The sequence below is a fragment of the Cryptomeria japonica genome, chromosome 9 (assembly GCF_030272615.1).
Source record: "Cryptomeria japonica chromosome 9, Sugi_1.0, whole genome shotgun sequence".
NCBI lineage: Eukaryota > Viridiplantae > Streptophyta > Pinopsida > Cupressales > Cupressaceae > Cryptomeria > Cryptomeria japonica.
This window is the reverse complement of record NC_081413.1, coordinates 671171786-671460143: the sequence shown is the minus strand read 5'-3', so window position 1 is coordinate 671460143 and position 288358 is coordinate 671171786. Positions and strand designations below refer to the sequence as shown.

The window sequence follows — 288358 nt, the reverse complement described above, 5'->3', positions numbered from 1 at the left end:
TTGTCATCCTTGCATTGCTAATTCATCTTCTAGGGTTTCGTGATTTAATCATTTAACCTTGTTTGTCATTTCTCCCTTTAGGATTAATAAATTATTTATTTATCCTAAGTCTTCTCATCGCAATTAAATGTTCATTTAATTGGCTAATTATTCCTCTTTTTGTGAATTAATTATTAAATGACAAATTATTAATTAATTTCCTAATCTTTCATCAATTTCTAAATTCCCTCTTTGTGAATTAATTAATAAATGAAAAATTATTAATTAATTCACTAAATTTCTAATTTCCTCATTTTCTAATTCCTAATTTCTTATTTTCCATTTTTCTAATTTTCCTAATTTCTAATTCAATTTCCTCCTATTTCTCTCCTAATTTCATGGGAATGACATTTCAATTTGTCATAATTTGTCATAATTGACAATCAATCAATTTTGACATAGAAAGTTGGCATAATTTTGTCATAATTATCAATCAATCAATTTTGCATAGAAAGTGCATAATTTGTCATAATTTGTCATAATTGACATTTTTGATTTACAATTTCCATTTGAATTGAATCATGCTAATTTGATCATTTCTCCAATTTGTCTATAAATTGGATGAATTTATTCAATCCCAATTTAATAATCACTTTTTTCTAATCACTTTTTCGAATCACTTTGTTGAATCAATCACGCTTTGAGTACTCTTGTGCCAATGTCAATCTTGCTTTCACATTAGGTTTATGCACTTGAAGGTGAGATCCACAAACAAAGGCTATTTGGAGAAGAAAGAAGGACAATGGAGCCGCATGAAGGAGACATTCAGATCTGCATCTGGTTTGCTTAGCTTTTAATCTTGAATGTTTTGCTTTTCATGTCTCTATTGAGTGTGTTAGGATTGATCATTTCAATCTGCTTTCGTGATTGAGCTATGACTAATATTGACTTGCTTTGATGATTTCTGATTTTCTAGCTACAGCTATCATCAAGTTTTCTCTTTGGGCACTCTTTATGTGAAGCATTCCTATCAATATGTCCTAATCATTCCTTGTGAAGGGGCTTAGTTTTTGTGGGATTTCTCTTCACTAGTGAAAGGCTCATGATTGTATTTGTCATTGTGAAGGTTTGAGACTATTTCTTCTTCCATTATCAAAATCTTCTCATGTAACCATTTTATCTTTTCTTGCTAATTATTTATTGAATACAATAGTACTCTTATTCATTGTTTGGGACTGTGAAAGACAATGATCAAATTATATGAACCTTATTATCTCCCTTGATGACTGCTCTAGCTCTGAAGGCCAAACAAATTCTTAGGTTTGATTTCTCTTTTGTTAGGTCTGAGAACACAATTCTAGTGATTGGGAATGAAGTTGGACTAGCAAATATGGACTGAGAACAAGTTAATGTTGTGTCTAGGGTGTTGGAGATGATACTTCAAATCTAAACTAGCAATATCACCCCCTTAATGGTGCCACGAAATCACCCAATAATGGTGTCAAAAATGAATTTAGACAAAATTGCCCCTCTACTAGGAATGGTTTCAAATGAAAATGCTCACAAATCTAACAATGGAGCCCCCAAAATGATATTGTCAACCCCCCAAATATTTATCTTCCCAAACTAGACATATCCCTTCCATGTCCATGTAGATAGATCCAAAATAGAGATATGGGCAATTCTAGCACAACCTAGAGGAAACAAATACCACCCCATGGCCATTGCACATAAGAAACTCTCACAAATGGATAACAATTATACAACAAAAAAAGAGGCCTTAGTATTTGTGTATACACTACCAAAATTTAGACACTATTTACTCTCTACATTTACATATTATACTCAACATGAACCATTGAATTATTGCTTAAACAAAATAGTAACACAAAGAAGAATATGCAAATGACTGCTACTCTTTCAAGAATTTGATTTGAACCTTATGATAAAAGCAAGGAAAAACAATCAAGACCCTATCTATCTTTCTAGAATTGAAACTGAAGAACCAGATGACTACGAAGATCTCAATGGCACAAATCTGTTTAGAGTAACTATGGTATCATTAGAGGATGTAGCAACTTTACTATCCACGAGAAAATTTCCACCAAGTATGTCACCGTAGGACAAGCAAACACTTCTACAAAAGTCTCTAGCCTACGCATTTATTGAAGGAGAGTTACATAGAATAGGGAAATATGATATTATCATAAGGGTATCCTATGAGCATGAAAGAGAAGATATACTTAGGTAATCCCACGAAGGAATATTGGTGGTCATAATTCAAGAGAAGTTAGCTCAAAGAAAGTAAAATTGGCAAGACATTGGTGCCCGCAACTTATGATACCCATGCAAGATATGGATGGAAACTAAGGGCACAAATAAAAACTCTACATACTCAAATGCAGTAGCTCTAAGATCAAAGAGAAGTAATAAAGGACCAAATCAATTAAGAGAGGTAGTGAGTTTGAGGCTTGCATAGCATCCTTTGTGATACACAAAGCATGGAACAAAAAATACAAATGAAATCCACTATACAAAAATCCAAACGCCTTCTACCTCAAGTCCAACAAGAAAAAGCCCAATGAAACAATAGCACTATTCGACTCAAAGATATCTAAAACAATATTTTGTCTACAAATTAAGTCTTTTTGCATGTCTTGTGGATAAGACACAATTTTGAAAGGGGTTGATGTTGGCAAAGTTATACCAAAAGACAAAATACAGATGTTGAGGAAGCAAAATCCATCATAAGGTGCCACAAATGGAATGCAAATCCCAAGGCTGACTAAGTCCATTAGTATTAGGTGTATATTATAAGGAAAAAACCTAAATAATATGTATATAAATGAAAAGATGTAAGAGGTGAGAAATAAGAGAGATAGAATAGGAGATTTGATAGAAATAAGAGTGATCCTTTGAATGAATAAGTTTGACTTGATCTCATATCCAACATTTAGAAGGTTAAGGATACACATCTTTTTTATTTCTTTGATATAAATGAGATGCAAATTTAACTCAGGCAAGATGATTTTGGAGGTTGAACATTCAAGAAAGAGAGATGAAATTAAAATCACTAAGAGAGGCTTTGAGCAAATTAGAATAAGGCAGTGAAAGTTTGTATTTTGGAGGATTGTCATTGACCCCTCAAAAGTGAAACCTAAGCATTTCAACCATTGTCATTGACCCCTCAAAAGTCCTTGAATCAGTGAACCAAGGTCTTGTATTTATATTTTGAATGAACGTGGCATGGGCCAACAAAGTATTTGCAAGCTGACTTTAGAACACACAATAAGTGCAAATCCTATTGATAGGTTGCAAACTCTAAAAATCAGCATCATTTTGTTTTTAAAATAATTTGAAAGTTGTCAGAATTTCGATGATGAAGAATAACATGTCCGACTGGCGTGCTATATGTCCAACGGCATTGGCTCGTCGGATGGGTGGCAGAAGACCGTTGAAATTTTGATGATAAAGACTGACATGTCTGATGGGCGTACTATATGCTCGATGGTATTGGCTCATCGAATGGGTGCCAGAATACCATCAGAATTTCGATGGGAAAGAGTAACACGTCTGACGGGCGTGCTATATGCCCGACAACATTGGCTCATCGGAATGGCGGTCACATTCATCATCAGAGGTGTTCTGGTGTCTATTAGGATTTCGATGACCTCGAGTAATGTCGGAATGTTCGACGACAATTTTTTGACGATGCTTTTGGTCGGTTGTTCGACAAAATGCAGTTGAAAATCCGACAAATTACCATCGGAATTCAACCCCAAATGTACTAGTGTGTATTCTTTGATCACTTTGTGATGAAAATTTTTACAAGGCATGGGGTAGTGTTGCCAAGGATGACTAAAGAAATTATTAAGATATTGAGAATAAGGAGTTGCAGGGTAGATGGATTGGTATACCCTGAGGGTGCATTCACCCACAATTTTGGGGATTTATTCTTCTATGGAAATTGTACAATTATCAGAATTTGTGGATGTGAGTAGGGGCCCCATGTTCTGTCAATTTTTGTCTCCCCAAGGTTGGCTTTCCTAGAATTAATTTGGCAAATAATGTGGATGGAAAAGGAGAAAATCAAAATGGATAGAAAGGGAAAGCTCCTCCCCAGGGTAATTGTATTCAGTGAATTCACTGTGGGTTGTGTTGCATTAGAAAAGGTGCAGAATGTTTTGGTAAAATATCATAGATTAAGAGTTGCCCGGGTTAGAAATTATGACTCTGAGGGGTGTATAAATGATATCAGAGTAAAAAAATTAAAAGAGAAAGGGTATTTTCATTATTTTGTATAAAGGAAGACTTAATCAGAAATGCCCTTCCTCGTGAAGCTGAGAAGAGAAGGAAGAAGTGGGACCTCATGAACAAATTTTAAAGAGAGAGGAAACAAGAGGACCCCAATTTTCTAGGTTCCTTTCGGCATTTTTGAGATGATTTTGCTAGAATGTCTTTCATGCTAAGAAAGGCAGATGACATAATTAAGGATGAATTACAATGAAGAGAAGTCAAGGATAAAGGAGTAGAACATAAACAAAATCCAATTGATCCATCTCCCAAGGCTCGGACAGTTGTCGAAGCATCTACAGAGTCCTTTAAAGGAGGTGCGCAAAAGGATAAGAAGGTGGCTTCTGAGCAGGTCAGGAAGATTGAAAAGGGAAAAGCCAAGATATCTAATTTTGTAGATATTCAAGAAGATTTTGATAATTTTGTGTTGCCACCTTCTCCTTCAAGAGATACATTCTAGGATGATGCAAATGCTGAAGTCTTTAACGATTTGGACAGGGCTATCATCCCAAGCATAATCCCTATAGAGGAAGTGAATGATGAAAGGATTGTTTCTTCAAAGAAATTTATGGCAGGTGATAATTTTGTTAACACCCCTGAGTTCAGATCATTTTGGCTAAGAGAGAAATTGAAGAGTATGTCTGATGAAGAAACCAACAATTTTGACAAGGATAACTTTAATTGCACCCCTCAAGAGGGCAGAGAGAGTGATAAATAGCGGAATGCTCTTGGTCTCGGGGTGGAATTTTGAAAGAATATTTTTGATGGATCAGATCATGCAACAAAAGGATCCCAATTTTGCAAGAGAGTTTGGAGAACACGGCTCCAGAGTCAGCAAAAGCTCAAAGGATTTTGTTGTATGGTCAAAGGCTCCTAGCACTCAAGGTCCCATAGTTTTGTAGTGGGTACAACAAAAAAAAGGGGATGATATTGTAAGGACCCTTGAGGATACTACTACTTCAGAGGCTGTGGCAATTTCCAAGCACACAGTCCAGTTTGCTCAGATTGCAGTAGAGGATCTGGAGCAAAAACATGTACAGTTAAAGGATATGCATGTTGCTTTGAATGCAAAGTATAATGAACTATTTATTGAGGATGTTGCATTAAAGGAACAAATAAAGAAGTTATCAGTTGATTCTTCTAGAGGGATTAGACCCAAGGAGCTTGAAAAAATGAGTAAAGAAATGTGAAGGGTCAAAGATGAGGCTAAAAACAATTATTTTGAAATCAGGAAAGATTCAATTTTAAGGATTTTAAATAAAATTATTGATAAATTAAATGAATTTCATACTTCATGTTCTTTGACATCTAAGCTCTTGAGTCAGCTTAATGAATTTATTTCATTCTTTCAACCAATTAGAGCTATGTGGCTGTCAAGGAATCAAAGCCTAGAGGAGGTCATGTTGGCAGTAAAGAATGTGGCCCAAGTACCTCAGATTGTAGGGGAAACCTGGAAGAGTTATAATTTATTGATTAAAGAGTTTCCCAACATAGAGGAGGAAAGAAAATCACTAATGGGAATGATTGATTCTTTCCAAGGACTCCAAAAGTAGCATATTCCTATAATTTTGACAGATGAGGGTCAGATCAAAAGCCTAGAAGAATGGAAGCAGGGCTTTCAAGAAGCAATAAATGCAGTTTTGGCATCTTTGGAGGGAGACCCAAATCAAAGTGATACTTTTTTTAATATTGTTGATAAAATCATGGAGGTTGAACAAATGTATCATAAATTTTCCTAAGGAGCTGTAGTTGTGCCCGCCCACAAAACAAAGGAAGCTATGAACAAGTTACATAGCTTGAGGGGTTTTTCTTGGCCAATTGATGAAATTGAAGCATTGCATAAAAATAATGCTCATTGGAAGAAGAGCAGCCTGAAGAGGAGGACTAGTTGCTGCCTTCCATTTTTGCTACCCCTGAAAGTTTTGTGTAGGATATCTATTTTGGGAGAATGATTTGAGCGCTCAGCTAGTAGGGACCAATCTCCAATGTATCTGCCATCGTATACCATATTGCACTTTTAATCCTAACAAGAGCAGATATGAAGTACAAATATGGGGACTTCTTGTGCAAGACCACAGACCAAGCTCCTAGGATGACGCCTTTCAGCCGCCATCATTCAATGCAGGTTGCACACAGAAATCAAGGACCTATGCTTTAGGTCAATTTTGTAATTTTGAATTTTGACATGTGTCTTCTTCGGCCTAAGGCTTGTTTTGTTCGCTTGTGTTATAAAAGGGAATTCAGGGCCAAGAAGCAAGGATGATTCTAAAAAACATTTTGATATGTATGCATTAGAGAAAACTTTAATATAACAACAGATAGTCTTTTGTAGTTTTGGTGATCCATTGTAACATTTTCATGAATGTATCAGTTTTATCTTGAAAATCAATAAAAGGAAACATTCATCTTCTTTCTCATACCTTTTGTAATGTGTTGTATGAATTGTTGTGTTAATGACATGCAATTTGTCTTCTCTAATGGGGAATGTGTATTCTTTGATGGGTTTCATTTCAAGCTAAATTAATTAAATTATGTCTTAAAAACTACAATAGATTTTGAGAGAGCGCGGGGAGGTTATGAATGCATTCTTAATCTAAGCACTTTAATCAAGTATTAAGTGTTTAGCATTGAACTTTAATGTGTTGGCATTTTTTATGTTTATGTTGTGATTGTCATTGCTGGACACACACTTGCATTAAGATCCCCTTTATATGTATGAGCTAGAGCTCAACTGGTATCTGTTCCAACCGGTATCTATTCCAACCGGTATGTTGTATTCTAGTCTTTAGACTATTGGTGATTTTGTAGAATGTGTTTCCCAGTCTGAAGCGGCATGTCGACCCCAAGCGGTTCATAGATCTCAAGTGGTACAAGGGAGCAAAGTGGCACAACACATTCTTACCAGTCTTCATTTTTGTCAAACTGGCAACCGGTATTTTGTATGAACTGGTAATACTCTGTGATGAGTTACCAACCAGCATTTTGTGGTGAGTTACCAATCCACCAATTGTTTGACGGTGCCGACACACTGGCGGTGCTTCTTGTGTCGTGTTACTGAGTATGTCTAGATTCATTGAACCTAGTAAATTGTAATGTAATCCTATTGGACTGACATGAAATCAGATTCCTTTAAAAGGACATCATGTCTAGGGTTTTAGGTTGTTGCTGAAAGGGTTTATGTTGTGCTAGGGTTTAAGGTGGTAGATGAGTTGTTGTAAGAGCGATCTTATCTGAGAAGATCAAGTTGTAACTGAGAGAGAGAAAGAGAAGACTGAAGTAATGCTGGAATGCATTAACTATAAGCAATACTGGATCTAACCAAGTAGTTTGTGCTATTAGATAGATCAAACACTTGTTGATTACTCACATCTTTGACAAGTCTGTAGCCCTTAACCAGGTACGCCCAAAAGCCTTTTGTAAAATCCTCTAACAAGGTGGTTCACCTCTGTGAATCTAAAATCCTCTAGCAAGGTAGTCTTTAATCGGACTTATCTCCTAACAGAGATTGAGATTCCTAACAAGATCTGTTCTGGTGAAGAACATTGTAAGACCTTAATTGGTCTGGTTTCTATTCTATAGATAGTGACTTGTGAGTTCCATCTCACCGTGGTTTTTCCCATTTGGGTTTCCACGTCAAATATCTTGTGTTATGGTTGCATTGCTTTTGTGGGTGAATGGTTTATTTTCATTTTGGTTTGCATGTGTGATAACCGGTTTGTCTATTAAACTATTTTACTGGTTTATCTTCAGACTATTTAAGTGTTTAAGTACAGAGATTTTTGGCATATTAATTCACCCCCCCCCCTCTTAGTATTCATCATAATGCTGATAATGTTATTTTGTTTGTCACTAGAACTGTGATTTGACTTTGTTTTCCCTTAGAATAGGCATTGAACATACTTTCATGAGGTTTGAGAGTCATCTTTACATCCTTAATTCACCTTTTATATTCAGTTTTTAGTTTTTTATATTACAAGTAGAAGTAGATTAGAGTCGGCTTTCAATACAAGCAAGAGTAATAAAAACTAAGGTTCAAGCCATAATTTGTAGTATGTTATGCTTTCCCTTGGTATATTTTCATTGAAAGCATATGTTGAATAATGCATTGTCAATTAGCATAGAGTCAATATATGGACCGCAGTGCTATAGGTAAACCCGCCTAGGTCTTGCAGAGCCTCAAGAGTATAAGATTGCAACTTCCATGTTGAATCTTGTTCATTGTCCAAGTCCAATCCTGAGTCTATTCATGATTTATTGTCTCTCTCTCTAGGATTTAGGATTTGTTGATTTGGGAACCAACACAGTGTAACCTATATATGTATTAAAATTTTGAGGAAAAGTGATTGAGGCACTATAGGTGGCCAAAAAAAGTAGTATAACCTATATATGTATTAAAATTTTGAGCTTTGGGTGCTTTTGGGAATCACTAATGGAGTAGAAGAACTAGGAAAGTATATGTACTAAACTATGAAATTCACTGTTTAATAGGAGGGTGAAATGTATGTAAACTGTTTTAGTGTGTATGCCACAAAACACATGCAAAGGGTAACACATGAGTAGTCTTGGTATTATCTGCAACACTTCTTAATGATCCTTTAATGCAACACACATTCCCTAAGGTATTATCTACAATAGCTCATGCAAATATCATAGACTTGTTAAAATATCAAGATTGGAAAACATCATCTCCTTGAATTATATTAGAGCATAGATACAAAATAGTATCAAGTGTTTCATACATCATAATAAGAATCATTGTGTTGTTTCATAACAAACCATTAAAAGGATTCATCCATTAAATTTTCCATAAATATCTCAGCAGGGAACACAACATGATGCAAATATTTGTAATGTAAAAGTAAAAATGACTTGACATGTAAAGATACATGTAAATATAATCACAAAGTACAAGTCCTCCCACATAATTACAAACAAGTCCTCCCACATAATCGCAACATTTAGATTTCACCAAAAAATATCAAGAAATCAATATCAAATAGATAATATACTAATCACATACATCATACATTTAAATCATGTCATTGATCTTCTTCTTCATCCAACTTTGTCTGTATCTTCCGATCCAGAATCAACATTGTAAGGATTATTGGTCATATTATCATCATCATCATAATTGATATCATCATCATCTTCTTCATGAACATTAACTCCTACATCAGCGTGATCTTGTTCCTCTTCTTCGACATCTTCATCAAACACATCATCAACTAACTATTGATCTTGATCATCATGTACATCATCTTCTAGTTATTTTGTATCTTCTTCTTCCATGACATTATACTTTACCGACCTTCCTCTAGGATCATGTCTAACAACAAATGACCAATCCAGTTTATGTGGAACCTCTGAGTAAAATATTTGATCACATTGGCTTGGAAGAACATAGGGCTCATTTCCATCTCGCTCAAACGACCTTGTATTGACCATTGTAAATCCATTATCATGTTCAATAATAGTTCTGTCAAGATCATTTTCATTGAATCGTAGCCTGTACCATTGGACAACAAAAATAACTTATTTGAAGGACCCAAAGTCACACTCAAGTATATCATCCAAAATCCCATAGTATCGATTTTCTTAGACTTGAGGATGTGTGTCGCTTCTAGATGAAACATTAGTCACTTGAAATACTGCGGTTGTCTCAGAATCACAAGTTTTCTTCATGTCATCCAACTTTTTGATGCAAAATTTATGACCATTGCACCACATAGCCTTGTGGTGTTTCACCTGCAATATGTCAAACATGTAAAAATTATTGCATCGCCACTTGATAAATATATTTATTCTTGGTTGAATGTATGAAAAAAATAACACACACACACACATATACATCATTACAATTGAAAAACAATTAAATAATACGGGTGATTAATATATTTATATGTACCTGTTTATCTCTTAAACCATATGCCAAATCAATATCCATTTGTTGTAACATTGGAATCTCCATTACGATGAGCTTCTTTAACCAATGAAGCCACACCTTCCCATGTTAATGCGCAACCAGATTGTTGACATCGTTCAATCCATACCGTCATCCAATCAAGATTGTTTGCAACATATAAATGTAGCGCATCCCACTCTCGAGCAACTATAGAAAAAATAAGTAGAAATTTACAACTGATGTATATTGAAGATTAAGAATTAATTAACTACAATATATATAAAAAAACAAATGTAAAATGTATTCAAATTAATGTCTATGAACATCCAATAATTACCTCTCACTTTCCTCAATCTAGCTTTTCCCATCAGGTACTCCCTTTTGAATTTGTTAATGGAGTTGGGATTCCAAATGCGATCTACATGGATCTTTGCTGCAAACTTAGGAAGATATTCAGTAATGTACACTATAGTCTGGTATACCATATATCCCTCCACCATAGGACCCTCAGGATGTGCTCTTTGTTGAACCAAAGCCTTAAAAAAATTCAAGTGCCTCTCAACCATCCACATTGACCTTGTGTGTACAGGGCCACACAATTAAATCTCCTCGACTTGGTGTATGAGGTAGTGTTCTTGTGCATTGAAAAATGTCAAAGGTAGACACTTTTTCATTTCACACATTAGATGAGGAATTTTTGTCTTCTAGTATTTTATATCTTCTTTATGGATTTCTTTAGATGACAACAATCTACAAGTGATTCAAGACACAAATACATTAACGAGAATTAACAAAATAATATACAATATATAACATAACAAGTAAAACAAATGGCAAATATAATATCTATACAAAAAATTGAACAAATAACACTACTTACCTCATGTATTTTCCAAGATCATATATAACTTGCTTGACATTATTGTCGAAGTGGTTTGGGAGAGATAGAGCTAGAACGTACTGAAACGATTATAAAATGATCCTTTCATTGTTTTTCTGAAACTAGTACTAAACATAATACAATGAAAAGTACATGCAGTATACAAATATATAGATATACAAGAACATGAATTACCTTAATGAATGTATGCCAATCATGCATTTCCATCCCTAGCCCAAATTTACTTTTCTTTGTTATGAGATTGTTTATGTTCGCAGTAAATCCTATGAGAAAATGAATTTTTCGTATGACCTCTTTTATAGCATTGCTTTGTTGCTCCGTTAATAACCAAGGAAGGGCACTTATATTAATTTGGTCTCCATAACTATTTAATTGAATGACATTTTTCATTGCATGATTGGATTCATGAATGTCACTACAAATTTTGACAATTTTTTTTTGTCATGTCTTCCTTCCAATATTTTCCATAACGTCTCTATTACATTCTTTCCAAGATGCATAGTAGGGAAATCTACTAAATTGTAGCTGCTCATAGTATCAAACAAATGCACAATTTGTAGCTTCTCATAGTAGGGCAACCTACTAAATTGTTTGGGATAACTTTTTAGTCCCTTTGGAAGGTGGTAATTAATGCCTTGACGACCTTCATGAAGCATATAAGTTTAAAAAGTTAACAACGACAATCATCATCAATTACAACATGAGTAAACAAAACACAATATAAAAATATAAATTCCAAACATATCATATATGATAGATAAACAATTAGATTGAATGACATTACCTTGACGATTAATTCTATTATATTCCTATAGCATCGAAATTAGGATTCATCACAAGATAAGTAGATCAAATCAAAACATTAAACATGATAGCTCAATCATAAGAAAACTCATTGAAATGAACCTAATTCTAAAGCACATTCAATGGAGGTATGAAAACAAAGCATTCAAGAGTAAAATTATGCAAACCAGACATAGAGTTGAATACTTCTTCCATGCGGCTCCATTGTTATTCTTTCCTCTTCAATAGGTTTGTGGATCTCACCTACAAGTGCATACACAATTGAAAGCAAAAAGCTCAAGAGTACTAGAAACGAAAGTTCGGTAGTTTGATTGAAATTCGGGATTTCAAGATTAAGGGAAGTGATTGAAGAAAATCATCCAATTTATAGAGGAATTGGATAAATGAGCAAATTAGCATGAAAGAGATTTGAATAGAAATTCAAATCAATAATAGCAAAATTATGACATATCCATGACAAATTGCTATGCAAGGCTTATGACAATTCATGACAAATTTCTATGTCAAGAATTTATGACATTTTATGACATTTAATGACAAATCCTATGACACATTTCTATGTCAAGAATTTTATGACAATTTATGACATTTTATGACAAATTTCTATGTCATTGCCATAAATTTAGGAAAAAAATAGGAGAAAATTGAATTTAAGAATTAAGAAATTAGGAAATTAGAGAATAATGAAAATAGGAAATTAGAAATTAGTGAATTAATCAATAATTTTTCATTTATTAATTAATTCACTCACAAAGAGGAATAATTAGCCAATTAAATGAATATTTAATTGTAATGAGAAAACTTAGGATTAATAAATAATTTAGTAATCCTAAAGGAAGAAATGACACATTAGGTTAAATGATTAAATCATAAAACCCTAGAAGGCGAATTAGAAATGCGAGGATGACAATTAGGTCTTGATTGAAGATAATTAATGTCATGATTTCGAATTGATAAATGAATAATGTGACAAAATGATTTGATTAAGAAATGCGCCAATTGACAAGGAACAATGACAAATTGATCCAAATTGACATGATTGAGACAGACAACGATTGATGACAAATCGGTTGAAAAATGACAAAATTGACAAAATAGATTGCAAGATGACAAGATTAGACATGACCATGATCGATGACAAATCGATCGCAAGATGACAAGATTGAAGGATTGATGATAAATCGACAAGATTGATAAACCGATCGCCAAATGATAAGATTGAAAATAGGACAAAACCCTAATTAGGATTGACGATGTCCAAAATGATAAGATTGATGATAAAATTGATAAGATTGACAGAAGGACGAAACCCTAATTAGGATTGACGATGTCCAAAATAATGACAAATTAGGATGCACATTGATGTAACAAGATAAAATCGATCAAAATCATGACGGGATAATGTTGTCGACAAGACCAAATTCGAGGACGAGATGATTGAAGAATGTAGAAGAATGACTCGATGCTCGCAAATGATAAAAATCAAGTGCGTGACATAGGAGAAATGTTAATGCGACGCAAAAACCTAAAATGAGGCAATGCGCAATTGTTAAAGTATGACTTCGCAAGCGTTGACCATTTTTGGGTGTCTACATTTTGCCCCTCTTTGAGACAATGCAATTCTGAGCGTTGTTTCAAAGAACAATAACTAAGTGCCCCAGACAACGATAATGACATATGCATGCCCCCTCGAGGAATTGGCCGGAAACATGCGAAAAAGAGGCCAATTGATCGATAAAAATGACAGGATCGAACGGACTGACAATCGGAGATCAGATGCATGACAGACAATCAATTTAATGTGCACAAGACCGCGACCAACATAAGATGGAGAAGACGCACGTCCATCTATGCAATGACAAAGAGCTATAAATGAGACCAAGAGGGTGAAAATGACTCATTTGTACTAGCTAAAGAAGAGGATTTGTTGCTCTGGACAAAGACACTTGCAGACAGATGGCGGACCTTCCAATAGCGGATCACCTTGGGGAACGTGTACATACATTCAGATGACCGGAGGACGCAGGAGCAGCGGTATGTATCTCGAAAACCCATGTTTTGGATTTCATGAATTTTGAGGGCTTACGGGACATTGCGGGGCCCACAGAGGATACCAAAATGGACTCCTGCGCTTGTGTGGTCTAATCCTGCGCTTGTGTAGGATGTTCTGCACTTGTGTAGGAAGACATAGGCGCAAGTCATCAAACACAAGCGCAGTTTCCCTTACACAAGCGCAAGTGTTCATAAAAACCCTAGTTTTGAAGTGAAATTGCATGCAAATGACCTGACAAGGGTGGGGAAGGGTAGGATAGGGCAATGTAGATGAAAAACACCCCGATGTGGACATGAAAATGAGGAAATGCAACCCATAGGAGCAAACCCTAAAACTGACAAAATGATGCCCCGATTGTGATGCAGAGTCGACAATATCCATTGAGCACGCGGGAGAATCGACCTGACTGTTTCATGCTATGACATAGACTCAGGAGCACAGAGAGAGACACATTAGCTGGACTGGGATTGTATTACATCACATATATGCCCGAGATTAGGGCAAACACAGGATTGCTTACCGCATTGGCAGAGCGATGGCACTCAGAGACCTCCTCATTCCATTTGGCGACTGGCGAGGCGACAGTGACTCTAGAGGATGTATGGCGCATCCTCCGCATTCCGATACATGGGGAGATGGTAGAGTATGACCCAGTGACAGGGAGAGATGCATTGTGCAGATTGTTTGAGTGTGACGCAGATGATCTAGACATTGTCGAGAGGGAGATTCGCTGGGAGACTATGGTGGCCGAGTATGAGCAGCGATGTGTGGTGATAGCAGTGGTGATAGCATGTCTTCTAGCAGGTGATAGACGAGGACATGGATTCCCTATTGGCTGGGGAAGAGTATTAGAGCAGATGGTGACAGAAGGGACAGTGTACGCGTGGGGACCATGTGTACTTGCTATGTTGTATTTCCAGCTACATCAGATAGCATATCAGGGAGTGCAGACATTGAGCTGTGGAGTGACATTGCTTCAGGTATGGGCATTTGAGCATATTGCCATATGTCGGCCGATTACAGATAGGCAGGTTGTACCACACCGACCATATGTGTACAGCTATGGTGGAGCACTGAGACAGGGTCCTTTTGGATATATATTATACTGGCGACATGAGTTAGACAGACTGAGAGAGTTCATATGGAGGCCATATCGAGATTGCCCCGGATGGTCAGATGATCATGAGGAGTTACCATACTGCCGATAGGAGAGGTACCTGATTGGGTGACCAGTAAATCGCCAGAGAGTGATTGAGTTATACCTTCCAGAGAGAGTCCGGCGACAGTTTGGAGAGACACAGGATGTTCCTTGGAGGACTGCATGCTTTGCCCGATCTCACCGAGAGACGAGTCAGTGGGGTAGTATGATTCAGCCACACACAGCATATGCCGACTTTGCACAGTTACAGCAGAGACAGTGGGAGTGGTGGTCAGATGTGGTAGATGCTGGGACTACAGAGGAGTATGAGACATGGTTCGCACAGCGACGGCCAGTGCCTTTGACCGATCCTGACATTCCAGTACCGAGGAGACAGGAGAACTTCCCACTCACAGGAGAGGAGGGAGATGATGAGGATGACGAGGATGACGAGGATGATGAGGATGAGGGTGATGGAGATGAGGACGGAGCTGATGGAGGTGATGAGGAGGATGAGGGAGATGATGGTGGGGAGGATGATGAGGAGCCAGACGCAGCGGATCAGGAGACTTTGCAGGATATTCCCATAGAACCAGAGACAGCTAGGACAGAGGAGATGGACATGTACAGGGCTACCATAGCGAGCCAGCAGGATTATATTGCGACATTGGAGAGACAGAATGCCATTTTGAGGACAGAACGAGATACAGCACTAGCTCAGGCACAGCGAGAGGGACAGAGAGTCTCTGAGTTCATTGGGTCGATCAGGGATGCCAGTGCATGGGAGATGGCACAGATGCTGGTAGAAACCGGAGAGGAGAGACTGTACTGGAGGACACTATATGAGGGTGCAGTTCCACCAGAGCGGAGAGCACCTTCATATTGGGCACGATCGAGGATAGAGAGCAGGTCACGCTCTCGGAGATCATTGAGCAGCATAGGAGGGAGTGGACCGATGAGACCACCGCAGCCAGGACTAGGACCAGGTACATCATCTGCAAGACATGGCAGGGATGAGGAGGACAGAGGGAGCACCCAGTGACAGAGGCACGTGCTCCGTATGACAGACAGTGGACATGATATAGTTTGCCATTATGTAGTCAGCCTGCGGGCCATACTTAGGACAGACAGTCCGATTTTGTACTCTGACATTATTATGATATGTGATATGATATGCATCGATATGATGGATGCAATATGTTATGACTGAGGTTTATTTGCATGTATGGATGACTTATGCACTAGTGTATGAACATGTATGAATGTATTTTTATTGATTTTTTGATGGATTTATGAAATGAAATGGATAAAATGCTTGATGTAATATGTGATGGAATGCAAATGTACTAACCAATGAATGCAGGATGCAGCATATGTGCTTGGATATCAGAGCACTAGACCGAACTGACTATCCGGACTGACGGAAGAAGTGTTAGTAAGAAGAAATGAGATAGAAGACAGTTAGAGATGATGAAAACTTGCTTTCAGTAATGCACTTTGTAGGTGAGAACCTTTATTTTTATTTAGCAAAATGGATGCGTAGCATCATGGCATTGAAGGCCAGAGCTGAAATGCAACCCGATTTGTGAAGGACAGACACAACATAGACAAACGAAAATCACAATCAAAGAAAGAGATCATGAACCATCCCGGTCACTCTAAATCACTCAGTGACATCATCGAGCAACATAGGGACATGATCGAAGCCAAAGATAAATCAATAAAAAGATAAGACTCACAAATTCAAGCAAATCAAACAAACATCTTGATCTTCATTGTCAAAAGTTGAATGTGCTGATAGGACAATCATGTTGTCTGGTTTCAGGAAATGTGATACCTCGTCTAAGACAGGACACAGTCTGGTTTCGAGTATACCACACCCTGTATAAGACCCATGATAATGTGACAAGGACAAATGAATTGGATACTGATATTCGATTGATAAGACAATTTTGATCAGTTTGAATATTTGAGTTGATTGAAAAGGTTCATCTGGTTAAAGCATGATTTCATTAAAGCACGATGTTTGATTGCGAGTCGTTGGAGGAATGCTCAGTGATCTGTCAATGCATAAAGGGAATACTTTATTGCAAAAATGCATGTTTTTGGTTTTTGGAGTTTTACAATTTTTTTGTGTTCATTCTTTTTTCAGGACTTTATATGATTTTTTTTTTTGGATTATTTCAGGACTTTATATGATTTTTAGAGATTTTTTCAGGACATTTTTCGATTTTTTTGACTTTTTTCAGGACATTTTTCAATTTTTATGACTTTTTTTAGGACTTGTTTCAATTTTTATGACTTTTTTCAGGACTTGTTTCGATTTTTATGACTTTTTTCAGGACTTGTTCAATTTTTATGGATTTTTTCAGGACTTGTTCGATTCAAAAGCTCCAGTGACCGATCATGACAAGGGGAAGGCACCTAATGCGCATTTGAAAGACACATGGACTAGGACCAACACATATGTACAAGAAACTAGAGTAGACAAGACAGCGATGTTGACCAATAACAGACTTGGAATAAAACATTAGGTCGAGATCAAGATAGGCATGATAAAGTGGTCAAGAGAAAGCATATCTAGAAGTCATGATAGATGACAGAGCAATAATCTCATTACTCATGGCGCCTGATTGCCAGGTTTTCACCATGGTACTTGCCCAAAGCGCCTGTTTGCCAGGTTTTCACTAGAGGGCGAATCATTTTTTTGTTTTTTTGCTTTTTTCATTTTTTTTGTATTTTTTGCTTTTTTCATTTTTTTTGTATGTTTTGCTTTTTTCATTTTTTTTTTGTATTTTTTTTTTTCATTTTTTTTTTCAGGATCATATTTGAAGAAAAATCTGACAGCAAACTATGCCCAGTACTTGCAAAGATGCATGCTATTAATAGGATCAGACAAAGGTTCACCTTTGGGAGTCGCAAGCTGATATGCCCCCGAGCCATAGGCTGCAGTTATTATGAAAGGCCCAACCCAATTGGGTTCAAACTTGCCCTTGATGATGTCAGTAGACTGTGCATTCTTGGGATTTGCCTTTAAAACCAGGTCTCCCACTTTGAAGTGTCGCCCTTTGACCTTCTTATTATAAGAGCGACGGAGACGGTTTTGGTATGCTTGCAAATGTGTCAGAGCTGTCTGACGTTTTTCATCTAACATCTCAAGCTGATGCAGCCGAGAGACTCTGTGTGTCTCATCATCAATCAGGTGTTGCAAGGAAACTCTCAAAGAAGGAATCTCAACTTCCAAAGGTAAGATGGCTTCCGCACCATACACCAAGGAATAAGGTGTTGCGCCAGTAGGTGTGCGGATAGAAGTGCGATAGGCCCACAGCGCTGGATTTAACTGTACGTGCCAATCTCGACCAGCGTCATTGACAACTTTCTTCAGGATCTTGATAATGGTTTTATTTGATGCTTCAGCTTGACCGTTACCCTATGGATAGTATGGGCTAGAAAAACGGTGTTGAATATGAAATTTTTCACAAAGTTCTTTAACATCTTTATTCTTGAAGGGTCGACCATTATCTGTGACTATGGCAAGGGGAACCCCATATCTGCATATGATATAATTTAGCAAGAATTTTGAAATTTGGATACCAGTGATATAGGTCATGGGGATGGCTTCAATCCATTTTGTAAGATATTCTGTAGCTGTAATAATGAACTTGTGTCCATTTGCAGATGTTGGCTGAATCTTGCCGATAAGATCCAATCCCCACTGAGAAAAGGGCCATGGAGATATAACAGAATGAAGCTCTTGAGCTGGGGCATGAATATAATCTCCATGAATCTGGCACTTGTAGCAATTTTTAACAAAATCATGAACATCCTTCTCCAAAGTGGGCCAATAATACCCAGCATGAATCAACTTTTTGGCTAAGCTAAGACCATTGAAATGGCCCCCACATATACCATCGTGAACCTCGTGTAAAGCCGGTTGTGCTTCGTCAGAATCCAAACACCTGAGGAGGGTATGGTCAAAAGAACGGCGGTAAAGGGTGTCAGCGATGATGACATATTTGGCTGTTTGTCGAATAAAGGCTCGGCGTTGGTTAGCGGAAAGGTTAGGTGGTAAGGTCTGGGATTTCAAATACTGATATATATCATTGTACCAAGGGGAATTGGGACCAACAAGAACGCACATCACATCAGCAGTCGGAATGTCAAAAGAGGGGACTAGCAATTGTTCGACTAGGAATTCACACTTGTCCATATTATGAGGCATATTTATCATGGAAGCAATCGTAGCCATTGCATCTGCCGACTTGTTTTGTATTCTTGGCACTTGACTGAAATGGATAGCTGTGAATTTGGTCTTGCAGAAGTCTACCATGTGCTTATAAGGAATAAGCTTTTCATCCTTTGTCTCATAGTCATCATTGACTTGTCGGATGACTAATTGAGAATCTCCATAGACTTGCAAATGCTTGATATTCCAGTGGACTGCCACTCGGAGTCCTGTAACCAATGCTTCGTACTCTGCAATGTTATTGGTACATTGGAAAGTTATTCTGTACGACTTTGGAATAGCATCACCTTGAGGAGTGACAAACAAAATGCCTGCGCCAGATCCGAACTTGGTGTGGGACCCATCAAAGTATAACTTCCATTCATTGGATGGTGTGAGAGAAAAGACTGATTCATCTGGGAAATCAGTCAACATGGGATGATCGTCTAAAATAGGAGCATCTGCTAGTTGATCTGCTATGACTTGTCCTTTTATCGCCTTTCACTCCATATACTCAATGTCAAATTCACTGAGAATCATGACCCATTTTGCTAGGCGACCTGTTAAAGCTGCTCGGCTGAGCAAATATTTTAAAGGATCAATTTTGGCAATCAGCAATGTTTGATGGCTTAGCATATAATGTCGGAGCTTTTGTGTTGCAAATACCACTGCTAAGCATGCCCTTTCAATAGTTGAATAATTTAGCTTATAGCCTACCAGTGTCCGGCTGATATAGTAAATAGCTCTTTCTTTGCCATTCTCATCTTGTTGAGCCAAGAGAACTCCTAATGCTGTTTCAGTTGCAGAGATATACAATAAGAATGGCTTGCCTTCAATAGGAGGCATTAGGATGGGTGGCGACAACAAATAGTCTTTAAGAGCTTGAAAGGCTGATTGGCATTGCTTAGTCCATTTAAAAGCGACACCTTTGTGCAATAGATGTTGGAATGGATGACATTTGTCGGCCAACTGAGCTATGAAGCGACGAATTGACTGGAGCTTTCCTTGCAGACTTCTTAATTGCCGGAGGTTGGAAGGTGGAGGCATATCCATGATTGCTTTGACCTTGGCGGGGTCGACCTCAATGCCTTGGTGGGAAACAATATAACCAAGCAATTTTCCAGCTGTAACACCAAAAACACACTTTTTTGGATTGAGCCTGAGTTTGTAGGTCTCCATTCTGTCAAAGATTGGGCCCAAGATGGCTAAATGACTATCTCTGGTGACAGATTTGCACAACAAGTCATCAACATAATCCTCCATCAAAGTGTGCATGAAATCATGAAAAATTGTTGTCATTGCTCTTTGATATGTGGCACCGGCATTTTTGAGACCGAAGGGCATCACATTCCAACAATAGGTGCCCCAAGCACAGGTGAATGCAGTCTTATGCTGATCTTCAGGTGCAATACGGATTTGATTGTAGCTGGAGAAACCATCCATTAGTGAAAGCATCTCATATCCAGCCGTCATGTCCACTATGATGTCTATGTTTGGCAATGGAAAATCATCCTTAGGGCATGCTTTATTCAGGTCCCTAGAATCTGTGCAGATGTGGATGCCCCCAGTTACTTTGCTAACTGGTACTAGATTTGAAATCCAGTCTGCATAATCAATAGGTCTGATGAAGCCCACATCGAGCAATTTTTTTAATTCCACTTTAACCAAAAGTGCCACTTGAGGATGCATTTTTCTAAGTTTTTGTTTGACAGGTTTAGCACCTGGTTCAGTGGCAAATGATGAAGGACTAACTCTGGATCGAGGCCAGGCATATCTGCATAAGACCACGCAAAGCTGATCTTCTTCTCCAGAAAGAAATTAATAAAATCAATCTTCTCTTGTTTTGACAAGGAGGCAGCAAAGTGAATGACCCTAGGGTTATCAGGTGTACCCAAATTGATTTCCTCGGTCATCTCTACCAACAATGTGGATTTGTCCTGAATTGATAGGGGTACGTCCACTCTTCCACCTTTGGGCGCCTCAGAAAGGTTTTCACCCGCAGGTACGTCTTTTATTTTTACTTTTGTATGATCAAAGAGCGCCTTACGGTTTCACTCAAAGATCTATTCTTTTGATTTTTTTCTTTTTCTTTTTCTTTTTCATGACTGGAAGAGGGAGTTGACTCCCCAAAATATGTTGTTGAATCCAGGTCAATAGCAAAGCCTGCCTTATGGTCGCCTTGTGGTATACCTTCCCGTAGTCCCAAGAACTCTGCAATTGCTTCATCATTCTGAAAACAGTCCAACGTGAGCGGTTCTTGTTGGTCATATTGGATAAGTTGGGGATATATGAGGGGCATGTTATCATCGATTGTAAGGATAGAGAGGGCTGATATGGTAAAAATGTGAATGTCGGTGGTGTCACTATCCGAACTGTTTGTGTCGGATTCGGAGCTGGGATCCCAAAATGACTCGATCCAAGCATGAGGACAGGTTTTAGGAAGAGGAGTTATTTCATGTTTATCCTCCATAGGCAAGTTAGTAGGGTCAATGAAGATATTGTCAAGGGTATAGGAGCTGGAAGAAAAAGAACTCCACTCCCATTCATTAGAATCAGTCTCGGGTTGGGTAGCCTCAGGTGTTATTTCATCGTCAGAATCACGCCCTTTTCGACACGTGGACCTTTTGGTAGATGTGGATCCATTTCGTAACGGTACAAAGCCTAACCCTAAAGTTGGGGGTTGCCTCTCAGGTATAATGGGTTCTAGCCTTCCATTGTTTTTCAAGCCTAAGCCACTGCAGCCATCATATCCTTTCTTCTGCAACATAGTAAATCCTTTGCCATATAATTCCACTGGCAACTTGACAGGTGGAGTTTCAGTTGGATCCTCATAGAGCCAATCTATGACATCATCATCTATAGTTTCTTTGTCAAGTTCCCCCCATCTTGCAAATGTAGTAGGAGGCTAATATTGAATAACGACCTTGGGTTCCTTTTGCAATAAATGCGGTTTTCCATATGATTTTGGAGACATTGGCAAATTTCCAATGAGGAATGTTTGGTCCATTGAATATTCTCCACACCCTTGGTCTTGTATCTTCAGTTTTCCTTTGACAGCATCCAATAATGCATTGGGATCCAATAACTATCTGATTTGGCCTCTCTATTGACTGGTATTTGCCGCTGAGGAGTATCTTTTAGGGTAGCACAGAACTGGAATGGATTAGGGTCTCTTGGAATGGTTATCTCAGTTCCGTTGTAAGGATATTTTAGACATTGATGATAAGTGGACGGAACTGCTTTCATGGCATGGATCCACGGGCGGCCAAGGATCATATTATAAGGGAGATCAAGGTCTAGGACTTGTAGGAAAGTGTTTTCCATCACTGGACCAACTCTGATGGGCAATACAATTATCCTTTTGGATGGGCGTTCAGCATCATCATAGGCTTTGATTGTTATCCTTTTGGAAGCATCTATGTCATTTTCTGAATATCCGAGGCCAATGACCACTCTTAAGGTGCAGATATTAAGACCTACTCCGCCATCTATCAGGACTCGCCGGATTTTGCAATTGTGGACAAAGACTTCTAGGTGCAAAGGGTCATTATGGGGAAGCTTGTCAGGTGAGATATCACCATCGGAAAATGCGACACTTTGGGAAATGGCTAAATGTCCAATCCGCACTTGAAATTGGTCAACATCAATATCTGTCGGGACAGTTGACTCAGTCAAAGCTTTATCTAGGACTACACAATGCATGGGAGACATTTTCAACAACTCTAGAATGGATATTTGTGCAGGTGTTTTTCCTAGATGATCCAAAAGATTATACCGACTTGCAGGAGTTGGTTTGGGAGGAGCGGCAAGAGCTCCTTTCATGACTATTTTAGACTGACGAGTGGTGACCGCACAAGAAGGATCTTGTCCTTTTATCCGCAAGGTGGACACATACTCATTTGATGCATGAAAACAATTAATGACATTGTGATAACCGGTATTTGCATAATTAGCCATTTGAGCAGAATTGGAAGAAGACGCTTTACCCTTGTCATGATCAAGCAAAGGAGTTTTGAAAATAGTATGATCAGTATTAGAGGTCAGATGGGTTGGATCTATCTCAATTACTCCTTGTTCCAATAAATCTTGAATCATATGTTTTAATTGAAAACATGAAGCAGTTTTATGTCCTTTAGACCGATGGTATTCACAGTACGCATTATCATTCCACCAATGCGGTTTTACCGGTGGTTCTGCCTTAATATCTGGTAGTTTGATAAACTTCGCTTGTATTAATTGCTTCATGACTGATTCGATAGGCTCTCCCAATGGTGTAAACTGTCGAGGAGGCCCATCCCGTGATCGGAAGGGTCTGCGTTGTTGATTTTGTTGTTGGCCTTGCTGTTGATTATATTGTTGAGCATGCTGTTGTGGAACCTGTTGTTGACTATATTGTGGCTGTTGAGCATGTTGTTGATACTGCGACTGTTGAGCAACATTGTTCCTAGGTGCTTGATTTTGTTCCATAGTCGACATGTTAGGAACACTCAACTTCTTGATTGTGAATGGGGGTTGATTTGCATTCACCACTCTCGCATCAACAACACCATCATTAGTGACGTTCTTGTTCTTATACCAAAATCTGTTTCTATCCCCTGAATAATTTGTGTTGTCATTGTCCTTATTGAGCTTGATAATTCCTTTAGCTACAAGAGCTGCTTCAATATTCATTCCTTTCTTAATGAGTTTTTCTATAGTACTAGGACTTTTCAATTTTAGCTCATACATCATTTCTGGGACTAGATTCTGGATAAACAGATTCACTTGCTGTTCTTCAGGTATATCGAGAGAAGAACGACTATACAAACTTCGCCATCGTTGCAAAAAGGTCACTAATGGTTCACCTTGCTTTTGTTTGGTATTGCATAAATCCGACATAGTCACATCACTGTCGATGTTGAACGCGAAATGAGATATAAACTTCTGCGCCAGTTCTGACCAAGTCTTTATATTTCCTAGTAGATGAGAATACCAATCCATAGCTTGTCTAGTGAGACTTCGTGCAAATAATCGCATTAAATATGTGTCCTCATAGTTTATTTCTGTGCATTCCGTGTAAAATGCTCGAATATGATCTCTTGGATTGCCATTCCCTCTATATTTCTCAAAGTGGGGTGCCTCAAAATGCTTAGGGAATGGAGGCATGTATACACTCTTGTCAAAGGGATTAGGACATAAATCTTGATCTGTATACAACTTCTTTGTTCCTTTAGTTTCTAATGCGTCAACTTTTCGTCGCAACATCTCAAGTTGTTGTGCAATTGTATCAGATTGTAGAGGTTCATCAATAATCCCAGTTGGTATTCTTTGTTGATATATCGCATTTCCGATTGGCTGTTGATACTCCGCAATGGCCGTTTTTGGTGTTTCCTGCATATAAAGTTCTTGGTACTTCTCTTGTTGTTGGGGTTGTGCTATGCCTTGATATTGACTTTGTTGTTGTGCTTCTTGGAGCCTAGGTTGATATTGCAATTGAGTAGGCTGTTGATATTGCATAGGCGCCACTTGCAGTTGTGAAGTAGGATAACTTGTTTGTCTTGGCACATATTGTGGCACATATTGTTGGTGTTGATGAATTGGGATTTGTTGACTTTGTGCCAATTGTTGTCGTGGTGTATATCCAATCATTTGTAAAAAAGCTTGTTTAGATGATTTTCGTTGCTTCTCCTTAGGATGGGGTATAGCACTTACATTAACTTGCTGTGTTGTTTGTCCAATCCCTTGTGATGGTTGCAAGTTTGTGTTAACTTGTAATGGTGCCGACGGTGCTGCAATTTCTTGTCGAATGCAACATTGTTGTTGTTGCACTTCATTTGTTTGCACATTTGATCGTACCTTTTGCGTATTACCCAATTGTTGCAACAATTGCTGATGGTGCACACCACTATCTATAGCTCTTTGTGTAGCCATTATCGAAGGATCTGTCGCAATAGTGTTTGACAAAGATACATAAGAACTTTGTTGCATCATGGAATTGCTTTGGACATTATTGACATTAGGCATTCCAGTTGTGAAACTTTCTTGTATCTTGGATGTTGATCCAATTTTATGCATATGAGGAACCACTTCTTGTTGAGGAACCGCTGTCAATATTTGCATAGTCTTCATTTGATCTTGTATTGCAGGCGTTGTATTGAATAATGGATTATTTATCATCTCAAACAATGACTTTTGCGGAATAGTCACTGTCAATGCCTTTGACGCACGTTTACTCATCAATGTAGGTTGAAGCTCTTGTTGCACATTTTCTTTATTGAGATGCGAAGAGAAACTTAATGGCTCACTGCCTTGTTGTGTTTGCACATTAATTGGTTCATTTAAGGGAACCATATCACTCATCATGTGAAGATACTTTTGAGGATACGTTTTAAAGACTTTGCTCAGGAATTTATCCATCCTTTTTATTACCTTTGGATCTTGAAGGAACATGTCAACCTCATCAGAAGCATCAGAATCAGATGAAGAATCTGGTTGGACATTTGGATTCGTTTCTTGTCGAATACCTTGGTCTGAACCGAATCCTTGTGAAAGAGTTTTGTCTTCATACAGTGTTTGAGTTCGAATATCATGTTGCAAATTTGGTTGATCCCAATTAAAAGGTGCACTTCCTCTTGGAGTTGGTGGAACACTCCCATGTCCTGGTTTCATGGGTACAAATACTGGTTCATATAATGGAGGTGGTCCAAGTTGAACCATTCCATATGGTGGTAGAGATGTGTTTGATGAACCTTCAACTTTCACTGTTTGACTAGTTTGACACTGTGAATTTACTATGTTATCCATGGATTGATACATTGATTCACTCATCTTCTTAGATCTTGATCTTGTCTCAACTGGCATGTCACTTATGCAAATGCAATTTTTTTTTTTTTTTGGAAATTTTCAAGGATAATGTATGATATGCAACTAAATGCAAACTAAATATATGAAAATGCAATCTATGTTTTTGGTTGTTTTGAAGATTTTGACAAACTTTTGAAATGCAAATCTAAGAGATGGACCTTTAGGAAATTGAAATGATGTCTAGACCTCAAAGGACAAAAGGACTTAATTGACAAAGGACAAGATGACAATGTCTCCCCTATATGCTTGGATACTAAGCTAGGTTTTATGAAATGATATTGATGACAAAAGGACAAAGGACTTTGATAAGGTCTAGACTTCCTAACAATGACTTAGGGTTTATCAAAGATTTGAATTGCTCAAGTATGACAAGACCTAGGTTTGATACTATATGCAAAAGGATAATTAATATGCAAATGATCTTAATATGATATGATAAAGACTTAGGCTTAATGAAGAGACTTGGGATATGCAAATGCCAATGTATGACAATGTCCACCTAAGATGAAACCTAGGGTTTAATTATGAAATGACATTACTCTTATGCAAGAGGATATATGCAAATGGATGACTCTAATTGGTATGCAAAAGAAGTATGACTTAGGTGAAACCTCACTTTGATATTTGATAATGACTTTTGAAAATGCAACCTAGGATGAACCTAAATGTAAGTGACATAAGAGTTGAGACAAGTTTTTGAACAACATTGGATAACCATGCTTGAAGGTGTGTTTCAAACCTTGTTGAATGTTTGTTGGATGAATGTCTCTTGTGTTTGATCTTATGTTATATCAATGTGTTGGCTCTTGAAATGGTATTCAACTTTTGACAATCAAAGAATACAAGATATTGCAACTTAGACTCAAGGCAATCATGCTCATTTCCACATTCCTTAGGGTAGGCAAAGACATTAGGTACTTGAGAGGTAGACTCATTATGGGATTCAAGGAGAATACATAGATGCTTGACCCCACGGGCTCCCCTCCACGACACTCACTTCTCAGGGCAGCCAAGCATTAGTTCCCATGGAATCTCCCCATGGCGAACTTAGTATCTCTTCCAAGTATCCGAATTTGTCCTTCTCAAGCAACTAGAAGGGTTTTTGGCTTCTAAAAACAAGGTATGTAGTAAGGATTTCTGTTAAGCATTACTCCTTGATGTCATGCAAGCATGATTGAGACATTAAGCCCATCAAGATACCAAACAAATGTACTCGCGCAAGCGCGATTTAGACCAAGAGGCCCTACTTAGATGTTGATATGAGAAAGAGTTTCAAGGGGCATCACTTCCCAAGTAACTGCAATTCCCACGTAACACTTCCTTCAAAGCTTTCGCTCATCAGGTATTTGTTTATATTGAGTTAGAATGCCAAGGAATTCTAGCCATACTCACTTTGGGTCGTTCCCTTCTCACGATTATCACTCACTTGCTAAAAGCAAAGTGGTCGGGAAGGCAGGCCCTCTAATGGAGACAAACAATCAGCAACACAAGCATGGTATTGAAGATCTGGATTTCTGATCACCCTATAAAGGATGAGAGCATACTCTCCTACTCCAATGTCATACTTAACAAACAAAGCAAACAAGGGTTCATTTCCACCTACTTATAAATCACTAAATGCCTAATTAAAAATCTCAAACACACGATTTGGTTGTTTCTCCAAGGCAACCTGCAAAACACATGTCAGAAGTTTGATTTGTTGTCTTTGGCCATCGAATCTGCATAACACACGTTAATAGTTTGATTTTTAGTCTTTGTCATGCGTATGCCAAGATCCTGCACAAATAATCAGTACCAAAATCCAAAGCATAGAAAACAGAAAGCAAAAAAACATCAAAAATTTCAAGTAAACTGCATTTTTTTAACCTCTGATCTGGACTTTACACAGGCGCAGAAGATAGGACACAAGCGCAGGATGTCAAACACAAGCGCAGAAGTCTTCAACACAAGCGCAAGATGCTTCAACACGGGCGCAGAATGCTTCACACAGGCGCAGGATGTGTCTAGAATGCACTGCACGGCTCTGTTTTTGAGTTTTTGACCTGCAAATCAGCTTAGAAGCACTCCAAAACACAGTAAGATGGTTAGAAGGTTAGTATTCACGTCGGGTTCACCAGTTAATGTAGCATCGAAATTAGGATTCATCACAAGATAAGTAGATCAAATCAAAACATTAAACATGATAGCTCAATCATAAGAAAACTCATTGAAATGAACCTAATTCTAAAGCACATTCAATGGAGGTATGAAAACAAAGCATTCAAGAGTAAAATTATGCAAACCAGACGTAGAGTTGAATACTTCTTCCATGCGGCTCCATTGTTATTCTTTCCTCTTCAATAGGTTTGTGGATCTCACCTACAAGTGCATACACAATTGAAAGCAAAAAGCTCAAGAGTACTAGAAACGAAAGTTCGGTAGTTTGATTGAAATTCGGGATTTCAAGATTAAGGGAAGTGATTGAAGAAAATCATCCAATTTATAGAGGAATTGGATAAATGAGCAAATTAGCATGAAAGAGATTTGAATAGAAATTCAAATCAATAATAGCAAAATTATGACATATCCATGACAAATTGCTATGCAAGGCTTATGACAATTCATGACAAATTTCTATGTCAAGAATTTATGACATTTTATGACATTTAATGACAAATCCTATGACACATTTCTATGTCAAGAATTTTATGACAATTTATGACATTTTATGACAAATTTCTATGTCATTGCCATAAATTTAGGAAAAAAATAGGAGAAAATTGAATTTAAGAATTAAGAAATTAGGAAATTAGAGAATAATGAAAATAGGAAATTAGAAATTAGTGAATTAATCAATAATTTTTCATTTATTAATTAATTCACTCACAAAGAGGAATAATTAGCCAATTAAATGAATATTTAATTGTAATGAGAAAACTTAGGATTAATAAATAATTTAGTAATCCTAAAGGAAGAAATGACACATTAGGTTAAATGATTAAATCATAAAACCCTAGAAGGCGAATTAGAAATGCGAGGATGACAATTAGGTCTTGATTGAAGATAATTAATGTCATGATTTCGAATTGATAAATGAATAATGTGACAAAATGATTTGATTAAGAAATGCGCCAATTGACAAGGAACAATGACAAATTGATCCAAATTGACATGATTGAGACAGACAACGATTGATGACAAATCGGTTGAAAAATGACAAAATTGACAAAATAGATTGCAAGATGACAAGATTAGACATGACCACGATCGATGACAAATCGATCGCAAGATGACAAGATTGAAGGATTGATGATAAATCGACAAGATTGATAAACCGATCGCCAAATGATAAGATTGAAAATAGGACAAAACCCTAATTAGGATTGACGATGTCCAAAATGATAAGATTGATGATAAAATTGATAAGATTGACAGAAGGAAGAAACCCTAATTAGGATTGACGATGTCCAAAATAATGACAAATTAGGATGCACATTGATGTAACAAGATAAAATCGATCAAAATCATGACGGGATAATGTTGTCGACAAGACCAAATTCGAGGACGAGATGATTGAAGAATGTAGAAGAATGACTCGATGCTCGCAAATGATAAAAATCAAGTGCGTGACATAGGAGAAATGTTAATGTGACGCAAAAACCTAAAATGAGGCAATGCGCAATTGTTAAAGTATGACTTCGCAAGCGTTGACCATTTTTGGGTGTCTACAATTCCAACTTCCATAAGCGAGGTGTCATTCTTTGTGGTTTTGATGTAGTCTCTTCTTTCCCATTGAAAAGATATTTTTCAATAGTTCGATACTTATGGTTTTTGTGGAGAAAGTGCCTATACTTATCAAACACCTGCTTTCCTAATCTTGTTGAATGACGAGATTTCATCTTTGGACCACAAACTAGACATGCAAATTTTTCCTTTGTTTGAAGACCTGCAAGATAATGTATAATTGGATTAAATATGTTAATTTTTATAACTATATATATTGAATGGATTATTTTTAAAAATCCATGATTTATACTTTAAAAAATTAAACATTATTGAAGTGCGCAAGTTAAACATTATAACATACCACAAAAATGTGTTGGCCCTGAGGCATCATGAATTGTCCATACAAGCATTGCATGGAATTGAAATTGTCTTTGTCGTATTGGTCCAGAGACGTCATACATAGTGACACCATTCCATAACTCCAACAAATTTTCAATAAGAGGCTTGATATATACATTCATATCTTGAACTTGGTACTTATCTAGTTGAATGAACAAAAACATTACATAATTATTATAACCATTTTACTACAATATATATAATTTAATGTACATGACTATTAAATGAAAAAAATACCTGGATCAATCATTGCCAACATTATGTGCTCCCTCTTTATTGACATCCATGGAGGAATGTTATTGTTGATAACAAAAACAGGCCACAACGAGTAAATAGATCTCATCTCTCCAAATGGATTGACACCGTCCGCTGCCAATGAAAGCCTGAGATTACTAGGTTCTTCTTTAAAGTGCGATCAGTTTTCCTCTATGTCCGTAAATGCAAAACCATCCAAAGGCATTCGAAGAATATCATCTCAACTTCTATTGCATGCATGGTAATCCATAAATTGCGCCAAGATTTCACACCTAAATAATCGTTGCAAATGTGGAATAATGGGAATATAACGAAGAACCTTGCGAGGCACATTTTTTGTTAGTTGATTTGTTTGATATCTACTGATATGACATTCAGGGCATTCTGTTGCAAATTCATGTTGTTTATGATATATAATATGATCATTGGGACATGCATCTATTGCTTGATACTCCATTCCAATATCTTTCATAATGGCAAATAATTCTCGATATGAGCAAGGTAGAATATTTGATGGTGGTAACAAAAAATCACCTATCAATCTAGAACAAAAAAAATAATTTGTTAATATAAAAAATATTAATGGTACATATCTCACCTTTTATTTACTAGTGATGAAATAACAATAAAAATAGATGAAAAAAGATGACATATATGACATGCCTTAACATACGTGAGATTGTTATGTTGGATAAACCATTCATAACCTTCAAGTTCACCAACAACAATACAATAGAGAGAAGAGTTGTTTGGGAGCCTTCATAAAGGGGCTCGTATGCCTTCTCAAGTATAGGTAAATCATGAACAACATCAAAGTAATCTTGATCATCATGATCAGTTGCGCTAGTACTAAATGTGTCATGGATCAATGTATTTGTACCATCATCTTCTATTGTTTTTTTTGGCGCATGATCATCTTCTTCCATAAGATCATTATCTTCAGCTTCCATATTCACACCTCTATGTTCCTCCACTTGGAAAACCACATTCTTCGGGTCGTGGTAGTCCATATCATGTGCCCTAGGGCACCCCACCTATATAAAAATGATGAACATAAATAAACTGTGATCATGATCTCAATAACAAGTGATTATATATATATATATATATATAGTTAAAATGATATAAACATTTATAAATGCAATAAATATCAACACATATAATGAATAACTTACCAATGGACGATAATCATGCCCACCTTTAATATGACCATGTTGCCTACAATGTTTCTCAGCTGTTGTGATTAAAATTCTTCTAGTCTTTAAGCCCTTACAATTTTTGTTGGGACAATAACATTTACCATCACCTTTTATTTTCAAGCTAGACCACAATCTAGCAATTGTCTCCTTATTTTGCTCTTCACTCATATTATTTGACATGATTTTTCTTCACAGGCAAAAAAATCAGGCTATGGAAAATACGGTCTATAACCTTCACAAACCAAGCAAAACGATGTCACAAGTACAAGAAACATTATCTGCGCAATTTTTCTTTTACTTTTTCACTTTTTTGTTTTTCGTCAGATTTTCGATGAACGTCGAGCAAGATTTCGACGACAGTTGGTTTCAACGGAATTCTGACGAACGTAAGGAAAGATTAAAAAAAAATGACACAAATTGCATCCTAAGATCCGACGAACGTCGAGCAAGATTCCGACGATAGTTGGTTTCGTCACAATTCCGATGAATGCCAGGCAATATTTATAAATAAATAAAAAAATTGACACAAATTGCCTCCTAAAATCCGACAAAACGAAAGAAATCCCATAGTTCATTGGAAAATACACCCAAATGAGTTAGTGAAATATGCTTAAATCAACCTGAAACAAAATTAATTACTAAGTAACAACTCCTTACCCAACCTAAGGTGAATCCCAAAAACCATAGGCAAGTTACTCTTGTCTATTGTATGAAAAAAATATAATGTATCATGGATCAATGCAATATATTGTGGGAATATTAAGCATATAGATAAAAAAAAAATTACAAGCCTTTTTCACCAACCATTGTGGAAATCATAGAAAATAAAAATTTACTTTTTCTTGATGGTGAGAAAGAAATAATAAAAAATATTTTATCTTCTAGAGATCTCTCATAGCTTAGTTCAAGTTTCCCTAATCTTCTTTTGGAACATTTTAGGAGCTTTTTTAAAGCACTTCTGGAACTATTTATCAGAGCTCTCTCTTAATCATTCTTCAAAAGAATATAAAAGCCTATTTGTAAGGACAACTCCAAAATCCTTCAAGAGATGACCTTTGGATCCATTGTGAAGTGCTCTTCCAAGGCTATTATAGACCCCAACTCTAGAGCACAGTGAAAAATTTCTTCATAATTGTTTCCAAAGTCAATTCTCAGAGCCAACTTCTAGAACCCTTCTAGAGTTTATTTTTTGAGTTTAACTTTGGTTTGCCAAGAAACCTTGTTTCTTATTCTTTTCCAATGCCTCATTCAAAACTAATTATAGAGCATGCACCATTCCTTGAAATATTAAAATTTGTAGCTCCAAAATCCCTTCTAGAGCCAATATCCTTAAATGAACTTGAATTGTTTAAAAAATTGAAATGATTGAAATTGATGTCTTCTTGATACAAGCTATATAATAAATTATAAATCTCAACCAACATGCTATTTAATGATTGAGATTCTAGTGCCCTTCATCTTATGGATGTTCACATATAGGGAATGATGTCTTGCCAAGTACATAATTCGTATCACCTCAATTTTTTGTAATGGAAGATCAACTTGGAAAGGATTAGAATTCCATTATGTGATGTCTCTATTTTTCTTTTCAAAATTATATGAACATTTTTCACTATGAGCATTTGGAAGGCTTGGGAAGTCGCAAGGCCTTGACTTATGTGGGAAAACAATCATTTAAACGTCTTCCTCTCTGTTAACTAGCAATCTCTATGGCACTTTCTTACCATCACTTTACAAGATAAAATGTTGGCCAAGACCCCTTGGACCTAACAACTCATATTTTTTAAAGGAGGCATAAGATTTATTTAGGATTTATATTCCAAATCCACTTCTACTTGGCTTTCTTGGCTTCATTTAAAGATCAAATAAAACTCAAACACTCCATGTTGGAAATATATTACATCAATAGTATATAATTAGTAAATAAATATATTAGAAATAAAATCACCTTAGTGGCATGTTAGTATTTAAATATTATTGTAAATAAAATAGTTAGATTATTAGTTTTTGGGAAGTTATTCCCATAGGTTAGTTGGTTTTATGTGAGAAAAGTAATGGGTTTATAAGCCAATGAAATGAATGCAAAGATATAATGTATGTAAATATAGATTAAACCTTTGCATTTTTTGTGCAGTCACGGTGTAATATTCTATATTTGCTCTCAATTTCAATAATGCAAATAGAGTCATATGATACTATTATTGAAGTTGTGCCTTTTCAAAATCGTATTTTTTTTGTGAGATTGAATGGTGGAAGTAATTTAAAGGAAGGATTTTAACTCTTACTTTGATGTCCCTTTTCATGGATTTCTCCAAGAAAATAATATAATTGGTTTTCCCTGCATCAATATGTGTGTGTGAAAAGTAAACCTGTATCTGTAAGCACAACACTTCAATCAAGTCATTACATGCATGGTTAATCAGATATAATCAATGAATAATAAACCATAACAAATAGATCCGTTGCCTTCTAAAAGATGCGGGCATAAGATTGCTCTCAGATTATAAGCAATACCAGTGACTAGACAACATCAAGACGAAGGATTTTATCTATATGAACATGATGAATGCTAGATGGATGCAATATTAATCTAACAATATTTTTGCAATATTAAACTAAATGATTTAATCAATATGAAATAATTAATATGCAATATCTCAATGAAATCCTAGAGAAAAAACAATATAATAACAATATATTCTCCAACCTCCTTTTGAATGAGAGATGAACCTGAATTTATAGAAAATTCAGAAAGAAACCAACGGCTAAGATCAACTGATGATGAGCGGTCAAGATTTTCCAAGAGGAAGCACAATCCAGGTGAATTGATATGATTGGATGCTTTTATCAATTTTAAAGGAAGTTGAACTAAATTTAAGATTAAAATCAGGAAAAAACTGATTTATTCTCTATTTCATTCAATTTTAATATTTAATTGTTTTAATTGCTTTCTTTGAGATTATCTATCAATTTTTAATTTGTTTTTTTCAAGATTATCTCCAATTGATTTCTTTTCTCAAATTTTTAATTCTTTTTTGTCAATTAATTCCTTTTTCCGATTTATTTCCATTTTTGAAGATTTGTGCTCGATTGGTTTATTTAATTAAATTCATCTTTTTGATGATTTAATGGCAAATTGATTTATTTAATTAAATATGCTAGGATATTTAATAAAATAAATAAGATAATTGTTTAAAATGATTTACTTGGAATTATTTAATTAATTAAATAAATATTTAATTAATATTGGTTGATTAATTTTGCCATGTGACATTTGATGATTAAAGAATTAATTGTGTGCTCAAGATTGATTTAATTGCCTTTGGTTAGGACCTTGGTGATGTTGTCGAGATTAGGGGCTCATGGTTTAGATGACCATTTTTAGGGTATTACATTTGCCCCTCTTTGAATTAATGTGCGAGCAGCATGTTGGTTCAAAGAAAATTTGATGTCTAGGAGATGTCAGTTCTAAACTTGATTGATCACGAACTACATAAACAAGCGAGGTGTTTAGTTTGATTCGAAGCAACAAAGCTGAATAAAGTCTGATTAACATGATACCGTTCCGAACTTGATTGAACTTGGGAACGATAGAAAACAAAAGATACTGAACTTGAACTTGATTGATCAAGAAGTGGATCTACAACTTGATTGAACTTAGATACAGTGAGTGATGATAAAAATTGATCTTGAACTTGATTGACCAAGATACGATGAAGATAAACTGTTCAGCTTGATCAAGAAACGAATAAAACGTAACACCTGTTTAGATTTAGAATTATCAAAGATACTCTTTAAACCCTTGATTGAGTTTAAATGAAAAATTAGCTTGATGAAAAGCGATGGAACTGATTAACGTAAAGAGATTGATTCAGATAAAAGACAAATATCAGCTTGATATGAAGCGATGAAACTGATATGCCCCTAGAGATTGATTTGATTTAGATGATCGAGAGATCTCAACTTGATATAAAGTGTTGAAGTTGAGATGCCCCTAGCGATGAGGTTTTATTTGATTGATTTTCTTTAGTTGAAAAAGATTTTTTCTTGTCTTTCGTTGAAGATTTAAAAAATTTCTCGACATTTGAAGATGCGAGGTCATAAGGTCACAAGTATGCCCCCTCGGGAGAAAAATCGAAAGATAGCAAGGGTACATGATGATAGGCCATTTTTAGCGATGAAAATGATTTGAGCATAAATTGATTCAGAGGAATTTTTGAAAATTTTGCATTGATTGATAAGATTAAGCGCCAAGTTGATTTGTAGAAATTAAATTGAGATTCAACATTGATTCATGAGAAATTGAGCGCAATTAGAAGAGAGAATGAGCTTTTGATGAAAAGGGCGCTAAGTGGTCCAAATTTTAAAATTGACTAGCAAAATGATCTCGATTTTCGATTTCGATCCCGAAAATGGACTCAAGACAGCCGATTTACAAGCTCGTGATTTGATTTCATCGTACTTGTGTTGATGGATTATGAGATGTTGTTCTATATGCTTTACTCTATATGTATGCATTTCTTTTCAGTATAGATGAATGAATGCAAATGGAATATGGGTTTTTATTTTTCTTTCTTTTCATATGCAAATAAATGAATGTGAATGAGTAAGGAGAATGAGTAATGCAATTTTTTTTTCGTTTTTCTATGCAATAAGATGAATGCAAATGAATGATAGTGAATGTATGAATCTATATAATATGCTTATGTATGCAGCTAAACATCTCAAAACACAAGTACTCGATCAGAGAAATGATGAAAAGAGACCACCTAGCGAAGAAATGATGATGCTCCAACTCTCATTCAGCAGACAAAGAGGAAGCATTGTTACTATATCGAAATCATTCGAAATGCATGAGATGCAGAATGAAATGCAAGAATGATATGCAAAATGAGATGCAACCCTAAACCTAGTCACTGGACTTTGAAAAGCTTAATTTTCATCATTGAGTGTTTTACAATTATAGTAGGCAGAGTAGAGTTCCTTGCTTTTCATATGCAATATTAATGATCTTGTCCGCAATGACCCTTTTTTTCTCGTTCATATCCTTGGACAGATTATGCATGGACGTGGATTGCACAATGAAGAAATTCCCTCTAAACAAACAAAGAAATGATGGGAACCTCCCTGTAGCATTCAAATAAGCGGAGTCGAGGTATGTGAGGTGATTCCACCTGGATGTGAAGACTCTTATCACAGACACCCAGCTAATTTCGATGTTTCCAGATCATTGGGATCATTCCTACAAGCAAAAAACAAGAAAATATTATGCCCCAAATCCTTTCTCCTCTTAGTCAAGATAGACTTCCTCGAGTTACTCAAAGGGATAATAATCGAAAACCAATATAAAAGACAACACACAGAAAATTTTCATGCATAGCTCAAACTGTTTAGTGATTGTTTTCAGTTTTGTTGTTTTGTTTGTTAACTCAATGATAAAACTCTTCAGTAGTCAGGAGACAGGTAATTGACTCGAAGTGGATGACCAGGTTTCACTAACGTAAGATTGACTTGGTTGACACTACTTAGGACATATAATGTGCTCTTGTCAATTACCTAAGACTAGGACATTGATCAGTTTCAAGCCATGAGGGTTCCAACGAACTAGGATGTCACCAAAGTGACTGAAATATGTACAAGTGAAAGCAAAGATGCATGAAAGCGGGAATGCCAATGTTGCGTTGATAGATGGAGCGCTTGAGTACAAGAGGCACATGTTTACTAGGTTTTCACCTGCTTGGCAGAGATTTATTTTTTTCTTTTACCAAGGTGCCTGTTTACCAGGTTTTCACCAAAGCATTTTCTCTTTTTTTTTTTTCCTTTTTTGTTTTCTTCTGTTTTTGTTTTATTCTTTTGAATTTTTTCAAGACTTTTTCTGATTTTTAGGATTTTTTAATGTTTGCCCCTAGTGTCTAGCAAGGTAAAAGGGATTTTGAATACATGAATGGATAAGAGAATGATGGTGGATGCTTTTAAGGACTATCTCACAACATTAATCCAAGCACATGTTCCAGATATAGCAATATAAACCAAGGATTTTAGCAATGTAAAGAAATGATATAGTGTAACTAATCCATATGGTCCAAAGAAGTGGCCATGTCAAGAGGTTTGTGGAAAGAATGTTTTTGCATTTTGTCCATAGTGTTGATCAAGATCAAGGAATAGATCTGGATAGGAGGCAGATAGGATAATCAAGATCAAAGGTGGTAATGAAGGATATAAGCAAGCAATGGATAGGAGCTAAAGGGTTTGGATCAAGTGCAATATATGGGACATACAAAACCTGTAAAGATCCTTAACCTTGTCAAGCTCAAAGGTGGAAAACGGATATGAATGTAGATAGAACGAATGAGGGATAATGGAGGATGAAGGATAATGGAGGAAGATGGATAATAGATGGATGTACATGGATGGAACTTGCCCCCAGTGTAAAGTGCAAAAGGATAATGGATTGTGCATGACGCCTGTTTACCAGGTTTTCATCATGGTACTTGCCCAAGGCTCCACAAGAAGTGGTTTTCACACAAGGACGAATTTATTTCTCTTTACTTTTTTTCTGAATTTTTTTTTCTTTTTAGGAAGATAATAGAGGCATGATAGGGGATGGAAGAAGGACCCCAACGTCTCACTGCTTTGGATGGTACCCTTATAATATGATTTGTAATAGACCATGGCTATGAAGGTATGCTCAAAGATGTTGGCAGGATAATGAAATGAAACTAAGCCAAGGATTTATGCAAAGGATTGGATAAGAGGGATGGAAGGGTGAAAAAGAGGTGTTGGATAATGGATGGGATATTGGAAGAATTGCGTATGGATAGATGGAAATGTTGGAAAGATCAACATTGGCACACATCTTGAGGGATGGTGGACATATGGAAGAGAAGTGAATCTCAGATTTTGAGATTTGGATGGAGGAAAGGTTACAGATTTTAGGGCATAAGAACCCAAAATGGATGAAGGAGGTGATGGAGGAGTAGACTGGGAAGGTTTGGATGGAGGAACAACATTTTGGGTGCCAATTTTGATTTTTCTTTAGACTGTTGTGCTTCAAGAAGCCGTTTAGGGATCCACATGGTTTTTGATTTTTCATGTTTTTGTAGTTCCTTAGAGCGCATTTCTTGTACAAGTGCCTTAGGAACCCATATAAATTTTGAATTTTCTTCTTTCTTTGTGGGCCTTTGTGGCATTTTGTATATTTCTTTTTCTTTTTGGATCATATTTTTCTTTGTTTTGACATGTCGATTAGATGGGACATGTTGATCCTTGAATAGATGTGGATTGCTTGACTTATGACTTTTATGCTTGGCATCCAAATTGCTTGGAGGGAGATGCATGGATAGATAGGAATGATATGGAGGTCTTTTAGATGGATGGAAGTTACTCGAAGATGTGTGCCTTTGTTGATCCTGCATAAGGGATGGAGGGATATAGGGACCTAGAATGGATGGAAGCGATGAAGGGGAAGGCGTGTATTTGGATTTAACTGGATAAATGCAGGATTTATGAGAGATACCAACATCTTGAGAGTGAGAAATGTAGCCAATATAATCAAGATTTTCTTTTATAGCAGGGGGTTCTAATATACCCTTTTCATGAACGTCTAACCCTTTTCTTTGATAATGCATGCTTTGAAAGATCTTTTTAACAAAGGGTTTCTTCTTACTTTTGATGCTAGAGCTAAGTTCATTTTGAGGTGGAGGTGGCTTGCAAGGTATGATGGAATCATGAAGTGAGCATGGAAGATTATGACAAGGAGGTGAAGGGATACTTTGATCTTGACATGGAAGAGGACCATTGGATAGGGTGCTTGACTCTTCATCTTGAATAGGATCGTTTGAAAAGGTGGAAGAGGCATCATGATCTTGCTTAGGAAGTGGATCAGGAATGGGATTTGAAAGGATTCTTTTCTCTTGAGATGGAAAGGGATCATCCTGGAAGAAATGTAAAGGTATAAGGGGATCATCATGGGATTCTAGGAGAATAGGATCTTTTTCAATCATTAGATGGGATTGAGGAGTTTGGGTGTCTTGATCTTGATTTATGGTAGGACTTTTTTTTTTATTTTCCAGATTATACTCTTGACATGGAGTCACTTCTAAAGAAGGGGTAGGATTTTTCATAGGCGTAGGGGATTCTTGGAAGGTCTCCATATTTTGACATGATGGGGAAGCATTTTGGAAATGGCCTTCTGGAGTGGGTACGTTTGGAATTGAATTATACGATGGCATAGGATCTGGGATTTTTAAATCTTTAGAGGAACTTGTATCAATATTGGCATTAACTTGGATTTCCATAGGAGATATCCCTTGAAGGTCAACATGAGAAGTTTCATTGTTTGAAGGAGATGGTATGGATTTTTGCTGAGAAGTTTTAGGCAATGAAGGCATCATGGAAGGGATGGAGGCCACATGTGGAGCCTTGCTAGACAAAGGTTCATGATTTTGATTATGCTTAGAAGTAGTTCCTTCTTTTCCTTTAGGTGAGTCATTAGGATCTTCAATTTCAATGACACCATCGTCAAGGAGATCTTGAATCTTATGTTTTAATTCCATACACATTGAAGTCTTATGTTTGTTATGCCTATGATATACACAATAACTACTCAAAACTGCACATCCCCATGTGGTCTTTTTAGGCAATATGATAAGATTGTTCTTAATAAGCTCTTCCAAAGCTGACTCAATAGATTGCCCCAAAGGTGTAAATTGTCTATTTAGGGAATAGATGTCTTTTTGTCTTGGTGAAGGTGTCTCATGAGCTTGTTTGAGATTTGGCTTTTGATTGTCAATTATTTGTTGGTATTTGCTTGTCAAAACACATAATTGTTTTAGCACTTCTTGAAGTTTCTCACACTTGATATCATACATTTGTTTTTCAAATAGAGTCATTGATTTATTTTGTTGGATTTCCATGTCATATATTTTTTCCTTTATATCTTGAAGCATTTGAGCATAGGCAGCCATGGGAATCGAAGCTAAGGTATCCATGAGATTCTTACTTTTGTCAAAAAAATTAGAAGAGCTTTTGGTTTGAACAGGCATTTTTAACCGACAGGACTGAGAGCGAGATGTGTTGCAGAAGTCAAGATCAAATTGTAGCTAGTAGTTCGTTTAACGTAGTGATTGAAAGAAGTAACTAAGATCTGGTCTGGTTTCAGGAATGATCTTCCATGTGCAAGACGTTATCTAAGTTAACTTAGGTTTGATAAGATGTTTGTTTGAACTAGCTTAAAGATGATCAACAAAATCGTGCATTGCAACGACAGAGGTACACTATCAAGGTTGTTTATGCTTCGAATTACGATAACCAATTTTATGCTCGTTGTAGACTGATCTGGGAAACTTTGACTGTTTTGACTGACAAGATCAGGAATTCATATGACAGAGGATTGGACAGAGACAAGATTCTGACAGATAGAGTTTCAATGACTGACGACTACTAGTTTTTTATAAGGATTGATGTTTCAATGACTGACAAAGACCAGTTTGGACACAGACAGAGTTTATCACTGATTTTGTTTGTTGTTTTCTCCAGTTTTGGTCTTCCAGTTTTAGTTTTAGGGATGAAAACATAGAAAACACACAATATATATAATAATTCAATCACAACACGCTAACCCTATGGAAGTTGGCTTAGAGAAGAAAACCTTTGTTTGTTGACTTAGGTACACACCCAATAGCTAATTAGAATACGGTCATTGAGTCTCACGCAATGGATTCTCAATGCCGTATTAGCCGACTCCAGACGCTAATGGGGGCACAATATGGCAAGTGTCTTGGGAGAGTTACTATCTCTCTTGCACAAAGATTATCAACCTTTCAGAGGTGAATCGAGTAGCTTCTATCTTATAGTTCTTAGTTAGGAATTCCGTTTGAAATTACCCCTTGAAGTCACGTAAGCATGATTGAGGCCTATAGCCCAACAAGGTACTGAAACAAGATGTAGTCACGTAAACACGATTGAGACCGTGAGGCCCTACAAAATGCTCGATATGAGAGATCTCAAAGAGAAAACTAAAATAATCCCATCCTCTGAGACTTTAATCACCAGAGGCCTATTTATTATAGTGAGTTGGAATGCTCAGGTCCAGCTATACTCACTTGGGTCATTCTCACAGGGTGATTACTTTTTCCCACTGTGACAAGCCCGCTAAAGGTACACAAATCTCAAAACTTAGAAAAAAGCTTCGAGGGTCTAGATTTCTGATTGTCTATAAAAGACAAGAGCATACTCTCCTACCTCTTAGATTTTTCTGAAAACATGAAAGACAGATTTGTTCTTTAACCAGATAGAAATTTAAGTGCCTAAGAAAATACTAAATGAATACACAATGTTTAGTCGATTCTCCTTAGGCAACCTGCAAAACCAATACGTCAGCAGTCATTTTCTTCTTGATTCTTTGGCAAGCGTATGTTTGATTGATAGATTCTTTGACAAGCGTCCGGAAAACATTAAAATCCCAAAATTAGTTTCCAAAATAACATAAAAAATAATTATCAAAATAAAATTCTAGCATGCAAACTATAACTTAAACTAATCTAACAAGAATTGCCATTTTTTATGACTATCCTAGTTATGACAGTTTTGATAGTACTTCACTCTGTCATTTATAACTTTTTGACCAGAGATAATTTGGAAAATCTCTTCAGTGGAAATGTGGAAAAATTGGGTTTAAAAAACATATTAAAATTTGGGTTAGATTCAATAGTTCAATAAAAAGTTATACTCTCCAAACTGAGACCATTTTTGACTGTCACAGAAGAATGAGTAAGATTTTTATTTGCAAATTTAACACATGCTTATTAGTTATAAAAACCAAACATTAAATTCGTTCAAGAAACATTAGAAATCTTGTAGTTGTGGGTTCAAGCCCCACGGTGGGCACCAGAAATGTGTGTGTGAAAAGTAAACTTGTATCTGTAAGCACAACACTTCAATCAAGTCATTACATGCATGGTTAATCAGATATAATCAATGAATAATAAACCATAACAAATCGACCCATTGCCTTCTAAAAGATGTGAGTATAAGATTGCTCTCAGATTATAAGCAATACCAGTGACTAGACAACATCAAGACGAAGGATTTTATCTATATGAACATGATGAATGCTAGATGGATGCAATATTAATCTAACAATATTTTTGCAATATTAAACTAAATGATTTAATTAATATGAAATAATTAATATTTTTGCAATATTAAACTAAATGATTAGGGGCTCATGGTTTAGATGACCATTTTTAGGGTATTACACAATCAATGTCTTCGAAGTTGTAAATGAGATGGACTATCCAAATTCCCTCCTATATGTGGGCATAAGTTGTTTGAAACTATTTGGAAAGTGATCATGAATTTCAAGCTTTGAATTGCCTTGTTTGTGATCACTTGAAATGATCGGTTATTTGTTTGGATATCTTGTGCACAAATCACCTAGTCTTGGATTCGTAGTCATTTCAAACCCTCTAGACCAAAGCCTTTTTACTTGGCATAATATTTTGCTAGCGGATGTGTTATGTTTTCTTGCTGAATTTGCTCAACTTTGGCATGATTTCATACATGAGTTGTCATTTTTCATTTGTAAAGATAGGAATTAAATTATTTTTAATCAAAATTGTATTGAAATTAGCTTATGTTGTCCACAAGTTGCTTAGTTTAGGATTCATGATTTTTTTCAAAACCCTTAGACCAAAACCTTTTCCTTGGCATAATACTATGCTAGGGGATGACGCTTGTCTTCTTGCTAAATTTACTCAACTTTGGCTTGATTTCATACTTGAGATATTAGTTTGCATTCAAAGGAATTCAATTGATTTGAAATCAAAATTCTATTTGATATTATTTTCTTTACACATAAAAGTCTCTAGTCATTTTGAATGTTAATGCATATTTAGCTCCAAGCCAATAAAATGGCCCTAGATGTGGTTTATAGAATTTATTGGATCATTGGGGAAATTCATCAAGTATCATGGCACATATGCCTTTGAACTCAACATCTAACAACTTGCCACCCCAACAAGACCAAAGGCATGGTTGCTCCATCTCCTCTTAGTTTTGTTTCTAGACCCACTAAAGGTGGCCCTCCCCTATATTTATTGGCCAACACAAGTAGACATCCTCCCCACACTAGACAATATTTTCAATAAGGTGGTTAGGCTCCCCTAGGGGTAGGACAATTTTCTCTAGTTGAATTTAACTCTCTCAACTCAATGCCAAAATATTCAAAACGGTGCTAATCAAGATTCTAAAGTTATTGCTAGTCAAATGTAAGATAATGAATAAAATACATTACTAGTTGGGCACTAATAGATGATATGAAACACTCACTCAATGAAGATTGAGGTAAGCTTTATGATCAAGACCCCCCTCCATCTATGAGCTTCATAGCTCTTGAGATATTTTTTAATCATGTTTTGATGATATTATGACATTGTGATTGGTTGTTTCCTTTTTTGAGGAGTTTTTTTATGTGATTGTTTCCTTTTTGAGATTACATTGACTTTTATGTGTGTGGTTTTGGGATGCAATCTCATTGCATTCACCGTTGGGGAAAGAGACACCCTAAAATTTTGATTCTAACTAATGTAGTATTGAACAAAACAACTTAATCATGCATCCATGCCACAATTATTTTTAAAATTCCCATTTCTAGTTGAGGAAGAAATATTCTCTTTTCAATTATGATTTAAATCAGTGAAAAAAAACTTGTCCTTGAGGTGTTACCTAGGTTAATCAATTAATGCAATCAATAAACACAAAATAACCTAGGCAAATAAAGTTGGATAGATAAATTAGAAAAATCAAATATTAAATCAAGAAATAAAGTGCAAGAGACTAATATATGTAGATTTAAGAGCAACAATGAAAATGTCTTGACCTACTACAAATTCTACATGCCTAGGTATAGAATGATAGATAATCTAGAAATGCTTGTTATTTGAAATCCTATAAACTTGTATTTTTATCCTTACCTATATTTAATAGCTCTAAATTGATTTCACTCTATGGATTTTATCCTTACCACAATCCTAATATGATGTATTGAAGAATTTTGCATTGTATATTATTGCAATCTTTGCTTCTTCTTCTTTTTTTGATCGGTAAGAGGTCGAGGCCATAATCTTTGCTTCTTGTTAGTTACTAATGATTGACAATATTTTAAAATACCTTAGAGACATTATCAAACCACATGCACTAATTTATCCTTGTTTTTGCCCCTTGATTGAAATGAATTTATGATCATGATAAATATTGACAAACAATATGCAAGAATGCAAGTGATCTAGATGTTTTGATGCAAAATATTATTCCTTTTAATGCCCCAAGTCAAAGTCTTCCTATAAGTACTACTTGTAAATGGGAATGATCATCCAATGAATCCTAGATGTTTTTGTATGTGTGTTAATTCTCAATAAATATATTTATATACTAACAACTATGTGAACAAGGCAAGAGTTGGCCCTTTGAACTTCAAAAGATTGTTTTTAGGTTAGATCTATGTCATGTGAGATTTCTCCTATGAGAATGACTCAATACATGGGAGAAGATAATGCATGAAAATATGAGTTCTTGATAAGGAAAATGTAACCGAGTATATGTAGATAGGGTAGGGATAAGGTCAAACATATGGAAGTGTGTGTAAGGAATAAATGAGGGCATAAGAAATAGGGGAAGGTCAATATAAGAACAAAAGTTTCTCAAAAGTTGCTATATAATTGTATTAAGATACTATCTTTAAAATGTACCCAAAACTAAATGCAATTAGCATTAATAAGCTAATTTAAATAATTAAATATTATAGTATAAACTTGAAGAATATTGATCAAATAATACATTAATTCTCACAAAAAAACAAATTATTAATAAGGCTATATTATATACATATTTTCTGATGGGATAAAAAATATTTATGCTACCCTTTTACTCATTGATTTTAGGCCTACTTTTGGTATTGTTCTAGATGCATTGTCTTAGTGCTTAACTGGTCTTGTTTGGCACGAAAACTAACTCTACCCCTGGAACTCATAATAGCTTTATCCATGTCATATGCGTGATTAATTTGAATCCATTAAGATATTTGTCCTCTTGGACTATGCCACATGTGTGGTCTTGTTGCTTGGGCTAAGTTGTGATGTTTTTGTAGTGCTTAACTTGTCTTTTTTCACACACAAACTAACCCTTACCCTAAAATTATCACTCATTAATAGTTTTTCATACCAAAAACACAAATAATATAAATATATTACTTAGACTATGTTGCATGTGTGACCCTGTACTTTAGGCTAGGTTGTGCAACAACCCAATATTCTCATTCCAAATACTAAATTTCCTATCTCAAGGCCGCTTCTTTGAAATTTGACTATACTCCCTTGACCATGTAAAATACACCTTGAGGTAATCATCTAGGCATTTGTATTTGTTGGCAATCCTAGGTCACTAGTCAACATCCACTAAATTGTAATCTTAGAGCATAAAGCATTTGCACAAAATAACAATATTACATAAACAAAAAATCAATAATTACATTGTAAGCAATGCATCATTTGTTTAGGGTGTTCAATTTTGTATTGTCAACAAAGTGCTTGACTCTCATCAAATAATTCCAACAACCTTCTCTTCATTTTATAAAATCTCCATTGTGCTTTTAGGCACAAGCCCTTGTTTGGAAATAAGTAACAAAGATAAGAATAGGTTGCATTCATAGGGGTTGAACCTGGAAGAAAAGGATTAGATCTCATGGTAAAAAAGTGTCTCTAGCCCAATTGTGGATGTTGCCTAGTCCAATATCAATTGATTTTTTCCCATCTTGTCATCAATTGAAGCTAAATTGTAAAATTTTCATTAGTAAAAGAACTAGTACATTATTATTTCTTGTATTTAATTTATCAGTTGTAGTAGTATACATTTTGGCACCGTTGCCTTAAAATAAATTGGGTTAGCCTTGAGTGATTCATGCTCGTAGACCCCAATTAAGGTGACAAGAGGCCACAGGGTGGTCAAGACCAAGTGATTAGGTGATCTTTTGACCCTTGGCCAGGGGAAGCACATGGAGGAGTCAGAGCCAAGAAGTACCTAGAATGTCGGGACATTGGAGGTGGACGTGTAGAGGACACGTGCATGGCTGAGAGTGCAACGAAAGCACTAAAATGTAGCGGTCAAAATAGTCCACCCAGGTTCAACACATCTGGAAGTACTCAGAGTGTTAGGGATGATGACGGTAGCATGTAGAGGATGCTTGTGTGGCTCAAAGTGCACGGAAAACACAAGAACATAGCAATTGAAATAGTCCACCCAGGTCGGACACACAAGGTGAATACACATGGTACCTTCCGAGTGAAAACAATGATGAACACCTAGGAGAAGCAAACACTCCTGAAGTTCATAGGGGATGGATCAAAGGACCTCGTACGCCATGGAAAGACATGTGTAATGATTTGGGAGGCGAATGGACAAGATGACAATGACTACTAGTTGAAGGCATCTCTCGCCACCCTTTAGGGGATTGCCATTGATTGGTACACAGACCTCAACACTAAACACAAGGCGATATGGATTGATCTAAAGAAGGCATTCGAGGAGGAGTTCAAACGATTGAGGGATAACAACAAGATTGTAGCAGAACTCTATAATACCAAGTAGGGTAAAAATGAGAGTGTACACACTTACAATCATAGGCTCAAAGAACTATTGAACAAGATGGAGAACTAGCCAACCGAAGGGTTGAAGAAGAGGTGGTTCACTGAGCAATCGATCCCTTCATTGCGCAAGAAGATGAAATTAGTTCCTTCATCCTCGTATGCCAATTCTTACAATCAGGCGATGGACATCGAGAGTGAATAAAAAACCTCCTCTCAAGGGAAGAGGAAGACCGATGATGATAAGAGAACCAAAGGTAGCAATGACGAGGAATCCAAAACTGTGTAGGCCCTTCGACGGGATATGTTAAGAATGATGAAAGAATTGAAGGCCGACAAAGGAACCGATAAAGAAATCAATGAACCATGGTGTACAGAGTGTAAAATTGAGGGGCTCATGAAAGGTAATTTTCATAGAAATATGGTTTGTGAGATTTGCCAAGTGTTGGGTCATTCAATCAAGGAGTGCCCATATTATTTGAAGATTAGAATTATACAAACTCTTCACATAGAGAGAGTCTAGCCCATTGAAACCAGAAAATGTATCGATTGGTAGAAATAGAAATTAATGAGGGCAAAACAAAATACAGTACGAATCCAAAGGATGTTCTATCATATAGTGCTGACAATGTAGTGAATGGGGACACTTTGGGAGAGACTGTCAGAACAAGAAAGTACAATTATTATGCAAATGATGTGAACCCAGTGACCATGAAGAGACCAACTGTTCAAAGCAAAGGGTATTAATATGTTGGATGTAGAGTAATAAGACAAGACGATTCTGGAAATCACGAGAGCACAGAGGAGGAAGACGATGTACCCAGACGATTGTATGGAGAAGGAACTACTCAAAGAAGCCAAAGATGAAGCTAAACAAAAGCTAGCGATGGAATGATTAACCTCCAATGGAACTGCAGAAACATCATTGAGGGAGTTAGAGAAGAACATAGTTTAGCAAGTGCTACTGACAACCATACCCATCAAGGTGGCAGACCTTCTTCAAACAATGTCGCAACTAAGAATGGAAATTACCAACACAGGTAGTGATGAGACAGTCATCCAGAAACAATCTAAGCCCAAAGAGAAGGAACTGATGGGAAAACCACCACCCGAAGGGATTGAGGCCAGTGATCCAATGTTGTTGATGGTAAGCATCGGGAGGAAGCCGACTGTTGTCGAGATGGAAATAATGGGCCAAAAGTTGGGAAACACCTTCCTCGATGGGGGCTCGAGAGTTAATGTGCTACTAGAGGACAATTGGAAATGTCTGGGGAAGTCGACACTCTAGCCATCGACCTTCCACTTGGTAAGTGTCAACCAACATTGCATTGAGTCGTTAGGAACATTGATGGAACAAAGGGTAATGATTGGGACACAACAATTTTTCTTGGACTTCGTAGTCATCCCATTGCAAAAGAAGGCATACGAAACACTCCTTGGGAGAGGATGGTTGATTAAATCATAATTGGAAGCAAAATACTTCTCTCAATCAAGAATGACGAGATGAAGTACGTCATCAACTTGAGGAACCAAGCAGTAAGTGAAGAATTGGCAACCTTCGACTTAGAGTTTGAGGGTGGATATTTTGGGATGAAGGGAGGATGGGAAATGATGAAGGGATGTTCCAACTAGAAGATTTATCGGAGGATGAGACGAGTTCTCTGAATAGATTATTTCACTAGCAGATGGAGGATTACAAAGTTTTCCAGCTCGACTATAACATGCTACAAATTAGCAAAATTGAGGAAGTGCAAAGTTCGTACATAGGCCAAGTCCAAACATTATATATAGGAATAGGTTCGAGGAAATTGTATGGGGTTAGGCCATATGAGAAGGAGAAGAGAAATTGCAGGAACAATGAAAGAAACTGGGAAGCACGTCATCCATACACAATATGGGGGTTGTATGAGAAAGGGCCATACAAGTTGAAAGCACATCATTTTTATAACAAATCCATATGGAATTTGGAAGCACACCATCTACCTCATAAGGGTTTGTATGTTGTACGAAATACTAGCCGAACAAGGAGTGAAGATTTGGGGTCTAAATGGTTTCGTACCACAGATCCATACAAAGGTGAAATTCAGAAAATCCACATAGACAAACTGTATGTTGGCAAAGTTAGGGGATGGACGAAGGGAATAAGGCTCAACCCATACAAAAGGAGACACGAAGGTAAGAAAAGATCAAGACATCATTGTACATACAAGAGACATTCCATACATCAGTGACCAAGATGGTACCACATCAAACTATTAGGAGGAAATTGCCACCATATGAACATCAAACGGTTAGGAGGAAATTGCCACCGTATGGATATCAAATTGTCGGGTGGAAATTTCGTACAAAAAAATTTATTGCCAAGAATTTTTTGCACAAACACTAAGCTAGCAATAATTTATATATAGCCAACTCGTCAAGAAATTGCATAGGACAAGACTGAAGCTATTTGTTGGGTGAAGGAAAAAATTTGTACGGACAGAACTGAAGGAATTTGTTGGGTGAAGGAAAAAATTTGTATGGACAGGATCGAAGGGATTGGCTAGCCAAAGGGAAAAATTCATATAGACAAGATTGAAGGGAATTGCTGACCGAAGGAAAAAAATTCTACAGATGAGGATGAGTTGAGACCAGCCCATACCTTGAAGGGATCGAGCGACTTGCCAAACTTGCCAACTCATACAAAGGGATACAAAAGCTGAGTACCATCAACCTATACATGAACATAGTCATACGGAAACAAGCATAGGTGGATCGTACATCAAAGGGATCAAGTTGTACAGAACCATACATGAGAAGCATCAAACCTTGCAAAGAGTGCATCTAGATTTGGTCGTACGTAACGACAAGCCTAGGTCGTATGGAGCAACCATTGAATCGTACATGCACATAAGTGTGTAGACTGTACATGGTGAAGAGAAGACCATACGTGATATGTTTCAGATCATACATAATTTTTATTAGACCCTACTTGATGCATATGAGGTCATACATAATTTAATTCTTGAATTAGGCAAAATAAATAGTAAAGGGATAGGGTTTAGAGATCCTAGGGACAATGACAATAACAATTGGTGTTGTAGGTAGACAAATTTCAAATAAATTAGTTCCTACTCATCCTAACAATGCACAAAGACTTACAGTCAGCTCCAATGGTATGAACCTAAAATAAAATAAAATACCCTCACACTTCACCATTAAGATCATTGAACTTTGCTATCTTGATCAAAAGAAACCATGTAGAGAGGTTAGCGAAAATGGCAAAAATATCATTCTTCAATGCTTTATTCATTTGTTATAATTGTTATTACAATAATTTCCGTCAAACAATCCTACTCTATTCTACTTCTATTTCTAACTATTGCTACTTATAAATTGTTAGCCTCTACAATTCTAATCTTCTAACTCTAAAATTCTAACCCCCTTTACAATGAGAGAGCCATTGGCCTATTATAAGTTTTACATTCTGAATCAATGGCCAACATTCAATCCATCCAATGACTCTCATTTTCCTTTTTCAAGCTCTAACAACTTTGTGGTTAATGATCTCAACAACCATCAAGAACCTTTTCAGCTACTTACAATTGTTTTCAGTTAACCCAACTAGAAGACAAAAATGCATGGGGCTCGAGGCACAAAAAGGTAAATCTCGTAGCTCAGAAATAACTAACTTATGCAACATTTTTTAATTGCATTAAACTGGACCCACAAGTAGTCATCTTACAATAAAGCAATTGCTTTTAGAATAAATTTATTTTCTATTATATCTAGCTATTCTTTTTTTGTTTCTACATGTCCTGTAGCAATATGTGTATGCAACTGTTGTTGTTTTTCAAATATTTGGAATGGGATAAATCAACACCTTGCTCTGTAACTGTTTACTCAATCATATGCCTTGGCTCTTAACTTATTTCCATGTTGATGGTGGTAGGATCCTTGTTCATTCAATCCTTCTTACTTTGTCTTTAGCTCCACTCATTGACATCTTCAAGATGTTGGCATGAAATTCATCCTCTGGCTTTGTCCTAAGAATCCTTCATAGGGTAGTGTTGCAAAGCATCCAATTGTGTTCTTCATCCCCATATGACCTCCTTTGTTTCCTCCATCCTGCATGAACACACAAGTCAAAGATCAAACATTATTTCATTTAGCTAGTTGTTTTCATCATCACATTCCATCCTATACTGTCACTTATTTATTACTCATCTCCCGAAGGATTTGAACATTATATTATCATTGCACACACAAGGGTCCCTTGGCCTTGAGAAAGTGATGAAATTCATGATCTTGGGATGGATGAGAGAGACACTTTGGGAATGAAGGCTATCCTTGGAGTTTCAATCAACACTAGTCTTTAGTTGGTCTAGGAAAGGCCTTTGATGCCTTCAATTTCACCTCAACCTTAAGAAGCAAACCTCAAAATGAAAACTCAGTATTGGAAGGGCCACAAAGACTATGTTTTACTGCCATTGGAGTTTGGAAGGAAATGCACAAAACTCGACCTAAACTTCGGCCTTTTCTGTGGGGCTTGCAAGTGAAAAGATCAAAAAATATTGAACTTTGCTTAAGAAAAGGTCAACTTTGATGTTTTCAATGGAGTTTGCAAGTAGAAAGTTCTGAAATTTTGAACTTTTCTCAAGTTTTGATCAACTTCGGTGTTTTGTTTGATATTGGCAACTATTTTGGAATGCCAATGGTCTAGAAAAGTCCAATTTTTTTCTTATGAAAGGACATGAACTTTGGCAAAACTTAGGGAATGAGGTTTTCTGCAAGCAAACATTGAGGTTTAGTCTACAACTTCGCTTGTGTTTTGTTCTTCTTTCATTGCCTTGGCTTATATCCCTCCCAAACACTTAAAGCTAATGCTGCAATGTTTTTCCTTTGTTGATGAGGGTTCCTTGATGCCCTTGAACTGAAGCTTAGTGGCACACAATGACCGAAATTCATCTCCCTTCACTACAAACTCATGATCTCGATGGGTATCATAACCTTTGGCCTAAACCTCAGTGTTTTCCTTAGGCTTTTCAAGCTAAAACATCTACAAACACCAGAATTTTATCATGTTTGGTGAAATTTTGTATAAAGTTTCGGTTTGGAAAGCAAAAAGTTTGACAAATACCGAAATTGTTGATGCTTTGGTGAAATTCGGTCTTTTCTTTGAGATTTTCCAAGAGGCTTTCTAGCAAGAAGTTTTGATAATGCCTAACTTTTCTCATAAATTGATGAACTTCGGTGATTTTTTAGGGATTGAAAGAGGCTTTGAAAAAAAAGAAGAAGAAATCTACCTTTTCTTTGCAAATGCCAAAATTTGAAGAGGTTTATAATGAATTTAGTGTTTTCCTAGGCATTTGAAAGAGTCTTCTAGGGAGAAAACCCGAGACACACCTCTGAGGAAGGGGGGGTCAAAAAGATTTAGGTGCATTCCCATATTTTATTTGGATCAAGATAGGTTCTTGAATGATCAAGTTTTCTTTCTTACTTCATGGCCTAAATCCTTCATGTTTCAACTTCACCCTATGCTATGATTGGACTCGATTCTAATGCATATACCCTAGAGCTCTCTCTCTCTCTCTCATGGCTAGCAGGGCAAAAAGGAAGGGGGAACCTATTGGAGACGAAGAGTGTGTGCAGAGCACAACACTCTTAATTCTTGTTCTATGCATGGCCCAACCCTCATCACTAGCAGACGGTTATTCTTTTACTCAAAGGAGAAGATATTGTGTTAGCTGCAATGGCACATCATTGTCAAGAATTGAAATTCTTTGTCCATCAATGAAAAGAAACTATACAAAAAAGTTTCACTTTTCATTCTAGAAAAAAAGAGGAATTGGTTGAATATGCAAATTACCTCTCCTTAGTTCTTTCTGGATCTTTGCCATCTAATATGGCTTCTCAACTAAATCTAGAATTAAAATGCCAATCCATCATGGCATCGCGTAACCATACATGAAGTGGGAATTGTACATATTTTGATATTGGATGACAAAATAAGAGAAAAGCACATGAAGTAACAAAAAACAAACCAACCCCATCAACGACAAACAAGTAATTTTGAAAAGGAGGTGATCTAAAATGTAAATTATGTCTCAATTTTGTGATAAAATGCTCGAAATATTTCTTCTCATCTAAAGTTATACTGAAAGGGTATGGCTGGCTATTGGAGGAAAATGAAAGAGTGATTATTTTATTTATATGTTTTATACATATGAATGTTTAGTAGACAATAATGAATAGAAATATTTATCTATAATGAAATTAGTTGGAGGGATGTACAACTAAATTTCAAATATAACAATGAGGGAAGATAAATTTTTTGAATACCTAATAACATTTATCTTTTGATCTACATTAATTATAGCTTTTTAATTTATTTATTAAATTACATCCACATAATTATGGTAGCTGATTTTTATAGCATTAAATGTGAAATCAAGGTTTCTAAACTCGAAATAAACATCTCAGTGTTAGAACAAAATTAACTCAAAATCTTCATGATAAAAAGAGAAATTGTCCCATGTCTTGTCTTATAATTTCCTCTAATAGGCAGCCATCTACTATTTTTGTAATAGGTCGCTTTTTTTCCTTATACTACTCAAGAGTTTTAGCTCTAGGTAGTGTATATCTAGATCATATTAGAAAATGGATGATTCGCTTTCTTTTTCCCCTTATCATTAGCTGAGAAAGGTTCTGGTATGTTTTGAAAAGGATCGGGTTCTTTATTGAAAGGAGCATTATCATCTTCTTCGACAAAAAATTGTGCCCTTTTCTACTAGAGGATCCACTGAAAGAACGGGCACTATGGAATGATTCCTCCAAAGGATTATAATTTTTCCTAGTAGAAAAAGATCTAGACAATATACTAATGTGGTTTTTTGAGACACTATGTACAAGTCTAGTTGCTTCCATGATTTTAGGGGCTACATGTTGTATCCAGTCAAGTCTCCATCCTGCCAAAATTTCTATGGTATTTATATGGCCCTTCTATAACTGGACTTCATCATTCAATGTTCTAGGGGAAAGTTTTTTTAAATAGCAAGATTATGTATATTGGTCATGTTGTACAAGATCTGAAGCTAGACATAAGCATATTTAAACTTTCCAAACATATTTTACTTATAAAGGAGCTAAACACTCCCCAACAATTGATACTTTTTCAGCCAATGAGTCAAAAATGAGGAGAGAAGGAGCTCAAAAAGAGCATCTCAGGTGCCCAAAACACAACTTTTTTTGCTACACCATGCAATTTAGAATATATAAAGGATTAGATGGTAACTTATAAGACATTACAAGAAAGACGTAGAAAATCTTATGTTCAAAGGATCAAGCTATAAAGAGTACAATGGTGTTTTTTGGTGTGGGAACTAATCTGTGATCTTCCTTCAACACTCCACAATCCATCAACAAAGTTTCCCTCGCATTCACTACTTTGAGATGCATTTTGAAGGCCAATTTGAATTTTTATCTAAATTCAATAAAAAATTTGTGTTGGAGGCTTTCTTGGGTATTGTATGATTTTGAATTTGTTGTAAAACCATTGTTTATTGTCTCCATGCCCTTTTCATGGCTCCTACCTTGTTGAGGACACTTTGATAATGTTGACCAAGTATGGTAAGGCAACCTTTCTTGTTAAGTCAATTAATTATTGCAAAACTTTGTTAGAAAACTTGCATGGAATCACCTGAACTTGGCACAACTCATATAAAAAAATAATTGTGCCAAATCAACATGACTCATGCACTTAGTCTCTCTCATTACTTGTTGAGTCTCAACCAAGTCCTATAAAAAACTAAAGAAACACAGGGATTGATAGACACAATGTACCACTAAGAGGGGGGTGAATCAGTGGTTTTCAAATTCTTCCCTTTAACTATCCTATGTGAGTATACCGGTTAACAAATCTTACTGAATGCAAACTTACCGGTTAGATGGGAGACTAACACAAATGCACTCACACATAAAGGAGACATCATATAACACCAACATATACGAGGAAAACCCAAGATGGGAAAAACCTCGGTGAGAAATGTTGTTGGACTCTACAGCTCCAATATAGCCTCACAATGAATCTCGGATTACAATGTTTAGGGCACCCACCCAAGGAGCACCAACCCTTGATTTAGGGCACCAACCCAAGGAGCACCAACCCAAGGAGCTACAACCCATACACCGAGCTACAACTCAGTGAATACAAAAAAATGTTTTTAATACCAAAGTTATCTTCTTGTTACAAATGGATTTTGTAACTCTTCTGCAAATCTCTCTACTGGATCTTCTATCCAATTCACTGTCGGTTTTCTTCTCTGTCGATTCTACTCTCTGCTGGTTCTACTCTCTGCTAGTTCTGCTCTCTGTCGATTATGCTCTCTGTCAGTTTTCTCTTCTCTCAGCTACTATGTTGCTCTCCACCAGTACTATCTTTTGTTGGTTCTCTGATTGCCTTCTCTGCAATCTTATACAACTCTTCTCTGTCAGTTTGGTCACTATTGATTCACTCTTCTGTCAGACTCAATGTCTGACTCCCAGTGGCTTCACTGATACCGGTTAAACACTTCAACCCTATTCTTCCTCGCACCCAGTCTCTTCTTCTTCTTATTGATGAGCACTTGAATGATTTCTTCTCACATGCAGCAACACTCTCTCATTCAGCAACAACCTTCTCTGATTTTGGCTTGCATATTTATAACCTGGTTTTCCTAACAAAAGACAATTCAAATTTTGGGCGGTTAGGGTTTCCTCATCGACCTCAAGGCAAACCAAATCTAATCAGATCTCATCTAATCACCTAGATTGATGAACTGTAACTCATCAATCAATCCCACCATTGTGATATCTTCCCGATCACGCCTTCTATTTTTGGCAATCTGCTTTTAACCTGTCAACTGATTTCTTAGTCGATCACCAAGAATGGTTTTGTGGTTTCCTTCACCTGCCTCAATCTGCTCAATCTGTATGTGCTGGAACTCGGTTGTCCATCTGAACCCGACCCGCAAACCTTTGTTGTGCATCCTGTGAATCTCGCAGTCAACATAAATGTCGACCTGTCACCATCTGCCTTGTTACCTGACACTTCACTAACTCAACATGCCAACTCGTGCATGAATGCCACTTCACCTCCACGTGGCCTCTATGTCGGCATCCACCTTTGTTGGATCATCTGTGTCGATATGGATAGGATCACCGACCAACTCCGTTACCGAGTTCATCTACCGCTTTACTAACCCTGCTGGTTAAACCCTTAACCGGTTTGTCATCAATCTTGCACTCTGCTTTTCTTCTTGTGGAACACTCAACCGGTCAACACTCTTGCTCACCTACCTTATGCACATCTTCATCAGATGGGTGTCTTTTGCATCTGCACTTTTTCGCATTACCGGTGCACTCACATACCGGTAAACCCCTTTGATGGCACCATGTCATCAACCTTCAACTTATTTCCATTTGAGGCATCTGCATGCTGCTTGCACTCTTTATCTGCAGCTGCTTAGCCTTGCCTTCTTCATCATCAGATCAGACATCATCTCAACCAGTTTGTCAAAGTAACAAATCCATCACTTATCATCTGTCCCGAAAACTCATCATGCCTTCTCAGTCGGTCTAGTGCATAACCTTGATTTCATGCATTGGAGGCATCCTTTTGTTACAGTACATCTGATGTGAATCTTCAACCACCTGCCTTTAACTCTTATGTCTTATCTCATAGAACTAAGATGCACACTTTTCATAATAGGAGATAAGCTCCACTTATCGGTGGTAGTGGATCCTTGTCATTTGTAACCTGCAATGCACTCATGGGACTTCCCTGTTTGTGCAACATGTCTTCAAACATGCACATGTGATCCGGTTGGGCACACTCACTGTCAGTCATCTCTTCACATGGTGACTGCATCTCTATCTGATGGGATTCATGTTGTTCTACATCCACACAGTATATCAGTGACATGTACATCCTTATCCTCTAGTGTTGATGTGATTTAGGTAATATTTTGCCTCTTCATCACAATCAACATCCAAGCATCTTGCTCACCCTTCTTGTACATCGCTCATAAGCTTTCCGTTTGGCAACCACTCACTTGGTTGATTTATCTTCTCCATGTCAGCACATGCTCACCGATTAACAATCATACATTGTCAACACATCACTTACCAGTTGACATACTCTTCTTATCGGTGACAGACTATACTGGTAACTTGTTCATATCTTCAACACAAGTCAAATACTGACTTGTATACCAGTGACTCCAAAGGTCATTCTACTGAATGAAATTCTCTCCCTTACCTTACCGGTGCCCTGCAACACAAGGTGATATCAAAGATATCTCATCCTGTATGCATCCATGACAGTGTTGCACATACATCTCTTATACCGATAGCCCTCCTATACTGGTTGATATCGGTTGACATCAATGACAACTCAATGCCAACAAGGATGTGTCCCTAGGGATTTTTTCCCTTGTCCCTGCATAGGGACATCCTAGGGACAGGGGGTGACTTGGGGGAATTTTGCAACTATCCCCAAAAAAATCTTTTGCAACATCCCCAAAATGGCAAGATGATTTAGGAAAAAGGTGGGGATGACCAACCATCCCTAGGATGCAGAGGGGATCATGTTTGGAATATACTAAGGATGGCCAACCATCCCCAAATTTCTCTACTTGTCAGCTCTTCAAATCTTCTCCTAGGAGCCCCTATTGATGGCCAATGTAGTGTGGTCAACAGTTTCAATTGAGTGGGGAATCTTTCTAGATACGTTTTTCTTGTTCCAGATTTTATTGTCATTACTTCAATGGATGGGGGAATCTCTTTCGAGTTTAATTCATCACACAATTAAATGATTATGTTAGCTTTCAAAGGAAGGGATTGAGTTGGGAAGAAAGCTTTTTTTTTAATCATTTTTCCTTGTATCTATAAAACATGGTCACCACTTCAACATATTGACTTAGTTTATATTTTTTGGCCAAGAATCTTTATAGAAAGAGGTCTATGTGTGCTTTAGAGCTTGATAGCTCTATTTATAATCCATTTGGCATTGTTTGAGGTGATGCAAGGTTGCGAGTCAATAATCTACATCCAGTTTATAGGTTTATTCAAGAAGTTGAGGGTGATATATCAGATCCTATGACAAAAAGAATAAGCCAATTGATAGAGTTGGATGAAATTAGGAGGTTACCTTATAAGATCAACTTAGAAAGGCAACAACAAGTCAAACATATGTTTGACAAGAAATCATCTAACGGGAAGTTTCAAATTGATGATTGGGTCTTGCTTTGGAATGCAAGATCATAGGAGAAGGGAAAGCATGAGAAGTTTAACGCCCTTTGGATTGAACCTTATGTTGTCATCAACACCCATGGCAAGGATTCATACTTTCTTCAGAGCTTCAATGGAGAGATTTAGGAATTGCATGTGCATGGACAATTCATGAAACCCTACTTTACATAATGTAGGTTATGATCCATGCACGAATATATATTTGTTTATAGCGTGTGCCTATACATATTCCCTTGGTTTTGTTGTCCATGTTTTTGGTTTGGTCTACCTCGAAGTATTGTGAATCCTCATTGCATTCCTCATGAATGCACGTCCCCAACTAGAGCCATGGTGGAGCTTATACATTTTTTTGGATTTTTCCTACAATGTTAGAGGGTTTATGTCCTTTTTATACCCAAAACCCTAGGTTCTTTGTTACCAGTATGTGTTGAACATTCAAATGCTTCCATGGCCGTTCTAGTCAATCATATTTCCACTTAAGTGCTCTTTTGAGCCCTTTTAGTCATTTGATGAAAGACCTCTCCATACCTTTTAAGTCCTAGCACTCTAAGTTCTTGACATGCAAATAAAGTGACTTAAGTTGTTCCTGTCAGGCCCCAATATGTGGTCCCCACTCACCCGATATGGCATCACTCCATTTGTTTCATAATTTCACATGTCATTCCTAGTAGCCTTTTTTATTTCTATGAAACATGATCTGCTTTATCTTTGGTCAAATCTCCCAACGGTGAGTCCCTTCTAGGTTGAGTTGTCATTATTTTGTGTCTTCACAAGAGTACCATAGTCAATGTCCATCTCTTACGAATTTGTGAATTGTTACATGTGTCACTTGAGGCCCACTAAGTCTTATTTCACTCCCAATCATTGTTTTATAGGATCGATGGTGGGATCAATTTTGAAAATTATGAAACTATGTCATTGGTTGATCATTTGCCACTGTACACTTTGGAGTAATAGTGTCCTCCATTGGTTTTGTGGTTTTGCAGGTTAGATCTATCCTCACTTTTTGTGCCCGCCTTCGTCCTTGTCAGCATTATTTCATTGGTTTTGTCATTTTGAATGTTAGAGCTAACGTGCATTTCAAGACTTATGAAATTGCAAAGTGGGATCCTTTGCCACATTGGCAAGGATATGTTCCTAGACCCACATTTTCCTATTCAACACAAGCTCGTTGGTTGCAAGCTTTGTTTCTCAAAGTCCCCAAACCTTTTTGTAGTTACAAAATCGTGAAATGGTCCCACATCTTCCATCTCCTCATTGCTCAATATGTCGTGAAAAGACAAAATCATGAAATGGTTCAAAAAGCATACATAGGGGCCAATATATCATGGAAAGACAAAATCATCATTTCTCAATTAAGAACTAATTTCCATCAACTCCGTTGTGAAACTCGACGTTGGAAAAAAAAAAATGAAGCTTGGGAGGAAAGAGTGTGCATCTTTTGCACTTTAGATAAATTTGAAACTGAAAAACACTTCATTCTTGAATGTGGTGCTTTCAAGATCAGTAGGGACAGCTATGAAAACATCTTGGCAACAAGCTCTTGGTATAATATATTCAACAAGGGGTTTGCGAAGAAGTTAGGGGCACTTATCATCATGCTACACAAGAAAAGAGTTGAAATGCAGAAGTGTGTTTGTGAAGGGGTCTATCTCATAGGCTATATTTAGCCTCGTGGACATTAAAATAATTTGTTTCTTTATTTTTTTCTTTCTTTCTCATTCTTTAGGGACCACTTTGTCCACATGGTGAAGTTTTGCACTTCGCAAGAAGGAAAGATGTCAAAGATTCATTTCACAAAACTATACAATTATTCCACATGCCTTTGATATGATGATTTGTTACAAAAGGCAAAGTCATATTGTGGTTTAATAATAGCTTTTCAAAGGCAATATGAATGCATCTACATTGTCCGATTAGGCAAATCAAAAGCTAAAATTCAAACATAGAAATGGCTAGTCTCGACAACCTTTCTTGCACATATGGATTTAATGGTGCCTTAAATGACTATAATTTCAATTTTGGTGATACTTTCTCATTCATTTGCGACATATATTATCTATAGAGCTCCAGAAAGGTATTCAGTGCATTCGCTTGCTCAAACAAAAAATGCAGGAGGTTTTTTTGTGGTCTATTAGGGTTTCCAAATTGTGAATCACTAATAAGTCTATGCTAGTTGTCTTTGCCCTAATCTAAGTACAAAATTGTAAATTTTATATTTTATAAAAAAAATTAGAAGATTTTAGGGTTTCTAGAGCTTAAAATTCTTCTAATATCTGTTATTAAAAACTCAAAAATTCAAATTTCTCAAGAAACCCTAGTTATCTTTCGCATGTGAGAAAACCCTAGCTTGCTAAAATGGTCAAACCTTCAAGAGGAACTAAAAGAAAGATAGATAAGGACTCAATTGCCCAATTACTTGGCTCATCTCACAAGAGAAAAAGGTCTTGCGGGTCAGGTATATTGTTAGATAGCTTAGTCGACACCAATGTTGGTTGCAGAGACCCAAACATTCTCTTCTGGGGTTTTAATCTCTACATATACTAGTAAAATAAAGCCAAATAAAAAGCCCCCATCTCTAATATTTGAAATTTAGGGCTGAGAAAATTGGTAGTCCTAAACCTTTTTATCATTGTTGATTTGATCAAAGCCTTGGCTAGTGTTGATGATATAGCGTTAGTCGGTCTCCTTCAAGCCAACTAAGAAAATCCAAATGTGTGAATGGCCTATCGGCCTTACACATTTTGTGTTACGATTATCTATTTAATTATACCTTATACCTTATTCGATATGCATGATTAATAAGCTTGCTAATGATATTTCGTATTTGTATAAACCTATTGGTCATTTGTTAATATTTGTTAAGTGGTCGACTTATGTTGAAAGTCTCCACCCTTCATTGGGTTGTGATTCTTTGTAGGGTGTCGACCTTTGGGGAAGGGTCACCCTTGACAGATATAAAGGATATTATATTTCTCCTCCTTGGCATCGGAGATACAACAAGCAAACCGATATTCTATGGCAGACAATCAACGAACACATACAACAAGTTCGATATCATAGTCTATTGGTATCCACTCATTGCAGTCGACATTCATTTGTGGCAAAGCAATTTTCTTGTGGTAGTCTGTATTCATTTGTGGCAAATCATATTCATTATGTGACAGAGTGAAGTCATCTTTAGGCAGATTGAATAGCCACAGCAAATCGAGTTATTACATCAGTGCAATTCATATTTCATGTATTGTTGTGTATGGTGATTTATTGATATCATCCATTGATATCAGATTGTGATCAAAGTACAAATAAAATTTTAAAATTACCTACTTATTCAAATCTTATTGAAATTTAACATGGTATCAAAGCAGGCTTAAGAAAAGATCAGATCAGATTCATAGAAGCAGGGTTATCCTCCATTATTACCTTCGAGTTTGATTACATCTATCAACTTCAAGATGATGAATGAACTTAAAGTTGAAGACAGACTGGAAGGTGCATCAAACTTTGTCTCTTGGAAGTTTAGAGTTATGCTAGCCTTGGAGGAAAATGAATTAGATGAATTCGTAGAGAAAGCGGTATCGAAACCAACCGAAGAGGATGAGAAGCTTCAATGGAAGAGAAAGAACACCAAAGCAAAGAAAATGTTGGTTGACTTTGTGAAAGATCATATTGTGCCAATTATCTCCAAGTTGACGACAACATATGACATGTTCAAGACATTAGACGAGATGTATGAGATCAATAACATGAGTCGAGCTCTTGCATTGAAGCAACAACTTCACAAAATCAAGATGGCGAAAGGAGAATCCATCATCTCATACTTCATGAGAATTACCGAATTGAGAGATCAACTCTCTACCATTGGACACACTATAGATAACAAAGAATTAACCATGTTGGCAATTAATGGTCTCCCTTCATCATGGGAGTCATTTATACAAGGGATAATTGCAAGATCAAAACTCCCTAAGTTTGATCGATTGAAGACAGGTTACATTCAAGAAGAGTCAAGATTGGCTATGAGAGGCATTGGCCAAAGATTTATAAATGAAGATATTCATGTTCTTGCCTCTCACTCCTCAAAGAAGAAGGGTAAGAAAGGACATTTCAAAAGGAAGAAAGATAAGGAATCCAATGGTGCTCATACATTCAAAAGAAGGAAGAATCTTTCAAAAGTACAATGCTTTAGATGTGACAAATATGGTCACTATGCAAACGAATGTCCAACTAGGCCTATGCCTCAAGCTTCCATTGTGGATGTTGGTGAGACTCTTCCACAAAAGGATTCAAATGGATTCATATTCTATTCAGCCCTTTCAATTAATGTGCCTACTGACCACAATACTTGGTTAATTGACAGTGGTGCATCTCGCCACATTACTGGATTTAGAGGACATCTAAATGATTTGGTGGAGAGAAATTCAAATGAACAAGTGATCATTGGAAATGACACTAGGCACTCCATGAAAGGAGTTGGGACCTCCTCTCTTCACTTAAATTCTCGCATTTCCTTGCAATGGAATGATGTACTATTTGTTCCAGGAATCAAGCGAAATCTTGTCTCCATATCAGCCCTAGAAGATGAAGGATATTGAATTGTATTCGTAGATGGAAAAGTCCTTGCATGGCCAAATAAATCAAACATCAAGACTGCTCAAGTCATTGGAGTTCATCATGGATGCCTTTATAGACTTTGCAGTCATCCTCCTCAAGCCTTACTTCATGACTCATCAAGTACTTGTGAGATTTGGCATAGAAAATTGGATCACCTTCACTTTCATGCACTACCTACAATGGAGAAGATGGTTACAAAGCTTCCAAATATCAACCAGGAGTATGAAGGCACTTGCAAAGGTTGTGCATTCGGTAATAATTCTAAAGGCACATTTCATACTAGTGAAAGTAGATCCAAATGTATTTTAGAGTGCATTCATTCAGATTTATGTGGTCCTATGTCTGTTGTGTCCTTGAGTGGTTTCTTGTATTATATTATTTTTATTTATGACAACTCGAGAAATACTTGGATCTATTTCTTGAAGAGTAAAGAATCTGAAGAGGTACTTATGAGATTTAAGGAATTCAAAGCTCAAGTAGAAAACATATCTGAGAAGAGGATCAAAGTAATAAGATCTGATAATGGAGGAGAGTACACCTCCAGTAACTTCTGTAATTTTTGCATTGAAGCTAGGATTAAGAGGGAGTTTTGTGTTCCCTATAATCCTTAATAGAATGGTGTAACGGAAAGAAAAAATAGAACTATCGTGGAAGAAACCAAAGCAATGATCCATGATCAAAATCTTCAAACTTCTTTTTGGGTTGAGGCTTCTGGAACTGTTGTCTATGTTCAAAATAGATGCCCTCATTGTATTTTGGAGAATAAGACACCTAAAGAAGCATTCACAGGGGTGAAGCCACATGTAAGTCATTTGAGGATCTTTGGTTGTCCAGTGAATATACATATACCCAAAGATAAACGGACAAAGTTGGAACCTTCTGGCAAGAAGGGAATATTTGTAGGCTATAGTGAAACATCAAAAGCCTACAAAATCTATATTCCAGGGTAGAAATTGATTGAGTTAAGTAGGGATGTGACATTTGAAGAGGATGTTGCATTTAGAAAACCCAAGGGCATCCATGAGATGAACAGTGAAGATCAAGAGCCTCCTCAAAATATGGAAGATGGCCATACTCCTGAGATTCAGAGGGAGACTCATGAACCTGACGAAGATGATGATCCAAATCAGCCCTTGAAACCTATTGATGGGCCTACTGACATTGTGATTGGTAAGAAAAGACCTCTTTGGGTGAGGAAAATGATGCAAGAGGCTGAAAATTTTGCAGCCCCAAGAGGAATATTTAGAGAAAGTAAGAGACCTCATAAGTTCTCTAGATATGTTGTATTGATGAGTCAAATCATTGAATCAGAACCTACCAGTGTTGAGGAAGCTACTAGTCAACAGGTTTGGAAAGTTGCCATGCCAGAAGAGTATCAATCAATTCTAAAGAATGATGTTTGGGACATTGTACCTGGACCAAAAGGTAAGTTTGTTGTTTCTTCTAAATGGCTCTTTAAGATCAAACATGTTGCTAATGGTAGTATTGAGAAATACAAGGCTAGGTTTGTGGCTAGAGGATTCTTTCAGAAGGAGGGAATTGACTATGCAGAAACCTTTGCTCCAGTTACCCGATATACTTCAGTCAAGACCATCATTGCTATTGCAGCATCTAAAGGATGGAAGATCACCAAATGGATGTAAAGATAGACTTTTCTAAATGGTGTAATCAAGGAAGAAGTATCTATTGAACAACTTGAAGGATTTATGGTACATGGGAAGGATTCTCATGTTTGCAAGTTGAAGAAGGCATTGTATGGCCTTAAGCATGCTCCATGTGCTTGGTACGAAAGGATTGATCGTTACCTGATGGGCTTGGGCTTCTCCAAGAATGATGCAGATTCAAACTTGTACTTCAAGGTAATTAATGGGGAAGCATTAATCCTAATTCTTTATGTTGATAACTTACTTATCACTAGAGAAGATCATCTTATTATCAAATGCAAGGAGTTAGCTTCTGAATTTGAGATGAAGGATCTTGGTTTATTGCAATACTTCCTTGGGTTAGAAGTTTGGCAAAAATATGATGGTATCATTATAAGTCAAGGGAAGTACACCATTGACATTCTAAAGAGATCTGGTATGATGGAATGTAAATCCATGTCCACACCTATGGAGACCAACTTGCATAAGTTAAGAGAGGTTGCAGCTATTTTGGATCTCGTAGATTCTACACTATACAAGCAAATGATTGGGTCTTTGATGTACCTAGGCAATACTAGACCAGATATTTGCTATGTAGTAAGTGCACTTAGTCAATTCATGTGTGAACCAAAGCAAATACATCTAGTTGCAGCAAAACATATTCTGAGATACTTGCGCGGCACAGTTGGATATGGCTTGAGATATTCTTCTAATGTGGACTTGAAGCTGCATGGATATAATGATTCCAATTGGGCAGGGTGTGTCACTAATCGGAAGAGAACCTTTGGTTGTTGTTTTAGTTTGGGTTATGCCATGATTTCTTGGTGCAGTAGGAAACACTCTTCAGTGGCACTAAGCTCTACAGAGGCTAAGTATATTGCAGCATGTGTGGGAGGACGAGAAGCGGTGTGGATTCGAAAGCTTCTTGTAGGATTGTTTGGGCAATCCTTAGAGCCTACTATTATTCATTGTGATAATCAAAGTTGTGTAAATCTTTCTACCAATCTCGTGTTCCATGACAGAACAAAGCATGTGGAGATCAAGTATCACTATGTTAGAGACATGGTGGAAAGGAATGCTATTCAGTTGAGATACATTAGTACTAATGAGCAGGCGACAGACATTCTCACCAAGCCTCTCTCCAGGATAAAGTTTGTATACTTTTGAGATAAGCTTGGTATGGTGGATAATGAAGCCCTAGCCGAGATTGAGTCTCACATCATTGATATATATTTATATTTTATACTAATGCATTATTCTCTTTGAGAGAGAAGTTTAAAATGTAAGCTCTTGCTAATGCATTTCTCTTTTAGAGAGATTTAAGGTAAAAGCCCTTATTTCCACTCTCTAGGATGAGCCATGGTGGATCCACCCTCTGAGATGAGTCATGGTGGATTTCATGTGTGAGGCCATGACAACATCACGTCAGATAGTCCATGATGATTTTCTTGTACTTGTGTGTTCACCCTCTGGGATGGGCCATGGTGAATCTCATTTTGAGGCGACGATCTCACAATGATGAACACTTGTGCATTTCACCATCATTGTGAGGTGACAATCTCACAATAACGGTTGATATCACGGTGAGGTGATATCTTTCCTTTCCACATATGGGAGTAGCTATTGTGGTCAAATATTACAATGAGGTGATAAGCTTCCTTCATACACATTAGTGTAGTCATTGTGTTAGTCATCACTATGAGGTGATGTGACTTGTAGAGATCAAGAAGTATTCATCCCTAGCTAAGAGGGAGTGTTGATGATATAGCGGCAGTCGGTCTCCTTGAAGCCAACTAAGCAAATCCAAATGTGTGAATGGCCTATCGACCTTACACATTTTGTGTTACGATTATTTATTTAATTATGCCTTATACCTTATTCGATATGCATGATTAATAAGCTTGCTAATGATATTTCGTATGTGTATAAACCGATTGGTCATTTGTTAATATTTGTTAAGTAGTCGACTTATGTTGAAAGTCGCCACCCTTCATTGGGTCGTGATTCTTTGTAGGGTGTCGACCTTTGAGGAAGCGTCACCCTTGATGGATATAAAGGAGATTATATTTCTCCTCCTTGGCATCGGAGATACAACAAGTAGATCCGTATTCTACGACAAACTATCAACGAACACATACAACAAGTTCGATAGCTACAGCAGTTCGATATCACAGTCTATTAATATCCATTCATTGCAGTCGACATTCATTTGTGGCAGAGAAAATTTCTTGTGGCAATCTGTATTCATTTGTGGCAGAGTGAAGTCATCTTCAGGCATATTGATTATCCATAGCAGATCGAGTTATTACATCAGTGCAGTTCAAATTTCATGTATTGTTGTGTATGGTGATTTATTGATATCATCCATTGATATCAGATTGTGATCAAAGTACAAATAAAAATTTAAAATTATTGCTTATTCAAATCTGATTGAAATTTAATAGCTAGGGCATATAATCCAAACAAGAGAGCCATCTACAACCCAAAAGGAAGATGCATCATGAACATAGATAGGGCTATACTCTGTGATGTTTTTTACCTAAACCCTAATGCCTAGTTGCCCAATGATTTTGGGGAATTGAGAGGTGAATATGATAGAAAGAGGAGCTATAGGGTAGGTAAATTGTCAAACTTCAGACCTAAGTCCTTGAGCAAGGAAGAGAGAGATTCACAGATCAAATGCAAGAGCCATTTTATTATGATATATTTGCGGATTACTTCAACAAAACTTATTTTTCCTCGTGTCAAGTTTTGGGGATGAACTCTAAATATAGAATACCTAATCATCTAGTGGTCCTTGTTGCTAACTTGCAATCTTATGAATAAAACAAACCTTTTTATTATGCATCATATGTTGTAAAGGGAATTCATAAGTTCCTCACTACCATAAAAAAGGACCCCAAGACAATGCATTTTTTAGGGTATTCACTCGTGGGTCTTGTCGATCTTTTAACTACCTTAAAGATTTGGAAGCACCAAATCATGGTGAGTCCAAAGGAGAACAACAAGCCTTTTCCAATCCAAGAATGGACTTATATCTAGGACAAACACTATGACAAGGCAGACTAGACATTTTTTTAGGATTACTTTATCAAAGAAATTATGATTAATTTTGGAGAGTCAATGGACTGGATATTATCAGAAAGTGAAGAGAGATTTTTAAGGCCTAAGGATTGAGTCCTCGAGAAAAGAATAAATTATAATGGGGAGAGGGGGAGTTGTTCCTCTATAGAGACAACACAATCATAAGGGTGTACAGTGCACCAATAGAACCCCATGTGTTGCCAAAATTTATTCTAGGCAAAATTGCATTCCTAGATATAATTGCTTTGACTTAATGCAGTCTCTCTCAGGTGAAGATTTCTTTGTTTTCCTTCTATATAAGTGTATTGCAAGGAATCTCAAAGACCAATAAGATATTCAAATTTTTCATTTAGAATCAAAACTTCCTAGTTGTAGCTGGTCACATGGGTCCACGAGAATTGTTTTGGACAAGTGTCAAAGGTATATAGTTGAAGTCGATTAGTTATATTTATCTCTTTTAGGACACCAAATATCCTCTTAGATGTGAGATGAAAGAAACATAATGCATGAGAGTTGCATCACATCTACTGGGGCCCAAACACAATCGTCTCTTGCTATTTAGGTTGGATTCCTTTTGCTAGGTGTTCACATTTTTTACTTATTTGTTGGGTCCACATAATAACTAGCAATATTTCTTATTGTTGGGTGATTTAAATAGAATTGTGGATATTTAACTTATCTAGAAACACAAAGTGGCAGCTACCTTTTTCGTACATTCTGGCACCTCTATTATGGGTGATTCCTAATGGGGTTGAGGGGTTTTGTGCCTTAAATTTTTTACAGGTGCAATAATCTCTTACTTGTGTTTTACTCACATGCCTATTCTTGCTCGAACCTTTGATATGGTTGGCAACATCCATTGTAAGATTGATCTTGATCATGGGAATTATAGGCTAATGACAGTTTCAAATGTTGTGGGTCTTGCCTATTTTGGGTAAGTTGCCAATATGAAACAAAAAAAAAGTTAAAAAAATCTATATGCGTAAGGGGGATACAATTAGGTAATAGGGATTGTTTACTCACTTATGCTACTTTCCGAGTTTACAGAGTAAATAGAAATATAGATTTACAAGATGTGGGAATATAATTAACTTGCAACATATTAAAAAATATATAGCTTTATTGCCAATTCTCATATATGCAATAAGTATAATATCATCAAAGTGTTCCCCAACTATGAACAACAAGAACATACAAATAGTAGACCGATGTTGGTTAAGGCTGCCAATTGTCAGTAACTACTAATCGACAACTAACAACTTGGTCAAGGACTAACACCGCAAATGCAAAACATACCTATTCATTACTTAGCCAAATACAACATATTTATTTATTCTTTGCCTACGTAAGCACCCCCAAAAAAGAAAGTCGTCTTCCAAATAACACAAACAAAATTAGGAGTTGTACACAACAAAACTGAAGAAATTATTTACTGAGGGGGGAAGATAAGAAGACATCCTTGGATGTACTAAGGACATAGGCGTGGAGATCAGAGAGGGGTGCTAGCAAAGTCGCAAGTTAGTTACCAACTCTTGAGCTGCCTTCACCATGTGAGCAACCTCCATCAAATGGGTCTTCAACTTTTCCAACTCTTGCTCCTTTTCTAGTAATTTGCCTTTCCTCTCAACCATTTGTTGATCTCATTATCTTCTGTGTAGCCCTCTCTGCTAGTTGTTTGTCCCTTCCAACCAACTACAGTCTCCTTCTGAGCTACCACTCATGCATGCTCTTAAGCCAACTGCTCGTGAGATTTCCGGATATGATCAACCAACTCTACTTGAGAAGTCTCAACTTAGCGAAGGGCTTGGTCTCTCAACTATGTGGCCTTCTCAATGGAAGCCATTTGTCAGTGCAAATGACGGAAGATGCCATGTAGCTCATCTCCATACCATGAAGTGCTCTCAACACCAATCCATGTTTGTCTCCAACTATATGTCTTTGTGGGTGCCAAGCAACCAACATCTCAAGTCTCACCACTCCTAGCCATCCCCGAGAGATCAAGCATCTAAAAAATCATCCCTCACAACCAACTTGCATGAATGCCAAAATCTTCTTTGCTTACTTTGCTACCAAGGGATCATGGATGATGTCAAGGGGGCGAGCGATGCATCTAATTGCATCCATAACCTTAGCCATAGATTGAAGTTCTCCAATATAATGTTGAACTATGCCACTAGGATCATACGGTTTTGGTCAGCCAATCTCTAGAACAATCCTTGTTGCTTTAGCCTCACTAGATGACGACTACTTACTTATGGGTGTCGCTAGTAATTGTGGAGACTATGAATGTATCTATGGGACTATATCAAGTGTTGACTTCTTGACCACTTTTGTAGATGGTTGATTCGATTGTGAATGCTCTGAAGGGCCCATCTATGTGTCAACTGGTGCAACAACCTCTATCTCCTATGTTCCAACACCCTCGGTGAGTAGTCCTAGCAACTCTACTAGAATATATATATTTACAGAATATGGGAATATAATTAACTTGCAGCATATTAAAAAATATAGCTTTATTACCAATTCTTAGATATGCAATAAGTATAGTATCATCAGAGTAGTACCCAACTATGAACAAGTACATATAAATAGTAGAACGATTTTGGTTAAGACTACCAATTGCCAGTAACTAGCAACCGACAACTAACAACTCGGTTGGAGACTAACAACACAAATACAAAACATAACTATTCATTACTTAGCCGACTACAACATATTTATTTTTTCTTTGGCCGAAGACAGTGATCCCAAGATAAATAAACGAAAAATTATCTTTTGCTGGTCATCGTGGGAGTGTTGCAACTAGCTACAAAGTTTGGAGAATTCAGAAATTCTTGTATTGTCTTGTTGCTAGGCTGCATGCCTACAAGTATGTTGTAATGTGAATTCTGAGCTTTAATCTTCTGAGTATTATTTTTATTTCTTTTGTAAATTGTATTTTGTGTGAAGATGTTGAGATCAACTTCCTTCCACTAGGAACTCGACCCTTGTCTGCATAATTAACTTGCATGACATAAAAACATGCCAATATGGGACTTGAAAAAGGATCAATTCTCTTGTAAATGTAAATCCACACCAATGCACCAAATCAGGATGCCTAGTGAGGCACTTACAATTGCCTTTAATTATTGTTTTTGTAGTCTTCTATTATTCCATGTATACTTTCCAATGAATATCTTTGTTGTTGATGTAGATAAAAGTTATATTGTTAACTAGACCGTTGTGGACAGGTAAATAATTTTGTTTCATTAGTTGCAATAAAACCTATAATGGAACCCAAATGGTGACCTATGTGATGTAAACATACCTTTATATTGGCTGCTAATGAACACAATATGAGGTAAAGTCATCCGCTTCATTAGTCTCATATGTTGAAAGAAATAAGAGCATGTGTGTTAGATAAGCACAAGCAAAATCACTAGAAAACGTAATAATCTTTTGTGCCCCAAATGCTTGTATGCTGTGTTACACGGGGATGCATCCCCTGTTCCAGAACCTGGCATCCTCGTCCCCTGTTGTTTTTGGGATGGGGGGACACCAAGGGGATGTCCCCGCTTGACGAGAAATTCTAGGAATGCTAGGAAAGATACCCAACCATTTGGAGATATTTTGTTGCCCCCGAGATAGCAAGGGGACATCCCCTTGGCATCCCCTCGTCCCCAAAATGGCTAACCGTCCCTTATGGTTGGGAATGATACCAAGATTACAAAAACAAAAACAAAAAAATAGTTTTTCCTTTTCTTTGCTTCTATTGGTTTGTGGGAGGGCCACAAGGACTTCTAAACCACAAAGGAACCCTAAAATGACATGAAGAGTTAAAACCAAACAAAACACTAACCCAACGACCACGAATGGTTGGGCTACCATTGGATGATCCACTTCTACTAGAGGGTGATAGTGACTTAGATGAATCTAAGTTTTTGCATATTGATAGCACAAAATAGGCTTAGTTTCATAGATTGTTGTATTTAGATGTTTGAGACTTTTGGATACATATTTGAGACTTTTGGATATTGATATACCATGGTATTTGATGTTTGAGATTGTTGTTATAATTGCTTTATTGAAATTTATTATGTTTTTTATTAAAATAAGCAGCAAAACAAGGATGTTGGCCCTATATACAAACAACTCGTAGGCGACAAAAAAAAAAGGCAACAAAACAAGGGCATTGAACAAACCTAGGTCAAATAGGCCTTTAACAACAAGCCAAAAGGCCACTGTTAAAAGCTTGTCATATCAACAACCCAAAAACCTAACTCAAGAGTGGGGAGAAACACCCAAAAATTGACACAGGAGTTTTGGGGATTTGGGGGCGGGGGGGAGGGGCGCCTTACCTTTCCACCTACGACAAACAACAGTCCACACAATACTATTATTAGGAACATCATAAGAAGGATCAAGCGGGGAGATCCCCGCAAAGTTTGTGTCTGCAACAAGATTAGACTATTGCTGCATAACAAGAGTAACAAATGTAGGAGCCTTGGGGCCAGAGGAGGCCACATTAGTAGGAGAGCCAACAAAGGCCTCAACACAAGTAAGAGGCACAACCTCATCCCAGGAGGAGACATCATCCTCCTGTGAGGAGTCATCAAAAACATCAAAATCAGAAGCCTTGACAATCAAGTGATCAGCAGTAGCATCTTTCCACCAAGTAGCAGCACCTTTGTCGCATGAGAGAAAAGAATCCGAAGCTAAGTGACCCATTGAGAAGCGTCTCTAACAGCAAAAGGGGAGGCCCTCATAATCCAACGATTGAGTCCATGCCCTATCCCCAACCATAAAAACTACATCCCCAGGGGGAGGCATAGAGATCTCAATGTCAATTAAAATGTGGGCAAAGGTAGAATTGAAATTTATGTTGTTGTTGTACTACTTCCCTCGATATTAATTTACAAATGATATTGTTGTTATCGGTTATTGACATCTGTGTGTGTGTGTGTCGCTGTCCCCTACCGTCCCCATCCCCGAAACGCCGTGGAACATAGCTTGTATGTGAAAAACCTAATCTTAAATCTGCACTGTTGTGTGTGTGTGTATTGCTGTCCCCTACCGTCCCTCTGTCCCCATCCCCGAAACGGCATGGAACATAGCTTGTATGTGAAAAACCTAATCTTAAATCTGCACTGTCCTGCCATATGACAGTTTAACTAGAGATGTCTTTTTCAGTACAAGAAGCCTAAGGGCAAATTTTGGGTAGCAATTTAAGCACATCAAAAGATAAAAAAAATTAGTTTCTTTTAACATCATAACATGTGATCAGTCCTTATAGATGCATCTTGGTAGCCCATCATTTTAGTGTTAATTATCATTGTGGATATTCCGTGAAATGGAATACAAATAATCATAGAGTAGCTCTAATATCCTCGGTGTGAAGGGCAAGTACCAGCTCATCCTGAAGATTCAATTGTTTTCAAGTAACATCCTATTTCAGGACTTTCTCATGTTCATTCCACTTTCAGAGTGAGAAGAGCCTCGAGTTTGCTCATGGTACTAAGGAGAATTGCAGCAATGTGAGCATTAAGAAGGAACAAAATGCAACCTGTCTGCCATTGATATGGCAAAAATGATATCTGAAGGGGCATTTCACTAGTCCACACTTGTTCACATACATAACCATCCAAGCTGAGATGATTTTGTCATCTACTAGTGGCTTTTCTAAAAGCCTAAATTGACCGTAAGATAAATTCATCTAGCTTCTTTAGGTTTAATGCCTTTGACATTTTTACTTGAATGTATTTCAAATCACCTTTAACAAATATTCATTCCATATCAAGTGGAAGTCATACAAACAAATGCATACGGGAACTTCTACTGGAATCTTTGAAGTCACGAGTTGTTCAATAAGAAGCATTAATATTAACAGACATCAAGTTTCCACAATCCATGAGATATTGTCTTGAATGTTTCCGGATTAGATTGTGTATGAGTTTTTTGCATCAAGCTGAACCAAGACACACAATCTAATCCAGAAACAGTCAAGACAGCATTAATAGTATCAAGATATGGGGGCACAGTATTATTATTCAAAAGTCCTCTCATCATGTGATGAATAGAAGTGAAAAGAAACTGAACCAAGACAAAGAAGATTCAGATGACTTTGATTCACAAAAAATACAAGCCATCATAAGGTACTTAGAGTGACAAATAGAATGAAATGGAATTTTGAACAGCATCTTCAACTGTTTTGACTTCAAGTACATGTGTCTCTATAGGTCCTATTTCCTTCCCAGCTTTATTTAATTGTGGGTTGATATCCATTTACCATGCATGTATAAGTGATTAATAGAGTTTGCGATTTCTAAATTCTAAGTTTTCAAACCATACACCATATATAAAAGTCCTTAAACAGGTCTGTGCTTCCACTTTAAGAGTTTGATTACATGTTTTGAGGGCATTCGATGATGCTACCTGTGTTTTTAATAACTTCATCAGATATTAAAAAAATGTTATACTAGATTAGACCAGATTGGTTAGTATGAAGCTTGCAGTTGAACCCAACCACGTTATTTCCCTGTCATCAGGAATAGATACAATGGCCATAATTAAGTCCAAATGACTTGATTTTGTTTAACAAATAGTTTCAAATAACTTTTTGTAAACTACAATCCTTGCCATTTATACTCTCAGTTTCAACAACTTTTGAATATGATGATAAAAATTTGTAACTTTTCAGTACGTGAAACCTTAGGAGGTTATCCTTATATTACTCCGTACAAAAAAAGAATTCTGGTTTCATCTAGAAATTTACAGAGGCTGCTAGATTCTTGAGAAAAATTTCATGCATACATCCACCACTCAAGATTATTGTTGTCTTCAAGTATGATTCCAATGTGCCATCCCATAGCTTCAATCATCCAGCCTCGGCTTTTATTCAAGCACAGTCAGATTTATGAAGTCCGATGAAGTAAAAAATTGAATTTGTTGACGTTAGTGATGTCACGAAGATGACAAAAAAATGTCAAGTAAAATCATGCAACTGAATTTTTGAGCCAAAAAACCTCTGAATTTTAGCTCAGTGTGCATCAATCTTCTTACACAATTGACCTGTTCAATGAATTACTGCAAATTTTACTTTATAATGGAGTCAAGCCAATCAGAAGTATATTCATAAACTACAAATGTTACAGCTCCGGCAGGAGCTGCTTTGATCACAGATGGTACAATCCCTTTATAAAGCCCCGCTAAACCTTCAGCTTGCATTATTCTTCTTAAGGCATCCCACATACCCTTATATGTCTTTTCTTCAACTGATGCACCATATCTGGGATGCCTTCTGAGTCCTTCAACCTGTGAGTAAGAAAACTTAGCCAAAAGACTCTGGAAGCTACTGAAACAATTTTTCCAGCATCAATCATCTTCTCAGTAAGCACCTAGTGAAGACTAGAATACAAACAGTCCAAGACCTCTTCACCTACTTTTACTTAAATCTCACATCCTAACAAGATATGCTAGCTATTCTTACATTCCATGGATAACAAAAAACTTTTGCAAACAGAAAAAGAAAGAGCTAGGACACATCCTAGAAACCCTACCTGAAATCTCTTCTTCACTACATCCAACGGATGACACACAACTTTTGCAACTGTACCAGCAGCAAGCCCACAAAGAAAGAGCTGTAAACTTGATAGATTGTCCTCACTCTCGTTGCTATTATGCATTGTATGGGCCTGATTCCATTCCTATATTTCACAGGAAAGATCTGATTTTCAGCATCTGAAACAATACAAGTTACAAAGCAGTCCAAAATTTCCCTTGATAGTACAAATCATGCAGTATTAAAGATACCTTTATCCAACGCTTGAATGTATCATAAGAACCAAACTGGAGACCGGCATAAGGTACAATTTCTACCAATGTTGGCGATAATCCAGCATATAATCCCCGCATGCCTCTTGTTTGTACAATTTCCTTGAAAGCAGTTCGCAAGTTTGGATAGACCTGTACCAAGAAAAGCTTACCAACAGTCATAATTTCGTTTAATAAAAGGAATGACAAATAAAACTATAGCTACATAGTTCTTAAGGGACATGTAAGAATACAAAACAGCATTCCATGGGGACACGTCCCCAAGGGCCCAGGTGGTCCAGCTGACATCCCAGACACCCCAGGGACTTGCAGATTTGGAGGGGACATCCTCCCTTTCAGGACTAGACAGCATACTCCATTTGGTGTATAATATTTTTTTTAAAGTAATGTTTTAAGGAAAAAAAAGCTAAAACCCCTAAAAAGCTGGGAGGGGATTGTCATTGCAAATTCAGCACATTCTATTTACTTTTTAAAATTTCAGCTGCTTTTAGTTTGGTTAAGTTATTTTAATAGCCATCCCTCACCGTCCCCCTGCTGTCCCCAAAATTCAGTAAAATATTTGTGTTCTCCCAAACTGTGTCCCCACATCCTCACCTCCCGAAAACTTGAAGAAACACTGCAAAACAAGCAATTAGTTATTTGACTGTGCTTTTAATTCTTCAGATTGGAATGGTTCAGATATATGTGGGTGGAAATTACAAATTTACAAATTAAAATGTATTTATCAGATAATAAGAGGACAGAAACAGTATTCACATCATGACAAATGTTTTATTGGCCTTCCATTGATCTCTGATTCTTCATGACAGGTCATATTGCTTATTGCCTTTTTCGATTGGAAAAGAAAATATACTCATAGGAACAAGAATGCTAGGAAGAAAAATGCATGCCAAACCATACAGATAGAGTCAAGCAATATTGTTTATAGTTATTGGTCATGGATAAGGTGTGACCTAGAAATAGAGAATTTGGATTATGAAGCCACCTTTGTTTTCAGTGTAAGTATTGGGTTTGTTTCCTGAGCAGCACTCAATCCCTGGCAAGTTAGAACTCAATTGCATTACTTGCTTATGTTGCTTCCTTGATGGACAAGGATGAACTGAACAAAGGAATATACAGTTTTGTCTACCTCAATATCTCTCCCTTATGGACAGTTTACTACTCAGTCACAACCTTCAGGCTTCTGTTGGATGGCTTGTTTGGTTCATAGGCTTTTAAAAAATTTGTTTTCACTGTATCAATGGTGCGCTTGACCCATCTCATCCTTTGACTGCACAAATGCAGCCTTTATCATGGTGGTACTTGTCTATTCCCACAATGCATTTATTTGCTTTACCTCTTTGTTTGTGACTTTACTTCTCCTGATTTTACTCCGAGATGACTGGCCAGGGGAAGGTGGGCCATTTCAGCACCTCAACAAAGGCCTCTCCCAAAGAAAAGGCAAAGGAAAACATACCCCATGCCCAAAAAATACAGTTTTTTCTTTTACAACATGTGATCTGCAAGAAAATGTTTGAATTCCTCTAGTGGAAGAAATCGTAAAGACAAAAAACATGATGCATTTAGAGAGCATATAAGTCTATTTTTGTTATATATTTGTTTTAATTCAAATATAAATGTCATATGATCCTCTCAAAATTCAAAATTCCAAAGTTTCAAAATCAAACACTATATAAGATTATAAATAAAAAACGTGGAACTGTTAACATATGTCATAAACAGCCAAATACAGTCTCTGTCTTGTTGCACCCCTACATAACTTTTCAATGGTCACCCCTTTAGTGCACTCTTTATCATGTCCATTGATCAAACTAACTGAATAAAGCTGACTATCATATTGTGCCTTTGTTACTTGTCACATTTCAAGCAAAGTTTATCATTTCATGAAGGTTTGAATGGGGAAGCTCTTCCATAATCGGGGCTCTCTAGAGTTGTTAGAGGTCGACTTGATGTTCTCCATCTATTAATTCCAATGCTAAGAATTAATACCTTGATATTGATTGTTCTGGTGCTTCTTTATCAAGGGCTTCGATATTTCTATCTTGCCGTGAGCTGTTGCAGCAAATCGTGAAGAACTTATTATTGCATGCTGGAGTATTGTATTGGGCACAGGTTCGGGAGATTTTGGGGAGAATTATTTCTGTGTTGCCACCATTTGTAAGTCTGTAATTCCCTGGACACACTGTTTACAATATAAGGCTAGCAAATTTCAACAGTCTTTGGAAAGATTGACTAATAATTTTGACTGTGTATTCTGTCATTGATTCAAATTGTCTGGTATTGATTCTGATGTTATGTTGCATTACCTCTTATTCATATGAATGATATTTTAACAATGGAAAGCATAACAAATGGCAATTAAGAGATATTTATAAACTGAAACTTAGCAAACAGAAAACAATCATTTTTGGAAGGATAATTCAGTACCATACTTGGAAGGTTCATCACACTAACACTATATCAGTCCAGGAGGGGCTCATGATCCAAAGATGCCTTTTTTTGAGTCGAAAATCCTTCCAAGTTAATGAGAAACTAAAGGTTGCCGATCATATGGCATGAGCATTTAAGAAGCACACTCAGAGGACTTGTCATGACAGAAAGATATGAAAACACATTATGGCTGGCAGAGGCATGCCTAGGAAGGGCTATGACAGTTAAGCAGCAGAAGCTACATGAAGGCACCTAATGTGCATATGATGAGGTCCATTAAGTGACAATTAAGGTCAAAATAAATGTCTGGATCAGTTTAACAGCAGTTAAGTGTCAAATACAGCATGGAGGCACACCTGCAGATGAATGTCAAAGTTTTAGTGACCAGCTTAAAGGAAATGCAGACTTCGGCAAGTAGCAACAGTCCTTTGTGTGGCAACAATAACACAAACAAGTGCTTATGCATCCTTCAAGTACATGGATAGAGGAAATGAGATAGGTTATGACAGACTTAAAGTGTCATAAATTGTGTGAAGACACGCCTCAGCTGCTTAAATGATGATTTAGGTGACAAGGGCGGACAAAATGAATGCTTCAAGCTCTTTTAACTTTAAGTGACATGACTATTCAAAATGTGTGCTCAGGTGCGATGATGGACAAGTTAGTGACAGCAATGGCATTAGGAGATGCCTGGGTATAATTTAGGTGACGGGAATGGCAAAAATAGGCAGCTGGATCAGTAAAGTTGGGTACTTAAGTGGCAGGACCGAACAAAAGATGCACCTAGGAGGAGAGTTAAGTCTTTTGAGTGACACATACATAAAATAGGCCCTTAAGACATGCAAAAAATGTTTCAAGTGGAGATATGCATGGATGAGGTGCCTAGACAGTCCTTTGAGTCACAAATATGACTACAATAAGCACCTGGATTGTATTCAAGAGGCACAAATGACATAAAGGCACACCTAAGACAGAAGTTAAGTCTTTAGTGGCAGATGAAAGTGAAATTGGCGCCTGGGAGTAGAAATAATAAGAGTTAAGTGGCACGAGGACCCTTGACATGCACCTGAGTCACTGATTTGTGACAGAGATGCATAAAGGGCACACCAAAGGTCAGAAATGAATGTCATCAGTGGCAAGGAGTCATGCTTGACTGTAAAGACCATATTTTCAAGTGACAAGAATGACAGAAATAGGTGGGTGTTTTGGACAACTTCAACTGACAAAGTTTGAATAAAAGTCTGCCTGGACTTTGGATGATGGTGGTAAGTGGTGAACATCGCAAAAAAGGCACCTGGAACAACTTGACACCAATTTCAAATTGGTTAAGTGTCAAAGAAGCACCCCCAGCAGGTTTAACTAATTCTGCATGCTCTCTATTCATCCTGATGATGGATCACGGAGTGTGATCCGAAACTTTATGCAAAAAAACTCATACACAATCTAATCCGGAAGCACTCTAGATTAATATCTAATGGATTGTGGAAACTTGATGTCTGTTATCCTTCAAATGGTTAAGATAATCACAGAGTGCCAAAACTGAGTTTTAAGTGGTAGAAGTTGAATGGAAGCACACTTGACAGGGTATTCCTAGGTCAGAAAGGTTTCCATCCTCCTAATGGAGCAAAGATAATGTTACTCACCTATATCAGCACCTCTTCATGTGATAAATGAGGGCAGTTTATAAGCTTTCACCATGCTCTACTATCCAAGCATCTATCAGTAGTGTGAACTGTTAGAAACTGTGAAGAATAAAGGGAATGTCCAGTACAAATTATGTAATTTTCAGCTAAGTGTTCTCAGCTAAGGCCTGGCTGATGCAAAACTTGCATTCAAAGATAAATTTGCAGCTTCTCCAAAGGTTTGACACTAGGATTTGGCAAAGGCACACGTTTATATGAAGCCATTCAAAGTTTCAGATGGTAGATTGCTAAATTGTGTTTATGGCCTAAGGTTCATCATTTCTTCATTCTATGGTTTTAACTTCAGTTTTTAGCTTTTTCAAAACCCTAGGCAATAACTCTCTACTCTCAGATTGGTACAAACAAACTGTTTGGTGAAGTTGCAAACAGAGTGGGGGTTAGGGTTTCAGTGTTCTTTAGAAATCTGACATGTTTCAAAGCAAGGAGCTCAGCAGAATTACAGAGGCCATTGATACTTCAAACTGCTAGTTTTGACCACAGCTAGTTAAAGCAATTGCTATATCTAAGGTCTTATTTTTGGACAAAGGGTTAGGGCTTATGTTGTGCCGCCTTTAGAAAGGTTTTATTTATTATTTTTTTAGACTAGTTGTTTGCTTTAAAGTTTTTCTTTGCTATTTTTCAGGTGCTTTAAGGGTTTATGCTTTAAAACATGGATATTTGGGATAAAATGATGATTATTCTGAATCCCAAAAATAGGTATCTTGTAGCCTATAAATAAGTGCTTTGAGCACAAGAAATTCTTAATGATAGTTGATTTTATGTTTATGCTGTTGAAATATTGTTCAATCTATTATACTAATATTTCCAATTTTCCATTATAGTGTTTGTAATTTTAATGATTAAATGTTGTTTTTTCATCTAACCGGTAGCCTTGCATGCAACATATTTATTTAGTTCTTGAAAATACATAATGTCTTGTGTTGAAATTGTTATTCTTTCTACTCGTTACTTAGGTAGGGTAGCTCCTCAGCCATACTGAATATGGATTGTTCGGAGGGAAGGAAGGAAGGTCGATCCATTAGATCTCTTCCTTAGCCAATAGAAAAATGTTGTACTTGTGCATTTAGATTGGTTGATTCCCTTCAAAAACTTTAAAATCTCGCTTGTGGGGAAAGAGTTGTTTCCAGTCCTGGTACTCATACAAAAGGAAAAAAACATAAGCAGATAGTTATTTCATTTATGCAAAACCCCCAGAAGAGAATATTGTTTAATGTGGAAACAATCTATTTAGTCTATGGCTTAGTGTTTAGGGTTAGTTTAGATCTCAAGGAGCTTCCCAAATAATTTGAAGAGAGGTCTTACCTCACATACTATTCTGATTTAAGTTGTCTCAAAAGGGACAATAAAATGCGAACACATCTTCTTCATCTCCCTCCTAATACTAATAATATCCAAAAAAAATTCTCCAAAAATGTTTGAACAGAATTGAGTCTAACTATCAAAAAATGCATACATGACGTAGTTATGAAGTGATAGTCTTTGAACAAATGAATTGAGATGTGATGGCATTTTCATGCAGCACAGGACAGTTAACTTCTATACACTTCAAATGGTCCAGCATGAATAATGCTTGCTACTATGCCTTTGGAGTTTTGGGATTCTGACAGAATGATAATACACTAAGACAACTGGTCCCAATCTCCAACCCACGAAAGAAAGGAAATTGGAGTAGTATGCCAAAATTTGTGCTAACATAGACTCCTGCAACTCTCAGCCTCAGCATTCATATAATGTATAGACCTCTCCCAATGATGACAGCAAACATCAATGCCTAAATTGATGACAGAAAGAAGCATGACCTAGCACATTGAAAATTAATATATTTTGGATGCCTTTTATCTTGACAACTTATTATGGAATACAGAGCATTCTGGATACAATCAATGGACTGAAATAATTCTCCACTTGTAGAATCTATTTCAGACATGGCAAATTGGCAAGAAGTTACCTGTACAAGCAGGATCCTTCTATACGAAATTGGAAGAGTACAAGAATAAAAGGCTATGGTTTAGAAGAAACAAGAGATATAGTAGTCAATAGAAAAGAAAAATGTGCAAGGAAAATCATCCCCACTTCAAAAAATATAAAAATTCATTGCAGAAATCAATTTCAAATCTAGAATAGTGCAATCTTCTTATCATAAACAACTACAGGGCAATGAAGCTACTGAAAAAAAAAATCCAGAGAAAAATGAAAGGTAAACCAATAAGAGCATAAAATTGAGTCTGAAAAAGAATTTAAGCACATAAAGCCTCAATTTAAGAAACACTTGATGTAGCAGGAGCATGAAGGCCAAGTAGCAAAATTTAGCAAACCAAAGGTAAATAAGGAATCACAATAGAGGAGTACAGACAATTAATGGGAAAAGCACCAAACAAAATAACATGTACCTCAGGAGAAATTTCATAAGCTACAACAGATATCGGGGACAAGGGCCTGTTTGGGAAGTTTGGCTACAAAAGGTTCTACTTGGAAGCTACAGTGCTCTTTAAATTTTCTTGATGTAAAATCTCCACTAGAGTTGATCCACTTACTAATCTAACCATCAAATAGTCTACTAAATGAAGTGGACAAGATTGTTATTTAAAAACATAACATCATCTTGAAAGTTAAGTATACTTCCATAGAGTCATGTAAGAGATTTTTATACCTTTGGTTCACCCTGTGATGCTAGTATTGTGCGTAAAAGATCAAATGGATATGATCCAATGGTTGCTGCACATCCTGCTAGTGCCCCACTCACATAAGACAAATATGGACTTAATCGAAGATGATCTTCTGCAATAGCAAATGAAGACATTTATGTCAAACTAAAAGTTTTGTAAAACATATTCCCTAACTGTGTATGAAAAGCAGAAATTGCAATAATAAACATAAAATAGAAAGTGAACTTCACGAAGAGAAAGTAGAAGATAATTAAACACTAAAACAAATAGCAGTAACATAAGTTAATCAATTTTCAGACTGATAACTTGATCCTTAGTCATTTAGTGGAAAGAAACAAATGCATCCTATTCGAACATATAAACTTTGGAAAATACAACGTTACCTTAAAATTATAATTATCCTGTGCAAGGTTTTTGTAAGAACATCTAAAAGTGTCTATGCAAATAAAACATGCAATGAAAAAAGACAAAAATATTTATGTTGCATCTGGCATAGATCAATCCCAAACAAGGAATTGTTTGTCAGTATGGAAAAGAGTAAAATTTGTAGAGTTGAAAATTATGCTAAATTGAAAATTATTTTTCTCAAATTTAATCTGCAACAAAGGCACTAGGCTTATGGCTAACATATGGGTTACAACAAATAAAATTGGTCATTCCAGAAGGGGAAATTGCAGAAGACAGCAATCTCTGAAAATATCCCTAAACATCCATATCACAACATGTGATGTCCCGTTTTTAATTAATTTAAATTTGTAGAAAGAATACCTATTCCTATACTTCTTGTGTGTTAATGCAGTAGTAGCTTCTGCAAGATAAAACTCTCCTAACTCATTAATCTCCTCTATTCTGTTATTAGTTTACTCATTCATGCTTTATGTTTATCAGACTATAACATTGATCATAATTATGATATTGATATTGGATAATGATGGATTAGATTGACGACCTACTTAACTATGTTAAGCGTCAATCTAAATGCTATCGGGCTATTAACCTGATAGCATATTAATGTCGATTCATATATGAATCGGCATTAATATGCTATCAGGGTATTAACCCGATAGCATATAATGCTAACAGTTATTGTTATTGTTTACTTTATATTGATCCATTATCATATGCTTTGATACCGATTCATTATCGGGTATGCTTTAGATCTGTTACAATTAACAATGATACCGATTCATTATCGGGTATGTTTATAAGTATTGTTACCATTAAACAATGATACCGATTCATTATCGGGTATGTTTATAGCACCGATTAGTTATGGATCGGTTGATGGTTGTAAGAATCACGACCAAGTGACATCTTGGTCGGACATGTCTAAAAGACATGTCCGATCAAGGTGCCACTTGATCGTGGCCATCTTACTATTTATACATCATTCAAATTAAAGGAGATGACATTGAAATCGATACATGTTCATCCTCCTTACCTGCAATAAAAGAAAGATAACAATATTAGTGTCATAGTCATAATATCAAAACGTAAATACACCATCCTGCATATAACTTGTCCATTAAATTGGAAATTACAATACATTTACATGGTATCAAAGCCAAGTTGATCCAACTTGAGGCTATTTAATTTTGTGAAACAAATTTAAGAACAAGTTTATACTACATCACATTTCTTCAAATGGCCAGTGCTATCAGATTCGAAGACAGACTCAGAGGTGGCGATGATTTTTCAGCCTGGAAATTCAGAATTCAAATGATCTTAAAGGAGAACAAAGTGGATTCGTTTGTTCAAACTGAAAATGATCAACCCGAAAATGAACCTGACAAAACAGCATGGATTGAGGGAAATGAAAAGGCAATAAAAATAATAGTTGATGGGGTGAGAAACAACATAATGCCCATCATAAGAAAACATCAGACAGCCTATAAAATGTTCAAAGCTCTTGAAAGCACATTTGAGATATCAAATGCAAGTCAAACTCTAGCATTAAAATGAGAAATAAATCATATCACCATGAACAAAGGGGAGACAATCAACGCCTACTTTATGCGGATATCAGTTCTAAAAGATGAACTTGCAACTCTGGACTACGAGATCCAAAGCAAAGAGTTAACACTCATTGTTTTAGATGGGTTGCCTAGTGGATGGAGCACATTCGTCCAAGGCATCAGTGCAAGGTCCAAATATCCCAAGTTCGAAAGATTAAGGGATGATTGTCTCCAAGAAGAATCAAGATTGAACAAGATGGGAATGAAACACAAGAATATAGATGAAGACCTACAAGTTCTAAACACCAACTCCACCAAGCAAAACAAGAAAAGGCAGTTTAGAAAGAGAAAGGTCGTCAAGGCAAGAATACTTCAAAGAAGGACTTATCTCACATTCAATGTTACAGATGTGATCAGTTTGGACACTTTCTTGCAAAATGGCCGGAAAGAACCAAGAAACATGCTACATTTGTCAAAGCAAGAAAGACTAAAGGGGAAGATGACTCTGAGAAATACGTATTCTACTCAGCACTCACAAGTCAAGCTTCTAACAAAATCAACTCATAGGTGATTGACAGTGGTTTATCCAGGCACATCACTGGGTTCAGAAAAGTACTTGATTCCATGACAGAGGAGAGTGATGAGGACGTAACCATCGGAGATGACTCCACACATCCAGTCAGAGGAGTAGGAACCTGCACCATCAAATTGAAGATAGGCATAACCTTGCGGCTTGAAGGAGTACTATATGTCCTCGGCATCAAAAGAAATCTAGTCTCTATATCGGCACTAGAAGATAACGGATACAGAGTGACATTCATGGACAACAGAGTATTGGCTTGGCCAAGGAACTCCTCCATCAAGAAGGCAAAGGGCATTGGACAGAGACGGGGCTATTTGTATGAGTTGTGCACGGAACCCAATCTAGCCCTAATCCATGAAGCCACTAATGCAAATGAAGTTTGGCATAGAAGATTAGGCCATCTTAATTTTAGGGCTTTATCCTCAATGGGAAACCTTGTCACAGGTCTACCCAAGTTAAAGCAAGATCATTCAAGAGCATGCAAAGGATGTGCCCTAGGTAAAAATACCAAAGGTGCATTCCAAAATAGTACTAGGAAAACTAGTAAAATTCTAGTATTAGTTCATTCTGATGTATGCAGACCTATGTCCGTATCCTCTCTAGGGGGATTCTTGTATTATGTAATATTTGTTGATGACTACTCTAGGAAGACTTGGATCTACTTTCTGAAAAGTAAAGAATCAGAAGAGATCCTCTCTAGGTTTAAAGAATTTAAATCACTAACTGAAAACCACTCAGGAAACAAAGTTAAAACCCTGAGAACCGACAATGGGGGAGAATACACATCAGATTCATTTAAAGAATTTTGTAGAGATAATGGGATTAAGAGGGAGCTCACTATACCTTATAACCCCCAACAAAATGGGGTAGCGGAAAGGAAAAATAGGACTATAGTTGAAGCTGCCAAGGCCATGATCCTAGATCAAAACCTTAACACAAATCTCTGGGCTGAAGCATCCAGCACCGCTGTATATATACAGAACAGATGCCCTCACTCCCATCTTGAGGACAAAACTCCTGAGGAAGTATTCACTAAGACTAAGCCTGATATTAGCCACCTTAGGATATTTGGATGTCCTGTCTATATCCATATACCTAAAGAAAAGAGACTAAAACTAGAGCCTTTTGGAAAAAGAGGATTGCTTGTAGGATATAGTGAAACCTCCAAAGCCTACAGAATCTATGTACCTGGTCAAAGAAATATTGAACTAAGTAGGGATGTAATCTTTGAAGAGGACTTGGCTTTCAAAAGAGCTCAGAACTTCATAGAACCTGAAATCTATGTACCTACCTTTAACTTAGATGAAAATCCTGCCCCTGAGTTTCAAAGGGAGAATCTAAATGAAACTGAAAATGAAAATGAACACTCACCTAGAAATCTCAAGAAAAGACCACTATGGGCCACCAAAACAATAGAAGAAGCTCAGAGGTTTGCTGCTCCTTCTGGAACCTTCAGAGAAAGCAAAAGACCTAATATATTTACTAGCTATGTTGCTCTTATGAATGATCTATCTAAAAACGAACCTGACAATGTAACAGATGCCCTTAAACATCAAGTATGGAAGGATGCTATGTCTGAAGAGTATCAATCCATAATGAAAAATGATGTATGGGAAATTGTTCCTAGGCCAACTAAGAAATCTGTTGTTTCTTCTAAATGGCTTTTCAAGATCAAACATGCAGCAGATGGCAGCATTGAAAAATATAAGGCAAGATTTGTAGCCAGAGGATTTTCTCAAAAGGAAGGAATAGACTATGAAGAAACATTTGCTCCTGTAGCCAGATATACCTCAGTAAGGACTATACTAGCCATTGCAGTAGCAAATGGATGTAAAGACAGCTTTTCTTAATGGAGAGATATCTGAAGAAGTATACCTAGAGCAACCTGAAGGGTTTGAGATCCATCATGCAGAATCTCATGTGTGCAAACTCAAGAAAGCTCTATATGGGCTCAAACAGGCTCCCAGGGCCTGGTATGAAAGAATTGACACATATCTATCAAAACTAGGCTTCTCTAAAAATGATGCAGATCCTAATCTCTACTACAAACAGAATAAAGGTGATATGCTAATAATGATTTTATATGTTGATGACTTATTAATCACAGGAGAAGATCACCTTATAGATCAATGCAAGAAAGAGCTATCCAAAGAATTTGATATGAAGGACTTGGGATTCCTTCATTATTTCCTAGGGTTGGAAGTATGGCAGAATTCTGATAACATTGTTCTAAACCAAGGCAAGTATACATTAGACATCTTGAAGAGATTTGGAATGCTAAACTGCAGACCTGTGACCACTCCAATGGAAACCAATCTTCATAAACTTAAAGAAGCAGCAGCAGAATCACCTTCTACTGACCCCACTCTATATAGGCAAATGATTGGGTCTCTTATGTATCTGGTAAATACAAGACCAGATATCTGCTATGCAATAAATGCCTTGAGTCAATTTATGTGTGAGCCAAAGGAGATACACCTAGTAGTAGTAAAACACATTATGAGATATTTACAAGGCACTTTAAATCTTGGTCTCAAGTATGAGAAAATTGATCTTAATTTACACATATTCACAGATTCAGATTGAGCTGGAAGTGTGACTGACCGGAAAAGCACCTCTGGGTGTTGCTTCAATTTGGGATCAGCCATGATATCCTGGATCAGCAGAAAGCAGTCTTATGTAGCACAAAGTTCCACCGAGGCCGAATACATTGCAGCATCCATGGCTGCCCAAGAAGCGGTGTGGCTTAGAAAGTTGCTTGTGGGATTGTTTGGTAATCTGATGAAACCTACTATCATCCATTGCGACAATCAAAGTTGCATAAAACTTTTACTGAATCCAGTGTTCCATGATAGATCCAAACATATTGAGATCCCATACCATTATGTACGAGACATGGTAGACAAAAATATGATCAAATTAGAATATGTTAGTACGGGAGATCAAACTGCAGATATTCTGACCAAACCACTTTCCAGAGTGAAGGTTGATCACTTCAGAAAAGGTTTAGGTATGATAGAAAGGTAATCTACTTTGTAAATAAGATGTTGAAAATGTAAACTTCTTTTGTCATGTTGAGACATTCTGGGTTTTTACCCTCTATGTTCATATCTAAGAGGTGACGATCTCTCAGATTATGAACACTTGTATGCAGACATCATAAGGTGACGATCTTATGATTCTCAAACCAGTTATCATGTTGGATCTCCGGTATGTCATGGATGTGCCATGATGGTGTTGTGATAAAACATTTGAATAAAATGTTTGTGCACATATCACAATCTGGATAAGATGAGAATTTAACCATCCTCATATGTTTATCCTCAGTATTACGTGTTTAGGCAATACTGATATCACGTGTTTAGGTGATATCTTGTCATAATAAAATGATGAATCTTTTATATCACATGGTTGGGTGATACTCTATGTCACATACTTAGAGTAATGTTTTATATTTGTATCCTATGTCCTGATGGTACTTCATATCATATGTATAGATGATATATATTCTTGAAGACTAACATAATGGAAAAGAAATCTGATGCAGGTTACTTCATCTATCTTCCAAAAGCTAAGAGGGAGTGTTAATGCAGTAGTAGCTTCTGCAAGATAAACCTCTCCTGACTCATTAATCTCCTCTATTCTGTTATTAGTTTACTCATTCATGCTTTATGTTTATCAGACTATAACATTGATCATAATTATGATATTGATATTGGATAATGATGGATTAGATTGACGACCTACTTAACTATGTTAAGCGTCAATCTAAATGCTATCGGGCCATTAACCCAATAGCATATTAATGTCGACTCATATATGAATCAGCATTAATATGCTATCGGGGTATTAACCCGATAGCATATAATGCTAACAGTTATTGTTATTGTTTACTTTATATTGATCCATTATCATATTGACGTGTGTTTTGTACACAATCATACACAGAATAAAATACCGACAGGCATCTTATCCTCTCTTGAGAAAATAGTCTCTAACTGCTGAAGATTCGCGTAAAGGATCAGTTAGGTAGACTCCAAGGTTCTTTTAGTGGGATCTCCACGTGTGGACAAGCTTTTTAGTGGTATGATGTGATTTGCTGTTTCCTCCAAGGCGTCTTACGGATTCAAAGGCTCGAAGATTTTACTAATCTAAAAGGAACTTTCAAAAAATGGCAAAAGGACAGGGTTTAAGTAAGTCTAATCTAGCCTAACCCTATGAACGACTTAGCATGAATGAGATTTGGCAAGACTCAACCAACTTCAATTTTGCCATAAGATAACAACTCAATTGAAATTAGTGCGATCTTCTAAGGTAATAATGGTGTTCAATGCATCAAAGACCAAGGACACTACTATGAAAGTACATATCCTAGATACGAAAATGCTTGAAGGTTAAGGACTCAAAATGTTTTCCAGTCGACCACGCAAGGCGTTCCTACAATCAGCAAGAAGCTAGTGGTTTGGATAGCGAATCCTACCAAATATCAAATCTCACACTTAGTCTTTCAAATTAACAACTACTTTGATTGAGCGTGATTCAAGCACATCCAACAACCATGAAGATAACTTATGAAATTTGCAACAAAACACCATAACTTCAATATTTTATTGATTTCCAAGTCATCATATACAACAATTGCTTGAATTTCTCTCTTCAAGACTAAATCTTGCTACAAAATAAAATTGCTTCTAACTCTAATCTCTCTATTACATCAACTATTATCTCTCACACTTATTCACTATTTTCTATTACAAATGAAATGAAAAATGGGGGTATAAATAGCATCCCCAGTTATAATGAAAGGTCCAGATTGAAAATAAATCAATGGACAAGATCATGACACCTAAACCCTAATTAGGGTTTGTTACAAATGACCTCCTTTTTACTGAACAACATTAAATACATAGCCAAATATTAAATTTGGCACAAAAATCTAGGAGGTATCAACCAATGAGAAATAAGATGTCATGTCATCTGTAACAACCTTTCATCTAGAATCTTATTCCCTTTCCAATTCTCTTTCTTAGCATATGCAATGAATTTTGTCACGATTCCTTCGATTTCTGTGCTTGGAATCTCGGGAAGATTCTTGATACTCTCTTCTAAGTGGATAACCTGATCAAATGCATCTAGAAGAGCTGTGTCCCAAGTAGGTTCAAGTTCCTTTGTTTTATCAATCAGGAGCATGGTGGCATACATCTGATCATACTGCTCATCTGTAACATCTGCGTCCTTGCGAAAGATGATCTTGATTCTATCCTCAAATTCTTGTAAATCCACATCTGTCTCGACCTCGATCCTTCTGCCAAGAATGGTACGAAGTACCTCAAATACTCTGTCCTGGATCGGATTGATCACCTCCTCAACTTGACCACATCTAACACTGATGTCCTCGAAGAGAACACTCTTTATATGGAGCAAGGTTGACCACTGAAACAAACTGTGAGAATCACCTTCTAAGATCCTCTCTTGTGCTAAAATTCTTCTGGATGTGTGTCTTATAACTTTCAAGACAGGGATGACAACGTCCTTGGTATGGGCAAATGCAGCTACTGTTGCCATCAATCTGTGAATAATCTCAAGAACTTGGATAGCCTGATGGGTGATCTTCGACATCCTTGTAACAAACTCAATGGCCACCGTGTGAGATCTATCCATCCAACTACATGTACGCTGGACCAGGTTCCTGAATCTTTCTGCTTCATTGATTGATTGCAAGGGCAATGCCTGCAATGGTGATCTAACTGGATCCTGACGTCCCAAAGGTTCATTGATGTGACTGAAATATGTCCTCCATGCACCGACCTCTTTCTCAAGCTTTCTATTCTTTTCTACTTCTTCTCTAAACTTGTCCTTCAATGCCTCAAATGTGTCTGTGGCATCATCTAAAGTCTGCTCTGTTGTGGATGGTCCTAACTCAATAGTCTGTATATGATAGTCTTCTGCTAGGATCTCACCCTCATATTTGTCTGCTGCCGGTGTAGCTATCTGCAGTTTTCTAGATCCAGTCTCATCTCGAATCATCTTGGACATCTTTGTAGCCTTCTTCTTCTCTGTTGTCATATGTGAACGTCCCACGAGGCTCTCTAAATCAATTGCACTGTCCTCGTCCTCTATTACGATCACCTTAGTCAATCTTTCCTTCAACCAATCTGGGATATTCGATCTTGTCTCTTGAACTTGAATTTCTTTATGTACCATTTCTTCTTGTCTGGGAGGAGATGTTACTTCATTATCATCTTCTAAATCATAGTCTTGGAGAGATCCATCGGATGAAACATGCTGTGCCTGTCCTTCCTCCTGTCTATCATTCTGTACCATCGATTCCATGGACTCTTCCACTCGAACTGTTCTATCTTCTGGTCTGGAAGAAGTACCAGGTGCTTGATCTTTGTTGGCACCTTGCTTTTTCTTGGAAGACTCTTTCTTTTCTGATCTTTCCTTTCTCTTCGAACCTCTCGAATGGAGATTGCCCTCACTGGCACATCGAAGGTTACCTTCACCTGAATTCCTAGGATTAGGATTGCCTTCACTAACACTGGTTCCACCTTCGGCTGGTTTCTCTTCCAAAGTAAAAGACATGGCTATGCCTTGTTCTCTCAACTTCTGATGTTGAACGTCTACCCATCTGCGAGTACAAGACAAGACTGGTGCCATCAAATCATCTAAATCCACGGCCTCGGGCTCATTCCAATTCAAACTTATTGTTTTGCTTTCTCTATCATATGAAGATTGGATGTGCCTGCCGTTGTCCTGAGCTTGGTCGGCCACTCTGTAAATCTTACATTTCCTGATGAAATCCAAAGGCAATCTAGAATGCATCTTTTGTTTCACTTCGAGATCATCTAGGAGATTCATCATAAAATCTTCAATCTGGTGCTCATGTCTAAATCTTCTACCGACCGTCTTCTCTAAATGTCCAAGTGGATCAAAACTATTCCTCCAAGCAAAAGATGAAAAAGGATACAAGGCTAACTCCTTCTCTGCATCATCCATGGCTAAGACATTAGGACATACCTCAACTGAATTACCCAAAATAATAGGTACCTGAACTCCATTCTGATGTCTGTGTCTGAATGCCTTCACATATGCTGCCAACTGCCTTGTTACTTCAAGTAACACAATTCTGTCTGTCGGGTACCTCGGCAACATGTATGGAGGTAAAGGACATCCATACACTCTAATGTAAGTGAACTTGGGAAACTGAATGAACCAAGCACCGTACCTCTTGATGAATTCCTGGGCATCCTAAGATAATCTGTTGTGAATCCCTCCTTGCAACGTCCTTGTGATGTTCATCGTGAAAGTATCATTGATTAACTTGTAGTTCTTCCCTGGTGGATGATGCAAGTAGGTATAGGATTCACAAACTCTGACCTCGCCGGGTCCTCTACCAATCACTCCTCTGTGAGGTAGTCCTGCGTACTCAACGCTCCTGATTAAGGCATAGATGACGTATGAACTCATGTGGAAGGACTTAGTAGCCCTGAGTCTTCTCAACTGTACGTCTAAGCAATGGCTAATTATCCTAGCCCAATGTATTGTACCCTTTCCTTGAACAATCACCTGGATGAAGTAAAACATCCATTTCTCAAAATAGAAGGCATGAGGTGCTCCTGTAACTCTGTTGAGCATGGTAATCAAATCTCTGTACTCCTCCTGGAAATCAATCCTGTGTGGTGTGTTCGGTACTTTGCTCAGACGGGGACGACTCTTAAGTAGCCAGTTCTTGTTGATTATGCTTAGGCAAGCATCTGGATCATCATCGTACACTGATCTGGCTCCTTCAATGCTCTTGTATATCATGTCCCTGTGCTCTGGAAGATGGAAGGCTTCACTTATGGCTTCCTCTGAAAGGTACGCCAAAGTATTTCCTTCGTTGGACACAATTGTCCTGGACTGTGGATTGTAATGACGGGCACACTCGATCATCAACTCGTGGCACTAAATGGCTAGAGGAAAACCGGCCGCCTTGATGATGCCACTCTCTATTATTCTCCGGGCGACAGGTGATGGCTTGCCGATGTAAGGGACCTCTCGGAACTTCTTCGTGCTAAAGTTCCCCAAGTTGGTATCTCCAATGTTGCTCCACTTCGACAGGATCTTGGTCTCCACTTCTTCGGTCTTCTGATCTTCTTTCATGAGAGCCGAGCGACTGGTGGATGCTCCCGCCTTTGGGGTTGCCATACCTACACAACATTCCATTATAAGAAATAGATTTTGCAATAAATAACGTAAATAAGAGAGATAAATTTTAGGAAACCTCATGATAAGTCTCTAGAGTCATCATTTCCTAAAATACAACGATTGAACCAAGAGAAATTCTAGAATCAAAATTTCAAAATTTGAAATATGACGATGAATGAATAAAGCAATAACAATTAAATCGCCATACCTCGATAGAGAGCTAACTCTAGAATGCAAAAAACAAAATTTGCCTAGGCAAAATTTGAGGTATAAAGTAATCTTCAATATGATCTCCTCAAAATTGACTTCGCCACCTCTGAAGAGAACGTGATCTTCAATTATCGCCTTGGACGTGGTCTCAAATGGATCTTTCAAGTTCACACTTTGGCGTGGTCTTCAAATGGATCTTCAAATTCGCCTTGGTGTGGTCTTCAAATTCGCACAAATAAATCTCCAAGTTTCGCACCACCCTTGGTCTTCAACGTAATTCGCACTCTATACTTGATGATATACTTCGCATCACCTTTGGTTTGGATTCGCACCACCCTTTGATAACTAAGCGCGCCACCCTTGGATGAATGAAACTCGCACCACCTTTGAACACACTTCGCACTATATTCGCTTCTCCTTGATTCGCATGAAGAAAGGTAAAAATGATGTAGAAATGATAGTTTTTACCCCCCTTATATAGCGCGTTCATCCTTCACCCCTTAGGCCGACTTGATAAAAATAAAACCATTTTTTAAATGATTTGCAATGAAATGACAAGGCCGACTTGCTTAATTGAGCGCTCAAATCGATTTTTCATTAATTAATTAATTAATTATTAATGCCTTGCGTATTTTAATTTGCAAATTTCGATTCTAATAAAGGCAAAATAATTAATAAATGTTTAACGCCATATTAAATGCTAGATAAATAAGATTTTCAAATTTTAAAATCGATTTAGCATTTAAGGAAATTTTGAATTATTTAATTTGGCGCCAAAAATATGAAAATAAAGGGACGTACCTCATCGCTCTGGTCCCTTGGAGAGGGACAGGAGCGATCCATGATTTTGGTCTTGATTCTTGCGTTTTCAACGTTCAACTCCTTCATTTCCACGTTCCAAATCGATCATCTGGTGGTCCTTCGAATTTGAATTTCTTTCTTGTGCGAGCAAGTGCATCTTATGACCATTATCGCCCTGGTCCCTTGGAGAGGGACAGGAGCGATCCTAAGGTTTTTGCTTGAAATTCTCCATTTTGGTACGATCCTTTCCTTGTATCATCTTCCAAATGCCATTTAAAACCTTGTGCGTTCTTGTCTTAACGTGATTTTCAAAGAATATCATGTGTTTTGCCTAACATCGCCCTTGTCCCTTGGAGAGGGACAGGAGCGATCTCCATGTCTTCACGTTCATCTTGTATCTTTGACCTTCGAACTTCCATTGTAAGGCGAATAATATCATTGCTTGTCTATTCCACGTACGTCCCAATTGCTTTTACAAGGCACCTTTGATGTTATAAGGATCATCGCCCTTGTCCCTTGGAGAGGGACAGGAGCGATCCATGTTTTTTCCTTGATCTTGGCGACTTTAAACTTCGATCTCCTTTGCAACGTCTTCCCAACGATGTCCCTTACCTTGCTTATCCTCGCCTGGCTTTGACCTATGCGTGCTTTTGATGATATCGCCTTGGTCCTTGTCCAAAGGACAGGAGCGATGTGAGGCCTTTACATTATTTGGCGATGTTTGGACGTTCAACACTCTTGCAAATTACCTTCAAACGATGCCTTGGACCATATGCTATCTTAAGACGTCTTGACTTAGCTTGATCTTGAAGCAAAACAAGGAATCCAAAACAAATCGCCCTGGTCCCTTGGAGAGGGACAGGAGCGATATGGTCCCTAGGTCCATTTTGGTCATTATTTAACGTTTGAAATCTTCATGCATCACTTTTCTACCTTTCCGTGGACCCTCTAAGACCTTGCGAAATCTTGTCCTTACGTAAATCTTGCTCAAAATGATCAATACATCTAACATCGCCCTGGTCCCTTCCTGAGGGACAGGAGCGATCTATGTTATATGGTGTCAATTTCTTCATTTTAACGTCCCTTGAGTGTTTGCGCATGATGAAGATGCCTTGAAATGTCCCTCGCCTCCTTGTCTTGACTTGTGTCGACCCTGAACTTTGGAGGAACGACCTTGAACTTGCGTAGGGAGTATTATCATCATTGTATCGCCCTGGTCCCTTGGAGAGGGACAGGAGCGATCCTTCCCTTGTGGCCACTATCTCACTTTGCCAGGTTCCAAGTTTATATTCAACGGACTCGTCCTTCTTCACTCTATTCGTCCATGCCTTGACATCATTTGTAACTTTGCAAGAAAAGCAATTATATCAAAAATTGCTCTGGTCCCTTCCTGAGGGACAGGAGCGAACTAGGCATTTAACACTGTTATGGACGTCCCAAAAATCTTCAATTTATATTCAACGCATTCATCTCATGTCTTTCCTTGTTTTTGAACGTAAACTTGCCTTGACCTTTGTCCGGTTTTTGCATAATGAAAGAAATCGCTCTAGTCCCTGGGAGAGGGACGAGAGCTACAAGGTACCTCGCCCTGGTCCCTTGGAGAGGGACAGGAGCGATTTGGTCAATATAGGTCATTCTCCTTCGTTTTTGCATCTCAAATTATATTCATTGGGCAAAGTATCTGCCTTTGGACGTCTTCAAATCATTAAGTTTTCGAAATCTTGCAAGGACAAGGCGAAATTTGAATTGTAGCTCCGGTCCTTTACTGAGGGACAGGAGCGATTTTCCTCCTGGAGGCATTTCTGTGCTCACGAAAATCTTCAATTTATATTCAATAGAAAGATCTCGTCGTTCTCCATCATTTCAAACGTAAAATTTGTTTGGACTCTGCAAGGATGATGAGGTATTTGAAAATGAGCTCCCGTCCTTCACTGAGGGACAGGAGCGATTTTGCTCCTACAGGCCAAAATAACAAGATTTTTCACATTTTAACACTTCACGAGGCGAAAACAAATCAATTCCAATGCCCAGGATCAAAATTCAAAAAAGTCAAAATTTGGTCAAAATATTCAATCGGACAAAAATTCACATTGACGGTCAACACTTAGACAAATTTAAGCTCTGCATGAACATTCCAATTGAAAATTAGATCACTTTGGCGAATTTATTGCATTCAAAATTTGCATTCTAGAAAAGGAAGCTCAAAAGCTCTCAAAAACGACTGGATTTTGGCCTGAAAAGACAGAATTAAAACCCTAAGGCTTGACCCTAAATCCAGACGACCAACTGACTAACAAAACCCTAAAAATGAAAGCGAAAACGAGCGAAAAACAAACAAAAAGAGGGGGTCCCCATTTGCGATGGGGCGATGTGTGAAATGGTCACAACAGGTATTAACCCGATAGCATATAATGCTAACAGTTATTGTTATTGTTTACTTTATATTGATCCATTATCATATGCTTTGATACCGATTGCTTTAGATCTGTTACAATTAACAATGATACCGATTCATTATCGGGTATGTTTATAAGCGTTGTTACCATTAAACAATGATACCGATTCATTATCAGGTATGTTTATAGCACCGATTAGTTATGGACCGGTTGATGGTTGTAAGAGTCACGACCAAGTGACATCTTGGTCGGACATGTCCAAAAGACATGTCCGATCAAGGTGTCACTTGATCGTGGCCATCTTACTATTTATACATCATTCAAATTAAAGGAGATGACATTGAAATCGATACATGTTCATCCTCCTTACCTGCAATAAAAGAAAGATAACAATATTAGTGTCATAATCATAATATCAAAACGTAAATACACCATCCTGCATATAACTTGTCCATTAAATTGGAAATTACAATACATTTACATTGTGGACTAAGGAGAAATAGCTAGGGAAACAAATTTAATTAAAAGTTGATTATTTAGACCCCAATCAATTATTATTTAGCATTTTTGTTAAAAAGGGCCAAGTAATTAATAAAATATAATTATTTTTGTGTATTTTTTGAGAAGGGGCATGAAAATTCATGGATTTGGGATAACGTAACTCCAAAATCATTTGGCATCTTCTTTTATGACAATTTCCTTGGCAAGGTTATGACAATTTTTATGGAAGTTCATAAATGAGGAGTTATAATTACTATTAGTAATTTTGGCAAACAAGGGGAGTTAATGAGTTGGAAATAAATGAGTTATAAGAAATTGATTTGGAAAGAGAATCTCTTTTATGGCATTCTACGACAAATTTTATGGCAATTGTAAGTGGGTATAAGAAGAGCACCTTTGACTAGCTAAATCTACTGGGTGCAAGAGGAGATTAAGAAAACTCTTTATGTGGCCTATTTTGAGAGAGAATATTTAAAAATATTTGTAGTTAATATTATTTTGGCCCAATGGGACATTGGAATTTGTGCCCATAACTTCTGTACAAGTCAAACAGCCTCACTGTTTTCGTCTTTTACCAATTTATCAAATTTCTTCACCACTTGAGTTCTTGGAGATTAAAGAACAAAATGCTTTGGTTTCTTGAGAAAAATCTCATATAGAGGTTGTATTTGCACTTCAATGATTGTTTGGATTTCAGCTTATATATTAATAGTTTATATGCGTAGACTTATGTAGATAGAAGCTACAACACCCATAATCTGTTTTCAGATCCTTTCTTCATATGTATTGCTGTATTTGCTGCTCTTTTGGTGAATATGGCTCAGCTACAGGCATTTTGTTGAAGTCCCATTTCACATGTGCAAACCTAGATAAACTCTAAGCATAGTTTCTCAAAATTGAGCAAGAATTATTTTAATATTTTGACATGCAATTTGTGTGAGAATTGTTTTTCAAGTTCCATTATATTTTATGTTAATATTTGTGGGAATATTTTACATCTGAATATATTTGCAAAATGTATGGTTGAATCATAACAAAACAAAGAATAATATCTTGATCTATATATTTACACACATATAAAAAGAAGAAGTGTGTGTTTTCATATAGCATTACAATTTAGAATACTATTATCATTATCTCCTACTATCATTAATGTAAATTTTAATGCTCCATCACAGGAACATGGACCATATCCTTGTCCCCACACACACAATCTCTAGTAATTGGGTCATGCATGATACATCCTATCCTTATTTATTCACTCGTGCACCCTAATTAGATTGGTATCCTCGTCCTCATCCCCACACCAACAATCCCCATGTCTCAAAGTAAATATGACATTTATTATTTATCATATTTACACCATTGTATGCCATCTCTCCTTAAAATATTTCATCAATAAAACACGGCTTAATCCAAAGCTTCCTTTTGCAGCAAACAAGTGATAAATACCAGCTTCAAGTTGGTATTAGTTCATAAGTAAATTGCAATGGTTACTTCAGCACTTAAAAAGATGACAAAGATGAACTAGGATGCACATGATGCATTAAATTTCCTTTATATTTAATCTAAAATGTCTTCACAAGTTAGATTTTTTCCATAAATATAAAAACCCATCTTTGAGAGTTATGTGTCAATATTGAATATTCTTGAAATCGTCCATTCAAAATTGGAAAACTTATTATAGATCAAAACTCGCATATCACTCAGAGTTAGCTTGGGTGTAAACTTTTAAACTGAAGAACACTTAACTTAAAACTAGTCCATCACACAAGCTAGCTCCTAAACAAAGTCGCAAGGGAGTTACAAACTTAGCATGGAAAGACCAGTCCCTATACCTCTATAGAGGCCACTCATCACAGACATTACCACTCAAATGTGTTTGTACTTCTAAGGTGCTATCAGAATTTGTCAGCCATAGACCTCAAGCAACCTTGACTATTAGGCCCTTGAAATCGGTTGAATTATGATGATCAACTAAATGCTCTTGATCGTCAAGTATCTTTTTTATCTTTTCTACCAGTGATGAAAAACTCTGCGAGTATTCGCAGGACTCGCGAGTTGATTATGAAAATGATTCACTCATCCAATAACTCGGGGCCGAGTTTATAGTAAAAGCGCAGCGATTTTTTCATGAAAAACTCGCAAAAATGCGCAAGTAAAAAAACAAAACTCGTTGCCCACCAAACGCATAAAGTGAAAAGCGTTTTCATGTAATATCCACAATAATTTTTTATTTTTTTTTGCAATAAGATTAACAGAACAAACACAGTAACCCGTTAAGGTTAGAGAAATAATCCAGAATAACTGAAAGGAACCCTTCCACCTTTTGTTCATCGAGAGCCCAATCTGGGAGGGTGTGAACATACGGTGTTCCGGGGATCATTAGCACCATAAACCAACTAAAAGCTGAATACAAAAATGGGCGGCAAGCCAGCCCCTTCCGCTTGTCCAATGGATAAACAAGAAACTTGGCAGTAAACCAGCCAAGAGAACAACACACCAAGACACATGTTACTCAACCGCAATGTTTCAGCGCGAGGACTGAATCACAACAAAAGCTCAACTCGACTGCTTATTCAACGGGAGGACAGAATCACAACAAAAGCTCAACTCGACTGCTTATTCAACAGGAGGACAGAATCACAACAAAAGCTCAACTCGACTGCTTATTCAGTGGGAAGACCATTGCAAACATAAAATCACTCAACCACATACTCAGTGGGAGGACAGAACTTCATAACTGAATTACAGAGCAAGAAGGTTGTAATATCCCAGTTATTTTTTATTTTATTTTTTAAGGCCAACAATAAACATCAACAAGAAATTAACCCGTTAAGGTTAGAAATCATAAACTGAAACATGCTGGGAAAGTAACCCTTCTAGTTTCTGATCACCAAGTGCCCAATGTGGGAAGGTGAGAGCATACGGTGTTGAGGGGATCATTAGCTTAAGAAACTGAAATACAATGCAATGCTTGGGCGGCAAGCCAGCCCCTTCCGCTTATCCAGCGGGAAAACAAGGAAACTTGGCAGTGAACCAGCCAAGTAAGATACACAAAATAAGAATCACTCAACCGCAATATTTCAGCAAGAGGACTGCAATTACATAACAACCTCAACTCGACCACTTATGTAGCGGGAGGATCATTACACGTAACTATCACTCGACCACTTATGCAATGGGAGGACTGAAATTACAATTTTGCTTGATAGTAGGCGACAAGCCAGCCTCTTACACTTTTTCAGAGGGATGAGAATTACAAAGCAAACTGGTTAGTAGTACTACTACTTAACCTTACAAAAAGAGAGATAAGAGAAGGAGAATAATGCAAATTATCCCAATAAGAAACACGAATTTTTGCTAAAACCAATCTGTAGGCTGGAATTACAAATCAGTGGCCTATGAAAACTCTAAAAAGCTCATAACTCCCTCAATACCCATCCAAATCACTTCAAACCAATCCCAAACCCACAATATATCAAGTGCAACAACAACCAACTAAAACAAATATACAAACAACCCCTTATTAATTTTGCACGCATCCCAATGCAAAATAGAAAACCACTTCGGATTCGGATTCTAATATGCTCAACACTTCATCCAACTGTTGTAATGTTCTTTCCAAGATTTGCTGAATATAAGTATGTCATCAAAGAATATCAAAACAAACTTCCTTAGCTGTTCTTGGAAGATTTTGTTCATGCATGACTGAAATGTAGCGGTCTTCTCCACATCCGATGCTCTCATTCTAATTTGATGGTACCCCGACCTGAGCTCAATCTTGGAAAAGAACACTGCCCCATGTAGCTTGTCAATGAGCTCATCAATCCTCGGAATAGGATACCGATTCTTGATGATTTTCTAATTCAGGGCTCTGTAATCCACACACATTCGCATGGTCCCATCCTTCTTTCTCACCAAAACAACAGCCGAAGCAAAGGGACTTTTGCTAGGCCGTATGTAACCCATGTCAAGCAATTCCTGAATTGCTTTCTCAATCTCATCCTTCTGCTTCTTAGGATATCGGTAAGGAGTAGTAATGACTAGCTTATCTCCTTCAAGCTCAATAATGTGTTCGGCACCTCTTTCAAGAGATCTGCTAGGAGGTGGGTTTTCGAACACCTTGCTTCTCTTGGTTATCAAAGCTTGAATGTCTTCAAGATAGTTCCTATGCTCTTTTTGTGGTTCTGAGGGCATGACCATGATCTTGCTTCTATCTGTGATCATTGCTGGAATATCTGAGGAATAGCTGCCCTTATCTACCAATGGATTGGAAGGCAATCTCAAACACTCTGCTACCCACTCCACCTGATTATGGCAGATCAGCCTTTCCATTCTTTTCAAGGATACCACTTTAAGTCCCCCATGCGACATTCCTCTCAACACTAACTTCTTCCCTTCAGACATGAATTTTAGCTCCATGGTTTGTAAGTTTAGTGTGATCTCACCAAGGGATCTCAACCATTGAATCCCGAGGACTGCATCATCAGTCCCACCAATGCTCACCACAAAGAAATCATCTCTGATTTCATGATTCCCCAACTTCAGAGACATGTTGGAAATCATTCAGTTACAGGATATAGTGGAGCCATCTGCTACTATGACTTTGAAGCCCTCAACTTCCTCTGCCACTAGTCCCCTTTTTGCAACAATCTTCTCATCAATGAAGTTGTGTGTTGCACCTGTGTGAATGAGAGGAATGACACGATGCTCTCCAATCACACCCCGAACTCTAAAGGATTCATTTTTGTGGATGCTTGAGAGTTGAGCAACCACTCCTCTATCTTCTGACCCAAAATCGGGCCCTTCAGGAGCCTCTTCTTACTCGCTGTCCTCAACTTCAGTTTGTTGTTCTGAAATTTCAGAATCTGATCCATCTGCTGAATAGCACTCCATTTGATGCAAATTCCCCTTTCCATGACACTTATGTCCGGGGACCCAAAGTTCTCTGCAAGAGTAACAAAGATTCTTCCTCTGAAGCTCTTGACGAAGCTCATCATCCATACGAGGAGGGAACCTCTTGGTCTGATTCGTGGACTTCTTCTTATCCTTTCTAAAAGGGAAAGGCTTGGACTGAATTTTATTCCTTGGGGCAGCCAACTCCATGCTTCGAGATTTTTTAATAGCTTCTGCCAGGGTGGGCGGATCAAAAGCTTTGACCCAACCTCTCAAAGGTTCCTCAAGTCCTTCAGTGAAAAGGACAACCAACCGCTTCTCTGAGATGCTACTCACCATGACTGATAGGTTTTGGAATTCAGTCACGTAAGTGTCCAATGAACCTTGTTGCCTGAGTTGTGCAAGTTCTCTAAACTTCACCTCTAGATCCCTGCTGTCGAATCTCTCAATCAGCTTGTTGGTGAAATCAGCGTAGGTGGTGATTAAGTTATGACCAAGGGTGACCAACCCATGGTACCACCATTCGTGGGCCACTCCATCCAAGTGCAAGGTAGCAAACTTGATGGCATCCTCCTCCGGCATAGGCCTCAAGGACAAGTAATTGTCCAACTTTTGTACCCATGCTCTAGTTGTACTCTTAGCGCTTCCATCAAAGTGTGCTAAGGTCACTCTTTCAAGAGCTTGCTGATAATCTCTTAGGGCAGCAGACTTATAGTCATTCCTCCTTCCTCTCTTCATTTTCTGATTCATAAACTGATCCAGAGTTAGGATACCTCGGATCTCACTAGGAAGAGAAGCATACTCCATGTAGTTGTTTCTTATTTCATCAGCTGTGGATATCTTTGTTTCAGCTTGTTGTACTTCTCTTGGTAGAAATACAGGTTGTAAAGGCCTTGGGGCTGAACCTCCATTGTTACTCCCATTGTTACTCTCGTTTCCATTGCCTACAGGAACATTAGAAGTGTTGGCTTCCAGTCCATTGTTGGGTTGATTAGGGACCCCAACAACGTTCTGGTTAAGCTTGGCCAGCAGTAGAGACATCATGTCCATCATGGCATTGAATTGTCTCTCTACCTTCTTATCAAGTGCCTCATTCGATTCTGTAGTCTTATCTACCATTGAATCCACTGAATCTGAAGTATCTAGATCCTTCCCTCTGTTTCTCAGTAGTTCTGAAAATGTGTCCTCTTCCAGCACTATCGGAATCTGAAACTGTTGTCTCGTCTACTCTCTGTTGTAGTATCCGACGTCTTTGTCACTCATGGAGACTTCTGAACCCACTGAAACTCACAAGTTGGCAGGAAACCCAGCTCTGATACCACTATAATATCCTAGTTATTATTTTTATTTTTTTTAAGGCCAACAATAAACATCAACAAGAAATTAACCCGTTAAGGTTAGAAATCATAAACTGAAACATGCTAGGAAAGTAACCTTTCTAGTTTCTGATCACCAAGTGCCCAATGTGGGAAGGTGAGAGCATACGGTGTTGAGGGGATCATTAGCTTAAGAAACTGAAATACAATGCAGTGCTCGGGCGGCAAGCCAGCCCCTTCCGCTTATCCAGCGGGAAAATAAAGAAACTTGGTGGTGAACCAGCCAAGTAAGATACACAAAATAAGAATCACTCAACCGCAATATTTCAGCAAGAGGACTGCAATTACATAACAACCTCAACTCGACAGCTTATGCAGCGGGAGGATCATAACACATAACTATCACTCGACCACTTATGCAGTGGGAGGACTAAAATTACAATTTTGCTTGATAGTAGGCAGCAAGCCAGCCTCTTCCACTTTTTCAGTGGGATGAGAATTACAAAGTAGAACTGGTTAGTAGTACTACTACTTAATCTTACAAAAAGAGAGATAAGAGAAGGAGAATAATGCACATTATCCCAATAAGAAACATGAATTTCTGCTAAAACCAATCTGCAAGCTGGAATTACAAATCAGCAGACTATGAAAACTCTAAAAAGCTCATAACTCCCTCAATACCCATCCAAATCACTTCAAACTAGTCCCAAACCCACAATATATCAAGTGCAACAACAACCAACTAAAACTAAGATACAAACAACCCCTTATTAATTTTGCACACATCCCAATGCAAAACAGAAAACCACGCTAAGCCTGAGAATTTTGATTTAGCTTAGAAAATTCAAAACTCAAACAAACATGCTATAAACTCACAAAGTATTTCGCCATTGCTGGGAAGGAGAAAAGAGTTGATACCCATAACCGTCAGTAGCTTCATCAGAGAGGTGTGATCGAAAATGTACTTCAGCCACAGGCAAACCAGCAAGTCTCCAGAATCACTCCAACACCAAAAATGACTATGGCAAGCTCTGAGAATGTAGAAGAATACAGCGCACAGCTATGTACTATGTTTCAAGTACGAAACCGGGAAGCACTAGGGAGAAGCACTCCGAAGCCTTAAGTTTTGTCGCCAAACCGGCAGCATAACATTACAAATTTTCAAGATGAAGCAAATGGGAGCCCAAGGCTCTTATTGATAACTTCTCACCATCAAATCCAAATGCAAATTCCTTCACACTCAACTTCTTTCATTTGCATTTCATTCCACCCCATGTGGACCCCAAGAGTGGCGCCATATTCTTAAGTCAAACCTCACGCCAAAAAGGCATGGACCCACGTTAATCACTTGGCAAATATTAGAGATGCAATATAAAAATAATATTCCTCTAAATAATTTCAACATCCCTTATTACACATGAATTTCGCCAAATACTTAGGATATAATAGGCATTAATTCCAAATTCAATAAATCAGTAGCAATTAATCAGATTAATTAAATATTAAACCTTAGAATAAGAAAATAATATTTAATTGTGTCACATATGACTCCCGTACTGATTACTGCCAAAACCAGGATGAAACTGAGCCAAGAAGACCACTGAACTGCTGCAGGATCAGGACCCTGTCCACTGCCAGAAATAGAATTAAGCCACACTACCACTTACTAAAAATAGTAAGTCAAAAACTAATGCTCCGTAAAGCATGATCATCGCGCCCAGTGATCGAGCATGGAGAGCTCAATAGGACAGTATCGCCAAAATAGCCATTCCCTGACTTACTAAAAATAGTAAGTCCTCGCCTCATCAATGTTGGACCCTCATTCTTCATTCCACCTAGCCTACGGGTCTCAGGAATAGGCTAATGGACCACTGGAAGGTCACCAACGAGAAGGGGACATTACAAAGGCGGCTAAGCCAGCCTCTTCCACTTATGTAGTGGGCAAGCAACACACCAGAAATGGTTAGTAGTACTACTACGTAACCTTACAAGATATAACGAGAAGATTAGAGATGATATCCAATACAGATTACAGCGAATAACAACCATCAAAATAACTCAAATGAGCCACTACTGCTGAACTGAAAATCTGAAGTCAATACACATAACTATTCTCAACCGGCAACACCAAAATGATCATAACTCACTCCAACGAAGACTAAAACACACCAAATCAAATGCAAATGGAAGATATAACCTGGACGATGATTCTAGAACACCAAAACTGCAATCTAGATGCCTCCAAACAGAAGCACGCATCCCAATGCACCTTTGGAATGATACAACCAGCTAGGTGGTATGATTTGCTCTTAAAATTCCATCTCTTCAAACCAGCAGCTATAAATTTGTAGACAATATCGCCTCTATACCACAATTTGATAGAGCCAATACCCAGAATGATTGATTCACTTGGCCAAGAGGTATGAATGAAATTCAATTTCAGCAACTCCATGACCAGCAGCAAGAAAACACTCCAAAACCACACAAAATCACTCCACAATCTGCAAAACACTCTCTAACAGCTCTGGAAATACAAGAAACATAGCTAGGTACTATCTCTCAAGTACAAAACTGAGACTTAGCTAGGAAGCCACACTTCGAAGCTTAGATTTCAATCGCCAAACCGGCAACATAACGATGTAATTTCACAAGATACCAAAAATGAGAGCCCAAGGCTCTAATTTATAACTTTTGCCCAGCCAAATTCAAATGCAGATGCACACCAAATACGCCTAAATCACATGTCATTTCATTTCACCCCAAAGGCACCCAAACCCATTTGAATTTCATGTCATTTGTCCCTGCAAAATGGCGTCCCCTTCCATCTAGGCAAGTTCGAACTTTGCCTTGGAAATAACTTGCAAATATAATTATAATAAGCTCATGAAATAAGCTTTATTTCTCTTATGCCACTGACTTAGGGAAATTTAATAAAATCATTTAAATAAAATAAGCTTTTATTTCCCAAAGTCATCCAAATAATAATAATTAAATATTAACCTTAGAATGCAGTGTTAATATTTAATAAATCATTTTGCAAGCCAAATACTGCTCAATACCAAATGAATTGAGGACTGAAGTGCTTGAACCAACAGCTGGACTGAACTAGAGCTTTGAACTACCCTGCTAAAAATAGAACTTCTTGAACTGATACTTACTAAAAATAGTAAGTCATGAAATCATCTCTGAAAGACATGCTCGTCGAACCCAATGAGAGAGCTAAAAAAACCCAAAAAACCCTCAAAATCTGATCAGCTGCCACCAACTTACTAGAAACAGTAAGTTTCGAATTCCTCTCAGAACTGAATGCATGTCATATCATTGAGTGGCTCTCTGAAAACCCAGAAAAACTTCCCTAACAAAAGCTCCAAACTCCAACTGCTTCCGACTCAAAATCCACCGGGAAGCTGGAAACCCTAATTCTGCCAAAAATAGCCTACGAGCCTCTAGAATAGGCTAACGGCCAACTGAATTGTTCACTACTGAGAAGGGGACATTACATTTCGCATTTAGGTTTTTAGTATTATTTTCACCAACAAAATGCGACGTGACGACTCCGAGAGAGGGAAATCGCATAGCAGAAGGGCACAAAAATCCAACAAGATTGCAAATGAATCACTAATGGGATTGCAGGTTGAGGTGGGTTTCACACTTTTAACTTTCAAAGTTTTCCAGGTTTTTCTTCTTTTTTTTTAAATGGTTTTCAACTTTCAATTGTTTTTTAATTAATCATGTACAAATATTTTAAACTTAACAAACTTGATAATTTATAAATCCACAGTGTTTGTGCACAAATTGTAAAAAAACTTAAAATTCAATATTGTATTTTTTATCTAGGTTGCCGGTTCAGGTTCGAAGAACCCGGTACGCCGATACAGCAAAATTTTGAAAAGGGGTTTGGGTTCGTTTGGGTTCGTTAGTGTAAAGCGGAAAAATCGCGATCAAACCCTAGTTGTTCTCCCCTCTTCCGACTCCGAGGAGAGAGAAGGGAGGTTCGCTAGGATTCGATGGTTTTTCACTTAGGGGAGAGACTTTACATTCAAAAGAGGGGTTGAAACTCATAAGATCCAATCCCACGCAATGCAAGATTGGATGCTAAATGAATTTCAAGGGTTAGGAAAGCAAGGCTACCCTCTTTTGTAAAGAATGTTGTTAAGGAAATTAAGCTAAGCATGCATAGAAAGTCATAAAGATTCGCTTATAAACTGAGTTCGGGTTATAGGATGAAGTTGCGGACCTGGAATTAGCAGTAAAATGTCGATACAGCGCTGTCCTGCAAATTTGAGCAAAAGTTGTCGGGACGATGGCGCCCGGCGCCACGGTCCTCCGAAAAATCCGCGAAACGAAGGGGGATCTGTTCGTCTCTGCACAAGGATTCCAGATCTTCAATTTCAGCCGCGTACCTGCAACCTACACACAGAAAAGCGAAGACGATTGGGGGGTTAGGGATTGGGGGTTTGCCTTTAGGTCAAACCCCGGTTTTGGAATTAACCAAGAAATGAGCAAGAGCTGTAAATGTAAATGACTGTAAAACAAGTACTAATACCTTGTTCTAAGGATGTTTGTATCCTTATGTGCGAAGGTTTAGATGTTGTATGTTGTATGTTGTATGTTGTAGCATGTAGTATGTGATCTCCTCTTCAATGGTTGAATCCTTGTCTTGAATGCAACACTTAGCCTTGAATGGAGACTTGAGATGATCAATTGCTTGAAGGAATGCTTGAATGCTTGAATGCTTGAGTATAATTTCCACGCCTTGTACACATATCCTCTTCATATCAAATGAGAGAGAAAAATGTAGTTTATATACTTGTCATTTAGGGCTGATAGACTGATTTTCCCGACCTTAGGCCGACCAGGAAATGTAATTTCCAAATTGCAAACAAAAAGACCCGAGCCCCTTAGGAGACCGGGCCCAAAATAGGACCCAGGGACCAGGGCGCTGGGCGCCATGGTCCTGGGGACCAGGGCGCTGGGCGCCATGGTCCTGGGGACCAGGGCGCTGGGCGCCATTTTCCTGGGGACCAGGGCGCTGGGCGCTCTGGTCCCACCTCCCGGGACAGCAGGGTGCAAGGAGGTTCAGGCCAGGGTGCTTGAAAAATGCAGTTTTCAGTGTCGTGAGCAAGTTTCAGGGTCTCCATTCAGGTTGCATGTTGCGTCGCCATCGTGAAGACCGAAATGCAGTCGAAATTGCAAGTGTCGCAATTTTAGGACGCTACAGTTAGTACAAAAACATGTAAATTTTATATATATATATATATATATATATATATATATATATATATATATATATATATTTGTGAAGCCTATAAGCATGAATTAAAATATGCATGTCACATAGCATCATATAAACAACAAAACAAACATAAACTTGTAATCATAGCATCATGATCATACCATAATTGATAATAGCATCATATATATCAAGTTTAATATCAAAATGACAAAATATTCAAATATCATTGTTTCAACTTTCAACAATATAAACTTAAAGTTTAATCATCAAATGGATCATCTAATTCTTCCTCCTCCTCCTCCTCCTCCTCCTCCTCATTGACATTGACATTACATGAGCCAATGCCACTTGCACTTGCACTATAAGTTGGCTCAATTTCCGAGTCATCAAGTGTCAATGCAAGAAGCTGAGAAGCAAGAGCATCCAAATCAGTATGCTCTAGCTCTATATCCCACATCTTTGTTTCCCCTTGTGTGTAGTCATGTTGTTTGTGTGAAAGAAGACATAGGTTGGAATGCACATATACTAAATTCTCCGCTCTTTTTGATAGCAGCCTATTGCACTTTACTGAGTGGATGAAAGAGTATGTGCTCCAATTTCTTTCTGAAGCAGATGAACTAGCAACCTATGAAGACAAAGTAAACAATTAAAGTTATACATTAATAAAAATAAAATTACTAGCAACCTATGAAGACAAAGTAAACTATAAATAAACTAAAACTTGTAAATTTAAAATTTTAATTAATTAAACTTACTTGTGATAAAACTTTTATAGCGAGGGGTTGTAGGTGTTGGAAGCATGTGCCATGGAAGTACCACCAGCTATGAGCATCTTTCTTAGATCTATGACGAAGTGCATCAACACTTAGACCATTCCCATTTGCGAATTCTATGAACTCATTTGTAACAACATCTCGCAAATCATCATCGGGATATAGTCTATGAAATGCTGCCTTATACCCATCAGATACTTCTAGATCGCTCCATGGTGGAATCCTTCCTGGTTTATCAAGAAACTAATTGCTATAGTACTTAGGTGTCAAGGCATAGGCAAGAAGGTGCAAAGGAGTGGTCATCTTATTCCACCTCTCTACAATAATTACTTCCAGTTCTTTGAAGAATTTCTCCTGAGGATCATTCTCTTTTTCATTTATAGTGACCTTTATTTTTTCAAGCATTGAATCAATGCCATCATAAATCTCACCTATGCAAGGCCTATCCATGTCTGTATAGCGAATCATACTCATGATGGGCTCAGTGATACTTAGGAGATATGTAACAAGATCCCACCATTTCTCATTCAATATTCTATCCCTAATTTTTTCTGCCATCTCAATGCTACTTTGCTTCCATACAGTCCAATTGGTGCTAATCACCATATTGCATGGTGCCACTCTAACTTTCACAAGTCGTCTTAAGACAATTGTGTTTGATGCAAAACGGGTCTCAGCAACCTATAACACAAATTAATGCCAAATGATTAAAAAATAAAGTCAAACTTTAAAGAAGAATACACAATATAGCTTACACAATGATATTATTAACATTGAAAATTCAAAAAAATCAAAAAATGTAAAATTAAATTACTATTTCACTTACCTTCAATAGCTCCAAATTCAAATAGGTTCTAAAAATCTCTTGAAACATGTGGTGGTTTGTGATGAACATCTAGATGTCCTCAGCCTTTGCATACACATCTCTGATCCATTTTATTTTTTGCCCAATCCTTTGTAGCATAAGATTGAGTGAATGTACCGCACAAGGTGTCCAAAAGATGTGATCATAGCGTTGCTCAACCAACAAACCAGCAGCTCTACAATTTTTTGCATTGTGCGTTATGACTTGGACAACATTGTGGGGTCCCACGGACTCAATGGCAGAGATGAGAATTTCTGCAATAAATTGGCCATCTTTTATTTGGCCCTCACAATCCACAGCTCTCAAAAACATTGCCCCTTTAGGGGACACTGCTATGACATTGATCAAGGGACGGTTTTTAGCATCTTTCCACCCATCTGAAACAATTGTTACACCTGTCTCAACCCATGAATCCCTTATAGGTTTCAATGCATCTTCAACCTTCTTCACCTCTTTCTCCAATAACGTTCCACATACCTTCTCATAACCGGGGCCCTTATACCCTCTTGGTGCCTCATTAACACTTTTTATCATTTGCTTCCAATATGGGGAGCGAACAACATTGAATGACAACTCATTTGCATAAATGCACCTTACTATATCTTGATCAGCATTGTCTCTACTCTCATTTTGGAATGCGGTTTCTAAAGGCCCCTTTGTTCTTTTACGTGTCAAGGGTGGTTCACTTTGAGGTTCATTTGTGGCAAAGAAGGGGTGGTCTTCTACTACAATACTGGGATTAGAAGGGCCTTGCATTCCCCTTTTTTTCTTTGATGCGGTTTGGTTCAATCTACGGGCTTCCCTCTCTTCCGCCGCCTCATGCTCCCTAATATATTTCATCACTATCTCATCTGGTATAGGTTTACCATTTTTTCCAGGACATTTTTTGATGCCTCTTCCTTTTATTCCACACAAATGGCCTACCACCCAATAATATGAACTATTACGTTCAATATCACATCCATGGCATTTCCAACAGAATCCCCCACCTCCTGGAAGTTGTTTTATAATGTCCACATATTTCCATAAGGGAGAATTTGGATCATTTCTTTGTTTTGCAATTATTTGTTCATTGCCAATGGAGGAAGATGTAGATGCCATTCTAGTTCCTATGGCAAGAAATAAAATAAACATATTCAAAAACAAAAACTAAATAATGAAAAAAAATTAAAGTTTCATGTTTGACAATTTGTGAAACAAAAATAGTTGGAAAAAAATATTTAAAAACCTACCTCTTGTAGAAAATGGAAGCTTGAAAATGTATGGAAATGATGCAGCAACACTTGTTAAAGCTTCTAAAATCAGTCTTCAATTCCTCCTCTTTGATCTTGGAAGCCAAATTTTGTTCAACCTTTCTTCAACCTGCTCTCATGAAAATTTTGTTTGCAACACAAATGAGGTGAAATGTGTCAATAAAATGTTTTAGAAATGATTTTTAGGTTATAATTTTCACTTTTTACAAGGCGGAATTGAAAAAAAAAAAAATTGCTTTGTTTTTTGACTTTATGGGCCGCCCAGCCGCCCGAGTTCGACTGGGTTCGACCCTGGGTTCAACTGGGTCCGCCTGGGGTCGAACCCACCCTGGGTTTTTTGAACCCAGGTCGAACTAGACCCGTACCAAGGACCCGGTCGAACCCGGACCCGTACCAGGGCGTCCCAGGGATGAACCCGGTAACTCAGTTTTTTATTTTACTATATTTAAAACATATGAGCTATTTTAATTTTACTGGTTATTTTAATTTTACTGTTCTAAGTTATAACTTATAACTAATCAGTAATTAGCTATTTATTTGATTGTATTTTAATTTTACTGTTTATTTAAAACATAATCAATAATTTACATTTGATTGTATTGTAACTAAAATTAACGAGAAAAACTTAATATTCTTGTTAATTTTTAATTGTTCTTGTTAATTTAAGAAATTACAATAAATGTGTGTTTTTGAAATCAGTATATGTTATACAAATTTGGTGTATGTGTGTTTTTGAATAATATTTTTTTTAAAATGTATTTTCAAATGTTCAATAAAGTTGCCGAGTATTGCCCAATTTTTCCCCAAGTTTTGGCGAGTCCTGAGTTTTTAAAAAAATTTGGGCTTGCCGAGTCCGAATTTTTCAACTATGTTTTCTACAATACAAAAAAAAAAATCTTTTTTATCTTTCATTCACTCTTTTAATCATTTCTGTTATTTGGATATTACTATTCATAATTTTTATCCTTCTTGTCTGTGGATAGATTTTAATTCTTAAGGTAATGTCTTGGCTGATATTTTTGTCTTATCATTACATGCCAGTATCTGTTTAAATACCAATATCATTCATTCCCTAAAATTTTAAAATTTAAAGATTCAGAAACTATAGATTCTTTTGCATTTAAAAAAATTTCATATGAACCTATTTTGTTTGAAACAGAAAATATTCCTCATATTTATTGTGACAAGGTTTGACATAACCTCAACGATTTTGCCTGAACCTCCAATTCTTCTAGAGACCAAGCTTTTTGGATTGAATCTGCCACCAATGTAAGTTATTGACAGTGAAACCAGTCCACATTTTCACTAAGTAAATTTTCTTCTCTGTCCAACATGCTTTCAAAACCATAAGAGAATTCAGAACAAATGCATTGAATCATGATTTTAGCGCTAAATATATTAGACTTTAGTAAGCATGAATCAGTAGCATAATATAGGATTGAAGTTGTTTAAGCATGAATCAGTAGCATAATATAGGATTGAAGTTGTTTAAACTGCCATTTTGAAGCCTACTAGTTTGAGGGCCTTAACTAGGGAGATTCCTAGGCAAGTGTCACTCTCCATATTTTTGCATGATAGTGTGATGTATCAACTATGAAACATATTAAGTATGAACAATGGGCATTGAAGTATATCTTTTAGATCCTTTTCATATTTTATATTTGTAATTAAACAAAATTTCAATGTTATATCACTTTAAAAACTTTACAAACCTTATAAAATTCCAACCTTTGGTGAACCTTCCACCTTCTCAAACGTACCGAAATTTCTGCACCTTGTTATTATGCTGACAATCCTCACCAACATTTCTAGAAATTGCAGCATAGATGCCAATGGATTTTACAACATGTTGTGAGGTATTCACACATCGCCCCATTGCAAATGGGGACCCCCACTTTTTGCTTTCTAGGTTGGTCAGCTTAGCTTAGTTTTTAGTGTCTTTTCTATTAATCTTTGTATTGAAGGGATATAGTTTCTCAAGTAGCCAGAGGGTTCATCAGGTCAGGTTAGGGTGGAGTAAGGACAGTCGGTTGTGAGCATGAAAGTAGATAGAGAACCCCTTGAATCATACCTAGGTTTCTTGTGTTATCTGATCATATTTCTAAGCAAAATACCTTGGTTGAATGCATAGTGTCATCTTATGTCCTGTCCCTTGCTTCCAATTTGGAGTGAATTCTTCCTAAGACCTCCTTTGAAGGTTAATTTGGCAATGGAGTGATCAAAAGACTTGAAGTTTGAGCGAGTGAAGTAGAGGTAAGTGAAAAAATTGAACAAAAAGTATTTGTCAAACAATGTACACTGCTCTAAGTTTGAAGCATACTTTGTCTTAAAATCATGTACATTGCTCATGAATTGAAGCGAATTTCTCCAGGTTATGTACAATACTCCTGATTTGAACCGAAATTTACATGTACATTACCTCGTGTTTGGAGTGAATCTTACCCAAGTCATGTACAATGCCTGAGGTCAGGAGCGAATCATCCCCAAGTCATGTACATTGCCCAAGGTTAGGAGCAAATTTTACCAAACTCATGTACACTGCCTCATGTCAAGAGCGAAATTTATTAAGGCATGTACCTTCCTCCAACTTTGAAGCGAAATACTTATTTGCATGTACCTAAACACACATTCGGAGCGAAATTTTCTAAGATGTGTACCTTGCTAAGGATTGAGAGCGAACTTTTCACAAAGTCATGTACCTTACTCATCTAGTGGAGCGAAATTTATATGTGCATTGCCTCCTGTCAGGAGCGAATTTTACCCAAGGACTGTACATTGTCTCATGCTTGGAGCGAAATCATTAAGGCATGTACATCACTCAAGGTTTGGAGCAAAATTCATTTAGGCATGTACATCACTCAAGGTTTGGAGCGAATTTTCATCCACAAGCATGTACACTCCTCAATTGGAGCGAATTATTTTTTTTAGTAATGTACATTGCCCTCCAATCAGAGCGAATTTTTTCATTTAGGTCCTGTACCTTACCCAAGACCAAGAGCGAAGTTGGTTAGATCATGTACCTTGCTTCAAGATTGGAGCGAATTTGTCTTGAATCTGTCCCTTGCATCATTTTTTAAATCAAAACAGAGGTGAGTGGCAGCAGCACAAGGGCGAAATCAGACTTTGAAGGTGCAGACCTGATGATCAAGGAGGACAGATTTCATCATTAGACAGCCCAGATTTGCCCTAGGACATAAAGTTTACCTTCCACGCAGTGAATTCATTGATTATTATCAGTTTTTTTTATCAGATTAAGAGAAAATCACATAAAATCAGACTGAGAAATCAAGTCAAAATGGTAGTATGTAAAGGTTATATATCATGTATGTTTGATGCCCAATTGTTTGTTTTGCAGGAGGTAAGGAAGGAAATCAAATGGATCAGGTTGGAAGAAGATTGGAGTGAGGATCTCAAGGAGAAAGTTCCAACACCAAGGACAAGATACAAGGAGGACGTCTTCAAGAAGCTTCATCAGCATCAAGAACACCTCAAATGCATGGAAGAAGACTCAAAATGCTACTAGGTTGAAAGACTTCAAATGTTCAATAGCTGCAAGCAATGGAGCAGGATATCTTCAAGGTTCTCATTCTATCACATCCTGACAACATGAGGAGATCAAAAGTTGCAAAGAAGAGATCCTCCAACTACCTCGAGGTCGTAGTACATAAAGAAGGATAACTTACATGGTGAGAAATGTTTTACAATCTTGAATTCCCTTCAGGAATGCAAGAATCGAAGTCAGTATAATGAAGAGCTACATTCAACCACTTGCATCATTCATCAAGTGCGTCAAAAACGAGGGAGGAACAATCAAGGTCATCACACAATATACATAATTAAAGAAGCAAATAGTTTCAGAAGAGTTAATCAAAGTTTGCTTCTCATCAATCATCACATTGAGCAACTAGATAATGTTGAGTATCAAGAGATATCTCTCAACATCCCTTCATGATGATGAATCAAATCAAGTTTACAAGTGCAAGATTGAGGTGCCTAGTCATCCCTTCCACCAATCAATGAAGTCCACATCATGTCTAGATGCAATGTACCTAGTTCATACATGAAGGCACAAACTCCAATGTACCTACCCCTAATATCTATTGGACCACCACACTCACTGAATGTAATTTTCTCATTGACAAAAATCGATTTTTTTATAACAAGCCCTAATTAGGGTTTCATTGTAAAATCTTGGCCATTGATGGAGATTCAATCCTGGCCGTTCATTGTAAATGAACTCTCTATATAAAGTTCAAGCTCTTCATTTGTAAAGGTTAATAGTTAATAGTTATCAAATAGCTAATACTGAATAACTAACAGCAAATAGCTAATGATTAGTGAATAAGAATAGAATAGACGATAGAATAGAAATAGATTAGGAGAAGGAAGAATTGTTGATATGACTTATAAATGAGATACTCTTTTCATTGAAGTGATGGTGAAATTTGTTATTTCAACAAGCTTCATGGTTCTACTTCTCATTTTGTTTTCATGTTGATTAGATTGGAAGGAGGAACTTGTTGAATGCATTTATGTGGAATCGATTTAGTCCATACCACTAGCCTCTTGTTGATTGTAAATGCGTCTTGTGTGGTCAACTGGAATGATATGAGCTTAACTTTGAATCGTTCTACACTCATTGCTTATGCATTAACTTGAATGGTGATCAATGTTTGATGGTATTAATTCGAACATCTTTGAAACGTCCTCAGAAGATTGCACTCAGCTTGTGTCAAATTGTTCAAGTTGATAGTGAGACCTTGCCCAGTAGGATTCCACAGTCATTCACTCATCTTCTTACATTCTAGACTTTAGGAGTAGCATAGATTTCTCAAAACCTATCTCTTTTGCTCTTTTATTATCTTCCCACGAAGTAGATAGGACCTAAGTTCTAGCAAATCAAACATTTAGGCATTCAAATGTAAGTGCCCTTGTGATTCCAACATAATCACATCAACCAATAGAGTTTATCCACACGTAGTGACCCTACATTCATGAACCTTGGAGTCTTCTCAAGTGATCCTAAAGCTAATCTTCAACATTTGAGAGATTTTGTTCAAGAGAGGATAAGATACTTTTGGGTATTTTATTATGTGTTCGCATGTGCATAAAAAACACTTCAACACAACATATGCTCTATAAGAAGATATTTGAGCACTAGAAGTGAGCAGGCTAGCATCCAATTATAAGTTGGTGAGGCATGATATTACTAGTATTCAAGACCATGGGAAATTTCGATAGCTTATGAAGCTATAGAAGATATTTGAGCGCTAGAAGTGAGCAGGCTAGGATCCAATTATAAGTTGGCGAGGCATGATATTACTAGTATTCAAGACCATGGGAAATTTCGATAGCTTATGAAGCTATAGCGTATTCGATCTCAAAATGCAACAGTATTCTCCAGGGATGCATCCCTAGGGTCTAACAACTTGTCTTGGATGTGGAGATGGGGAGGAATCGTCCCTCTAGGTCATCCTCTCTATTTTTCTAAAATATGAAAACGACTTCTTTTTCTTTGTAAGGATTGGCAATAGCTTGGAATCACCAAGATAGCTCTCACCCAAGCAAAAATCCCAAGAAAACACAAATTTTCAAACAAACATTACCCTAAAAGGGTGGCTCATCAAGGCCCCCAACCTAAAATAACTTTTATTACCTTTCGAGTGTGCTTTTGCAATCACCAAAAGAGAAGAGGAAAAGGAGAGGGGAGAGCAATATGAAGGTCTTCTTCCAATTACCGTTACCAACGAAGACAAAATAAGGTATGTATTTATGTACATTAACTTTAATCATACTGTTTAAAAAAAATGGTTTGCAAACTTATCTTTTCTTTTTTTTCAATTTCCTTTTTATTCCAAAGTTGGTTTTCTATTCAATCTAATTTTCAACACGTTGAACCATTGGACAAGGATTTTTTTCCTTGTTCATTGATTGAAAAATCAGAATTTTTTTTGTTTTTGTTTTTCAATTTTAAACGATAGATAAAAAGAAATTGATGTTTTTCAAATTCTTGGCAATTATGACTTGAAAACTTAGATGAAAAGGGCTCATAAATATGTTGCTACTTTGTTATGGCACTTGCCTTTAAGAACTATTTTTTATGTTTTTTGTCAATTCATCTTTTCAAAGAAGACCTTTAAATTGTTGTCCTCATTTTTGTTTTCAAAAATGAAGGACCATTACAAGAACTTTTTGTTAAAAAAAATGAAAAATTTTACTCTGGGCATGCTTCCCAAGGCATAAATTTGCCCCATTCTTGGGCTGGATCGATCGTTGATCCATCCCCAAGCTACGTTTCGAATTTCATGGTGTTTCGAGTCCGTTTGCTATGTTTTTGCTTCAATGTAGGGGAATTTTTCGATGATTACCAATAACTTGTAATTTGTTTTTCAAACCCCCCTTGAAGCTTTTAGGCTTGTAGGGGAATTTTTCTCTAATTGCCATTACCAGTAGCTTGACTTTAAGTGTTTAAAAACTTGTAAATGGGATTTTAAAACCCCTTCACATGTTTTAAGTGAAATCACTTGTAAAGGGAATTCTATTTCCCTATTACAAGTAATTTTACTTGTAATTTCTTTTCTAAAACCTAATTTTGCTCATTAAGTGCATTTTTGAGGATTTTAAACTTGTAGTTGCATTTTTAAAACCCGATTTTGCCTTGTTGATGAAAAAGTGACAATTTAAAACTTGCACTTTGTTTCCAAAAACCCGATTTTGCTTATAAAGTGCATTTTTGACATTTTAAAGTTGCTATTTGGTCAAAAAATCCCGATTTTGCCTAACATGTTGAAAAAGTGAAATTTTAAACTTGTTATTTCCTCCAAAAAACCCGATTTTCATTGGTTCATGCAAATTAAAACTTTTTATTGGTTCCAAAAAACCCGAATTGCAAGGAAAAACGTTTTTTTTTTAGAATTTTAGGCAAATTTTTGTGGAGATTTTTTGGGAGATAGAAGGCGTTTTGGATTCCTCCCTATTTTTATGCATTTTCAAGGGGAAAGGGAAATCTCGATCAATCCAAGCAAAGTTTTGTGGAGATTTTTTGGGAGATAGAAGGCGTTTTGGATTCCTGCCTATTTTTATGCATTTTCAAACACCTTTCATGCCACATGGAGGTTAAGATTGCTGGTTTTTAGCTTTATAACAGCAGCCACGTTTTTTTGCCATTTGGAATGCCACGAATCAGCAATGTTATGAATCGTTTTGGCTTGGTATGCTATGGCGTTGAGGTTAGAAAGAGTCTTGGCCATTTTCCATGCCATTTCTCATGCATTTGTAGCCACATTTTTCAGTTTTGGGCATTTTTTCAAAAACGTGGCTAGGGTTTTGGAATACGGTTAATTTCTTTTTAAGAGATATTCTTCTTTATTTCAAAGATTAATCATCTTTTGGAGAGGCATTTTCAGATTGGAGCAAGGTAAGATTTCTTTTCTTCTTGTTTCATTTTTCTTGTTTTCTTATTTTCTTGTTTTTCCTTTCTAGTTGTAAATTGGTAAATATGTTGGTTCTTCCCCAAAAATCGGTTTTGTGAGAAAGATTTTCCCCTTTGTAAAGCAATTTTAGAATTGCATTGTTCTTCCCCATTTTCCCTCTTTACTTGTATTCGGAATTTTAAATACCGATTACAAGTTGGATGAAAATCATTGTTCTTCCCTTACGGATAAAAGATTTAAACATCTTTTGTTGAAATTCCAAGTTGCAAAGATGAGAAATACCCATCCTTTCAAAATCGGGTTTTTAGAACCGGATTACATGTTGAAATTTCTTCCCATTTTCTTGAAGATGATCTTCCCAAAATCTTTTCATATTCATTTCCATCATCCGAACATACCATTTCATCCATTCATTTCACACCTTCATTCATTTTCCCCATTTAAAGTCTACCTACGGTCAGCCATCTAGAACCCGAAATTGGTCCAAAATGCACTCAAAAAACACTTGAAAATGAGTTTCTAAAGGTCAATTACAAGTGCAAACTTGTAGTTACCCATTACGCATATGAAGTTGCATGTTTGTTCCCCGCAATTGCAAGTTAATGCTCTTGTTTTCCCCACACATGTAATGCAACTTCCAAAACCCGAAATTCACTTGTGAGCCCATTTTTGCATCAATTTCTCTCTTCCCTTGTCAGTCTGCTTTGCACACACGATCTACCAAATCAATGGATTAAGGCATGGGCCTTATTTTGCAAGAAGATTTCATGGATGAAGGATGATACAAAGAAGAGATACAACAACAACTCATGGTTGAGAGCATAAAATGCTTTCAAGACAAAGATGGTCATGACATGAAAAGAGCAAGGCAGCCCATTCCCTCTTGAAAAGCTAGTATTACCCCAAGCAAGAAGACAAGGATGCAAGTTCCCGTTCTGGTTCAAGATGTCTTTACCATTCTAGAATACTTCAAGTTCTGGCATCCTGAAGCGACATGAAGATCATCACAGACAAAGGATGATGCAGTTAGAGTCATGTCTTTAGACACATGGAATAGTTTTAGTTATGTATTTGTAATTTTGTTTTGACAAGTTACATGTAAAAGTATTTTTTGTAAAATGCAAGTTACACATTACTTGCACTTTTGTAATTACATGTAAGGCAACTACAAGTTGTGTCTAATTAGGACTGTAGTTGGAATAAGTCTTAGTTAGTTATTGAATGAGTCTTGGTGGTTGAGAGAATCTCTCAAGTTAGTTAGGATCCTCCCACCTTTTTCTCAAGGCTCCTCTTCTATAAATACTGGAGGAGTCTATTGTAATTTTTATCTTTTGGGAAAGCAAGCAAAAACTCTGCCAAATTTACAGCAAGAAGTCTTTGAGCTTATGTATTTGAATTGAAGGTTTTGAAGAATAATAAAGAAGGATCACTCAAGCTTTGAGTATTTGAGCTACATGTTTGAGTTTGAATCTTTTTATTTCTTCTATGCAAAGTGTTTCTAAAGGAGCTTAGTCCAATCTGATTTGAAGCCTTTCAGCTGCAAGTAGAGAAGATTAATTAAAATAGGAAAATCTCTAAAAGGAGCAGCAAGTCTTTGAGCTTGCGTCTATTCTTGAGGAAAAATTACTGTTTGATAAGAAATAGCAGCAAGTCTTTGAGCTTGCATTAGTTCTTGTCTTTGTGTTGAAAGAATAGATTATTCCAGTCTTTGAGTTGTTATCTTTTATTCGTTGTAAAATTTAGTATAGCAAAGGGTAGATAGGACTTCACATAATCAAGTCTTTGAGCTTGATATTGCTGTCCCGTCCCGAAGGAAGTGACGGAAGTCTTTGCGCTTTCAGGAAACTTCATTTCCTTTCTCTCATTTCACTTGAAATTGGTTACTGTTGTTCATATTCAATCGCTATTCTTTTTTGTGAAGAGAAAAAGATATTGTCTTTCTTAAAAAAAAAAAAAAGATAAGATTGTTGTCCCATCCTATTTTATTTCCAAAGTTGTAGTTAGATAGGGGGAGCCTTCCCTTAATTAGAAGAGTTTCATACTGACACACTGTGGTTGAAGCCACAATTTTGTTTGCTTTCACGAGTGTACAAAATTTTCAACCAACATAAATGAGCTCAACACGTTTCTGTTTTTTCATATATATTGGTTCCCTATCTTGCTTTCTTACAAATGGGATTCAAAAGGTAGACAAAAATGGTTTAATGCTAAGTCACAACATTCGAATCTGAATTCAAGTTCAACATGTTGGCATATTTGTCATTGATGTCTACTTGCTCACCCAGTTTGGGCTGGTAATGCTTGCAGTTTCTAATATACATTTTGATATATGCTAATATGCATTTTGATATCTGTAGATTGACAACAATATTACTAATATCAACAGCAGATATATAAGAAGTAACTGAACAAACTGAACAGAGAACAGAATAGTGTTGATGAGAGTACAAAATTCAATATCATTACCATAATTTTGTTGCCGTATTTGGAACAATTGAACATAGGATCTAATGTCTATCTTGCAGCAACACGTAGTTCTTGAAATGAATATGCTTATAATGACAAGGACAGTTTTATTACGCAGGTAAATGGTAAAAGCTGAATTAATTAAATGAATGATCGAAAGATCATTTATAGAGTTACAAGAGATCGATGTTTCTATTAAGAAACAAAAGATAACAAATAGAAAATTAGAAACTCCTAATATTTACAATATCATACAATATTGACTATTAATAATTAATAACTAAGATATTATTCTAATACCCTCCCTTAATGGTCAATCTATCTACTACACCAACTAGCCCCCTAAACTTAACAAACTTATCCGGATGTAGGGACTTGGTGAGGATATCTGCAGTCTGGTCCTCAGTAGGAACATACTGCAAATCCACGAATCCATCTTCAATCAACTTGCGGATGAAGTGACAGTGAAGCTCAACATGCTTGGTTCGCTAATGGAAGACTAGATTTTTAGTGAGTTTAAGCACCCCTTGATTGTCACAAAAGAGGGGTGTAGGACCTGCTTGAGACAGTTAGATGTTTGAAAGCATCCTTCGAAGCCAAACTGCCTCACAAGCTACTTTGACTGTTCCTCGATATTCAAATTCCGTCAAGGAAAGAGCTACGGCTTGTTGCTTCTTACTGATCCAAGTGACAGCACTTGTGCCCAAACTGAAGACATACCCAGATGTGGACTTTATGTCATCAACAAAGCTTGCCCAATCTGAATCTGTGTAACCGATGAGTCTGGGATCTTTGGTCCGTCCATAAAGGATACCAAAGTCTGAAGTGCCCTTGACATAGCATAGGATCCGCCTCGCTACAACCCAATGATCTCATGTAGGAGTTGTCATGAAACAGGATATGTAACTCACTGCATAGCTCAAATCAGGTCTAGTGGAGGTGAGATATATTAAACTGCCCACTAGTTGCCTGAAATTGGATTCATTCTCAACTGGAGAACTGCATTTGGCCAACAACTTTAGTCCTTTCTCCATAGGTGTAGATGCAGGTTTGTAGTCCTGCATCCGGAACTTATCTAGTAGAGCCTAGCATATTTGGACTGAGAGATGAAGATTCCATGAGACTATTGCCAAACCTCAACACCTAGGCAGTAATGCAGAAGCCCAAGGTGGTCATGTCAAAAAACTGGCATAAATTCTGCTTGATTCCCTAAATCAAAGATACCGAACTGCCTATGATGATCAAATCATCAACATAAATAACCAAAATGATGATATCACTACTAGTAGTCTTGACGTCCAAATTTGAGTCAAAGGACTCCTCTGAAACCCTGATTTGTGAGGTACTTATCAATTTTCATGTACCATGCCCGAGGAGCCTGTTTCAGGCCATAGAGTGCTTTCACCAGTTTGAGCACTCGGTGTTCTTTTTCGGCAGCCTTGAATCCAGGAGGTTGCGTCATGTAGACCTCTTCCTGTAACTCGCCATTTTGGAAGGCACTCTTGATGTCCATACGATGGACCTTCAGGCCAACTGAGCTATCATGGCTAGAACTAATCTGATGGTGCTCATCTATGTTGTTGAAGCAAAGGTCTCCTCATAATCAATTCCTTCATGCTAAGAGAAGCCTTTGGCAATGAGACGAGCCTTGTACTTATCCAAAGTACCATCAGCCTTGTATTTGACTTTATAGACCCATTTGCATCCAATGGGTTTCTTCCCTAGAGGAAGATCTAACAGAACCCAAGTGTCATTTTTCAGCAAGCTCTAGTGCTCAGTTGCCATAGCTTGTTCCCACTCAGGTATCCCTCTCGTCTTTGTGTATGTTTGAGGCTCATACACACTATGAATGTTGGCCATGAGAGAAAAATTGACATAATCAAGCTGCTAGCTCTTGTTCCAAGCAGTTCTACCCTCCATGAGCTCATCATCATGAAGATCAGCAATTGTCTTGGCCCACCATTTAGGTCGGAGAGTAGAAGTGCCAACATCAGATGCAGGAGGTGCAACATGATCAGATTCATCAAACAGAAGATTGGATGAATCCTGAGGAAAGTTAGGTGGTGCAGTTGCATGTCTAGGTGATCCTGCAGGAGAAGGAACTGGAACAACTGAAGCCCTCCCATTAAGTGGACCTAATGGAAGACAGACACCCAAGTCTAAAGCCTTCAATGTCTGATCCTTTGAATCCACAACTGGAGGCGAGGCTAAAATGGCCCGCGTTCCTTGTCAAAAACCACATTACGACTGAAGATGAGACAATCTGTCTCGATGTCAACCAGTCGATAGGCTTTGTGATTATCACTGTAGCCAGTGAGCATGAGTAAAAAATAAAAAGTAAAAAATCCCTGGACCCAGTAACAAAAGGAGTAGCAATAGGTCCACAGATATCAGCATGGACCAATTGTGGTACCTTAGAAGCTCTCTAGGAGTTGCCATCAAAAAACAGAGTCCTATGCTGCTTGCGAGCCTGACATGCTCTACAAACTCCAAGGTTCTGGGTCTAGATCACTGCCAGTCCGATGACAAGATCTTCTCGAACAAGCTGAGAAAGATAGTGCACATTTAAGTGCCCATAATGTTGATGCTAGAGTGTACTAACAAAGGAGCGCTTGGCCACCATGGCAAGCTCCCGAGAATCACCAAAATCAACTAGTCTGAATAGACCATGATCCTCAAAGCCCACGAAAATAGTAGACTGATTCTCCCTATCAATGATACTATAATGATGTAAACTGAAGGTCACATTGAGCCGAGGAGAATATCTCAAAATTTGACTAACTAAGAGAAGGTTGAGTTCCATTCCTGGAACATAGTACACATTAAGGAAAATCAATTTCCTCCCTCCAGACTGAATCTGCACATTGCCCTTTCCCACAACGTTGTACTCTTCCCCTCCAAAAATAACTAAATCTAAGTAAGGCTGAAAATCAGTGAACCAATCCCGACGATGAGTGGAGTAGCATGAGGCACTTGAATTTATATACCAGGCAAAGGATTTTACATGGTCTATAGGTCTTTTAGCTATGAAGGCCTAAAAGGCAAACTCATTTTCCTTAGTGTGCTCTGCTACATTTGCTTTAGGTTGTGACAACACGAATATCGAGGCAAGAGTTCAACATGTGAAATCGCTTGAATGCGACGCTTTAAGAATAAAACTAAGACAAAAAGTTTGCACTGATTTCGAGGCAAAAAAGTTTGGGCACAAATCCCAATGTGCGGATTTTGAATGACCCAAAAAATTCTGTCAGAGACCCAGAAGAGCTTTCGAAAAACCCAAAAAATAGATTTCTAAGAATGAATTTTTCAAAAAAACCTAGCGAAAAAAGATTGAGGGTTGGTAAAAACCCTAAGTGGCACAAGAATTTTTTTGGAGTTCGGATGCCTTGGCTGTTGGAAAACACAGACGTAAGCAAAAATCGCACGCCCGAACCTAAGTCGTCATCGTTATACAGAATCCGCAGGGTCGCAAAAAAAATGGTGGATTTTCGTCGACGTCGAACACTGAGGTAGATCGCAGGCGAAAAAAGATTTCGCACGGACCCAAGCCGACACCAAAAACACTGAGTGCAGAAAAAAGACACCGCGTTAAAAACCCGCAGTCACATGATCAAACAACAAACAAAATTTTGTACACTCGTGAAAGCAAACAAAATTGTGGCTTCAACCACAGTGTGTGAGTATGAAACTCTCCTAATTAAGGGAAGGCTCCCCCTATCTAACTACAACTTTGGAAATAAAATAGGATGGGACAGCAATCTTTCTTCTTTTTTTTTAAAAAAGACAATATCCTTTTCTCTTCACAAAAAAGAATAGCGATTGAATATGAACAACAGTAACCACTTTCAAGTGAAATAAGAGAAAGGATATGAAGTTTCCTGAAAGCGCAAAGACTTCCGTCACTTCCTTCGGGACGGGACAGCAATATCAAGCACAAAGACTTGATTATGTGAAGTCCTATCTACCCTTTGCTATACTAAATTTTACAACGAATAAAAGATAACAGCTCAAAGACTGGAATAATCTATTCTTTCAACACAAAGACAAGAACTAATCCAAGCTCAAAGACTTGCTGCTATTTCTTATCAAACAGTAATTTTTCCTCAAGAATAGACGCAAGCTCAAAGACTTGCTGCTCCTTCTAGAGATTTTCCTGTTTTAATTAATCTTCTCTACTTGCAGCTCAAAGACTTTAAATCGGATTGGACTAAGCTCCTTTAGAAACACTTTGCATAGAAGAAATAAAAAGATTCAAACTCAAACATGTAGCTCAAAGACTCAAAACTTGAGTGATCCTTCTTTATTATTCTTCAAAACCTTCAATTCACATACATAAGCTCAAAGACTTCTTGCTGTAAATTTGGCAGAGTTTTTGTTTGCTTTCCCAAAAGATAAAAATTACAATAGACTCCTCCAGTAATTATAGAAGAGGAGCCTTGAGAAAAAGGTGGGAGGATCTTAACTAACTTGAGAGATTCTCTCAACCACCAAAACTCATTCAATAACTAACTGAGACTTCAATAACTAACTAAGACTTATTCCAATTACAGCCCTAATTGGACACAACTTGTAGTTGCCTTACATGTAATTACAAAAGTGCAAGTAATGTGTAACTTGTTTTTTACAAAAATACTTTTACATGTAGCTTGTCAAAACAAAATTACAACTAAAGATTACAAAAGTGGAAAAATACAACTAAGTGTTGAAAAACATTTAAGTTGCATTTTGTGAAGACACAAATCCTTGAAATTTCGGGATGCTCGTTTGTAGTTCCTCGAGTTTCGGTTCATGGGTGTTCTTGGCAACAACCATGGTCTTCACAATAGTGTCATGACACCAGAGGAGCGCAGAATTGTTTTTATCCTAGATAGACTGGATTTCATGTAGAAAGGCTTGGTGTTTCATCAATGTCTGAATTGAAGCGGCCGAGAATTGTTCGCTCCTCCATTCATTATGAATTCTCATTTGTAAATCAGCAAGAACTTCTTCTTCTGGAATCAACTCTCCATCATGACTTACTATATTACAAGAGGCCCTTTCATAATGTGAGACAATATCTCGGAAAACTTTGCCTCGGAATCTCTTTGCATCACTGATCTCCTCAATGAGAGATTTAAGAACAAGGGTCTTGTTTTCCATAAGTTCTTCAAATTCCAAGTACATGGTCCTGGAAGAGATGATGGCATGCTCCTGCAAAACACTCAGCTATTGTTGGGGCATGGTACGCCAGATTGTCAAATTTTCTTCAACACTTTCCAAATTCTTTTTGAAAGTATTAGAAGTCTGATCTAGTTTCTCCTCAACAGTCCCCAACTTAGACATCATCTGAAAAATGTCTTTCATTACCTGTGCACATAGATCATGAAGTTGATCAACCCAGGAATCTAGTGCTTGTACCTTTTGAGCAGCCCTTTCCACTCCATGAATTGATTCTTGGGAACCAGAAGAACCTATGGTTTTACTCCCTTCAGCAACAAGTTTTGTAATTTTATGAACGACTGCCATAAGTTGTCAGTTTTCATCTTCTAGCTTGTCTTTCCTTGCTAGAAGCTCATCACACCTTTGCACCAGCGAAGCAACAGAAAACTGAGCATCATGTTTAATGACCTCATGCGTCTGTTTGCCCAACTCTATCCTTGTAACCTTATAATTGGCAGCTGACATTTCTTCAAGTGGCTTATCTGCAATAGGTTCCACAATTCCAGCTACCTTCATCTTGTTGCTGTCAACAGTTACTCTGGAGATAGTCTTGGCCTTCTTAGCAACTTTGGATTTGGACTGTTTCAATTGCTGGTAGTCAAAGGAAACAGGTGAGATTTCTTGCTTCTTCCTTTTCGGGGTAAAAGAACTAAGCCATGGAGGCAAAGTCATCAACTCCCCTCCAGTAGCAGCCATAGGCAAAAGAGAAGCAATTTCTGTTTGAATCACCGTGGTCATCCTAGGAGGAATATATGTTTGGACAGTGACCACAGTTTGCTCAGTTACCAATGGGCATTAAGATTGCCTCATGAATTCTTCAAAACCAGAAGTGGAAGTATCAATTTCTGATAATTGGATACAAGTAGGAATATCCTCAGGAACATCAACACACTTTCTTGTTGATGATCAGGAAATGGCTCGTATGCTGAAATGGGAATAGCATTCTGAGGAGACTCATCCACAAGCAAATCAGGAGGAGGAAGAGGCGTCTCAATGGAAACTAGAGGAATGGTCTCATGAGGTGAGTCTGAAACTAGAGACTTGGGAGCATCATCAGATTGCTGCCCCTCTTCTGGATTATCCAGATCAATCACCTGAACATGAAATCGTGATTTTTCCTTCCCACGAACTGTCGTCTCCTCAGGAGGAAGCACTACTGCACGACTGACTCGCAACTTGATCCTTGTGCCCGAAGATGATTCACCCTCCTTGTTGTCAACCTGAATCTCAGACTTAAATCCAAGAGGCCCCATAGAATCATCTTCTTTTCCAACTTTGATTTTTATAAGTCTAACAACATTATTTTTCAACCATGCATTAGTGTTAGCCAAGATAGGCTGAAATCTCTCAAGGATGGATATGCACTTTTTGTGTGACCATTGGATCAAAGGAAGTGGAGCTTCCTCAACCCTCCGTGAAATGTATTCAGGATCAATTATGTGCCCATCATCAATCATCCCTTGTGCGATATCCACCAAGTTCAAATCAACAATTTGCTCAATAGTGAGCCTACAGTAATCCATCTTCAGAACTTCGGCTTCTGTGCGGAGATCTACCCAGATGTCCTCAATGCAATGCACATGCACAAAGGATTTCTTGATCTTCTCCTTCACACCCCTATAATCAAAATCAGCTCTAGGTTTAAACCTTTTGAGCTTGATTTCCTGCAGTTCAGTCTCCCCTTAGCTTTCACAGATGTGACAAGGGAATACCGGCCAATTTTCAATGGGTTTGTGGTAGAGATCCCCATTCCAACCTTGTGTTTAGTAGACTGAAAAGTGTGGACAGCCATGATCTGTCTTCCCAACTCCGTAAGAATGATCTTATCAGTTGGGTATTTGGCAAGCATATATGGCTGACCACCATAGCATCCAATTCTCATATAGGTGAAGGTGGGAAACTACAGAAACAAACATCCATACTCTCACACCTTTTCCCATGCCTCATCTGATACTCTCTTGTTCCTGAGATTTTTGTCAAACTGACACATGAAATATCCGAATAATGCATCTTGGACTCTTTTGAAATGTAGTCTGCTGGGTTTTAATGGCAACTGGTCATAATACTCCCAAACTGGTATAAGTGAGTGATCACCCTTGGTAGAAAGACCTGGAAAATGTCTAAGTGATGCTGCCAAATATACCAAATATGAATTCATGAAGAAGGTCATGGTGGTAGGAACTACTGCAAGTTGTTCGCACAAAGCATCGCTTATGACTTCTCCCCATGAAATGTGACGAGACTGCTTTATGAACATGATGAACTGGTACATCCATGGCTCAAAGACATTGGAATGCTCAAGGCCCATCATCCTGCTGAGAAGAGTTATGGTGTCTCCTATCTCCCATTTGAAATCGCAGCGGTACAACTTCGCCCACCTTGAGAAGGAGGCTCGTGGCTCTTGGACCCACCTGTTGATATGTCGCTTGCAATCTTTTTCCCTCTTCACGTAATACTCTGTTGCACTTTCTTTGGAGATTTCCATGTAAACAGGTGCAGGAGGTATTCTGAAGACCTTTTCAATTGTATCGGCATCAAGACGGATTATAGCTTCGCCATCATCATTTTGGATGACTCTTGTCTCTTTGTCAAAATGATGGGCGCAAGCAAGAACAAACTCAGGTTCTAGGGCAGCCACCGGAAAAGAAGATACATGATGGATATGGCTGTCCAACAACCGCTGCATGTTATTATCCTGTGGATCTTCCACCCTCAACAAATTCTGACATATCCACGTGCCCTATTTCCGTGTCTCTGATGCGATCCAAAGGAGAAGAAACCTGGGAAGGTGCAACCTCGTTCTGATATTTGTCATATTTGTACTTCATTTTCTTTGAAGCTGGAGATGCCGGCAAATCTGACATTGATTGTGAACCTGGAATACTGTGATGAAGACTTTAAAGAGTTAAGGCAACATCATAGTCAGCTGCAAATATCATTCTTCCTTCTCCAAATGGGAAAAACTTCAATTCTTGCACTTCACGATTTTGTGAGAGGAAGAGGGGAAATATATGAAAATGGGAAAATCTTGACTTTGACCAATTTCGGATCTTGGAGAAATTTTCGCAAGTATACAAATTGGAAAGAACATACATGCAATCGGGGTTTTAAAACCCGAATGCAAGTACACTTGTAAATTTGTAAATGGAGAAATGGATGGAAAATGAGAATTTGACTTGCCGAAAATGACAGAAATGGAAAGTACGGATATGGGAAAAATGAATGGATAGAAATGGGAAAATCTGGGAATGTCATTTTCATGAAAATGGGAAGAACTCTTCAACATGTAATCCGGTTTTTAAAACCCGAAATTGAAAGGGATGGGTATTTCACACTTCAACTTGGAATTTTAACCAAAAATGGTTAAATTCCTTAACCGTAAGGGAAGAACAAGAATTTCCAAAAATGCAACATAAGAAAGAAAACTAAGAAAACAAGAAAATAATAAAATGAAGGAAAGAAAGGAAAGAGACCATACCTTTCTTCAAACTGAAAATGCTTCTCCAAAAATGCAACAATCTTTGGAATGGAGAAGACACACCAATAAATAGAGACAAACCGCTATGCAAAACCCTTGGCACGTTTTTGGAGAGAACTCCTTTTGCATAAAAATGTGGCAGCAAACCCCAAAGAAATGGCGTGAAAAGTTAATGAATTAACGCCTTAGCATAAGATGCAAAAACGATTCATATTGTTGAAGATTTGTGGTATCAAACCCTTCCAATATGCAGCCAAAGGAATCACGTGGAAAAAACGTGGCAACCAATGCATCTTCGATTGATCATTAAATAACTTGAAACAAACCCCAAACTCCACGCCTAGGTGAGGGAGGTAAAATCGAACTAGGAGATTGCAGCTTGATGGAGTTTTAAACCCCCAAAATGTGGCATTAAAAAAAAACGTGGTTGCTGATTTGAAGCAAAAAACCAGTAAAAACAACCTCCATGTGGCGTGAAAAGTGTCCAAGAATGCATGAAAATAGGGTAGAAACCAAAACGCCTTCCTCCTCCAACAAATCTTCCACAAAATTTGCCTTGAAAAGTTCAAAAAAAACGATTTTCTTGCAAATCGGGTTTTTGGGAGAAAAAGACAAGTTCGAAATGCACAAGTATGTGAAAATCGGGTTTTTTAGAACATATGACAAGTTCTAATTGTCACTTTTTCACTGACAAGCCCAAATTCGGGTTTTTTGGAGAGAAAGACAAGTTTAAAATTGCACTTTTTAACTTACTAGGCAAAATCGGGTTTTTTAGACCAAACTGCAAGTTTAAAATTGTCAAAAATGCACTTTATGCATAAAATTCCCCTGCAAAGACCAAAACAATGAATATCATTAAAACTTGCAGTTTGAAGAAAATTCTCCACCTGCAATCGGGGTTTTAAAACCCGAAATTGAAGGAAAGACATAGCAAACGAACCCAGAATTCGACGAAATTCGAAACGTAGTTCGAGGATGGATTAAGGATTAAGCCAGTCCAAGGATTAGTCGAAATTCTGCCTCGGGAAGCATGCCATAGAGTAAAAATTTTCATTTTTTCATAAAAATTTCATGTAGTGGTCCTTCATGTTAATGCATGGTAGCTTATGCAAGATAAGATCTTCCTAACCTTCCTTGTTCTGTTATTTATCTACATGCTTCATGTCTGATTTATATTGCATATGATTATCAGATTGTACAAACATTGCTTATCATTATGCTATCGGGCTAACAACTCGATAGCATATTAATGTCAATTGTTAATTGGCATTAATATGCTATCGGGGTATTAACCCGATAGCATATTAAATGCTATAAGTTATCGGGTTAAATTCGCCGATACATACTTGCTATCGGGTGCATAAACATTGGCACCGATTCACATCTGTTATCGGGCTTAATTATATCGGGCATATTTGTTATCGGGTTTAATGAATACACCGCTTCATTTGGCATTAACATTGGTTAACAAATGCACTGGTTGGATTATATACATCGTGCACTTTGAATCATCGGTGTTTATATGAACCGATTCATTGAATTGATCAGTCATTATATTATGATATTACAATATGCTATCGGGGGTTTTTGAACCGATAATCAGCATTGTGTTAATGGTATAATTGTAAAGGCACCGATCAATGGGTGCATTGATCGGTCATGCCTAAAAGGCATGACCAGTCAATACACCAATTGACCGGTTGCCTAAATGATATATATGCCAATTGAATTCATTTGGAGAAGACATAGAAAATATTAAATGATCTCTCTCCTTCAGACCTGCAAATAAAAATCAGAATTATTAGACATTGACATAATTCCTCATATCCATATATAGCATTCATAGTTCATAACTTGTTCTTTAATTAAAATTGAAATAACTTTACATGGTATCAGAGCCAAGGTAATCGAACCTAAGGCTATTCAATTTTGATAAAATTCAAGGACTAAGTTACAAACTACATCACATTTCCATAATGGCCAACGCTATCAGATTCGAAGATAGACTCGAAGGTAGCGAAGATTTTTCAGCTTGGAAGTTTAGAATCAAAATGATTTTAAGAGAAAACAAAGTTGATTCATATGTCCAAACTGAAAGTGCACAACCAAAAGATGAAACCGAGAAATCCACATGGATCGAGGGAAATGATAAGGCTATTAAAATAATAGTGGATGGGGTAAGAAATAATATAATGCCCATCATTAGAAAGCAGGAGACGGCTTATAAAATGTTCAAGGCACTTCAAAGGACATTTGAGATATCAAATGCAAGTCGTACTCTGGCATTAAAACGAGAGATCAACCATATCAGTATGAACAAAGGGGAGACAATTAAAACCTACTTCATGAGGATATCAAGCCTAAGAGATGACCAAGCTTCCCTTGGATACGACATCCAAAGCAAAGAGTTAACACTCATTGCTCTAGATGGATTGCCTAGTGGATGGAACACATTCGTCCAAGGCATCAGTTCTAGGTCCAAATATCCTAAGTTTGAAAGACTAAGAGATGACTGTCTACAAGAAGAATCCAGATTGAACAAGGTAGGAATAAAACAAAAGAATATAGATGAAGACTTGCAAGTCCTAAATACAAACATCAATAAGAAGTACAAAAAGAAGCAATTCAGGAAAAGAAAAGCTAAACAAGGCAAGAACACTTCTAAGAAAGACCTATCATATGTTCAATGTTATAGGTGTGACAAATTCGGACACTATGTTGCAAACTGTCTGGAGAAAGGGAAGCAAGCCACATTTGCAAAAGTGAGGAAATCTAGAAGAGAAAATGACTCTGAGAACTATGTCCTCTACTCAGCACTTACAAGCCATGCTTCAAACAAATCTAACTCATGGGTGATCAACATTGGTTCATCCAGACACATCACCGGCTTTAGAGAAATACTAGACTCCATGATAGAGAAAGATGATGAGGAAGTAACCATCGGAGACGATTCTTCACATCTAGTCAGAGGAATTGGAACCTGCACCATCAAACTGAAGACAGGCATGTCACTATGACTTGAAGAAGTACTATATGTTCCAGGCATCAAAAGAAATCTAATCTCCATATCAGCACTAGAAGATCAAGGATACAAAGTGACCTTCATGGAAAACAAGGTGTTGGCTTGGCCAAAGAGATCCTCCATCAAAGACGCTAAGGTCATCGGTCGAAGACAAGGCTATTTGTATGAGCTATGTACAGAGCCCAATCTAGCATTGATCCATGAAGCAACTAATGCAAATGAAGTATGGCACAGGAGATTAGGCCATCTGAATTATAGAGCTTTGTCAACCATGGGAAACCTTGTCACAGGTCTACCTAAGTTGAAGCAATATCATTCAGAGGCATGCAAAGGGTGTGCCTTAGGTAAACATACCAAAAATACATTTCAGAATAGTACTAGGAAAACTAGCAAAGTTTTGGAGTTAATTCATTCTGATGTATGTGGACCTATGTCCATACCCTCGCTAGGAGGATTTTTGTACTATGTAATTTTTGTTGATGACTACTCTAGGAAGACGTGGATCTACTTTCTGAAATGTAAAGAATCAGAAGAGATCCTAAGTAGGTTTAAAGAGTTTAAAACATTAACAGAAAATCTCTCTGAAAACAAAATTAAAACCTTAAGAACTGACAATGGGGGGGAATACACATCAGGACTATTTAAAGACTTTTGTAAAAATTATGGGATTAAGAGGGAGTTGACAATACCTTATAATCCACAACAAAATGGAGTAATTGAAAGGAAAAATAGGACCATAGTAGAAGCTGCCAAAGCCATGATACTAGATCAAAATCTAAACTTGAACCTTTGGGCAGAAGCAACTAACACTGCTATATACATACAAAATAGATGTCCTCATTCACACCTTGAAGATAAAACTCTTGAGGAAGTCTTTACCAAGACAAAACCAGATATCAGCCATCTTAGGATATTTGGGTGTCCGGTCTATATTCATGTACCTAAAGAGAAAAGACTAAAACTAGAACCCTCTGGAAAAAGGGGAATACTTGTAGGATACAGTGAAACTTCTAAAGCCTACAGAATCTATGTACAAGGGCAAAGAAATATTGAACTCAGTAGGGATGTAATCTTCGAAGAAGATTTAGCCTTCAAAAGGGCCCAAAATACAATAGAACCTGAAATTCATAATCCTACTCCTGAGCTTCAAAAGGAGTATCTTGAGGAAACTATAAGTGAAACACAAGACCCACCTATAGATAATTGCAAGAAAAGACCACTATGGGCCACCAAAACTATAGCAGAAGCTCAGAAGTTCGCTGCTCCTTCAGGAACCTTCAGGGAAAGCAAGAGGCCTAATAAATTCATCAACTATGTTGCACTTATGAATGATCTCTCTAAAGCTGAACCTAACAATGTTTCGGATGCACTCAAACATCAAGTATGGATAGATGCCATGACTGAAGAATATCAGTCCATTATGAAGAATGATGTTTGGGAGATTGTTCCTAGGCCAACCAAGAAGTCTGTTGTGTCTTCTAAATGGTTGTTTAAAATCAAGCATGCTGCAGATGGCAGTATTGAAAAACACAAGGCCAGATTTGTAGCTAGAGGGTTCTCACAGAAGGAAGGAATAGATTACGAAGAAACATTTGCACCTATTGCCAGGTACACATCAGTAAGAGTTGTCCTAGCCATTGCAGCAGCAAAGGGGTGGAAGGTACATCAGATGGATGTTAAGACAGCATTCCTAAATGGCGAGATCGTGGAAGAAGTCTACTTAGAGCAACCTAAAGGGTTTGAAATTCATGATGCAAAGTCTCATGTGTGTAGACTCAAGAAAGCTCTTTACGGGCTCAAACAGGCTCCCAGAGCCTGGTATGAAAGAATTGACACCTATCTCTCAAAGCTGGGTTTCTCTAAGAATGATGCAGATCCTAATCTCTACCTCAAAAGAAATAAAGGTGATATGTTAATATTAATTTTATATGTTGATGACTTATTAATCACAGGAGATGATCACCTAATAGATCAATGCAAGAAAGATCTATCCACAAAATTTGATATGAAAGACTTGGGGCTTCTTCATTACTGCCTAGGATTGGAAGTATGGCAGAATTCTGATAATATTGTACTGAACCAAGGGAAGTACACCTTGGACATATTGACAAGATTTGGAATGCTAAACTGCAAACCCATGACCTCTCCTATGGAAACCAACTTCCATAAACTTAAAGAAGCAGCAGCAGAATCAAGACCTACTGACCCCACTCAATACAGGCAGATGATTGGGTCCTTGATGTATCTAGTAAATACAAGGCCAAATATCTGCTATGCTGTTAATGCCTTAAGTCAGTTCATGTGTGAACCTAAGGAGATACACCTGGTTGCAATAAAGCATATAATGAGATATCTACAAGGTACCCTAAAGATTGGTCTTAAATATGAAAAGGTTGACATAGATCTACATGGATTTACAGATTCAGATTGGGCTAGTAGTGTGACTGACAGATAGAGCACTTCAGGGTGCTGCTTCAGTTTAGGGTCAGCCATGATATCCTGGATCAGCAGAAAACAATCTTCAGTAGCTCAGAGTTCCACAGAGGCTAAATATATTGCAGCTTCAATGGCTGCCCGAGAAGCAGTATGGCTAAGGAAATTGCTCGTGGGATTATTTGGAGAACCTATGAAACCTACAGTCATTCAGTGTGATAATCAAAGCTGTATAAAACTCTCTGTAAATCCAGTATTTCATGATAGGTCCAAACATATTGAGATTCCATATCACTATGTACGAGATATGGTTGACAGGAATGTGATAAAGTTAAAAATATGTGTGTACAAGAGATCAGACTGCAGATATTCTGACCAAACCACTTTCCAGAGTGAAGGTTGATCACTTCAGAAAGGGTTTAGGTATGATAGAAAGGTAACCTGCTTTGTAATCTATACTTACATATATTTAAGATGTTTAAGGTGTAAACTTCTTTGTCATGTTTGGACTATCTCTTGGCTTCTTGCCACCTATGTTCATATCTAAGAGGTGACGATCTCTCAAATACTGAACACTTGTATGTAGACATCATAAGGTGACGATCTTATGATAGTCAAACGAGTAATCATGTTGGATCACTGGTAAGTCATGGATGTGCCATGACTATGTTGTGATACAACATTTGTACAAATGTTATTGCATTATCACAACTTGGATATGATGAGAACTTAAGCACTTCTCATATGGTTATCCTTGTATTGCGTGTTAGGCAATACTGATATCACGTGTAGGTGATATCTCAACCATTGATCATGTTGGATCTCTGGTAAGTCATGGATGTGCCATGACTATGTTGTGATAAACATTTATAAATGTTATTGCACTTATCACAACTTGGATATGATGAGAAACTAACCTTTCTCATAGACTTATCCTTAAGTATTGCGTGTTAGGCAATACTGATATCACGTGTTAGGTGATATCTTGATGAATCTTACAGATCACATGTTTTGGTGATTTCTCACATGATCAGGTGATGATTCTCTTACTTTTATCACATGTTAAAATAATACTTTATGTCACATGCTCAGGTGATGTTCTTCTATTTTGTATCATATGTCTTGATGGTACTTCTCATGTATAAATGATTTTTGCTGACTGACATTATCTTAGTTATGAAAAGGAAATGTGATGCAGGTTGCCTTATCTATCTTCCAAAGCTAAGAGGGAATGTTAATGCATGGTAGCTTATGCAAGATAAGATCTTCCTAACCTTCCTTGTTCTATTATTTATCTACATGCTTCATGTCTGATTTATATTGCATATGATTATCGGATTGTACAAACATTGCTTATCATTATGCTATCGGGCTAACAACCCGATAGCATATTAAATGCTATAAGTTATCGGGTTAAATTCGCCGATAAATACTTGCTATCGGGTGCATAAACATTGGCACCGATTCACATCTGTTATCGGGCATATTTGTTATCGGGTTTAATGAATACACCGCTTCATTTGGCATTAACATTGGTTAACAAATGCACTGGTTGGATTATATACATCGTGCACTTTGAATCATCGGTGTTTATATGAACCAATTCATTGAATTGATCAGTTATTATATTATGATATTACAATATGCTATCGGGGGTTTTTGAACCGATAACCAGCATTGTGTTAATGGTATAACTGTAAAGGCACCGATCAATGGGTGCATTGATCGGTCATGCCTAAAAGGCATGACCAGTCAATACACCAATTGACCGGTTGCCTAAATGGTATATATGCCAATTGAATTCATTTGGAGAAGACATAGAAAATATTAAATGATCTCTCTCCTTCAGACCTGCAGATAAAAATCAGAATTATTAGACATTGACATAATTCCTCATATCCATATATAGCATTCATAGTTCATAACTTGTTCTTTAATTAAAATTGAAATAACTTTACACTTCATTTTTGGAAACAAAAATGAGGACAACAGCTCTGATACCATATTACACAAATAAATGGTAAAAATTGAATTGATTAAATGAATGATCGAAAGATCATTTATAGAGTTACAAGAGATTGATGTTTCTATTAAGAAACAGACGATAATAGAAACAAAATTAGAAACTCCTAATATTTACAATATCATACAATATTGACCATTAATAATTAATAACTAAGATATTATTCTAATAAGTTTGAATGGGAGTTAAAAGTTGTAACTGTTTTCAGTTACAACTAATTAATATTCTTATTTCGGGCATGAGCCCGCAACGCAGTGGTGGCTACGAACCATGGAAATACAACGGTCCTGTGTTCGAATTCCACCCTTGCCAAATATTGGTGGTGACCGTTGAGCTCCCCTGTGGCAATTTCGATAGTCGGTGTCCAGCAAAGGAGGCCACAGAGGATGGAAGGAACGGATGGGATGCAGCAGATGGTTGGACTGGTCGCAGGGTGGTGCAGAGGCAGTGAGGAGATGGTAGCAGAGGAAGGAGGGTAGAAGAGGGGAAAAAGGAGGGACGGAGCTAGTAGGCAGGGAGGAAGGCGTTGGTGGAGCAATGAAGGTGACCGGAGGTAGTAGGTGGTGCAACGATGGAGACAGGAGGTGTGGAGCGGGTAGGCGATGGAGGGATCAAAGAAGATTAGACATACCAGGTCAGGAGTGGTTGGTTGGTGGTAGCAGGTAGTCGACGATAATGTAGTGCAGCGGAGTTGGTAGGCAGGGAGGAGAAGAGAGGTGGTGGAGGAGAGATGGAGTTAGCAGGAAGGGGAGGAGAAGAGAAGGTGGAGGAGGAGTGGTGGAGTTGGAAAGGCAAGGGAGGAGAAGAGAAGGTGGAGAAGGAGAGGTGGAGAGTGAAGTAGAGAGAGTAGGGAGTGCATTGGTGATGGAGGAGGAGTGTTCGGTTCAGGGAAGAGGTCCCCCTTGTGGCCTCTCCTGGTGCAGACCAGGCTAAAAATCCCTGCAATTTAACAAGCAAAATAAAATAAAATTCTTATTCTTATTTCTATGACTTTTTTGACTGACAAGTCTTTGAAAATGTTTTGGTTTATGAACAGTTTATTATGGTTAGTTGAAAGCAGTTCGAACCATGAGGTATTTATGATGACAGTTCTAACTTCCCAAACCTGCATTCACATACTATATATGCATTGTTTAAAGGTCAAGAGGGCATGCAAATATAGAAAAATGTGTAAGTGCAGGAAATAAATTGGAATGTGTTTCTGTGAGAACTTAATCTGAAGGATAAAAAATATCTTTCATAATCTGAAAAGTTGTTTGCACAATGTTCATAGAGCTGTAAGGTTGAGAAAGTGTTATAAATTGATACTGAATAGTGTCCTATGTATATTTCTTTGGTGAGATGTGTTGAAGACAATTCTGAGCGTGTTGAATAGACATTGAAGACAGTTCTGAATCTGATTCAGAATAAGAACTGAAAGTGCAAAGACTTGCAATCAGGTATATAACAATGTGATCATAATTTTGTGTTTATTCAGAACTTGTATCTTGGAAGGAACCATTTGATACATATTTAGAATTTCAATTACAGTCCTTATTGATTTAACAAACAAGGATAATCAGTTTTCAGTTTGCAGAGAGTTCATTGAAGGATACCATTGTTTTGAGATACATATTCAGATTGCAATCAGATTGAACTTATTGGTCAATATTCAGATTGAAAGTGATTGTTTCAGTGGTCAAGTTGGATACTTTAGCTTAACAACCAAACTGAAGTTACTTGTTTAATTATTCAGATTGAAACTGCTTATTCTGGATTTGTGTAAAAAGTAAGTTCAAAAATTGAAGTGTAATTTGTATAAATCAGGGTCTCTGAAAAGTATTGATCTGAACACATATCTTGGTTTAACAGACAAAAGCATTCAATTTTGGTTTACAAAGTTTTGTACTTACAGGCTGCAATCAGTTTCAAATCATTTCAAGCTTGCAGATCTTTGTGATGCTTTCTATCTGAAGAGTGGAGACAATAAGATTATGACAATCTGACTTTATGATATATACTGCTATTTGGATGAAGATAATTTAAATGAATCAATGATATCGATGTGATTCAGTTTTTCTTTTCACAAATTTGGTACTGTAAAAGGGCTAAGTTGGTGCTTGGTTTGAAAAGTTAAGGGGTTGAAAGAGTTGGTGCTCTTAAGATAGGAGTTGGTGCTCTTAAGATAGGGATTTGGTGACTTCTTAGGGTTGGTGCCCTTACAGATTGTATTTGATTTTAACTGTGATGCTGGATTAGGACAGTAGATCCTAGCAGAGTTACTCACCGTGGTTTTTCCCATCTTGGGTTTCCATGTCAAATCTTGTGCAGCTGTTCCTTCTGTGATTGCTTTGCATTGTTATTTCAGTTTCAGTTTAAAGATTGTATTTGATTTTAACTGTGAGGCTGGATTAGGACAGTAGATCCTAGCAGAGTTACTCACCGTGGTTTTTCCCATCTTGGGTTTCCACGTCAAATCTTGTGCAGCTGTTCCTTACGTGATTGCTTTGCATTGTTATTTCAGTTTCAGTTTAAAAACAATTTTACAAGAAGAATATAATTGATAAAAAAGTTTTAAGAAACATGTCAAATCACTATTGTGAATCAAAAGTCAAGACTTTAGAAGTTATAAAATGATAATAAAAATAAATAAATATGTTTATAAAATTCAACTTAATATAATATATTTTAATTGTATTTTAATTTAATTTAATATAACATTTTTTTAAGATAATAATATATACCCAATTAAAGATAACATTTTAAAATTTATATAATTATATTATTAAAATTTCAAAATATATCAATATAGTCTATAAGTTTTGTAAAATATATTAATAGATGTAGAAAATAAAGTGTATCAAATTCTAAAAAAATGAAACCTAAAACAATCCAATAAATACATGGCTGGACACAACAGAGGCAGGAGTTTGGCGGGAATTCAAGAGTGCTATGAAAGCGTCTCTCCTAGACATGGTGGCGGCAGCAGCAGCAGTTCAAACTTCTCTCTCAGTCCGCCACAAGGTCAAGTGATGAAATTTTCGACTAGTCTCAATACTCAGCTACTCGCCAACTCAACTTCTAGCTCCAGATTAAATTTTATCACTCAAGACTGAGTTGTGCGTTGGAGGAGGTCACAGAGCAGCGTTTATAAAAGGAATTGGTCGGAGACATTCCAAAACCAGTAAAAAAGCACTTTCTAAATTTTTACTTCAACGGACAAATTGACATTGTTTCCATACAAATAAATAGCCAAACCTCAACAAAAAATGTATACATATTTGAAATTCAGCAAAATTCGAATTTCAACCATGAAATTCGCTGAATGTTGTGACTTAGGTTTAATGTGTTGCTGTTTTGTTTTGGTACTTGCCCCAAGTTTTGTTTTTTAATTCCTTACAATATAACTTTAGAAAATAAACTCTTTGTCCAAGGAATTGTGATTAATTGGTTAAAGCATTATGTTCTCAATGTGGACACCCAAGTTCAAATTCCAATGGGACATCTAATATGGAATTCTAATTGGTGACTCTTGGTCTTCCATACTTGGCTTCTAATGTGGAGGTGGTTTCTAAATAAGTGGATTTCTAAGTTGACTCTTGGTATTCCGTGCATGATTTCTAGAGTTGTTGCTCAAAAGGAGTTAATATTAGTCTCATGGTTGTGCTCGCAAGAGCTTGTATTGGTCTCATGTTGATGCTCATTTGAGTAGAATATTTGTAAATGATTAGCAATATTAAAAATAAAAGAGAACTTTAGATGGGCAAAACATGATGCTGCTTTTTGAGTTCACCTTGCTAATTTTTTTGGTTTAAATTGCTATTCGGTTTTTGCAGTGCCAACATTAGTTAGAAAGACAAGGATTATGAGGTAATGGAGGAAATGGATAGTGCAAACAAAGAGGTTGCACAAGGGGAAGAAGCAACACAAAATGAAAGTTCAATTGCAAGTGCCACGAATTTTGATTCCCCTTCTAAGGGACCTTATAACCAAAACAGAACCTTTTTGACAGTTATCCACTATCATTGCTACAAAAAAAACACTAAATGCAGAGGGAGTTGCCATTGGAAATGCAATATTTTGTATGACAACTCAAAGAGCAGCATCACCAAATTCAATGCAAAGGGTGGAGTTTGTGAGAATGTCGTACTTGATCAAAGGTCCAAATTTATTAGATTGCATCATATTTCTCCACTCTATCTATGCCAAACCCTTCTTGTAGGTCTTCTAGGTCTTCTAGGAAATTTTTTTGTTCCACTTTATATAGTTCCATCTTTTGAGATAAGTGAAATGGAAATTAAGAGTAAAAAGAAAGAGAATGGCTTCATCTACTAATCCATTCAAGAACATGTTGAATGCACAAGCTCGAGACAAGGCAAATGATTCCATTGGCAAACTCTTCTTGTTAATGGCATTCCATTCCATTGCTCTCGCTCTCATTATTCCAAGAAGGCTATGCCTAAAGTAGGGAAAGTAATTGTGAGCCTCTACGAGACAAAATAGAAAATCACCATCTTGGATGAACAATAATCCAAGGTAAAGGTTCTGACAGAGGAGATGAAGGCCACATGGGTTTCTTGTTACTGTAGTATAATGATTATGGCTGAGCAGATATTAGACAAAGACTCATCAATAGCATAGCTTCATGTAAGAAAATCCTAGACCTTAAGAGATGCCATTGGGGAGTTTCATACTTGCAATATAGTATAGGTAGTTATCAATACAACACTTGTGTAGAGCAATAGGAAAATTACTTGGGTTCACCTACAAGCACAACAATTGGACCCCATGTTGTATGAATGCCATGAACAATGCACTCAAGGACATTGGTGAAATTTGGTGGGTCAAGAAGGTTGTGGCATATGCAAAGATGGTGCAAATATTTATTTACAACCACCACACCTACTTGGCATTGATTCTTCTGGAAGGTTTTTAGTTCCTCAACTACTGAGAGGAATTTGTTGACATATAACTTAAGAGGAAACAACCTACCTCTAGGAGAGCAAATAAGCTTGTCATTGCACACAATGCCTTGCGCCTCATTGATTCCAGGACACCTTAATTTAAAAAGATCCTAGGAGCAAAATGGCATGTAAATTTTGATGACCTGGTGTAGATTGATGAAGACCAAGATGTAGAGCCAATTATGATCTTGTTATAAGAGGCAGCTAGCTTTGAGTCCAATAATTCTATTAAAGAGTAGTTTCTGACGTGTTCATCAAATGATGACTTCAAAACTAAAGCTTGTTTCTTAATGTAGCATGCATGACCTAACATTCCTTTTTTGGCATTTTTCCTATTAACCATGCTCCATATTATGTTTGATTATCATATCAACATGTTGGACAGATTAGTGATGAGTAGTTTTGAGGTGCCCACCAAATGATGACTTCAAAACTAAAGTTTATTGCAGTGTACCTACTACCTATATGCTATGCATGACCCAACATTTCTTTGCATTTGTCAGTATAAGTCATGCGTCATATTATGTTTGATTATAACTATCAATCTGTTGAAAGTATTGTTACCATCTTTAGTCTTTAATGTTTCTTCTTCCTTTGTTTCATTTTTTTTATTTCTACGTATTTTAAATTTTCAAATCTTGTTTTAACAGTCATCCCCCTATTATCCCCAGAATCTAATAAACTTTGGCTGTCTTCAAAATCCTACTCACCCATTCCCAAATTTCGGAGAAATATTGAAATGAAACTTGCTTTTTGTTGTGTTGTTAGAGTGCTATCTTTTGATGTAGCTGATCCAGTGTTATTGCAATTGTAGGAAGTGCAACATATGTAGATCCTACAAGAAATTGAGAACAAGAAATTCAAGTAAGGAGATGGCTTTGTGTTCTTCATTATTGAAGTAAACCATAAAGTTAGAGGAGAAATTTAGACACATCATTAAAATTTATCAGTGATGGATTGTAGCACGTTAGAAAACAGAGCATCATATGTTTCTCAGAATAAAGTCTTTGTAAAGTACCATCTTCTTTTAAGGCTGTCAATATTTGTGTACAAACTGATCATCAAATTGCAATACACGTATCTCCACAAAACCAATCCAACATATTGGAGTGGAAAATGTAGCGCATGTTATGATCTTTCTTAATGAATTGCAAGGCAGAGAGTACAATTGTTATTAAGATTTTCTTTCTTTGTTTTGGCTCCGTTGTGCATTAACATAATATATCTTCTCTAGAGGACTTTTCTGACTTGGGTGAATGCCATGTTGTAAGATCCAAGATCCACACCCAAAACATTAAAAAAATATGGCTTCGGATAACAAAGAGATTGAAAAATTGTATACATTAAGTTGATAAGTCCTCTTACTATATGCTTTCCAACCTGATTCATTAAATTGCAAAGAGTGACATAGGAGAAAGATGTTTTCCAATAAAGAACATTGTATTTACCCTGTAACATTGTTTAAATAGCCATCCCTCTGCCATCTCCAAAAGCTCATGCTCACATCCCCATATTTCCCCATCCCAGGGACTTCGAAAAACACTTGATTTAATGCATTAGAGCTTTTTGAACGAAAAGTTGAATAAAAATCCAAATTGTAATCAACTATTCTGAATAAATTATTTTGACAGTCAGATTAACTATGACTCTTTTAAATGAAGCGAATACTATGTTGATTGCATGTAATACTGTATATTTCAGAAAAAAAAATAATATCTTGGAAAACACACATATAGTCATTTCCCAAGACAAGAAATAAATTTCTTTTGGAATACATTGTACATGGATTAGAGGTGATTCAGACCTGACTTGGTGGATCCTGCCACAAATGACTTGAATTTGTGTAGAAAAGCAAACTGTATTGCTGTATAGGGCATTACCATCAGAAGTGCTGGGACATTACCCCTCCACAGTCCCTATTTCATTGATTACAAAAATAGTTAGTAAAGGACTATGATTATAGCCTCAAAATAAACTATAAAATAGAAAACAAAATGTGCAGACATTAAAAGATTTCACCAAGTTTCTCCAAGCACTGAAATATTGGAAACAGAATGATACAAAGTTTGAAATTCTAGTAGTATAGATAATAGATGTCTCACATATATGTGTATGAGAAATGATAATTATAGGTTCTTATCTACAGAATACTGTAAATCATCCATAAAAGTTTTAGAAGCCAACCGTGTTGCTCCCCTTGTCATCCAATTAGTGGATTAAAATATGAATCCATTTTAATCAATATTTTATAATGAGTACAAATCAATGGAATACATGCCATGCAGAGCTTGCCTGATCTTCCATAGCAGGCATGAACGTCAAGGTTTTAAGAAGGTCATATGTCTTTTCGTTAATATATTCTTAATAGTTATGCCAAAGGATGAATAGAAATTATTCTTGTGCTACTAAATTTGGCATCAACTTATTGTGATAAACCAGAGAGGAAAAATATTTAGTTATTGAGTCAGAGTTCCCAACATTATGAGCTATTCAAACCAAACTTCCCAAACTCGGACTCGGCTCTAACTCGGCAAGGCTGACTCGGCTCGAACTCGGCAAAATAAGAAAACCCTTGAAATTTAGAGATTTTTAACGATTTAAAACTTGTTTCATACACCCATTATTGAATTAAGCTTAAAGACACTATAACATCATCAAATAGAAGCTAATTTGATCACATACATAAACATACATCCATCACATGCGTAGAAATGTAAATTGTAGCTTAAGGAATTAGAAAACATAGATATATAGAGTTATAAATGTTGTCCAATGTATATAAAATCCATGACTTCAAATGTTCCCAAACATATATGTAACTGTAAAGTGTAAACAAAAACAAGTCTATGGCTCAGGCTCTGGCTCAGCCTCGTCTATCTGCCTCCTAGAAAGGCATCTAAGGTAGGTCCTGGATGACTGAGTAGCCATAGTCTCTGCCTGTGATGTGCCAGTCTGAGTAGCCATAGGTGTTGTGCCTGATCGTGCTTTATCCTCCTCCTCTACCATAGCCACAGCCTCAGCCTCTCTGTCTACCTGGTCAACCCACTCAAGGTCCTCGTCAGTGAAGACTGGAGCGGTGGACTTAGTGAGCCAATCGGACTCAGGGTCGACTTCCTCTAGAGTGATTGGAGAGGAGTCAGCATCCAAAATCTGTTTGGTCCTGAGACAGAGGTTGTAATGAACAAAGACTAGATCATTCAACCTCTCCACAGACAATCTATTTCGCCTCTTCGAGTGGATGTGCTCGAACATGCTCCAGTTGCGCTCACCATATGTCATCTTCTATGTTATGGTTTTTTTGACTGCACTTTTTTAAGTGACGTCAGCGAGTCAGGGAGTGACTCGTTGACTCGGCGAGTCAGGCGAGTCACGCCCCCTGACCCATCCGAGCCCAAGTCAGGGTCACCGTGACCCAGTAGGGGTCACCCGGCCCGCTGACTCGTGTGACTCGCCACGAGTCACGGAACTCTAATTCAAACACTTTGTATCTAAAAGATATGAAACTAGTTCTTAATTGGAAGGAAAAGTAAATAAATTCATTCATAAAGCAGCTTATCTCTCAGATTTTAGAAGCTTTACCGTAAACATATCCAAAATTGTATTTTGCTTAAATTATTTAATGCTATTGTTACTCAACTACATTTGGCATGCATTTTATGTTAGTTTAATTTTATGCTTCAATTCAAATTCAATATTTTTTAATTTTAAGGGGTTCATCCTATAGTGTGATGATTAAGTGGTTGCATTGTTAACGGTCCGACCAAGTTTCAAACCCCTGCTTGTCTCACACAGCGTTCATGCCAGTTATGGGCTATCATTGTGGATGTGTTTCTAGTGGTAGGAGATATAAGGTCGGCGTGTAGGATAGGATGTCCAGGAGGACGTTCTAGTGGTGGAGAGACAAGAGGAGAAATGGATGTCCAGGTGTTAATGCCAAGAAGGAGGAGGAGGATGGCCAATTGTGAATGCCGGGGATGAGGCCTCCCATTTGTGGCCTCACCTAGAGATAGGGACAGGCTAAAAATCCTAGTGCTTTCACCGATAAAAATATATATATATTTTTTTTATTTTAAACATTGTTTTTAGTTCTTATACATGCTGCGTTAGATTTTTTTCTGATTTTATAAATATCAAACTAGTATACATTAAGCAGAAGAAATTAGAGAGGATGAGAGAAAATGCAACGATAGCAATAGCCATTAATCCAAATTGCCAACAAAAACAGACAAATATGAAAGGGATTGTGGGTTCTACTCATGGTCCATGCATTTGCAACACTTCCACCTCATCTAGCTCAAGTAGAACCCATTCATAGAGCTTTTCTATATCTCGAAACACACCTAGAACATAACTTTTGCTTCAAGGTACAATGTGGAACAAAGAGATGCATGTTAAAGTAGATAAGGCTTGTGCAAATTATGAGTACTACAATAATCTCCCATTTAACATGGGAAAGAGACCATATTGGGAGTATTTGGCCACAATGTTGATAGTTGCAAGGAAAGGGTACAAGGAACCAATTCCACATTACTTAATTGGGTGGTTTCTCTAGAATGTTGTTACAAATGTAAAATTAGTTTTGGAAGAACAAAGGAAACAATGGTGCAAGTTTCAACGCACCATACTTTTCGATGAGTGGCCAAATGGAAAAAATTGCACCCTGGTCAACTTTCTAGCAGTTTTGAATGATAACTGCTCTAAAGTCCATAGATGCCTCTAATAAGGTCAAGAATGTAGAAAATGAGTTTGAGGTTGGAGGAGTTTGTATTAGAGGTGGGTGCAAAAAAATGATCCAAACTGTAGCTGGTGATATAGCGGCATACTTGGTAGGAGGGAAACTAGTTTAGGAGATGCATCCATCACATTTTTGGGCCCCTTGCATTGCACATTGCCTCGAACTTCTTTCAGAGGTATACACAAAATTGATTAGGTGATACGTGTGGGGAAAAGGTATGTTATTCAGCTTGCATGATGTTATAATGTAAAAATTAATATTATTTATGGCGCACCTAGGGTTTCTAGGTATGCATGCATCAGATGGATTAGACAATCTTACGGCCATTTTGTGTGCTGCATGTAACATTGGGATAAATAATTAATGTCGGTTTGCACATTGAGAAAATATTTAATATTGGGTAAACTTAGTACTTAAAAGTAAATGAGGGGGTAAATGGTTTTGTAAGCTAATGGTGTTAGTCACATGATTTATGTAATGACACTTGGTGGTTTTGTGAAAGTTAATTTATATAAAAGCAAGTACATTAGTTGTTGGGGTTGGCTAGTTGGCTATTTTGGCTAAAAGACTAGATTGAAGTCTTTTGTAGGTTGCGCATGTGAGGAGAGCAAGCATGGATTTGGAAGTGCGGTTAAATGATTCTTATTTGCTTGTTTCACATGGAGTGCATGTACAAAGCTTGATGCTTTAGAGGAATTCACGGAGACTCTATAGATGTATTGTTTGTTCATGAGATAATACATTGAGTGTGGATACTTTTCAAGGGTGGGTTTTTCACTCTTGAGGGTTTTTCTAGGGTACATCTTATGTCATCTTGATGGTATATTTGTCTATTCTTTGGCATTGTGAATTTTGAATAATTGTTTACATGAATTTCTCTTGTGGGTTTATGTGAAAATAGTGACCAATAGTGTGGAAGAAACTAAAAACATCGCAAAATATATTGGATGAGACCATTTTTATGGAAGAAGCCATTCACACGAAGAAGTGCAATAAGTTGTCTCAATGATATTTCAATGACCTAATATTTGTGTAATACAACAAATTATAACTCCATGGCCCTTTTCTAAATGGAGACTCGGTCTCATTGGCAAGATAAACCCCTCCTCCAATCGATTCTTCTCATTGATGTCTCTAGTCAGAAATCTTGAAATTCATCCCAAACAATATCGTTTGTTGTTATGATATACCTGCTGCAATTATTACAAATAATGGCAAGTCTTTCAAAACTAATTGAGCCTAAACCCTCCTCAAAATTTCCACATAAAACATAAATGGTATACCCCCTATTACCCCACAAGGCAATGACCAAGTTGGGGCATCTAACAAAACTCTCATCAAGATCCTCAAAAATATTGTCAATGAAGCAAGCCACCATTGGCACCTCAAAATCCATCCTGCTCTATAGGCTTGTCCCAATAGCATCCGTACACCCATAGAAGCTACTCCCTATTCCCTTGTTTTCAAAGCTGAAACTATCCCAATTGAGATAAAGTCACCATCCTCGCGCATTTTGTTGCATGATCTCATTAATAATGAAAAGTATGAGTTACACATCTCCATGGGCTCAAACTCCTTGATGAGAAAAAATTGAATGCAATAAACCATTTTGAGGCCTACTGGAATCAGCTAAGTTGCAACTACAATAAGTGCATCAAAAGCAAAGAGTTTGAGATTGGTGACCTTTGTCTTGAAAGAAACTCAAAGAAATACAAATCAGGATTATAAAAATAAAGGGAAGTTTGATCCAAATTGGTTGGAACCTTAAATTGTCATCATTAACTATGGTTCAAGAGCTTAAAATTGGCTATGCCTAAAAGAGCCCATGATTATCATTCATCTCAAGCATTTCTATCCTTGAACCTACACTAATTAAAAAATTCAAAGTAGTGAAGAGAAAAATCACTTTTTTGATGAAAACTCATTTGTGGGCATCATGTGTAGCACCTAGCATCCGTTATCCACTTGTACCCTTTCCACTTGGGGGCATATCCACTACATACTTGCCATTCACTCCATATAGTTCCTTTGACATCATATGTCACAATCCATTGTATCTATTCACCTACATCCTGTTTTGACTTTGTAAAAGTTTTGAACAAAGTGTTCATTGATGCTTCAAGCAAGCATCTTGATCATTTCTTATGTGCACATTTGACATTGTATAATATACTTATTTTTTCAATCCCTAGAAATCAAGATACCACAATCACAAGAAAAATCTGAAAAACGGCAATGCATGTTAGCTTTCTATCCACAACAAACTTAGGAAAACAATCAAACATCCAAAGCATAACCGATTAACTCACATAAATAGTTTTCCTCTAGTCTTGGTATAATTCTTATTTTTGTGTCACATTAGTCATCCTATCAACCATCAAGATATATTATTCCCCCATCTGATATCACTATCATCATCATGACACTCATTAGCTAGATTTTCCACTTGGACAAGAGGCAAGTCTCTTTGTGTTTTTCTTGTTTGGTTACTTTGTTGCTTAATTGTTTGCATGCATGTTTTCAACCCGCACCATATTCCATCATGGTTGTCATGGTCCATTATATCATGATGCTTCTTGACATTGTGTTTGTTGGACCATTTTGGTATTTTTTGCATTCTTGCTTGCATTCATAAGTTAGTCCTTCATGCATATGAAATGACACCATCATGGTTCCTCATACCTTGGTGCATCCTATCATATGTTGTAGGAAATTTAAGTTACTTGACACATTGGAAAATCTCTTAAAGATCACTAGTATGTACATATCATAAAAACTAAAAACATTATGGCAAAACAAAACATTCACCAAATAAATCTTTCGCCCCTCCACTCCATTTTCCCTTACCAATTGCTTGCAATTTTGACCTCCTCTCGAGAGCTCACTCATGCTTTTCCAACCCACCTACCATCTCAGTATCCACTTTTTAAAAACACTTGGGGTGTCTTACCACCGGTGTCATCTTGCCATGGTATCCATATTTATTTTCTTTGAAACAGCATCACTTCCTTTTAATTGCAACAACATTTTGAAGAGGACCAAAACATAGAAACCTGAAATTCATCATTGCTCCTAATGACATTTTAATGTCATTTCTAACATCTCATCATCATCACCAAGCTAATCAAGTAATTTTGACAACATTACCATACAAATATGGTCCTAATTTGACGAATATCATGCTAAACAATTAAATAAATTACTTATTTAATTTACCAACTCCCTCCAACACTAGTTAACTAAATAATTTTATAAATTAATTAATTAATTTAATTTCCATCTCAAATTTTAAATAAATAAAATCTAAGTTTCATCTCACCATTCCAATTAAACAAAGAAATAAATTGCCATTGATAATGATTCCACCAAACAGGCTGGCAGGATAAACTGCGCTCTGATACTACTATAAGAATCTACCCTTGTTGAGCCCAATTTGTTTTTAAAATCTTCACCAGAGTCAATTTGTCAAATAGTTTTCCATGAATGCCATCTTTAGTGCATTATGTCAATCATTTGGCATGCATATGGTGATTAAAGTTTTCCTGCTGTAGTTTAATGATTTATACAAAGTTCTCATGTAACATTTCAAACAATATTTGGCATTCATACATTGAATAGGAATAACTAAGCATCAGAATACAATGATGTCGTTCAAGTAAAGACTACTTCATATGACAGATTTTTATTGAAATTACAAGGAAGTTTTCAGCTTATTGCTCACAAGAACAGCAGTAATAGTTAATGTTCTTCAGACTTGATCACAGCATGTTATTTGTATCTTCAACTCTAAATAACTTATTGCCCAGCAGGGTGATCTTTTACACCACGAAGTAACTTCAACTTCACATCCAGTCCAGGTAATTTCTTGATCAGCTATAACAGAAATCAGCAACAACAGCGATACTGACCTCAGCAGAGTATGCATAATGAAAGGTTATTCGCCCAGCATAAAAGCTTATCACAACTATCTTGAAGTTGCTTCCAGTCTTCCCAAAAGAATCTTCAGAACAGAACAGCCGCTGATACCTCATTTCCCACTGAGTACTGAAGCTGTATATGCTCAGAAATCTGCCTGTATCACTTTGTTTTGGTGGTTGATTTTGGCTTAGAAAGATGCCACAACTCCTTGATTTGGCTAACTCCAAGTAATACACCTCTTGGAACCCCTTTAATCTTCTTAATGAGGCTTGACTCTTTGAAAGCATAGCAATAATGCATCTGAAATTACCCTTGTATCTTGTCTTTCCCTATGTTCCAAATACCACACCCTCATTTTCTTGTCTCCTTGCAAATTGACTATGATGCCAATATGTTATTTTGGAACTCGCCTTTTAATTCTGACTTATTTAACACTTCAACAATTTGACCCCAATCTTCTACGCACTTGGACATCTAGAACGGAGGAGCGATCAGCTTAGGAAAAATAATAACAACCAAAACCTCTATTTAAACTCACACTCCTTGGTCGCATAGTCTTAAGAATTCCTTTAAAATAATACCCACGAAAAAATCTTTAAAACCTTGGCACACATGAGCATTTGGGTCTTCAGCACATGAAAAGCCAGCACATTATGTAGAATAAATTGTCATTGATGTCAATAATGTTCACTAGATTACTATCATTGATGATCTCTTATCTAATACTATGTATTCTATCAAGCAAATCTTCAAGATGACAAGAGATCACTCTTATGGAAGAAATCACTTTCAGAATACCCAGTTCAGAATACAAGGATTTATAACAGAAAGAAGGACTCTCAGAATACACCTGTGAATACTCAGAATACGCCCATAAATCATAGATATAATAAATCTTTTCATCAGATTCAAGTTTGAGGTCGATGTCTTTCAGATTCAAGCATACTATGGTGGATACAAAGGCAACCAATGACAGATCACATTTATTGTTGCAGATTGCAAGAGATATTTCAGATCATAATTGAAATTTGATATGATCATCTATGGCAAATCGTATCTGAGACAGTCCATGTGTCATTGTTAATACATAGCAAATGCTAATATCTAGTCTACATAGTCATTGTTAATATGTATTAAATGATCATTTACTAATACGTAGTCATTGCTAATACGTGTTGAAGGTCACTGTTTTTATGAACTATTAATCCATAAAGATAACCGTTAGTTATGAACCGGTTGGTGAGTATAATTAATGGTAACATATTCATAAACTTAATCAATGACTGTTAGAAACAACCTTTCACTTATGGGTAAGGTAAAAAGATATAACTCTTCATGTAAAGATAAGGTATATATTCAGATTAAGAATAAGTTTTAACGTGTGGGAAGTGAGTGTAGCTGAAGATATAATTCTGAATGCAAAGAGAATACTGCTGTGCATGTGTTTAAGAACATCCATTATACACAAGACTGTTAAAAGCATAAATGCAGACTATCAGGTAACTGTAAGAAGATCTTCAGCAGACTTAAAGAGGAAGGATTCCAAAGGAGAATATACATATGTGACAGTACTGTTTTCAGAATTAAGGAGGATATGCAGTTAAATTTTGTTGCAGATTTTAGAAATCAGAATAATCAGGTTTTGACAGATCTGTAAATAACTCATAGCAGATTTATGACAGTCATCTAGCAGATCAGAGGAATTATTTATAACAGATTTATGTGTTGAGGTTGGTGGCTCATCTTGGTGAAGTTGGTGCTTCACTTGAAGGGGTTGGAGTATCTTGAAAGTTGGTGCTTCCTGTGGGTTGGTGCTCACAAATTAAGTAGGGAGTTGGTGCTCACAAATCTAGGGGTTGGTGCCTCTACAAATTGTATAAGAAATATTAGAATTCATTTGCCGTGGTTTTCTCCCATTTTGGGTTTCCACGTAAAACCTGTCCTTTGTGTTCTTATTTGCATGAGTTGTTGATTAAGGTTTATGAAGTATTGTTGTTATATGTATTAGTTTCTTAATATACTGATTCGCCACCACCATCACCCCCCCCCTCTCAGTATATTTGAGTAAAATTCACAAAATAATTAATATCCCACGTCTTCACAAGTATAGGCCTGGGAAAAGCCACAATTATCCTTCCATTCCCCTTTTTTGTCTTATTTGAACCTCCATGTCACCGTTGCCTTTTTTTGAAAACTTGTCTCTATGAATTTGTCTTTTGTGCTTGGGTCATCTTTGTGGCTTCCAGCAAATCAAGGAGTTCAATGATAACTTAATCACCAAGAAAGGATGGAAGCAATGAATTTAGAAGAATTTAATATGCTGGGCTCAAAACAATAAGATGGCCATGTATTATAAATGCAATGCTTGGTTTGCAATCAAATTATTAAATATTCTTAACCCTCCAGCCAGCACACAGATAGCTCAAAAAAATCTATCACAAATCTTAACTTGCAAAGATGGATAACTAAACAAATAACAAAACTTTGAATCCTACAAATCTCCTTTCGCACAGTCTGCAGCTTTGAATGAGCTACAGCGAACCAACCAGAGAGGATCACTCACCACCGTAGTCAATCTTCCTCAAGAGGGTTTGCATCCTCCAAAAGGCTAAAGCGAACCAAGTTTGATTTCCTAAAACCCCAAGGGTTCACCATAGAGAAAATCAATCATCTGCATAATTATATCCCCAAATGAGCTCTCAAACCCCTTTTATAACCTATTTTGAGAACTTTCCAGAAAACTTCATTTTAAAAACATTTTATTAAATTAAACTCCATTTTGGCTGCGAAAAAGAATTTAATATTAAACGATAATAATAAAATTAAAAAAAAACAAAAGAATAAAATATAAAAGAATATAACTAAATATACTTAAAATTTAATTAAGTTAACGAATGGTCAAAAGGCATGAAATGATAAGTTGTGACTCTCCCAAATATGAGGTATAAAAGGGAGATGAGAGCTCATTTGAAGGGGGGAATAATTTGGGAATCAGAGGTGCAGATCTGATTTAAATAGAAGTGCAGACTTGATTGCGAAAGGTTGTGTCCCTTTCAAAGGGCAGAAATAATTAAGAGTTGCACTCTTTCAAAGGGTGCTAATGGTGAAAGGGTTTGTCTCTTGCCAAAGGGCATACATGATGACGAGGTGTGATCTCTCCCTCAAACTGAGATATATAAAGGAAATAAATCAAAAGCAATTAGTGACATCACCATCAATCAGATCAGATCAGATCAGATCAGAACTGTTATTAAGTTACAGGAAGTAACATCCTTGTTGTTGGTGGTATACACGAGGATGCGCTTAATATGTATGTTTAATATATGAAGTCTGATAATGTTTTTATGCAGAATTTAATAGTAATATTAATATAGACTGCAATATGTATCACAGTCATACTTAATTTCATATATACTCATAATACCGTTAAAATGAGAGGACTAGTCATTACCGTAAGAACAACAGCAATTACAAGATTTGAATAACAAATTGGTTTGTTATGAAATGGCACGATTTGCATATGGTAAGAGATGCGATTTGGGAAAAGGCATAAGACATGTTCCTTTGAACACAACTAATCCCTTCAATTGGCAAGGTATAAGGTAGGGTTTGACATCATTCCAGCAAAGGGGGATTCGATGGAGCATATATGCTGATGATTCCAGTATCGATCATTGGAGCATTGATTGGAGTGCACAGCCTGGGTTGCTGTGGTTGAGAAAAGTGATGAAAGAAAGGCAGCAACCTTTCAAAGGAGTCGCTGCCTCTAAAGGACGTGATCATTGATGGTGATCTTACCACCATGATAGAAGAGGTAATCAAGGGAAATAAAGGAAGAAGTAATAAGACAAAAGCCTAATACCTGCTACAAATATACTCAGCAGTATATCCGAACTGGTATGAATTCCAAGAATTACATATAGCAAACTATATATGCATTACATGGTAATTTTTGCATGATAATATCTGTATATCCACAATATTTATACCTTGCATATTTATGACTGATGCTGATAACATTCTGCATATTTGGTTGGCAATATATTCATGTTTATGAATCTGATCTATGTCACTACTGAAACTATCTCTAGAGGGCACCCTACATGGATACATTGGGTAGGGGGAACTGCTGTATTAAGGCACCCTACATGGTTACATTGGGTAGGGGGAACTGTTAATCAAGACACCCTCCCAACTATTGCACTACCAAAATTCATGACTTTTACTGTCTTAATATTACAAGAATCCCTCTTTATGTTATACATAGCTAATTCTATATGTATAGTCGCTTATATGATCATTTCTTAATGTAATTTGTAGTATCTTCTGACTTTGTTTCTGCAGGTTGTAACCACAGTAGAGGCTAAGGTACTCTCTCTTAACCCCTACACTAAGAACTGAGATCCATAACTTGGATATTTTAAGGCATTTCCGTTAGAGGACATTACAGTTCACCATAGAGAAAATCAATCATCTGCATAATTATATCCTTAAATGAGCTCTCAAACCCCTTTTATAACCTATTTTAAGAATTTTCCAGAAAACTTCATTTTAAAAACAATTTATTAAAATTAAACTCCATTTTGGCTCTGAAAAAGACCTTTTTATTAAAATAAATAAAGTTTGACATGCAAGGTCCTTGTTTTATGCGCCCATGATTTAAACTCTTTGCCTAGTTCCGAGGAGCCATTACACTAAGGTGCTCGTAAAATATTTTAATATAATTTAAGCATCCTTAGTAAAATTAATTTAAATAAACCATTAATGCACCAAATTTGCAAAAATTGTCTGGGCACATTGGAATCGAAATTTAACTACGCTGGAGAGATCTCGACTTCAAGCGACTTGCTAAAACTAGACAGCCTCTCCAAGATTCTTGGAGAATGCACCAAAAGCCGGAAATCACCCCGGAAAGTGGCATAAGCGTCCTCCAAAATCCTAGACTATTTGAGCTCACTCGTGACGTCAAATAACTCATCTAACAAAACAGACACCCACCAAGAAAGTCAAAGCCAACTACAGTGCAAGAGAACCCTAAAATGGGGACATTACATTTCTCTTTTGGGGAGCTGGTTCTTTAATTGCGAATCATTTTTATCATCTTTCTAATGATGGATCACGACCTGTGAATTAAAATGTTGATGCAAAAAATGCCACACAATTTTCCTCCAAAAATGTTTACAAATTTACTACATGGATTGTGGAAATATCATGTCTTCACACATTAAACTTGAGAAATCCCACTGTCTCACCTAGAAAGGCATGTTTAGATCATTGCATGTGAGAACCCCATTTCAGATTCATTTAGATTGAAATATATCATGTTTTTGCCTCAAGTAGATTTATTTATCTCCAAACCCACAACTTATTGCTTGAATTCACTATTCAATATTGAGCATTACTTGCATGGTAATTGTTGATTTTAAGGTAGTGCTCGTTAACCACAGGCAAACATCAGATAAGTTGCCTTCCCAACCATAGACGATAAGCTCTTATCGTCACCCCCGAGCACGCTACATAAATTTCTCACCATCAATTGATCTACTTGTACATGAATTCGATCTACCTGATTATGATTGAACTTGTTATCTGATCTCAGTTCCATAGAGGGAAGACCACGTCCATATATATCCGTCGAAAGGAGATATCCAAGAGTCGGCTCTCATCAAGGAGGCACAACCTTCATGAAGCATCACATGCCTTCAAATGAGGGGTGGCGGACTTTAACCAAAAGTCGGCCCCTTTGAAACAAATCCGATAAGTCAAACTCGATAATGTATGTTTAATCATTAAACCTGATAATGCATATGTGACTTAATAAAGATATTAAAGGATTAATATAAGTTGATAGATTCATCAAATGTGTAAGGCCAATAGGCCATTCACACATTTGACCTTGCTGAGTCGGCCTGTGGGATTTCTACCGACGCTATATCATCAACACTCCCTCCTAGCTAGGGAGGAATCCTTCTTAATCTCTACAAGTCACATCACCTCATCGATGACTAGCATAATGACTACACTCATGTGAATGAAAGAAGCTTATCACCTCATCATGATAGCATATCAACTCATCGTGATGTTTCACCACAATGGCTATTCCCAGAGGGTGAATACACACAAATGCTAAGCCATGGAGTCTCTCACATGACATCCACCATACCTACTCGCAGAGGGTGGAACAAGGGCTGGAACCTCAAACTTCTCTCACACAGAAGAATGCACAACAAGGGCTGATACCTCAAACTTCTCTCACAAAGAAGAATGCACAACAAGGGTTGATACCTCAAACTTCTCTCACAGAGAAGAATGCATAACAAGGGCTGAAACCTCAAACTTCTCTCACAGAGAAGAATGCATCTCTACCATGCCTACTCACAGAGGGTAGATCCACCATACCTACTCGCAGAGGGTGGAACGAGGGCTATGTTGTGACCTTTTTCACACATCGCCCCATTGCAAATGGGGACCCTCTCTTTTCTTGCTTTCTAGGGTTTTGTTAGTGTCTTATGGCCTTCGCATCAATTTTACAAAGCCTTGCCCAGTTTTGAGCAGTTCAGAGCCTGACAATTGAAAGTTAGTTTTTGCAAATCATGTGATTCCAGAGTACAAACGCCACCAGGGTGCTTAGAAAGGCCGGAGGATGAAGATCGCAATTGATTTGGACGAATTTGGACAACTTTCTATTTTTAGAAAGTTTGCTTTTTGCTTTTTCCTATTTTTTAGGAAGTTTCGTTTTTGGCATTTTTAGCCCGATCCCTGGTATGGCTATTTTTATAAAAGTTTTCCCTATTTTTATAGGGATGCCTGCTTTTTGCTTTTTCGGGATGGGAATCTAGGGTTTGCACTAGCACCACTGACCAGCTTCGACCGGGACCCAAAATCTCCAAGTTTTGACCTAAAAAGTCAGTTCCCTACATTTTAGGGGTTGTATCGCTTCAAAGGGTTTGCCTGAGTATGGATTTCAAATTTCAAGTCAATCTGGTTAAATTTGGTTAGATTATGAAATTTTGAAATTTTCTAAATTTTCTCTAAGTCTAGCTAATGGAAGGTGTTGAGTGTTATGGCAGGTGTTCATCAAAGTCCACCATGTTGGGGAAGAGGATCAAGTACCGCCATGAAGCTATGCCTGAAAGTTTGCCATGCCATGAAGGAGCATCAAAACTCCGCCGTGTCTTGGAGAAGCCATGAAGAGGGGTTCTCAAACTCCGCCATACCTTGGAGAAGCCTTGGGAGTGGTCTTAAAACTCCGCCCCATGTTGATGGCCCACACTCAAAAGTCCGCCCTATCCTAGCCAGGTGATGGCGACCTCTAGGAAGTCCGCCCATGAAGTTGGAGACTCAAAAGTCCACCATGTGGGAGTGCTTCAAAACTCTGCCCTATATAGGATCCTCCATAGAACTCTGCCCTATGACTTGGGGTCATATCAATAAACTCCGCCCAAGGCCTTCAAATGTTGAAGAGGTGTCATAGAAGTCCGCCATAGAGGTGTCAAAAGTCTGCCATATGCCTTAGTTGAAACTTCACCTTGGTTAAGTCATCACCAAAGTCCGCCCAAAGTAGAGTCTTCTAGAAAGTCCGCCATGAAGAGGTAGAGCCTAAAGTACCGCCATGTAGAGGTTGGCCAAAAGTCCACCATAGGTTAAGAAGACTAAGAAGAGGGAGCCCAAAACTTCGCCCTCCTTGGTGCCACCTCCAAAGTCCGCCCTAGAAAAGATCTTCAAAACTCCGCTCTAGGCCATGTGAAGGCCTTCTCAAACTCCGCCATGCCTTGGAGAGGTAAGGAAAGTCCACCCAAGTTTGACGAATATGAGGGTGAGTCTTCAAAAGTCCGCCTAAACATGAAAGTCAAACAAAATCAACGAAAATGCAAGTGATGTCATGAAAATCCTTCAAGATTTCGAACTTAAATCCAAAATAGAAAGTTTTCAAAAGGAGAATATTGGAGGATTGATAAGGATTTCGAACTTAAAACCAAAATGGAAAGTTTTTTTAAAGGGAATATTGAGGATTACTGAAGATTTCGAACTAAGTTCTAATTTAGAATCTTTTGAAGACATTCTTTTTACAAGCCTAGTTTGAGTTAACCAACTGAAAACAAAATAGAAACTTGCATTATTGAAAGATTTTCGAATTTGTAAACATGACAACACTTTCCTAAAGAATGAAGTTAAAATTGGAAACATGAGTTGGAAGATTTTAAGGGTTTCTAATTGAGGATTTAACTTTATTTACAAATACTTCATTGTAAACTTCATTTCTACACCAAGAAGTTCGAAAATATTAAGGAGAGCATAGTAAAATACTTTCAGTTTGGAGTTCATCTGGAGAAAGTTTTGGATATTGCTGGAAGTTGGATAAACTTTTTGACAAAAGTTTCACAGATTTGTGAGTGAAGCCAGCAAGTATAAGGGAGAGTTATCGAATCTCTCCTGAATTTTTGAGTATTTTTGACAAATTGCCAGCCTTACTTCCGTTTAATCGAAGGTGAAATTAAATTCATGATGCAGATTTATGTATTTTCTGAGTTTTTTCCAGAGTTTGAGAAATGATTTTTAGTGAATTTGTTTGAACTTCTAAGGAAGGAAAATCATTTTTTTGGCTAAGTATAAGAAATTTTCGAAGTTATAACACTTGGTGTTGATTTAAGATCACAACCATCTTTGAAGATTGAAGGGTTTTAAGATGAAATTTCAGTTTTTATGGCTAAGTATGAGAATAAAGTGAAATTTTCCAACACTTAGACATTTCACAGCCCCATTATTTTCTTCAAGTTGCGAATTAATTTCTAGCTTAAAGTTTCATTGTTTGCTTGCAAATCCTAGGCAGGATGAAATTTCCAGTGGATAAAGATGCTCCTCCGGAGTCAAGGATGACTTCAAAATGGAAAAATGTTAGCGACACCTACCTCAGACACATCAATCTGAGGGAGTTTAAGAAGCGAATGTTTGGTATGGACAACCTTGTGCCTACCACCATTGCACAAAAGAAGATGAAGGGTGGCATAGTACACGCTCCTAGTTTTCTTCCCACCATGCAATGCACTGAGTTAGTGGTTGAATGTGCTAAACATTACAACCCCACCAGTAAGGACATTGTGGCACCCGATGGAAGAGTGCTGGCGAACATCAATGATGAGGCCATCAGAGAGGCCTTTAGGATCCCAGAGTATCACAACACGGTGTATATGACGAAAGACGAAGCTGACGGCATGTATCAAGACCACTTGGGGGAATATGATGCCATAGTCAACCATTCCTGGCTGGACAAGCCAAGGAAGGGCACCTCCAAACTTCAAAGGAAGAGCCTGGTGAGGGCGTACTTCAAGGAGGACATTGGGGACATGATCGTTCTACTCAACAGAATAATGGGAAATCCCCAGGGTGCCCCATTTGAACCCTGGATGTATTATTTCATTAATGAAATAATGAATGGAGTAAAAATGATAAACTGGGCCAGGATGATTAGCGACAACCTAGACAGCCAGCTGAGGAACCTAGAGGCGAATAGGACTTTCTTCATGAGTTCTTACCTATTTTATTCCTTGGCCAGGACCTACATATACAAAGGTCTCACTTGCAGAGGAGAAATAGGGAACAAGGAGAACCAGTTTCCAGTGTATGATTGCTATCCCCAGCTCCACATGGAAGAGAAATTCCATTTCAAAAGAGTGAATGATACCTTCCTCATGCACATCACTCGGACATTGCAAGGTGGATTGCACCAGAGGCTCTCTCAGGAGTCTATGGACTTCATCAGTCGATTCGGGTATTGGTATATCCAATATCCAAAGTTCACTTGCCTTAGAATTCAAGGATTCTCAGGGCCTCCCTACAAGCTTCCAGCTTACCCTACCAACTGAGTTGCGTTGCTCGAAGTTGTAAGGCAATTGGAAGAGTATACAGTAATTTAGAGGGAAAAACAGAAGAAGGCAAGGACTTCATCTCTTACAATTGGTAATGGGCTGGAAACATGTCCATCAGCACAAGCTGCTGCGATAGCTGAGAAGGAGCTAGCCTAGTATCCCTTTTATCAGTACAAAGCGAGAAGGAATTTTGATCTGTTCCACAAGATAAAGAAGGTCGAAGGGACAACGTATGAGCACAGGGCTGATCTAGAAGATTATTGGGCTAACGCAGCCGATAGCTTCAAGATCGGGAAGAGATTCTGGTCGAGAATTCCTTTGAACATGGTGAGGGCAACAGAGGTATTCACAGTTGCCGATCAAGTAGACGATAGCCTAGAGCTTCAGCAGCCAGGTTTTGAAAAGATGAAAAATGAACCACTAGTTTTAATAGATTGGACAGAGGAAGAGAAATCAGATTTAGCAGACCTCATGAGGACGGTGGTTGAGTATTCGAGGTGGTGGACATCTGAAAGGACAAGGCAATTAAAAGCCAAAGGTGTGACCTTGACCTACGAATTGATGGGAGTAGATGATTCTTCATCCGCCAATCCTTGTATCTCTGCAGGTAATGCTCGGAATCCAAAAAGTGTTGGGTCTCGGAAGAGGAAGGAGTTGGCTGGAAGCTCTGTAAAGGTCATAGGGAAAAGGATTGGAGGTGAAAGAAGGGAGTCAAATGAAGGCCAGTCCATCTTAAGTGCCGCTTCTATTGTGCCCGATCAGAATGCAGCTAGGGATGAAGAGATGAATATGTGCATGGTTAACGATGAAGCGAGAGTGCCTTCTCCTTCGGTTGAGGAAGTAATGAAGGAAGTTGTCCAAAGTCCGGACAGAGAGCAAACGGAAGCACCTACAGTCTTCTTGGATGGCATACCTACAAACCCGGGAGGGACAGATGATGGATTTGACTAGATCACCATGGAGCAGTCAACTATCCCGAATTGGCCAAGGGAAAGAATAAAGGCCAAGGTTCCCAAGGAGACCTGTTCTGAAGGAATTACAGCAACATTCCTGGAGAAGGTAAATGAGTGAGCTGTAGCTAAACCGTCTAAGCCCGCCAGAAAGTTTTCGTTAATCCAGAGAGACAGTGCAGGATACAGGACAGTCCAGATAGCGTTGCCTAAGGAAGGAAAAACTAGGGATAACCTCGCTGCAAATGATTACAAGATCACCACCATAGAGCTGGGTAAGCCCACCCAAGAACAAGAGGTCCAGTATTTCGATGACTCTTGTAAGGCTCTGAAGGCAAGTTTAGCTCAGGAGAAAGAGAAAAGAAAGAAGGTTGAAGAAGAAAACCAGCAATGGAGAAAGTATGTTCTCCATCTCACCAGGCCACTTAACCATGAGATCCCGGTTACCCCTCCACAGCCTATTCAGCAGGAATCGATGAAGGATTATGAGGATATGAAGGGTACTTTCACATAGGCCAAGGAGTGGATTTCAGATGCCTCAACATGTGCAGATATACTGGTAGAGAATTTAGTGTCAGCACATGAGTCGGCCTCTTCACTTGTTAGCCGTATCCAGGATCTAGCCACCAATTGGGATGACGCAGAGGAAATTCAAGATGAAATACTTCCTCATTTGAAGGTTATCTGAGGCTTGTCGAGAAGAAGCCTAGTGGATGCAAGTATCATACAGGCTGGAGATAGGTACGACTTCAGCACATGGTATTACACCTTGGTTACCCGGATTGAAGTTTTGAAGAAATCCGAGACCAAGTGCTTTGAGATAGAAGAGAGTGTCAGGGAGATTTTGAGCAAAGTATTTCGTGTAGCATCCGAGATTTAAAAGAAAGGGAGTATAAGGGAGAAGCACTTACAGGCAGAGAACCTGAGAGCTAGGATTCAATCAAGTTTCTTCAAGGATTCAGGGATGATTGACAAGGGCGATCTTTCAAAGATTGCAAACTTTCTCTTCATCGATGAAAACTTTCTTGCCCAGGCAGTTGATTGGGAAGGCATCCTCGCCACATGTACCGATGATGTGGACATCATCGACTTCCAGATTGGCACTTTGCCAAGTGTCACCATGGAGGAGGTCAATCTTATTGTGTCCAAGTACATCGAATCTACGAAGGAGGAAAGTAGGCTCTCACCCCAGTGAGATTAGCAGCTGTGCCATGTGTCACTTTCTTATTCACTCGAACTAATGGTGTTTTGGGAAACCCTGATGAGGGTTTAGTGCTTTCAATCTTGGCCCTTGATCACTGTTCGGTCTCGGTTGTTAGTTTATTTTGAAAAACTATATAAGGCTACCTCCTCCCATTTGGAGAGTGTGAGGTTTTTGATGTATTGTTGCTTAAGGTCATTTCCAGATAATATATTGCATGTGCGCTTGCTTTGTAATCTCTATTGTTTGAATGATTTGCATGGTTTCAATTACCTCAACACTTAGTTAAAATTAATCTAGATTTGCTTTCATTGTTGTTAATTTGAATGAAGGATTTGATAAGTGTCAGTCAATGGTGTATCTCCGCTCATACTTTTGGTGAATGGATGATTTCCATTTCACCGTGCAAAGTTAGCCTGAGCTCATCCTCTGTGCACCCCAACATCTTAATCATAAGCACAATCCATTGAAGATTGCACCGGCTTTGTGTAGTTGTCCCTAGTGTGGCGAAGCAAGGTTTGGTTTCTTGAGGGCACCCAATTGATACTGTCTCTGGAGTTCGTAGGATTAGATTAGCCTTCTTGAACCCTACCTCTTTTCTCCTTTTTGAAAGTCTAAATTCCCAGAAAATCAAAAAAAAAAGAGCCTAAAATTGCTAAATCCATCTAAGTCCAGCAGTTCAAGACAATTGTTAAATGTAAGTCCCCCTTGAGATTTTCAGCATACACTACCCAAGAAGCTATTCCACTAAAGTCGCTTATTCGCACATATAGACCTTGGAATCAGTAGTGATTTTTCAGGAGAGGATAGAATACCTTCGGGTATCCTATTCTAATGTTTGGTAGATGATAAAACAGACACCAACAGGCTGGAACCTCAAACTTCTCTCACAGAGAAGAATGCACAACAAGGGCTGATACCTCAAACTTCTCTCACAGAGAAGAATGCATAACAAGGGCTGAAACTTCAAACTTCTCTCACAAAGAAGAATGCATCTCCACCATGCCTACTTGCAGAGGGTGGATCCACCATACCTACTTGCAGAGGGTGGAACGAGGGTTGGAACCTCAAACTTCTCTCACAGAGAAGAATGCACAACAAGGGTTGATACCTCAAACTTCTCTCACAGAGAAGAATGCATAACAAGGGCTGAAACCTCAAACTTCTCTCACAAAGAAGAATGCATCTCCAGCATGCCCACTCGCAGAGGGTGGATCCACCATACCTACTTGCAGAGGGTGGAACGAGGGCTTTCACCTCAAACTTCTCCCAGAGAAGAATGCATTAACAAGGGATTGCACCTCGAACTTCTCACAAAAAAAGAACTCATTAACAAGGGATTGCACCTCGAACTTCTCTCTATCAAAGAAGAACTCATTAACAAGGGCTTTCACCTCAAATTTCTCCATCACAGAGAAAAATGCATTAACCAAATCTTCATGATGACGTGGCTCCCTCTAAAGCTGAAATGTCAGGTTCCCTCTGAAGCTGAAATGATGGGCTCCCTCTGAAGCTAAAAAACAAGCTCCCTCTGAAGCAAATATCAACCTTCTAATCTCTTCATCAAAGGTTACTTCTGACGATATGTCAAACTCCCTCTGAATGTTGGTTCTTCCTCTGCGAAGAAATGCAAGCAATCTTCCTACCTTGAATAGAGATTCGTCAGTGCCTGAACCTTGGGTAGAGGGACCGCCAATGAAAAGCATAATTATGGCAGCAGTGCTAGGCACACAAGCCCCAACCAGCCCCACGGCCATGCTGAGAGCAATGCCAGTGCAACATGCAGCTCTTGCATCCGTCTGCACCGCCCATGGATCCTTCTGCAACTCTTCCAAAACCAAATTCAAAGTGAATTCACACTGAGAAGTTGGCAACAAGAATCGGACGATGCTCTGAGCAGAGAGGCCATCCTTGGTGTTGATTACATCGTCAGCAAACTTGCAAATAGCATCAAGCATTCTATCAATCTGCTGCCACAAATTAGGATTGGGAGCAATACTAGACTTACTGAGCCAATAATGCCCAACCATGCAGCCCTCATCCGGATTGGCAATCGAACCAACCTCAAGCTCTTCCAACACCTTCAAAGTGCTTTAAAACTTGGGTTCCATCACCTCCACGAATTCATCCGTAAACCCGATTTGGCTGACATCAATATACAATCCGAGCTCCTTGTGCTGATAAAGCCAATCCAAGTACCGATTCCACAGGGTTGCGGGCTCCGTCTCTAGCCCTTTCTTCTTCTTCAAAGAATTTGTATCGAGCACAGAAACCTCTCCAACCATAGCAGCCCGAGTTCAAGTCACAAGCCGGCATCTTTCAACGCTGACAATGTCGAGCTTTGAAATCTTGGGCGAAATCCTGTGACTGGCTAGCAGGCAACTTTTTGCACAGGTTGATGTCTACGTTCCCCCATAGAACTTCCAACGAAAAGAATTTTGGGCTATCATACTTGTGCTCGAGGCCTAGGGAGACTCGATCCCCTAATTGCCACCTGATTTGTTTAGATGCCTGACCGACGCCACTGTGAAGGGCGGAGGTCAACGAGTGTAATCACTGCATTATCCTCTGTAGTCACCTTTCGATCTGGAAGAGATCATAAATCTGCAATTGTTTCTGATTGAATTTCCCTTGAGAGCACAGGGTCTACCTTCAAGCGGTTAGGCTCTATAGAAGGAACCTGGCTCTAATACCATGTTGATTTTAAGGTAGTGCTCGTTAACCATAGGCAAACATCAGATATGTTGCCTTCCCAACCATAGACGATAAGCTCTTATCATCACCCCCGAGCATGCTACATAAATTTCTCACCATCAATTGATATGCTTGTACACGAATTCGATCTACCTGATTATGATCAACCTTGCTGTCTGATCTCAGTTACATAGAGGGAAGACCACATCCATATATATCTGTCGAAAGGAGATATCCAAGAGTCGGCTCTCATCAAAGAGGCACGACCTTCATGAGGCATCGCATTCCTTCAAATGAGGGGTGGCAGACTTTAACCAAAAGTCGGCCCCTTTGAAACAAATCCGATAAGTCAAACTCGATAATGTATGTTTAATCATTAAACCTGATAATGCATATGTGACTTAATAAAGATATTAAAGGATTAATATAAGTTGATAGATTCATCAAATGTGTAAGGCCAATAGGCCATTCACACATTTGATCTTGCTGAGTCGGCCTGTAGGATTTCTACCAATGCTATATCATCAACAGTAATATCCAAGAACTAAATTTCTTACTAATTACTAATATGAGTAAATATATGATAAACATCTTCAACTGTTTGAAACCTTAATATAGGAAAGCTATACAGAATAATTACCTTTAAACAACTCACACTATAATATTTTCCAAAATATTAAAAGAAAAAAAACACGCCAGGACAACCTAAACATTCAAGATTGAAAGTTCTAAGCAGATTAGCTAAGTTCCAACATCATGAGGGATTCTAGATGTTTTTTATATGATGCAAAAATTGAAGGAAGTAGAGGGAGGAAGTATATATGTGCAAATTTTGAGAAATCAATCCTTACCAGCATCCCCTCCTCTCTTAAAATGTCTCTTGTAGCTTGTAAAATACTGGTATACTTGGAGATTCCATAAGCACCCCTGTCTGATAAAAGACGAGCAGCTGTTGGCTCAAGTTGAACCTGTCAAATTCATCAAACATCCCACATTTCATCATTCTTATATAAATTTGTAACACCTTTGCATTATTCAAATTGAAATAACTAATATTGTAGCTGTGATTCTGTACTTGCATTAAAACGTTGACAATTGCAATGATGTTTGATGTCAAGTTTTTTGACATTGACACTTACTTATTTTGCAGGTCAGGGACTGATATCATTTATAAAATTAAATATTTAGAATAATATTTTATCTAAAGTTTCTGAAAATTTGGGGAACAACTTTTACAGTTCGTCACAGTCCCATAAAGAACTTCAATATTTAGAAACACACAACAATACTTTAGTCCAAGTTCTGTTCAGTTTGAAATTAATACTTTAATCAAATTCATAAACCAACAATTATTTTCCGACTCCAAGAATAACATTAATATTTTAGGTCGATCACGTCAGATTGAAAATCAACTTTTATTACAGGCTGTGGGCTTAATATATAATAAACAGTCAGTATATTATTTTCAGTATTATTTTCAGCCAAACTTCCCTCAGATTAAATTTGATTTTTATAATAGGTCACAATTACTTGAATTGAAAATTCAAAAATCACATCAATATTTTAGGTCATGTTTCCATCAGGTTTCAAATCACCTTTTACTCTATGAACAGCAAGTCTTTATGTTCATAGTTCAAAAATCAAAATTATATGCTAGGTCAAGAATCCAAAAGATTGACTTGGGATTTTAATGTATAGACTGCAGTCCAATATTTATATTAAAAATTCTGAAATAAATTATTGCAAGGTAAATTTATGTTCATTTAAAATTTGACTTCTAAACTAAGTTGTAATCTGACATTGTGCTCAAAACTCAAATCTTAGAACAACAGTTTAATCAAAGCTCCATCACATTTAAATTTCATTTTAATTGTAAGTCTCAGTCCAAAATTTATGCTTAAAATTCAAAATTCCCAATATTTTGTCTGAAACTCACAATAATGTTTTATTATTAGTTTAGACAGAAATGCAGACCAAAATTTGCGTCAAATAACTTAAATCATGGCAATATTTTGCAAGTTTTCAGTACATAGGAACTTGACTATTACTGCAGGCCATAGTCCATTATTTATGTTCAAAATTGATGCAGGAACCTTTGGGCCCACTGGAAATCCTACATCATCCAAAATCATAATTGTTCTGATTTTCACTTTGTTATATTTTTTGGCATGTGTTTTCAAGCTTTTTTTTGTATCTTGCTTGTTGGTTGTTATCGACAGTTTGCTGCACAAAATGATAGGAAAGGGGACAACCTTCACTAGTTTTCTGCTTTGAATCCTCCTATTGGTTTATCAATTCTTGCTAGGGCCCACTAGCACTTACCTTAACCTTTTGTGGCTGGGCACAGTACTGAGGGAATTATTCTTGGAGTTGTAGATTTTGTGTACCTTGCCACACCCCTCTATGACATTAAAAACTCCCTGCTGGGTCATGCTAGGCCTCCTTTTTTTGTGACCTTTAATTCTATGTTGGGCAGATTCTCTGCTGAGAGACCCTTGCAGATTCAGTTCCTGAGTGCTTATTCCTATTGGAGCCTGCCAATAGTCTTCGTAGGCATTTAAACATTTAATCCTTGATGAGCAGTCACCATGGGTCTCACATACGTGAGTACCACCTAAATATTATTTGAAATTAAACTTGTGTGTTCCTCTATAGATGGGTGTTGGGCCCACATGTCTATGCTGGCAATGCAACGATGGATCATGGAAAATATTCCCATGCTGTTTCTGAGGGAGCCTATAACAAGCTGTTATAAAAATTTCAATTTCTGATCCAACATAGTTGAACATCAAAGCTTCGTTATCGAGTTATGATACAAATTGTTGAGAACTTGAGATACAAATCTTACACTATTACAATATGGAAATCTGAAATTTGTATGAGAATCTGAAACCAAGTGTTCTTAATCCTAGAATTACTATTAAGAGATTTAACGGATTTAAATCAGCAAACACCATTATTGCATCACATAACACAAGGTTTGCAAGGAGAAACCCTCAAGAAAAAAAACATCCACTATGAAGAGAGGCCAAGTATATATTATCTTCAAAACAAGATTACAAGCAACACACTTCCTTTAATACTGCTCTGCCACCAATCTAGCAACACCTGTGTACCTTTGAACAATCTCAACACATCCAACTCTATCTCGATCCTACAACCTGTTTATTCCATTCCTCTCTTTTTATCTAGATTTTCACCACTATCCAAGTCACAATTTAAAGAGCTAACGCTAAAGATGGCATTCAAAATGCCTCTTCCCATTTCCAACCTTTGGATTGCCTCGTGAAAAGTGAAAGGTCATCAAAACTTCATCCCAAAAGTCTTTGCCCTCACGGTCCCAAGCATTCAACTTGGGGAATGTCATAAGACACATTATAGGACGTCCAAAAGGTCTTTGTCCTTAATCTCTGAAGTACGCAATGTGGGGAATTCCAAAAGACACAAATCCAGAACTCAAGAGTCCTGCACTCTTTCCCAAGTGTTCCACTTGTAGGTGGAATTTTAATTAATTTATTTTTGTCTCCACAAGTCATATTAACCACTATCCATGAATACTTTCCAAAGATGTTGGGAACTTGTAAAATGACATTGGATTCACAAGCTTCATGGCACCCAAATCCTAACACAAGCTAACAGTAGTTACAATTGCTATTAGTGCTTATTCGTTTCTAGGCATTTATGTCATAAAAACTCTAATGAAAAATACCTTAAAGTCAGTCTTTTGCATTCTGGTTGGCAGTTAATTTAGCCTATTCCTCGTCGAGTTTGTTTTGGCTAGCAATGAGAGTATCACATTGCTAGTCACTACAACTGCCACTCGCCAATGAATGACCATGACCATGCCTTTAAGGCTGGGAGCTGATATCTATGGCTAGCATTCTACAAAAGCAGCAAGCATTTGTTAGTGAAAGGTAGGCAAGACTGCATAGTAGAGAAGGAATGAAGTGTCTTACTCCCTCGCTTAAGGTAGAGAGATAAGAGTGTAAAGATGCAAAAGCATATGGATTTCAAAGAATCAATGTTGTTCAATTAATCAAGGAGACAAAGCTCCTTTAAATAGAGTTACAAAGATGATGTTTCTAAAAGAAACAATCATTAACTAGAGGCGAAATTAGAAACAACTTAAATTAAGTCGTTTCTAATTTCGCCTCTAGTTAATGATTGTTTCTTTTAGAAACATCATCTTTGTAACTCTATTTAAAAGAGCTTTGTCTCCTTGATTAATTGAACAACATCGATTCTTTGAAATCAATATGCTTTTGCATATGTATTAATCAAGAACCGATTTTTTGATTAATAATACAGATGCAAAAGCATATGGATTTCAAAGAATCGATGTTGTTCAATTAATCAAGGAGACAAAGCTCCTTTAAATAGAGTTACAAAGATGATGTTTCTAAAAGAAACAATCATTAACTAGAGGCGAAATTAGAAACAACTTAAATGACCATTAATAACACAGAGAAAGATATTATTCCAATACCCTCCCTTAATGGTCATCGTTCTAACTACCAAGAGAAATAACAGAGAAGGTTGCCCCCTTCTTCTCAGAACACGCTGCAACAGAAGACAAGAGTCTGCCACTAACTCTGCCACTTGAGATGAGTCTGCCACCAACCCTCCCAGAAACTGCAGAACTTCTGGAGATACCCAAAACAACACCAACCGTCCAACCTGATGTTGGAGAACTGTTCCTCCCTGTAACTAGAGACACACCAAGAACAGTTGTCACGATTTTGAGGAAAAAATCGGCAAAACCTCCAAACTATTGCAAATGAGAAAGATGCTCGAAAATAGACTGCAAACAAGAGACTAGTGCAGATGTTCGCACAACAACTCCAGGTGCAACTAAACACAGACTGTAGCAAAGTACAATTTTTGAGGAAAAAATCATAAGCCCTCCCATGATTTTTTTTATAGGGAAAAATATTTAAAAACCCAGAGACTTTTTTAAGGGAAAAAAATATTAAAACCCATCAGAATTTTTTTCAAGTAAAAAAATATTAAAAACCGAAACAAACATCGATGCCCATAAGCCATCTTCACGCTTTTCGAGGCACGAAAAACGAGGTACTGAGAAGATGCTAAGTGCACAAAACCTGAGGTACGAGGTTCAATGCATTGAGACAAGTCCAAGCACAAGTTCCAATGCAAAAAATAGAGGCATATACAAGTACAGACTTCAAAAAACAGAGGAACTACGGCTACCACAGATTTCGAGAAAAATTTACGGCTGACCCAAAAAAATCCGAAGACAACCCAGAAATCCCTGCAAAAAACCCAAAAAGAATCTGAAATCAGAATAGAAATCCGCTGGCACGAAATCTGAGGCATAGAAAACGATGCACCCACAAAATTCTGAAAACAACCTAGTTGAGCTCTCGAAAAACCCACCAAGAATTTGCAATCGGAAAAAAAAATCAACTTGATCTGAAGGGTAAAAACCCTAATCGAAAAGGCAAATTTCCATCCAAAATGGCTGAAAAAAAATTTGCAGGCGGAAAAAATCATGTCACGCGCAGAGAATTAATGGCGTCGCGGGACGAAGGTCTGGTTAAAAAGAAATCAGCCACAGAAAACACGAAGAACAGTAGAAAAAACCACCTGAAAGAAAACCAAGGTTGCATGGGTACGAGGGTTCTTGGACACGTCGGGTACTGGTACTGGGACTAGAACGGTTATTTTTTCAAAATAGGAGACGTGGGTACTTGGAGACGCCAAATTTTTTTTTAATATAATTTAATAATTTATAGAAAATCTGAAAATCTGATGACATTGAACTTTCAAAACAAGAAATAACATTAAGTATTAACTATTAACTATGAAGTTTAAGATCAAAATGCCATACAATCATTGTGTCATAGTTTCAAACTGATTAGTGATACTGATTACATATTGAAGATAGCTTGATAAACAGCAAGCTGATACGCAAACCAAAAACTAAAAGCAAAAATTAGAAATTTTATATTTATAATCTACTCTTCTTCGCCATGATCATCCATATCAAGGTCATCAACTATGAGGCTCTCCAAATAGTCATCACTCTCGAATTCGGGTTCCTCTGATGGTAGAATAATAGGGGGTAAATCAGCTAGTCCATCTGCTTCAACCACTTCATCTACAATGGCTGCAACGTCTCCATCAGGTGAAATTTGATCCCATTTTGCCGAAGGACCCTCATTGTATCCAGGATCTACACGAGAGAGAAGACGAAGTGAGCTATGAATGTACACCAGGTTCTCTGCTTTCTTTGATCCTAATCAGTTCCTCTTCAGTGAATGAATGAACCCATAAGTGCTCTGATTTCTCTCACAAGATGAAGAGCTAGCCACTTGTGAGAGCAATCGTATTGCAAATGATTGCAATTCAGGGGCTTCACTTCCATGATTCCACCACCACTCTATAGGGTCTTTCTTTACTTTCATATCATATATAGCTTCCACAGAAGCAAAATCACCTTGCTCACGTGAAAACTTATTCCATTGAGTCCTCATAACTGAAGCTTCCTCACCTCGGTCGTAGATCTTTTTAACTGCAGCCCAAAAGCCCTTCATTACCTCTCTATCCTGATGTGGAGCTCTCTTTTTGGTCACTTCTATATCATACCATTTAGGATTAAGGGCATAGGCAGCACAATGAAGAGGTGTGTTAAGTTTGTTCCACCTTCCATGTAACTTTTCTTCTATCAAAGGATATAGAGAAATATCTTTTGCATCAGTTATCTTCTTTACTCTTTCACACATGGAATCTATTGCTTCATAAACCTCTCCCAAACATGCCTTATCTGAATCTGCAAATTTGATCACCTCACATATGGGCTTAATAAAGTCCACAACAAACTTTACATCAGCCCAAAAATGCTCATCAAGGACCATAGCTCTCACCTCAACTGCAATATCTGATGTAGATTGTTTCCAAGTTGCCCATGCATCACTAACAACCATGGAACACAAAGCTCCTTTGACTTCACAAAGGCGGTCAAGAAGAATGAAGTAAGAAGCAAAACGTGTGTCAACAGGTTTGAAAAGTTCCACCTTGGCAAATTTACGATAAATGGCTTGTGTGTGGTGATGGTTACATATGAACATTTGTATCTTTCTACCCTTCTCTATGAGATCTGAAATCCATTGGAACTTGCCAATATCCTTGAGAGCATTATTTAATGAATGCACACAACATGGTGTCCAAAATATCTGCCTGTACCTCTTTTGCACCAACATGCCCGTTGCTTTACAAATAGGGGCAGCATTAGTAACAACTTGGACTACATGTGATGCCCCCACCTCCTCAATGTTGTCACATAGCTGGCTATGAAGAAATTCTGCATTTTTTTCTTGCCCTGAACAATCTATTGCCTTCAAAAAATAAGGCCCTTTGCTACATGTTACCATGATATTAAGTAGTGGACGATTCCTAGCATCTGTCCACCCATCCATCACAATACTACATCCTTCTTGAGCCCACACTCTTTTCAAAGGTGCAATTTGTTCCTCTAATCGACTTTTTTCTTTATCAACAAGAGTAGTGCGAAGCTTCTCATACCCATGTGGTTTATAGCATGTTGGTGCATTATTGATAGCACGAACCATCTCTTCATAGAATGGAGAGCGAGCCACATTGAATGATATTCCATTTGCATAAAAGAATCGTCCAATGGCTACATCAACTGCTTCTCGTCCTTGCACATCAAACAATCTTCCAATGGGGTTTGCGCTGCCAATGTGTGGTCTTTTGGGAGCCGGTTCAGTTGCTAAACCTCTAGAAGTCACATCCACCTCTGACTCTATATCATGACTGTAAGTTGTAGTAGCTGCCCTTGTTGTTGAAGCATGAGAGCTTCGCATAACAACTTTCCCATCAGCCCTTTCCTGTTCTCTCACAGCATCATATCTTTCACACTCATTTGTACAACCTTCAACACCATTACATGGCAAGTGGAGGAAATGAGCCTTCACCCTCGTGTAGGTACCTTTCCATCCCAAATTACAAAGTTTGCATTTGATAGTGGTTGTTCCACCTGATCGTTTCGGCCCCGGAACACAATCAACATACTTCCATAGTGGGTACAACCCTTGTCTTCCTCCACCTAACATTTTGAATGATGAATAATCTGAATAAAAAATAACAATTAAAATTGTTAAAAACAAAAAAAATAGCTGATGGACTACCTGATTTACCTAGTACCCCTGTTATTCTACCCAAAACGTGTATTTGCAGGTTTGAGTATATAATTTTTTTAGTAATTTTAAATTTACCAGAAATTCTGAAATTATTATATAACATACAATTTTTTAATGATTTTTTTTTACTAATTTAACAGTAATTTCTAGTAAAAAAATTATACTACTAAGTAATACACTAATAGTAATATTGTATTAGACTATTAGTATACTAAAAAAATTTAAAAATTTAATTAGAAGTATACAGTATACACTATACTGTCTTATTTTATACTATTATGAAACAATAAACAATGAAAAATTGATAATATTAATTGTAAATTCTGAAATATATTAATTTTTTTTGAATGCCTATGAGTGTGAATTATTTTTCTGTTTTCAACTTTTCATGTATTTCACAGTTTTATAAACTGTGAATGTTCGATACATTCACAGTTTTTATACTGTGAAATAAAAAATACATTCACAGTTTTAGTTTTTATTAAAAGACAAAAATACATTATAACTTTATAAATTTATAAAATTAATAAAACTAAAAATTTATTAAATTATAAAACAAATTATCAGCGTTTAAAAAATAAAAAATGGGACAAAATCGAAAAATGAGACAATCGAAAATGAGGTATGACTATGGGCGTTTAAAAATGAGACAAAATCGAAAATTTAAAAACCTGGTTTTCGATTTTTGTGTGAAGGCGTTCGTGTGATTTGTCTTCAGCGGTAAAACGACTTCGGGTGGCTGCAATTTCTGTTCGGGCGGCTGCCAAATGACTGCGGTTTGACTTCGCAGGTGGCAGAATGACTTCACAGGGTGGCAGAATGACTTCGCACGGCTGCAAAACACTGCGATTTGTGTTCGCACGGCTGTAAATGACTTTGCGAGTTTAGGGTTTGTAACTTTGTTGACTTTTTTGCCCCATGACGTTGCATTTTAAAGGGTTTTTTTATTTTTTTCACGCGTTTTAGTTTTATTTTTATTTTTTTGGGGCGAATTCGCCAGGAGAAGCACTACCGACTCCTCCCCACATCTCCTGCAAGTGGAAACGCCTCCACCCACGTCTCCCACACAGGATACGGGTACCAGTCTCCGGTTCGAGTCTCCAGGGGTCTAGGGTACGTTTCCCTGCAACTTTGAAGAAAACCCTTTAGAAAAAAAAAATTGAATTTCGAATTCGGAAAAAATCACAGGCCCTAGATTTGTTTTTTCAGTGATGAAAAATTTCATTCGAAAATTTTTAGAAAAAACAAAATTTTTCTTTCTGCTCTAATATCATAATACAGATGCAAAAGCATATGGATTTCAAAGAATCGATGTTGTTCAATTAATCAAGGAGACAAAGCTCCTTTAAATAGAGTTACAAAGATGATGTTTCTAAAAGAAACAATCATTAACTAGAGGCGAAATTAGAAACAACTTAAATGACCATTAATAACACAGAGAGAAAGATATTATTCTAATAGGAATGAAGTGTCTTACTCCCTCACTTAAGGTAGAGAGATAAGAGTGTAAGGAAGATTGAAATAGAAGGATATAGAGGTATGTTAAGGCAGAAAATTCAACTAGGCATGGAAATCAGAGAATTCTAAGTTCATTATAGTAATTGTGTGAGGGATAAGTTCTTTTCTTCTTGTTAGCATATGGGAATGTTACAATTAGACAAGATGTTTTAATACTTCCAATACAAAGAGTGCTACAATGGTTGGTCTTTAAGCCTAGACCAAGGATAGTTGGATGTTCAATAATAATATAAATATTGTAATTTGTCATCGCCCTAGACTGTAATATTGAGTGTTGTCATGCTAGTTGTTAATTTTGTGTAGGGGCATCTTTTAATAGGCACTTGAACTGTTATTGCATCAAGTGATATCAAAGCAATTTCTTCACTAGGACGTGCTGGTGATTGCGTTAGTTGCATAAGGTGGTTTGAGTAAGACTTTTTTGGCTAAAACATGTCTCAGAAGGCTCTCGTAGATTTGTTGCAAATACTTATGACTGCAGAGGACTGCATACTCTAGAAAAATTGTTGTAGGCATGTGAAAGCTAGTAACTATAGAGGGCCATGAGAAGGCATGAGTGCACCAAAAAAGACTTTGTAGTTGATTGTGAATTGAATAGGCTAGTGAGTTTGTTACAGGTGTAATTATAGATAAATGTGCATGTGAAGATGTCTTCAAACAAGGGAGCAAGGATGGTCTTAAAGCAGCTAGTTGAGACTTGAGAGTGCATTTATAGAGCAATACCAAGGGGATAAATTCTTTGAGAAGATGATGGACATGCAGTTGAGATTGGAAAGGCTGGAGGCTAAGCAATGTGGAACAGCTGTTGTAAGTGAGACTGGGAATGGTGAAGAATGTCACATTAACGGCATCGAAGAAAATAGACTGTACAAGTTGTTGAACCTGAGGAGAAAATCTTTGAGAAGATGATGGACATCCATTTTAGATTACAAATGTTGGAGGCTAAGCAATATGGAAGAGTTGCCATAGATGTGACCAAGAAGGATGAAGAATCTCATATAAGTGGCACAACAAAAGAAAAGAATGTGACTACAATTGACACATGTCTTTCCTAAGGCATGAGTGTGCTGGATGAAGTTGTAGCAGAGAAGACAGGTAATGCCCTATTTCATCTAACATTGTTTTGTTTGTAGCTATGAAGGTAAAGGTAGAAAAGAACAAGTCCTTGTGCTAGAGGATAATGTAAAAGATAAAATTGTAATGGTGACAGAAGTTTGAGAAGTTCAAATTTTAGAAGAGAAAAGCGTTGCTATGAAGGTAGTAGCTGATTTGAGAGCTCTAATGGTGGCTTGTGAAAGCCCTAAATTTGATTGTACAGTTGATGAAAAAAATATCTTGCTTGAAGAGGAGATGAAGCAGATTGAGGAGCTGTTTGTTTCGTGTGATTCTTCACATGAAGATTTTATTGTGGTAGAGGATAATGAAGGAGATAAATTTGTGGTGATGACAAAAGATCAGAAAGTGAAAGTTAGTGAACCAAAAGAACAAAGTGTTGCAGCAGAAGAGTCTTCGGAAAAAATAGCAGATTTGAAAGCAAACGTGATGGCTTATGAAGGCCTCACAGTTGATAGAAAAGTGCATGAAGGTGAAGCAAATCGTCTATATGAAGAGGAGACTAAGAGGATTGAAGAAATTTTTAGTTCTTGTAATTCTTTGCACATTGATTTTGTTGCAACAATGAAGAGGAAAGAAAATAAGGCAGAAAAAGATTCTCTAAATCCATCAAACGGTACAGACTCCTTGAGAGTGCAGAAAATATTTGTCTTTTAAAGGACATGAAAATATTGGTCAAAGTGGAAAAGAAAAAAAAAAGAAAGTGCTTTGATATGACTCGAGATGAGGAAATGGTTACTGAGATTTTTAATTTTCATAAAACTAGTTGTGCTGATTTGGTTGCAGGTAAAGTAGTAGTGAATAAAGAGCACGAAATTGTAGCTGGAGCATGTCTTTTAGAAAGCATAAAATTGTCAGTCAATGACAATGTAAGAGAGAACGTGATTGCAAGAGAGGTTGGTCCTTTAGCAAATGTGATACAGCAAAGCATAGATAAATTTGTTGGCATCCAAGATGCAGAGGAATGTGTGAGTGAAGAAGTAGTAAATATAGAAAATGAAGTGGATGAAAAGTTGGTGATGGAAGTTTTTAATTTTCATAATACTGATAATCTAATTTATGTGTAGATAAAGTAGTGAATATGGAAAAAGAAGCAGATGAAGAGATAGTAATAAAAATTTCTGATTTTCATAATGATTGTCATGTGCTGGCCCTAGTCCATCCATGTATTTCATATTCTTGTAAACAACACTTGATTATGATAGATTACTGTAATCTATTATTAATGATCAGTTTCAAACTATTTATTATAAATGTTAAGATGAGAAGTATAAATGATAAATATTTTGTTTTATATTATATTCATTATGATTTAAATCATAATTAATTAATATGATTTGAACCATGGCGGTTAAGAGAAGATGACGATTTGTTATGGGAGGACATGACTCCAAGTATAGTCACATCTCTCCCCATAATCGTGACCCTACCCCATGTTAAATAGGGGAATTTGCTCAAGGGTAACGATATATTCTGTGAATTGAAATAAGGAAGATGGACCTGCGACTCTGAGGGAATACCTTCCCATGGCAAAGGCACTCTGCTAATATCAAGAAGGACAGCAGATATTATCACCAGCAGGTATGTCATAATTGATCCTGTCCATAATGTTCTCTAAATCATAAAAGTAATAGGACTTCTGTCAGTCCATTATGATATATGCAACATTAACACAAGGTTTTACTAAATGATCAGTATAGACACTATTAATGAATGTTAATAATCTGCATTATTGGTTTGTCCCAGAAACATTACTGTTACAGGAACATGATTACTCTTTCTGCAGACATTACAGCATGATAGATGGAATAGATATTTTAGAAACTGTATTTATAGCCCATCTTTGTGGGAGAGGAATGAAGGAGTAATCCAGTGGTGACGAGGGGCTCCCAAGTGGTCATAAGGACCCATGGAGTCAAGGAACCAGTTACTCCCTATATACCAAACTCATAAAGATGGTAATATGTATAGGTGATGGGCTTGGAGGGATAGCTACATGGGCCGCCAAGTCTAGCAAGGAGGTTAGAAGCAACAATTCCTTGGGCTTGCTAGACAACGGACCCAAGCTACCCCTTTATGTCTCATATACCCTCTTGTTCTATGGTGACCTTAGAATAGAATATAACTGATTGAGAATGGATATGTTGTAGTTGTTTTCCTTTTCTTGTGGGTGCAGGTGACCTTAATCAGTCTCCATTCCTCTACTACAAGTTAAGTCTTAGATTTTATTTCTGATTTATAAGTTTATGAATTCCTGATTGCAGTAGGGTATTAGATTTAAGAATAATTGTGTTGATGTACTAAATATTTGTTTCAGATATACTGTTATCAAGATAAGAATGAAAATTGTCTCCTAACTAAGTAATTAAGGTAAATCACAAGTATATTGAAACTAGGTAATTGTTGTTAAACAGGCCTATATCAAGTAGGGGACATTGCAATGATGTTGATGCTTATAAGGTGGTGAATGCAGAAGAAGAAGAAGAGTATGAGATAATGATGAGGAAATTTTGATTTCCATGATGTTATTCATTCTAGGTGGAATAGAATGGAAATTGGTGGATTAAGTTGGCCTGCACCCAAAGTTCTTGATTAAATCTGGCATTTTCTGTGCTCCACCAAGTTTCTAGGATGGGGGCAGCTATTAAAAAATGGGGAAAATTTTAAACTATAAAGAATTTCAAATGTATAAGGCATTCATCATAGACATTATAGAACCTTAATACATAACATTAGACTTGAATTGACTAATTTTTTATCGCTTTCATTATAAATGTGCATATATATTATATAAAATCACAACAAAATGCCCAAAGGCTGCAAAGTTTCAATTACAAAATGACAAAAACATAGAAAATATGCAGCTGTCGCTAATCAGCATTGAGTAAAACTACAATTCTGACTTCATATAGCCAGCATAAACCATCAACCTTTAGCATGAAAAAGTGATGATTTCCTTGCTCTAGTTGTTTCATACATGGATGTGATATCAGCTGTATCCTGATGATCCGCATTCTTGATATCATTTCCCGAGGGCGTTTTTGGCTGATCTAATGTGCTCCCATGCAATTTCATGGCAGGTTGTTGTTTGTATCCCACTAATGGTGATAAGATGGTAGAAATTTTAATTTCCCCCTAATGTTTGAATCCAAACACTACAAATTGATATTCACATGTTGGAGAGGGAAAAAAGGTTGCTCGGTAGATTATTGATAGGTTGCAGAACAAAGTGGAGATGAGACTATGTTCAACCTGCCATGGTTTTTGTATTGAATTGAACAATATAGAGATATATAAGTCCACTCTTCATTGCATCATCATGATATTATTTTTATAATTAGCTAGAGGAATGAAAATAAAGTGTGGTCTTCAATATTTTAAAAATCTTTATGAATCTTTTGAATGCTTTTGATAGTCTGGCAAACTATCTTAATTACATTTGTTGATTCAAGTGTTGCCTTTTATTGGTTTGTCTTTGCAGAGACTATAAAATCCCCTCCTAAACATTTTAATAAGGTGTTATTCACAGTAATACAAGAAGTGTATGGATCTATTGATGGATGCGTAAAATATGCTATATGATTCATCTGCAATATCATCCATTTCCCACCTTTGCATGTAGAGCTTAGCTTATATGCAGACTTGCCCAAACATTGTCCTCCATGCCATCTTCATTTAGGTGTCGTATAGTGATTTACCTAAGTAATATATTTCGTTGACGAATACTTAACTCCATTACCCATATTGGATTAAGCACCCATTTGCAATTTGGTACAGCGAGCTTTCACCCTCCTGCACTTAACAAAAAACATCCAAAACCAACCTTAGTAGTTAAAGAGGAGTTAGCTGACCCACCGCACTACTTGATTCCATTGCCTTGTAGCTGCAAAATGTCTAACCATCTCATAAAGGTAATTCATAGTGACATCCACACTACTATTACCACTGCATCCATGTGTGAAGTGAGATAAAATACAACACATCTTAAAGGATTACAAAGAATACATCCTAGTCTTCACATGCTTGCCACATCTATTCATGCAAGTCTTCTACCCTTGGTTAAGGTAAACCAACACATTGGTACTTAGTGACAATTCAATTGTGGTTTTGTGTGTTTTGGATAGGAATCGCCTCAAGTTTTATTCCATCATTGTTTGTCTTTAGTCTTTCCAAGAAGCACACCTCGGCGAATACCCACCTTAGTTTAGTAGAGCCTAAAGAAGAAAGAGAATTCCATTCTTATCCATTGATTTATTCATACCAAAATCTAATTATAAGCCTTGCTTTCACCTTTGATGGCATACTCCTAGCCCTAGATGATAGCTCAAGTATTTAGGATTTGTGGAGTTTCATGTTTGGTCACCAATAGGGTAAACCCCACAAAAGGAGAGGAGGAGAATAGGAATACTAGGTGGAGGGCTGACACCTAGAAAAGGAAGCAAAAGAAGGAACATTAGGATGAGGAAGTTGGTTTATGGTGGATAGAAATCCACAATAGGCATGAAAGATCATGAATGAGCTTATTGTGGAATACATGCATTCCAAAAGGGTGGTTCTACCACTCAACTTTATTTGTGAACTATGCTCACAAACTTCTTACCCAACAAGTATGATGAAGAAGCATCCAAACCCATATGGAATCCTATGTCACCCAAAAACATGGTCATTCCGATTTTGGTTTTGTTCTAATTTTTGGCAAGTTTTCTCAAGTTGTTTTGTTGGTTTCTTGTTGATTGTTGTTGAAAATTTTCTAGATATATGGTTGGAGAGTTTTGGCTTCACTAGTTTTTTGTTTTGAAACCTCCTATTAGTGCTTCAATTCTCACTAGGGCCTACTAGTGCTTACTTTGTCTCATTGTCGATGGTTGCAATATTGAGGGACTTACTATTGGAATTGTAAATTTTGTGGGGCACACCACACCCTTTTGTCATATTTAAAACTTCTTGCTAGAATTACTCCCTCTTGGGTCCCATTAGACCTCTTTTTATAAAGAGTATTCAAAATTAAACCTAGCATTTCATTCTATCTTGGGCAGATTCTCTTTTAGGAACTATGGAGCCCCAATTCTTAAGTGCTCACGCCTATTGGAGGCCACCAAAGCTAGGCATTTTAACATTTAATCCTTGTTGGGTAATCATCATGGACCGCACATACGTAAGCACCACCTAAAGAATATTTGGAATTAAAAATTGGGAGTTCCTCTACAGACAAGCGTTGGGCCTGTTGTGAGGTATTCACACATCGCCCCATTGCAAATGGGGACCCCCACTTTTTTTCTGCTTTCAAGGTAGTGTTTGAGTCTTTTGCTATTGGCCTTTGCATTACAGGGGTATAGGCGCTTAAAATGGCTAGGAGTCAGGTAGATAGTCTTGCATGAGTGTGAAGTAAGTTTGTTTGTAAGGTCTAGATATCAAGAGTTCAACCATGAGTAAGGAAGGTTTGCTAAGGTGAAGGTCACTTCAAGTGCTCCTCTTAAAGGAACGAACTTCACTTCATGAACATTCCTTGTGTAGTGAATTTCTTACACTTCTCCCACAGAGCGAAGACTCACTCTAAGATCTCATGATGAGCAAGTTACAGGGTATTGAAGTTGAGAGCGTAAGTGAAAATGAGCAAAGGGGAATTTGGTCTTGGTTTGAAATCCACTTCATGAGCTTAACCTCGAGCAATCTTCATCTTCAAAACTGCAGGAGTGAATTTCACCTTCAAAACTTCATGAACTCAGGGTTTGGAGTGAATTTCAAACTTCATAAGTTGCAAGTTTAGAGCGAACTTCATGACTTTGCATTCTAGAGCGAATTCCATACTTCATGAGTTGGGTTTTTCAAGCGAACTTCATGATCTCACAATTTGGAGCGATTTTCACATTTGGAACAACTTCATGAGTTAAGGAATTGGAGTGAACTTCATGAATGGGGAAATTGGAGCGAATTTCACTTTCAAGCTTTCATAAACAAGGTTGGCAATAAAGGAATGAAGTGAAGGATTTGAGAACACTTATTTCACGAGTTCACCTTTTGGAGCGAATTTCACCTTCAAGGCTTCATGAGCGAAATGGAAAGATAAAGAGATGAAGGAATCACTTACTTCATGTTTAAGCAATGCCAGGCGAACTTCATGACTTGCTGCCTTGGAGCGAACTTCATAACTTGCTGTCTTGGAGCGAACTTCGTGACTTCATGTTTTGGAGCAAAATTCATGACTTCACCTTTTGAAACGAACTTTATGTTTGGAAGCAAGATTAGCAAGCAATGTGATAGAAATAAGACATCATGTGCACACCTCTTGGAGCGAAAATTTTCCAACTTCATGAGTTGCAAGTTTGGAGTGAAATTCATGAATAAGGAGGCTGGAGCGAATTACATTTTCAAGCCTTCATGAGTGAAGTTGGGAATAAAGGAATGAAGCAAATTTAAGAACATGTACTTTATGAGTTGCAAGTTTGGAACGAAATTCCTACTTCATGAGTTGAGCAAGTGGAGCGAAATTTCCTACTTCATGAGTTGAGCAAGTGGAGCGAAATTTCCTACTTCATGACTTCACCTTTTGGAGCGAACTTTGTACAAAATGCACTTCATGAGTTAGAGGTTGAGAGCGAAGTTCATACAAGTATACTTCATGAATCAAAGAAAAGAAGCGAATTTCATAAAATGATGAACTTTAGGTTTGAAAGATCTAGAGTGAACTTCATGTTTTGAGGATATGGAGCAAATCTCATTCAAACAAACTTCAGGAGTTGAGAAAGACAAGTGAATGAGCAAGGTAAAAGAAGTTTGGAGCGAACTTCAGGAGTTGAGGATTTGGAGAGAATTTCTACAAAGCTGAACTTCATGACTTAGAAGATTGGAGCGAATTTCATGAGTTGAGAAAGACAAGAGAACTCAACATGCAAGAGTGAACTTCATGAATGGACAGAGGGGAGCGAACTTCATGTTCTGAGCTGCAAAAGTGAATTTCAAGAATGAAAGTAAATTCAAAGGCAAGATGAAGGCAACTTAATGAACATGGAATGAACTTCAAGAACTCCTCTCCAAAGAACACTAAAACAACTTCAAGTATCGCTTCATGAGGGCGAATTCTCTTTATATGCTCTTATTAAACCTATATATCAAGTGTATTTGATACTTGCTTGTTTGTTTTGCAGGAGATGAAGCAAGATACAAGGAGAACCTCTTCAAGAAGCTTCATCAGCAAACACAAGAACATCAAGGAGGAGAATAGTTAATAGCTAGCAAATAGTGAATAGAATAGCAATTAGAATAGAAGTTAGAGTAGGAGAAGGCAAAGATTGTTGCCAAACCTTGTTGTAAAGAACAATTGATTTCATTGAAGTTATAGTGAATTTGATTTGTTACTTCAATAACTCGCATGGTCTTTGCTTCTCAATTTGCTTTCATGTTCATTAAATTGAGTGGAGGAATTTATTGAATGTATTTGTGTGGAATCCATTTTGTCCATACCACTAGCCTCTTGCTGATTGTAAGTGTGCCTTGTGAGGTCAACTGGAATGATATGAGCTTAACTTCGAATTGTTCTACACTCATTGCTTGTGCATTAACTTGAATGGTGATCAATGTTTGATGGTATTGATTCGAACATCTTTGAAACGTCCTTAGAAGACTGCACTAAGCTTGTGTCAAATTGTTCAGTTTGATGGTGAGACCTCGCTCAATAGGATTCCATCTAATCATTTATTCATCTTCCTGCATTCTTGGGATTAGAATAGACTCTCTCAACCCCTCATCTTTTGCCATTTTTTTAAAACTCTAACTAGTTTAGGATAAAACAAAGCATCACAAGATCGCAACATCAGATGATCTAAATTCCAGCAAAGCAAGCATTCAGGCATTATAATGTAAGTCCCCTTGTGATACCAGCAATCACATCAACCAACAGAGCTTATCCACACGTAGTGACCGTACATTCATGAACCTTGGAGTCTTCTCGAGTGATCCTTAATAATCTTCAATATCCGAGAGATTTTGTTCAAGAGAGGATAAGATACTTTGGGTATTTTATTCTATGTTCGCATGTGCATAAAAAACACATCAACAAGGCCCACATGGCTATATTGGCGATGCAACTATGGACTGCAGGAAGCTTTTCCTTATTGTCTCTAAGGGAGCATATCATAAACTGATGGTAGTTGCAACTGCTAGTGGCAATTATTCCGTTATAGACAATTATGCCATAAAAACTGTAGTATCCCTTGACTAATCTGACCTCAAGTTGCTGATTAAACCCTCAAGGAATCTTGTTGAACACTTTACATGCAGAGTCTGAAATTGCTGTTATTAGTTTTTGTTTGCATTGTTTTGGTTTGTATGCTGCAATTGATGTTTTGAATGCTTCTAGCCATGCAAGATTGACTAACAATGACATAGAAATGATACGCCAGCTTTTTTATAACTTTTCATATGCATATAAGTGACTGAAAATATTTACTACAGCTACTTGACAAATTATCAAACATTTGGCATGCATCTATTCAACCCAACATGAAGGTACAGCAAAAGACACTTACAGCCAATAGACATTTAGACAAAAACTTGGCAACTAATAACCGTTGTTCGATATTTAAGTGTGCTGATGTACATACCCTTAAAGGTTATAAGCTCTGATACACATCTAAAGCAATACTTTGACAAAGTCCACGCCTATGATGCTCACATAGGCCTGCCACAAATCTGATCTGAGATTTCCTGTGATTAAGAACTACTGATCAGTTCCAGAAATCTGATTAACAATGGCTTCAATAATGAAGCTATAGGTCTACAACTAATAATGCTTCAATAATCTTCAAACCCTAGATGAAATTCCTTCTCTTTTGAGCACAATTAGAACTTTTGGATGAAGTCCTCCACAAGCAATGATTCGGTTGATCTCACACAACCTCAAAATTGCAAAGACACTGAAGAGTTTTCGTTCTCCAATGCTGGAAATGACTGAAACCTTTGTGTATTTCTACACACAGCTCTCATATCAAAAAGCACAAGTTTATAATCTTCAAGAGTGAAAAAGCATTTGCTTTTTGAGTCTTTTTATAACCTCAACCTCCTTAATAGCATTTAAATCCACTTTAGGGTTTGCATAATAACTTTATTTAATATCCTCATAAGTGGGTGCCCAAGTCTTGAACTATTAGATGCACATTAATATCTTTTAAAATGATATTTTATATTTATCTTTTGACTTTATCAAATGCATCAATAAATAGGCCTCAAATATTAAAAATGATTAATTGCACTTTAAGTCATTTAATTGAGGGTCGTGGCCCCATTGGACATAAAGTGACTTTAATAACTTTATAATATGCCTTCAATGAATAATTATTAATAAAGTATTACTTTATTAATAATTAAAATAACATAACTCCATAAATACTCATTATTTCTCGATTCCGTCTAAACCAGAGAGTCAACCACTGCATCCACTGTGCATCCAGCTCCCTTACTAAAAATAGTAAGGGTCCCTCTCGATCAAATACTAACTTACTATAAATAGTAAGTGTGTGAAACAAAGTCAAACGAAGGCCAAACTAAACCAAACGAAGAGCAATCCTGAACACTTCTAACCTCCAAAATGGGAATAAGCCTCCTACACTGCCAACTGGGACCCTCTAACCGTTAGTCTTAGCCTACGAGGGCCAATAATAGGCTAATCCAATCATAAACCATATCATCCCAAAAAGGGGACATTACAAAAACTTTGACCAACATTTACCTTAAAGCCAATCTTTTGCATTATGGTCTTTTGCATTATGGCTAGCGGTCACTATAGCCTATTTCTGGTTGAGGCTATTATGGCTGGGAATAAGATAACTACATTGCTAGTTGCTGAAGTCTGACACTCACCCACGAATGACCACAACCATGCCTTTAAAACTGGCAGCTGATATCTATGGCTGGTTTTCTAAGGAAAACAAGCATCTATTGGTGAAAGGTAGACAATGGAGCGTGGTCAAGAAGGAATGAAATATCTTCCTCCCTAGCTTAAGATAGAGAGATAAGAGAGTGTAAAGAATATTGAAATAGGACACAAAGGTATGTGAAGCCAAGAAATTCAACCAGGCATGGGAATTAAGGAATTTTGTGGTCATTATAGTGACTAAGTGAGGGATAAGTTCAATTCTTGTTAGCATATGGAACTGTTACAATCAGACAAGGTGTTGTATACTTTTCCAAATTAAAGTATACTGCCATAGTTGGGCCTTATGCTTGGACCAAAGGATAGTCGGATGTTGAATAATAAAATCAATATTGTATTTGTTGTCCTCCTGTACTGTAATTCTGAGTGTTGTCATACCAGCTGCTGGTTTTGCGTATGGAGCTGCAGGTTCAACTGTCTTTCAATAGACACTTGAACCATGACTGCATCAAAAACATAACAATCACAGTTTTGTTTTAGGTCAATTTTCCTTCATACTAAAATTTAGAATTTATTGCAGCTCATAGATGAATATTTATTTTCAAAATTACCTTTACTTTTACCTTATGTCAAAAAGCTTAAAAAATGGAATATATTTTAGGCCATGTTTCAATGAAATTGAATTTCATTTTTTTGGAAAGGTCACAGACAGTTATTGTTTTAAATCTAGCTTAGACGGGGATGCATCCCCTGCCCCAGAACCCGGCACCCTTGTCCCCTAGCCATTTCAAGGACGAGGAGACGTCCCCTTGCCTTCCCCGCTACACCAAAAACCCCAGGAAACGTCTCTAGCCATTTGAGGACATTTCGCCATCCCCGGAACAGCAAGGGGACATCCCATTGGCATCCCCCTGTCCCCAAAACGGCTAGCCGTCCCCTATGGTTGGGAGTGATTCCAAGCTTATAAAAGTGTATAAAGTTTTTTTTTAATTTTCTTTGCTTCTAATGGTCCATGGGGAGCCCACAAGGACTTCTAAACCACAAAGGAACCCTAAAATGACGAAGAGTTAAAACCAAACAAAGCACTAACCCAGCAACAAGGACTAGTCAAGCTACCATTGGATGATCAACTTCTACTAGAGGGTGATAATGACCCAAATGAATTTGAGTCTTTGCATATTGATAGTCTGAATGACGCATAGTTTCATAGACTGTTGTATTTTGATGTTTGTGACTTCTAGATACATGTTTAAGACTTTTGGATATTGATAGACCATAGTTTTTTTATGTTTGAGACTGTTGTTTTAATGCTTTATTGAAATATATTATGTTGTTATACTACTAGTCTCATAATTTATTTACATAATGATATTGTCGTTATCTCTCTTTCCCTCTCTCTTTGTAATATATTAATATATTTTGAAAAATTCATATATATATATATGAATTTATATCGCCATCCCCTCTCCTCGTCCCTGAAACACCGTGGAACATAGTGTTAAATTTTAAAAAGCCCAATAACTATTTAGATCATGTGTTTCTAACAGGAATAAATTCCAATTTTACTTTAGGTGGAAGTCCAATATTCCTCATTCATTGGGTGATCCAATCAATAGAATATGATCAGAAAAATCAAGAGTCAAATGGATTCCCCCACCCCCCAGCCCCCCGAAAAAAAGAATGGTAACTTGAAACATGAACTTTGATGAGGCTTCTAGAGGGAACCCAAGTTGCTCAAGTTTAGCTTGTCCTATCAAAGATTTGAACCATACTTTAATCAAAGCAGCATCAAAGAATAGGTCCCGGAACGTACAATGAGGCCAAAGCAAAAGCCCTACTTCTTGGCTTGCAACTTCTCAAGTTCTATTCCCATCCAAGGTAATAATGGAATGAGACTAGTTGGTCATAATTATTTGAAGAAGTGATTCTCATTAAATTGGAAAATATATAATATATTAAAGGAAACATTAATAATCCTCAATTCTTTAGATGATTTCTCCATTTCTCATTGTTACCCTCAAGGTAACATGATGGATGACTTTCTATATAAATGTGGCATCGAACAAATAGTGGTAATCATTACCAACAATCAAATTGAAAGGTGGCAAGGTTCAGATTGTGTGTGGTGTAATGAGGGCATGACATGCCTTGCCCAAGCTTAATGACAGCTAATACAAGTTTTCGATGGCAAGGCAATTGCAATTATTTCATGGCACTCCATTAAGCAACATATATTCACAAGCTCTCTTCCCTTGTTCATCATTCTCTCAGCATGTAGCATTCGCATTGCCACATGGAAATGATCATGTTGGGTGCAATAGTGAGACAAATGGCTTTTATAGGGGAGACTTCCACTATGAGGTTGAGGAAAGTATTCTTCATCCAAAGTGAACACGTGAGGGAAGCAAATGCTTAAATTCTCAGCCGAGATTTTTTTGAGGGCACTATCCATCACAGGGTCAACTTAGAAATGGCCTCTAAATTCACTAACAATATTCTTGTGATCACAAAGGACAAGGCATTAATGATAGATCTAAGTAGGTTTCACATCTAGGAGAATTTTTGTTTAGACTTGTGGACGCAACTAGCAGAATCAAATCTAGAAAAACTTTCTTAATTGCCACATTCTAGGTTTGAATTATATGGCCTAGCTTCTATTTGAACAGTGAGGACAATCGAAGCTCGCATGGATGGAATCATTGAGTTAGATTCCATCCAACTCTTTCTAAGGGATGGGTGCTAGCTTAAAGGGTACCAACCTGCAATGGATATGGCAAATCCTCTTCATCCAAATAAGCCTGCTTCATCACAAGAAGATTCTTGGTTGCCAAGATTGAAAAACCAATTGGATTCCTCACACAGCAAGTGACTCTAGTGAAGCTAGAGGATGGCTCTTTTGGCCCGAAGGGAGGTTCTAAGGTCATTTGGTCCAATCTTGCATACTAAACTTACATGGTCATGTCTCTAGGTTTTTTTAAATGTTGTCAACATTGTCAAAATGATATGCTCTATATGGTTGTATTTTGTTTTCGGTTTGTTCTATTTGAAATTGTATAATCATTAGCTAGGATTTATTGCTAGGTGCTTGTCTTTCTTGTCTACTACAAGTATGTATTAGAGTGGTATCGTGATAAGTATGTCTAAGGTGGCAATCTTCAAGGAATTGTCATTGCACTCAAGGTTAATCTATCTATTTTGTCATCTTTGGTCATAAAAAGTATGTACCTTTTTGGCAAATTAATTTAATGTGAGAGAGCCCTTATCCTCACTTTATATATTCAAAAATCAAAAATCAAAAATTAACACTCAAACTTCAAAGATCACAAAGACATCATGGGAAAAAATTCCACAATAATGAAATGCAATTTTTAATTTAGGCCTCAAATTTGCATTAAAAGCTATGTTGTTGGGTTCTTCTAAACACCCCCCCATACTCATATGGGTACAATTCCAGTTCTAATCCTTTACTGGTTCCCCACTGGGTTCTCCCAAGGTCCCTCTTGGGCCCATAGGGAACCTGGGGTGCCTAGGAGGGACCTTGGGCAAACCTAGGCCAAACCCAGGCCAACCTAAGAGTACCCAAGAGCTGCCCAAAAAATTAGGGAAAAAGTTATTTTTTAAAAATATTTTTACAAACAAAAAATGTTGGCATACATAATTTCGCCCTTAGGTGATAAAATTGTGAAAATGCCATGTGTCATGAAGGTTTGTCACATAATAAACTTGATTACAATGAGGGGCTAACGAGGAATTGGGATCTAACTCATGAGTGTGTTGACTTAAACATTATTGTTGCACAACTTGCCAGAAAATGTCTTTAGATGAGATAGCTTGTACAATACATGGCTAGTGAAAGTGGCATTGTAACTCATTGTGGTTCAAGTGAAATTGAACCAAATGTTAGGCTTTGATGCTTTTGATAAAGAAAAATATGAAGATTATTAAATATTGATTGTAATTTTCATTGTGTAATGACATTTGACAAATCAATGAATTATGAATTTATGAGCATTTTCATTTTTGAAAATTATGAGGTATTCAATTTTTTTACACACACATTCATATGCATGTTATACATATACATATATGTGTATGTATAGATGTACATATATGCATGGGGTTCATCCCATAATGTGATGGTTAAGTGGTGGTGTTGTTTTTGTGGCTACCAAGGTTCACACCCCTACTGGGCCATTGTGATAGTAGGCTTGTGCCTTCGCTAATCCAATGTGTCGTGGGTTTGACCCTCAATATTGATGTTGCTAGCAAACATGCCAAGTGACTTTGCAGGCGTTCAATCCTGTGCTCCACACCCTTGCTAGTCTAGTGTGCTCATGGGCTCTATGCCCTTGCTAGGCTACCATGCTCGTGGGTTTGGACTGTTGGGCGTTCATGCCAAGGAGGAGGTCCCCCATTTGTGGCCTCATTTGGCTTAGTCCAAGCTAAAAATTCTCGATGTTGCCAATCAACAAAAAAAGATATACATATATTCCCACACCTATACCCAAGGAAAAAAATTGTCATACTATCGTACCAGGTTCTGATACCAATACCTGAAACAATAACTCAGATTAAAAATGCAAAGAGAATAATATTGCAGGTCAAATTTCCATCAGATGGAATTTGACTCTAGTAGACCATTATCCAATATTCACATTAAAAATTTAACATCGCTATAATATTTTAGATCAATTTTTCCCACAAATTCAATTTTTCCCACAAATTTAAAATCCAAGCTGACTATAGCATAGTTTTAAAACTCGTGGACTCGCCACAGACTCGCAAGTCCATGGGAGCCACGAGTCGACTCGCCAAGGACTCGCAAGTCCATCTGAAAGACTCGCGAGTCTTTTGCATGGACTCGCGAGTCTTTCAGATGGACTCGCGCGACCCAGAAAAAATGTCATGCAAGCTTTAAAATTGAGTTTAACATGTGAAAAAATTTGGTCTCTCCGTCAGGATTCATATATGGAATATAACATTTAAGTATAAGTGATATACTTTAAGTTATATTACATATATACTGTCAGGATGTTTGAGAGTGGTTTCGGACCTCCAGGAGTTATAATGCAAAATCTAGTTTTTGGAGGATTCTTCAATTTTCCAGACTTAGTCAGATTTCAGGATCAGGAAGACATTCCAGACTTAGCCAAATTTCAGGGCATTTGAAGATCAGGATGACATTCCAGACTTTAAGTTATATTCCATATATACTGTCAGGATGTTTGAGAGTGGTTTCAGACCTCCATGAGTTATAATGCAAAATCTAGTTTTTGGAGGATTCTTCAATTTTCCAGACTTAGTCAAATTTCAGGATCCTTCGGCGATGCGCCTTGACCCCAACTTGGGGGCGTTGCCCCCAAACCCCCATCGAAAAATATAGAGGGAAATTGCGCCGATGGAAGTAGGGAAAATTTAACCTCCGAGTCTGATTAGGCTCCATATAAAAGCATAATTAGCATTGAAGAAATCTTGGTATTATACATTTTAGAGTTGAAAGTTTGAAACTATGAGTATGTGACATGTGTAATGTTTCAATTATGGCTCTTATGTTCTCTAAATGCATTAATTTCTTTATGTTTTTTTGTAAAACTACGGTTTTTTTTTTTGCCGAGTCTTTCACGAGTCTTTCACGAGTCCGAGTCCGAGTCCAAATTTTTGGTTTGCCGAGTCCGTGGCGAGTCCGAGTTTTTCAACTATGGACTATAGTGTAGGCAGTCCAAGGCTTATGTTCAAAATTAAAAAAGAATAATAATTTAGGTCAAGTTCCCATCAAAATGAATTTGACTTTCATACAGGTCACAGTCCTATTCTCACATTTAAAATTCAAAAATTGTTATAATAAATTTTGTTAGGTTTCCTGCAGATTTTAATCAAATTCCAGTTTCACTCTAGATTACAATCCAATATTTAGGCTAAAATTATGAAAAAAATCAATGATATCTTAAGTTGTTTTCATCAGATTGAATTCAACTTTCATTGTGATTCACGATACAATACTACCATTCACAATTTACTATAATGCTAAAGTCAAGTTATTTGCAGCTTTGCGCACCAATTTTCCTGTGGATCACAGTCCAAACTTAGCGTTCGTATTTAAAAAGACAAATTATATTTTAAGCCAAGTTTCCATTGGATTCAATTCGACTTTCAGTACGGTCATGGCCGTCTAGTTAAAAATAATATTCAAAATATGTTAAAAACTTTAGCAATTTTAGGGTACAATGACAGGACCTACTAGCAATCACAAAAAATGTTTTAGGTCAAAAATTCAGCAATTGTAGGGCACAATAACAGGGTCTTCTAGTAATCACAAAATCGTTATACGTAAAAAGTTCAGGAATCTAAGGGCACAAAAACAGGACCTCTAATGATCACAAACTAAATATTTAAGGTCAACATTTGGCTTCCACAAAAGAATCTATATCCAAATCCATAGCATATATCATGTTACAGCACTTTCTTTTGAAAATTATTTTGAAAGCTGAAAAACTATAACAAAAAGCTAGGGTTTCGCATTTCCTACATACCTGAAATCGAATCTTGATTACATCAAGAGGCGAGGTGATCGTCCGCGACACGCCGCCGGCAATAGCTCCGGCCATAGCATCCACTACTGCTCTCCGCAGCTGCCGGGAGTCCTCCATGCCTCTAGCCGGAAAATTTAAATAAAATAAAATAGCGATTAAACAAAAAGAAACGTTAATGTTATAGGCCTCTGAGCGGCACCAAAAAGGAAAAATAAATAAACAAATAAATAAAATTCCACAGCACGGACGAATTTGGTATGTGCAAATGGTTAGAAATACTGGAGGCGGTCGACCCATAAAACAGGGGTGTCCCCCTGATACACCCCTGCTTTTCGCTCGTGCCCGAAAAGATATTCCCTCCACCCTGCCAACGTGGACAGTATTTTGAACGGCCTTAGACCGTTAGACCGTGCTGTTGGAGCAAAACATCGCTTCCCAACAACCTTCCCGCGTGTTATTTATTTATCTAGCATTCTGGATGCACATTTGACTTCATTTATTAATTAATTTAAAACATTTAATGCGGTTTAAATGTACACGCTGTACTTGGCTCTAGAACTTTCAAGTAGAGACGGCGTTGACTTTTTCATTAATGCCGAATTTGTAGTACAGAATACGTTGACTTTTTCTTTTAATTTAATTTCTCAATATCGTGAAAAAAGAATGTTTCGTTGCCTGGGTAGGTGGGATTTTTTTTTTGGCTTTATTATATGGCGGCTTTGATTAGTACGTTCGTTTACCAGAATAAACCTATTCCCAAACATTATTACCGGTTTTACTTGGACGCTATTCTGTACGGAGCGGTGGTGATTCACTCCTCATGTATTGGAATGCATTTGAGCTTTTGATATTAGTACGGAGAGTCGCGGATAATATGACAGGATTCCGGCGCAGTCAATTCGTTGTGCCTCTGTCAGGTGGTAAAGTGTTGTGTTAGTACCTACTTTCATGATAATTAATATTATTTTATTTATCAAAGTTTTTATATCAAAGTTTATGACTTCTTTTGAATTTGTTGTGGGTGGAAAATTTATATCAACTATTATTTTATTGATCCAAGTTTTTCAGTTTAAATAGTATTTAATTCTTAGTGTTATTAATGGGAATTTTAAAAGGAATTAAACATAAAATTATTATTAATCAAAGATTTTATATCAAATTTTATGATTTCTTTTGAATTTGGGAAAATTTGTATCAACTATTATTTTATTGATAGAAGTTTTTGAGGTTGAATAATATTTAATTCTTGATGGTATTAATGGGATTTTTTAAAGGGGCGCCCACAGGTATTGTCCTATCCATATATGGGGCACTCCCTTATCCCTATATAGAGAATAGGCCAATGCCCCTCATGAACATAAAATTATTATCATGGAAAAGATATATTTTGGATGTATTTTTTAGTTTGAGTAAATGTTTTAATGTATTAATATAATTGTATGTAGTGTGAATTTGTATATAGCTAAGTACTTGTTACAAGTTATATGTTTATCATTTATCTCTATGTTTATTGGAGATAGATGATGGGAACCCAGTTGTCTGGATCCAGTTGCCTAGGAGGGACGTTTGGCAAAATTGGGCCAAACCCATGTGAACTTAAGAGGAACGAAGGGTCCCCCCCCAAGGAAAAAAAAAGGAAAAAATATATTTGCATTTACATAGTCAATCAAAATATGACAAGTAATAAAAAAAAATTGATCAATTCAAAACAAACACAACTTTGTTCTTGTGCTATTGGTGTTAATGGGGATTGTTATGAACTTAGGGATTGTTTTTTAACAAACTTGCTATTGTTCAAGCAATTTGTGTTGTATCCTATGAGGTTACTACAATTAGAGGGGATTGTTGTGCTATTTGGGAGTGATTTTGAACAAAATTGTAATTGTTCAAGCAATTTGTTTTGAAGCCTACAAGGCTATTGGAATTACACTTCTTTAGTTGCCAAAGCATTCATGTGTGTTTATGAATATGGGTATATTGTCTATAGCATAAGATTATATAGATTAGTGTGTCTCTTTTATTAGATGTGAATTAGAAGTTTATGATATCACAACCAACTCTCCAACCCAAAGTTATTGCCATAGTTTGATCACAAAGCTTACTTGTGTTTATGTACTTGCAAAGCTAGCTATTATAAATATAAATAAAAGTGTTGTCAATTTATTATTGTAGAGCTAAAACTATCTCCACCAAATAACACTCAATTAACCTAAATTAAATGAGCTAAGGTTTTTAATTAAAATTTATGAAATTAAATGTTAAATTATTAAGGTATTTAACTTTATATATTTATATTAGTTGATAGTGTCAAAACATATTTGTCGAAGTTCTAGAATTTTATATTTGGTTGTTGATATGTAATTTGCCTCAATTTCATTCTACAAATGTGAATTTAAATTTGATATGTTGTTATAAATCTGTAATTTGCAACTTGTAAAGATGATCTAATAAATACTTATAGTCTAACATGTTTTGCCATACTACCTCATATCTAAATTTGGCATAGATAGCTAATATATATTGAATCAAGAAGGTTGTGTTCTCTTTAGTTTGACCTTTAAGGGATTAGCTTTTCAACTTTAATGAAAAAGATCAAAGATAATAATCAAGCATGGATTGGTTCTAGGATGATGTAATTTTCGTTATTGTGCTTTCATAAGTTGAATCTAAATGTATTCTCTAATTATTCCCCATTCGACTCATTCCACTATAGTTGGTATTTAAATGAACCACCATTATTCATAATTGGTAAAAATTTACTTTAATTATCTCATAATAACTAGTAAAAAAGATTAGAAAATGTAGCAAGACAAATAGTCAATCATTTTCTATTGGGCAAAAGAAGGGGGGAAATGACATGTGCATGTAATTTTCATCATGAAGGTTTGCCTCCGCTTTGAATTGAATGTGAACTACATGGACATGCATGTTAAAATAAATCAAGTAGACATCAAGGAATTCAAAAAAAATCAAACACTGAAAGGATACCAATATGTATAAACTACTTGATCATATTTTTTTCCATCTCTAATGAGCTCTCCATTTAAGACCCACAAAAATATGATTTTTTATAAATAAATATTGACTATCAAGCATTCAAAATGAGTATAGATCACACCTTACTGATTTTTTCTCTAAAAGATAAAAAAGTAGGGTTAAGATTCTATTTATTATGAAAAGTTATAAAAATGTTTGACTATGTAGATAAATATTGATCTTTACAAAAATCTCAATGCTAAGGGCTCTACTATTTTTGTTGGTTGTTCTATCGATGTCAATTTCTCACTTTACTCTAAATCTATGAATTGTTTCGATATTCTTCTGTAGATCCAAATGTAAGTAAATAACCTATAGTTAAAATTACACATTTGCAGGTGTTGTTAGATCATTAGAATAGTGCCCCATATAGCGATTCCAAAGTCTTGTCACCTGTAGTTGCCCATATAGGTCATTTCCCTCCTTCTGGATCTAGTAAAATTGGTCAAGGAGGTCATGAATCCTAGTCACATGCCTCCCAACTACCTTCTAGAAGACCTAGAGACCATTTTATTCATGGGTGGTCACAACCCTCCCTCTTGCCTTTGGCCTCCTCCTAGTGTTATGACTAAGGGGATTCTAGATGGTTGAACTTTAGCAGGTTCCCACATTTGGCTCTAGCTATTTCTCCTATTTGTGCTACTTAGTCACTTGTAAAGAATGAGAGTCAAGAAGAGGGTGTAATTAATAGTTGCAAACTTGTCATAACAACCTACTAATGTATGGGGCAACTTAGATGACTATGACCTTGGTCCACCCCCTGCTAATGTAGTTCTCATTGTTTACGTGATTTAGTCTTGTTATTTTATTTTATTCTTTAAACTTGGTCCCACATAAATTTTGAAGGTGTCTTCTACCACCTACTTGTTTTGTGAATAATGTAGAATTTTATATATATATATATATATATATAATCATTATTCATTAAAAGAAATCCAAAAGACACATTATATTGCTACAATATTAAGTTGAGCATTAAATTGTTCCTTTATACTCAAATCAAATTCTTTTACATGCATTTAAGGCTAATGAAACCAATGAAAAATTGTCTATTTAATCTTCTATCATCATGATGAGACCAAAAAACATATTGATTGATGTATATAATCTTAGTATGAAGTTTAGTATGGGTTTCCATAATTGTCTTTGGTCATTATAAGTGGGGAGCTTTCAAAAATGTTTCTGACAAGTTATTAGGTTTAAAGAAATCTAAGAGTTTAAAAAATATAAATATTTGCAAAACCATTTTGATTTGAATTGAGAAAAATAACTTATAGAGGTTTTCACGCTTTGAAATTAAGTGTATCACTTTTTAAAAAAATATAAGTTTTTTTGCACCAATATTTCAAATCACTCTTACAGTTTTTTCCAAGAGCATATCATCAAGATCACAAATGAAAATTATGCATTTTTTTTCAATTTAGAAAATACACACCATACTCGTTTAATTGAAGTTGGTGTGAACTTGCAAAACCATTTTGATTTGAAATGAGAAAAACAACTTATAGAGGTTTCCACACTTTGAAATTAAGTGCATCAATTTTGAAAAAAATATAAGTTTTTTTGCACCAATATTTCAAATCACTCTTACAGTGTTTTCCAAGAGCATATCATCAAGATCACACATGAAAATTATGCATTTTTTTCAATTTAGAAAATACACGCCATACTTGTTTAATTGATGTTGGTGTGAACAGGGATTTTCCCTATCTTCTTTATCCTTTTCTAGTGTGAACAAGGTACATTATCTAACTAGGCAATGGTTAGGCCCTTTGAAAGGAAACTTGGAGCCAACTTTATGATAATTTCCACATAACGCATTTTAGAACTTAATCAAATCAACACATAGAAGCCACATGCAAAGAATAGACAACATACCCATAAAAATGTGACACAAGATATACCCTGGGAAAACCCTCATGAGGGAAAAACTTAGCCTCCAAAAGCATCATCCACCATGTATTATCAGCAATGTGTCCATTACAATACAACTATGGAAAACTTCTAAAACCCAACCATAACAAGTCATCAACAAGCACTCCATGTGAACAAGCATGAATCCACACATCCCATGCTATGCTTCCAACATCCACAAATGCTAGCCTGGCTAACTGACCAACCCAAACAACTACCCTTGTGGTTGCTTTTATAAACACGAGCTCCCATAAAACCACCAAGTGGTATTACATCAAAATCATGTGCTCAAAACCATGTGACAATAAAATATAATATTTTTCCTACCTACCCTTGATCCATATTTAATATTGGGTACTTCATCACAATTACATTCCCCAATATTGAATAAATACAATATAATAATACCAACGTGTCAATACAACTCATCAAGTGGTTACAAGAATATTCCAAGGGAATCTCTACATGTTGCACGCCCATCTAGGTGCTCCTACGTGCAAAATTACAATATGATTTCATGTCCACCTCAAAAAATAATAAAATAATATAATGAAACATTATTATGCAAGGTGTACAACACCATTTTCCCAACATTCTCCCACTTGTTGTATACATTGCATAAGGGCCAAGAAGTAATTCGTCACATGAACAAGAGATTGATCTCTCTACGCACATATACCATCATGGAATCCAAGTTCTCCATGTGCTCCATCAAGATACCTGCAATGAGAAACAAATTGGCCACCATCTCATACATGAATGCTCTCACCCTCCATCATGCCACTACCACTGAACATGAAAAGGCCATCCAAAGAGAAAACCACACAATCTGTCGCACCAAATGATAAGTCCTGCACCAATTGATATCCAAACACAAACACTAATCCAAAGGTATCTAATGTAAAGGTAGTTGTTTACATAGCTGAAATAACACCCACAGCAAGTGCTAACACATCAACTATACATGCCTCCAAGGCATACAAACCAAGTGAATAACACCTCATTAATATATGCAACCTGTAACATGCAACCATAAGCCTCAAGTGCAATACCTGCCACGTATGTACACCAAGGAACTCCCACTGCATAGGTAATGTCAATATCATTAATGAATCCACTCACAACATTTCATAGAAGTGTAACCATGTAGTATCAAGAACATCCACATCAATATGAACATCATGTAAACCGATAACCTGCAAGTACCATTCTCACACCATGTCTCCAACATTCTCCCAAGTTCTCCACACCAAGAAAAGAGAGAGATAAAGAAACCTCTATGCCATCTCCCACATGACAATGCATGAACACAAAACCAGTGAGCACATAGCTCCAAACAACCTCCAACCAATGTGTAGTCACATAAATCTGTCCATTTTAATTAAATGAATATTTTTTATTTATTTGATTAAAATCCACTAGCTATCAGTTAATTAAATTAACATTTAATTAATTCATCTTCAAACATTCTCCTATTAATTAAATAAATTATTCAATTTATTTTAATTAATTCATTAAACCAAACTCACAATCAATTAAATGAATAAATACTATTTATTCAATTTAATCCTCTTTCCTCTTTTTAAATAAATTAAATAAAACATTTATTTAAATCATAAATCCCTCCCACTTGCATTTTCCTACAAATGCAACTTGCACACATTTATTGAAATAAATAAATTTTTATTTTAATAAAATCCTATTTTCCCTCACCCACCAAATCCACTTGCATTCCTAAACCCCCTTCTAGATTCTTCTAACCCCTACCTAATTAGCCTAATCCATTCCCTAATTATTGTCACATTCCTAAACAACTTTAAGTCACTTCTCAAAGACTCCAAAGTTTTTGAAAAGCATTTAATGTTTTGTGTGTTCAACAATTTAACCTCCAAAGTCTTCCAAAACCACTAATGGCTCTTACATGACCATTAATGGCTCTTACATAACCATTTATGGTTATTTCAACTTGCACTCATGTGTCTCCTCAAGCATTTATTGCTTTGACCATGTTTATCCCTTTTGCCTTTTGCACAAGAGTTTATCCATTGGATAAAAGCTTTATTATTTGAATAAAGAGTTTACATTCAACTAACCTTGACCTTAACTCCCAAAAGTCGTGTCAAGCATTTAAATGCTTATTCCCCCTCCTCTCAACCTATCTCACATTGACACTTGTCATCTTGGGATTGGGTTGAAAGCCCTCACATGGATTTGAAATCATTCAATCCTGACCCTTGTTGAGATTGTTCAATCTCAACCATCCATTGCTCCATTTTTTCTATAAATAGAGCCCATTTCTTCATAATCCAGATCCTGAAAACTTGTATGCATTTAAACTATAAGCATTTTAAGAGAGCATTTTATCATAATCAACTAATATCTTGTCACTTTGGATAAAATAAATCATTTTAGTATCAATAGCATAGTATTAGCTTTTTATTCATATTTAGAGCAAATACTTCAATCTCAAACCTCCATAAGCATCCATAGTGCAAAAAGCTGCTGAGAGCTACACTATTTTGGAACTTGGAGAGGAGAAGAACAAATGAGAAGAAACCAAGAGCATGTTAGGAGGCATTTGGAGATGCTCATCATATTTACCTTCTTAGTTAGATATTTTATCATGCTTTTGATATCTCTTTTGATATGATTGTGTAGGAAAGTATTTTGTTTGTGATTTTTGACACTAACAGTTTGGCTTTTCTTCTTGTTTGTGTTTTGTTATCATTGACTAACCTTCTCTTTTTACAGAGCATCATTTGGTGAACCCGACGTGAATCCAAACACCTAAAAAATAATTTTTTTTTGACAACTAACATGTTTGAATGTTGAACTTGACACACAAGTTACGCTTTAGCGTTATTGATCACAGTGTAGCGCTATTGCAACTTCTTGTTCTAGCGCTATCGTTCTTACAATAGCGCTATTATACCAAGTTTAACGCTATTGACATTGTTTAAGCACTTTTTACCTTGTTTTGGCGCTACTGAGCATGTTTGAGCGCTTTTGTCTTCCCTGTCATTTTTCTTCTTTTAGCGTATTTGTGTTAAATAGCGCTTATGTTTAAACACATAGTAGCGCTATTATAACAGAACATTGTAAAAACGACCTTGTAACCGAAAAAAAAAATTCTTAGGCTTGTGGAAGCCCACCATAGGTTCGGTTTTTACTAACTATTTGTCTCTTGTGCAGGTCTAAAAACCAACCTCTTTAAAAATCAAAAACTTCTTTTTGGTGTTTTAAAATTGAACAACACAAAATTTGCTTTCTTGCAAGCTTAGGATCAAAATTTGTGTTTGGTGCTCTAAAATTGAACAAAACAACTTTGTTTATTGCAAGTTTAGGCTTAACTTTTCATTTGGTGCTTAAAATCAACAAAACAAAACTCATTTCTAGCATCAAAAAAAAAAACTTAAGCAAAAATTTACAATCCACACTTCAATTTTTGGTGCAATTAAAACTTACAATCCACTTGTTTCAAAAAAATTTCAAAGCAATTTTTCCGTCATACGTGCTTCAAATTAAGTTGACCAGGATTTTCAAAGTTCTAGTTTACTTAAAATTTTGCATTTGAGGTTAAAAAGAACACCATGATTGTTGGAGCAACATCTCCAAATAGTTAAAACACATTGCGATGGCAAGTTAAAAAGAACAAGTGCATTTCGTGTTTGGCACACTTGTACAAAAAGTTGGTCGAGTGGTCCTACTTCTAACACACACTATCCTCTCCCTTGGCTTTCATGGTCCTAGGTGCAAGAGAAAAGTGTTAGTAACACTCAAATTTTTTATCTTTTTAAGAGAGGTCTGCCAAGAGACACATCACTCTTGGGAACGACCTCACGCGGTAAATCCTTCGAGCCACTATAGAAATCAAGTGAGAGCGAAAGCTGTAGCCTTGGGTATAGTTGTTCCTACAGTGTAACTTGCCGAAAGGAAAAATGGGCCCCACCACAAGTTACAAGGCTCTTAAGTGAGTCACTGCAGAATGAACTTATGTCCAAAGACATCGAAAATGACTAAACACCTTTAAGTAGTAGCCCACCCATTCTATTGATTGAGAATATTTGAGATATAATTCAATGCAAGAGCATAGATGGTTTTGCTCCCAAGATACTCACCATACATATTTCCTTGAGTAGAAACATAGCTTTTTGAAAAGTCACTTGTGGCTTGATAAAAGTGGTGACTCCCCCATCATAGGGATCATCTATTTGTTATACTCACGCAAGACTTAGTATATCACATCCTTACCTGCCATGGCGAGATTCATAAGGTATGTAGTACCAAAGTCAAAGAAATATCAAGATGTGGGCTGAATTTATCACAACTGGCCATTTGACCTTAGGGATACAAAGTGTTTGAGGTGTCTTCGTTTTAGTCAAGACCAAGTACAAATTGAGCCGACTTTAGGCTTTGGAAAGAAAAGCACCTAAAATACACTTAAAAGAAAGAGTCATAAAAAGTCCAAAGATTGGGTTGATCTAGACCCATACTCATTTGTGCCTTTTAAAGCAACATTCTTGTGTTTGTGTGCTTGCTTTGTTTTCTTGTCAAAGAAGAATCAAAAATCAATTCCAAAACAAGTATTCATCCAACCAAACATCTTTCAAAAACCAACCAAAAGATCAAAAAAACAAAGAAAAGTATCAAACTTTATGACCATTCTTCACATCTTGCGAAAGAAGAATCGTCATCAGAACATCAATTTGAAAAGAAGACCATTGAGCTCAAAGGCTTTAATCAAAAGGAGGAAATTCTTCTATCTCAATAGACAAATATTTGTCTCTCGTAGAGTTTTTCTACGTCACATGCGTCTCTACCTTCAAGGCAAAACAAACGAATTTGATTCAGAATTATTAAACCGCAGAGCTTTTATGCAATATAGAGCTTTGAGTTATCACAAAAACCAAGGAGGCAAGATTAATCCCAACTTCTTCCCAAACATTTGTATCATATACAACATAACTCAAGAAACGCCACCAACGCCCGAAAGGGAAGAGGTAGAATTTGTTCCATTTGTGACACAAAGTTTTTATTGAAGTTAAAACATTTCATCCATCATCTCATTCATATATCATCACTTCATCATCAATCCATTCCAACTCTCAAAACATTAAAAGGTTCCTGTCCTAAGTTCTCTTTTAGATATTGCTTGAATCAAACACATCACATCACTTTTTAGATTGTTTCTACATCTAGGATAAGCTCATCCTAAGAGACACGTCTACGTAGGTTAAAACTAGTTCATGAGTGAATCCTCTCATTACTAAGTAGTTAAATTTGTAAGACATCTCAGATTTCTCTACACCTTATCACATCAAACCTTATCAAAAAAACAAGCAATTCAAAAAAGGAATTTCGGTTACATCTACCTTTAAAGTGCTAGAGATCTACATGCAACACAATTCATCAAACATCAATCTTTCATTTCATCAACAACTCATCATCATTTTCGCTCAACTTCAACAAAAACTTGTAAACAAAATGGCTCACACCCGATCACACTCAAGGCAATGAGAAGTAGAAATTGAAGAAGAAGAGGAGGAAAATATCAATGAATTTCAAGAAGCACTTGGAGGAAATACGAATGATGAAAACCCAAGTACTCCTACTCCTGCAACAATAGAAAGGGCCCAGCATAACCCTCTCTTTAATAGACTTTTTGACGAAATACTCAGGAGCAATGTGGATGCTCACTTTTTAAAGCTCGCTCAAGAAGGAGCCAAACTCCCCTCTGACTTTGATCTTGCCCAATTAAGACAAGCATCAGAATGACAAAGTCGCCATGAAGAAGAAAGAGGTAGAGATCCCATCAGATATAACATTCCTCGAGGTAACCCACCACCTCCTCCTCCAAATGAAATACAGATGTTGTGACAACAAGTTGAAAATCTCGCCCAACAACTTCATAGTGGTGTAAAGACCAACCAATTCTCACTCAACGACATTTGTCCTTATCCCTTTGATCAGAATCTTTATATGCCACCCTTTCCATGGGGATTCGAAACACCCAAATTCAAAAAATATAGAGGAAAGGGAGATCCTCACGATCATGTCAGAGAATTTCATTCTGCTTGCCTCGAAGTGGCATATGATGACACATACCTAATGCGACTTTTTCCCCAAAGCTTGGGAGGAACAACCACATCATGGTTTTCCCGGCTACCAGGTGGCATTAGGACCTTTGAAGAACTAATTCAGAAGTTCTTGGCACATTACTCTCATAACATTGAACGCGACATCACCATGGCTGATCTGTGCAACACTAAACAAAAACCAGGTGAACTATTCTCAGTATTCCTGCAACGATGGCGCCAAATGTCTAGCAGACGTTCTCTTCAGTTACCTGAACAAGAACTAGTGGAAATATTCATTTCCAACTTAAATGAAGAAATGGAGTTTCACCTAGATGTCAAAGACACAGACTCTTTTAATGACATGATCACCAAGGGTTTGAAATGTGAGCGGGCCCTCATCAAGAAAGGACTTATCAAAATCTACAATGAACCAAAGGATGGTACTCGCCCACACTTCAATAGTGACAAACCAAGCTTCTAGAACAAAAACAAGAATATCGTCAATGATGGGGTTGTGGATGCCAGAACTATCAAAAGTGCACAACCTGTGGTTCGATTTGCAGGACAAAATCCCCCACCTCAGACTAACACAATTGTTCCTTCAAATCAAGGTCGCATCACATCTCACGATGAACCTAGACCTCGTCAGCAAAAACAAAAACAAGCATACACTCCCTTAGGGGAACCCATCGAAACAGTGTTGTGACAACTGGTTTCTCAAAATTTGGTAACTCTACCTAAAACATCAAACTATGAGCCTCAGGTCAAACCTGCATGGTGGAGAGATACTGAACACTGTGATTTCCACCAAGGGAGAGGACACAAGACAAGTAATTGTCACAGATTGAAAGAAGTTATTCAGGATCTTATTGACCGAGGTGAAATTGAAATCGAAGGGCATGATCCAAAAACAACAAACAATGATCATCTGATGTTCAAAAATCCGCTTCCATCATAAGATCAAAGGGGTCCTTCCACTTCCAGGAGAGGCACTGATATCACTGATTATACACAGGCTGCATATAATTATACTATAAATCACCTGTATGATGCCAGTGAACAAATTGCAACTATAACCATCAAAAATCCTAGCTCCAATTGCAATGTTGTTACACGTCACGACAAGGTTACCATAAAGGTTGCTCCACAAGGCACCGCCTCCATACCAAAGTAGTATAATCTTCTGGAACAATTACACAAAACGCCTGCACTTATATCCATTTTAGAGCTATTGCGCCTATCTCCATCTCATAAAACAATCTTGGATCAAGCTCTCCAAGAGGCGTCAGTCCCTGCAAACCTGAATACAGACCAATTTCAAGCCATGGTTGGAAGTCTAAAGTCATCACCTTGTCTCACTTTTTTTGGAAGTGATAACTCTTCCTTCCAGCAACCTCATAACGCTTCACTACACATTGAAGGCTTTATCAACCAACATAGGATCAAGCGAGTCTTGATCGACAATGGAGCAGGCTTAAATATTTGTACACTACAGTTGGTTGCAGCATTGGGATATGCCATAGAATTAGTGGATCCCCGTAAGAAGATCACAATCAAAGCCTTTGACGATGCAGAGTGTTCATCCAAAGGAGTTGTGGTACTACCAATCCGAGTGGGCCCTGTGGTAAAACACATCATCTGTCAGGTTCTGGACCTTCCTCTGCCATACAATCTATTGTTAGGAAGACCTTGGATACATGCCATGCAAGTCGTTCTATCTACCTAGCATCAATGTATCAAGTTCCCACATAACGGTGTAGAGATCACAATCATGGGCGATGCAAATCCCTTTGCATATTGTCATAATATCAGTCATCAACCAAAGATTACCGTTCCTAACAATAGAGAAGCCATTTCCTCCACATCATATATAATTCCAGCCTCTCTTACTAGTTCAAACACCCCTATACCCAAGCAAGAAAAGCTTAAGATGAAAATAGCAGAGGAAGGTCCTGGGGAATACAACTTAAGTCAACTCTTTTGTGTGGGACAAATGTCCACTTCTCCTAGAACACATGGTAAACCGCAACAGTTACTTCAGTAACCACTGATCACACCAGCATGTGCTTTAACGCCTTTCATCCTTGGAAAGAGTCAAGAAGAAGAAACCCAAGATGAGGACTTAGCGGAATGGATTTATAAAGATCCTATCACCACTGATATGCCGCAAGCTACACTTTCCACAGATCAGTATGGCAAAGGCCTCCTCATTATGCAGAGAATGGGTTATGATAGTCAAAGTGCTTTGGGATCTTGCAAACAAGGAAGACATGAACCACTACTGCCAGAATTAAAGCCCAAAGGTAATACAAGCCTAGGATTTGAAAAGGAGATCTTTCCTAAGCTCAGATTCAAAGGAAAACCCAATAAACCGCTATATCAGCCTATTACAAAGAGGACACCTTTCATTATCAAAGCAGCATCAAACACCATCGCAACTGCCCCACCGAGGCTTGAAATCCCAACACAACCATCCACAATGCCAATCATCCCACCAAACAAACCAGTAATCCCATCAGCAGCAGCAATAACATCAAAAGCACCATTAGTAGCAGCAATTGTATCAGAACCCGCAGTAGCATCTACAACACTAGCAGTTCTGATAGAAGCAACTGAGTCAACACTACCGATACTACCTGTATCAGATTCTTTGATCCCTATCATCCTTCTTGCAGCTCTGATCATTTCATCTACAAAGGTACATCAACCAATCACACCTGCAGTGTTTAACACAAAGGACATCCCAGTATGGTATAGTCATTGGATGTTGGAAAATGATTCAGAGACCGACTCACATGAATGGGAATTTGATTCCATTCAGCTTAATACTTCAGATGAGGAAGACACATCGATACCTCCACCCCGCAAAGACATCCCTATTTATGGAGAAGCACAGATAAAGACTTCTTAGGTTCCTGAGATGGAAACTTCTTCCATAGACCCTACGTCACATCCTACGCCTGATTCTGACAGGGAAAGTACCATCAATGGCCTTCACCATAACGTCTTAACCCTCACTGATACATCTAACGAACTTAACCTAATCGATGAAGTAATGTCCGTTGTCCATCCTAAACTCATCGAATGGAACCAACCAAATCCCCCATGTCTTGACCTCTTCCAAAACAATGAGGTCATCATTGACTTTTTGGAATTAAGGGATAACCTGCCAAGCGGGGATCACAAAGCTGGATTCGCCATAGAACTTAATAGCGCAGCATACTTCGGGGCGGATGCCAAACCTTTCAACTGCAAAAATATAACTGATGCTCTGCAAAAAGGGAAGGTTAGTCCATGATGTCAAGACACAAACAAGAAAAGAAAGGAAACCATTAGTGTCAGAAATCGCAAACAAAATACTTTCCTACACAAGCATATCAAAAGAGATATCAAAAGCATGATAAAATATCTAACTAAGAAGGTAAATATGATGAGGCATCTCCATATACCTCCTAACATACTCTTGGTTTCTTCTCCCTTGTTCCTCTCCTCTCCAAGTTCCAAAATAGTGTAGCTCTTAGCAACTTTTTGTACTATGGATTCTTATGGAGGTTTGAGATTGAAATATTGCTTTAAATGCAAATAAGGAAGCTAATATTAAGCTATTGATGCTAAAATGATTTATTTTAACCAAAATGACAATATATGAGTTGATTATGCTAAAAATGCTCTCTCAAAATGCCTATAGCTTAAATGCATACAAGTTTTCAGGATCTGGATTATGAAGAAATGGGCTCTATTTATAGGAAAAATGGAGCAATGGATAGTTGAGATTGAGCAATCTCAACAAGGGTGAGGATTGAATGGTTTGAGATCCATGTGAGGGCTTTCAACCCAATCCTAGGATGACAAGTGTCGATGTGAGATAGGTTGAGAGGAGAGGGAATAAACATTAAATGCTTGACATGACTTTGAGAGTTAAGGTCAAGGTTAGTTGAATGAATAAATTCTTTATTCAAAGAATAAAGCTTTTATCCAATGGGTAAACTCTTGTGCAAAGGCAAGAGGGATAAATATGGTCAAAGCAATAAATGTTTGAGGAGACATATGAGTGCAAGTTGAAATAACCATAAATGGTTATGTAAGAACCATTAATGGTCATGTAAGAGCCATTAGTGGTCTTGGAAGACTTTGGAGGTTAAATTGTTGAACACACAAAGCATTAAATGTTTTTCAAAGACTTTGAAGTCTTCGAGAAGTGACTCTAAGTTGCTTAGGAATGTGACAATAATTAGGGGATGGATTAGGCTAATTAGGAAGGGGTTAGAAGAATCTAGAAGGGGTTTAGATTTGCAAATGGGTTTGGTGGGTGAGAGAAAATAGGATTTTTAATTAAAATAAATTAATTTATTTCAATAAATGTGTGCAAGTTGCATTTGTAGGAAAATGCAAGTGGGGGGGGATAATGATTTAAATAAATGTTTGATTTAATTTATTTAAAAGAGGAATAGGGCATTAAATGAAATAAATATGATTTATTCATTTAATTGATTGTGAATTTGGTTTAATGAATTAATTAAAATAAATTGATTAATATATTTAATTAATAGGAGAATGTTTGGAGATGAATTAATTAAATATTAATTTAATTAACTGATGGCTAGTGGATTTTTAATCAAACAAATAGTAAATATTCATTTAATTAAACTGGACAGATTTATGTGACTACATTTGCCCCTCTTTGAGACAGTGTGGTTTATCGCGTCATTTCAAAGAAAGAAAAAATAGGTGTGAAGAAATATGCCCCATAAAATGTAAATTTAATGGGTGGTATGCCCCCTCGAGAGATGGGCCGAAAATTTTCAAAAAATCGGGCGATCTCTCGAAAAAGAATGAAAATTGGCAGGGTGGTAGAAGAGAAGAAGTTAGCAACGCAGGTGAAAAATAGAAGAAATCGAGGGTAAAATGGAGAAATGGGAGGCTCGGGAAGGTTACAGGGACCATGGCGGTGAGCGGGGGAAAGTTACAGTGACTGTGAAGGATTTAAATAGGGAAAAAGGGGTGAAAACATGATCATTTGTTACCGTGACTAGTGCGAAACCAAAGCTCTGAGATTGTCTTTTGAGAGGAGCGAGCAGTAGTTAGGATGCCGGTACCAGTTGCAGAGCACTGTTTTGAGCGAGTCCGTCGATTCCAGTGGCCAGACGACTACAGACCAGCGGTACGCAAATTTGAAATTTTAATTCTTATGCAATTTTGATACGCTTTTTGCTGAGTCCAAGTTGAGTCGGAACAATAGCGCTGAAACTATGTTTTGGCGCTATTGTCCAATTAACTAGCGCTATTGTGCCGCAATGGTGCTATTGAAGTGCTGTTTGAGCACTTTTGCAATTTTTAGCGCTATTGTACACTAGTTTAGGCACTTTTGATGTTTAAGCGCCATGGAGTGCTTAATTGAACACTTTTGTGTTTAAGCAGTGCTGTTGTTATGCTGTTGTAGCGCTTTTGTATTTTTAGCGCTTTTGGATAGCTGCTTAAGCACTGTGGTTAGGGGTTTAGCGCTATTGTAGATAAGTAGCGCTTTTGTTTGCAAGATAAGGAATGCCCCAATTTGTGTGAAAATCTCCCGATGCCAAAGATGGATGGATAGGGAGGCGAAGTGGGAGTTGTTTTGAACCATAGCAGTCTGATGAGACTTGGGTCATTTAGGAGAAAAAAATGTCTGTTGAAGTTTAGGTGTGCCATGATTGCTTACCTGTTGAGACTCGAAGATACTTGATCAAAGTATCTATTGATAGTCTTAGGTTTAAACTTAAGAAAGTTTGAAAACAAAACAACTGATTGAGGAGAGATTGATGTTCGTGTGTAGGAGGATCTATGCGTGGTGCAGTTACGCGAGAGACATCCAGCGACACAGGGGTTGCGGGATCGACTGACAGAGGCCGAGATCAATTGTATTGCCACGACTGGATTATATGATGTGATGCACATGCCCGTGATTCAGATGAATCATAGACTGATTAAGGCATTAGCAGAGCAGTGGCACAATGAGACGTGCACCTTTCACCTTGCATAAGGGGAGATGACAGTGACCCTGGAGGATGTGTGGCACATCCTGCGTATTTCAATTCGGGGGGAGTTAGTGACATATGACAGATCTTGGGGGACTCTTGCAGTACAGAGGTTCTTCGATGAGGATGTTTTTTTATTGATGATGGCTCCATTTCATGGGAGGAGATTGCGACCCTATACGAGCCTTTACCAGCAGTTGTATCCGGCATTGTGGGAGGATTACTGTGTCCTGATAGGCGCTCTAATGGTCTAGCCGTTGGATGGGGACAGGTGATAGAGCAGATGATCACAAAGGGGACCCGATTCGCCTAGGGACCGTGCGTGCTGGCGCACCTTTATCAGGAGCTGCATGAGATGGTATACCGTGGGAGAGGCTCCTTAGCAGTGGGAGTGACGTTGCTACATATCTGGGCGTGGGAGCATCTACCAGTGACTTGACCAGTGAGTCTTAGGTTCTGCGCAGTGGATCAGCCGTATATGTTTATGTATAGCGGTATGATGAATTAGCCCCACCTGGGGAAGTTAGAGTGGTGGCGGCAGGCATTAGATGATTTGGATGTAGTTATATGAAGACCGTACGTGGAGTGCAAGCCCTGGGATGATGATGCGGAGGTACTGCCCTATGTGTTCATGACCCGATTCCTCATTGGGAGGACCTCATACCATGTAGAGAGACTGGTGCCCGGGAGAGTCCTGAGACAGTTTGGGCGACGACAGGGGTTACTTAGTGGATCAGGGGAGTATGCTCGGGTGATACGAGAGAGATATGTATGGGGGCCAGTGCTGCCGTATGACCAGGCACTGGCGGAGTTTTGGATGCTGTAGGCAAGACCTTGGGACATAGACCGAGGGTCATGGATGTAGGGGTATCAAATGAGTACATGCAGTACCTAGCGGCGCATCCGATTCTACGGATATCCGATCCAGCAGAGCCGGTGCTCGATTTTAAGGGTGAGAGGGGACGGAGACGGAGGAGGGCAGGAGGTCGAGGACCGATGGCAGGTGGAGGAGGGAGAGGAGATGGTGGAGATGGAGGAGGAGGTGGTGGAGGAGGTGGTGGGTTGGGGAGTCGGATTCAACGGAGAGGGAGAGGCAGATTGCCACTGCGGATATCGCAGGAACCATTGATGCAGGGAGGAGTGAGATTGGACAAGAGAGGGATGGAGAGGGAGATACCAATGGAGAGAGGGGAGGGAGCCACTAGAGAGGGGCATACCGGTGAGGCAGTTATGGAGACAGGAGAGGGATCAGGTGGAGATGTGCGGGAGCAACTGATAGTACATTTGCAGTCTCGACTTGAGGCATCTGATGCATAGGTGGAGGAGTTGGAGGCAGAGGTTGCAGCTAGGGATGTGCAGCTATTTGCACGGGAGTCAGAGTTGACTATAGTGCTGCAGGAGAGAGATCAGGCCATGGACAGGGTGATCCAGTTGCAGGAGAGAGTGAGGGTGCTGGAGGGAGTACAGGGATAGGGGCCATCTGTGGAGGCATTGGCGAGGGAGGTACGGAGGGTAGGTGGAGAGGTTGATTATTGGCGGGGCCTATATGAGAAGGTGGTACCATCCAGTCAGTGAGCATTAAGCTATTCGCAAATGCGACAGGCTAGATCAGAGCGATCACAAAGGATGCAGAGTAGTGGGGGTGTGATGGGTCCTCTATGGAGAGACAGGTCAGGGGGTGCAGGAGCTAGTGGGGGATTGATGGGGCCTCCACGGAGAGATGGATCAGGTGGTGCTAGGACCAGTGGGGGAGTAGGTGGTGATGGTGGTGCAGCATCTGGTCAGAGTGGCATCTGAGAGAGCATTTTTGCATATATGTATTGTATCAGTGTTATTTTTGGCCTGTATCTTGGATGGCTCTTGGTAGCCGATTTTGTAGACTTCATTGTACTCGGATACAGGAGATGATATATATGAGGAGATCCCATTTTTTGATGATATGTATTTGATATATATGGATGCTATGTAGGATGGTGATTGCATGTTTTTATTGCTTAGATGGATACAGATACAGGAGATGATATATATGAGGAGATCCCATTTTTTGATGATATGTATTTGATATGTATGGATGCTATGCAGGATGGTGATTGTATGTTTTTATTGCTTAGATGGATACGTGTATATGTATGCATTTATGAGATGATTCCTATGTGCATGTTTTTTATGATGATTTTATGATGTTCGATACTGATATATGAATGGAGGTTTATACATGTGTGCCTGTGTGATTTGATGTGATGCTTTATGTATGCAATGCCATGATGATGATGTATGCTTTATTAGGATTTATGAATAGGATTTTGGTGTTTCCTATTTTTGATATAATGATGAGATAATGACATGTAATGATGTTAATGCAATTTTTGGATAAATAATGTTATGTGTGTGTATGCATCTAGATGTTGTTAGATGGATGTAATATGGATAAACAAAATGTAAAGTACAAATGTTTATATGATGTGGTCTAAATGAATGCATATGTATAATGGTATGAACTAATGTTTGGAGACAAATGGGTTTTTATGATTTTAAATGCCTAAATATGATTAAGTAAAAATGATAATGTTATGATACTACAACTTATGGTTTTAATAACTGCACCGTAATGCAATTAAAAAGGGATAATGAATGCAATGTAAATGAATCCCAAAATAAGCATAATAAGATACTTAATAATGGATGAATGAATGCACCTTTTAACTAATGAATAGATAAATGAATGTATGCAATGATAAAAGATAAAGGATAATAAAATGATAATGGATAACTGACACTAAATGAATGCATATTAAATGGTTTAATATAATCAAGGACAATTTGATCATATGAATGAGTCTAACCCTCATGTTTATGCAATGATGCAAATGAGTAATGAAGGCTAATGTTAATTAAAGGAACTTTTATGCATCTTAATTTAAAATGGCATAAATGTGCAAAATGCAACTAAATGTAATGATGATATGATTATGAAGAATGCAAGGTTTTTGAGACTTTGCATGATGCATTGATGATGTATCAGAGTACTCGGTCATGATTGTATCCAAGACCAGCTTAATGTTCACATAACTGTTCATATGAACTGCGTTCACATTTGCATATAAATCATACATATGAATGAGTGAATGGATGGGTGATATGCAACAGAATGCAATATATAATCAGATGAGATGAAATGACGATCCATAGTGCTCTATTTTCATCATTGAGCTTTTAAAATGTTGGAAGAGAATACAAGCATCTTGACATAATGATTCAAGATGACCTGAGTATTTCTTTCATGGATTTTGATATAGCAAGTTAATACAAACAACTTGATGTAAGGGTCAAGTCAACTAGAGTATTGCTTGCGGAACAGACAAGGATCATCTTCATTCATGCATGACTTGGATCATCCTCCTTGATCTTGATTTGATCATATCCTGAGACAAGTTCATACCGTAATAAGAAACAAAACCTTTATCCAATTGGATGAGGAGGAACCAAAGAAAGAGCATTGTTCTTGTAAGCAAACCATATGTACATAAAGAATAAAGAATATGGATCCTTGATAATGGTTCATGCTCATATGGTCGAGGTATACGCTGTAGTCAGCAAGCCATAGTGATCTATGACTGCATTTTGCATAAGATCACGTAGCTTAGTGAACTTCCCACGTAGACACCATTAGTACATGCCCCAGAACTTCATCAGAATAATGCACCGAAGATACACAAACAATGTTGTAGGAACCTGATATATATAAATGAATGAATTACTCACAAATCAACCAAGTATTTGATAGCTTAACACAATTTTCTTGTCAAAGAAAATGATATTTTGTCTTTGTTTTTGGTAAGGAAGGATGCATCCTTGTTGAAGACAATTTTGAGTGTTGATGTTGATTGTTTGGTCGATTGATAAGTGGTCATTTGTTTGGTGTGTATCGCAATGTTGTTTGGTATCTGCTTTGAAGAATATATGTACAGGGTGTTGCCATGTTTTTGATTGATTTTCAATGTTTTATCATGTTTTTGGATTTTGTGATTGTTTTCAAATGTTTTTGGTATTTTGGAGAGACAATTTTGAGTGTTTTTGGATTTTGTGAGATAGTTTTGAATGAAGAACTTTAGTGAATCATAAGACAATGTAGAATCCACCTCCATTAATAGGTTAAGGGAATTGCCCCCCAGTTTAGACATGACTATAAAAAAGCGGGATGCAGGATGCATGCAGTTCTTTCTTGGATTTGTAGATTTATAACAAGCCATGGTTGATGTATGGATGGATGTATGTATGAAGTAGATGTGATCGCAACAAGTCTGAAAGACAATGGAGCCATAGCCTTTACGAGTGGCGCCTGTTTGCCAGGTTTTCACCATCGCACTTACCCAAGGTGCCACTGGAGTGGTTGTTCACCGTTTAGATGCATGATTTTTCTTTATTCTTTTGATGTTTTTTGTATTTTCTTCAAGTCATTTATTTGGATGTTTTTGGTATTTTTGCCAGTATATATTGGAGCCTGACGCTCTGTGCAGCTTATGTGTAAAACCGTTTGAGGTGCATGCCGTTGATTAGATCTGCTAGTGCTTCTCCTTCTGAAGTAGCCAATTGATATGCCCCGGACCCAAATACAGCAGTGACAACATATGGGCCCAGCCAATTTGATTCAAACTTTCCTTGATGTTCTTTGTTTGGTTGGTTACGAGGATTTTCTCGAAGAACAAGATCACCCACCTCGAACGTACGAGGCTTAACTCGATGATTATAACTTCTACTCATGCGTTGTTGATAGGCTTTGAGGTGGTTTTATGCAGCTTATTGCTTCTCATCAAGTAGCTCCAATTCCTGAAGATGAGATACTCTGTATGCTTCATCATTGATGAGATTGTGCAAGGAAACTCGTAGTGATGGGATCTCGACCTCAATAGGTAAAATAGCTTCTGCACCATAGACCAATGAGTAGGGGGTTGCGCTTGTAGGGGTTTGAATGCTAGTTCAATATGCCCATAGTACTGGATTCAATTAAACGTGCCAATCACGGCCAGCATCATTGACTGTCTTCTTGAGGATTCTTAATATGTTTTTATTTGATGCTTTAGCCTGACCATTGCCTTGTGGGTAATAGGGAGTGGAAAAGCAGTGCTGGATGTGAAATTTCTCACAGAGTTCACAGACATCTTGATTTTTGAAAGGAAGCCCATTATCCGTGATGATGGACATGGGTACACCATACCGGAAGATGATGTAATTGAGGATGAATGAGGCGATCTACTTGCCGGTGACTTGGGTAAGTGGAACAACTTCGATCCACTTTGTGAAGTATTCAGTGGCGGTAATAATGAATTTATGGCCATTGGATGAAGATGGATGGATTTTACCCACAAGGTCAAGACCCCATTGACAAAAAGGCCATGGTGTTGTGATTGGTTTCAATTCTTGTGCCGGTGCATGTATCAGGTTGCCATAAACTTGGCATTTCTTGCACTTTCTGACAAAGTAGTATGAGTCTTTTTCCATAGATGGCCAATAGTATCCATTGCGCAGGAGTTTCTTAGCTAGTGACGGACCGCTTGCATGTGTTCCAAAAATTCCTTCATGTACCTCTTCCAAGGCCTTTTTTATCTCATCTTGTTCCAGACATTGAAGGAGAGTACCATCAAGGCTACGTCGGTAAAGGGTTTCAGCGATAATGGTATATCGAGTAGTTTGGCGAATGAAGGTTTTACGTTGGTTATTCGATTGGTTGGGAGTAAGGGTGTGATCGTGAAGATAGGTGTAGAATTCACCGTACCATGGGGATTCAGAACCGACAAGGTGATATATCATCTCGGATTCGAGGATATCATAAGCGAGGATCCAAAGTTGTTCTACCAAGAACTCATAGCGTGTTGAATTCTGTGGAAGATCTAGGAGAGATGTGATGGTAGCCATGGCGTCAGCAGCTCGATTCTAATCTCTTGGTATCTACTCAAAGGTAATTGTAGTAAATGATGCCTTTAGATTGTCCACCATTTTCTTATATGGCATGAGTTTATCATCCTTAGTCTGATATTCATCAGTTGCTTGTCGAATGACCAGTTGTGAGTCGCCATATACTTGTAGTTCTTGTAATTTCCATTGTACGACTAGCCTTAGTCTTGTGATCAAGGCCTCATACTCTGCTATGTTGTATGTGCATGAAAATGTGAGTCTGTAAGACTTCGAGATGTCGTCACCTTGAGGTGTGATAAACAGAATGCCTGCCCCTGAGCCATGCCTAGTGTACGAACCATCATAGTATAGTTTCCATGGTTGTGCTATTGTGATCATGAATATCTCTTCATCTGGAAAATTGGAAATGAGAGGATGATCGCCTATGAGTGGTGCATTGGCCAACTAATCTGCAATGACTTGTCCTTTGATAGATTTACGGTCTATATACTCGATGTCAAATTCACTTAGAATCATCACCCATTTGGCCAAGAGGCTCGTCAATGCTGCTTTACCGAGTAAATATTTGAGTGGATCAATCTTTGCAATGAGTTGTACCTTATGTGTTAATAGATAGTGCCTCAGTTTAGTGGCTACCAAGATTACTGCTAGGCAAGCTCGCTCAATAGGTGTGTAATTGAGTTCATAGCCAATCAGTGTGCGAGAGATGTAGTAAACAGTGCACTCTTTCCCTTCTATATTGTGTTGTGCCAATAATACACCCAATGTTGTACTTGGTGCTGATATATAGAGTAACAAAGGTCGACTTGGATCTAGTGGGCTCAGTAATGGTGTATTCATGAGATAATTTTTAAGTATCTGGAATGCTTGCTGGCATCTGGCATCCCACTGAAAGCGGATGTTCTTGTGTAACAGGTGTGTAAAAGGATGACACTTATCTTCTAGTTGTGCAATGAATCTTCAGATGGATTGTAGTCATCCTTGTAATGTCCTTAGCTGACTGATGTTCTTTGGTGGTGGCATTTCCATGATTGCTTTTACCTTTGCTGGGTCGACCTCAATACCTTTGCTTGAGACAATGTATCCTAGAAGCTTCCCAGAGGTTACTCCAAAGACACATTTCTTTGGGTTGAGTCAAACATGATATTGTTCCAATCTATCAAATATTTTATCTAATATGTCAAGATGACCTTCTCTAGTGAGTGATTTTGCTAGTAAGTCATCAACATAATCTTCCATCATAGTATGCATCATGTCATGGAAGATGGTGGTCATTGCTCATTGATAGGTTGCTCCTGCATTCTTGAGGCTGAAAGGCATTACATTCCAGCAATATGTGCCCCATGGACATGTGAAGGTTGTCTTATGTTGGTCCTCTGGTGCGATCTTTATTTGATTATATCCTGAAAAGCCATCCATGGGTGAAAGCATGGCATGTCATGCTGTTAGGTCCACTATGATGTCGATATTTGGTAGGGGGAAGTCATCTTTAGGACATGCCTTATTCAGATCTCTAAAGTCGGTACAAATGCGGATGCCCCCTTTTGGTTTGCCGACAGGCACAATGTTGGAGATCCAATCTGCATAATCAATTGGTCTAATGAAAACAACATCTAGGAGTTTCTTGAGTTCTGTTTTGACTAGCACTGCAATCTGAGGATGCATCTTACGAAGCTTCTGCTTGACAGGTTTGGCTCCTTCTGCTATGGTGAGGTGATGCATGACTAAATCAGGATCAAGCCCAGGCATGTCTATATATGACCATGCAAAGTTGATCTGACGCTTTTGAAAGAACTCTATAAATTTAGGCTATTCCTCTGGAGTGAGAAGAGATGCCAGATGTATGAGGTGGGGATTTTCAAGAGTCCCCACATTGTATTTTTTGGTTTCCTCGATGAGAATCGTTGATCATTCCTGTTGTGTACTAGCAAGGAGAATGTCAAACCCTTCATCCTCAGGCACCTCAAAGAGGTTTTCACCGCTAGATACACTCTTTCTTTTTACTTTTGTTGAATCAAACAGTGCCACAGTGTGGTTTTCATTGGAAGATCCATGTTTTATTGTTATATTTTTGCAGCTGAAAGGTTTGGCATCTGCCCCAAAGTATGCTGCGCTATTTAGTTCTATGGCGAATCCAGCTTTGTGATCCCCACTTGGTAGGTTATCCCTTAATTCCAAAAAGTCAATGATGGCCTCATTGGAAGAGGTCAAGACATGGGGGATTTGGCTGGTTCCATTCAATGAGTTCAGGATGGATAATGGGCATTACTTCATCAATTAGGTCAAGTTCATTAGATGTATCAATGAGGGTTAAGACGGTGTGGTGAAGGTCGTTGATGGTACTCTCCCTATCAGAATCAGGCGTAGGATGAGACGCAGGGTCTGTGGAACATGTTTCCAGCTCAGGAACCCAAGAGGTCTTTATCTGTGCTTCTCCGTAAATAGGAATGTCTTTGCGTGGTGGAGGTATTGATGTGTCTTCCTCATCTGAAGTATTAAGCTGAATGGAATCAAATTCCCATTCATGTGAGTCGGTCTCTGAATCACTTTCCAACATCCGATTACTATACCATACTGGGATGTCCTTTGAGTTAAACACTGCAGGTGTGATCGGTTGATGTACCTTTGTAGATGATATGATCGATGTTGCAGGAAGGATGATGGGGATCAAGGAACCCGATACGAGGAGTACCGGTAATGTTGACTCAGTTGCTTTTGCTGGAACTGCGGGTGTTGTAGACACTGCTATGGGTTCTGATACAGTTGTTGTTGTTAATGGTACTTTTGATGTTATTGCTGCTGCTGATGGGATTATTGGTTTGATTGGTGGGATGGTTGGCATCGTAGATGGTTGTGCTGAGATTTTAAGCCTTGGTGGGGCAGTTGCGATGGTGTTTGATGTTGCTTTGATAATGAAAGGTGTCCTCTTAGCAATAAGCTGATATAATGGTTTGCTGGGTTTTCCTTTGAATCTGAGTTTAGGAAAGATCTCCTTTTCAAAGCCCAGGCCTGTATTACCTTTGGGCTTTAATTCCGGCAGTAAAGGTTCATGTCGTCCTTGTTTGCAATATCCCAAAGCACTCTAACCATCATACCCCATTCTTTGCATAATGAGGAGGCCTTTTCCATATTGATCCGTGGGAAGCGTAGCTTGTGGTATATCAGTGGTGATGGGATCTTTAAAGATCCATTCCGCTAAGTCCTCATCTTGGGTTTCTTCTTCTTGACTCTTTCCAAGGATGAAAGGCATCAAAGCACATGCTGGTGTGATCAGTGGTTGTTGGAGTAGCTGTTGTGGTTTACTAGGTGTTCTAGGAGAAATGGGCATTTGTCCCACATAAAAGAGTTGACTCAAGTTGTATTCCCCAGGACCTTCCTCTGTTATTTTCATCTTAAGCTTTTCTTGCTTGGGTATAGTGGTGTTCGAACTGGTAAGAGAGGCAGGACTTATATATGATGTGGAGGAAATGGCTTCTCTATTATTAGGAACGGTAATCTCTGGTTGATGGTTGATATTATGACAATATGCAAAGAGATTTGCATCGCCCAGGATAGTGATCTCTACACCGTTATGTGGGAACTTGATACATTGATGGTAGGTAGATGGAATGGCTTGCATGGCATGTATCCAAGGTCTTCCTAATAATAGATTGTATGGTAGAGGAAGGTCCAGAACTTGACAGATGATGTGCTTTACCATAGGGCCCAATCTGATTGGTAGTACCACAGCTCCTTTGGAGGAACACTCCGCATCGTCATAGGCTTTGATTGTGATCTTCTTATGTGGATCCACTGATTCTATTGCATATCCCAATGTTGTGACCAACTGTAGTCTACAAATATTTAAGCCTGCTCCATTATCGATCAAAACTCGCTTGATCCTGTGTTGATTGATAAAGCCTTCAATGTGTAGTGAAGCATTGTGAGGTTGCTAGAAGGAAGAGTTATCACTTTCAGAAAAAGTGAGACAAGGTGATGACTTTAGACTTCCAACCATGGCTTGAAATTGGTCTGTATTCCGGTTTGTAGGGACTGATGCCTCTTAGAGAGCTTGATCCAAGATTGTTTTATGAGATGGAGAGAGGTGCAATAGCTCTAAAATGGATATAAGCGCGGGCGTTTTATCTAATTGTTCCACAAGATTGAACTGCTCGAGTAGGGAGGTGGTGCCTTGTGGAACTGCCTTTATGGCAATCTTGCCGCAATGTGTAACAAAAATGCAATTGGAGTTGGGATTCTTGATGGTTATAGTTGCAACTTGTTCACTGGCATCATACAGGTGATTTACAGTGTAATTATATGCAGCCTACGTATAATCCATGGTATCAGTGCCTCGCCTAGAAGTGGAAGGACCCCTTTGATCTTGTGATGGAAGTGGATTTTTGAACATCAGATGATCATTGTTTGTTGTTTTTGGGTCATGTCCTTCGATTTCAATTTCACCTCGGTCAATAAGATCTTTCAATCGGTGATAATTACTTGTCTTGTGTCCTCTCCCTTGGTGGAAATCACAGTGTTTAGTATCTCTCCACCATGCAGGTTTGACCTGAGGCTCATAGTTTGATGTTTTAGGTAGAGTGACCAAATTTTGAGAAATGAGTTGTTGCAATACTGTTCCAATGGGTTCCCCTAGGGGAGTGTATGTTCATTTTTGTTTTTGCTGATGAGGTCTAGGTTCATCATGAGATGTGATGCGACCTTGATTTGAAGGAACATTTGTGTTATTCTGAGGTGGAGGATTCTGTCCTGCAAACCGAACCATAGGTTGTGCACTTTTGATAGTCCTGGCATCCACAACCCCATCATTGACGATATTCTTGTTTTTGTTCCAGAAGCTTGGTTTATCACTATTGAAGCTTGGGCGAGGACTATCCTTTGGTTCATTATAGATTTTGATAAGTCCTTTCTTGATGAGGGCCCGCCCACATTTCAAACCCTTGGTGATCATGTCATTAAAAGAGTCTGTGTCTTTGACATCTAGGTGAAATTCCATTTCTTCATTTAAGTTGGAAATGAATATTTCCACTAGTTCTCATTTAGGTAACCGAAGAGAACGTCTGCAAGACATTTGATGCCATCGTTGTAGGAATATTGAGAATAGTTCACCTGGTTTTTATTTAGTGTTGCACAGATCAACCATGGTGATGTCACGTTCAATGTTATGAGAGTAATGAGCTAGGAACTTCTGGATGAGTTCCTCAAATGTTCTAATGCCACCTGGTAGTCAGGAAAACCATGATGTGGTTGTTCTGGCCAAGCTTTGGGGAAAAAGGCACATTAGGTATGTGTCTTCATATGCCACTTCGAGACAAGCGGAATGAAATTCTCTAACATGATCACGAGGATCTCCCTTTCCTCTATATTTTTTGAATGTGGGTGTTTCGAATTCTTGTGGAAAGGGTGGCATATAAAGATTCCTATCAAAAGGATAGGGATAGATGTCATTGAGTGAGAATTGGTTAGTCTTGACACCACTATGAAGTTGTTGGGTGAGATTCTCGACTTGTTGCCGCAACATCTCCATTTCATTTGGAGGAGGAGGTGGTGGGTTACCTCGAGGAATGTTATATCTGATGGGATCTCGACCTCTTTTCTCTTCATGGTGACTTTGTCGTTCTGATGCTTGTCTTAATTGGGCAAGATCAAAGTCAGAGGGGAGTTTTGCTCCTTCTTGAGCGAGCTTTAAAAAGTGAGCATCCACATTGCTGCTGAGTATTTCGTCAAAAAGTCTGTTAAATAGAGGGTTATGCTGGGCCCTTTCTATTGTTGCAGGAGTAGGAGTACTTGGGTTTTCGTCATTCGCATTTCCTCCAAGTGCTTCTTGGAATTCATTGAGATTTTCCTCCTCTTCTTCTTCAATTTCCGCTTCTCGTTGCCTTGAGTGTGATCGGGTGTGAGCCATTTGGTTTACAAGTTTTTGTTGAAGTTGAGTGAAAATGATGATGATTTGTTGATGAAATGAAAGGTTGATGGTTGGTGAAGTGTTTTGCATATGGATCTCTAGCACTTTTAAGGTAGATGTAACCGAAATTCCTTCTTTGAATTTCTAAATTATTTTGATAAGGTTTGATGTGATAAGGTGTAGAGAAATCTGAGATGTGTTACAGATTTAACTACCTAGTAATGAGGGGATTCACTCATGAACTAGTTTTAACCTGCGTAGATGTGTCTCTTAGGATGAGCTTATCCTAGACGTAGAAACAATCTAAAAAGTGATGTGATGTGTTTGATTCAAGCAACATCTAAAAAAGAGAACTTAGGACAAGAACCTCTTAATGTTTTGAGAGTTTGGAACGGATTGACGATGAAGTGATGATGTGTGAATGAGATAATGGATGAAATGTTTTAATTTCAATAAAAGCTTTGTGTCACAAATGGAACAAATTCTACCTCTTCCCTTTCGGGTGTTGGTGGCATTTCTCAAGCTATGTTGTATGTGATACACACGTTTGGGAAGAAGTTGGGATTTATCTTGCCTCCTTGGTTTTTGTGATAACTCAAAGCTCTATATTGCACAAAAGCTTTGCGGTTCAATGACTCTGAATCAAATTCAATTGTTTTTCCTTGAAGGTAGAGACGCATGTGACGTAGAAAAACTCTATGGGAGACAAAGATTTGTCTATTTAGATAGAAAAAATTTCTTTTTTTAATCAAAGCCTTTGAGGTCAATGGTCTTCTTTTCAAGTTGATATTCTGATGATGTTTCTTCTTTCGCAAGATGTGAAGAATGGTCATAAAGTTTGATACTTTTCTCTTTGTTTTTGATCTTTTTGGTTGCTTTGAAAGATGTTTGGTTGGATGAATACTTTGTTTTGGAATTGATTTTTGATTTTTATGATGTTTCTTTGACAAGAAAACAAAGCAAGCACACAAACATGAGAATGTTGCCTAAAAGGTACAAATGAGTATGGGTCTAGATCAACCCAATCTTTGGACTTTTATATGACCCTTTCCTTTAAGTGTATTTTAGGTGTTTTTGATGCAGAGGGGTATGGGATTGCTCCTAAATGGGCTTGGTTTCCTTCTTGTCTCAAAGGGTTTCTTGTTGGCACCATCCCATGTTCCAAGTCTCAACCTTCCAAAGGTTCAAGGTGACTGCCCTACACCCTCCAAGGGTTCCTCCTAATCAGGACAACTCACTTTCACAAGGAGACTCTCACTCCCTTGACTTCAACCCTTCAACCAAGACCACTAGCAACCTCAATCCCCCTACCAACAAGTACATCAACTCAATCAAATAATTTCACACTTGCAGACATTAGGACATGTTTATAATGACATTTAAGATGTTTGGAATCATCTGCACCACATTTAGAAGTTATCCATTATCAAATGCATCTTTAAGCCTAGACAATGCACTTAGGCATTTAGGGTCCTAAAACTGATTTTTCTTCAATAACCTCAAAGGGCTCCACATGATATAGGGGTTTAATTATTGTTTTGAACACCTTGTTGGTAGTTCTCTCAGACTACAAATTTTGGTATGTGGGTGATGAGCATAAGTATCCTAACCCTATGACCCCCCTACAAAGGATGCACTAGCTAGTCTGCAACAAATAACAAGAAAACTCTTCACCAGTCAATCTGCCCAAGGAAATTATCAGATGGAGAGGGTCTGCACATGTGAGAAGAACATGTCCATGCCAAGAAACTTCAGGTTTCAATCCGCTGGTGAAGGTTTTTATCCTAATCTATGACTGCACAGGCTTGCCACATCCACCATGTCAAGCCTAGGGCTTCAATCCCAAGATGTCAAACACAATCTCCTGCCTTCAAAATTGAAAGAATCCTTTATAATACATTCCAATCCATCATTCCAAGAGGTTTCAATCCATTCCCACATTGGAATGTGGAGTTTTGGGCCAAAAAGCATCAAATCCCTGGTTTTTGAAGGTTTAACAGGGCAGCGAGAAAGAAAATTCGATATCTCAGCAACCACAGAACTTCAAGACCTCATTCCAAGTGCAGATGAAAGGTAATTCATTATACTTCCTTCCCCAATGACTGCCCCAAGTCTACAAATCCGTACAGGTCTGTACAACACGAAATAGCAGCAAATTTCCCAGAAAAAAAAACACTGTAACAGCAATTTGAAAGCAAGAAATCTTGTTTTTTCTTCATTCCAACCAAATGACTTCGTCCCTTAGGCTCTTATCACGCCTAAGGATTGTTACAACCACCCTCAACCACCCAAATAGCGGTTGAGGAACCATTTTTCAAATGAATGTTCATGTTTTTACATTGACAACCTTATAATAAGGTCCTTAAGTGACCAAAAACTTAAAATCTAGCCTTCACCTAGAAAAATAACCACACTCAGACCTATTTTGACCCTCTCACACCAAAAATGTATGCATGATACCCTCATAAGGCTAAAAAACCAAGGTGACAACACTTGGTAGCCTAAGGGCTTATTACAAACAAAAGGACCCAAATATAGGTCTTGAAATACAAAGGAAAAGAAAACCATTATAAGACCTTCAAAAGGTCATGGAGCCATGTTCCTTATAGAAAATGACATAAAAACTCATGGGGTGCCCCTGCACCAGTTTTCTTTCCAAAGCCTGAAGTCTGCTCAATTTGTACTTGGTCTTGACTAACACGAAGACATTTCAAACACTTTGTATCCCTAAGGTCTAATGGCCAGTTGTGATAAATTCAGCCCACATCTTGATATTTCTTTGGCTTTGGTACTACATACCCTATGAATCCCGTCGTGGCAGGTAAGGATGTGATATACTAAGTCTTGCGAGAGTATGACAAATAGATGATCCCTATGATGGGGGGGTCACCACTTTTATCAAGCCACAAGTGATGTTTCAAAAAGCTATGTTTCTACTCAAGGAAATATGTATGGTGAGTATCTTGGGAGAAAAACCATCTATGCTCTTGCACTGAATTATATCTCAAATATTCTCAATCAATAGAATGGGTGGGCTACTACTTAAAGGTGTTTAGTCATTTTTTATGTCTTTGGACATAAGTTCATTCTGCAGTGACTCACTTAAGAGCCTTGTAACTTGTGGTGGGGCCCATTTGTCCTTTCGGCAAGTTACACTATAGGAATAGCTATACCCAAGGCTACAACTTTCGCTCTCACTTGATTTTTATAGCGGCTTGAAGGATTTACCACGCGAGGTCGTTCCCAAGAGTGATGTGTCTCTTGGCAAGCCTCTCTTAAAAAGATAAAAAATTTGAGTGTTACTAACACTTTTCTCTTGCACCTAGGACCACGAGAGCCAAGGGAGAGGATAGTGTGTGTTAGAAGTAGGACCACTCGACCAACCTTTTTGCACAAGTGTGCCAAGCACAAAATTCACTTGTTCTTTTTAATCTATCATCGCAATGTGTTCTAACTATTTGGAGATGTTGCTCCAACAATCATGATGTTCTTTTTAACTTCAAAGGCAATATGCTTAAGTAACTAGGCAAAAGAAATCCTGGTCAACTTAATAAAAAGCATGTTTGCTTGAAGTAAATCGCTTGCAAAAATTGAAACAAGTGGATTGTAAGTTTTTAATTGCACCAAAATTTGAAGTGTGGCCTGTAAATTTAAGTTTGATGCTAGAAATGAATTTGTTTTTGTTGATTTTTAAGCACCAAATGAAAAGTTAAGCCTAAACTTGCAATAAACCAAAGTTTGTTTTGTTCAATTTTATAGCATTAAACACAAATTTTTATCCTAAGCTTGCAAGAAAAAAGCAAATTTTGTGTTGTTCAATTTTTAAAACACTAAAAAGGAAGTTTTTGATTTTTAAGAGGTTGGTTTTTAGACCTGCACAAGGGACAAACAGTTAGTAAAAATCAAACCTATGGTGGGCTTCCACAAGCCTAAGATATTTTCTTTTCTCAGTTACAGGGTCATTTTTACAACGTTCTGTTACAATAGCGCTACTCTGTATTTAAACAGAAGCGCTATTTAACACAAACACACTAAAAGAATAAAATGTTCGAGAAGTCAAAAGTGCTCAAACATGTTCAATAGCGCCAAAACAGGGTCAAAAGCGCTCAAATAAAGTCAATAGCGCTAAACTTGGTACAATAGTAGAACAACAAGTTGCAATAGCACTACAACGTGATCAATAGCGTTAAAGCGCAACCTATGTGTCAAGTTCAACAATGAAACATGTTAGTTGTCAAAAAAATTGTTTTTTTAGGTGTTTAGATTCACATCGGGTTCACCAAATGATGCTCTGCAAAAAGGGAAGGTTAGTCCATGATGTCAAGACACAAACAAGAAAAGAAAGGAAACCGTTAGTGTCAGAAATCACAAACAAAATACTTTCCTACACAAGCATATCAAAAGAGATATCAAAAGCATGATAAAATATCTAACTAAGAAGGTAAATATGATGAGGCATCTCCAAATACCTCCTAACATGCTCTTGGTTTCTTCTCCCTTGTTCCTCTCCTCTCCAAGTTCCAAAATAGTGTAGCTCTCAGCAGCTTTTTGCACTATGGATGCTTATGGAGGTTTGAGATTGAAATATTGCTCTAAATGTAAATAAGGAAGCTAATATTAAGCTATTGATGCTAAAATGATTTATTTTAACCAAAATGACAATATATGAATTGATTATGCTAAAAATACTCTCTCAAAATGCCTATAGCTTAAATGCATACAAGTTTTTAGGATCTGGATTATGAAGAAATGGGCTCTATTTATAGGAAAAATGGAGCAATGGATAGTTGAGATTGAGCAATCTCAACAAGGGTTAGGATTGAATGGTTTGAGATCGATGTGAGGGCTTTCAACCCAATCCCAGGATGATAAGTGTCGATGTGAGATGGGTTGAGAGGAGAGGGAATAAGCATTAAATGCTTGACATGACTTTGGGAGTTAAGGTCAAGGTTAGTTGAATGAATAAATTCTTTATTCAAAGAATAAAGCTTTTATCCAATGGGTAAACTCTTGTGTAAAGGCAAGAGGGATAAATATGGTCAAAGCAATAAATGTTTGAGGAGACATATGAGTGCAAGTTGAAATAACCATAAATGGTTATGTAAGAGCCATTAATGGTCATGTAAGAGCCATTAGTGGTCTTGGAAGACTTTGGAGGTTAAATTGTTGAACACACAAAGCATTAAATGCTTTTCAAAGACTTTGAAGTCTTTGAGAAGTGACTCTAAGTTGCTTAGGAATGTGACAATAAGTAGGGGATGGATTAGGCTAATTAGGAAGGGGTTAGAAGACTAGAAGGGGTTTAGATTTGCAAGTGGGTTTGGTGGGTAGGGAAAATAAGATTTTTAATTAAAATAAATTAATTTATTTCAATAAATGTGTGCAAGTTGCATTTGTAGGAAAATGCAAGTGGGGGGGGGGGATAATGATTTAAATAAATGTTTGATTTAATTTATTTAAAAGAGGAATATGGGATTAAATGAAATAAATATGATTTATTCATTTAATTGATTGTGAATTTGGTTTAATGAATTAATTAAAATAAATTGATTAATTTATTTAATTAATAGGAGAATGTTTGGAGATGAATTAATTAAATATTAATTTAATTAACTGATGGCTAGTGGATTTTTAATCAAATAAATAGCAAATATTCATTTAATTAAACTGGACAGATTTATGTGACTACAATAACAATAAAACATGGATCTTCCAGTGAAAACCACACCGTGGCACTGTTTGATTCAACAAAAGTAAAAAGAAAGAGCGTATCCAATGGTGAAAACCTCTCTGAGGCGCCTAAGGATGAAAGGTTTGACATCCTTCCCTGCAGCACACAACGGGAACGATCAATGATTCTCATTGAGGAAACCAAAGAATACAATGTGGGGACTCCTGAAACTCCTCACCTCATACATCTGGCATCTCTTTTAACTCCAAAGGAACAACCTAAATTTGTAGAGTTCTTTCAAAAGCGTTAGATCAATTTTGCATGGTCATATGTAGACATGCCTGGGCTTGATCCTGATTTAGTCATGCATCACCTCAACGTAGCAGAAGGAGGCAAACCTGTCAAGCAGAAGCTTCGTAAGATGCATCGTCAGATTGCAGTACTAGTCAAAGTAGAACTCAAGAAACTTCTGGATGTTGGTTTCATTAGACCAATTGATTATGCAGACTGGATATCCAATATTGTGTCAATTGGCAAACCAAATGGGGGCATCCATATTTGTACTGACTTCAGAGATTTGAATAAGGCATGTCCTAAGGATGACTTTCCCCTACCAAATATCGAAATCATAGTAGATTTGACAATAGGACATGCCATGCTTTCACTCATGGATGGCTTTTCAGGGTATAATCAAATAAAGATCGCACCAGAGGATCAACATAAGACAACCTTCACATGTCCATGGGGCAAATACTGTTGGAATATAATGCCTTTCGGTCTCAAGAATGCAGGAGCAACCTATCAACGAGCAATGACCACCATCTTTCATGACATGATGCATACTATGATGGAAGATTATGTTGATGACTTACTAGCAAAATCACTCACCAGAGAAGGGCATCTGAAAATCTTAGATAAAATCTTTGATAGACTGGAACAATACCATGTTCGACTCAACCCAAAGAAATGTGTCTTTGGAGTAGCCTCTAGGAAGCTTCTAGGATACATTGTCTCAAGCAAAGGTATTGAGGTCGACCCAGCAAAGGTAAAAGCAATCATGGACATGCCCCCACCAAAGAACATCAGTCAGCTAAGGACATTACAAGGACGACTACAATCCATCCGAAGATTCATTGCACAACTGGCAGATAAGTGTCACCCCTTTACACATCTGCTACACAAAAACATCCGCTTTCAATGGGATGCCAGATGCCAGCAAGCATTCCAAATGCTCAAAGACTATCTCATGAATACACCATTGCTGATCCCACTAGATCCAAGTCGACCTCTACTACTTTATATATCAGCAACAAGTACAACATTGGTTGTACAATTGGCACAACATAATGTAGAAGGGAAAGAGTGTGTTGTTTACTACATCTCTCGTACACTGGTGGGCTATGAACTCAATTACACACCTATTGAGTGAGCTTGCCTAGCGGTAATCTTGGCAGCCACTAAACTGAGGCACTATCTGTTAACACACAAGGTACAACTCATTGCAAAGATTGATCCACTCAAGTATTTACTCAGCAAAGCAGCATTAACAGGCCACTTGGCCAAATGGGTGATGATTCTCAGTGAATTTGACATCGAGTATGTGGACCATAAAGCTATCAAAGGACAAGTCATTGCAGATCAGTTGGTCGAAGCACCACTCATAAGCGATCATCCTCTCATTTCCAATTTTCCAGATGAAGAGATATTCATGATCACAACAGCACAACCATAGAAACTATACTTTGATGGTTCATACACTAGGCATGGCTCGGGGGCAGGCATTCTATTTATCACACCTCAAGGTGACAGCATCCCGAAGTCTTACAGACTCACATTTCCATGCACCAATAACATAGCAGAGTATGAGGCCTTGATCACAGGACTTAGGCTAGTCGTACAATGGAAATTGCAAGAACTACAAGTATATGGCGACTCACAACTGGTCATTTGACAAGCAACAGATGAATAGTAGACCAAGGATGATAAACTCATGCCATACAAGAAAATGATGGACAGTCTAAAGGCATCATTTACTACTATCACCTTTGAGCAGATACCAAGAGGTCAAAATCGAGCTGTTGATGCTATGGCTACCATTGTATCTCTCCTAGATCTTCCGCAGAATTCAACACGCTACGAATTCTTGGTAGAACAACTTTGGATCCCTGCTTATGATATCCCCGAATCCGAGATGATATGTCACCTTGTCGGTTCTGAATCCCCATGGTACAGTGAGTTCTACACCTATCTCCACGATTACACCCTTCCTCTTAACCAATCGAATAACCAACGTAAAACCTTCATTCGCCAAACTGCTCGATATACCATTATCGTCGAAACTCTATACCGACGCAGTCTTGATGGTACTCTCCTTCGATGTCTGGAACAAGATGAGATAACAAAGGCCTTGGAAGAGGTACATGAATGAATTTGTGGAACTCATGCAAGTGGTCCATCACTAGCCAAGAAACTCCTGCGCATTGGATACTATTGGCCATCCATGGAAAAAGACTCCTACTACTTTGTCAGAAAGTGCAAGAAATGCCAAGTTCATGGAGACCTGATACATGCATTGACACAAGAATTGCAACCAATCATGAAACCATGGCCTTTTTGTCAATGGGGTCTTGACCTTGTGGGTAAAATTCATCCATCTTCATCCAATGGCCATAAATTCATTATTACCGCCACTGAATACTTCACAAAGTGGATCGAAGCTGTTCCACTTACCCAAGTTATCGACAAGCAGATCACCTCATTCATCCTCAATTACATCATCTGTCGGTATGGTGTACCCATGTCCATCATCACAAATAAGGATCTTCCTTTCAAGAATCAAGATGTCCGTGAACTCTGTGAGAAATTTCACATCCAACACCGCTTTTCCACTCCCTATTACCCACAAGGCAATGGTCAGGCCGAAGCATCAAACAAGAACATATTAAGAATCCTAAAGAAGACAGTCAATGATGTCGGTCGTGATTGGCATGTTCAATTGAATCCAACTCTATGGGCATATCGAACTAGCATTCGAACCCCTACGGGCGCAACTCCATACTCATTGGTCTATGGTGCAGAAGCTATTTTACCTATTGAAGTGAAGATCCCATCACTATGGGTTTCCTTGCACAATCTCATCAATGATGAAGCATACAGAGTCTCCCGTCTTCAGGACTTAGAGCTACTTGATGAGAAGCGACAAGCTGCATACAACCACCTAAAAGCCTATCACCAGCGCATGAGAAGAAGTTATAATCTTCGAGTTAAGCCTCGTACATTCAAAGTAGGTGATCTTGTTCTTTGAGAAAATCCTCGTAACCAACCCAACCGAGAACATCAAGGAAAGTTTGAATCAAATTGGCTAGGCCATATGTTGTCACTGCTGTATTTGGGTCCGGGGCATATCAGTTGGCTACTTCAGAAGGAGAACCGCTAGTAGATTCGATCAACAACATGCACCTCAAATGGTTTTACACCTAAAAGGCTGTACAAAGCATTAGGCTCCCATATATACTGGCAAAAATACCAAAAACATCCAGATAAATGACTTGAAGAAAATACATAAACACCAAAAAAGAGTAAGAGAAAAATCATGCATCCAAATGGTGAACAAACACTCAGGTGGCACCTTGGGTAAGTATGATGGTGAAAACTTGGCAAACAGGCGCCACTCATAAAGGTTATGGCTCCATTGTCTTTCAGACTTGTTGCGATCACATCTACTTCATACATACATCCATCCGTCCAAAACCATGGCTTGTTATTCATCTGCAATTAAGAAAGTACTCCATGCGTCTTGCATCCCGCTTTTTCATAGTCATGTCTAAACTGGGGGCAATGCCTTAACCTTTTGGTGGAAGTAGATTCTACATTACTTGTGATTCATTGGTTCTTCATTCAAAACTATCTCACAAAATACCAAAAACGTTAAAAACCATCTCACAAAAAACCAAAAACATTAAAAAACAAATCATCACAAAATCCAAAAACATCATAAAACATCAAAAATAAAAAACATGGCAACACCTTGTACATACTCATCCGCGCCGATACCAAACAAGCATTGAAAAATCCTCACACGATGATCACTTCTCAAAATTGACCAAAACAATCGACATCAACAATCAAACTGTCTTCAACAAGGATGCATCCTTCCTTACCAAAACAAAGACAAAATGATGTTTTCTTTGACAAGAAAATGGTGTTAAGCTATCAAATACTTGGTTGATTTGTGAGTAATTCATTCGTTTATCTGTATCAAGTTCTTATAGCATTGTTTGTGTATCTTCTGTGAATTATTCCGATGAAGTTCTGGGGCATGTACTAATGGTGTCTACGTGGGAAGTTCACTAAGCTACATGATCTTATGCCAAATGCAATCATAGATCACTACGGCTTGCTGACTACAATGTATACCTCGACCATATGAGCATGAACCATTACCAAGGATCCATATTCTTTATTCTTTATGTACATACTGTTTGCTTGTAGGTATGAATGCTCTTTCTTTGGTTCCTCCTACGTCATCCAAATTGGATAAAGGTTTTATCTCTTATTAACGTATGAACTTGTCTCAGGATATGATCAATTCAAGATCAAGGAGGATGATCCAAGTCATGCATAAATGGAGATGATCCTTGTCTATTCTGCAAGCAATACTCTGATCGACTTGACCCATTATATCAAGTCGTTTGTATTAACTTGCTATATCAAAATCCATGAAAGAACTACTTAGGTCATCTTGAATCATTATGTCAAGATGCTTGTATTTTCTTACAACATTTTAAAGCTCAATGATGAAAATAGAGCACTATGGATCGTCATTTCATCTCATCTGTTTATATATTGCATTCCGTTGCATATCACCCATCCATTCACTCATTCATATGTATGATTTGTATACAAATATGAGCAAGGTTAATATGAACAGTTATGTAAGAATTGAGCTAGTCTTGGATACAATCATGACCGAGTACTCTAATACATCATCAATGCATCATGCAAAGTCTCAAAAACCTTGCATTCCTCATGGTCATATCATCATTACATTTAGTTGCATTTTGCATTAAGTACATTCATGTCATTTTTTATTAAATTGCATATAGTTCATTTAGTTTATTGACATTAGTCTTCATTAAATCATTTGCATCATTGCATAAACATGATGATTAGATTCATTCATATGATCAAATTATCCTTGATTGTATTAACCATTTGCTATGCATTCATTTAGTGTCAGTTATCCATTATCATTTTATCATCCTTTATCATCCTTTATCATTGCATGCATTCATTTATCTATTCATTAGTTGAAAGATGCTTTCATTCATCCATTATTAAGTATCTTATTATGCTCATTTTAGGATTCATTTACATTGCATTCATTATCCTTTTTTTTAATTGCATTAAGGTGCAGTTATTAAACCATAAGTTGCATTATCATCACATTATCATTTTTACTTAATCATATTTAGGCATTTAAAATCATAAAACCATTTGTCTCAAACATTGGTTCATACCATTTTATATATCCATTATACATATACATACATTTAGACATCATCATATAAACATTTGTTTAGACATCATCAAGATGCATATCCATACATAAACCATTCATTCTTTGCATTAACATCATTGTATATCATTCTATTATCATTATATCAAAACAGGAAACACCAAAATCCTATCCATAAATCATCATAAGCATACATCATCATCATGTCATTACATACATAAAGCATTACATCAAAATAAAACATGCACACATGTATAAACTTGCATTCATATGTTAGTATTGAACATCATAAATCATCATAAAACCATACATATAGGAATCATCTCATAAAATGCATACATGTACACGTATCCATCTAAGCATAAACTCATAAAACACCATCTTGCATAGCATCCATACATCACAATATGCATATAATCAAAAAATGGGATCTCCTCATATATATCATCTCATGTATCAGAGTACAATGAAGTCTACAAAATCGGCTACCAAGAGCCATCCAAGATACAGTCCAAAAATAAAATACATATGTGCAAAATGCTCTCTCAGATGCCACTCTAACCAGATGCTGCACCACCATCGCCACCTGCTCCCCCACTTGTCCCTGCACCACCTGATCTATCTCTCAGTGGAGGCCCCATCAATCCCCCACTAGCTCCTGCACCCTCTGACCCGTCTCTCCGTAGAGGACCCATCACTCCCCCACTGCTTTGCATCCTCTGCGACCGCTCTGACCTGGTCTGTCGCATCTATGTATAGCTTAGTGCTCGCTGACTAGCTGGCACCACCTGCTCATATAATCCCCGCCAATACTCTATCTCATCCCGTGCCCATCCAAACTATCTCATCACCTCCCCAGTATGACCCTGTGCTCCTACTCCAACCCAGACTCTCTCCTGTAGCTCCGCTAGTCTCTCCACTGCACTATCCCTCTCCCGCAGCACTACAGTTAGCTCCACCTCTCATGCAAATAGCTGCACATCTCTAGCTGCAACCTCCGCTTCTAAATCCTCCACCTGTGTCTCAGATGCCTCAAGTCGAGACTGCAAATGTACTATCAAGCGCTCCCGCATATCTCCACCTGATCCCTCTCCTATCTCCATAGCTGCCTCACCAGTATATCCCTCTCCAGTGGCTCTCTCCCCTCTATCCATCGGTATCTCCCTCTCCATACCTCTTCCACCCAATCTAACTCCTCCTTGCATCAACGGTCCCTGTGATATCCGCAGTGGCAATCCACCTCTCCCTCTCCGCTAGATCCGACTGCCCAACCCACTACCTCCACCACCTCCTCCACCACCTCCCCCATCGCCCTCTCCTCCTCCATCCCCTCCTCAATCTCCACCATCTCTTCTCCCTCGTCCAACTACCATAGGTCCTCGTCCTCCTCTCCTCCTCCATCTCCGTCCCCTATCATCCTCAAAATCGGGCACTGGCTCTGCTGGATCTGATATCTGAAGAATCGAATGAGCCGCCATGTACTGCGTATATTCATCCGATACCCCTGCATCCACCACCCTCGGTCATATATCCCAAGGTCTCACCTGCAGCATCCGAAACTCTGCCAGTGCCTGGTCATACGAAAGTACTAGCCCCCATGCATATCTCTCTCGTATCACCCGTGCATACTCTCCCGAGCCACTAGGTAACCCCTGTCGCTGCCTAAATTGTCTCAACAATCTATCGGGCACCTGTCTCTCTACATGATACGAGGTCCTCCCAATGAGGAATCGGGTCATAAATACATACGACAATGCCTCCACATAATCATCTTAGGGCTCACACTCCAGGTAAGGTTTCCATATCACTACATCAAGATCATCCAATGCCCGCCGCCACCACTCTAACTTCTCTAGGTGGGGCTGACTCATCATACTGCTATACATAAACATATACGGCTGATCCACTGCTCGAAATCTAAGACTCACTGGTTGCGTCACTGGTAAGTGCTCCCACACCCAAATATGTAGCAACGTCACTCCCATTGCTAATGAGCCCCTCCCATGGTATACCACCTCATGCAGCTCCTGATAAAGGTGCACCGGCACGCACGGTCCCCAGGCAAATTGGGTCTCCACTGTAATCATCTATTCTATCACCTATCCCCATCTGACGACCAGACCAGGCGAGCGTCTATCGGGACACAGTAATCTTCCCACAATGTCGGACACAACTGCTGGTAAATGCTCGTATAATGTAGCAATCTCCTCCCAGGCAATGGAGCCATCATCAATGAATACATCCTCATCAAAAAATCTATGTACTGCTAGAGTCCCCTAGGATCTATCGTATGTAACCAACTCCTCTTGAATCAGAATGCGCAAGATGCGCCACACATCCTCGAGGGTCACTATCATCTCCCCCTGCACAAGGTGAAATGTGCACGTCTCACTGTGCCAGCGCTCTACTAATGCAGTAACCAATCCGTGATTCATCCGAATCACGGGCATGTGCATCACATCATATAAACTAGTTGCGGCAATGCAAACGATCTTGGCTTTTGTCAGCCGATCTTGCAACCTCTGTGTTGCCAGATGTCTCTCACGTAACTGCAACACGCATAGATCCTCCTGCACACGGGCATCAATCAATCATCATCAATTGTTTTGTTTTCAAACTTTCTTAAAAGTTTAAACCTAGACTATCAACAGATACTTTGATCAAGTATCTCCGAGTCTCAACAGGTAAGCAATTATGGCACGCCTAGACTTCAACAGACATTTATCCTAAAAATGACCTAAGTCTCATCAGACTGCTATGGTTCAAAACAATTCCCACTTTGCCTCCATATCCATCCATCTTTGGCATTGAGAGATTTTCTCACAAACTGGGGCATCCATTATCTTGCAAACAAAAGCGCTATTTTGCAAACAAAAGTGCTACTTCTCTACAATAGCGCTAAACCCTTAACAAAGTGCTTAATTAGCTATCCAAAAATGCTAAAACTACAAATGCGCTACAACAACTATACAACAACGCTGATTCACGACAAAAGCGCTCAAATAACTACTCAATAATGCTTATCCATCAATAGCACCTAAACAAGCCTACAATAGTGCTAAAAGTTTCAAAAGTGCTCAAACAACACCTCAATAGCGCCATTGCGACATAATAACGCTAGTTAATTGGACAATAGCGCCAAAATGTAGTTTCAACGCTATTGTCCCAACTGAACTTTGACTCAGCTAAACGTGTATCAAAAATGCATAAAAATTGAAATTCCAAATTTGTGTACCGCTGGTCCGTAGTCATCTGGCTGTTGGAACCAACGGACTCGCTCGAATCGGTGCTCTGCTACTGGTACTGGCATCCTGACTACTGCTCGCTCCTCTCAAAAGTCAATCTCAGAGCTCTGGTTTCACACTAGTCGCGGTAACAAATGTTCCTGTTTTCACTCCTTTTTCCCCATTTAAATCCTTCGCAATCACCGTAACTTTCCCCTGCTCACCGTAACTTTCCCCTGCTCACCGTCGTGGTCCCCGTAAACTTCTCGAGCCCCCAATTTCTCCATTTTTCCCCCAATTTCTTTTATTTTTCACCAGTATTGCTAACTTCTTCTCTTCTAGCACCCTGCCAATTTTCATTCTTTTTCGAGAGATCACCCGATTTTTCAAAAATTTCCAACCCATCTCTCGAGGGGTCATACCACCCTTAAATCAATATTTTATGGGGCATTTCTTCACACCTATTTTTCTTTCTTTGAAACAATGTGATAAACCGCACCGTCTCAAAAAGGGGCAAATGTAGTCACATAAATCTGTCCATTTTAATTAAATGAATATTTGTTATTTATTTTATTAAAAATCCACTAGCCATTAGTTAATTAAATTAACATTTAATTAATTCATCTTCAAACATTCTCCTATTAATTAAATAAATTATTCAGTTTATTTTAATTAATTTGTTAAACCAAACTCACAATCAATTAAATGAATAAATACTATTTATTCATTTTAATCCTCTTTCCTCTTTTTAAATAAATTAAATAAAACATTTATTTAAATCATAAATCCCCCCACTTGCATTTTCCTACAAATGCAACTTGCACACATTTATTGAAATAAATGAATTTTTATTTTAATAAAATCCTATTTTCCCTTACCCACCAAATCCACTTGCATTTCTAAACCCCCTTCTAGATTCTTCTAACCCCTCCCTAATTAGCCTAATCCATTCCCTAATTATTGTCACATTCCTAAGCAACTTTAAGTCACTTCTCAAAGACTCCAAAGTCTTTGAAAAACATTTAATGCTTTGTGTGTTCAACAATTTAACTTCCAAAGTCTTCCAAAACCACTAATGGCTCTTACATGACCATTAATGGCTCTTACATAACCATTTATGGTTATTTCAACTTGCACTCATGTGTCTCCTCAAGCATTTATTGCTTTGACCATGTTTATCCCTTTTGCCTTTTGCACAAGAGTTTATCCATTGGATAAAAGCTTTATTCTTTGAATAAAGAGTTTACATTCAACTAACCTTGACCTTAACTTGGAGAGGAGAGGAACAAAGAAGAAACCAAGAGCATGTTAGGAGGCATTTGGAGATGCCTCATCATATTTACCTTCTTAGTTAGATATTTTATGATGCTTTTGATATCTCTTTTGATATGCTTGTGTAGGAAAGTATTTTGTTTGTGATTTCTGACACTAACAGTTTGGCTTTTCTTCTTGTTTGTGTTTTGTTATCATTGAATAACCTTCCCTTTTTACAGAGCATCACAATGTAATGTGAATACAAACATCAAGGAAGATAACTAAAGCAAAGAGAGAAACACTGCAAATCAAATCGTATAGTATGTCCTTCTATACACACACCTCTAAATGCTAACTGTGTCAAGTATGATCTCCTCCATAAAACCCCAAATGAAAAGCATCACAACACCCAAAACCATTCAGTCCCTTGGACCAAACAAACATATATATATATATATATATATATATATATATATATATATATATATATATATATATATATATATATATATATATATATATATATATTGTGTAATCAACATGGATGTAAGCCTCTCATAACCAAGAAGATCAAACTAATATCCATTCCCAATCCCAAGGGAATATGCCCAATAAACCATCTCCCAAACCAATCTCAATGACTACCACCATCATAATAATAACTAAAATGCACAAGGAGATAACCCCTACCATACATCTCTCAAATGAATCATCCAAAACTAACCATCTATCCATAGCTCAAGATCCATATCTATGAAAGATAAGTATAAATATAATGCACCTGAAAGAAAACAATGGGCAATACCTCTCAAGTAGTAAAATACCGAGTAGACCAAGAGTGGGGAATGAGAATTCTTATCGAGCTATCCAAGTCATCATGACTCACACTAAGAACAATCTCCTCTCAATCCATAAACCAGGTGAATGCTCCTCAGACTTCCAACTAAAACAACAACTTGCCTCAACACATGCCTCTAATCATGAGAGACTACTAGCATCGCCAACATCCTCCAAGTATCCATGAGTACCTGTAACCGGCCAATCCATGCCAAAATCCAAATGCAACATAACATCATCATGAAGTATCAAGCAAATGATCGTACACTCAATACAAAGAGAACCATCAAGATCAATGTCAAAGCTCCAACAGCTGAATCGAGAACATAAATATGACAACATGATCTAATCCATCTCAAAGAAATAACAAGTTACATATGAGAATATCAAATAACCATATCATGCCAAAACTCTAAGCATGCAATCATGAGTGTATCATGAAATAATATAATCCATCCAAACAACAAGGATAAACATGTCAAATGAAAGCATAAAACCACATCTATACTAAGAAATTTGTGAGTCCTCAAGATGCAAACATCCTCAAATAACATGAAGATAACCATCTCTTAACAGTGTACCCACAAATTCAAGAGAATCCTGTAAGGAAGTTAAGTAGCGGAAACAACTTTCTACAGAAAATAGAAATAGATATAATAGCATTCATACCACAACATAGTGATTTACGTGGGGAAAACCCTTTCGGGAGAAAAACCCCACACTCCAAAAGCAGCTCAATATTTTATTCAGCAATCAAAAATAGATTACAACATACTTGCAGAGCAAGCTCTTCACAGGAGTACCACTAATCAGAGATTCAGAGGCAACTCAATAGCCATAAGACTTTTACACACAACCTCTATCTCACACACCTCATAAATAGGAGATACAATACAAGAAACCGTCAAACGGTATTACAAAACCATGGGCTAAAACCACCCAATAAGGTGTAGCCAACCTTATCTCCCTTCTAGATGCCCTATGACATGTTAAAGCACACATCAACATGTGTCACTCCCTTTTACAGCTCATTTATGTATCCGATACAAATTATTTTTCCTATTTTAGGAGTACAAACTTCCGGAGGCCATAACTTGAGAATCGGGTGTCCGATTGATGAACCGTTTGAAGCGTCGGAAAGCTCGTGAAGTTCTCTATCACCTCGTAACCCGTTGCGCCAGTTATGGCCACTTTTCAGGGCATTTCGGAGCCTCTAAAGCCCCCAAAATTAAGTTTAAACATTTTATCGCACCCCTCCAAGATGAAAACTTTAATATCTTCAAAACTAGCTGTGACCTTGCGACGCAACTTTACCAGAATGCTTATCTAGCCAACTAGAAGCTTTAGGGAGAGTTTCGCACCATTTCGTGCTCAAATGAAAACTTACTATAAATAGTAACCTCGCATAAATGCAAGGTTGAGACACCATTTTTCCCAACAAATCCTTCTACAACAACAAGGTCTAAGGCATCCTCCAACATCTGCACATAAAGAAGATCATCCACCAACCAACATGGTGAATACACATCATTGCTGCAAGCTCCCACTAAACCATGATACCAAGCTCTTTATAGCATCATGATAAACCATCTCCTAGATGAAGCACATCCAGGTTTACACACATCAACTAAAATGTCAATAATATCAAGTAAACCTTGAACTCCATATCAAGAAGATACAACCACCACCAACAAACCACCAATCAGGAATAAATCCTACACCGCCAACTGATCACTGTCAAAAGCTCCAACTGAAAGTGCATCAATAAATAACAAATCTATCATGACATCGTGATCAAATACATGCTACAAGTCCCAATCCAACTATCCAAGTACCATAACATCATCCATCCTCTCATCTCAAAACAACCATACTAATGCATAAATAACCACAGACAAGGTCAACTAAGAAGTATGCACCACAATGAATCAAACCTGGTGGATATAGACAGTCCACATCTGAGCCATCCCACTGCAACTGGAAGGTTGGCCATAACCTACCAATCATATAGCTCGTAGATCCAATCACTGAACATGCCAAATCATCATCACATTAGTGAAGTGCAAATTGAGATATCAAAGAGAATAATCCATGTAAACAACCATGACTCAAACACCAAATCACCATCCGATCTGATTTGCCAAACTTGTCCACAAACTAGTACCATAGTCAAAGGAACCAAATAAGCATCAATGGAGATAAGAACAACCTCCTAAGATCATCCAAATCACCACAATCATGACTATGACATGTCAATGAAAAACATGTACCTACATACCCATGACACCATAATCATCACCTGCATCCAAACTGTCACCCACATAAAAGTCCAAGTCTCAAACCGAGTCCAATCATGTCCTCAAACCAGGAACAACCTGTGCACCTGTAGCCATCAAAGTCCAAATTTGAAAAACACTTGTAAACCTCTCTATACTCATAAAACTGATACAATAATAACACCAAGTTGAAGTACACTGAAAACATTCTCTAACGCCTATTCGAAATCAAAAAACCGATTCCATATGCAAAAGATATGACCAAAATTGCATCAAGGAGAGTATCAGGCTTCCAGGCTCCCAAAACATGTCAAAACAACAAAAAAAAGAACCAAATGTGTACCAAGTGGTAGTGCTTAGAACCACCTCTCCAACGAGTATAAGAAGTTGAAAAATGGACTCCTCGGGTGAAAGTTATGCTAATTGGAAGAAAACATCCAATTTCGCTATATGATGAATACATGGACTTAAAAACTTAAACCAATTTTCCCAAAATCCAAATTCCATAATTCCACCAATTGGACTAAAATAATCTCAAAAGTTTTATATAAAAAATATATATTTCCTGGTGGGGCTTGCTGGCCGGACCCCTCACATCCCCCAACACTGTGGCAAATTACATTTAATATATTTTATCATGTCACACAATTTTTATTTTTTTAAACCTTTTTTTAAAGCATCAACATTTTAAAAATTCAAATGGTGGTTTTTTTTTTAATTGTTTGTACAACACCCTTTTTCCAACACCCTTTTTATACATGTTCACATGTTAAGTTTACTTAGACGCCTAAAAAATCTTTCTAGAAGGTCTTAGTTGTCATTTAATGCTATGTTATCTTACCTTTAGTTGTCTCATTGCATATGATTAAGCCACATGTCACAATGTTGTCTAGAATATTGTCTCTCAGCCTTACTTATATAAGTATGACATCATATGTACATTATAATTAAAAAATCAATGTAATCCATTGTGCTCATAATCAAACAGTATTTTGCTCTTGTTGCTCTCTTGTGGAAAGCATATTTTGGTTTAGCAAGTGATCCTAGAGTTTTGAGTCCATTAGTGGCTCAAACATGGTAGCAGAGCTTCAGATCTACAAGACCCTTCTCAAATTTGAAAGAATAATCAGGCTTGAGCTTTTGCTAGGTGCACTATGGTGCAAACTAGATCTCATTACTGAGATCTTGGAGAATTCTTTTTTGTGGCTTTGTATTGTAGGTTAATTTTGAAACATGTATATGTAGATATAAACTCACCATTAATTTTAGAGTGTCCAAGAAATTTAGATCCGATTTTTGTTTCACTCAATTTGGCCGCAATATGATACAAATGCAAACTAGGATTTGAAGCTCAAATATGGTGAACATCTTTATATTGGAGCACTTTTAGCTCAAATGTATGTTTCCATTACATTTAGAAGGCCCCAAAGCCCTTTTCTTCATAGAAATTTTTTATGTTTGAATGAATTTGATTTTTGGTGCAAATTTTTATTTTGCTAGAAGGATCGTCACTAAAGACTAAAATCTACCCTTTAAAAAAAAAAAACATAACTTCTAATCTAATAGTTGATTTTGTAAATGAGAGGTAGTTGGAAAGTTAATTTCCAATGGTGTACGCTTATTTAATAGATCTTGTTGTTGATGAAAGTTATTGCTTCTTGTAGTCAAATCTTTATTTTGGCTCCCAAGCTCATAATTTTTTGCCTAGATCTTTGATTTTTGTGATTCTTGTGTTGTTGGAGAAGTTTTGAGGAGCTCTAGAAAGCCATCCACACACTTTTTTTAAGATTCAACCCTAAGTATATTTGATTCATTTTTTGTCATATTTGCATTCTAGAGGATTACTTGGGCATGCTGACACTCAAGAAGGTGTTGTTTTGATCAATTCATTTCATTTCAGCCACATTTTATGTATTGATTCTTGGTTTTAGCATTTGGGAAGTGTATTTTTGTTATAAACACGTGTTATGCAACTCATCCTTCTATTACTATTTTAAGGACAATAATGAGCCTTGATATGCATTTTAGATTTGTTTATGTAGTCTTATATTTCAAATTTGGAGGACAAATTTGAGGGGTAATCTCTCCTCTTTGATGATAGCCCCATTCTAGCTATTGTCACATCATCATTCTTTTTGGATCTAGTTCAAAATCAATCATCTCTTGATCTTGGTTTGTCACCTTTAGTATTGATTGGGCATGTACCTTATTTGATTGTAGCATCATCATCTACCATGGACATGATGACACATGAGCATATTTCAGAGACAATAGCTTCATACATTTGAATTCTTCTTTCTACCAATTGGTATCTAGAATGGGAAGAATTCTTACATTTGTACTTGGTCTATCTTCTTCCTAAAGGAAGAAACATTTGTAGACATTGGATCATGTTTTGCCTTCAAGCTTTTACCATTTCTAATAGGATTGTGAAGGGGCTACATAGTCTATCTCTTTCATTCCTATGAGGGGACAATTAATTGTATACTTGTAATGGATCACATCCTTGGGGGGTTCCTAAGTTCTCCATCTATCACTTGTTCATGTTTGTATTTGCATCTTTTCTCTCTTTCGGAGATTAGTTTTGTCTCACTCATTTTTCTTTTTTTCTTTGTTTGTGAGAAATTGCATTTGTAAATGGGTACCTGATATGGCTAATAGTCAAGACCCATAATCATCATCATGTTTGCATTATTTGTATTTGTTTAACTTATCCCTAAGTTGCACTTAAAGGGGGGTGTTGGTGTCAACAAGAATTTTTCGTATTCGATTTACCTCTTTATAGTTAGGCCCTTTTGACACATGTTCATATGTTAAGTTTACTTAGGGACCTATGAAGCTTTCTTGAAGGTTTTAGTTGTCATCTAATCCTATTTCATCTTATATTTAGTTGTCTCATTGCATAAGATCAAAGCACATGTCACTATAGTGTCTAATTCTATCTCTCAATCTTTCCTATATAAGTAAAGCATCAGATATACATTGTAAGTCTGAAATCAATGTAATCCGTTGTGCCCAAAGTCAAAAAATATTTTGCTATTGCTACTCTCTTGTGGAATGCATCTTTCTATTTTGCAAATGATCTTGAGGCTTGAGTTTATTAGTAAGTCTAACAATTGACACTCTTAAAAAAATTGTATGAATTTTCATTCACACCAACATTACAAGTCAATCTCACAATTTTTTTTAAAAACATATTGTAGACGTATAAATTTGACCACTTAATTAAATAAATATTATTTAATCCACTAAACAATTCTTCTATTAATTAAATCGTATTTAATTAATTCACCCCCAATTCCTCTATTAATTAAATGAACTATTCAATTTATTTAATTTAAATCATTTAACCACATTCTAGCCTTTAATTAAATAAATCACATTTATTTAATTTATTTAATTAAATCCCCCCTTTTTCATTTAATTAAATCTACATTTAAATATTCTTCAAATGCAAGTTGTAACCCACCTTTTTGAAATAAATCAATTTATTTCAATTAAATCCTAAAATCCCTCCCTCGCACTTTCTAGAAAATGCAAGTCACAATTAACCTTCCTCCTAATCATGTTTAAACCCCTATTATTAGCCTAATCACCCATTAATGGTTTGCACATTCCTTAAAAAGGGGTCACTTCTCAAAAACATGTAAAGTCTTCATAAAGCATTAAAAGCTTTATTTCTTCAACAAGTTTAACCCTCAAAGTCTTCAAACCTTTAATGGTTTCATTCTAGAGACTTCTCAAGCCTTTAATGGCTTCCTTTAAAGTTTTCAAACCTTTAAAAGTTTCATTCTAGAGACTTCTCAACCTTTAATGACCCCCTTCAAGTCTTAAGCATTTAATGCTTTATCCCCTTTTTTCATTTAAATAAATTAAAGATTTATTTAAATAAAATCCAAAATTCACATGCACATTTAAATAAATTAATATTTATTTAAAATCCCAAAACCCATCCCACTTGCATTCTCCCGACAAAATCCACTTGTATATTAATCCTCCTTCTAGATTCTTCTAAACCTTTCTAATTAAGTCCAATCCTCTCGTAAACATTTGCACAATCTTAAATCCAAAATAACCCTCAAAGTCTTCCAAAACAATAAAGGCTCTTACAAACATTATAAGCCTTTTTAGCCCAAATTCTTCCCAAGCCTTTAAGGCTTATATCTAACTAACCCACATTTGACCCTTGGTTAAAGACTTTCTCTCTAACTCAACCATCCATTTAACCCACAAGGTCTCGTCAGGCATTCATTGTTTTGACCATGGTTATCCCTCTAACCCTTGTACAAGAGTTTATCCTTTGGATAAAAGCTTTATCCACTAACTCAACCTTAACCTTACCCCCTAGGGTAGCCATCATGTCCTCTCAAGCATTTAATGCTCCTTATCTCTCCTTTCAAGCCTCCTTATGGCGACACTTGTCAACATAGTATTGAGTTGAAAGTCTCACATGGATTGAGTATCCTTCAACCCTAGCCCTTGTTAAGATTATTCAATCTTAACCATCCAATTCCCCATTTCTTCTATAAATAGATCTTATTTCCTTCAATATCATCATCCAATTTTTCATGCATTCAGATTATAGTTCATTTCATCAAGCTTTTGCCTCTCTTTGTTAATCGTCATTTTAAACATTTAGAAGCATGTTAGTATAGCATTTTATCATGTTAGCATAGCTTGTTTAACTTTCATTACCATAGCATAATCTCCATCATAACTAGCTTTCATTATCATATCATAGATCTTAGTTGCATTTGCAATATAGATCTTTTATCATCTCATCCCTCATTCTTGGAGTTGTCAATCCAAGAGTCAATTGCTCAATAATCTGTGAGCAATCATGACTCAAAGAATCCTATGAGATAGAGAACAATGAAACGGTTTTGAGAGGATATTGATTTAAACTTGTTTAACTTGTTTTATCCTTCCTATACAATGTTTCATTGGTATGCTTGTTCAATTAGTTTTTAATTGACCACTAACCATTTTTTTTGCATACACATATCACTCAAAACTTACAGAAATTAAAAAAATGTACACTGTTGTTACTTCTTTAAAAAAATTTACCATATCATGACCAGTCACCAACACCATCACAAGACGAAGTTCCCTGCCTCCCCTCCAAAACAAAATAATTGTTTGGACCATCTTGTCTTACATAGCCAGCACGTTACATATACACACAGTTGAGATTACTTTAAAAGAAAATACACAATCTAGCCTACCAAGAACATCAATATCAAATGGAAGGCAAAATGGCAGTGAATATGCTACCGAAACAATGGAAATTTTGTCACTTCAATATTTAATCAGCCTGGTTTCTTATATTAAAAAAATGTTTTGATTGATGTACATGAATTTTGCATGAAACTTTTTGTGGATTCCATATTTTGTTATGATATATGGAGTGCATTCAAAAAAATTACATACGAATAATTAAGTTTTAAGGAAACCCAAGATGTTAAGAGAGAGAAATATTTGGTAAAACCATTTTATTTTGAACCAAAAAAATCAGCTCGCAGATATTACAAAGATGCACTGTTTCACTCTTCTTAAAAATAAATGCACCATACCCTCTTATCAACAACGTCATAGGACAGAGCAAATGACTGTGAATCTGCCACTATAAAGTTTTAATTGAAACACAATATGTTAAGAGATAGAAATACTTGGTAAAATCATTTTATTTTGAACCAAAAAAATCAGCTTGCAGATATTACAAAGATACACTGTTTCATTCTTCTTAAAAATACATCCACCATACCCTGTTACCAACAACATCATAGGACAGGGTAAATGACTGAAAATCTGCCACTATACTATTTCACACTGCCAACATATTACCTCCATGCTGTTCAGACTTATTTGAAATGAACTACACCATCTCCTTCAACAAGATCATCAAATGACAGGCAAAAGGGCAGTGGATCTGCTAACATACTATTTCCTATTTCTAAACATCGCTTGCATCACTGCTGGACTCAAAACCCACTATGGAGCTCTATAACATACATTAATAATACAACAAGCCTTTGGTTTTCAATGATCAACTAGGAATTGAGACTACACGGTTGAACCTTTTCTTGAACAAACCTAATGATGATAAGACATGTGATACTTTAAATCAGCCTGATGATCTTGGCCCTCTCTGCAGCTGCAACACAGGTTATCATCAGATGGGCTGAGATGAATTTTTGCAGGTCCATTCATATTTCTTGCAGCCAAAACAAAAGGGCAGTACCCAATGCACTTCTTCTTCTTAATCCTCTCCCTCAATTTAAAACCATGAACCTGCTAACAAACTATTTCCTATTTCCAAACATCCTTTGCATCACTGCTGGACTCAAAACCCACAATGGAGCTCTACAACGTACAGTAATTACGCAACAAGCCTTTGTTTTTCAATGACCAACTAGGAATTGAGACAACACGGTTGAACCTTTTCTTGGACAAAGCTCATGATGATAAGACATGTGATACCTTAAATCAGTCTTATCTTGGTCCTCTCTGCAGCTGCAACACAGGATATCGTCCGATGGGCTGAGATGAATTTTTGCAGGTCCATTCATATTTCTTGCAGCCAAAACACAAGGACAGAATCCAATGCACTTCTTCTTCTTATTCCTCTTCTTCAATTTGAAACCATGAAATCGATTCTCCTTGAAATCTTGACCTTTTGCCTTTTTGCATGGAAGGCAGATAATCCCCTGTTCAACATCATCAGTACTGTTCTTAGCCTTAGGTTTGATGAAAAACAATTTGTCCACAAAGGAATTAGGCCTAGGCTGGGGCTTGCCCATGAGATCCATATAGCCCAAAGCTCCTCTACGGAAGCAGCTCAAGCCATTAAGCTGCTGATCCACATCAAGAATCATGGCACCAAGGTTAAGAATACCCTGTGGCCGACCAGAAGGAAGCCTAACTTGCAGCGCACAGAAGCTCCTCCATGTGCCTCCGTATCCTTCATAGCCCTTGAGGAGGGTATACAGCATGACCCTCACAGTACCCACAAGCCTATCTTTAAGACAGCCAATGCAGTAAATCTCAATTGTCACAGAAGAAGTTTCATTGTGAAGAAAACCCTCTTCAACTCTGAATATGACCTTGTCGTTCCATGTGGGGTTTGAGCCTCCTCTTGGGTCAATCCGTGTTGACAGCTTGTTGCCTGGATTGATCCATGCAACACCATAGGTTTGCATTTCTCCAAACAGAGCCCTGCTCTTCAGATCCTGGGCCGAAATTATGTTGAGTTCCAGCTGCCTGTAATTATACTTGGGAGATAACAGTGATAATGATAAAGAATCCATAGAGCAATTTTTCTGCATAGAAATTTGATCAATAAACTGTGAGTACTCAATTCAAATTTTCAAGAAGAAAAAGATTGAATCCTATTGCAAAAACTAAGTAATATGGGATGTAAATTTGCATTGAAGATGTGATTATCAACAGAAGCAATGAAGCAGTGGAGTTACCTGCAGCTTTCTCTTGATATCTGTCTTCCGCCTCTGGTCTGGAGCCAATCCTTTCAATCTTTTGTTCTTTTTCCTGGGAAAGGCAACTCCCTCTTGATATATGAATTTAAATTCAAAGAGTTATTGGTTCAACGTCTATTTTTGTTGAGCCGTAAGAAGCAGTTAAAAAGGGTTTAATTCAAAATTTTGGTTATGGATTAGCTTCGTGTGTTTGGGTTTTGAGTAATAGTGACTTGGGTTTGGGTAGGTATTTTTAATACTTTAAATATTTATCATGTATTTTTTTGTTATATTTTTATTTTAAAAAAGGTGTTAGGTTTAAGTTCTCTATTTGCATTTATAGAGAAACATATGAATATATTTATTTATTGTTAGACTTGAGAAAGAGATTTATTTTATTAAGTTTTTGAAGGTCAAATGATAAGTTTTCATCATATAGCATTTAAATTGAGATGTGATAAGGTGGGGAAGTTTTTCCTTAAGGGTATGGGATATTGATTATTGAAGTGTTAGAGAAAATGAGATATGAAATGTTAGGAAAGAAGATAAGTGGGATTGATTGGAAGTATGGTGCATGAAAACAAAATAATTTATCTATTATGCAATTCAAGTTTAATATTAATTGACGATAAACTGAATTAGATTTAGAACACAAGAGTTGAGATTGAAAGTAATAGTTGAGTATAAAATAATTGAGAGTGACAAATGAAATGTTGTAGAGGGAGAATGATGTATTTATTTAATTTTGATGTGACGTCAATTTTGATCTCAGTGACTAACTATTTTGATGAGAACACTATGACAAAGATATTAAGTGCTTCGTGATGATGTGGGCATGACCATATCTTATGGTTGGGTCTTAGACTATGTACTAGTGTGATATATATTTTTGTCATATAACCTGGACTATTCTTGCTTGTGTCTTCTATACATATCACCAAGAAAGAGTTATTTTTAAGAGTATAGTTGGGTTTGTCGTGGGATGGATAAAAGGCTTGATTTTCTCAATAACAATAAAAACCATTAAATAATAACAAAATAAAAAATGTGATGAACAAAAATACTAGTACAACTAAAACAAATAAAATTGAGATAGATAAACTTGTAACTTGAGAGTTGTATGCCATATTAATAACACTAAAAACTTCACATCTTCTATGAATAAGATTGTAGAGTTTGTACCTCCTACAAGTACCACTACAAATTCTATCATTAACATGTTGGACTTCATAAACACTACAAGACAAAGCCTTAAAATCAACCATATCCTCTAATTGGATGATACTTTACCTTTTTAGCCAAGAAATGACTTGAGAATATGAATGCCTTTTACTATAGCTATTTGTTCTTATAAACAATTATAAATTTTGTATTCACATTGTCTCCTCAAATTTGTAGATGCATTTTAATATGCACACTCCTTGATGTATAATTTTAGTTCTAATGCCCCTTTATAGTACACCAAACATAACACTTGACAAGATTACCATTCATATCTTAGGATGTCATGATTCAAAGGTATGTTTGAGGGTTATAAAGGTTGAAGTGATAAAAAAACTAGAAAAGAACCATTGTATGTTTGTCTATCTATCTATCTCTATCTCTATTTGTCTTTTTGTCTCTTTGTCTCTATGTCTTTCCTTTTGATGACATGTCATTTTTGGCTAAAGTAAATTCCCATGAAGGGTCTAGTGAAGTGAGGAGTGTTAGAACCCAAATATTAGGCCTTAAATGGAAACAATACCTTTACATGTGAGCTATATTCCATGATGCAAGAACATCTCAAGGGTCAAGAATTCTTGTATCACCCAAAAAATATTTTATTTCATGTTTTATTTTATCTTTTTATGTCCTATTGACTTTTTAGGTTCTTCCTAATTTATAGATTCTCATCATGCTGAACACCTAATAGTTCTCACTACAAAGGCATTTATGATCTAGTTGATATTCTAGTTTGTCTCACGTCCAAGATTAATATTTCACAAGGTGCTAGAAGTTCTAGATCTATAGTACTCATCAAAGATATTTGTAAGGTTAATTGGTCCCAAGGAATGTTCATGGATATAACCACATCAAGTTTTAAGTGGGATAGATCATATTGCACAAAAAATCCACTCTATGGGTCCCCTTTATTGGTACACTGTAATATGCTAAAAACCATTGAGGGTTTCATGACAAATTTTGAATATTGTGCTGACTTACATAATTTGAATATATATTGGGGAGACCCTTGAATAAAGAATCACAAATCTAGGGTCAATAATATTTTTTTCTTTGAGATGTCTATACAAATAGGGTGATCATTTATTTAAAAATATATAGAGAACAAGGGAAAATAGATCTTAGTAGTAAGATTAGGGTTTTCTAAGCATTGTAACCAAAGCTTGTGGACATATGTGGTTGTAACTAACATATTTTATTTCTAAATTTGTAATACCTATGGCTGAAGGCATGCAATAGTGGAATGTATGTTCAAAATGGTATTAACACTTGATAGTGACCTTCCAAATCATTGCATTGATTTATGGTGCCACTTAATTATCATTTGTCCTTGTTTCTATCATGTACTCATTAGTATTATACATCTTTATGTTTAGACTTCATGAATAGACAATGATTCACTAGTTTCTCTACCCATGACTACATTAATTAGGACAATAGGCTAAATTCTAATAATGTTTATAACAGGGTTGGAGGTCAACCCATAATAAAGAAACATGTATTGGATGAATTATATATTAGTAATATTAATATAGGGAGAGGTGGTAGCCAAATCAAAGATGACAACATGATAAAAAGAAAAAGAGAAGAGAGTGACAACATGGTGAATTAGATGGTATCTTCAGAGCCAATGAAGTAAGATTGAGAGCCTTGGAGACCATGTAAAGATGAAAAAAAATTCTAATGGAAGAATTTGATGGTGACAAGAGACTAGTTTAGGAACCTTATAATGAATAAAATTCTAGCTTAGGAGAAGAAAGGTCAAGTTTCAAAAATAAAATTATTAATGCACTATTGAGATCATTTGAATTGGCATAAAAAATGTTATAAAGGGATCCAAAGAGAAGGAAACAAAGGGAGAGATAGGTAGAGAGGTGAAAAGATGAATATAGATGGGGAGAGAGATAGAGGGAGAGGAATCTTGTGAGATAGGGATAAAGAAAGAGAGGAATAAAGAGAAACAAAGGAAGGGAAAGGATGAGATGGGGATGGAGAAAGAGAGAGATAGAAGGAGAAAGAGTGATAAAAAGAGAGGATAAATATAAATAGAGAGAAACAAAGATGGATATAGAGAGACAAATATTAAGAGGGAGAGGGAGAGAAAAAAAGAGAGGCAGAAGGAGGGAGAGAGAAAGAGGAGGATAGAGAGAGACAAAGAGAGATAAAGGAATGGAGAGAGATAGAGAAAGAGAGAAATAGAAAGACAAAGGTCTTAGGAGAGAGTAAGAAAGAGGGATGGAGAGAGAGAGAGGTCTAGATTCATGTCAATACTCAAAAATAATATTTTTTGCAAATTTTAGAAGATGATGCAATGTCAAGCATTCTCTCCATCTAGTTTGCACATTTTTCAATATCAAGTTTAGAAAATAAGATAGCAATGTCAAGATTTATCTTAGCTTTCTAACCATGTAATTTTTCCTACATTTCAATTATGTTAATATTTTTATCTTTAATTTAATTTTCTACTATCTCCAATTTTGTCAAAAACTATGGTATTTTTGGCTCAATGTTTTTTACCCATTCATCAAATTTAAAACAAATTGCATTTTTAGAAACTAGACTCTATAGTATACACAGTAAAAAATAATAATTTTCAATTAGTTTCCAAAAAAATTAGTGGGGTAATATATATGTTGAACACTACTGGATACTGAGAAGGGGGCTGAATCAACATATACTAAAACTTAACCATTTTTACTGCTCAATTTGCAAAAATAAAGAACTGAAAAAACATAAGCAATCACACATGAACACCAATATTTTACATAGAAAACCGAATGAGGGAAAAACCATGGTGATAAATATCTTGAACTATATTAAGAATAAGTTACAATGTTTAGGCTCAAGGCCAAGGAGCTCATTGCCCCTGATGTGGACTTGCAAGACTGAGGTGCACAACCTCAGGGAAAGATACAAAATATTTACAAACACTGAAGATCTCTTCTTTAGGACGAGATACATTACAAATGAAAGAGATAAACCTATATTATTGAACTATAGGCAACTACATTGACTGATATGCTGATTAAAGTTCCTTGTTAAAACCAATATGAAACTACCTTCATTGTTGCACTATTGTACTTACAAACCTTTGCATTGCTTCTAATCAATCAGTAGGTTTAGCTTTATGTACAGGTTCTCTTTTTGTAGTCTTTCATTACCATCTTCATCTTTCTTCAAATCCATTACACTTGACAACTGTACAATCTATGTTTCCAAAGTATCTATTTGATTTTTAATCTCTTTCACTGATTCTAGACACTAGTGACAAAATTTATATACTTCCGAAATATGATCTACACACTTCTCAAAAACCCTTTACAACTGGATATGTACATTTGCACACTTATTTACTAGATATCCTATTCTTTTCTCCTCTACCTTATTCTCAACACCTATCAAAATTATAGCTTCCAAATTAGAAGCATGATCTTTCAAGCTCTTAAGTAGCACTTGTAACTACTCCACATCACTTAGAGACTCATCTAATGCTACCTCCGAAAGTCTCTCGTGAAGAAACTTTAGTGAATAAATGATCTCTACTCATTAGAAAAGTAAAATTGCCTTTGTATTTTTGGACCAAAGCTGTTGGAATCCTCTCTCTCTCTCTCATGCATTCTATCCTAAAAATATTTGAACCACCCTGAGTATAGGGTGTTGTATTCATCTCCATTTGTCTGAAAAATACCTAATATGTTGCCTAATTTGTATTGCAATAGGGAAAAACTTATCCCAAACATTATTCTTAATCCATGAAACTTCAATCATGAACATGAATGCCAAACAAATAATTATATAGACCCATACCCAAACTAATATTACTCTTCTTTGTTCTCTCCAAGTTATCTAAAAGTTGTTGCCTCAAAGGTTCACAGAGCTCAAACCTTTCTCCAGCAATCACCATTTGATGTGCAATGTATATTGCTATCATGGTGGAAAAACCTTCACAGTTCTAGTAGTAGATCTTGTACACCAAACAATTAGTTATACAATGAACTCCTAAATCAACAATGTCCTCCATAGTCATATCTCTTTCGTCATACATTGAACTAGTAAGCTCCACAATAGTATCATTTTTCACCATCTTTTTCATTGAAAAAGTACATATGGAACATGAGGGCTAGTAAATACCCCAATGACATCCTTCATAATTTTGTATGGTTGGTTCAAATACATCACATCACTATGAATCCAACTCAGAATGATTTGAACCCATGCTTAATCATAGCTAAAGTTGAGAAATTCCTTCCAAATGTTCAAACCCATCTCTAAAATATTCTTGTGCTGTTTCTTGAATGTAGTTAGGTCATCTTCTATAAGTTCCTTTCATACATCATGGAATTTTACATAACTGATCTCTGTAAGGGACACATGAATATATTCCCTAACATCCTTTGTGTAAACCACATCTATCAGAACCCTCGAAAATGCTCCTTCCTTGTCTTTCACCCTCACCAAATAAGGATAAGGCTTAAAAATAGGTTGTGTCTTCAACACAAGATCAACAGTGATTGGAGTAGCCATGTCACACTTTCACAAACTGAATTGGAAACCAAGGGTATGCAGAAAACCTTTTAACACACTTGTCGCACCCAAAAATTCATTCACACTAAACAACTCTTCAAATTCACAAGATCACAAGAGATCAATGAAATAAACTCAAAAAGCTAATTTATTTGTTACATCCACCTACTTATGGTTTCATTGACATAAATGCATTTTACCGTTATAACTCAAAAGATTGATACTTTGTTTCATCATAATCCAAAAACAACACTGCAAATTACCAGAAACATTTGAAAACCTTAAAAAATACCTTCACAATCTTTGCCATGCTGAAAACAACTCAGCATCCAATCTGCAAGGGGGTCCATAAGATCTTAAATCAGCTGTCCCCCTTAGAGAACGCATATTGTCTAGTTGCCAGAAGAGGAATTTGAACCACGAGTACATGCAAACTCATCCAAAACCTTTTCTTCCACATTCTCATGTAATTTCTTCACCCATACCATCTTCATCTTCTATTTTTCTTCATTGATATCAATCTTGTTTACCGAACCAATAGTCTTCTCATTCTTTTCTCTATAGAATCTAGCAATGTGTCTTAAATTATTGTAGTTATAACAAGTCAAACCTTTTTGTAGACCATTTCCATTCTTTTAGATATTTCACCTACACTCAATAACCTCATGCCCAAACTTGTTGCATGCATAACAATATGCATTGAATGACTAAACATTTCTACCATATTTTGCATTCACATATCCATTCTATACCATCCTACTTCTGCACTCATTTGCTTTATGTCCAAAATTATTGCAAGAGTAGCATTGACCATTAAATGACCGAATTCTGATATGAGTTCTACATTCACTAACTTTATGTCCAAAATTATTGCATGAAAAATAGTTACCATTAAAGGATGATGAATACCTTGTTGGAGTGGACTCAACATCCATATACTCAAGAGTTGAAGGTCCACTAGACATAGGGTGAACATTTGACCTTGAAATTTTATTATAATTGTAGACACTCAAAATTGTCATGTCTAATTAAATAAATATTTTATTTATTTAATTATCTAAGCCTACTTCTTCTATTAATTAAATAAATTTTTATTTATTTAATTAATTCATTTATCCTCTTCTAGCCTTATTTCTCATTTAAATAAATACATTTATTTATTTAAATTATCCCTTTCCTAAATTAAATAAATATTTTATTTATTTAATTGTCCTATTTCTTCTATTAATTAAATAAATCTTTATTTATTTAATTAATTCATTATCCTTTTCCACCTATGACACATGTCATTCATCTCTTAATTCATACACTACCTACCTCTTTCATTATTTTGGTATTTCTTTTACCTACCTCTAATCCTAGCCGACCTCTCTTTTTACACCTCTCAATCTTAACCCTCCATTTCTTATTGTGTCTTCTATTTAAGGAGATGCTTTCTTCATTGTCAAACCCTAATGACATATCCTAATGCCTAATGACTGATTTTGGAGTACTTGGTTACACTACCATCCTACTTGCAACCACATTCCGTTCTTTGTTGAGCTCTTGTGCATACAAAAATCTGAGAGCAAATATATCAAGCAAGATCAATGGAGATAGGAAGAATGGAGATCAAAACCCTATTGGACATGTGATGGTATAATCTTTGTGATTTTGAGTTATTTGCATTGTCTTAGGTTATCTTCATATGTTATGGTGGATCTTTGTTCATTGTTAGGCTAGGGTTTAGTGGTTGAATTCATTTTAGCTTTTCAATATTGTTATTATTGTTATCCATTTTCACCATAAACATTTTGGCACGCCCGGTGGGACTCTTGTCCCTTTGCATTTAACATTTTGTTGCAGATTTCGCATTTTTGAAGTTGCAGATCGGACAATTTTTCGACGACATTTAGGTTTTTCCGCGTCTGCGAGTGTTTGGATCGCGTTTTTGTGTTTCAGAAGCGTCTTCGATATCGGGAATCGCGTCTGTGTTTCTGCCAATTTTTATTTTTTTGCAGGTTTCTGGAATCGCGTCTGAGAATTTTAACCGCGTCTGTGCCTGATATTATCGCGTCTGCATTCTAAAGTCGCGTCTGTGACCTCTGATCGCGTCTGTGAATTACAGAACCGCGTCTGTGTAGTACAGACGCGTCTGTGTCTGGTATAAAGGCGTCTGTGCATTCTGTTTTGCAAATTTTTCAAGTTTCTTCGATTCGGGTTTTCGGACTTTGCACTTAGGGTTTCAGATCTGGTTTATTTTCGGCTAACTCTTGCAGATCTAGCTAACCTGGTTTGTGCAGCTTGCTTTTGAGGCAAAAACGTTTTTGTTGAAGGCCCCTTTTCACAAAGTCTTTTTGGGTTTTCTAAAATTTACCTAACTTGTGTGCTTGCAGGAAGGGGTTATCATTTGAAACAACCCAAACTACTAACAATTTTGTTGCAGGGCCTTAGCTAGGGTTTTGTAATTTTTATTGTGTGCCTTGTTTTCATAGCTTAGCAAACACTTCCATTGGTGCACTAAAATTGAATCATTGTCTTTTGTGTCTTGAGCAATAGGCTCTTTTTGTTTGATCTTTAGAGGGCCTGTCTTCCCGTGTGGTCATTAGGACTACTAGTGAGAAGAGAACGATCCAAGTGGTAGCGAGGAAAACCCACCTCATCCGAACCACTATAATCAAATGTATTCATGGTGAAAACTATGAATAACGTGTGCTGATTAGTTCATACCGACACTATGTCTCCCCATAAACCCGTTTGATCAAATTTATTTGATCATTTGTAGGGCGTAACCCCTACCGGCTGGGAGCCTTCTGTATTTACAGAGCTGAAAGTGCCGCATGTATGGCCACACGAGCGGATGCCCTTACTAGCACCTCTTTGTTTTAGATGCCCAAATCCTTCTAGTTGTTGAGGCAGGAGGTCAGACCTCTGGTAGCGGCCCACACACATACGGTTCTTAGTAGAGATACAAAGTTCGCCATGGGGAGTTTTCATGGGGACTGATGCTTGGCTGACCCGAGAAGTGAGTGCCGAGGGTGGAGCCAGTGAGGTCAAGCATCTAAGTATCCGCTCTGAATAGCGTAGCCTCGGGGGTAAAACCCTATGTGGGATCAACAACTATTGTCTTGGCCAGCCCTAAGATTTGTGCTTGACTTATGCTAAACATTCAAACATTCAAGACAAAACAACAAAACATTGTGTCTTTTGTGTCTTCAAGTGTATGCAAAACTTTTTACATCAAACAACACACTTTTGGAGTCTAAACAGTCTGCAAACATTGAGTCATCAACATTGTGTCCTCTTGTCACGAAAAACAGTCGAAAAATCAGATTTGGTCACAACAAACCAACTTCACAGATAGGAAAAATTGCACTAAGGTTACAGAAACGCGTCTGTGTCTGTTCAAACCGCGTCTGCGTCAGATAAGCGCGTCTGTGAAGTACAAAATAGCGTCTGTGTTTTTATCAGCGTCTGTGTCAAATAGAGAAGCGTCTGTGTATTGGAATCGCGTCTGTGAAGTATACAGAGGCGTCTGTGTCAGGATTTGAAAACTTTAACAGTCAAGCAAACAAAGAAAATCAGTTTCGGCATACTTGAGCTTCTTAGGTTGTCTCTTCAAGTTTCATCTAGCATTCAGCCTGTTCTAAGGTTTCACATAGTCCATCATTGCTTCACATCTCATTTTACATTCATACTTGTCTAAACTTGGGTCAAAAAGGTCACTTGCTTGTCCTCATCATACTTTGTCAATACACTACATACTACTACACTTTGCTAAGTGGTCCCTCATCAAGGTTTCTTACCTTTGGGTCTCATTTGGTCTTACTTAGAGTCAAGGTCAGCTTACCTCATCAAGAGAAACTATCCTCTCTTTGGAAGTCACACCTACTCTACTACTTACATACTTGGTCTTACACTTTGGACATTGCAAGTACACCTCGAGATTCATTTACACTCCATACAACTCTTGGTCATCCATACTCTTGTCATTTTCGTCTAGTCTCTCACATATTGCTAAACACCTAGTTCATGGTTGAAACCCGCCTTCAAAAATCTAGGAGAATAGCTAAAGAAGCTCAAGAATCCGTAAACATGAGTTCTTATGAGTATGACAATGATCTATTCTACAATCCTGAGCACACGACATTACCAGACATGAATGTTTATAGACACAATCCAAATGTGGAAAGCGCAAATACTATACACAATGCTACACACAATGACACCATGGACAATTCTTCAATACTATCAGCAGACATACAAGAATCTATAATGGATCCTCAATTCAATAGATTGGTTGAAGAGATAATGAGGAGAGATCGACAATACTTTCTAAACATGATGGCACAAAGTGGAGCTAAAATACCGCATGATTTTGACTTATCTCAACTTATGGAAAGTCGACCCTCACAACAAATTCAACCCAACATGGATCAAAGGAGACCAAATAGTGGAGGAAATAGAGGACCGAATATGATGCCTGAGTCACCATCAATTCTGCTTCAAAAACCGGCAATCCCACATACACAAGCTCAAACATATGATACTTACGCTCAAAGACCATTATGGAGGCCCTATGCTCAAACACATGCTCAAGGTATAGATCCATCAAGACAAGTGGATACTCAAGGACATCCTCAAAATTTTGACACAAGGAGACCTCATGTCAAAATTGGGGGCAACACAATGGAAAATGAAAGACCTGTTGAATATGGTTTATACACACAAAACAGATATGGAGTCCCTCAACAAGAAGTTATGCCAAGTGTTCCATATATGTCGCAACAATATAGACCTCCATATGGACATGTTTATGATCAGTATCATCCATACATGCAACAAGCTCCTCCTCAAATGGGTGTTTCAAACATGGGGTATGCTACAAGAAATCAGTCTCCTTCCAAGAATAATTTGGAACAACAAATTAGAGATCTACAAAAGAAAGTGGAGGACATGGGCACATCAAAACCTACATACACTATGAGAGATATATGCCCTTATCCCTTCGATAAGAGCATTCCAATGCCTCCATTTCCTCCACACTTTGTGACACCAAAATTCGACAAATATAGAGGGAGAGGAGACCCCAAGGCACACATAAGACAATTCTTCACAGCTTGCATTGAGGTAGCGGCATAAGAAACATACTTAATGAGGTTATTCCCACAGAGCTTAGGAGATCAAGCTATGGAATGGTTTTCTCAATTACCTCCCGGTATTAAGTCATGGGGCGACTTGGCAGAAGCATTCATTCAACATTTCTCTTACAACATTGAAACAGATGTCTCAGTTACTACCTTGTGCAATACTAAACAAAAAGAAGGAGAATCTTTCGCAACATTTTTACAAAGATGGAGAAACCTAGCTAGCAGATGCTCTTGTGAGATCCCGCAAAAACAAATGGTGGAGATGTTCACACAAAACGTTAACAAGGCTATTGGCTATGATCTCAGGAAAGCTTGTTTGTCTACATTCAAGGATGTCATTGAAAAGGGCCTAGCAACAGAAACAGTCTTAATTGAACAAGGAGTTATCAAGCTATTCAAAGAAAACAAAGAGGACTTCAAAGGAAAGGACAAACCAAAATTTTGGAACAAGAATAAGAACACGGTTAATGATGGTGTTGTTGATGCCAACACAGTGAGACCAAAGTTCGTCTTTTCTGGATCAAGTTCTACCAACAAGCAAGTGAACAATCAAACAACTTCTAGACCACGAAGGAAGTACACTCCATTGGGGGAACCACTTGAATCAGTATTCAAAAAGCTTGTAGCAAACAAAGTGATCACAGTTCCAGATTTTCCTCCTTATGAACCAAAGGTAAAACCAAATTGGTGGAATGATGATGAGTATTGTGAGTTTCATAAAAGCAAGGGTCACAAGACAGGTAATTGCCATCGATTGAAAAACATTGTACAAGATCTCATTGACAGAGGAGATATTGAGATTGAAGGACATTCATCTAACCAAGAGCATGAGGTGTTTAAGGAACCATTCCCAAAACATGACAAAGGAAAAGGCAAAGTCACAGATGATCAAGCCAATTACACTAGAGCACCTTACAATTATGATTCTACTATCAATCACATCTCAATGGACAATTATATCTCTACCATTACTATCAAAAACAAAAATCCTGAGAATCCTTCTCAGAGACCCAAGATTGTCCTAAAAGGTGTGGGATCTTCGTTCGCATCTACCTCTGAATGTCATGTTACAACCCGTCGAGGTAAGATCACGTTGCCAGGTGCCTCCACTAAGAATACCAATCTTTCATCAATCAAGCCTGAGTACGACCTTGTAGAACAACTAGGGAAGACACCTGCACTCATCTCTATTCTTGAGCTCTTACGTATATCTCCTGCACATAAAGCTATCCTTGACAAAATCTTGAGAGATACTGCCGTCCCTACTGATCTGAACGTGGACCAGTTTCAAGCCATGGTGGGATACCTATCCGTTCCACACTCCCTCACATTTACAGAAGCCGATGACGCCTCCATAAGTCAGCCTCATAATGCACCCCTACACGTTGAAGCCTTCATACATAAACACCGAATAAAACGAGTCCTGATAGATGGAGGAGCAGGTCTTAATATTTGTACATTGAGCACCATCAGACAATTGGGATATTCTGACAAAGCTGTGAATTCTACAAACCAAATCACTATTAAGGCTTATGATGATGAAGAGCGCTCGTCCAAGGGCACGGTCACCTTACCACTAAGAATAGGGCCAGTCACAAAGGATGTGGTTTGTCAAGTCCTAGATCTAGATCTCACGTATAACATATTGCTAGGACGTCCGTGGATTCATGAAATGAAGGCAGTCCCATCAACATACCATCAGTGCATTAAGTTCCCTCACAATGGAGTCGAGGTAACGGTCAATGGTGATCCAAATCCATTCATATATTGCAATAACTTGAGATCACATACTGAGACTATCATTCCCAGCAATTGTGAGGCTACTCCTTCTTCAGCGTATATTGATCCTGAGTCATTAAAGCCATCGACATCCAAACAGGGTGAACTTAGAGCCAAGTTTCAAGACAAAGGCATGGGAGAATACACTCTGAATCAGACAATGTTCTTACGACAAGTCATGACCTCTCCCAAGGAATATGGGAGGCCACATCCTAACAAGCAAATCTCCATCATGATACTCAAATGGGATCCTACCATCTTTCAAAAATGGGGTGAATTGGAGGAAGAAAATTTATATAAAATGCTATATAAGGACGTTGATGACAAAACACATGACCAGATTATTATACCCTGTGAGAACTATGGCAAAGGCTTCAAAATTCTGCAAAGATTCAGGTATGATGGAAAAAGCCCTCTCGGACTATGCAAAGAAGGTATCATGGAACCCTTACAACCTGAGCTAACTACAAGAAGAGAACGCTCAAAAGGGCTTGGTTTTATAAATCCCAGACTACACAATAAAGGAACAAAAGAGGTATGGCGAATCAAAATGGCTGAAGTTCAATAAGAGGATGACTATTCTACAGATTCCAACGAATGGGAATGGGGTTCAGACAAATCCTCCAGCGATTATGAGCTCAACGAGACATTTAGAGAGCCAGAGGAACCTACAGAGGAGGAGGAGTTTTACAAAAAATTCAGAGTTGGCCAAGAACCAACCCATAAGGATCCCGCACAAGCTTCGTTTCAAGGCCCTAGGTCAAGATCACATAGGATGAGGACACCTGTCCCTGAGGGTGCTACTAGTGATGATAATTTGGACTCGCTCACGATTGAAACTGATGAGGAGAGTGCCATTGACGACCTCGATGACTATCTTGACATACCCGAATATAACCACATCTTCACTATTAGCCTTGCGAACTTTGAAAACACTAAAGACCTTCCCCTTGTCCACCCCCAACTCATTGACTGGGATCATGAGGGACCAGTACAGTTTGATACATTTCAAAATGACAAAGCTATTGTCGATTATCTTGGCATTCGCGATGATCTTCCTCCCGGAGACCACAAAGCAGGATACGCCATAGAGCTTAATAACATGGCATACTTTGGTGAGGGTGTCGGGCCTTCTAGTCGCAAAAATGTGAAAATAAAAACAAAACAAGGGTCTTATGGCGAAAACCACACTGTGGCGCTATCTGACTCTACAAAAGTAAAAAGAAAGGACGTATCTGAGGGTGAAAACCTCTCTGAGGCGCCCGAAGATGGAAGGCTCGACATTCTCCCAGCATCACACGAGGAAAAATCATCCATGTTGGTAGAAGAGACTATAAAGACAAACATTGGTACAGCAGAGGTTCCACACAACATATTTTTGGCTCAATCATTGACAGAGGCCGAGAGGACAAAATTCATAAGCTTTTTCAAGGAACGACAAATCAACTTCGCATGGTCTTATGCTGATATGCCTGAACTAGACCCGGATTTAGTAATGCATCATTTAACAGTTAAACCGGGGGCAAAACCAGTAAAGCAGAAATTAAGGAAAATGCATCCACAAGTGGCATTGCTAGTCAAGGCAGAGCTGGAGAAATTATTGGATGTCGGATTCATACGCCCAATTGATTATCCCGAATGGATCTCCAATTTAGTACCTGTCAGCAAACCGGATCGCAACATCCGAATATGTACAGACTTCAGAGATATCAACAAGGCTTGTCCAAAGGATGATTTCCCATTACCAAACATTGACTTGATCGTTGATCTCACGGCAGGTCATGAAATGCTATCTTTAATGGACGGATTTTATGGATATAATCAGATCAGGATTGCACCTGAAGATCAACATAAAACATCATTTACTTGTCCATGGGGAACATTTTGTTGGAATGTCATGCCCTTTGGGCTGAAAAATGCAGGCGCCACTTATCAACGAGCGATGACTACTATCTTTCATGATCTCATGCACATAACAGTGGAAGATTATGTTGACGATCTTTTGGGAAAATCAATAGACAGAGGTACACACTTGGACATACTTTCAGTTGTCTTTGATCGGCTGGAAAAATACAAGGTAAGACTAAATCCTAAGAAATGTGTCTTTGGAGTAACCTCCGGGAAGCTCCTAGGATTCATTGTGTCTAAAAGAGGAATAGAAGCTGATCCAGCAAAAGTCAAGGCTATCTTGGACATGCCGCCACCCAAGAATATCAGTCAACTTCGATCTTTACAAGGGAGACTTCAGTCCATACGAAGATTCATCGCACAACTTGCAGATAAGTGTAATCCTTTCCAGCATCTGCTACACAAAAACATCAAGTTCAAATGGGATGAAAACTGTCAACAGGCTTTTCAGGCGCTTAAAGACTATCTTTTGAACCCGCCAGTTTTGATGCCACCAATTCTAGATCAACCATTGCTACTTTACATATCGGCTACTCCGACAGCACTGGGGGCACTCCTAGCATAGCAAATACCTGACGGCAAGGAAAAAACAGTCTACTATATCAGTCGCACATTGGTGGGATATGAGCTAAACTACACTCCAATCGAACGTGCGTGTCTCGCTGTGGTCTTTGCTTCACAGAAGTTACGACATTATATGCTCACTCACAAGACTAAGTTGATTGCCAGAATTGATCCACTAAAATATCTTCTCAACAAAGCTACACTTACTGGGCGGCTGGCCAAGTGGGTAATGATTTTGAGTGAATTCGACATTGAATACGTGGACAGAAAAGCTATAAAAGGACAAGCAATTGCAGATCAACTGGCAGATGCTCCCATGATAGATGATGCTCCTCTACAGTCAGAATTTCCAGATGAGTCCATTCTAACAATATCACTTGTAAAGCCATGACAATTATATTTTGACGGCTCATACACACAGCATGGGGCAGGAGCGGGTATACTTTTTATAACTCCTCAAGGCGATTCTATACCAAAGTCATACCGCTTATCATTTCCGTGCACTAACAATATAGCGGAATACGAAGCATTAACAACTGGGTTAAGAATTGCAGTTCAATGGAAGATCCAAGAACTTCGTGTTTTTGGGGATTCTCAACTTGTCATCCGTCAAGCAACTGATGATTATCAAACAAAAGATGAAAAGCTAATGCCTTACAAACAACTGGTAGATGAGCTGAAACATCACTTTGCAAAGATAGAGTTTGAGCAGATATCAAGAGAACAGAATCGCGCTGCTGATGCCATGGCTACAATTGCTTCGCTCATTGATCTACTGCAAAATGAGACCTGCTATGAATTCCTAGTAGACAACCTGCTGATTCTGTCATATGAGATCACTCCTACAGAAATGATATGTGTTGTTGGTCCTGAATCCCAGTTATATGGTTCCATATTCACATACCTTCGCGACAATATCTTACCTCCCGATCTATCGAACAATCAACGCTGCACTTTCATTCGCCAATCCTCTCGATACGTTATCCTAGCTGATATCCTATACCGACGAGGTCTAGATGGCACCCTTCTGAGATGTTTAGAGAGTGACGAAGCTCAGATTGCATTACGAGAAGTGCACGAAGGGATATGTGGTCCGCATACTAGTGGTCCTACCTTGGCCAAGAAACTCATCAGGACTGGATACTACTGGCCTACTATGGAAAAAGATGCATATCAGTTTGTCAAGAAGTGTAAGCAGTGTCAAATTCATGGAGACCTCATACATGCACCAGCACAGGAACTACAACCACTTGCATCTCCTTGGCCCTTTTGTCAGTGGGGACTCGATCTCATAGGCAAGATTCACCCTCCTTCTTCCAATGGACATAAATTCATTATCACAGCCACAGAGTATTTTACAAAGTGGATTGAAGCCGTACCTCTCACACAAGTTACTGGAAAACAAATTGCTACTTTCATCCTGAACTACATCATCTGCCGATACGGGATTCCTACTTCCATTATTACTGATAACGGGCATCCCTTCAAGAATCAAGATGTTCGTGAACTCTGTGAGCGCTTCCATATCTCCCATCGTTTCTCCACACCATATTACCCCCAAGGTAATGGCCAAGCTGAGGCGTCTAACAAAACAATTCTCAAAATCCTTAAAAAGACAGTCGACGATGCTGGCCGTAACTGGCATATCCAACTCAATCCTGCACTCTGGGCCTATCGTACAAGTGTCCGCACACCTACAGGAGCTACACCTTAATCACTTGTCTACGGCTCTGAAGCCATCTTGCCTATTGAGGTCGAGCTACCTTCTTTACGGGTCTCCTTGAGAAACATAATCAACGATGAAGACTACAGGGTTTCTCGTTTACAAGAACTAGAACTGATGGAGGAACGAAGACACACTGCTTTTAATCATCTCAAGGCTTACCAACAAAGAATGAGTCGCAGTTACAATCACAAGGTTAAGCCTCGCACATTTGAGGTAGGTGACTTAGTCCTCAGAGAGAACCCCAAGAATCAGCAAGACAAAGATAAGAAGGGCAAGTTCGAACCAAACTGGCTTGGTCCTTACATCATCACAGCGGTATATGGATCTGGGGCATATCAGCTCTCAACTACAGAAGGTGAACCCTTAGAGGATCCTATCAACAGCATGCACCTTCGCAGGTTCTACACATAGCTCTTCAGAATATCCTAATTCAAAAATACAAAAAAATCAAAAAATGTCAAAAATACAAAAAAATTATAAAACAAAAAAATCGTTACATGGTGAAAACCTGGCAAACAGGCGCCTTGTGACAACAAAAAAATTGAAAAATCAAAAAAGTAAAGAGAAATAATTTCGTCCAACGGTGAAAACCACTTCGGTGGCGCCCTGGGCAAGTACCATGGTAAAAACTGGGTCACCAGCGCCATGCGTAGAGACATTACTCCTCCCTCCTTCAGGATTCTCTTTCATCCTTTCACTTCGCACACACTCACAACCTATTCATTCACAATAAACTTACTTATTTCCATCATGGCTTGTTATTGATCTACTTAAGATTGGTTAGCCATCCATAACCCTCCCTTTTCACTCCCTTTCCATCCATAATAAATCAGATCCTATCTGTGGCTAAGGCAAAATCCTACGTCTAGTGATGGGTGTGGAACTAAGAACATCACGTGTTTCAAGGAGTACAGTTTCTGCCAGCTTCCTTCAGTCTATCCGCGTACAATCCGCAATAAAGAAACATCTGCATTGTAGATTTGCAATAAAGTTCCATCTTCTCCACAATAAAGTATCAGTTTCATGGATTCAGTCAGTTTCAGATGAGAGACAGCAGCAACAATGGGCTTCAACAAATCAAATCTTTCAACAGACTCAGACAACATATGGTTCAGTGCTATCTATCCTTTTTGTGAAAGTGAACATTGTGACCACAATCAAAATTCGACTTATACAAGTGACAAGAGACACTAAACTTGAGGACTACAGTGGATGTTGGTGTCGAGTCTTGGTTTTCTTTTGATTTCATCTTTTTGGTGACATGTCTTTTAGCTTTTCCAGGATGTCTTTGACTAGAGATTCTATCTCCAGGATGTCTTTGACTAGAAAGGCGAGGATGGGGTATCGTCACCTATTTGCATTTGCTGTCTGTGGATTGTCTCTTAGTAATGCTATGACTTGTCCAAGGATATGAGGACACTGTGAGTCTAGTATGAACTGGGGCATTCCTTGTTTGTGACTGTCTTATCTCCATGCAAACAAGTACAATGACTTTCTGGGCCGAACATATGCCTCGATTGTCATAACCTATTTTGCCATAATAAAGCTCAATGATGATAACGCACAAGAAGTTCTTTCACTTTCATATCTTCTGTCTTCCATCCCCCTTTCTTGATTGACTTCCATCGTCCTTCTCGAGTCCGCGTAGCCCGCTGTCACATGACTGAGTATAATGACACACCAAAAACATTTGCATTTCATATAGTCGCACCTGCATCACCACATATAAGCATTTCATACATACATATAGATATCACAACTGCATCACATCCTGCACACAACACTTGTTAGCACAATTTACATCTGCATTATCATATTCATCAACATTACATACATTCACATTTGCATCATGCATCACATATACAACATAAAAGAACAAAAATATATTGCATTGCATCATATAAGCATCCATATCATAAAACATGCATCACATAAGAACATCTCATCACATAAGGTACACATGCATATAGCTGCCGCAAAAATGGATCATCTCATATATAATCAAAATGTGTCATGATACAATGATGTCAAAAATCATATGGCTACAAAATCACCTGCAGGTGTCTACAATACAAAAAAATGGTACATATACTGATACAAAGGGGAGCCCTCTATGGCTATGATGAACTCCCTCCCTCGGAGCCGCCTGGCCTCGACGGAGTCTGAGCTGTAGATGGACCCGCTCCAGGATCCCCCTGCCTCTCTGGTGGTGGTGGAGGCCCTATGACCCCACTGCTGGACGCTTGCCTCCTACGACTCCCTCCCATAGCCGTCGCTGTGCGCGACGATCTATGGAAGCTCCTCGCCCGCTGATCCGCTGGCACGATAGCATAGTATAGATCCCTCCAGTAGGCGATCTCCTCTCCGGCTCGCAGCACATATGCGTAGCCTGCCCCTGCATCCTCTGCTGCCCGCCTCCCTGCCCTCAGAGCTGTTTCGGCCTCAATATATCTCTGGATGGCCTGGTCTCTCTCCCGCTCTGTGTCCCTGAGCCTGATCCTGAGGCGATCCCTCTCTCGCTCCAAATCCGCAATCTCGTCTGCCTGGCCCTGGCAGATCTCTCTCAGCCCTAGCAGCTCATCCTCCTCAGGATCATCACCCTCAGCCTCTGCCTGTGGCTCCTCCCCTGCAGGTGCCTGTACCTGTGCCTCCGCCTGTACCTGTCTAGGTGCCTGAATAGGTACCTGTCTCTGCACCTGTCCCTGTCCCTGCACCTGTCTCGGTCCCTGTGCTCTAGGACCCTGTGCTGCTGGTACATGTAGGGGCAATCCACCCCGACCTCTCACCACCTGAGCTGCTCTCTCCTGTCCTCCCTCCCTCCGAGGTGCTACTCGCCTCTCCCCCACCACTCCCCTCCGCCTCCGTCGTCCCCTGCCTCCATCTCCTCCACCATCATCCTCATCATCCCCTCCCGCCTCTCCCTCCAGCAGCTCTCCCGGATCTGTCAACCTAGGAAATGGATGCTCTGCCCAATACGCAGAGTACTCTGCGTCCATCCCTGCATCCTCTACCTCTGGCCACATGTCCCATGGTAATGGCATCATCTCCGCCAGCTGTGTCATGACCTGATCATATGATAGAAGCGGCCCAAACTGTACCTGATCTCTGACTGTGTGGGCATACATGCCCGAGCCTCGTGGCATCCGCTAAATCCGTCCAAACTGCCTGCATACCCTATGTACAAGCTGCCTCTCTAGAATATAGGGCGTCCGCCCAATAAGATACCTGCTCCTGAATGCATAGGGTAGCTCCAATGCGTCGTCATCCCACTCCTCGCACCCCAGGTATGACCTCCAGATGACCATGTCTATGTCATCTATGATGCGCCTCTAATGCTCCAGTCGACCAATCCGAGGCTGTGAAGTAATCATGTCGTACAAATGCACGAAGCTCCGTCCCTGCCCTCTGCCTCTGAAGTGGATCGGCCGTGTGATGGGAAGGTGCTCATATGCCCACACCTGAAGGAGAGTAACTCCGCAGCCCAGTCCCACTGATCCGTGGTATACAAACTGATGCAGCTCATAGTACAAATGTGCCAGGACACATGGCCCCCATGCATACCTGGTGTGCTCTATCATCAGTGTCTCCAATGCCCCTCCCCAGCCAACTGCCAATCCCCGTGTGGCTCTGTCCGGACACAAGTAACCACTGATAGCTCCTCCAATAACTGCCGGCAATGCTAAACCTGTAGCAGTCATGGTATCCCAGGCTACGTGACCTGCCCTCATCTCCAAACCGGGATCCTGAAATACCCGTCGCAGTGCCTCCCTGTCACCATCTCGATCGTATGGAATCAACTCTCCATCGATCGGAATATGCAGAATCCTGTAAACATCCTCCAGTGTCACTGTCATCTCACCCATCGGCAGATGAAACGTGCACGTCTCAGAGTGCCATCTCTCAGCCAATGCAATCAACAAACCCATGTTTGCCCGAAACTCAGGCACAAATAGCACATGTGTAAGACCCATCTCCTCAATGGAAATCCTATCCTGGATCGACAACTCTGGTCGCAACCTCTGAGTCGATGGGAATCTCTCCCGTGACTCCAACATCGGCAAATACTCCTGCAGTCACACAATCAATTATGTCAGTTATCGTGGCATTCACTGTTTATCACAAAATGCTACTTGCTACCTAAATGCATACGCTTATCTATCCTAGTGACACTCACTGTTCATCACAAAGTGTTGCTATCTATCCTAGTAGTACTCCCTGTTCATCACAAAGTACTACGTGTGTGACATTCCCTGTTCATCACAAAGTGTTACTCACATTCGCACTCCCTGTTCATCACAAAGTGCTGCCTATCTTGGTATTCCCTGTTCATCACAAAGTGCCTTGATCTATCCTAGTCTTCCTAGAGGACCTGCTTGAGTGTATCCTCTCAGCAGCTTATCCAATCGACAGCGTATGTTCATCACAGAACTGCCGATTTGACCTAAGAAGACTCAACTTATGCATTTTGCAACACAAACGCGCTTTAAGCTCCTAAACGCGCTTATAAACTGCACAAACGCGCTTCTACAACACAGACGCGTTTTCTGAACACAAACGTGCCCATGCCATGCACAAACGCGACTAGGGAAAACAGACGTCCCTACATAACATAAACACCCCTACAGGGCACAGACGCTTCTATAATTCGCAAACGCACCCGCAATCAACGCAAACGCGGTTCCAGGCATAGATGCGCCTGGACCCGACACAGACGCGCCTGTCCGACACAGACGCGCCTGGCACTGACACAGACGTGGTTGCGCGTTTTTGCATTTTTCAACTACCCTATTCCTAGCGCATTTATTGCTACTAAACATGCATTTATGACAAAACTTGAAATGCGTGAAAGTACGAGGATGTTTTCGGGTACTTACCGGCTCTCCTGCATCTGCTGGTCGCTGGAATCGACGAACACGATCAAATCTATGAACCAAAGCCATCGCTGCTGACTGCTGCTGCTCTTTTCTCGCTCTGCACTGTGATCTCGTAAGGGTGTGGATGACAATGAGGATGTCTTTTGCCCGTGGTCTATCTTATAGCCTAGCCTAGCCCTCGTCTTCATTTCCCGAGTCAGTCTTTCTCATCCCGTGACTTTGTCACTTTATCCAATCAGTCCATTCTATCCCGTCTTTCTTATCGAGAGATTGTCTGCAATCTTTTCGAACATTTTCATCCAATCTCTCGAGGGGGCATATCATTCCCATTCTGGGGCAACTCTGTATCAGTTCATCTTATCTTCTTTGAAACAACGCGACAAGCCGCATTGTCTCAAAGAGGGGCAAAATGTAGACACTCAAAATTGTCATGTCTAATTAAATAAATATTTTATTTATTTAATTATCTAAGCCTACTTCTTCTATTAATTAAATAAATTTTTATTTATTTAATTAATTCATTTATCCTCTTCTAGCCTTATTTCTCATTTAAATAAATACATTTATTTATTTAAATTATCCCTTTCCTAAATTAAATAAATATTTTATTTATTTAATTGTCCTATTTCTTCTATTAATTAAATAAATCTTTATTTATTTAATTAATTCATTATCCTTTTCCACCTATGACACATGTCATTCATCTCTTAATTCATACACTACCTACCTCTTTCATTATTTTGGTATTTCTTTTACCTACCCTCTAATCCTAGCCGACCTCTCTTTTTACACCTCTCAATCTTAACCCTCCATTTCTTATTGTGTCTTCTATTTAAGGAGATGCTTTCTTCATTGTCAAACCCTAATGACATATCCTAATGCCTAATGACTGATTTTGGAGTACTTGGTTACACTACCATCCTACTTGCAACCACATTCCGTTCTTTGTTGAGCTCTTGTGCATACAAAAATCTGAGAGCAAATATATCAAGCAAGATCAATGGAGATAGGAAGAATGGAGATCAAAACCCTATTGGACATGTGATGGTATAATCTTTGTGATTTTGAGTTATTTGCATTGTCTTAGGTTATCTTCATATGTTATGGTGGATCTTTGTTCATTGTTAGGCTAGGGTTTAGTGGTTGAATTCATTTTAGCCTTTCAATATTGTTATTATTGTTATCCATTTTCACCATAAACAATAATCAATTTGTAATTTAGTTAATCTTGTATTTCAAAAAAAAAATAGTAAATTAAATCTGACCTTATTCAAATTTACCTATTGTATATGGTGAAAATGGATAACAACTAACAACAATATTGAAAGGCTATAATGAATTCAACCACCAAACCCTAGCCTAACAATGAACAAAGATCCACCATAACATATGAAGATTACCTAAGACAATGCAAATAACTGAAAATCACAAAGATTATACCATCAGATGTCCAATAGGGTTTTGATCTCCATTCTTCCTATCTCCATTGATCTTGCTTGATATATTTGCTCTCAGATTTTTATATGCACAAGAGCTCAACAAAGAACGGAATGTGGTTGCAAGTAGGATCGTAGTGTAGCCAAGTACTCCAAAATCAGTCATTAGGGTTTGACAATGAAGAAAGCATCTCCTTAAATAGAAGACACAATAAGAAATGGAGGGTTAAGATTGAGAGGTGTAAAAATAGAGGTCGGCTAGCATTAGAGGGTAGGTAGAAGAAATAGTAAAATAATGAAAGGGGTAGGTAGTGTATGAATTAAGAGATGAATGACATGTGTCATGTGTAGAAAAAGATAATGAATTAATTAAATAAATAAAGATTTATTTAATTAATAGAAGAAGGAGGACAATTAAATAAATAAAATATTTATTTAATTTAGGAAAGGGATAATTTAAATAAATAAATGTATTTATTTAAATGAGAAATAAGGCTAGAAGAGGATAAATGAATTAATTAAATAAATAAAAATTTATTTAATTAATAGAAGAATTAGGCTTAGATAATTAAATAAATAAAATATTTATTTAATTAGACATGACAATTTTGGGTGTCTACATTTTGCCCCTCTTTGAGACAATGCGGCTTGTCGCGTTGTTTCAAAGAAGATAAGATGAACTGATACAGAGTTGCCCCAGTATGGGAATAATATGCCCCCTCGAGAGATTGGATGAAAATGTCTGAAAAGATTGCAGACAATCTCTCGATAAGAAAGAAAGGCTAGAATGGGTTGACCGAATGAAGTGACAAAGTCACAGGATAAAGAATACTGACTCGGGAAATGAGGGCGAAGGCTAGGGTAGGCTATAAGATAGGCCACGGGCAAAAGACACCCTCATTGTCATCTACACCCTTACAAGATCACAGTGCAGAGCGAGAAAAGAGTAGCAGCAGTCAGCAGCGATGGCCTTCATTCATAGATTCGACCGCGTTCGCCGATTCTAGAGACCAGCAGATGCAGGAGAGCCAGTAAGTACTAGAAAACCTCCTCGTACTTTCACGCATTTCAAGTTTTGTCATTAATGCTCAATAGGTAGCAATAAATGCGCTAGGAATAGGGTAGTTAAAAAATGCAAAAACGCGCAACCGCGTCTGTGTCTGTGCCAGGTGCGTCTGTGTCTGTGCCAGGCGCGTCTGTGTCCAATAGGCGCGTCTGTGTCTGTGCCAGGCGCGTCTGTGTCCAATAGGCGCGCCTATGCCTGGGACCGCGTTTGTGAGTAATGCAAGCGCGTTTGCGAATTCCAGACGCATTTGTGCCCTTTAGGGGCGTTTGTGTTCCCTGGCCGCGTTTATGAAGGATTTAGGCACGTATGTGTTCAGAAAGCGCGTCTGTGTTGCAGAAGTGCGTTTGTGCAGTCTATAAGCGCGTTTATGAGTGTAAAGCGCGTTTGTGAGTTTAAAATGCATAGTTTAAGTCTTCTAGGTCAAATCGGCAGTTCTGTGATGAACATACGCTGTCGATTGGATAAGCTGCTGAGAGGATACTCTCAAGCAGGTCCTCTAGGAAGACTAGGATAGATCAAGGCACTTTGTGATGAACAGGGAGCACCAAGATAGGCAGCACTTTGTGATGAACAGAGAGTGCGAATGTGAGTAACACTTTGTGATGAACAGGGAATGTCACACACGTAGTACTTTGTGATGAACAGGGAGCACTACTAGGATAGATAGCAACACTTTGTGATGAACAGTGAGTGTCACTAGGATAGATAAGCGTATGCATTTAGGATAGCAAGTAGCATTTTGTGGTGAACAGTGAATGCCACGATAACTAACATGATTGATTGGTTGACTGCAGGAGTATCTGCCTATGCTGGAGTCACGGGAGAGATTCCCGTCGACTCAGAGATTGCGACCAGAGTTGTCAATTCAAGACAGGATTTCTATTGAGGAGATGGGCCTCAGACATGTGCTATATGTGCCCGAGTTTCGGGCAAACATGGGTTTGTTGACTGCACTGGTGGAGAGATGGCACTCCGAGACTTGCACGTTTCACTTGCCTATGGGGGAGATGACAGTGACCCTTGAGGATGTGTACAGGATACTGCATATACCGATCGATGGAGAGCTGATTCCATATGATCGAGATGGAGATAGGGAGGCACTGAGACGAGTATTCCAGGATCCCGGGTTGGAGATGAGAGCAGGGCACGTGGTATGGGATACCATGACCGCGACAGGTTTAGCATTACCAGCTGTTATTGGAGGAGCCATCAATGGTTTCTTGTGTCCAGACAGGGCTACATGGGGGTTGGCAGTGGGTTGGGGAGGAGCACTAGAGACACTGGTGACTGAGCACACTAGATATGCGTGGGGGCCATGTGTCTTGGCGCATCTGTACTATGAGCTACATCAGTTCGTCTATCACGGATCAATGGGCCTGGGCTGCGGAGTGACTCTCCTACAGGTGTGGGCATATGAGCACCTTCCTATCACACGACCTATCCACTTCAGAGGCAGAGGGCATGGACGGAGTTTTGTACATTTGTATGATATGATTACATCACAGCGTCGGATTGGTCGACTGGAGCACTGGAGGCGGGTTATAGATGATATCGATATGGTGATCTGGAGGCCGTACCTGGGGTGTGAGGAGTGGGATGACGATGCAGTGGAGCTGCCGTATACATTTAAGAGCAGATACCTGATTGGGCGGATGCCCTACATACTGGAGAGGTAGCTTGTTGACAGGGTTTGCAGACAGTTCGGTCGGATTCAGAGGATGCCGCGAGGCTAGGGCATGTATGCCCGTACAGTCAGGGATCAGGCATAGTTCGGGCCCTTGCTATCGTATGATCAGGCCGTCACACAGATGGCAGAGATGATGCCATTACCCTGGGACATGTGGCCGGAGGTGGAGGATGCAGGGATGGACGCAGAGTACTCTGCATATTGGGCAGAGCATCCATTTCTGAGGTTGACAGATCCGGGAGAGCCACTGGAGGGAGAGGGTGGAGGGGATGATGATGATGGTGGAGGGGATGGAGGTAGGGGCCGACGGAGGCGGAGGGGAGTAGTGGGGGAGAGGCGAGTGGCACCTCGGAGGGAGGGAGGACAGGAGGGAGCAGCTTAGGTGGTGAGGGGTCGAGGTGGATTGCCCCTATAGGTACCAGCAGCACAGGGTCCTAGAGCACAGGGACCTAGATAGGTGCAGGGACAGGGACAGGTATAGAGACAGGTACCTATTCAGGCACTGAGACAGGTACAGGGGGAGGTACAGGAGTAGGCACCTGCAGAGGAGGAGCCACAGGCAGAGGCTGAGGGTGGAGATCCTGAGGAGGATGAGCTGCTAGAGTTGAGAGAGATCTGCCAGGGCCAGGCAGACGAGATTGCAGATTTGGAGCGGGAGAGGAATCACCTCAGGATCAAGCTTAGGGACACAGAGTGAGAGAGAGACCAGGCCATCCAGCGATATACTGAGGCCGAGGTAGCTCTGAGGGCAGGGAGGCAGGCGGCAGAGGACGCAGGAGCAGGCTACGCATATGTGTTGCGAGCCGGAGAGGAGATTGGCTATTGGAGAGACCTGTACTATGGTGCCGTGCCAGCGGATCAGCGGGCGAGGAGCTTCCATAGATCGTCGCGCACAACGACGGCTACGGGAGGGAGTCGTAGGAGGCAGGCATCTAGCGGTGGGGTCATGGGTCCTCCACCACCACCAGACAGGCAAGGAGATCCTGGAGCAGGTCCATCTACAGCTCAGCGTCCGTCGAGGCCAGGCGGCTCCGAGGGAGGGAGTTCATCATAGCCATAGAGGGCTCCCCTTTGTATCAGTATATGTACCATTTTTGTATTGTAGACACCTGCGGGTGATTTTGTAGCCATATGATTTTTGACATCATTGTATCATGACACATTTTGATTATATATGAGAGATGATCCATTTTTGCGGCAGCTATATGCATGTGTACCTTATGTGATGAAATGTTCTTATGTGATGCTTATGATATGGATGCTTATATGATGCAATGCAATATATTTTTGTTCTTTTATGTTGTATATGTGATGCATGATGCAAATGTGAATGTATGTAATGCAAATGAATATGATAATGCAAATGATTATTTACATGATGAAAATGTGAGATGTGCTAACATGTGTTGTATGAAGGATGTGATGCAATTGTGATATCTATATGTATGTATGAAATGCTTATATGTGGTGATGCAGGTGTGACTATATGAAATACAAATATTTTTGGTGTGTCATTATACTCAGTCATGTGATAGCGGGCTACGCGGACTCGAGAAGGACAATGGAAGTCAATCAAGAAAGGGGGATGGAAGACAGAAGATATGAACGTGAAAGAGCTTCTTGTGCGTTATCATCATTGAGCTTTATTATGGCAGAATAGGTTATGACAATCGAAGCATATGTTTGACCCAGAAAGTCATTGTACCTGTTTGCATGGAGATAAGACAATCACAAACAAGGAATGCCCTAGTTCATACTAGACTCACAGTGTCCTCATATCCTTGGACAAGTCATAGCATTACTAAAAGACAATCCACAAACAACAAACAAAATAGGTGATGATACCCCATCCTCGCCTTTCTAGTCAAAGACATCCTGGAGATAGAATCTCTAGTCAGAGACATCCTGGAAAAGCTAAAAGACATGTCACCAAAAAGATAAAATCAAAAGAAAACCAAGACTCGACACTAACAACCACTGTAGTCCTCAAGTTTAGTGTCTCTTGTCACTTGTATAAGTCTTATTTGATTGTGGTCACAATGTTCACTTTCACAAAAAGGATAGATAGCACTGAACCATATGTTGTCTGAGTCTGTTGAAAGATTTGATTTTGTTGAAGCTCATTGTTGCTGCTGTGTCTCATTTGAAACTGACTGAATCCATGAAACTGATACTTTATTGCAAAGAAGACGAAACTTTATTGTGGACTGGTGATGCAGATGTTGCTTTATTGCGGATTGTGCGCGGATAGACTTGAAGGAAGCTGGAAGAAACTGTACTCCTCGAAACATGTGATGTTCTCAGTTCCACACCCATTACTAGACGTAGGATTTGCCTTAGCCACAGATAGGATCTGATTTATTATGGATGGAAAGGGAGTGAAAAGGGAGGGTTATGGATGGCTAACCAATCTTAGGTAGATCAATAACAAGCCATGATGGGAATGGGTAAGTTTATTGTGAGTAAATAGGTTGTGAGTGTGTGCAAAGTGAAAGATGAAAGAGAATCCTGAAAGAGGGAGGAGAAAAGTCTCTACGCATGGCGCTGGTGACCCAGTTTTCACCATGGTACTTGTCCAGGGCGCCACCGAAGTGGTTTTCACCGTTGGACGAAATTATTTCTCTTTACTTTTTTCGATTTTTTCAATTTTTTTGTGTCACAAGGTGCCTGTTTGCCAGGTTTTCACCAAGTGACGATTTTTTTTTGTTTTATAATTTTTTTTGTATTTTTGAATTAAGATGTTCCGAAGAGCTATGTGTAGAACTTGCGAAGATGCATGCTGTTGATAGGATCCTCCAAGGGTTCACCTTCTGTAGTGGAGAGCTGATATGCCCCAGATCCATATACTGCTGTGATGACGTAAGGACCAAGCCAGTTTGGTTCGAATTTGCCCTTCTTATCTCTGTCTTGCTGATTCTTGGGGTTCTCTCTGAGGACTAAGTCACCTACCTCAAATGTGCGAGGCTTGACTTTATGATTATAACTGCGACTCATTCTTTGTTGGTAAGCCTTGAGATGATTAAAAGCAGTGTGTCTTCGTTCCTCCAGCAGTTCTAGTTCTTGTAAGCAAGAGACCCTGTAATCTTCATCGTTGATTATGTTTCTCAAAGAGACCCGTAAAGAAGGTAACTCGACCTCAATAGGCAAGATGGCTTCAGCGCCGTAGACAAGCAAGTAGGGTGTAGCTCCTGTAGGTGTGCGGACACTTGTGCGGTAGGCCCAAAGTGCAGGATTGAGTTGGATATGCCAGTTACGGCCAGCGTCGTCGACTATCTTTTTAAGGATTTTGAGAATTGTTTTATTAGACGCCTCAGCTTGGCCATTACTTTGGGGGTAATATGGTGTGGAGAAACGATGGGAGATATGGAAGCGCCCACATAGTTCACAAACATCCTGATTTTTGAAGGGACGCCCGTTATCAGTAATAATGGAAGTAGGAATCCCATATCGGCAAATGATGTAGTTCAAGATGAAGGTAGCGATTTGTTTCCCAGTAACTTGTGTGAGAGGCACAGCTTCAATCCACTTTGTGAAATACTCTATGGCCGTGATAATGAATTTATGACCATTGGAAGAAGGAGGGTGAATCTTGCCTATGAGATCGAGTCCCCACTGACAAAAGGGCCAAGGAGATGCAAGTGGTTGTAGTTCCTGTGCTGGTGCATGTATGAGGTCTCCATGAATTTGACACTGCTTACACTTCTTGACAAACTGATATGAGTCTTTTTCCATAGTAGGCCAGTAGTATCTAGTCCTGATGAGTTTCTTGGCCAAGGTAGGACCACTAGTATGCGGGCCACATATCCCTTTATGCACTTCTCGTAACGCAATCTGAGCTTCATCACTCTCTAAGCATCTAAGAAGGGTGCCATCTGGACCTCGTCGGTATAGGATATCAGCTAAAATGACGTATCGAGAGGATTGGCGAATGAAAGTACGACGTTGATTGTTCGATAGATCGGGAGGTAAGATATTGTTGCGAAGGTATGTGAATATGGAACCATATAACTGGGATTCAGGACCAACAACGCATATCATTTCCGTAGGAGTGATCTCATATGAAGGAATCAGCAAGTTGTCTACCAGGAACTCATAGCAGGTCTCATTTTGCGGCAGATCAATGAGCGAAGCAATTGTAGCCATGGCATCTACAGCACGATCCTGTTCTCTTGGTATCTGCTCAAACTCTATCTTTGCGAAGTGCTGTTTCAGATCATCTACCAGTTGTTTGTAGGGCATTAGTTTTTCATCTTTTGTTTGGTAATCATCAGTTGCTTGCCGTATGACCAGTTGAGAATCCCCAAAAACACGAAGCTCTTGGATCTTCCACTGAACTGCAATTCTTTAATCAGTTGTTAATGCATCATATTCCGCTATATTGTTAGTGCAAGGAAATGATAAGCGGTATGACTTTGGTATAGAATCGCCTTGAGGAGTTATAAAGAGTATACCCGCTCCTGCCCCATGCTATGTATATGAGCCGTCAAAATATAATTGCCATGGCTTTGCAGGTGATATTGTTAGAATGGACTCATCTGGAAATTCTGACTGTAGAGGAACATCATCTATCATGGGAGCCTCTGCCAATTGATCTGCAATGGCTTGTCCTTTGATTGCTTTCCTGTCCACGTACTCAATGTCAAATTCACTCAGAATCATTACCCACTTGGCCAGCCGCCCAGTAAGTGTAGCTTTGTTGAGAAGATATTTTAGTGGATCAATTCTGGCAATCAACTTAGTCTTGTGAGTGAGCATATAATGTCGTAACTTCTATGAAGCAAAGACCACAGCGAGACATGCACGTTCGATTGGAGTGTAGTTTAGCTCATATCCCACCAATGTGCAACTGATATAGTAGACTGCTTTTTCCTTGCCGTCAGGTATTTGTTGTGCTAGGAGTGCCCCCAGTGCCGTTGGAGTAGCTGATATGTAAAGTAGCAACGGTTGATCTGGAATGGGTGGCATTAAGACTGGTGGGTTCAAAAGATAGTCTTTGAGCGTCTGAAAAGCCTGTTGACAGTTCTCATCCCTTTTGAACTTGATATTTTTATGTAGCAGGTGCTGGAAAGGATTACACTTATCTGCAAGTTGTGCGATGAATCTTCGTATGGACTGGAGTCTCCCTTGTAAAGATCGAAGTTGACTGATATTCTTGGGTGGCGGCATGTCCAAGATAGCCTTTACTTTCGCTGGATCGGCCTCGATTCCTCTTTTAGACACAATGAATCCTAGGAGCTTCCCGGAGGTTACTCCAAAGACGCATTTCTTTGGATTTAGTCTTACTTTGTACTTTTCCAGCCGATCAAAGACAACTGCAAGTATGTCCAAGTGTGTATCTCTGTCTATTGACTTTCCTAAAAGATCATCAACATAATCTTCCACAGTTATGTGCATGAGATCATGAAAGATAGTAGTCATCGCTCGTTGATAAGTGGCGCCTGCATTTTTCAGCCCAAAGGGCATGACGTTCCAACAGAAGGTTCCCCATGGACAAGTGAATGATGTTTTATGTTGATCTTCAGGTGCAATCCTGATTTGATTATATCCAGAAAATCCGTCCATTAAGGATAACATTTCATGACCTGCTGTGAGATCAACGATCAAGTCTATGTTTGGTAATGGGAAATCGTCCTTTGGGCAAGCCTTGTTGATATCTCTGAAGTCTGTACATATTCGGATACTGCGATCTGGTTTGCTGACAGGTACCAAATTGGAGATCCATTCAGGATAATCAATTGGTCGTATGAATCCGACATCCAATAATTTTTCCAGCTCTGCTTTGACGAGTAATGCCACTTGTGGGTGCATTTTCCTCAGTTTCTGTTTTACTGGCTTTTCCCCCGGTTTGACTGTCAAATGATGCATAACCAAATCCGGATCCAGTCCAGGCATATCAGCGTATGACCATGCAAAGTTGACTTGTCGTTCCTTGAAGAAGTTTATGAATTTTTCCCTTTCGGCCTCTGTCAAAGATTGCGCCAAGAATATGTTGTGTGGAACCTCTTCTGTACCAATATTTGTCTTTATAGTCTCCTCTACCAACATGGATGATTTTTCCTCATATGATGCTGGGAGAGTGTCGAGCCTTCCATCTTCGGGTGCCTCAGAGAGGTTTTCGCCCTCAGATACGTCCTTTCTTTTTACTTTTTTGGGGTCAGATAGCGCCACAGTGTGGTTTTCGCCATAAGACCCTTGCCTTGTTTTTATTTTCACATTTTTGCGACTAGAAGGCCCGACACCCTCACCAAAGTATGCCATGTTGTTGAGTTCTATGGCGTATCCTGCTTTATGGTCTCCAGGGGGAAGATCATCTCGAATGCCAAGATAGTTGACAATAGCTTCGTCATTATGAAATGTATCAAATTGTGCTGGTCCTTCATGATCCCAGTCAATGAGTTGGGGATGAACAAGGGGAAGGTCATTAGTGTTTTCAGAATTGGCTGGACTAATAGTGAAGATGTGGTTATATTCAGGTATGTCAAGGCAATCGTCGAGGTCATCGATGGCACTCTCCTCATCAGTTTTGATCGTGAGTGAATCCAAATTGTCATCACTAGTAGAGCCTTCTAGGACAGGTGTCCTCATCCTATGTGATTTCAACCTAGGACCTTGAAACGAAGACTGTGCGGGATCCTTATGGGTTGGTTCTTGACCCACTCTGAACTTTTTGTAAAATTCCTCTTCCTCTGTGGGTTCATCTGGCTCTCTGAATGTTTCGGTGAGCTCATAGTCACTAGAGGACTTGTCTGAACCCCATTCCCACTCATTAGAATCTGTGGAAGGATAATCCTCTTGTTGAACTTCGACAACTTTGATTCGCCATACCTCTTTTGTTCTTTTATTGTGAATCTTGGAATTCAGAAAACCAAGTCCCTTGGAGCGTTCTCTTCTTGTAGTTAGCTCAGGTTGTAAGGGCTCCATGACACCTTCTTTGCGTAACCCGAGAGGGCTTTTTCCATCATACCCGAATTTTTGTAGAATTTTAAAGCCTTTGCCATAGTTCTCACAGGGTATAATAGTCTGATCATGTGTGTCCTCTTCACTATATTTATAAAGCATTTTGTATAAATTTTCCTCTTCTAGTTCGCCCCATCTTTGAAAGATGGTAGGATCCCATTTGAGTATCATGATGGAGATTTGCTTGTTAGGATGTGGCCTCCCATATTCTTTTGGAGAGCTCATGACTTGTCGTAAAAACATTGTTTGATTCAAAGTGTATTCTCCCATGCCTTTGTCTTGAAACTTGCCTCTAAGTTCACCTTGTTTGGATGTCGAGGGTTTTAATGACTCAGGATCAATGTATGCTGAAGAAGGAGTAGCCTCACGATTACTGGGAATGATAGTTTCAGTATGTGACCTCAAGTTATTGGAATATATGAATGGATTTGGATCACCATTGACTGTTACCTCGACTCCATTATGAGGAAACTTAATGCATTGATGGTATGTTGATGGGACTGCCCTCATTTCATGAATCCAAGGACGTCCTAGCAATATGTTATACGTGAGATCTAGATCTAGGACTTGACAAACCACATCCTTTGTGACTGGCCCTATTCTTAGCGGTAAGGTGACTGTGCCCTTGGACGAGCGCTCTTCATCATCATAAGCCTTGATGGTGATTTGGTTTGTAGCATTCACAGCCTTGTCAGAATATCCCAATTGTCTTATGGTACTCAAGGTACAAATATTTAGACCTGCTCCTCCATCTATCAAGACTCGCTTTATTCGGTGTTTATGTATGAAGGCTTCAACGTGTAAAGGTGCATTATGAGGCTGACTTATGGAGGCGTCATCGGCTTCTGTGAATGTGAGGGAATGGGGAACAGATAGGTATCCCACCATGGCTTGAAACTGATCCACGTTCAGATCCATAGGGACAGCAGTGTCTCTCAAGATTTTGTCAAGGATAGCTTTATGTGCAGGGGATATACGTAAGAGCTCAAGAATGGAGATGAGCGCGGGCATCTTCCCTAATTGTTCTACAAGGTCGTACTCAGGCTTGGTAGATGAAGGATTGGTATTCTTAGTGGAGGTACCTGGCAATGTAATCTTACCTCGACGGGTTGTAACATGACATTCAGAGGTAGATTCGGAGGAAGATCCCACACCTTTTAGGACAATCTTGGGTCTCTGAGAAGGATTCTCAGGATTTTTGTTTTTGATAGTGATAGTAGAAATATGATTGTCCATCGAGATGTGATTGATAGTAGAATCATAATTGTAAGGTGCTCTAGTGTAATTGGCTTGATCATCTGTGACTTTGCCTTTTCCTTTGTCATGTTTTGGGAATGGTTCCTTAAACACCTCATGCTCTTGGTTAGATGAATGTCCCTCAATCTCAATATCACCTCTGTCAATGAGATCTTGCACAATGTTTTTCAATCGATGGCAATTACTTGTCTTATGACCCTTGCTCTTATGAAACTCACAAAATTCATCATCATTCCACCAATTTGGTTTGACCTTTGGTTCATATGGAGGAAAATCTGGAACTGTGATCACTTTGTTTGCCACAAGCTTTTTGAATACTGATTCAAGTGGTTCTCCCAATGGGGTGTACTTCCTTCGCGGTTTAGCAGTTGTTTGATTGTTCACCTGATTGTTGGTAGAACTTGATCCAGAAAAGACGAACTTTGGTCTCACTGTATTGGCATCAACAACGCCATCATTAACTGTGTTCTTGTTCTTGTTCCAAAATTTTGGTTTGTCCTTTCCCTTAAAGTCCTCTTTGTTTTCTTTAAATAGCTTGATAACTCCTTGTTCAATTAAGACCTTTTATGTTGCTAGGCCCTTTTCAATAACATCCTTGAATGTAGACAAACAAGCTTTTCTGAGATCATAGCCAATAGCCTTGTTAACATTTTGTGTGAACATTTCTACCATTTGTTTTTGCGGGATTTTGCAAGAGCATCTGCTAGCTAAGTATCTCCATCTCTGTAAAAATGTTGCGAAAGATTCTCCTTCCTTTTGTTTCGTATTGCACAAGGTAGTAACTGAGACATCTGTTTCTATGTTGTAAGAGAAATGCTAAATGAATGCCTCTGCTAAGTCGCCCCATGACTTAATACCCGGAGGTAATTGAGAAAACCATTCCATAGCTTGATCTCCTAAGCTCTGTGGGAACAACCTCATTAAGTATGTTTCTTCTGCCGCTACCTCAATGCAAGCTGTGAAGAATTGTCTTATGTGTGCCTTGGGGTCTCCTCTCCCTCTATATTTGTCAAATTTTGGTGTCACAAAGTGTGGAGGAAACGGAGGCATTGGAATGCTCTTATCGAATGGATAAGGACATATATCTCTCATAGTGTATGTAGGTTTTGATGTACTCATGTCCTCCACTTTCTTCTGTAGATCTCTAATTTGTTGCTCCAAATTATTTTTGGGAGGAGATGGATTTCTTGTAGCATACCCCATGTTTGAAACACCCATTTGAGGAAGAGCTTGTTGCATGTATGGATGATACTGATCGTAGACATGTCCATATGGAGGTCTATATCATTGTGGCATATATGGAGCACTTGGCATAACTTCTTGTTGAGGGACCCCATATCTGTTTTGCGCATATATACCATATTCAATAGGCCTTTCATTTTCCATTGTGTTGCCCCCAATTTTGACATGAGGTCTCCTTGTGTCAAAATTTTGAGGATGTCCTTGAGTATCCACTTGTTTTGATTGATCCATACCTTGAGCGTGTATTTGAGCATAAGGCCTCCATGATGGGCTTTGAGTGTAAGTATCATATATTTGAGTTTGTGTATGTGGGATTGCTGGTTTTTGAAGCAAAGCTGATGGTGACTCCGGCATCATATTCGGTCCTCTATTTCCTCCACTATTTGGTCTCCTTTGATCCATGTTGGGTTGAGTTTGCTGTGAGGGTCGACTTTCCATAAGTTGAGATAAGTCAAAATCATGCGGTATTTTAGCTCCACTTTGTGCCTTCATGTTTAAAAAGTATTGTCGATCTCTCCTCATTATCTCTTCAACCAATCTATTGAATTGAGGATTCATTATGGATTCTTCTATGTCTGCTGATAGTATTGAAGAATTTTCAACATTGTCATTGTGCGTAGCATTGTTGTTTATAGTGGTTGCGCTTTCCACATTTGGATTGTGTCTATAAACATTCATATCTGGTTTTGTAGTGTGCTCAGGATTGTAGAATAGATCATTGTCATACTCATAAGAACTCATGTTTACGGATTCTTGAGATTCTTTAGCTATTCTCCTAGATTTTTGAAGGCGGGTTTCAACCATGAACTAGGTATTAGACCAAGATGTGAGAAACTAGATGAAAAATGAAAAGAGTATGGAAGACCAAGAGTTGTATGGAGTGTAAGTGAATCTTGAGGTGTACTTGCAATGTCCAAAGTGTAAGACCAAGTATGTAAGTAGTAGAGTAGGTGTGACTTCCAAAGAGAGGATAGTTTCTCTTGATGAGGTAAGCTGACCTTGACTCTAAGTAAGACCAAATGAGACCCAAAGGTAAGAAACCTTGATGAGGGACCACTTAGCAAAGTGTAGTTGTATGTAGTGTGTTGACAAAGTATGATGAGGACAAGAAAGTGACCTTTTGACTCAAGTTTAGACAATTGTGAATGTAAAATGAGATGTGAAGCAATGATGGACTATGTGAGACCTTAGAACAGGCTGAATGCTAGATGAAACCTGAAGAAACAACCTAGGAAGCTCAAGTATGCCGAAACTAATTTTCTTTGTTCGCTGGACTGTTAAAGTTTTCAATTCCTGACACAGACGCCTCTGTATACTTCACAGACGCGTTTCCCAGACACAGACGCTTCTCTGTTTGACACAGACGCTGATAAAAACACAGACGCTATTCTGCCCTTCATAGACGCGCTTATATGACGCAGACGTGGTTAAAACAGACACAGACGCGTTTCTGTAACCTTAGTGCAAATTTTCCGATCTGTGAAGTTGTTTTGTTGTGACCAAATCCGACTGTTTGACTGTTTTTCGTGACAAGAGGACACAATGTTGATGACTCAATGTTTGCAAACTGTTTAGACTCCAAAAGTGTGTTGTTTGATGTAAAAATTTTTGCATACACTTGAAGACACAAAAGACATAATGTTTTGTTGTTTTGTCTTGATGTTTGAGTGTTTAGCATAAGACAAGCACAAATCTTAGGGCTGGCCAAGACAATAGTTGTTGATCCCACATAGGGTTTTACCCCCGAGGCTACGCTATTCAGAGCGGATAATTAGATGCTTGACCTCACTGGCTCCACCCTCAGCACTCACTTCTCGGGTCAGCCAAGCATCAGTCCCCATGAAAACTCCCCATGGCGAACTTTGTATCTCTACTAAGAACCGTATGTGTGTGGGCCACTACCAGAGGTCCGACCTCCTGCCTCAACAACTAGAAGGATTTGGGCTTCTAAAACAAAAAGGTGCTAGTAAGGGCATCCGCTCGTGTGGCCATACATGCGGCACTTTCAGCTCTGTAAATACAGAAGGCTCCCAGCCGGTAGGGGTTACACCCTACAAATGATCAAATAAATTTGATCAAACGGGTTTATGGGGAGACATAGTGTCGGTATGAACTAATCAGCACACGTTATTCATAGTTTTCACCATGAATACATTTGATTATAGTGGTTCGGAAGAGGTGGGTTTTCTTCGCTACCACTTGGGTCGTTCTCTTCTCACTAGTAGTCCTAATGACCACACGGGAAGACAGGCCCTCTAAAGATTAAACAAAAAGAGCCTATTGCTCAAGACACAAAAGACAATGATTCAATTTTAGTGCACCAAAGGAAGTGTTTGCTAAGCTATGAAAACAAGGCACACAACAAAATTACAAAACCCTAGCTAAGGCCCTGCAACAAAATTGTTAGTAGTTTGGGTTGTTTCAAATGATAACCCCTTCCTGCAAGCACACAAGTTAGGTAAATTTTAGAAAACCCAAAAGACTTTGTGAAAAGGGGCCTTCAACAAAAACGTTTTTGCCTCCAAAGCAAGCTGCACAAACTTGGTTAGCTAGATCTGCAAGGGTTAGCCGAAAATAAACCAGATCTGAAACTCTAAGTACGAAATCCGAAAACCCGAATCAAAGAAACGTTAAAAATTGCAAAACAGAAAGCACAGACGCTGCTATACCAGACACAGATGCGGTTCTGTTAAGCACAAATGCGCTTAGAAACCGCAGACGCTTTTCCCGAACACAGACGCGATCTGATGCAGCGTAGATGCGGTTTGGAATCGCAGACGCACCTTTTGGAAACCTGCAAAACCAAAATTGGCAAAAACACAGGCACGATTCCAGAGAATACAGACGCTTCTGAAACACAAAAACGTGGTCCGAACACTCGCTGACGCGGAAAAACCTAAATGTCGTCGAAAAATTTGTCCGATCTGCAACTTCAGAAATGCAAAATCTGCAACAAAAATGTTAAATGCAAAGGGACAAGAGTCCCACCGGGCGTGCCAAAATGTATATGGTGAAAATGGATAACAACTAACAACAATATTGAAAGGCTATAATGAATTCAACCACCAAACCCTAGCCTAACAATGAACAAAGATCCACCATAACATATGAAGATTACCTAAGACAATGCAAATAACTCAAAATCACAAAGATTATACCATCACATGTCCAATAGGGTTTTGATCTCCATTCTTCCTATCTCCATTGATCTTGCTTGATATATTTGCTCTCAGATTTTTATATGCACAAGAGCTCAACAAAGAACGGAATGTGGTTGCAAGTAGGATCGTAGTGTAGCCAAGTACTCCAAAATCAGTCATTAGGGTTTGACAATGAAGAAAGCATCTCCTTAAATAGAAGACACAATAAGAAATGGAGGGTTAAGATTGAGAGGTGTAAAAAGAGAGGTCGGCTAGGATTAGAGGGTAGGTAGAAGAAATAGTAAAATAATGAAAGGGGTAGGTAGTGTATGAATTAAGAGATGAATGACATGTGTCATGTGTAGAAAAAGATAATGAATTAATTAAATAAATAAAGATTTATTTAATTAATAGAAGAAGCAGGACAATTAAATAAATAAAATATTTATTTAATTTAGGAAAGGGATAATTTAAATAAATAAATGTATTTATTTAAATGAGAAATAAGGCTAGAAGAGGATAAATGAATTAATTAAATAAATAAAAATTTATTTAATTAATAGAAGAATTAGGCTTAGATAATTAAATAAATAAAATATTTATTTAATTAGACATGACAATTTTGGGTGTCTACACCTATCTATCAATACCAAATGTCTCATCTAACAATTCATTTGTGAAGATCATTTGATCCAAAATAGATGTGGTGAAATTAGCACATCCATGCTATTTTTTATTTATTTATGTGTCCATCTTGATAAAAATGTATTAATGCAATAACATATTGATCATTGGCATATTCTAGTGCTAGGATTAGCTCATAACCACATGTATTCATCTCTATTTCACCCTTGTTTACACCATTTTCTATACATGTCAACTCCCTACTTTGAGAGGACCACCTCATCACTTTAAATCATTTTTTAGTGAAATAGGATTCATCTAGGTAGCATGGGAATGATACTCAAATTACAAAGCTTCAAATTCAAACATTCTTGCACACTTCTTCTAGTTGTTATGAGCCTTGACCCAACCTATCTTTCATATAATATATTGTTATGCTGTGGCATTTAAAGACATTCATTGTTCACTTAAACTCCTATTAAAGGAATGCAACGATTGCATAGAAGAATAATTAGAATGCATGCTTTAATTTTGAAGGGCAACAAAGAAATCAAATCTACATCATCATGTTATGTATGCCATTTTCATGTTTGAAAATGAAATCTTGAATCTTTTTCATTCTCATTAATTCAATCTATCAAAATATTTAACCAAGGAGAGCTTGTTCACCAATCTAATAGGGAGGCTCCTCAATGATGTCTCTAGACATTGCCTTCATAGATTTATATATCTAGAAGGCAAAGGAGAAAATATTTTCTGGCACAATTTTGGGCAAATAAATTTCATGCAATTTAGATTGATTCTATATGTTAGATCAATTCCACAATAGTTGAGATTGAAGTCTCATTGTTTGAGATAGATATACAAATTCATTTTCTATGATAATTCAAACATTAAGACATTCAACAAACTAAACTAATTGATTTCTAACAATAATAAGCCAATTTGTAACATTACAAACAAGAAATACTTATCATTGATCCTAAAACTAAATACACCTAAATCTACTTATTT

At 37.8% G+C, this 288358-nt stretch overlaps 2 protein-coding genes across 3 annotated transcripts; both read right to left on the bottom strand.

Moving 5' to 3' along the window:
* Positions 1-74281: 74281 nt before the first annotated feature.
* LOC131033842 (mitochondrial thiamine diphosphate carrier 2) lies at positions 74282-193562 on the bottom strand. Its single transcript, XM_057965134.2, has 7 exons — positions 193106-193562; positions 166745-166861; positions 144334-144445; positions 82539-82666; positions 75735-75887; positions 75482-75628; positions 74282-75236 (listed from the first exon to the last, which is right to left on the bottom strand). Exons 1-7 carry the CDS (start codon positions 193400-193402, stop codon positions 75018-75020), a joined length of 1173 nt encoding a protein of 390 aa, XP_057821117.2. The 5' UTR covers positions 193403-193562; the 3' UTR covers positions 74282-75017.
* Positions 193563-246404: 52842 nt separating this feature from the next.
* On the bottom strand, positions 246405-257863 carry LOC131033834 (uncharacterized). 2 transcript variants are annotated; one of them, XM_057965127.2, is made up of 2 exons: positions 257853-257863; positions 246405-247998 (listed from the first exon to the last, which is right to left on the bottom strand). In XM_057965127.2, the coding sequence occupies exons 1-2, from the start codon at positions 257861-257863 to the stop codon at positions 247140-247142; spliced, it is 870 nt and encodes a 289-aa protein (XP_057821110.1). In that variant the 3' UTR covers positions 246405-247139. The 2 variants fall into 2 exon arrangements, with proteins under 2 accessions (XP_057821110.1, XP_057821109.1); XM_057965126.2 differs by lacking the exon at positions 257853-257863 and adding an exon at positions 248211-248362 and having other exon boundaries at positions 246405-248057.
* Between the last annotated feature and the right edge of the window lie 30495 nt (positions 257864-288358).

Coding starts and splice junctions, on each gene's coding strand:
- LOC131033842 (XM_057965134.2), bottom strand. CDS start 193,402: ATGGGTCGACCGCCTCCAGTATTTCTAACCATTTGCACATACCAAATT. Junction 75,888..82,538: donor CATCACAGGGTGAACCAAAG/GTATAAAAATCT, acceptor TTCTTGGTACAG/GTCTATCCAAACTTGCGAAC. Junction 75,237..75,481: donor TAGTGAAGAAGAGATTTCAG/GTAGGGTTTCTA, acceptor TCTTACTCACAG/GTTGAAGGACTCAGAAGGCA.
- LOC131033834 (XM_057965126.2), bottom strand. CDS start 248,045: ATGGATTCTTTATCATTATCACTGTTATCTCCCAAGTATAATTACAGG.